At 44.2% G+C, this 243,660-nt stretch overlaps 12 protein-coding genes and 2 long non-coding RNA genes across 20 annotated transcripts; 6 read left to right on the top strand and 8 right to left on the bottom strand.

Moving 5' to 3' along the window:
* Positions 1 to 2,197: 2,197 nt before the first annotated feature.
* DGCR2 (DiGeorge syndrome critical region gene 2) lies at positions 2,198 to 51,513 on the bottom strand. Of its 2 annotated transcripts, none has more exons than XM_083803587.1 (10): positions 51,117 to 51,513; positions 31,430 to 31,552; positions 21,592 to 21,717; positions 19,150 to 19,360; positions 18,085 to 18,161; positions 15,295 to 15,471; positions 13,156 to 13,359; positions 9,032 to 9,184; positions 8,128 to 8,364; positions 2,198 to 7,357 (listed from the first exon to the last, which is right to left on the bottom strand). In XM_083803587.1, the coding sequence occupies exons 1-10, from the start codon at positions 51,193 to 51,195 to the stop codon at positions 7,116 to 7,118; spliced, it is 1,629 nt and encodes a 542-aa protein (XP_083659713.1). In that variant the 5' UTR covers positions 51,196 to 51,513; the 3' UTR covers positions 2,198 to 7,115. The 2 variants fall into 2 exon arrangements, with proteins under 2 accessions (XP_083659713.1, XP_083659714.1); XM_083803588.1 differs by lacking the exon at positions 51,117 to 51,513 and adding an exon at positions 49,341 to 51,052.
* Positions 51,514 to 51,752: 239 nt separating this feature from the next.
* On the top strand, positions 51,753 to 56,842 carry TSSK2 (testis specific serine kinase 2). Its single transcript, XM_083803572.1, has one exon. It carries the CDS (start codon positions 55,780 to 55,782, stop codon positions 56,746 to 56,748), a length of 969 nt encoding a protein of 322 aa, XP_083659698.1. The 5' UTR covers positions 51,753 to 55,779; the 3' UTR covers positions 56,749 to 56,842.
* A 432-nt stretch (positions 56,843 to 57,274) lies between these two features.
* Positions 57,275 to 66,502, bottom strand: ESS2 (ess-2 splicing factor homolog). Of its 2 annotated transcripts, none has more exons than XM_083803569.1 (10): positions 66,328 to 66,502; positions 66,008 to 66,176; positions 64,787 to 64,882; positions 64,026 to 64,192; positions 62,029 to 62,146; positions 61,268 to 61,401; positions 61,015 to 61,117; positions 59,558 to 59,667; positions 58,486 to 58,601; positions 57,275 to 57,989 (listed from the first exon to the last, which is right to left on the bottom strand). In XM_083803569.1, the coding sequence occupies exons 1-10, from the start codon at positions 66,451 to 66,453 to the stop codon at positions 57,704 to 57,706; spliced, it is 1,425 nt and encodes a 474-aa protein (XP_083659695.1). In that variant the 5' UTR covers positions 66,454 to 66,502; the 3' UTR covers positions 57,275 to 57,703. The 2 variants fall into 2 exon arrangements, with proteins under 2 accessions (XP_083659695.1, XP_083659696.1); XM_083803570.1 differs by having other exon boundaries at positions 64,026 to 64,214; positions 66,328 to 66,486.
* Positions 66,503 to 66,568: 66 nt separating this feature from the next.
* On the bottom strand, positions 66,569 to 68,565 carry GSC2 (goosecoid homeobox 2; the record flags this gene model as incomplete). The annotated part of the gene is made up of 3 exons (XM_083804555.1): positions 66,569 to 66,763; positions 67,199 to 67,446; positions 68,340 to 68,565. The coding sequence occupies 3 exons, from the start codon at positions 68,563 to 68,565 to the stop codon at positions 66,569 to 66,571; spliced, it is 669 nt and encodes a 222-aa protein (XP_083660681.1).
* A 4,210-nt stretch (positions 68,566 to 72,775) lies between these two features.
* On the top strand, positions 72,776 to 84,607 carry LOC310883370 (tRNA (32-2'-O)-methyltransferase regulator THADA-like). Of its 3 annotated transcripts, none has more exons than XM_083803551.1 (31): positions 72,777 to 72,934; positions 73,294 to 73,471; positions 73,608 to 73,694; positions 74,029 to 74,056; positions 74,151 to 74,299; positions 74,417 to 74,539; positions 74,746 to 74,866; positions 75,127 to 75,278; positions 75,559 to 75,643; positions 75,849 to 75,985; positions 76,351 to 76,548; positions 76,660 to 77,341; positions 77,424 to 77,576; positions 77,669 to 77,778; positions 77,856 to 78,016; positions 78,217 to 78,383; positions 78,527 to 78,703; positions 78,895 to 79,037; positions 79,591 to 79,734; positions 79,871 to 79,975; positions 80,132 to 80,332; positions 80,609 to 80,759; positions 80,999 to 81,224; positions 81,325 to 81,561; positions 81,644 to 81,869; positions 82,017 to 82,223; positions 82,462 to 82,700; positions 82,886 to 83,068; positions 83,188 to 83,454; positions 83,594 to 83,799; positions 83,924 to 84,607. In XM_083803551.1, exons 1-31 carry the CDS (start codon positions 72,822 to 72,824, stop codon positions 84,193 to 84,195), a joined length of 5,628 nt encoding a protein of 1,875 aa, XP_083659677.1. In that variant the 5' UTR covers positions 72,777 to 72,821; the 3' UTR covers positions 84,196 to 84,607. The 3 variants fall into 3 exon arrangements, 2 of the variants coding, with proteins under 2 accessions (XP_083659677.1, XP_083659676.1); XM_083803550.1 differs by having other exon boundaries at positions 75,520 to 75,643; XR_014573496.1 differs by lacking the exons at positions 83,188 to 83,454; positions 83,594 to 83,799; positions 83,924 to 84,607 and having other exon boundaries at positions 72,776 to 72,934; positions 75,520 to 75,643; positions 82,545 to 82,700; positions 82,886 to 83,026.
* Positions 84,608 to 84,914: 307 nt separating this feature from the next.
* On the top strand, positions 84,915 to 87,061 carry LOC310883376 (uncharacterized protein). The gene is made up of 2 exons (XM_083803571.1): positions 84,915 to 85,964; positions 86,582 to 87,061. The coding sequence occupies exons 1-2, from the start codon at positions 85,145 to 85,147 to the stop codon at positions 86,788 to 86,790; spliced, it is 1,029 nt and encodes a 342-aa protein (XP_083659697.1). The 5' UTR covers positions 84,915 to 85,144; the 3' UTR covers positions 86,791 to 87,061.
* A 377-nt stretch (positions 87,062 to 87,438) lies between these two features.
* LOC310883385 (somatomedin-B and thrombospondin type-1 domain-containing protein-like) lies at positions 87,439 to 90,388 on the bottom strand. The gene is made up of 5 exons (XM_083803586.1): positions 89,552 to 90,388; positions 88,620 to 88,802; positions 88,438 to 88,528; positions 87,903 to 88,076; positions 87,439 to 87,785 (listed from the first exon to the last, which is right to left on the bottom strand). Exons 1-5 carry the CDS (start codon positions 90,138 to 90,140, stop codon positions 87,680 to 87,682), a joined length of 1,143 nt encoding a protein of 380 aa, XP_083659712.1. The 5' UTR covers positions 90,141 to 90,388; the 3' UTR covers positions 87,439 to 87,679.
* Positions 90,389 to 90,527: 139 nt separating this feature from the next.
* Positions 90,528 to 102,027, bottom strand: SLC25A1 (solute carrier family 25 member 1). The gene is made up of 9 exons (XM_083803581.1): positions 101,859 to 102,027; positions 93,530 to 93,637; positions 93,314 to 93,413; positions 93,022 to 93,160; positions 92,842 to 92,926; positions 92,534 to 92,638; positions 92,207 to 92,322; positions 91,989 to 92,062; positions 90,528 to 91,803 (listed from the first exon to the last, which is right to left on the bottom strand). Exons 1-9 carry the CDS (start codon positions 101,947 to 101,949, stop codon positions 91,689 to 91,691), a joined length of 933 nt encoding a protein of 310 aa, XP_083659707.1. The 5' UTR covers positions 101,950 to 102,027; the 3' UTR covers positions 90,528 to 91,688.
* A 7,179-nt stretch (positions 102,028 to 109,206) lies between these two features.
* CLTCL1 (clathrin heavy chain like 1) lies at positions 109,207 to 146,812 on the bottom strand. 2 transcript variants are annotated; one of them, XM_083803552.1, is made up of 33 exons: positions 146,530 to 146,812; positions 137,441 to 137,648; positions 132,928 to 133,196; positions 132,511 to 132,672; positions 131,617 to 131,730; positions 130,053 to 130,226; positions 129,532 to 129,729; positions 128,936 to 129,136; positions 128,660 to 128,812; positions 127,907 to 128,029; positions 127,010 to 127,147; positions 126,612 to 126,776; positions 126,018 to 126,198; positions 125,472 to 125,635; positions 124,602 to 124,727; positions 124,134 to 124,276; positions 123,301 to 123,535; positions 121,282 to 121,404; positions 120,710 to 120,855; positions 120,130 to 120,313; positions 119,355 to 119,547; positions 118,711 to 118,868; positions 118,454 to 118,618; positions 117,942 to 118,049; positions 117,402 to 117,569; positions 117,171 to 117,320; positions 116,214 to 116,345; positions 115,730 to 115,840; positions 114,994 to 115,164; positions 113,975 to 114,196; positions 113,241 to 113,261; positions 111,013 to 111,088; positions 109,207 to 109,989 (listed from the first exon to the last, which is right to left on the bottom strand). In XM_083803552.1, the coding sequence occupies exons 1-33, from the start codon at positions 146,569 to 146,571 to the stop codon at positions 109,874 to 109,876; spliced, it is 5,040 nt and encodes a 1,679-aa protein (XP_083659678.1). In that variant the 5' UTR covers positions 146,572 to 146,812; the 3' UTR covers positions 109,207 to 109,873. The 2 variants fall into 2 exon arrangements, with proteins under 2 accessions (XP_083659678.1, XP_083659679.1); XM_083803553.1 differs by lacking the exon at positions 113,241 to 113,261.
* A 685-nt stretch (positions 146,813 to 147,497) lies between these two features.
* On the top strand, positions 147,498 to 162,363 carry LOC310883386. Its single transcript, XR_014573498.1, has 2 exons — positions 147,498 to 155,023; positions 155,314 to 162,363. It is a non-coding gene; the product is annotated as an uncharacterized lncRNA (long non-coding RNA).
* SNAP29 (synaptosome associated protein 29) lies at positions 160,039 to 170,260 on the bottom strand. Its single transcript, XM_083803582.1, has 5 exons — positions 169,908 to 170,260; positions 168,324 to 168,520; positions 167,283 to 167,368; positions 166,091 to 166,195; positions 160,039 to 164,366 (listed from the first exon to the last, which is right to left on the bottom strand). The coding sequence occupies exons 1-5, from the start codon at positions 170,103 to 170,105 to the stop codon at positions 164,209 to 164,211; spliced, it is 744 nt and encodes a 247-aa protein (XP_083659708.1). The 5' UTR covers positions 170,106 to 170,260; the 3' UTR covers positions 160,039 to 164,208.
* LOC310883389 lies at positions 164,309 to 165,547 on the top strand. The gene is made up of 2 exons (XR_014573502.1): positions 164,309 to 164,387; positions 165,019 to 165,547. It is a non-coding gene; the product is annotated as an uncharacterized lncRNA (long non-coding RNA).
* A 178-nt stretch (positions 170,261 to 170,438) lies between the features above and the next one.
* PI4KA (phosphatidylinositol 4-kinase alpha) lies at positions 170,439 to 231,108 on the top strand. Its single transcript, XM_083803549.1, has 55 exons — positions 170,439 to 170,680; positions 172,374 to 172,490; positions 174,013 to 174,106; positions 174,759 to 174,847; positions 175,347 to 175,419; positions 175,769 to 176,028; positions 176,738 to 176,804; positions 178,640 to 178,788; positions 179,358 to 179,423; positions 180,346 to 180,442; positions 180,744 to 180,935; positions 181,716 to 181,816; positions 182,522 to 182,651; positions 184,138 to 184,270; positions 184,903 to 184,998; positions 185,472 to 185,655; positions 186,368 to 186,471; positions 187,165 to 187,333; positions 190,062 to 190,112; positions 202,999 to 203,107; positions 203,553 to 203,689; positions 204,305 to 204,438; positions 205,536 to 205,618; positions 205,886 to 205,956; positions 206,056 to 206,180; positions 206,623 to 206,704; positions 207,452 to 207,535; positions 207,946 to 208,035; positions 209,164 to 209,283; positions 210,276 to 210,368; positions 210,718 to 210,874; positions 211,119 to 211,246; positions 212,400 to 212,558; positions 212,851 to 213,002; positions 213,517 to 213,624; positions 214,369 to 214,496; positions 214,577 to 214,696; positions 215,325 to 215,404; positions 215,551 to 215,744; positions 216,484 to 216,574; positions 217,358 to 217,525; positions 218,074 to 218,127; positions 219,374 to 219,494; positions 219,795 to 219,924; positions 221,522 to 221,592; positions 222,387 to 222,459; positions 222,573 to 222,643; positions 223,233 to 223,342; positions 223,999 to 224,103; positions 224,587 to 224,712; positions 225,016 to 225,136; positions 225,783 to 225,942; positions 227,259 to 227,348; positions 228,183 to 228,266; positions 230,388 to 231,108. The coding sequence occupies exons 1-55, from the start codon at positions 170,462 to 170,464 to the stop codon at positions 230,437 to 230,439; spliced, it is 6,372 nt and encodes a 2,123-aa protein (XP_083659675.1). The 5' UTR covers positions 170,439 to 170,461; the 3' UTR covers positions 230,440 to 231,108.
* Positions 192,935 to 201,540, bottom strand: SERPIND1 (serpin family D member 1). Of its 2 annotated transcripts, none has more exons than XM_083803567.1 (5): positions 201,382 to 201,540; positions 198,530 to 199,417; positions 194,924 to 195,197; positions 193,839 to 193,983; positions 192,935 to 193,440 (listed from the first exon to the last, which is right to left on the bottom strand). In XM_083803567.1, exons 2-5 carry the CDS (start codon positions 199,383 to 199,385, stop codon positions 193,249 to 193,251), a joined length of 1,467 nt encoding a protein of 488 aa, XP_083659693.1. In that variant the 5' UTR covers positions 199,386 to 199,417; positions 201,382 to 201,540; the 3' UTR covers positions 192,935 to 193,248. The 2 variants fall into 2 exon arrangements, with proteins under 2 accessions (XP_083659693.1, XP_083659694.1); XM_083803568.1 differs by having other exon boundaries at positions 198,530 to 199,401; positions 201,382 to 201,537.
* Positions 231,109 to 243,660: the final 12,552 nt, after the last annotated feature.

The following is a 243,660-nucleotide window of genomic DNA, read 5'->3' as shown; positions in this document are numbered from 1 at the left end:
CTGTGATTCCCGGTCTGCTGCTGCTGCTGCGATGGTGGCGGGGGGCTCACAGCTGAACCCTGCAGCTCCGCGCTGTCCTCACAGAGAAACCACATCCATCTCTCTGCCGCACCGGAGCCAGCAGGAGGTGAGCTCCCACTGGCATGCGTGCGCACCAGCATGAAGGGAGAGAGCCATTATAGGGAAAAAAAAAAAGACTGAAAAATAAAAATAGTTTCTGAAGCTGCAGCCATCGATCAGACGTGGGCACGGTGCCACCCTGCTGGGAACCCCCGCCACAGGCACTGTCAGCGAGCGTTGCACCAACACACGCGGCAGTGCCAAGAGCAGCTCCCAGAGGTGAATCCTGTGCTGAGCCCGGCCCAGGGACCTGGGGTGAGCGGGACAGCAGGAAGACAAGGACTGGAGCACCCAGAGCAGTGCTGTGTGGGTCAGGCAGCCCAGGGACGGGCACACGGAGTGTTGTGGGAGAGCAGCAGGGAGATGGAGCCCGAGCAGAATGAATACCCTGGCTGCTCCTGACTTTGCTCTGCTCCTGGCAGTAAGCTGGCGTGGCCGAAGAGCCGGGGCAGGGAGCACAGCAGCGCCCGGTGCCTGCACAAAGGCAGCAGTGTGGGCAGCAGCTGCGTGCAGCCCCATCGCCCCCCTGCGCCGCCTGGCACCCCAGGGCCAAGCACTACATCTGCCTGCGGCACCGGCAGTGAATGACACCTCGCCCCCTGTCACCCCAAAACTCTGCGGGCAGGGGATAGCGAGCGGTGGAACGGTGGCGGCAGTGACACGGTGGCGGCAGTGACACGTGTGCTGGCCGGCGTTCAGCGATGAGCACATCCTGCGGCCACCGAGCCACCAGCAGAGCTCGGGCACAGCCCGGCGCATCCTGCAGACCTCTCAGCAGGCACCGAGCCCCGCAGCTCGCTGAGTAACCGAGCGGTTCCATGAGCTCAGCCCCCAGCCCGGAGCCGCATCACCATCCCCTCGGCCGGGGCTGGACCACGCGCTAAGGATCCACAGCTCCTTCCCCAGCCCCGAGAGCAGCTCTCCGGGGCCACGCTGGGAGCGTAGCTCAGTTCTCAGTTTTTTGGTTACCTCCCCCAGCTAAAGGGGGTTTGACCCCACACAGCCTTAGGAATGGAACCCAGTTTGTGCTCCCAGCCCCATCCCACCAGCCCTGAGGAGGCCAGAAGGTCGCGGAGCGCTGCCACAAGGATAAGGGCACGCAGGCACCGGGGGGGCTGCAGGGCCGGGGGGGGATCCTGGGCAGCAGCTCAGGGGATGGCAGCGGAAAACCGTGCTGCGGCTGCAGGCTCGAATCCCTAAACCCGCACAACAGCTTGAAGAGATTTATTTGTCCAGCAAGGCCTCCCGGGCACGGCCCTGCCGCCAGGCGGCCCCGTGAGGGCGGTGAGCGGCCTGCAGGGCCCGGGGACAGGGCCCAGCCCGCCCGGCGGCTCGCTCCTGCCCCCTGCTGCCCACACGAAGCCCACGCCAAAGCTCCGCCACTGCCCCAAGGCTGCTCCGGGTCCCCCAAGGCTTCCTCTGCACAGGATCAAGGCCAGAGCTTGCCCTGCAGCGGGTCCAGGCCTGGGGCACAGCCCCAACCGTCCCTCTGGAAACTTGAGGAAAAAGGGGTGCTTTGTGTTAGCTCGAGGTTGGAACAGGTGGAGCTCCTGTCAGGCTTTTCCACCAGTGACACACAACCTGTGGCGACACATCAGTGCTGATGACATGGGGCTCTGGAGGCCCTGGGCACGCAGTTGTGATCCCTGCTGGTTAAACATCAGTCCCCAGGCAGGATCAGGCACCGAGTGCTGCCCGAGAGCCCGGCTGCTCTGTGCAGGCCATGGCAAGCTGTGGGGCTCAGCTCCCTCCTCTCCCACCTACCGCCGCCTCGTGCGGCTCCTGCCCCGCTTCTGCTCCTTCCCCAGGCTCACAGGAAACTCCATCAGGGCAAGAGGAAGGGGCTGCACTTCACCTCCAGGGGTCTCAACACAAGACTTTCTTCAAGTTACATATTACAAGTAAATTCCATTGATATTTGTACACACAGGCACTTCTACAGCCATGTGTTTGAAACCAAACACATCTACTGATCTTTTGGCAAGATCATGGTCTGGAAGTGCACCTAACAAGGCTTCCTTCACAATGCTAAAGAACCACACCAGTGCGAGAAATCAGGAGACACTGAAACAGACCGTTTGTCTTACAGAACACAATTTATTTGGCATTTGGATGAAATGTTTCTCACAGCATCTTGAGAAAAAGAAAGATTAGTGCCAACCCCAAAGAAAGAAGTTAAAACAAAAAACAGTGTCACAGGGACTGAATTATTATAGTATCAAATTTAAATTCTACATGGTATTTCACAGAATATCAAAATCTTTTATACACTGCCACAGTTAAATCCAGTCACAAACCAACTACACAGGAGAAGCCTGCAAATGCAGCGTTGGCTAAAATTATTTTCCAAGAGAAGGTAAAAAGCAGTGTCTCATTCTCTCTCTCAGCCTCCCAGGCATACACAAGTCTGACATTCAGATTACAGTGCAGCATGGCCATGCACGCAGGCTGCAAGTGCAGCATCTCTGCTGGCATCAACTCCAACCCACTCAACGTTCAAGGTGCACAATACTGGAAAATTAAAGCTATGTCGTACCGTAGCAGGCAGCTAATGCAGAATATTGTTAGGGGAACCAGATCCTCACCGCTGAATGCATCTATTCCAAAGAAACTCAGATTTCATTTGGAACTGGGTAACGGTGGAAGCAGAATGTATGAACTTTGATTGATTTGCCTCCTCTACACTGATCTGTTCTAATTTTAGGGTCCAGTTCCCAACTTGCAAGGGATATTTAAAAGAAATTTCTGTATATTTCATGTTCTTTAGCTAAGTAGAGAGGAAAAAATACATTTCAGCAACTGAAAAAAAAAGAGATGTTATGGATCGTATGAGAAAACATCAAAACTTCAGAGCTTTATCACTGAAAAAAAATGACTTCTGAAAGATAAAAACAGTTTTTAAAACAGCTTCAAATTCATTTAACATTGGATGGGAAAAGAACAGTAAGTTACTGGTCACAAAAACAATTTCTTCCCAGGTGAAACTTCAGAGACGCATAAGTCGGCCAGCCCTGTGCCACCGGCTCAGGCAGAGCCCAGCGACCGCCAGGAATGCTGCCTGTGCACAGACCATAAGATTAAGCCTTCAGGAAAAAAGTTCACCTACTTCTTTTTTCTTCTCGACCAGCGCCCTGTCACAAATGGATAAAGGAATCGTATGAGACTCAGGACTAGACACAACCGAACATTACGCAGACAAGTTCTTTGTACATCTGAATGACAATTTTGATCTTCTAGTACAGAACTAAACCCACTGTCTTTCTAACATTACAATATTCTACAACTCACCTAGTAAAAAACAAGAGGCTGCTGTGAGACTGTGTACATGTATCACTGATAACATCGATACAAGTGAATATCTATGACTGCCCGTGAAGGAACAGCAGAGACCTCAATATGGCACCACAGTACATAGTAAGGAAGGGGAAACTGAGGAACGGTTTTGTTAGAGGCCACAATGGGATGCTTGAGCCCTGCACAGGACAGAGTACTGACACCTGACAAGATAGACTGTGGTCAGGAACATTCAAAGAGAAATGCCCTCTTTGCTCATTTGTGCTGCAAGGAACGATAAGGTAATGGAACCTCCCCTGCTGTATCTGCAGGAAGATTGGGGATGCACCAGTAGATAAGAAAAACACCCAGAGAACTGAATGGTGATGGGGAGAAAAAAATAAAAAATCAATGCACAAAATAACTCTAAAAGATCTCATCAATCTAATGGCAATCAAAACAGTAAGTTCTTCCTCAGGCAAGCATCAAGCTTCAACCCCTTTAATTGGTGCTCAGAACAAAGTTATGTACCAGTCACCTTGCCAAGGGCAAGGAAGTTTTGCTGAGGAGTCAACTGCTGTCAAGAAAACTAACCCTTCCCCAGTTGGTCCAGAAGTCTTAGCAGTTGTGACATTCTCTGCTCCAAGAGAGAATACTCAATGTGAAAAAGCTACATTAAAATGGGAAAGAAATGACAATTTTATTGCCAAATTAGAAGCTCACTGAGAGGTAATCAAGAGCTGTACTTAGTGAGCTGCTCCATTCAAGGCAAGATCTCCCTCGTTTACAGTTAAGATGAAGAAGGATAGGGAAAAAGAGAGAAAGTTGCAGCCTCTGTGCCAACATACAAGTGGGAAAGGCTCAGAAGCTACAGGAAAAATATTACACTGAGGCTTCTACACAGAAGCACGCATTTGGAACAACTATAGCCGGGAGCTATCATGAAGTTACGAATTGTAACAGAGCTTATTTTCAATAAATTCACCACAGAACCAAAAGTAAAATAAAAAAAATATATATTGAACAGATTCCTGCAGTGTTATGAGATGTGTGAGGTAAGGTATCTGTTCACCTCAACCACAAAACACAGCTTCAGAGACTAAACCAAGCCAAAAGGCCTTTCGTTATTGCGCTAGGATACTACAGAGAATGAATATTCCATCTGGCTTCAAAAGGAATTAGAAGTTTTCTAATTTGCACTGCTAACAAAATATTTTCAGGAACAGATTGTAGTAGCATAGACTTTGCATCCTACTTAAGTGTACACTATCACATCCTGTCCTACAACAGAGTGTAGCCAGCTTCAGAGAAGTATTAACCCTAAGAGCCTAGTTTATATCCCAGTGCTTAGCTTCACCTAGCTGGACACAGCACAAAGGGTACCGTCTACAGTATATATATATTTTTTTTATATATATCGCCACCCAGAAATACACACACGCACACACACGCATTCGTACCTATAAAACTAAAGAAAAATCAGTACATACAATGTATAAAACGTATGAATGTGCTCAAAAATGCACAAAACCCGCTTTATTTTCATACTTCAGAAATGCTCAATTTGTATGCATGGTTCTCACTACTGCTATCCATCCACTTCGTTAGACCAGGACTTGAACTCAGAGGAGGAGACGGTAACAGATCCCCCAGGGTGGAGAATTGCTCCTCTCATTTCGTGCTGCTCACGTTAGAGCCAGTCAAACCAGAGAACAGGACGCGCCGTGGTGGTACGACTCCAGGCGAAGAGGCTTCCTAACAGTGCTTCCTCCTACTCACGCAGCAGCAGCGCACACGAGAACTGTGATTCACTCTCCAGTGGATTCAAGATTGTTAGCAAGTGCCTGAATGTCAAGACTCCAGATATGATCTCAATAATGAAACTCACAGTTTTCTGTGCAAAAGGAGTTGAATTGTCAAGACCAATCCTCAAGTACAGTATAAGCCTATAGGCAAGACACAGAATAGAAAGTAGCAGCATATTCAATAGGGAAAAGTCAGCTGCACTGGGAAACCACAATAGTGGGTTAGGATTTGTCATACAAGTATGATTTCTCATCATTACTAGAAAAATAATTCACATATACACCCCCATGCAGTGTTTTCTTCCTGTCCCTCTAGGCTTGTACCCTTCATAAGGTAATAGGAGAACACTCACAAGGGGCATTCTTTACATATTCCTTATAATTTATCTCATCTGCTGACTGCTACAGTAAGTCAAGGAGAAGCAGAGGCAAGAGGAGGATGGAGGGTAGGGGCAAATTATTTGTACACTAAAATCCCACTTAAATTTAAAACCACCTGTAAAGATTGTTTTGCACTCATTATCAAAACCAACAGTGCTTGACTTTGGGATTAGTGAGGGAGTGAATTAATCTCTTTTTGCAATGTTTAAATTAGCTTAAAGAATTCAATCTGAGGGAAAAATTGAAGATCGCATATCAGAGCGAAGCAGACTGCTTTACTGATTTAAGTACGCTAACCTCATTATAACCCCTTGTGGAACCTGGATAAATGGTTTGGGGTGTGGGTGGGGAGAATTCCTAGAATAGGGTTGGCATTTATAGGATTAGGATAAGAAACAAGTGTCCAATTAAACATTATGTACAGTGTGTTGATCAGTGTTTTTAAATGTTATTTGTAGAAACTGTAAAGAAGTGAAATGGAAGAGAGGGAACATACTTACATGCTAAATATAGCATGCAATAAGAAAAGCAAGAACAATGGTCTTTTATCCAGGCCAGTTTTGTGCAACCGTTCATTGTAAAGGAGTTAAACTACAAAGAAAAACACTTCAATCTTCCTTATGGGATTATACCAAACAGGGGGCTTCGTACAGTGAAGTTAGACTGCATCAATCAAAGTTAACTGCTCCCCGTCTCTTCCCTTAAGTACTACCTGACACATACGAGGATTCTACTGAAGGGATGCCAGCACTGCGCAGACCCGATTTGCTTTACAGCACAGTTTACCTTACAACATTAATTTTTGCAGCTACCAACAACAAATAATTGTAATTGCAAATCCTAGTTTTCTTAGTACCCACTTCCATAAACAGACAAAGTTGCACATTGCGTAGATCATTTATCCTCCAGTCCCTAGGGTGTTTTGAAACAGCAAGGCAGATCAAAACACACAAACGTTTCGTACTGTGTAACTCTTACGTGGTAGCATGTTTTAGTTCCTCAGTGTTCCTGCTCTGTGTAACAGACACCTAGCCCCTTCCCCTGCAGTTCAGTCTTCTCTGTCTTTTCCAAGTGTAGCACTGAAGCAAGAGAGAAAGCAACTGATTGAACAATGACTGCCCCCACCCTCCTTTTCCATTGTCTGTTCCCTGGGTCCAGTGGTATCCAGCCAAATCCAAGCAGCTTTTTCTGATGTAGATTTTGTTTCCTCTCAGTTAAAAAACAAACAAAAAACGAAACAAAAAAACACTACCCATACTTTTCCTCTCCTTAGAAGTCAAAGGAATTCTCTGCATTCTTTTCCATAGCCAATGGAAAAAAAAAAAGAGCAGTTATACAGTCCATATTTACAGGACAAACCGATTAGTGAACAAGTAACGACAGCCAAAAACAAGAGGCACGACCCTAATCTAGAACATAAAAGCAGTGTTCAAAACAAAGTGGAGATTCCTTCTGAAGTTCAAACCATGGATTAGTGTTTGTCTGTGCAAACAGTTGCTAAAACTATTTCTGACCGGCAGTCGGCTTTTTATTCCTTTATACAATGGTATTGAGAGAACAGTGGCTGTGACGGCTGCTCGTAAGAGTTTCTGCCGGTGTGTTTTCATTTAGCGGTATGTCGGGAGGGACAAGAAAGGTGCTGCTGTCAGCAGAGTCTTCCAGCTCCACTGGAGAAGGACCAACTGAGGGAGGAAGCGATCCCTCTGTAAGCTGTGGGGATACATCACAGTTTCCTAGTGATGGAGGACTGCTCTGCACAGTCTGAGAAAGAACTCCATCTGGAAAAGAGGAAGAGAGGCAGAATCAGAAGGTGAAGTATGTCATTTCACATTCTCAAATAGATTTACTATCTGTGGTTTCTGGAAGCTCTGAGCTTTTCCCGTCTTTGTATTAATGCACATGACACAGCAAAGGAGGAAAATTATGTAGCAAAAATATAACATTGATATATATAAATAAGACTGATTAGTGCAAGCATCTTACTTATCTTGTGAGATATGCTGCTATGAAATCTGAAATTGGAATCAGTTCTACAGTATGCTAATATCGCAGCTGCAAAACTGAAGAGTGCTGGGTGAATCATTAAAAAGTGGTATTTTTGGTCAATTTTTTTGGCTGTGGGTGGGGGGAGTGGGGAGTGAAGAAGAGGCTGGTTGTGTTTTGTTTAAAATCTCTTGTACTTGGCATTTATTCTACTCTTTAATACCAGTTTCTACAGACCTAGCTCCAAAAGACCAGAAAAGGTACCAGCATGATGGTAACCCATCCAAGGTAAGATTTTAAAATCAGTAAAGACTAAGAGTTAAGCTGCTTGCAGCATGGACTCCACTTTAATCTCAGTGACTTTTTCCAGAAAACAAACAAAACCACACCACAACCCCCAAGCTGAATGATACTTTTAAGAGAAATCTTTTCCATACAGAAATAGATTTGTATTGAGAAATACATTTTCCCACCACAATCACTAAAATACACGATTATAGTTTTTTGTTTGTTTTTAAATAAAAAATAAAAACAAGAAGGAAAATAAAATTTACTGCCTGCATACCTGGAGTGGAACAAAGGATGCTGTCTGGATTGACAGAAGCCTCATAAGGAGGAGGTGGGTCATCTGGATGTTGAATGTCTGGATACTTGTAAGCAGTATAGGGTGGAGGTGGATCATGGAAATGAAATGCTCCCCCTTCCCCATCATCTGAAAGATGCAGTGGAGTAAGGCCAGTTCCAAAACCATCAGGACCATAATCAAAACCAGGCATCCTGCGGCCCAAGTTAAAGTGGTGCACTATTTCAAGATAAGAGAAAGAAAGAAAGGAGTTTATACCACTTTTTCTTTTTCAGGTTAAGGCAGATCTCAACACCTTCTTCCACTTTTCACAGCCAAGGAACTCATGTCTCCTGAACACCTAGAAAAGCCCAAACAACCTATACAGGTCAGCTCGCTGCAGTTACACAACAAAACCCAAGGCCACCTGCTTCCAGCCTGTTTGTCCTGCACCACAGCTAAATTTGTATCTAACCTCTTCAAACTAAAGACATCATTCACACACAGAAGATATTTCAGATTTGTACCACATACAAACAAACAAGTATTCTTCGATTATTGGCTAAAAAGTTTGAAGAACATTCAGGTTTGAAGAAACTACACACACGGAGGCAGAGATGAGCAAGACCATGACACTTCTCATTTCCACACATCAACAATAAGCATTAAGTGCAAGAGAAGTACGTACTTATTTTTTTTAAAATGAGTGGTTCACAGAAAAAACTTGTACAAATCATAACCCATTCAGGCAGCCAGTACATAGCTACATTTGGGTACAGTACTGACCAGACTTCCACTAATGTTCTCCACATAGATTTGTATCTCTTCTCCTCTTTTCATCCTGAAGCACATTTACACTACACACGTTTACAGACCAAGACTCACTCTACAAATACAGGCTACTTACAATTTGCTCCAATCAAAGACTCTATGCGCTCTCTCCGCCTCTGGCGTAGCCGGTGGACCATGAAGAGCAGCAAAGATAGGATGAGGAAGGATGAAATGCAGCTAACTATCAGACGCATTCCACCAGCCATTGAGTCAAACAAGCTGTTCCCATCTGTTACATAAAACATAGGAAAGAAGCCCGTTACTTATGTTCAAGACTCATTTCTCCTCGATGTTCTTTTGTCAGTAATGGAGAGAAATGCAGAGTGGAGATTCATTAGCCTGGTTTAACAGTTCTCCAGATTTCAGAAGTGTAGAAAAAATGAATCATTAGATGATTTGTCTATTTACTGCAAGGAGACCTAAATGCTTCTAAATATGTTACTCAGCAAAAGGCACAAAACGTTGAAGGCTTCAGGTCTGTGAAAAAAGGAAAAACAAAGGTTAAGAGTATTTTGCACATCAACTTGTCTCCCTGGCATGGCTGATGGTCTTGTAATAAAGCGAACAGCAAGCCTGGAAGCTATGGGAAAGGCCCAAGAACTGGCATATCTACACAGTATTTCTACATGACTTCTCAGCATCTTACCTTGCCTATTTCAAACAATAAAATCGCTAAACATTTTCATTATCACCAAGATGCAGTCATCCAAATTCCATGTGTCGTAGGTAGCGTGGTTATCAACATTAAATGATAGGAAATAAAAATACCTTAAAAAGATGAATCAACATGATAACAATCTTTCAAAAAAATTAAGAGAGATTAAGATAAGAGATTAAGATAAACAGGAATTAAGTATTTTCCTAAAATCACAGAAAGCAAGTGGCACAACACAGAACAGACCTGGGAGCTCAGGGCTTCTAGAGCTGTATACCATAACTAACCAGATCCACATTGGAAGGCTGCTGAGAGCAAATTATCACTGTTCTGTCAGTGCCAGGCACAAGAGGTATTTTTCACAATTCAACTAATCGGGCTTAAAGTAGCCTGCAAACAGACAGACACTCTACACAAAAACAGCCAGAAATGACTGTGCTGTTCTCTTTGCCCAAATTTCCTGTTAAAGAGCTCCGATCAAGAAAGGAACTGAGGTTAGATGTGGCTAAGCAGATGAAGCAGCTGCACAACCTGGTCATGATGGTTACACGATGCAAGCAGCACCAAGTACGAACCCCGTGCCCAGCCAGTACAGCACCATGCCAGCACACTTGGCAGAGCAGCCAGCCCCTGGCCCCTCTCCTTCCTTTCCTGCACCCACCACAGCTGCAAGAGCTCTCAGTACCTTCCTCTCCACCGAGCAGCAAAAGCTGCACCAAAGATTCATTCCTTACAGAACACAAGAACCCTCACAAAAACTGTAAATACCAATTTGCTACAAATGCTAGGAATAGAAAAAGGCACCTTATTTAGGCACCGTTAGAATGGCTAACACGGCTAATTTATTACCTAACCCATTCCCGAGTAATTCATTTAATAGTGCACTACACATAGAACTCCAACATAACACCCTCTCAAATCTGGCTGTGCAGTACGAAAGCCTCTGTGCTGTCAAATCTTTTAGCAGCTCTCCCTGTCAGAGCTCAAACTGATGCAGTCACACAGCAGCAGTAACCAACCAACACCCCCTCCCCAACAGCACAGACCTGCCGGCGTTCCTCCTCCGTGTTACGGCAACACTGACTTTGTGGCCACCATAAATTAGTTCTAACAGTTGCCTTAAATAAAAGGACTTCAGTAAAACACACACACACAGTGAAGTATGATGCAAACTTGTAGTCGGAATTCCTGACACCGCCTCTTCCACATATTCTCTTCAGAGCAGCTAAAAGTGCAAATCTTGGGCCTGCTGGGGAGGCTGGGCCGCTTTCTTACTGCTCCCAGCCTCTGACAGCTCCTACCACTCAACCTGTTCAGCTGGATAAACTATTGTCAAGTCCTAGATTAAAGTAAAAAAAAAAGAGACAGAGACCCAGCTTGTACAGAACAAGACAAGCCATCACAGATTTTCAATCAAAAATGGATTATTTCAGAAAGGCTGTTTTACACTCAGGGCAGTAGTAATATCCTGTAACTGTCCCAGTTTAGTCAAAAGAGAAGCTTCTCTATCACCAGCTCTTTCAAATATTTTGTTTCTCTTAACTCCATTTCACAAGTGAGAGTTCCAGATCTGTACAAACAAGAGCCCCACAAAACAACAGGAGTCCCACATCCATGAAGAGGCAATTGACAAATGACTTCAGTTTCAGCATTAGTACACAAAAGATTTTCATGTGCTATTTATCTTCAACTAAATGAGAAGCATCTTTCAAGATAGTACAGCTGGGATTGCTCAGCTTACTCCTACCACTGAAAAATTCCCCTACTACCAAGTCCTTGAGTAATATTCTTTATCCACTTGTAATCGTTGCTCACCCACTCACACAACACGAGCTGATTACCTGCCAACCCAACAGTGGGATTTATTTCCCCCCAGTCTCTCCTTGTGTGATGAATTCACTTACCCTTGATTAGTAAAACAGTTTTCTTTCCTTTGCAACAAAGCTTAGTGAAGATATATGTAAGAATTGGACAAAGATAAATGCATGCTGATTAAAGGAAGTAATTCATTAATTTTGTCAGCTGGAATAGTCATTTATCAACACCCAGAATGAAAACTAAAATGTGTCATCTCAAAATTTCAGTGTTTATCGTTAGCTGAAGTAACTTTATTAAGAAGTTAGGCAACTGCTTCATGATTCTTCTCTCAAAAACCGAGTTACTAAAAAACCAGAACACTTCAGACACGAGTGTAATGAAACAGTCTTATATAGCATCAGTACAGGAAGAAGAGCTTAGGGATCAGAAAGGATGTGATAAAATACAGTCTTCAAATCAGTATTCATGAAATAGTTAAGACCCACAGTATAAGCAAGGATTAAAGAACATTGTGTGAGGTTATCCCAGGTCGTCTTATCCTGTCTGTTGGATGATGCCTTGCTGACACTGTTCCTGAAGATTAAAAAAAAAAAAAAAAAGACAGCGAAGACAGTCTTAACTCTGCTGATAAGAGTAGGAGAAAGACTTCTGCTTTTTCACCCCCGACTCTCCCCAACCAACCTGCAACACCAGTTACGAACATCTGTTAAGCTTAGCCGTCAGAATGGATGTAAGTGACAGCAAGGAAGGATCGGGGCCTTTAATCATTAACTTGTGCAGATAAGACACGAAAAAGAATGACCACAAGTTTGGATGCGAATAAGCACCCCTTTTAAGTAATAGGCTGAAATGGAAGCCTCTGATGGGAAGACTTGACCTGTGTTTTCCATATGGGAAGGATCTGAACAATAGTTTCTTGGTGCACTCAGATAAGATCAGGTTCTTTTAAAACATCATGAAATCACAGAATGGTTGGGGTTGGAAGGGACCTCTTGAGACCATCTAGTCCAAACCTTGCTCAGGCAGCGTCAGTTTGAGCAGGTTGTTCAGGACCGTGTCCAGTCAGACTTCAAATATCCCCCCAGATGAAGACTCTACAACCTATCTGTTCCAGTATTTGACCACCCTCATGGCAAATGCTAAATAAATTTCTTTTTGCAAGTCTCTTTACACAAGAAACAACATCCCCAAAAGGCCAATGACCAAACAGTATACGGAAGAGTCCTAAGACTTCACTGATCCAAAACAAGAAGCTGCACTGAGATGCCAAATTCAATATCAAGGTTGCATGCCCTGATGATTAAAATTCCATATAATTTGAAAACAGTGCTTTCTATCTGATCCCTGCATGCAAACTTCCACACATAAATGCTCATGTCCAGAAAAAGATACTTAATTAGCGCTCAAGAGAAATGTCTTTTCCTTTTTATGACAGCTAAACATCACAAAGAAACCACGCAAGATGCTCTATTAGAAATCAATGATGCTGTCAACCTCCGTAGAGGAGACAAGCTACTGCTCTTCACTAAGTAGCACCAAGGATGACTAATTATTTCTAGCAACAGACTGAAGTTTTTCATTTCCTGTGATGTGGGATTTTTCCCCAGATGGGGTTAGTACCCAGCAGTGTCAACGCACTGAAAGGATGCACCAAACAAAGTTATACCCCAAAACAACCGAGCTCTGCAGTAATTTTGCTGCATGAAACCGCAACAGTCAAGTCTTACCTGGGTCTAAACAAGTAAATTTGCAGCACTCCTTCGGATCTTTGCGGTACTGCTGACATCCCTGTGGCCGTTCACACAGAGCAGCCACACACATCTCAGGTTCACCGTTATGACACGTGCAGCTCAGACAGGGATCATCCCCTTTTGGAGTGAAATAGTAGCCTTCATCAACAATGTTGTCTTTGATATCGACGCAAGTCTGGCCTAGAACAGAAATGCACATCAATATCCAAGTGTCTATGAGCCTACCAGACAAGCCCGGTTTGATCTATTACAAAACATGATTTGAAAACATAAGCAGATGATCAGTTAAAAGTCACGCTTCTACATGAAAATAGCTTTTAGAAGGGATCTCCAAGGAGCGGGGAAGATAAATGGACAGTCTGGAGCTGTGTGGGGATGATTTACTGCTCAAACTTGACAAAGTGAATGTTAAGTATTTATTTAATGGAATTGACGTGCTTTCAGGCGTCCTCTCCAGGACTCAGGAGAAAAACAAGCAGTCTGAGAAGGACAGCCTTCAGCATCACGCCTGCTGCACCTCCCTCCCTGTCTCCCGGTACTTAGGAAAAGCTGGGACTTCTCTGAACCAAGTTGCAGGATACTCTCAACAGGTCAGGCCCAAAAAAGAGAGCCAGGCAATAGCAATTCCACTGCCCTAGCTGTATCTTAGTCCCTGCACAGTGGATGAAGCTTAGATGTCTTCAGCTCACCATCCTTTCCTCCCACAGACCTGAAAGGAAGGTACCAAACCAGAGAGGGCGCAGACAGCTGGGGGACCTACCAGCCTGCAGCAACTGCTTAGGGAGGGTGGTGAGTCCTCTCCACCCTAAGCAGAGCTCAGCTGCGAGGGTATAGAGGAAAATTCAGACTAGAAGAGACCTTAGGAGGTCTCTAGTTCGATGCAGGATCACCTATGAGGGAGGTCCCACTTTGTTTCTCAGTATTTTATCCAGTATGGTCATTTGCCCTGACATCAGATCAAACCTTGTTTTAACTTTTGTTCCTTGTCTCCTGCCACACACCCATGCAAAGAGCCTGGCTCTATCTCCTTGATAATCTCCTTGCAGCTACTGCCTGGCTGCCATCAGGTCCCCTCGAAGCATTCCCTTCTGCAGGCTGGAGGCGCCTCATTTCCTCCACCTCTCCTCAAAGCACTGGTGCACCAGCCCTCTCAGCACCATCTTGGTGGCCCTCACTGAACTCACCTCAATTTGGCAAGGTCCTGTCAGTGCCTTTCTTGTACTGGGGGTCCCTGAAACTGTACACAGAATTCTTCTGCTCAACTTACACATCTTATCTTTTTCCCCCTTACCCTTTGGTTAACAATCTGGCAGAGCTACTGCTTTCCTTACAACATCACTCTGAAGAGATGGCCAAAAAGGTCATGTTTTGACTACATAAAATGGCCTTCAATTCACATTCCAGAAGTTTATCACATCAAAGTAGACATCACAATAGCCTGTCTTACTAATTTTCAATATTTCCAGTGAAAAAGCAGGCAGAGGAGGGCTGAATTTTCCTCCCTTAACACTCTCGTAAATCTTTATCCTGCTTTCAAGAAAAAGCAAACACAAAGCACTTCAAGAACTGCAGTAAAAGTTCAACACCACATGTATTAATTTATATATATAATTATTATTATTATTTTTTACAAGCAATTATCATTTATATCAGGCATCTTGAATGTTACCTGAAAATACTGCTAAAAAGCATTTCCCTTCTCTTAGTTTAATGCCTTTTGGCATAAGGGCATGCATGATACAGAATGGGAGCCATTTTTTCCACTTTAAGTCAGAAGCTACACTTGCTTTTTTCCCCATGCCCTACAGTTCTAAGAATTGGTTGGAAAGAATTTAATTGAAGTTGCTTTATTCAAAATAAACCAGCAATAAACATTTGCTTCATGTAAAATGAGGAGACAACATGAGTGATATTTACTAGTAAGGCTTAACTGTATCGTGGCTGACAACCACCCATCGCGATGCTCCTATTTAAACAAAGCCAAACTCTTCCTTCTTTTTCCTCCTTTTTTAATTTACTGGGAAAAAGTAGAAAGATAGCTATCAGATTTCCAATATTTGTTATAAGTTTATTTAAACTTGCAAGACAGTTAACACCAAACTAAAACCAACTTACTCCTTTTGCAGAGGAATGACGACTTCTCGTAGCAGTTTTCAGCATACCAGCTGTGTAAACCATGGTGCCGAAGGGTAGGAAAATGGAAACACTGAAGCTGGGCACAAAGAACGTTTTCATTTTCAGACATAGCCGTACCAAAGATAGGGTCAGGGGGTAAAAATACTTCTGAAGAGCCTAGAACAAGATGCATTGGTGTAAGCAGCCTGCGGGTATGCAGAGCTTTAGAAAGGCTCTGTAATGTCACTCATTGCACGCACACCAGATATCCTGCAAGGCTACTGTCCTCTAGCTTTAGCTTCCATTAGCAGCACTCCTCCGGGGGAAGGCGAGGAGTGGGGAGGGAAGGGGTGAGTCACAGAGAGAAGAGGCTGCTGTTGTCAGAGAACTGTGTAATTCTGACATTCTGCTATGGTAGGAGCGTGTTCTGCTATCTCTACAAATGCTTCTTTCCAGGGTCCCATGGGATTTGCCTGCCAATTCTTATGCACCTCTTCAAACAGTGAAGAGTTTGAACATGCTAAGGAGAAATGTAGTAGTAACCAGTACACTTGAAGGTCTGGCCAAATGCTAGTGAAGCAGGAACCTACACAAATCTCAAACCTGCTACTCCAAGCACCTACCAGTGCTTCCAGTACATCATCTATCCTGTGCAGCATGCTGCAGAGCTGCTCCCCCACAGCCCACATTGCTGGTTTGGAGTGCAGTGCAGAACAGGGCTATGCTGCAATGCCCCTCCTGCTCCTGCAGTGGGGATACATGTACTCTTTGGTCCTCCATCAAACTGTTAACAGGCTGCATGTCATGGGTTCCAAAGAGCAGGGACTTAACATCAAGTTATTTTTCCCATTGCAGGGCATGGGTAAGGTATTAAGGGTATTGTATAACTAAAAATTTTGCTTCTGACCAGCACTTTAGTGTTAAATTAGTCAGTATTCAAAATTTTAGAGATTAACAAGAAGCCAAAATACAACAATTGTGAAAATTAGATTGATACGTCTTTAGAAGCCTGCTTTCTAAATCTGTGCTTAAACATTGACTTCAACAGCTCCTGCAATTAGCATATTAAGCAGCCTAGTCACACGATGGTCCTTTCAAACACATCAGACTGAAGTCTGATAATTAACGCAATTAAGCTCTCCTATCATTTTTTTGAGGGTTTAACTTCCACATCTCCCAATGATAGATTAAAATTTTCAAGCTATAGGACCCTAAAATCACTTTTCAAGCAGATACTAGGAATTCACAGTCTACCTCACTACAAGTCAGTGGAACTTGAATAAAATCTTTCAGAAGCTACTGAACGCTAGTATGGACTTTACTTCATACAGGTATGTTTTTATTAAATAAAAGACTTGCAAGCAAAAGACTATATAGCATTGAAAAGCCTTACATTCATATAATGAATCAAGTTGAAGACAACTTATGATATAAACAGACATCACAATTCTCTGTAATTTATGCCTCCCTAGTTATAACACTTGATCAGCAGATGGCAGTGCAGTCAACTTTCTGAAGAGCAAAGAAAGGTCCTTTTAAGGATAATTGTTTTTTTTCCCCTGGAGTTCATAGGAGAAGCCTGCCCGTATAAACAGTTTTGTCCAGATGAGGAATAGCTAACCCTTACGAGGGAAAGTTGGAACTTCCTCCCTGCCCTTTTCCTGTTGTCAGAAGGCATCTTTAGGTGCCTTACTTTAAGGAACTAATGGAAATGTTCCTGCCTCCACAAGAAGGAGCAATTTCCTCTGAATACTCAGCCAAATCTGCTTACTTAAATGACAAAAGAAATCAATACTTTTGCACATGGCAGCAAGGTAAAACAAGTCCCATCTCTGGAAACCTACTCAGGTTCAATCCCTTCTCCTGCAAAAAGTAGTATTTTTTTTTTTTTAAGATCCACCTGTTTCACAAAATTCTGCTCATAATTATATATCTGTACATAATGGACAGTTACCCTTGCAAATTTCCCATTACTGAAAACTGTATATGAGAAGAAAACTACCCTGGATTTGTTTTCAAACGCTACACTGGAATTCACAGTGCCGATGTGTAAAAACCTGTTTTTTTTTCCTTGACCTATATCAGCACAGAATTTAGACATTCAATTCTACACATATGATTTCATATAATGACTGAGACAAACTAATCACTCACCTGAATCAGTTAAAAATAAAAAGAATAAAACCGTGTCTCTGCATTTGCAGCATAGGGAGCTGCTTCTTTTGCCATTGAAAAAAGTTCAGCCGGAGAGGCCTATCAGATTAATGCTTGATTCTCCATAAAAATAGTTATTAATTCTGGGCTAAGGTAAACTTTCTCTTGGTTTAAGTAAACTGCCTGCATTCTTTCAAGGTGCAAAAAACTCTGGGTAATTCTGCAAAATAAGATAACTGAAAAGCATATAAAAACCTACCAACATTAAAAACAAATCCTACACTAGTTTGCACAAATACTATAATCTGGAATCAGCTGTTAATCTAGACATTCACCAGAAGGAATGAGAAACGACAGAGTAGTTTCTTTTGCTCAGCTTAATCATGCGGAAATCCTAAACAAACTTAAAAAACACATTCCTTCCACAATACATCACTGAAAAGTCATGAAATTTCTTACACTTGAAAATTAGGCATGTGTATTAAAATACTTCTGTTTTGATACTGTAAAGCAAAGCCGTTCCCCTACAGCATTTCAACACCATCAGTGAAAGAAATGATGTTCTTGCAGATAATATCGATGTTTTAAGATAGTTAAACGGACCACGGAAACCAAGTAATAATTTCAGAGGCCTACCTTTATAAGCTACTTCCCAGTGGCCTTCTAGGGAGTGATTTCGATTTGTGATCACATATTGATATCCAACCCAGAACCTATAAAAAAAAAATCAAGTTAGATTCTAAAAATACAAGCCCAAAACATACTAAGAAATTAGAATACCTTACAAATTAAAATAAGAACCTTACAATATCTTGAAAATTAACTTTGAAAACATTCTGATGACCTTTTTAAAAAAAAATTAGCGCACATGTTGGACAAAGTAAAAAGACACTACAGTTGAGGAATAAAGGAAAATACTTGATAGTTTTCTGTTTACAAATAACTCACTATGCCTTTTATTTCCATGCATAAGCAGCACCTTATTCTGTTGTTATAACAGCACTACAGTATCTTGAACTCAAAAACCACACAAAAGCATCCAGAACTCAAATATTTCATAAACATACACAACTGATGTCAGACACTGTTCAGGATCAAAACATCTAAGTCTCCGGAGACAGAGATACATGACTACCGAACCACTGCTGGTGGGTGATCTATCAGCACGGCAGCCGATGAGACTGACGAAAAACCCACAGGCAAAAAAAACCCAAGGAATTATGTTTGCTGTGAACTCACAGAATGAAATATCTCAAGTCACCAAAACACAGTTCTTACAATTCATGTTTGTTTGCTTGTTTTTTTCACTTCGTTCTTGTCTCAAACTTACAGTCTTTGTCAAAGCTACTGGTGCTTAATGGAAACAAAAACTGTGTTGAAAATTTTAAAGAAATATTATTTCTATACAATGTAGTGCAGTGGTAAGTCACTTTAAAATTTATCTTCCCTGTTGCAGTTCAAAAGTATGTATGTTGCCGAGACAGCCTGAAAACAAAGACTACATTGTAGCCTGTTAATTTACTAATGTTAATTAAAACACAAAATATAGAGATAGCCACTCTTACATGCTTTTACAAGGTTATTAACCTATAGTAAATTTTACCACTAGATTTTGTATACAAACTGAACTACCAGCAATTATATCATGCAGAAACCATTCTCGTGTAATAGGAGATCTCTGTTCTTTTCCTTCCCACTCACCTACGTTGGTCCTTCCTTACAAATGTCTTTTCTTCCAAGTCCCACTCCTGTGCCAGGATAAATCTTAGCTCCTGGTCTGCAGTGAAGGTGGCAAGGGATCCATTCACCCGCTGACATGTCTGCACGGCGTCCCAGTAGTTCTCCCCGTTTAAATACACTCTGTAACAGCTGGCTGTGCCCTCGTAGTGGTGCCACCCTGTTGGGCACTTCCCTAGGAAACATGAAGAATAGAAGGGAAACCGTTCCCCCCAAATTAGGATCTTCCAGGTAACACATCCTAATCAGCTTATGACAACGCAATGTGTAATCACTTAGATGCATATACACAACATACCATGTATAATTTACCTCACCAATAGGAGATGCATGCATTACAGATCACAGGAGACTTCCTTTACTAATGCTTTTGACAAAGGATTTTTTTTTTAATGCCCCGAAAAACTCTTAGCGATGTTTCCCTGCACTGTGACAGCCTTTAAATTCTTTAATTAAGACTGATGATCTACAGTGGAAGGTTTTCCCTGAACAGCATTATAAATCCAATCAGTTTGATCAATCCAAGTCACAACAAGCTGTAAGAAGCAGGAATGATAAACCATAGGTGGCCAACTTAACGATCACATCTTTCTATTAGGTGGTTAGCAATATGCCCAACTTGCTGTGAGGATTTCAACCTTATTTTACAAACAAGCTCAGTAGTATTCATACTCCTGCGCACGGTCAATCACTAAAGGTGATGGGGATTTTGGGGCAATGGCTGTTTGCTCTGGAAAAATGTCATTGCACAGGACATCTTTAGAAATTAGGAAGGTGATGGTATGAACTGTAGTCTCTGCTTTCTCAATTAACTAAATTGAAGAAATATGCAAAAAAAAGCCTCGAGGCATTTCTGAATGAAACAGACCCATGGGCTTTTGATGACTGGCATTCTTGGAGGTGATAGGTAACTAACAGAATCACAGACATAGGCTGATGAAATTTAAAACAGACATGAAATATGATTTTAGCGCCTGCAATTGCAGAATTAATTTTGCATGACACTTAAGAAAGGAACTTTAAATTCACAAACTGTTTTATGTTTGTTGCACGCATTCAAAGAGATCTTGTTCTCAAGCCTAGGAACTCCCTTCAGAAAAAGTGATCTTTATCATAAAATAGTGACACACTTAAATTTGAATTCCTTTATGTATCTTCCTTAGTCTTCATTTCTATTTAAAAAGTAATGGGATCTTCTCAGGTCTACTAGTCACATCACTGGGATGGGACAGAATACAACATGAGTATTATAGATATTGCTGAATCAATTTCTAAATTGTTTTATTGTCCTCTACAAATTTGTTTAACAAGTTAGCTACTGGAATCCATACTGGAATCAAAATACCTGTTTGAATAAGGCTCCCCCCCCCCCAAAAAAAGAGCTAATTTTTCACTTGTGCTAATCACTTGACTTTTTCAGAATCCTACCGTATCTTCTCTGCATGTCCCCTTCCTAGTCTGCCCCATCCCTCCCTCCAAGCATGATCAGTGCTGTCTCATTCCCAAATCATTGGATGATCCAAGGAGCAAAGAAAAGAGAACAAGACCAGAAAGAGGAGGCAGGGGAGACTTTGATGCATTGGACCTAAAGAAATTCAAAGGCAGCAGTCACTACGAGCTACAATCAGTAAGAAGGACAGTTGTGGAACATTTATCATTTAGATAAGGCTGGTACCAGGATACAGAAAGCATCACCAGCAGTGATGCAGGTAAAAGGGCAGGGTGATATTGGAGCGGTATTTTTGAAGATTCCCAACTAACACTTGGAAGTAACAAGGAAAAAAAAAAACATTCAGGTCCTACACTCTTCCTTGATAGTTCCTTCATAGACTTTTTCCTTCAGAGAACCAAGAAGGGAAGAATTTCCCTAAGTTCCCCACTTCCTAAAGAACATTATTCCCTCTTAAAAAGGGTACAAAAGTCACAACATCAGATGTGTACCTAGTTTACTAAGGATACTGCAACTTCTTCTAAGTGACTTCAATCAGAAGCATCAATTTTGTTTTTCCCCACTTTCCAGGGGAAAACTGCAAGCTCACATCAAGAGACAGCTGACAGATTATCATGCCTGATGAAGGATGAAACCATCACTTAACTCATCACAATTACAGAAAACTAGGCCCACAGTTCATAAAAGAAAATCACAATTTCAGTTGCACAAAAGTAGTGTTACAAAGGAAGCTGGATTCTTCGTATGTATCAGCCTGCTATATAAACTGTGCAACATCACAGCACACACATAAAGGAAGTGTCCAAAAACCTGAAGGAGCACTTCACTTGAGCAAAGACTGGTCTAAAAGCCACGCAAGAGAAAAATCTATTAATTTCTCCTTAAGAGAACAATTAATCTAAATTGCTAAACTAATTAGTAGAAAGATGGGCCAGATTTCCCAGGCTGCAACTTACTGCTAAATCGGACAGGCTGTGCCACATTGACAGTGTGAAAGCGGGTCGTCTCTCCTCCCCTCCCTCGATTATGCCTGGAGTCCACATTCTCCTTCCCATGGTAAGTTCGCTGGTCCCCTGTCAAGCCTGAGGAGAAGGAGGAATAGTCAGTACCACTGAAAATGTAAGAAAAAGCAGATTTGATTTTACTAAACTTTCTATGGGCTTTAATTCAATACAAATCTATGATACATAATAGAGGCAGGTAAATTAAGATGGTAGATCCCTGCAGTAACAGCCTGGCCATTTTACATGGGTCATAACAAAAATAATTGCAGTTGAAAAGAACCAACAAGCCATTACATTAATCTTGCAAAGTAAGATAAATATTTTGGCAGATTTTCAACAACTGCAGTTGTGCACAGAACTCGACACTTGTCATTTCAGTTGCTGCAGCAAATGCATCATTCCCAGTGCATTTTGTCTGTTCTTGTTTACAGAACTACCCACTCTCCAGCTGCTCAGTTTCTCAGTTGTGTGTTCAAAGATATAAGACAACTTCTCCAATATATTTTCCAACACATTCTCTGAGATCTAGGACAAAATTAAAACCAGGAAAGAAAATCCATCCTCAGCCAGAAGAATCAGGCTTTTCATTCCTTCTCAGGCTTTCTAAAGGAAACATTTCATCATTATTTCTGAAACAAAAAACATACACACCCTAATCTGGGTGTCGGGGCTTCTCAATGGATGCATGAGACAAGTGGATTCAAGAGGTTACGAAAACACAATGCAAAATGTAATCCGCAAAAGGGGCACAGGTTAGGTGCAGACACTGCCAGCAAAACTAGCAAAGCCATAAGCAGGAAGGCTGGAAGGGTAGTGGGCAGAAACCTTTGAGAAAGGCAGATAAATACCAGAGTTCCATCTGGAAACAAGGAATTAACCTAAAAACAGAAAAAAGAAGAACCCAACAATGCAAGCATCAGAAATACCTACTTGTATGTCATCTAATACCACCAGCTGCTATTTGAGCTAATAGACTTGCACAGCACAAAGAGCTACGTAGACATGTATTTCTGTACATAAAAAAAAAAATCAGCTTATTTCCCTTTAAAGCTGATTAGCTCTATTTACACTAGCTAAACCAAATACACCAGCCATGGTCCAAAATAGAGAGCAGCTACATAGACTTCTTCAACAGCTTTAATTGCATCTGTCTGAAATATATTCAAAATAATTTCTCCACTAGCTTGAAAAAATCAAGATATCCAGAGCAATTTCATGATTATTTAAACTCCCAGCTGGTGGCTGCCTGGTGTGTCACCTGAGGGAAAGACCTCCAGAAGACCCACCATCAAACAAGGTACTCCTTGGGACCAACTGCACCAATGACCAAAACCAAAAAGTCTCAAGTAGGAGCCTAGGAACAGCAGAGCAGCTCTGCATTCATCTGGCTCTAGCATACTGAGTTTGTCCCAAGTTAATGGAGTTAGCAAGGATATTTAATTACCAGGTTACCCTAGGAATTACACGCCTATAGAGATCACCCATTAAGAAATGGCTATGTATAATACACTCACATGGCCTTGCAGGAACGAGGCAGTAATTCCAATATTCCATATTAGAATGCGCTACATATCACAGGAAAGAAGTTAGTGCCAAGAAATTCAGTGAGCATACATTTCAAAGGACACAAAATGGTAAAATAATTTGACAATGAAGATCATGGATTATTTTTATTCCTTTAAAGGCCAAACTATTTTTAGTTTTAGATTTTGCCTGCCGTTAATGTTGCATTAGCATTATTTACACTATGATCATCAGAGTGATACTAACACATCAAAAAAGCAAATCTTTAATAAGTGTTACTTTTTAAAGTCTTAATATAATTAAGGTAGAATACTTTATCCAAGATGAACTGAGTTCAGCACCGGGAAGCCCTATTTTCCCATGGCATTAAATGGTAACATCTAAAGAGAAAGAACCGGTTGGAACCAAACAGAAGAAGAATTAGTTCCCTTTGAGAAGTGAGAGCAGATGCAGCACCATATGGCTGACCCTCCATGGCTAAACAGAACGCCCACGAGTACTTAACAATTTAACTCCCCTGGGAATAAAAGAGAAGTTTGCGGGTTTTAATACACAAGGGTTAAGAACAGGTTACTCACGCTAACGTCAAATTGACAGAATTTATACCAAATGCTTTGAGAAAAAGCTACACGGATCACACAAAGGGAGCTCGGTCAATCACCACCCAGAAGAAGGACATCCCCTCCTTCCTTCCCTGGCGTCAGTGGACCTGCCACCAAAACGAGAAGGGCTCAAGAGGCAAAAAGCAGCCACCACAAGTTCTCCTTCAAGCCCAACGCTGTCAGTTGCTTAATAAATCGGAGCTCTTCAAATAGAAAATTGCTTCTATATGACCTGAATTTTCTGTCTCTGAGAAAAGCAAAGATGACAAGTTTTTCCAGGGCAATAAAGAAAGAGCATGCTAATGAGCCTGTAAATTACTTGACTGTCATGAAAAGCAGTTGCAGATTCTGGTGGCAAAGGTGTAATTGGGCTGGTTTTCTATGGTGCAGTTTCAATACTTTGCAGAAGAATTTTCTGTGTACCCTGCTGTTCTGCTTTCCTTTATTAAAAATATTTATATCTTTAAATACAAATTAATAGTGCCATGGACTTAGCTTTAAGATAACAACATGAGCCAGAAGATCAAAACCTATGTTTCAGTATCTCAAGAAGGCAAACAATGATTTTTCGTGCCTATGTGCACATTTAATATTCTGAAAGCTATCCAGTTGGGGAAGATAAGCTATTTCCCACATCCTTTATTTTCTAGATCCTACCACCACAAAAAATAACAGCAACAGCAGTATTCTTACTAGCCAAGACAAACAGCTTTAAATATTCTTTGGTTCCATACAATTATGCTAGAAATGTGATTTGCTTGTTAGTTGGTGAGGAAAGGGGAAAAACAGGTTCAAGGGAAGATTCATGGGGTGCAATTTCTCTTTTCCCCTTGTAAACTATAGCACGCCTGACAGGAACATCCTCCAAACTGTTTCCAAATGGATCAAGCCACGATTAGTATTCATGCAGCTCCTTCCAATTTACAAACAGTTGCTAATTCACTCTAGCATGTTTACAGACTGAGTAATAGCAGCACACATCAAGAAAGTCACCCAACACGTCTGATTACATGACTCTCTTCAGTTGTTTAAAACTTCAAGCTACCAATTTAGAATTAGAGTTTGCCAGGCTGAATGGCTCCTGCTGAATTTTATATGGGTAAACTTTTTCAGGTCTGAGTCAATACTGTTCAAAAATTTTTCAGAACAGAAGTGAAGAGTCTGGAAGGGGGAGATATTTTGCTTACACTTCCAACCGCCTTTTAGTTGAACAAGTTCTGATGGCAAAACACAGCCCTGACAACTCACAGAAAGTTTTCTCGTGCACACAAGTTTTGCTGTTCCTCTTGGAGAGAAGGGAAAAAAAAATGAAGGTGCCAAATGCTGTCAGGTCTAGGTCAGAAACAAATAAAACAAAATAATTTGCCCATTACTCACAGAAGCTGAAAATAATTCAGTTAAATTGCCCGCAGTCTTTACCATACATCCACAGAGACCACTCTGCAGCATTATCCACAGGGTCTCCTTTCCGTACTTTGCCCGTGGTGTCTCGTTAGCAGAAGGAAGCACACAAGCAGTACAGAAAGCTCCTTTTTGTACCCCTCGGTGCATCTATCGTTCAGACCGAGGGAAAGGAAGCAAAAAGCCGAGTGGTGCAAATGGCACATGAGCCGAGGAGCTGAGAGCACACAAAAGCGAGAGCTGGCACCAGCTGAGACAGGAGCAGGCTCGACCGTGAGCGTGCTGAGCCGCGCTGCATGGGGGAGCAAACATGACGCCGAGTGGAAAACTGCTCCGAGGAGCTCGAAGAGAAGCTGCAATCTGCCACACGGACCAGTCTGCTTTGCATCGAAGAAACGAGCAGACACAACAGACTGAGTGTCAGGGGCTTAAAGAGGCACTTGCAGGGTCAGGACTCACACAGGGGGTGAACGCTGGGATTTGGGGAGTTGAACAAGTTCCCAGAGTTACTGTGCCACAGCAAACAAGTCACTCAAGCCAAACACTTCACAGGGATGGATGCAGTGTGAAGACTGTCTGGTTTGTGGAAGTGCTAAGCTATGACACCTGCAATTAAATTCAACAGGAGCACTTGAAGCACAGGACATGCTCCCTGGCACTGAGCACTCAGGAAGTCAGACTCCTGACACATCTGGAACACTCAAAACACTTGGCCTCAAATCTTTGCATTTCCATCATAAATGGGGAATCCTACCACATTTCATTATTCAAATTATGTCAAAATGAAATTGTTTATGAGGCTACCAGGTCTTGTGATACCTTATTTGTTCTAAGATTTGAGTTACTCCTGTTTAAACACAGATTCTCAAAACGTACATATGAAAGCTGCCTCGTCCCCTAAGCCTTAAATTTTCTGTCTAGCATATTACCTACTAAACCTTCAGAAAGCTTTTAATTCAATCTGGTAATTTGAGAGGTGATAGAGTTTCTGGATTAAATCCAGTTTCATGTCTAAAGATTTGGAAATATAGTTCTGACGTCCCCAGGGAGGGGTGATTGTTGTCAGGTCTGGCAGCTCCACGCTTTGCATTGCCCACTGTGTTAGGCTAGGAAATTGATGCTAACCAAGACCAGCGTCCTGCTGTGCTGAGCACCAGTCAAACCAATAGATCGCCTGGCAGTGAAGAGCTCAGCAGGTAAACACCTCAAAGCAGGGTAAAAACAATGCATCGCCTCGGAGTTCGGTAAGGGTTCAGAAAAGGTGTGCAATTGATCGGAGGCATTTTGTCATTTAGCTTTGAAAAAGGAAAAAAAAGGAGATGTACTAAAAAGTACGCAAAGGTCAACAGTTTAAAGACTGCAAATCTCTGCATGTAGTAGTTCATAAAGTATGCACAAACAGTCAAATTAAAGGAAATGCAAGACTAATCAACGGAAATGCTTTTCCCAACGTATCATTAAGCAAGGAAGAATAGGGTTGAAACCATTTTGAAAGGAATATTTAAGCTTCCTGTCACACAAGGCAAAATGACAATTAGGTGATAGTGGAAGATGAACACATTATATCAACCACCTACGCTGGAGCTGTCTTCGCTCCTCTAAAACTTTTGGCTGCAGAGACCGCCCAGAACTGGAAGAAACTTGTCCTCATCCAGTCTGAAAGCTCTTGAGGGTAAAGCAAAAGAAAATGGTAAATAGGAAGAACAAGAGAGAGGACGAAGTAGGCATATGGCTGGGGAAGTGATACTGCAATCACTTCACATCACACACAAAATACCCTTGGCAAAATGAAACAGAAAGCTGATAATGATCACTGCAAGAGTGTGCCACAGCTGCTGCTTCATCAGTTACTGGCCATACCTTCAGCTGGCTCCACAAAGGGGACTTTCCAGATCCAAAAATGATATAGCATGCAAGTGCTAGCACAACCAACCTCCAAGTCAACACATTTCTTCCTGTGTCTGGAGAAGTCCTTCAGAACAGTATGAAAGATGACATTGATTGAGATCCATGTTTACAGTTAAATTTCCTAAAAAGATAGGTTCTGTATGAAATCAGGCTCCCGGTCTCAACCCAAAACATGTAAAATCTTACTGTTGAACATGGGACTGCAGAGCAGCAGCTCGTGCTACTTCCTCTAGAAACTACAGACCCAGCCCTGCAGCCTGTCCAGCTGGGTTTGTAGCCTCGGGCTCTGGGGAAACAAAGAATTCAGCTCACTGAAACTTTGCTGCATTTGGGCTCCTGACCAAGCAGGTCCAGAAAACAGTACTGAGAAATACCTATTAAAGGAAAAAATACAGCATGAGGCAAGGCTTTGTGCTACGGAGCTAGCGGAAAGGAAAAGCCTAAGGACAGCTGACAGCACAGTCTTATCACTTATTCCTGGGAACAATTCTATTTAAAAATACGAAGGAAATGGAACAATCACCAATATAATGACAAAATGAAAAATTGCTGTGGACGGGATTTGCGAAAAGCACAAGAATTTATGACATCAATTTTCTGTTCATACGCAACAGATACAAGCACCTAGCCTGTAGTATAAAAATAAAACAGGTGAACAGCCAGAGCTTTACTAAACCCTGCTCTACGTGGGCTGCTGACAGTGAGTTTTGTTTAACCAGAAAGCCTACAGAGAGGGCAGGATATTTAGAGAAGTTGATCTGGTATTTTGGCAGAAGCAAAGCTGGAAATCCAATGAGCAGTAAAAAGGCAAACTGCAGAGCCCTTCCTTCTTGTGGGTTCAAACATGGAACTTCTGTAAAGGTAGAAGAAGTTATGTTACTACTTCAATTTCTTGTGTAGAACAGTAAATAGAAAATTAGTAGGAATAATAAAACCCCATTTGTAAGAAATGCCTGTTTCTACCATTTCACAGAATACACCACCTTGGGATAAATTATTTTTAGGAACAATTACTGTTGATATGGAACAGTACACAGATTTCAAGAGTCTCCACTGTTCAAGTAGGATAGAGTTACAGACACATGCAGCATAAATCCTCCCAACAATTTTTAGTACACTAACAAGAGCAAGCAGGAAAAAGTTTTAGTCTACCAGATAGATGAATTGAGGGTAATCACTGATGCAGATTCCCCTAACAATTGCATGCCTCCTGGGAAGGGCAAGGGAGACAGCACTTTACACTTTGCAAGTCTGGAGCTGAAGGGAATTCCATGTTTAAAAGAAAATAGTCATTCTGAAAAGAGACCATAAGAACAGCTACGATAACAGTCTTTTGTAAATATGTATATTTTGTATACGTGTGGTCTGACAAAAATAGGCATATGACACACTTACTCAGACTGTCAATGAATGAATGCCTTACCTAATTGTATTCCGAAAAAGATGCTAGAAGAAATGATCCTAACAGGAAAGTCTTAGGTTTTGGGGGTGTTTCTTGTACTTTGGACAACACAGTCACCAAACAATTTTATTACAGAACGATCCTCCTAGTTCAATAGGAGGTTTGCTATTAACTCGAATGAAATCAGGCTGAAAAAAAGGTGAATGGTGCCAAAGAACTTACAATGGCTTTGTATTAAGTTCTTGCAAATAGCAAAATGACAAAGCAGTCATTGAAACACACCTTCATCAACACCACAAAAACCTATTTCACCACCACTGATGTTTTCTGACTTATGTTACAGGGTGCCAATAGTAGCTCAAAGGCCGAAAAGTACAGGCTGCACAACCAGACTCATAGCCCTTCCTTTGCAAGCTTTCTCTTAATGCTTCAGAGAGACTTCATCCCTTTTAATTTGAAGATACTTTAATGATCCAAGTTTCACAAGTCCAGGTGGCTTCACTAGCTAGTTCTTTTAGTGTTGTCTGCCTTTACTGAAATTAAGGACCTTAATTACAAAGTATTTAAGTTTAGCTGAATCATCTTACAATTACTCATCTAAATCTGAAGGTATTTTCTAAATTTAAAGCTGCATCATTTCTTGTTAATTCAGTGGCCAAAGAAGAAAGTTATCACTCTCGATTATGACTGTGCTACTATTATTAGTTGCTTTAGTTCCCCAGTCAATGTCTCAGCAGTCAGCCGGTCCTATGACTGCTCCCAGATTTAATACTCTTCCCAGCATAAGAAAACCATGCTCCTCCAAACTTATAGTGGCCTCAGCAGAATTACTTTTATTCATTCCATCCCTTTTCATACTCCAAGGCACCATTCATATGCACGCCAGCTGACCAACTCGCCCTTATTCCTGACAGTTCTGAATAACGCATACCCTTCAACGCCCATTTCAGGTCACAATGCTATCCCACCAAATTTTCGTTACAGGTATAATAGAGTTTTATGTCCTACACCAGTAGTTCTCGTTCCTCTGGTTTGCTGGCTACACTCCTTGCATTACTGTGCAAATATCTCAGTCCTTGCCACACCCAGCTTTCTGGCTGTTTTAGCTCCGTACAGCCTTTTCACCAATTACTTATCCGATTAATGTTCTCATCAAGTGGAGCACTTTCCTCCTCTATGCTATCCATCACTTCCCCCTCTAAGATTCTTTATGTTGCTCTGTTGTTCTCCTCTGCCCGTGTACAGACATGGGGATGAATCAAGTCTCTCCCACATGCTTTTAATTCCTTGAAGTTCTCCTCATCGTGTCAGGCCAGGCAGTCCAATGAGATCTGCACCCCAAACGCAGGTGCAGAGCCTATCTACTGAGAAATGTTAGATTTTTACAAACATTTCTCCCAGCCACATACCAAATATTCTTCAGAAATCCAGTCATTGAGTTGTCATCATCATCCTATTACATCCTTCATGCAACACCTTAAGATTGCTGACTGATATTGTAGGTTAAGAAGATAAAAACCTTGTTTTGCACTAATGGGATATTTCAATATCCCCACAAGTCAAGCCTTCAGGGCATTTTGAATAAATTCAAGTATTAACGTGACTGTTTTTACCTAGCTATTCACTTTCGTTAACCTCCTTTATTAGATCCCTCTAGTTCTTCACATTTGGTTAAAATTAGTTCGAAAGGAAGAAGAATAACAGCACAACTATAAAAGCAACTTTCTTTAAGGACATCCACATCCTTGATAACAACTTTAAACACAAGTTGCATCAATGGCTTAATTTTTGGTGTCAGAAGAAACTACAAATAGATTTTTGCCCGCCTCCCCCACTGCAAATACACAGTCACAGAAACTAGCCAAAAGCCTTCTAAAAAGAGCACCAAACATGTTCTTTCACTCGTCTGCGTGCAGCACAGTGGGGAGAGAGTTAACTAAAGCAGTTTCAAAGTTTGTTAGATTTACCGTATAATCTCCACTTAAAAATATATTTACAACAGCTTGTTCTTGTAAAATACTGATGCTACTATTTTGTAGCACCTCTAACTAAAATAGCTTAAAACTCAGAATGACGACAGACTTAACGCTGTGATGACAATGCTGCGAAGTTCGTGTGATTCTCTACCAAGCAAATTACATAGATCAATGGCAGAGCTTCTTGAAAGTTTTTGGGCACAGCTTAGTCACACTGTAGAGATAGGAGTTTTGAACTGCGCCACGCTTTCACATTCCTGCTGCATTGTTGTTAGGAAAAAAAACTACAGGTCCCTCCTCTTTTAAGGTACACAGAAAAAGAATTGCACTGGCCAGGTTGTCAAGAACACAAATGTGAATGCTCATATTTGTGATTCTGTGTTCACAAAAAAAAATATTAAAAAAAAAGACAGCTCAGTATCCAGCAGCTGTAACAGAGAACCACTGCTGGTAGGTAATAGGCCCCCGAAAACATACATGAGCTTGTGAAGAGTAAATACACCAGCTTGCTTGGCAGATCAAAGTTCTCCACATAAGCACATGCAGCATAATCAGAACAGGTAGCAATAAACCAAGCTCTCTACCTAGCCCAGCACTGTCACCCAGCACAGTTTGAGTGATACACTCATACAACCAAAACTGTAATTCAGAATTTAACCTCGGGCCTACGTGTCATTTTGACTTAATTGCAACATGATTTTTCCCTGCCATGAAAGCCTCTTAGACAACAAACTCTCCTCACCTCCAGCATACCTACTCGGGCTGTTAAATTGAAGTGCAACTCTGACAACTGAAAAAAGTGTTTGTAGCATTAGCCCCACAAACTGAAAAAGTTTATTAATAAAGGGGTGCATTTCTATGGAACAATGTCTACTTCCAAATAAGAATAAGCAAATGATCTTAGGAAAAAAAAAAAGGAGTTAAAGTACTGATGAAAAACAAGGTGATATTGGGATAAGTGGTCTTCTTAGCATTACCTGGACAGTCAACTTCATCACTCTCGTCCTCACAGGTGGGCCATCCATCACACTGCCAATTTGAAGGGATGCACTGGATGGTACCACTCCGACACGCAAACTGCCCTGGGGTGCAACGGAGCTCTAGGAAAGAAGAAAGTTTTGTTTTGTTTAAAGTGTTATTTATTCCTCTGAGTCTAAATACATATAGAGTAAGTGTAATGGACAAAAGCTCTGGCTAACTCAGCCTGCTAAAATCTGCTGAGCTCCAGATCACTTCCGTATTTCAAACTGGACGTTTACAGCTTTAATAGACAGGAGGGCCTGTGTACAGCGTTTATGAAAGAACTCTATCAGACGTCTGTAGTAAAAACTTCCTCATAAAAACACCACCCAAGATCTATCTGGCAGATTTTTGGTTCACGCAATCATACACACTTCAGTTCAGCTTTCTGCATGGGAAATAGTGTTCTGATCAGACCGCGGTAGACTCTACTCCTACATTATCGTCATCTACAAGGAATAAGGATATCATTTAGCAGTACGTTTCCCACTTACGAAATACTAACAGGAATACAAGTTGATAACATGAGAACAAAACATTTTCTCAGATTTCTAAATTGGATTTTCAAAACCAATTCCAAAAAAAGTGACAACGTAGTTTCTCTTAAGTTTGCTCCTTTCACATATCTGAAAATACGTTGGTGTCCTTAAGAGAAGAGGAGGAAGGGAAATCCACGTTTGAACAATGTTCCCAAGCCCAGTTCTAGCTGGAGAAGTTGCAAGCTTGGGGAGCCAGCAGCAGCCATCACCACAGTGCTCCCCTTTTACTTCTTCTCATGCACTTAAGACAACTTGCTCACGCGTCTCAGAAGCGAAGTTTAACAAAAACATGCTCTGGTAGCTTTTACATGCTAGATTATGCAATAAATTCAGAATGCAATTCCCACTCTAAGCAGTACGTACGCCAGGCCCCACCCAGACTTGCACAATTGTCCAGCCCAATTTCAAACTATTTCGCAGAACTATTTGTAAAACAATTTCCATACTGATGAACCTGTTTTCACTTTCCAGCTTAAACTCTTTTGTAGAATTCCTATGTATCAGCAAATCCTTTAAAAGAAACTGCCAGTATCTGCAAACTTGAAGTGCCTGCTGCTACAGCATTACTACCTACTTGCCATCATCACACTGTCAGTCCTAATTAGCATCATAAAAAGTACAATTTTTGTCAATGCTTTTTTATTTTCTTTTAAGTATCAATTCCATCCATCAAATGCCAGAACCTAATAATTCAGCTTAATTTTGTGTTCCTCACTATATTTTGCAGGGAAAATCTGTCTATACAAACGGTGAACAACTCCAAGCTTGTTTGCAGACTGCAGATCTGCGAATCACTATGAGCATCGACGCGCTCACCTTCGCACCAGACCATCACCATGCAACTGCCTTCACGATGGTGGTTCTCAATACTCCACTGCTCTTGGTAATGTCAGTTAAGCCATGACTAGAGAACTAGCACATCTTATTAAAAATAAAAATCAAACAAGGGTTTATAAAGTAATGGACACCCAGCCCTGATTTTGAACGAATGAAGTAGGTAACTGTTTTTATCGATGGGGGAAAAGGAACCTCTAAGAAATTTACAATATAGATGCACGTTCTCTCATCCACAGTTTATAGCTTAAGAGAAGAAGCTCTATTGCAATTGTTACCTTCCCAAAACACACGTCTAAACCAAATCAAGGCAGAAGTTACATTTAAGTTTCTGGACAACACGGCCATGCAAAATAAGTGATCACCCGCTGTCAACCAAAGCCATACCCACGTACCTGATAATTAGTATAGGATATTGCTAACAGGCTTATTGTTTGATAGTAGACTCAAATCCACTTCTTTTGAAGACACCCATATATTAAAACAGCATTTAACAGTACCTGTTTCTCTCCAAATCCCAGACCTGCTCTTCTAGAAGAATAGAAGCGGACACATGCTCTTAGTACACCACCTACTCAGAGCAAACACGCAGGTCACCAAAGCACAAAGAGCCCAAGCAGACCTGCCTGACTGCCCCCAGCAGCAGCACGCGACAGCAGAACGAGGAGCGCTCTGACCCAGTTAGAGTTCTATTCAATCCAAAGAGCTGACAGCAAAGAGCACAGCAGAAATATTAAAAACAAGCAAAATAAATAAAAAAATAAAACCAAGAAAACGCCAACACCCCACACACCAGCAGCTTAGGTCACACATGACGACTTTTTCCCCCCAAATAAAACCCAAAGTAATTTATTTAGCCCAAAGAAGGGAAGAAAGTTTGTGATTATGGGAATAAAAGGTTCGCTTGCCCAATGTAGCAAGAAAAAAATAAAACTAAAGCTATAAAAAAATACAACTAAAGTTGAAAATTAAACTCAAATTTCCAGTTCACAGGAAAGCATCAGCTCAATAAATCATCGCAGCTTGTTTTTTGTTTTTGTTTTTTAAACCACATTTGCAAAGCGTCAGCGTGAAGCATAAAGTTCCTTAAGAAGTTTATGCCATTCCTAGTACAGAATTTACACCAGAGCCTCTGGTAGATGTTTTCACACGAGAGGCTGCTTTCAGCCCAGCTACAGGTTTCCATTACACCTTCCTCCAACAACGGCAAAACGCAATTCAATACTTCAAATGAACCCTTTTAACTTGCTCGTCGCACGATTTCAATGGAAGTCGCACACAGCTGAGAAGAAAGCTGCTTTGCAGCCCTACCTTTTGCAGACAGCACCCAGGAAAGCATGTGGGAAAGCCTGCGAAGTGTACTTCATGTCTGTCTTCAGTTCCATATGCACTATTTTAGGTACGATTACATACAACAGGTTCAAATAAGCAAATAGCCCCATCCCCATAGTACTGTCATTAAAAACTGCCAGTTATGTGCCATAATGTGGCTGCTCCCTGCATTACAGGCACTCCTCTATGAAGATGTATACACGGGGGGACACACAACACGTTTATTAAACACTGCTCGGGTTACCCAGCTGGGCATTTGGTCCCGACGGAAACCACACCACGCCAGGTTCACATGTTATTTAGCAGTGAGGAGCAGGAGCTGCTGGGCGATTCTGCTGCAGAAAGAACAGTGACACTAAAAGGCATGGTGCAAAACCCAGTCTCCAGATGCTGAAAACACCGCCAGTAATGCTTCCTGAGCTATCCTAGCCCTGAGCCCACACCTCCCTGCATTATCGAACTGCTTTATTCATTGTGCAGTGTCTGGAAGAGTTTCAGATTAATCGTTCTGCTTCTATTTGCTGCCCATCGTGTTTTAGCACAACAGGCGAACAACACACAACCACCTGAGGAAACCTACCCACCTCTCCCACCTGAACTCCCCAGAGGGGGCTGCACTCAGCTGGGATGTCCCCGGTGACCTGCTTCTGTGCCCACATCCATATTCTTGCCCACACTGATGGTAACTTGCAGCAAGAGGATGAGGAAGAAAAGCATCTCGAACTACCAGCTCCTCTCCCCCTGCTCCAAAACAGCAACAAAGCAGCGCTGCACACACCTATTTGCTGCCAGCTGCTAAAGCAGAAAGATTTTTGGTTAGGAAATATGCAATGCAGTAAGTTTGGCTACCATCAGGCACCTGTTGCAGCACGGGTACAAACACATCACGCAGTGGTCAACAACTGGCCACAAGTGATAAACTGGGAACACAACCACCTCCCGTGCTCACATACGACATGGTGAGTTAAATCAGCAGAATTAGGATCCACACAGGAGCTTCTAGCATAAAAGGGTACTTTTTCTTGTAAGGATCAAACAGTCTTTTCTATGGTGCAGCACAAAATTTAGTATACAAGTCTCACTTTATAGCAAATGTATCTATTCATTGGGATGAAGGGAAGCAAGCAAACAATAGAAACAGGAACAGTTGTAGCTCTTTACATGGCATAAATTTACAAAACATTACAAAGTTCACGGGTGCGAGAATGCGAAAACACTTCAAGCAGCGAGGTGTTGTTACAAGTCTTCTTCACCATCTCAAAGCACTTCTAGAATGTTAACCCTCAATCTTGCCAACTACTGCATCCTTCTGTCAGTGCTTAAAAAGAAGTGCAGGAAAATGACACAGCTGGCCAAAGGCTGCCACCTAAGAGATGAGCCTGAGAGCAGGGGCCAGCTCTCCTGGATGCTGCTCCCCCTCCAGCACCCCGCACCCTGCCAGCCCACCAGCATGCTCCTACGTGAACACACATCTGCCTTTCAGAAATATCGCCCACTAACCATGTATTCTCTGGCAACAGTTTCCCTGTTCTCTCTAGCACCACCTAAGAGCTACAAATTGGCCAACGGGAGCAAGAAACAGAGAACTCCTTAGCTTTATAAAAAGAGAAAAAGAAAAATCAGTCAGACTTTGTATCAGTTCTACAAGCTTAACATATAGCACAATATTAAGCTTACTGTCGAGTAAAAGCCAAAAAAACAATATTGATTTCATGGGACGCATCATTAGATAACATAATCCACCCACAGGAGTCGCTCACCTGAAAGCAGCTTTGCCAAAGCTAGTGGCAGATCTGTAATTTGAAATTTAAAACAAAACTTACAACACAGTTGGAAACTTAATCAAACACCAGAAGTGCCAAGCAAGATTATAAATAAATTTAAACAGTGCCATATAAACAAGTCTCCATCTCCTTTAGCTGCCAAGTATTTTTTCTAAGTTAGGCACTAACAAAATCAATAAGATTTTTGACTAATATAAGAATCCAGGTTTTATAGGGGGAAAAAAAGTTTTCAAAGTGGTTGTTTACACTGCCACAGAAAGCTTTTGTTCCAGCAAAGATTTCCACAACGCCATGTCTAACGCCAGATGTTTCACTGCACCCATCATGTAGTTCAACACAGGGTTCAATGAGCTTCCTCCCCCCTGCTTTTATGGCACACTAATTTCCAGATTTTCTGCTACATACTCGAAATGGTCATTTACACATTATCTTCAACCAGGAAGACTGCATGACAGATGGATAAAACAGCCACCCGCACGTTTTAACTTCCAGCAGTTTCGCAGGTTTCATAAAACAAACACCTTGTCTCCATTATAAAACGATCCAGGAAGCCCTCCTAGGTTTAATCATCTCATTTAATCTTTCTGAATAATTGAGGATGCTTCCCTTCTGAGGCCCGTACACGTGCAAGTCACAGCACAGTGATCCTACAGCAGACGCACACGTGGAGTTGGTAAGCGTGCTGCCCTGGGTGCTACACTAAGTGCAACCTCTATTTCCTATACATTCCTATATATATTTCATTGTATTTCATTTCAAGCCTTTCAGAGGTGAGTTTGGACAAGGACACCACTTATTTTCTTTGAAACTGGAACTAATTCCTGCTTATCTTTCCCCTTTTTCATGCAAAGGGCACAGGGATAATTAGTTCCTCAAAAGAAATGTTGTAATTGAAAGCAAGGCTGAGAGAATCCATATCCAGTACCTGTGACCACTTCTCAGCACAGTAAATCTCATTTAGAGCTTCCAATATCAAATCAAGACTGTAACAGCCACAAGAAACAAAGTGTTGATTCAATACAAGTCCACCTTGCTAGGGCAGTTTTCTGAATGAATTTGATGAGCTCGCTTTGAAAGAGCAAGCTTCTGACCAAATCAGATGTCTGTCCACGTTAACGTTAAGCCAGACCAGCTACAGGTTGCTCCCTGGAACCAGAAAAAAAAAAAAACACGTACTCCAATGAATGCAGCAGAAATACAGTTGTACAGCTCTAGCATCAGTTAACGTGGGGGCGTCTGCCCACCAACCTCATACACTTCACTCACTTCGCTCCTACAGAAGACTCCTTCTGATCACACTTGGATTGCAGGTGCTTTTTCGGCAGCAGCAGAACTACTTTCAGCCCCATGCTAGCAGAGGCTGCCCTGCAAACAGGGCTGGGACCCTCACCAGACTGCTGTAAGAAAAGCCTTTGTCACTGAGATCACTGCTCTGCCCCACGACGAGCTGCGCCAGGGCATGGCACGGAGGTAGCAGAAGCAACAGAGGTGGTAGTAGGTCTTTGCAAGGGGCAAAGCCCACCAAGCTCTGAAAATTTCTGCCAAGTGACACAAGCTAGTTACCCACAGACCTTTCTGGTCTACAAGCACTATTTACCCATCAAAACACTTCTGAGAAAACAAGCTAGGGTGACAGAGCGTTCAATACTGCCTTGCAGGTTTATTTACTCTTCCTCAATTGAAGACAAAGATATAAAAGGAACTCGGCCCAATGAAATTCTACATCCAATAAAAGTGCCAGAGGCTCCATCTCTGGTGTATATATAATAAACATCTCCCATAAAGCACTATGTGAACACATCAAAGTTCTCAAACTCCACATTTCAACCTTATATTTCCAAGACCCTGATGTTTACCGTCTACAGGACCCAGTGAAAAAACAGAACACTTGAAAGCAAAATCTCCTAAGCCAGAAAAGTATCACTGACACGTCCCTTACTTTTGGACCACACATTCCTAACTCCAGGACACAAAGAAGTGGGACAACACGCTGAGTTTGCAATTTAAGAAGTCAATATATGCATGAAACTATAGAGCTGGGGAGCTACAGCTCTGAACCAAAGCCTATAAAATATAAGACCCGTTCCAGGAGAGAGCTTTGATACAGAGATTAAATTCAGTGACTGCAGTCACTGACGATGGAGGTCTGGGTTCTTCTAGTCGCAATGACTTAACTTCTCTTTAATAAAGAGATTCATCAGTCAGTAAAGTCTGATACATTAAGATACTCTTAGTAGCTAACATTACTGATGCGTGTTAGCTTTTAATGTTTACACAGCTAGCCTAGATTTGAATCTGTTTCAGTTTTTAAGACAAATAAATGGCACTTTTCATCTCCTATGTTAATTATTTGTTCTTGTCTGCTGAGCCTCATTTGTATGGAAATCGAAATTTGATTAAATGCACAAAACCAGCATTTAATGTTATTTCAATTATAAACTATTACTGTAACTGAAATGCATGAAATGGAAAAGAAACTTCCGCACAAAGCCATGTACTGCCAACTTTTAATGAACTCTGCAAGTTGTGTGCGTACCTTGTTTACTTCGCTTATTTCCTTCAGATTTCTCAAGACAGGATCTGGTAGATCCTCTGGCATAGCATTTATTTACAGACTGAAGGAAAACAAAAACAATTCCTGCTTTCGCAATGTAAGAGCTGCTCATTGTATCGAACCGGATGAATCAACCTGTAAGAGAATATTCTGTTCAGATGCGAAGAGGCAATTACTGTTATCAAAAGCTGATTAAGCGTTAACAAAAACACCAACTACAAGTGCTTAGGCCAGTAATTCTTCTTATTCAGATTGTGTTTTGCCCATCAAGTCGTGCTTATATTTTATTACAATAAACCTACACGCTTAGGTTAAGACCTGTACCTACATGTTCCACTATGGTTTCAATTCTAACACATTTAAGAATGAATGTATTGAAAGTTAAAAAGGCTTTTTTCTTAAATCACTGCTTCTATGTATCCTGACCCACAGTACACTGTATGAGCGTGATTAGATCCTAGTATCTTCAGCACGGAGCCTAACCCCCTGAGTCCTGAACCCCTGGAGATTTTACCCAACACCAGTGCTCAATAAACGCCTGCAAACAAGCATCAGAACCAAACAAAAGCACACTCCCTAAGCATCTTCATCGCAACAACACATACAGCCCCAGAGCTAATATTTATGCTCAGGAGGAAGCATAATATAACCAGTACTTCTCTAGATTGGTATTTACTGAAGCAAGAGAAACTTAAAATATTCTTGACAATTCCAGCGCAATACCAGAACGGTTCTCTTCATTTAATCCTCACTGGAGGCATGAAGCAAACAAAAAACCCTCTCCTTAAACCAGTCCGCTGCACCTGAAAAGCAGTTTTCTTGACTGGGGCTTCTCTTGGACCCACAGCTGAAGTTCACTGGAGCAGGTACCGAATCTGGTACAAAAATGCTTGCTGAAAGCATGCCAGCATGTAAAGAGCCCGACAGCAGCCTGGATGCGATGGCTTGTGGCGGTGAGAAGTCACTCGCTGAAGGAGAGCTTTTAATGACAGAAGCGAGGCAAACTGCACTTGAGGATGCTCAGACATGCAATCCCTGAACAGTTTTGCTTGTTTTTTTTAACTTGTCTTTGAGCTACTGAGCACCCACGATGCCACACAGACTGCTCTCAGAAAATGAATTTGTACCTAAATGGCATTTCCTCTCAGCTACAGATCAGAGAAATTTTCCCTACCCATTCGTCCCATGGCAGGTTTCTTAATGTCACCTGGCAAATCTTACTTCCATTACTTGTCTTTAAATTCACCCTTACACTACCCCTCAGCGTGGCAGGGTACATACAGGACTTTATAACAAAGCTGCAGTAGGAAAAAGCAAAGTATGATAACGGTACTTTATTTTCAGAGAAGAAAATTGTTTGTGAAGCTCACAAGTCACCATCAGACAATTATTCATGCCATAGATGAAACAATAGAACAAAGTTTCTCAGTAAAATTATTTCTGTTGACTGTTTTTCAGATTAAAAGCCTACAGAAGCACAGAGTGCTGCACCTCTATCAGCTCCACAGAAGATGCAACGCTCACCCATTCACCCATGCTACTGAAATTGTGCCTCAGCACGACCCTCGGGTCACACAGCTTTGGTTTGTCATGGCCTAAGTGTGTTCAGGAGTATGAACACCCAACTGGGCGCAGCACAGAGCCCAGGGAACCAACAGCGCCCTGTGCTATACATACAGAGCCAAACACAGCCAGTACCTCCTCTCAGTTCCAGCACCCCAAAATTAGAGACTATGCCCTTACTTGTCCCTACAAAATGGTATTATAAATTCAAAAGTAAGTGTATGTTATAGGCATTTGATTTTTCTGCATGACCTCAGCATGCAGTTTCATGAACTAAAACTGTGACAGCACTCCAGCTGAAAACTGTGAAACCTAATGAATAACCCTAATGACCATTCTGTACTACTCAGTGCTCTGTCATAGTAAGTTATGCTGAATGACCCTAAAGATCCATCAAAAGATTTTACATCGCGTTCAGGCACATTAGCAGGCTACTTCCCCTCGTCCCCCCCCACTCTCTTTGATAACATACCTACACCCTGCATGAGCTTGGAACTGACCCAGTTTCTTCTTGCTCACAAGTGTCATTCACTCCGATTCATTGTCTGCTCTTTGTCTGCAGGGTAGATTCAATGCCAGAAAGGATTTTAAAAAAAGAAAAAGAAAAAAGAAAACACACACACACACACCACAACCTTAGGCAGTGTGAGAGACCTGGCACTCAGCCAAAGCAAAAACATCAGAGCTTCTTGAATGGGAACCCTGGCTGTGATTTCCTAGGTCTTAGAAAATACAGACTTTGTGTTTCATCACTGTGGCCACTTACTTATTCCTAAGATTGAAAAAGAAAAAAAAAAAAATCTAGTTCCCTATTCCCCAGTACTGCTAAAACCAAACAGCAAAACCAAATTTGCTATTTGAACTGAGCTGAAAGACTGAACTATGCGATGCAGCACTATCGACTGAAAAATATTTTATTTTCCTAACAGTGAGGGTAGCAGCTAAGCAACAGGTTGGCTCGCTTTTTTTCCCTAAAAAACTGCAATATTATGATAATAAGTAGATAGGAAGAAAGGAAGAGCAAAATGCAGCACTGACACAAGAAAGCTTTCAATACAAAGCCAAAGCCACAGGTACTCAAGAAACCTTTCATATGGCCCAGAATTAAAGCCTACATTTCCACTACACTAACAACCTTGTTCAGGACTTGTGATGTGTATGTAAAACCTGAGGTGGGACTTCAGGTTTTAGTACAAAAGAGACCTAAACCCGTGCAGCCCCTAATTTTTGCCCCTTTCCACTGCGGTGGCAGGTGAGTTTCCTACAGCAGAGGAAGTTTAGGGACGTGGGAAATGAGCCTGCTGGAGTCCAGCTTTCTTGAGCCCCCATTACTTAGGAACCATGCTCACGCACATTCAGAAAACAGCGCTATGCCTCACACAAAACTTAAATACAGTCACATACGACACATTAATTTGCCTGACAAATGCAGCAACAGACAAAAAATCCATTAGAAAGATACCAGTAGTGAAATGCTCAACAATTCATCAATTCTGTTAAAGAAAAAAGCACCATAAAAAACTGACTTTGCCCCTTAGAGTCCACACCCTCAGGTCAGGACAGACAGATTATCCCACGTACACCACAAATACTCAAACCGACGTGGCTATTTGGGTGCCTCGGCTTAGCTACGTCCTGGTTCCATCCCCAGTCCTCACACCTCAAAGCCTCACCTTCTGAAAACAGATTTTATGCCAAGATCCTCATATTGCCATGCATCTAAATACTTTAAAATCTTGTATCTATGTACATAGACCCTTCTTGGACATTTTCAGGTTTTTTTCCACAAAGCTGGGGTTATTCTGAACAAGGAAAAAGCATCATGTCCTCAGCTCTGCCTTCAAAAGCTCGGCAGCCTCACCCGCACCTCTTTCCTCACAGAAGACATCCGGACTGCTCCTCCACCGGTGCGACCTCCAGCATGCCCAGAGCCACCTGGGACTGGAAAACCACACAGCAGAGCCAGCAGCCCCCGAAGGAGCAGGCTGGGGATCAGAGGTATTTGCATACAAGCACCATTTTTTGACAGTCTGTGCAGATGATGCTTGCTGGAACGCCCCTCAAAAGAGATCTAGGAAATCTCCTGATAGAAGCAATCCAGACAGCACTGCTATATCTTATAACCTGGTAGGTGCCCACCTAAAACTACACAAAAAAAGGCTAAACACGTTAGAGTAGCTCCTCTCCTCCTCCAAACAACCACATCCTCAGGGTTAGAAAAGTACACATGCTATCATGCCATTCTGGAGTAACAGCTAAGGTACAATATTTGTTCTTACGCAAAGCTTTGTTTCCACTTAAGAAGGATCACCAGAGAAAGAGTATTCCCCATGACCAAATAAACTGTAGGTGTAAAAAAAATAGCAAGAAAACAACAGTTACTCTAGAGAGACAAGTGTTTTCCACAGAGGAGAGGAAAACTTAAATCCAAAGTTTTACATGAACTACATGAGTATTTTCTTTACGTCAGGTTTCAACAAGAAGAGTACTCAGTTCTTGAGTTGCTGTTATCGTGTTTCATCTATCAGAGCAATCAAGGCTAATTTGTAGCCACCATTAAACTGAACGTAGGAATTGCCAGATTCCGGGAGTATTAGGAAGCAGCCCCATTTACTTCCAACAAGAAAACACATGTTTCTACTTTGCAGGAAAACAGAAGAGCTAATGTCACAACATCTTTTTCCAGTACAGGATTCAGAAGCTTTTAAACATATCCTTCAACTTTCAGTCCAAACAAATTCAATGAAAGTGCACAATTTAAGGTCAAGCGTGTACTTAGAATACCTTGCTGCGATAGTCTTTAATGCCAAGCAAATAGGTAACAAAATTCTACCTATGAAGTCAGGCATTTTCAATCACACTGTTCTCCAAAAACTAACCCCGTTTCTTAATTTTAAAACCAAATGATCATGGAAGAAGCCCCTTCCAGGGCCCTAAAGGTCATGGTCTTAAACAAGAATTTAAGAATTAAGGGAGACAGGAAACTGCCCAGCAGGGTAAGTGCACCACAGAAGCATTTGGACAATGCTCTCAGACACACGGTCTGATTTTTGGGTGGTCCTGTGCGCAGCCAGGAGTTGGACTCGATGATCCTCAAGGGTCCCTTCCAACATGGGATATTCTATGATCCTATGATCTATATGCACGAGCACTATTCAAATGCAGCCCACACTAAAAAAGCTTTTGCTCCTGCTTTATTTTTTCCCTTCACATCTTGCACCAGACTTGAGGATCAAGTGCCCAGAACACTTGAAAGCAAAAATTTGATACACAGAAACATTCTGACCTCAGATACTGAAAACACATTTTATCCTTTGCAAAGTAGCTGGTGCAGAAGCTGTCATGTACTGGAGCAAATGGCTCGTGCCTTGAATAGCATTCCAGCGCTCCGGCAGAGCCGAACACGACAGGAATGCAGCCAGTGTTAGCCCCTGGTGCGTGTGTCCGCGGTGTGAGAGACCGCGTGCTGCTTTACTCCGCAGTCACAGTACCTGGAGAGGAGTTTCATATATCAAAACCCTCAGCTTCCATCAGAAGTCAGCAAACAGAAGTGCAATGCGTTCACAAAGAGCCGCCCGACCCGTTCAGAGCAGCGGATCGCTCCCCACGCCTTCTGCCTGCTGTCGCACTGCCAGCGTCCTGCAGCTCCTCGACCCGCTTCCATTATGCAAACGTGTCAGGTACCGCAGCACAGAACTTCGGCTTTGCCATTTTTTAGCTGCCACATCAACAGAAAAATTACTCAAATCCCATCCTCTTATGCTTAGAAAGCCACAGATGAGCACTTACACAATGCAGCATCCTTGGGCAATTTCTCTCTGCTCTACCACCAGAACTGGGGGGTGCTTCTGAATAAGTCTTTGCACTTGGCTACCACTGCTGCAAGATTCCCAGTTCAGCCAGCTTTTCATCATTCGTTCCAAGACCTCAGTAATGCAGTACCTCTGTGTTACTGCACTTTAGTCAGTAAAGAGCAATTTAGGCGTAACAATTTTACAAATTCAGAAATAAAACAACCGCAGTTTTAACTAGTCCTAGAATAAAAAAAGTTGTAACGTGTTTTACAAGTGTGGCATACACAAGGCAAAGTGCACAAACTCAAACCAAGCAGGCATCAGAAGCTGGACGATTTGGTTTTTTTTTGTTTGCTTTTAAAATGTACAGAACAAAACACGTCGCTCTTAAGGCAGAAGAAATCCTTTCTACTCAAATCGCTAACAAAATATGAGCACAGACAAAGCAAATCCATAAATGTAAACGCTGCAGGACAACACTCACCCAGAGCTGCATAAAATCCCTCCCTGCTGCCCGTGCCAAGGCCGTGCTCAGCTCCAGCCCCCCCATGCTCGGCTCCAGCCCCCCGGCTGCCCGCTCCCACGCGCAGACCCAAGTCAAAACGCAGCCCTGGGGACACTTTGGCACTTCAATCACAGCACCCAGGCTGCCGCAGGGAAACACAGCTGCGGCCAGGACGGAGACTGCTCATCCCTCTGCAAGACATGGCACTTTGTGCCTTTTTTTCCACCAGCTTTGGTCCCCACATAGCCTCACCGTGCACCCCAAGTAATTTGGCCCAAAGAGGGAGAGGAACAAAGAAGCATAGCACAGGAGGAATATATGAAGGAGAGGATACAACACAGGAAATAGAGATAATGAATTAAAGTACAACAAGAAGAAAATTGGTAAGTTAAAGCACAAAAAAGCAGGGAAAACCTAAGTGCAGTCGAAGAGTCACATAACTCACCCAGAGCTGAACCCACCTTTCCGTGCACAGAGCTAGCTGATGGCTGTCAGGCACCAGTCAATAAACAGTGGAAACTAAATTTACAGTTAGATCAACCAAGTTTAATTTTAATTAACTAGGAAGCTGAACATTATGCTGTTTAGCTACTGTTAATGAGGCAACTATCAATTCCCATTAAGCTTAAGAAAATTTGTATTTCTCAATAACCCGATCAGTAGGCAAACGCTGACAACAACCTCCTTAGGAGCTCCGTATAACCAACATCGTTAAGATGCTGTTGTCAAACACAGCATCAGCAGGCTGACCCTCTAGCACAAAGATAACACTGAAAGTTTCATGGGAAACCACACCGTGCCAGAGGGTTTGACAGTTTGGGGAATGCGGATTAAAGGTTAATCCTAAACTCGCGTTTTCAAGCAACTCAGTCGCTGAGTTGTTTGAAAACTCACTCGCTACAGCTCATCAGTGACTTAACCAAATGATGCAGATTTCTCCTCGATTCTCGGCAGGTTGCCCACAAACCGTACCATCAGCGCAACCATGCCAGGGGTTGTGTCTGACCCGTGGTGGTACCTAAACCCTCTGCGGAGAGGCAGGCAGGCTGGAGCAAGGACAGGAAGGACCATCACTGATTAAACACCGGTGGCCCCGGCACCAGGATGGGCTTGGGAAACTGGCAAACTGTTCTTTAAAGCTGCCGCGCATCAGAGATACGTGTGCAGTACTGTATTTAGACAGGGATAATATGCTGCGACTGCAGGATGAGCAACAGATTGGCAAGTAGCTTTACCAAAGGAATCTGCTGTTCAGACTCTGTCACAGGAAATCATTAAAAATGTGCTAGACAGTTAGTTATCCTCTGGGAACTGCCTGTGCCGAGATTTTGTGTTGGGACGGTCGGGGGGACTGCCTCATCTCTCAGCACCCCTCCTGGCCACGAGGCTCTAGCAGCCCGCGCTACCACCCTCACTCACTGCGGGACACCGGGACACAAAGGAAGGCGTGCGGTTATCGCCACCCCCTCCCTTCCGTGCTCTATTGCATGACACTCGGGAGCAGAATGGGAACTCCTGCTAGTCATGGCACAAGTTATTTATGTGCACCCCACAGAGTGAAATGAAACTTCATAAAAGTTGCAAGAAATCACATTTTAAAAAAAAAAAAACCAACAGCAGAGACTTGGGCATTACCCAAAGACCAATTCTAGAGACAGCTACCACTCTTGCATTACAATTCAACATCAAAACCAGCCCTAAATTAATTCCAGGAGACGGAATAGTTCATTGAAGCCTCAGTGGGTTTTCTGACATTCACTGGGGGATTTCACATCTTTCGTTCTTAGTACCTGAAGCCCTTAACTCTTGGATCGAGCTGTGCCATTCCTCTGGCACTAGAGGAACACAGGGCACTCTGACAACCAGAGAGGCTGCAGCAGCGGTCTGTGCTCTGCCACTCCTGTGCTCTGGCCTCATCTTTGTCTATTCCTGAATCTACCACGGGGACACAGAAGCCACATCTGTCAAAGTTCCCTTTCTGCCCCTGAGAACCCAACCCACACACACAAACTGCCCTCTGTCTACAAACTCCTTTCTCCTCCTTTACTCTGCAGCCACAGCTAGCAGCAAGCCCACTTGCGCCCCAAAGTCTGCTCAACCATTAACACCAGGAATTACCAGTCCTAAAACATCAGACCTGCTAACGAGGCCTGGTACTGCCTGCCTTGTCCCCACTACACTGGTAGCAGCTGCAAGGAAGAGTTGTCAAATCCATCACCCTCGCTTCGCAGCTCGTAACAACAGCAAGCAGCAGAGCCCCGAAACACCAGGAAAAGAGAACGCTGATACGTAACAGGAGGAGGGAAAAAACAATAACTGGCAGGCTGAAAAACAGGGGGCTTGGTGAGGGGGCAGGCCTACTTCCAGCAACACCGACTGAGGAGCAATAAAAAAAAAAAATAGCTGTCTCACATCACGGAGCCCTCACCTGGGAATCCAGCTGAACACAGAGACAGGGACTACAAGAACCTGGAACAGAATAAATACCACTCACCACGGCTTTCTCTAAGGTCGAGGCAGTGAACAGAAAGCAAAATGAGGGTTTCCATTTGCTTGCTGATGAAATCTCTTCAGAGCAGAGGAAGGCTGTGCCTAGGTCATGTCTAATGACTGAGTCCTCCGCTGAATTAACTAATGCAATATAATTAGTAAAAACCAGACAAATTCCAGCAGAGCATACCAGTTTTATTGCGGGTGTGTCCGGACTTCTATCCCCAGGAGCCGCGCTGTGTTTCAGCCCCACACCTACGGGCCAAGCAGCAGCACCAGCACCGTGCCGGCGAGCCCCCGCACACTGCCAGCCCCGCACGAGCCCCATGGCACGTGAGATGTGCCAGCTTATAGCCAAGGTTTTGGGGCTGTGTAATGAGACGTCTCGCTCCGGCAAATTGTTCTGTACGTTGCCCATCAGATAAGTTGCGCCAGATTTTTTAGAAACAAAACTTAGGTCATGGAATTACTTCCTCCAGCCAGCTTTGAAGTGGAGAAAAAAAGCTGCAAGAAGGAGAACTCAATTGGCTTTTAGCTGCCTGGTAAATGCTCTAACAAGAGAGCCCAATGACCTACATTCACAAGCTTCTGTACTAAACCACTATTACAAAATCCAATATAAAGCCTGACCACGTTTAAGTGTTTTCCATTAGCAAGCAGCAGTATCTTGTTAGAAGAAACATGAAAACAAGTTATTGTCGTTAGCGATGATGATCTTAATTAATCCTCTAAACACTAAAATGTGCCGTCTGGATCATCTCAGACTGTTTAAGCTCCTAAGATTAAATAAAGACCCCCAAACCTTTGCTTTTCAGTTGTGTGATGGGATGTTGACAGGAACTTCTTACGCATCCTCAAACTGTACTACAGAACTGAATTCTTAATGATTTCAACCTCTGATGCTTTTTAGACAACTGACAGAAACGCACGAGTGTCTAAATCCAGTCTGGCACCAGTACAGTTTACTGCGATTCAGTTAAAACATCCGTGAAATACTTCTTTACCTAAAAGCAACAGCTCTCAGTTCAATAACCTGAAGCAGATGTTTTGAGGTGTCCTGGAAAAGATATTAAGCCAAACCCCACCATGGTGAAGAGCTCAAACAAGCGTCTGAACACCAGATACAGTCAATTTAGTCACTGTTTAAAAGAAACATTACGGCAGTCTTTCCCTGTACACCCGTATAGTTGCAAAGGTCTGACACATTCAACTCCACATTAGCAGCTTCCAAAGATAATGAGTAACGCCAGCTAAGGAGAAATGCTCTACTAAAAAACAAAAAAGAACTTGCAGCAACGCATTATAAAGCGGACCAGTAGCCAAAATGAACAGTTGGTGGTCAAAACAGAAAGGGAAAGAAAAGGGAAAGAGAGACTCTGGGACAAACACATCCAAGCTGAGGTTCTCAAAGGCACAGAATTACCATTAAAAGCCCATGGGCTCAGAAAAATGTAACTGCCCATGGTACCTTTAGGAATCTGCATCTCCACAGCTAGTGCTGATGTTAGTGATGGTAACCTGATGTTAGTGATGGTAACAGTGCAAAACTGACTTTTGTAACCAAGACAGAAAAATCCACAAAGAAAGGAAATGTAAATTAGTTTTTAATAAATTAGGAGATAAACTATCTCACCCTAAATGCAGAAAAAATAGGTTCCTGTAAACTCACTGCCTTTCAACTCGCCTGAAAAGATACTACAGTTGAGGAGGCTTAAAAGAAGGTTTTATTTATCTGAAGAGCACAGCAAGAACATGGATACAAAGCTAGTGTCAAATTAACATGGAAGTACAAAGAGGTGCCTGATTCGCCGGGACTGAATTGTGAAGGGACTACACATTCATCTCCGAGTACATAAAACCTCCCATCACTCTGCAGCACTCATTTGATAGCTCCAAGTACAGATTTAAGTTAAGCAAGCTGCAGGCATCCTTTGTAAACTAGTAAGACAGTTGCTACAATACACAGGTTTAAAGAAGCAGGAAGAAAAACAAACACCACTGGGAAAACTAAATTCCAAGCGCTATTCTAACTCTTTGTGAAGAAATCCATGCACTTGCCCAGAAGAGACAAGGGAGACTTCACTACCATTATCGTTGTTTAAAATCGGAAATTTGGTTCTCCGCATCCTTGCATGAACCAGATTTTCCCTATTTGCACCTTTTATCTCACGATAAACCCCAACACTATTTAATCTGCTAAACAGGTGATCTATTTGAGGTGGTAAGCAAAGCAAGTTAAAAGCAAACCTTGGCAGAGGGACACAAGGGTCACCTCGGTGAGACGACCCGAGCTCACGGCAGTCCCCAGGAGGACAGGCATCACCACGGACAGCTCAAGCAGGGCGCTCCAGTAAACAGGATGGGCGAGGGCATCCCAGAAGGAATTTGGAAATTCCTCTAACAGCACTGAGTTCCAGATGCCACGCTGCACGTGGCTGCATTACTTCACACGAAGGTGAATTGAGGTTCGTACCTGACATATGGTTCCACGCGTAACCGTGCGCGTACATATGGGACGACACATATGGCTCGAGCAAGGTTCAAGTGATGCATATGGAGCTGCCGCAGAGGAATCCTAATGCTACAGGTTTCAAAGCCAGTGTTGTACAACCTGAGAGGATGACAGTTGGGGTATGTTTACAAGCAGGATGTTTCTGCCAGTGTAGCTACAAGACCACAGATCTCCAAAGCAGATATATTAGAGCAACAGTGAAAAAAAAACATTCACCTTGAAGGAGCAAAATTCAATGAAAAACTTGTCTTCCTCCACCACGCATCACCTGCTAACTGACATTTGATACCATGCTGGAGCAATAACCGTTCTGACACAGCACGGGAAGTACCATTTTCTAGTTTCTAGGAGGCTACAATGCCCAATTCCATACCTCGGGGGTCAGGGCCAAACCTACCCACCTGTAAAAAGACACAAAACCATGAATCTCTGCTGAACGTTTCCAGCTAGAAGTTTGGCTCTCCGCAGCACTTAGTGTCAGCTATAAAGGAATTCGCCTGAAATCAGTTTCACATAGTATCTTCTCCCACATATAAGCCTCTAGCTGTAACAATACTAGCTAGGTTGGCAACTTTTTTTTTTGGCTACTTAAGCGCACATCATGAGCCCTATATATACACACTGCGCTGTCAACGGTGCCAAAAAAACAAGATAAAACAAAGCAAGTCACACACGCAGCTGTTTCAACATCGAAGTTAGTTATTTCAGCAAGGCTGCCTACACTGACCCAATTGTGTTTCAGCCGTACCGAGAACTTGCTGGAGCACACTTCACTAACACTGTTATGTTTTATTGGTTTGGGTCATAAAAGTTATTTTGAAGAGAAAGGACGAGGGAATTTCAAAGCTACCAGAGGAACGCCACCGCTCTTACTTTCCTATTTACCAAGGGTGAGGATCACCCAGGAGTAATCTCGCTTTGCAATGGGAGGACAGCTTCCAAACCTGCAAAGCTGCCCCATGCTCCGGCTATCGATTCTCTTTGGCAGGAGCAGCCGGAGACGGGCGAGAGCTATGCCAAACTTCGAGGGAGCTCAGCACCCAAGGAGAAACTTGAACCAAGCGACAGAGTTGGAAAAGTAGGAGTTCTCAGCCAACAAACACCAATCATTTCTGGAAAGTTAATAGTCTCAACGTTTCAAACCACCATGCCTGCCGCGTGAATTTCGCCATCAAATTGGAAGAAGGAAAGAAGTGAAGAAGTGAAAAGAGAAGTGGGAAGATGACACGAGAACCGAGATGCCACAAGGTTTTTCTTTTTGGCATAATCAAACGTCACTTGGAAAGCGGGGCAGTCTGGGGGTTATCGCTGGTTCCCCCTCGAAGCGTTACTCCAGGAGGTGTTAGTCACGGAGGCGAGCTGGGGTCTCAGCGTGGCACACACCCGGGGCCCGCAGCACAGCGGCGGGTAAGCAAGGAGCACCTGACAACTTAATCACGCCGCATCTCCCCTGCTAATTAACTGCAGGGCCATACAGCGCTCCACCTCAGCTTTCCAACTTCCCGACTCCTACCCAAATAAAAAGAAGCCACCTTCAGCCAGCACGGGCGCTGCCACTCCCCCAAGCATCTCACCTACACGCTTTGAGGGGCACGGAGCTCGGCAGGAGCCCAGCTCGGGGCACAACTCCCCGGCTGCGGCCAGCTCCGTGCCCGGCTCCGCCGAGCCCCCCGGAGCCGCACCGGGGGCAGCGGAGGAGGAGGAGGAGGGAGGAAGGCCCGGCCCCACCGCCCCTACCTGGCCGCAGCGGCTCGGTGATGCTCAGCACCAGCAGGAAGAGCAGGAGGAAGGTGCCGCTGTCCGCTTTGGGCACCATTTATCCTCCGTTCATCCTCCCCCGGCGCAGCGCCACAAAGCCGCGGGGCGACGAGAGGCGGGAGGAAGGGCAGGAGGAGGAGGAGGAGGAGGAGGAGGAGGAGGAGGAGCCGCCGCCGCCACCACCGTCGCCACCGCGGGCCCCCGGGCCGCACCGAGCTCTTCCCCGCCCCGTCCGCCGCCGCCCCCGGGCGGGAGCGGGCGGCCCTGGCTGCGGCGGCGGGGAGCGCGGAGGTCGGGGCGGCGCCGCGCCGCGGGCCGCTCGCCTGGCTCCGGCGACGCACAAGATGGCGGCCGCGCCTCCCCGCCGCCTTCCCCCCCCCCGCCGCCTCCCGCCCCGCTCCGCCGCCGCCACGCCCCCTCCCGGCCAATCGGCGGCGCGGAGGGGCGGGGCCTGCGCGTGGCCACGCCCACTGAGGGGTGGGAGGGGGCTCGGGGGGGGGCTGCGGGGCGCGGAACGGCCCCGGGAGGGGGCGGGGGGAGGGCGGCCGAAACCGGGGGTAGCGGGGGGGGGGGGGGGGCACCCAAAACGGGGGGTGATGGCCGGGGGGGGCACCCAAACCTGTGATGGTGCCTGGGGGGGTGCAGCCGAAAGCAGAGCTGGTGCTTTTTTTAATTATTTATTTATTTTTAATTACGATTTAATTATAAGTAGGCGCAGACGAGGGTTAAATGAAATAACACCACGCCGCCTGTGCCGGGTGAAGCCGAGGCCCCGGCCGCTTCTCACCCGGCGAGCCCCAGCCCAGGCCTGGCAGCGCTGTCCCGGGGGGGGCAGCAGCTGGAGCCCCCCCGGGCCCAATGGGGCTGGGGGCACACAGCGGGAGGCTTTAGGCCACGAGCCCTTCTGAAGCTCCGTGCGCTGCCAGGCCCTGCCGTGAGCTGAGCATCCGTGGGGAGCCGAGGCATGAGCACATCCTCCCCTTGAAGGCACACATGCCCTGTGATGCCGTGGGTAGAGGCAGTTTCAAGCCCACCAGCTTGGCAAATTCGTCCCCAAAGTCAGCTGGAGCCCCCAAGCCCACCTCACCTGGAGCCTGGGCATGGCCCTGGGGTGAGCATGGCGTGGGAGCAGTGATCCAGGAGATGCCGGGGCTGCTCTGCCCTGGCTTTGCACCCAGGGACTACAGAACAGCCCAAGGTGCCCCAGCAGAAGTGGGGCCAGGGGCTGCAGGTCAGCTGCTGGGGTCCAGGGGCAGCCAGCAGCAGAGGCTGGGGCCCAATAACCAAGGGACGAGGAATGCAAATAGGAGGAAGCAGTCATGGCATCATCTCCCCCTCCCCTGACCGACTGGATTCATTTCCCTTATTATTGCAGAGAAACAGCCCAGTCCTCCAAAATAACCAAGTATTTCCAACCGCAGCTTCCCGTCTGTGCTAAACCTCCAGGGCAGGAGGAAGCAGCGCAGAGCCCCAACCACACCATGGCAGGAGCAGAGCTGTGGGGCCAGGCTGCAGCCCCTGTCAGCCCCATGCCACCCCGTGCTGCTTTAAGGCACCGGGCCTGGCTCCTGCCTCCAGCAAGTCATCCTGATCCTTGCTGGCTGCTCAGTAATGGTTCTCTTAACTTTCTCTAACAATTACAACCTGCCCTTGCCAAAACCAACACTGCTGAAGAGCCAGAATGCCCCAGTTTTTCTTCCCACTTACGCAAACAAGAAGCCCTTGTGCAGGGATCCCTCACTGGCTCCTTCCTCGCAAGGAGCCGAGCCCCGGGCTGCCCCTTCCCACACAGACCCTGTAACGACGGCACTGATGTTACAGCCCCACCTCGGGCCACGGCCCCAGCTCCACGGGGGCCACCACGATTCCTTGCACACCAGCAGTGGCCCCTCGCAGCGTCGCTCACTGCCGACAGCCTCCGTAGCTCTGCAAGTGCTCTGCCTCTTATTTCAGCCGAGGGGGGAAGCGTGCTTGGGCCTCGCACGTAAGAAGAAAAATAACACTCAGAAAAAAAGAAGTAAGAAGTCATCAACAACAAGCTGGTTTTTTTTCCACTTTTGATTTGGCCATGTAAAGCACATTATCTGCTAGTGCTACAGTACCAAAAAAATCTGGCAACAAAGAGCCCACTGATTCCTTAATTACAGATAACGGGGTGCTTGCGACTGCAGCAGGAAGCGGAGACAAGACATCAAAGCGAGTGTTACAGGAATAGCCCATCTGAAGAGCACTCCATAGCCTTCAAGAGATCCAGTTTTATAGCCTTTCACTGAAAATAAATTATAGTTCTAGCAAATACATAAAGGCCCTTCAATCTGGCAGAATCAAGACTAGGATGTTAGTAAGGTTGTGTAGGTTAATTCACTCCAGGGACGACAGAACCAACACTGTCCCACAAGATATTTACTGCAATCTGCTTTTGAGCATGAATTGCACGATACAAAACTAACAATTCTTGGATACCCCATTTGTCTACATGTTATTCTGTGAGCCCGCCACATCCTGGTATGAGCACAACTAGTCTGAAATGCTAGGAAGCATTCAGCCAAGGCTTTTCTGAGCAAAGAAATCCTTCTGCGTGTGAGCATCACCTATTAACTAGGGACATTGATTGTCAGAACACTGAAATAAATAAAATGTTACCTAAGAACTTCATAGTTATTTATCCAGTTTGGTCTTTAAGGGTCACTGAAAACATGGACACATTAGTAAACAGATGCTCTGTACATTCATTTCTGAACATCTGAGAAGTTTTTGTTTGTTTACCTCAAGAAAAACTCAGCCCTCAGTTATTTCCAAATTAAAGAAACCAAAACCTGTTCATTTCATGCAGTCACAAACCCTAGCAAAGCCGTATTGATCAGTTCCTTTTTACAAGGTGCACTATAAAAAGTCTATTCACTTGGAAGGGTTTCCTGTTCAGGGACGTTAGTTTTGGAAGTGGCAGCGGAAACCGCGCGAGAGGAAGCTCTCCACCAGGACAAGCAAGGCAAACACCCCGCACCTTACACAGGTCTGCAGGCACTGCTCAAAGAGCTGCCTAAAAATTTCCACAGATATTCCCTGGGTAAAACGTCACCTGATTATAGCAAACGTCAAGACTGCCAAGTGTTACACAGGCTGTCCTGTACTCAGGCGTGGTGCAGGAAGGGCACACACGTGGCTACGCCTGCTTCCTGCTCAAAAGGTGCTCGGTGCTTCTCCAGCAAAAGTGCTGGTCTCACAGAGATCAGTTCTTACTGGAACACGCACGGCTCCGAATGGTTAAAACTGCTCTTCATCCTTCTGGTTAATTATAATGATTAGTCATAAGTTTCAAAGAAAGGGAGGAAAAAAGTTTTTAAAAGCCCCAGTCTGGCTGTCGGAGGTACTGCTTCAGTTCTTCAGAAGGCTGTTATCCATGCTGGGGGACTGCACGATTGTCCCTAGCCCTGTGCTGTTCCCATCGCCATCAAGTCTTTGAAGTCAGACACATGGAAGCTGAAAAATCAAGTTTGAAAAAGCTGAAATCAACACAAAGCCCCAGAGGCTGATGACAGTGAAGCAATCAACACACAAAACAACAGGAATCCTCCGATCAGCTCTGAAGAAGGTGCTGTCGTGAGCCTTTCTCGAGAATAGCAGAAGCTGGAAGTCAAACTTCCCAAAGAGTGAGGGTTTAAGAAAAAGCCAGATGCAAAGCCCACAAAAAGCAGCAAATCATGACCTACGGAATGGAGGGGCTGAATGAAAACTAAGGAAATGAAGTTAAGGGATGGCACATCCTGCCCTTCCAAGCCCCAAGCAAACAAACAAAAAACCCACCACAATTCTCAAACACAGCCATTGCAAAGACAAAAACTGGTCTGTTGCGGAATGAAAGCATTTAAGAAACTTAACAACAAATCTTTTGTAAACTCAAGATAACCAAAAGAATTGCTAAGACTAGATTTCAATCTGTTAAGTAAAAAAGGAAACCTTCAGCAGCAGAAATATTTTAAGAGTTCTACTTCACTAAATTAAGTTACTCAAGACATTTTTCCAATAGTTTTAAGCTTTCAGGAAGGAGCTTTTTTCTGAACATCATTATGAAAAATTCCTTCATATCACCCTGGGGAGGAGGGCAGGGGGGAGGAAGCTGGCAGACCAAAGACTGAAGAGGAGGATACCCCCCAAAATTTACCCTGTGTGATTACATTCATTTTCTTTTTCATATGCCACAGGTAATTCCCCACACCCAAATCAAATGTGTCTACCAAATTATTTACTGCACAGCTGAGCACCTGGTTAACACAGCATTAGATATAAAAGATGTAGGTACATTTCAGAAAAAAGAAAAACTTTTAAGCTGCTTCCACCCTATCAGCAAAACTAAACACAAAGACTGTTTTATGAAGAAGGTAGAGCACGACCACCATCTCTCAGACTTGCCACCACATTTTTACCTCGGATGAGGTCACCCGGGGCTCTGCAGGACTGGAAGCACCGTTCCAACTGCAGGAGCTGTCTGTGACATCACACAGCGCCCGGTGCCGGGCCAGCCGGCCGCTCGCCTGCGGTTTCAGCAGCTCGGGCAGCCACCATGGTGCGTGGCCACACCACCTGCCACCACGCATGATGCACACCAGCACCAGCTCACACAGCTCCCCAAAGCTCTCCCACCATGGATGATGCTGCGGTGCTTGAAAAGAAGGGTTACAGCCTGAGTGTCACGCTGGGAGAAGGCTCGTACGGCAAGGTGAAGTCAGCCTACTGCAACAAGCTGAAATGCAACGTGGCCATAAAGATAATCGACAAGAGGAAAACTCCCCGGGACTTCCTGGAGAGATTTCTTCCCAGGGAAATAGCTGCTTTGAAACGCTTGCACCACCCATCGATCATCAAAACCTATGAGATCTTTGAAACATCCAGTGGGAAAGTGTACATCATCATGGAGCTGGGGGTAAAGGGAGACCTCCTGGACTACATCAAGATCACAGGAGCCATGAAGGAGGACTTTGCTCGTTTAAAGTTCCAGCAGTTGGCTTCTGCCATCAAGCACTGCCATGACTCAGACCTTGCTCACAGGGACCTGAAATGTGAGAACATCCTTCTCGACAAAGACCTAAATGTCAAGCTGTCAGACTTCGGCTTTTCCAAATCCTTGTCTCGGGACGAAAATGGGAGAACTATTCTCAGTAAAACCTTCTGTGGGTCTGCTGCATATGCAGCCCCTGAAGTGCTGCAGGGCATTCCTTGCGACCCCAAGATTTCTGACATATGGAGCCTGGGTGTCATCCTGTATACAATGGTCTACGCATTAATGCCCTTTGATGATTCTAATGTTAGAAAAATGATCTGTATTCAGAAACAACACAGGATTCCCTTCCCCAAGTCAAAATACCTGACTACAGAGTGCAAGGACCTTATTTACCACTTGCTCCAGCCCGATGTATCTCAGAGGCTGTGTATAGATGACGTTTTGAGACACTCATGGTTGCAGACTTCAAAATCAGAAATCCCTACCTCTCCATCAGCTGCGGAAATTGGTGAGTGTTCCCAAAACCTGCATGACGAAAAGCCTGAGCACAACCAGGAAGCCAAAACCCACACTGCAGAACAGGAAGGAGAGAAGGAAAACGGATCCTCTTAAAAATCGGTCCAACTTGTGAACTGCTGGTTTTTGACTTGAGCTTCTCTGAACCCTTTAAGAAACAGTCCTCGTCTTTTGCTTTACAAAGCATAGAAACATAAAATACCGTGCATCTGCTAAGCTGAATGAACGCTGCTGTTCTAATAGACCCGTCCCTGATACGGTTTGCAGGGACCAGAAGTTACGGTCAAAAGTACATCAGAAAACTTTCAGGTCACAGTGCTGCTGACTGACACATTTCTCACACGTTTCTCAAGTTTCTGATTATACCAGCTGCAGAATTCAGTAAGTAACAGTGCAGGTTATTAGGAAGTGTGAATTGATGTCTGGAACTGCATGCATACTTTTTTCACAACATAACAATTCTCTTGACAGGTCCACTGTACACTCAGCAGCATCAGTCTGAACTCCACTTACATTAAACAGAAGCCCTCTAAAATTCTGGGTCATGTCTCAATATATACACAGTTACATCCTCTCTTCTGCAAAGCACAAGACCAAAGAAGTCTGACAAGCAGGAGGAAAGTCCAGTCCAGCCTTTTAGGAAGGCTTACCACATTTTATAAATAGATATATCTGTACAGAAATGTATTTAAACGCATGGCCATCTTAAAAAAAAGAGAAATATATCTTTAAAAAATTATCGCTGTTTTCTAAGAGTCCAGACTCTTCTCTGCCATTGCAGGAAGCATCCTTACGATACAGCAGCCCCGTGTAACACATCTGTGCAGTTCAGAGGGAAGTTATACCACAGCAGGAGATATTTTGCCTTCAAAAGCATATCACAAAGCTACTTCAGCCAAAGAGTCTAGACCTGGTCCCAGATCTAGTAACTGCTGCTTTCTGCTCTGGCAGCTGTACCTAGATACCCCTTACTACTGATGGCTCACAACGTCCAGCTTGCAGCAAGCTGAGCACAGACAGTTCACTACTGCCTTGCTGATGACTGGAAAATTTAGAAGAAATCAGATGCCTTCCTTCTTTTAGGAAGCTGCAGTAAATTGTCTGTGATCGATGTAGTGTCTTGAGATACTGGTGTCTGAGATACTGTCCTAGACTGTGGGGTGCCTGTGGGTGTCTGAGGCCCGCTTGCTGGGGTCTTGTAACCAGGTGTTCCCGTGTGGGCTGGGGAAGGAGTATAGCTGGCTCGCAGGGCTTTGTCAGTGTATTTACTTGCAGTCCTGTTTACTAGTCGCTGCAAAGCCGGTGACATTGCTGGGCTTAGTCCTTTCGGAGTGAGGCTGGAATAGAAAAGACAGTTTTAAAAGATTTTACAGTAAAAATTTGCCATTTATCAGGAGTACTATCGATGCTCCCACAGGAGAGTTTGGTGTCCACTCCCTCCACTGACCTCACCCACTGGCTGCAGAAGTCCTTCTGCCTGCAGGTAAACGCAGCCTGTCTCTAGAGAAAGAAGTAATGGAGAAACATCTAACACCCCTCCTAAACGTGAACAGCTCAGCCTGCCTTTTTCCTTTGAGCCTGTACTGTCCTTCCTTGACCCAGTCAAGCTGCCTGGGTGGTGTGGGGCAGAAGAGTAACGCTCACCAGAGGGAGTACCACAAACAACCACCACACACCTTCCCTTGGGAATTAAGTTCCTTCTTAATGCTTTTGGCTTGACTGCACCTCTGCTGCTTCCAGCACTCTTCTCATTTCTCCTTTTCTGCGTATGTTGATTTAAATCTCATAAGAAAATACCCTTTCCCAATTCCACTGTCAGAACAGAAGTCTCACCTGGCCAAGTTTTCCGTGACTTTTCGAAGAGCCTCTTGCTTCTTTGCTCGGTTTTTAGCTGCCACTTCATTGGCCATCTTGAGTCCTAACCTCTCACGACGCCCAGGCTCCAGGATCTATAAATACATCACACAGTTTATTTGCCAAGGCACTAGTATGGGTGCTGCGTAGTGAGACAAAGCACCTCCACGGTTGGATTGCAGCTGACAAGGACCAAAACCAGGGAGGAGTGGGATCAGCCCACTCTTCTCTTCTGCTATATGGAAGCCAGAGAGGACAAAGAGACCTTCAACCTGCCTTTGCAAGTAACAAAAATGGTAGAACCAGTTCAGTCAAGGAAGCAGCCATTACCTCTGGCATTTCCTCCCTCCTGCTGTCTCTGGTAGACAAACAATGTCACCTGTGTCTTGCCCAGCCTGGCCCACAGCCAGCCGGCTCTCAGGCAAACACAGCCATAGCTAAACGCAGCAGGAAAACCAGTCAAGGACTTTGACGTCTGACAAAACGGAGGCACACACAGAAAATTACACCTTTCTTAAACTAAGAATCTCAGACAACTCACATTCAATGACACCAGCAGGAGACAGGTGGCATGCAGGGTCAGGTGCCTTTAGCAAAGCCAGAGTACCTTCCCTACCCTCAAATGATACAGCTGCCTCAGTCTGTGACAGACAGAAGATCAAGACAGAATAAAATCTTATGATTTCTGCCCATTCGTACATTAAAATCAGAGAAACCAGGCACCTCTCCAGGTTCCTCCAAAAGCCCCTTCATCTGGGCCCATCACTGAACTTTGAGTTTCACTCTCTTGCCAACTGTGTGTTCCACCTCAGGTACCTTCACTAACTAGCTTTCATGTGGATCCATGTCCACCTCCACCCTCCAAGCAGAACCTAGATTATTAGTCTCAAGGACTGGAACGCAGCCCAGCGATGTGTCACACATCCCACAACAATGTTAATCTATTAGTTACTTGCTTGTCTTTCTCTTCTTAGTCCCTGTCCCCCCCCCCCCCCCCCCCCCCCCCCCCCAAAAAAAAAAGAAGGACATCTTGACTCCTGACATGAAATACCTTGAAAGCTGGTCCAGGTGTTCGGTCCACATACGGCGTTTCCGACCCATCCAGACGCAAAGGGGTGGTTTCGATTTCACCCCACGTCATGAAAGGAGACTCATTCACACCTAAAAACAAATTTGTAAAGTCATATTCACGCAGGACATCTGACTATTTGGCCAGTACACACACACACGCAAAAAAAAACAACATCCGGAGAGCCAAATTATGAAATGCAGCAAATTTATCAGGACACAAATGAGCCCTTCTACTGCAGAGGAAATCACAGCCCATTTGAACAGTGACATGTTGTTCCCATTAAAAAGGCATGACCTTAAACTTCCAGGACTGCTTGTGGCTGTGACACCCTCTAGGTTACAACACCCAAGCTGTCCTTTCCATGTGTTTATTTTTCTATTTGGTATGCTTTTGCTTAGTGAAACTTTTTTTTTTTTATGGTATGAAAGCTCCTTCAACATGGGGAACTATTTAAAAATAGGGAAATGAGTAATGTATGTAATAAGCCCCATGTACTCACAATTCACCTTGAGGTTAGCCTGTGCCAACCAGTGACAACATCTTGCCTAACAGAACCTATTCTGTAGTTGTAGCTACGAGCCCAGCTAAGTCACCGGCTAGAAAATCCGGCTGTCCAGCATTTAGGAAAGGCATTTACATGGAGGAAAGGAAGCGCGTTCCATATGCCACCTACAGGCTTCTCAGAGGAAAAGCTTCACTGTGCTCACCTTTTAGCACAGTGATAAAAGAGAGGGAAACCCACACTGGTGAAGAACAGCTCAAAATTTGGATACCATATCTGAAGTAGAAGAAAACAACCAGTATATTCTAACTAAAAGTATCCCGAAGCTAATACATCTGAACAAAATCAATCTGTTACACCCAAGTGTATTAAGATGAAAAGAAGAAATAGGAAGGAGGAAAATACTATGTTACACTGTGAAGCCAGTGAGATAAAATATATCCCTATCAGCTGGGCTGAACCATCACACAAGGAACTACAGGACACATGAACAAGAACACTCCCCACTTTGTAAAAGGAACAACTGAACTTGTTGGAAGGTTGTTTGAATTTCTGTCTTTACGCACTAGAGAAGCCTCACCCATGGATTAAAAGAAAATAATAGCAGCCACTGAATGCCAGGTGCAGGTTGCCTAGGATGGCTCACCCCTCTAGAGGATTCCTGTGCAATGGCAGAGCAGCTTGCTCAGAGCCTCTGGTACTGCGTGACTTTTAATCACCGCATCAAACTGGCACACACGGTACACAAGTCACCAGCACATGAGACACATACAGCCTTACCTCCTCATCTAAACCAAAAACAATACTCCAGTGCTGAACAAACAGTACATCAACAAGTGCAGCAGCAGTCCTCTTATATCAAGGGGAGGAAAAAAACAAACAAAAAATAAAAACCCACCACCACCAAATACCCGACAACAAAAAAAATTCTTACCAGGGGCGGGAGAGGGGGTAGCCACAAATCCGTATCCATTCACTTTTGGAGACTCCTGGGGTATCAGCTCTTTCCCATCTGGTCCCACTTTGCCCTGTTTGTACTACAATAATAAAAGACAACGTCATTCATCTGTCTTTAGAGAAAGGTGCCAGTCAGCTCTATCAAGCACACACAGAGTTCTCCTGGCTGACAAACAACATCAGAGATCAGTTTTAAAAGGCTTAGGTCAGAAGCAGTGAAATTATCCAACCTGAGCATTGAGGGCTGCAGCTTGCTGGAGCTGGGATTTGCTCACGGCTTGGCTAAAAGGGTCCTTCACAAAACGAGTGTTTCGATGGACAACTTCCCTGGGCTTCTTAAATGTGTCCTCCTCATCAGGTACACCTGGAAAAGCAGAAAGTCTTTCATGGAAGGGCTCAGGTACCATCAGGATATGATTTGTAACACAAAAAAAAGATAAATTAGGATCATTTTTTTTTTGTTTGGTTGGTTTTGGTTTTTTGTTTGTTTTGTTTTTATTAAAGGAAACAGTCAACTATACTTTCTCTCTACTTCACGTTTTTTGCAGAAATTATCAATTGTATATTTACAGCCAGAAAGGAAGCTACAAAACGATGTAGCTTTCTGCAGTAACCAAGGGACCAAGAAACAAAAGGAGCATTCTTTGAGAAGCAATGAATGAATACAGATGACAAAAAACATGCTTATAAATAAGATAAACCAAACTGGAAAGGTCTAAGGCTCCTGTAAACAAGCACTTCTGTAATATGTTCGGTGATCATGTTCAGTGACAGAACATGCTCGAGCTTTGCAATCAGAGGCAATGAAGCAAGATCCCAAGAACGGGGCGGGGCGCAGAAGACTAACAAGTGCACATCTCTGAGCTCCACAGAATAAATAGTGCAGTATCACCAGAAAGAGCTCCTCCGTCATCTACAGAAGTGCTGTAAGCACTGTTTGGAGTCAACCCACCTAGACCAATGCATCTCCTGAGAGACTTGCTTGCCTCACCTGTTGGATAATACATGAGGGTGTTTCGAGCAGTGTACTCCCAGGTCTCCAGCCCAGCTTTCACATTCTCCAGGGCTTGCTGCTCCGCTGAAGGAAGTGCCAGGTTTTCATTTCGTCGCTGAAAGGATGTAAAAAAAAAAAATTAAAAAAAAACAAAACAGGTATGAAACAGACTCCTGCTATCTTTTAATCAGGCATATACAACACTTGGAGAGCTCAATCACCAGCTCAGCTACGTGCCCTAACGCACTTCACACCTGCATAGCATGAGCTCCCTCTCTCTAGCAACTGGCACTTGAGAAAACATCCTGTCCCCCAGGTGAGCTTTGCAAACAAAAACTCCATATAAAATTCTCGTATAAAATCAAGTGAAGACTAAAGACTTCTCAGAAAGATTATGACAATTATATCTTGCAACAACACTTGTAATGGTTCAAGCTTTTCCTCTAATCTAGTAATCAAAATTAAAACGAAGCCTTCATCACTAAAAAAGGGAACAGCAAGACATGCTATGTGTCTGATATAAAGGCAGTCTACAAGGCCAAAGAGAGTAACCCTGGGAGAATCTTTGTACCACCCCAGTCTCACACAAAATGTATTAGCTGACACAAGCAGTAAGAAAAGAGCAGGAACTGCTTCAATACTCAGAAAGTTGGAAAACTTTTCCATAGGAATACAGCTATGGAAGTATTTACCATACTCACACGATTACCTGCATGCAGGTACCAGCACAGTAGCATCACTAATACTTAACAAGAAATTAGCAGAATACAATCAGCCACTAAGTTACTAAACTTTTTATTTTTTCACACTAAAATTAGACAATTACTACCAGAACAGATTAACTGATGTCATCCATAGGTATCATCCATATACATTTACAAAGCAGCATCGCTGCTGAACACGTCAAATGAGGCCAAGGCATCTGCTCCACAAGCAGGCGTGCTGTGCAAGGAAGAGCAATGTCTGAACACACAGCACTGCCTGACAGAAGACACAAAGCATCAGCACCAGGCTGGCTCTGACAACCTTGCCTTGACCCAAAACAATCCCTTTGGGGATGTTCTGCCTGCCTTTTAATTCTGCTTTAAAGCATTCTAGCCAAGAAGATGCACAAGGGTCCACAGAGGGCACTTGTACTGCAACAGGCTCTGAGGCTTCACATTAGCTGGGATTAAAAAAAAAAACCACAATGATAAACTTCACTTATGTGTTAGTGCCAAACTTCATTAAAAAGGCACTGCAGCTCACATCCACATTGACACATCTGGCAACAGTGTGAGCTGCTCACTACTGATCTAGAAAGACTGACGTGGCAGCCCCAAAACAGCTCCTGTATCTCCCATTAAGCTAGCTGAGGAAGACAGCACAGCCAGCCCCACTGCGTGCAGTATTTTACATCTGCAGTTGAGCAGATTAATACTGATAATAGACACAGAAAACTGAAATAAGAAAAACGATCTATCTGCAAATGATAAATGGCTGATGGACAAACACGAGGGACTGTACTTCAGCTGCTCTCTTTGATATTGCTGCTTCTGGAAGAGACTGCCAAGAACACTCATGCGTGTACCTAGCACTGTGCTTCACAGACTCAGAGCCCCAGGCAGAGAGAGATCTTCAGTGACTTATGTCACTTATGTCACCAAAGACTATCTTTGTATTACAGACGGGGAAAACAGGACTTCAAAACGAAGCAGTCAGCTATCACAGAAGCCAGAAAACTCAGGCTTAGCTCAGCTGTAGATGTGATCACTCCATGCACCTGCTATTCAAAATCAAGTCCTTTCTGTTCTTATTCAATAATGATTAATTCAACAGCCTAGTTCAACAGCCCTATACTCAAAACCAATGAATTCTCCTCTGGATTTACAGCAGGTTTTGAAAACAGAAGGTGAGATAATATACTATTTAATCAAACAAGAAATACAGCAAAGTGGTGTTTCTGTGTTGTGTCATTTTGGAAGAGCAGAGCTACACTTGAGCCATTTCCTTACCTGGGTGTACTCCTCTTCTGCATTGTACAGCCAAGCATGCTTGACTTTCTCCTTCTCTTTGGCCACTTCCATGATCTGCTCAAATGAAGCATTATCTTCACTCGTGTGTTTTGCTAAGAAGCTGTCCAAATTGGGAAGTGCATCTTTACCATCTTTTTCTGCTTCTCCTAACAAGAGGAGGGAAAAAGCCTGAGAAAGGTTAATACCTCCCTTTCTATAAGAGACCTACACATAACTCGTAATCCTTTCTGAGAGCTACCCTTCTACTGACCCACTAATAATTAAACCTAGTGAAAAAAGTATATAATACATGCAGAGTGGTACAATATTAATTTTTTAGAAGACATAACTAATTTTCACATAAAGGCTTTTATGGCATTTATAGCCATTTGTGTTAAAGGGAAAATGTGGACAGCTGCTAGCAGACCTCCGCAGTACACTATACAAATATCTCTACCCCTGCCATCGTTGCTTATTGACCCTAATTTCAGGTGACACAGGAAAAAATTACTGCTTTCAAAGCAATCAACTGAATTAAGAATTTGCACTGCCCTAAAGAGACCCATAACTGAGTACTCACACACCTGATATGAAACATTACATCAAGTCCAACTCCCAAGTGATCATTTTCACTTACTTAGAAGGTTAATAGAAACTGCTTAAACATCAGCTAAATACCCGAAACCTTTCCAGGAGACAGAGCTCACAAACATATTTTCCTGCTGCTGAAGAATTCAGCTACAGGAACATCATTCTCCTACCTTCCTCTGCAGCTTTGATGCCAGCTTTGGATTTATTCCCCAGTGGAAGACCACCTGGATGCACTTCTGGGGTTTCAAATGTGGCCGGAGTAACATCTGAGACAGAAACAAGAAGGTTCACATGGTTACCAGAGCACAGAACAGGACATTTGCTGTGGTATCTTGCATCACAGTACGGGTCACGTACCAAATACGAGTCACAGAAGATGTATCACAAGAAGAACAGTTTAATTAAAAACTTGTGAAAAGACTATAAAATAGTCTTTTCAATACTGTGCTAATCACTGAACAAGATTTTGCTCTAAGACATTTTTTTCCTGCTGAGAAAAATACACAGGAGAGCCAAGGCCCCGTGTATTTGCCATCCTATGTTCAGCTTTAACCAACAGAAGCAGCAGTGTGAGCTTGTTAACAATCTTAACCCAGGTGAGTGCTAGCACCTATGGTAGGGATGGAAAGGAAGCCACTTGGTGACATGTGTTCTTTTGCCATGACAAAGCTAGTTACCTAAACTGCGCAGCTAGAGCTCATCCAGGCACTGGGCTTCAGTATAAAACATAAAAAGCAAACATACAACAGGGCATCAGATGCCTGCTACGCAAACCTCTGACAGTCATGAACTTTCAACAACTTCCATCCTAAATATATGAAAGTCTTCTTTACCTACATTTGCAACAAAAACCCCCCAAAATACAATAATGACTGAGAACATAGCCTAGAGCTTCTGATACTGTAATATTGCAAGTCAGAACATGTAACTTTCCCTAGAGCACACGAGCTTGGCAAAATGTGGCTCTGAGTTATGGTTACATTGCAGCTGTTTCCGCCCCCACTCCCCCAACAGCACTCCTTCTAAAAGGCATTATTAAACACCATCAGGGAGCAATTCAGCACCAGTCACCAGATACTGGCTACTGGTGACTGTGGTATGCTAAAGAATCAAGACTGACATTACATGGGACTTAAGATAACCACCGCCAGCACAAAGTTAGGTAAAAGAGCAATAAAATTAAATATAAAACCTTTCACCTTTAATAAAACTAATAAAAAATAAATAAATAAAGTTACAAACAGTTAAGACAGACTTTTTTCTCTCTTGCATATCCCACAGCATAAAAAGACAAAGCACACTTTTTTTTGTTTGTTTGTTTGTGTTTTTTTGTGGAAACTACCTATACTCTCAGCTTAAACATTAGGGCAGCCCCGGTGAGCGGCTCTTACACGGCACAGGGGTGTCCCTCGACGATTTGCCCAGCGAGGAGCCAAACTTTATAGCGATTTGCCTCATCTTCTCCAAGTCACCGTTTTCCTCAGCCTCCAGATATTCCTTCTGCGCTCGCAGCTTCTCCACGTCGGGAAAGAAGTCCCGCTGAATGATCTTCTCTAAACTCTAAGAGCAGGGAGAAAAACACAAGAATAAATCGCTGTGACGCTGCGGGGACCCCCGGGGGCGGCCGCGCACGGGCGCTGGGGCCGGGCCCAGGCTAGGCCGCGAGCACCCGTGGAGGCACGGCGCGGGGCCGGCCGCGCCCGCCGCCCACCTCGATGTACGCCTCCTCATCCAGGATCTTCTTGGGGGCCGGCCGGGCCGCCGCCGCCTCCCTCTCGGCCGCCACGGGCACCAAGGCCCCGGCGGACGCCCCGGGAGCCGCCGCCGCCGCCATCATGGCGCCTCCTCAGCCGCCGTAGGCGCCGCGCGGTGACGTCACGGCGCCCCCTGGCGGCCCGTTGCCATGGCAACGGCGCGGCCTGATCCCAACCCGCACCCCCTCAGCCCGCGGCCTACCCGGGGCGCCCCCCGAGCGCCGTGCCCCGAGCCGGGGCCGGGAAGGGCCGTGCCGCCTCGCCGCCGTCCTCCCGGCTGCCCCGACCGCAGGGGGCTCCGGCTGGGGGCTCCTTGGCGCCCTGCAGGCCCAGCGCCGCGGCGGACGCCCTCTTCTGGTGCCGCCACTTGGCCCGGCGGTTCTTAAACCAGACCTGGAAGTGTAAAACAAGAAGTGAACACCCGCTGCGATCAATGCGATTCCCCACATAAACTTTCCCCCACAATAAATGTAATACAGAGTGTAGTCAGCCCTCCCCGAGTGATGGCATACATAAGGGACACGGGCTCAGGTGCGGGGCAGGAGCAGGACCGGGCACGTCCATGTTTGTACAGGTGGTTCAGTGACAGGGTGCGTTCATGGCACCAGAAGCCAGAATAAATAACCCAGCCGAGCAGTTTTATACTCTGCCATTACTTGCCAAACCTAAACTGTGTTTTGTCAAATACCCAAGAAAGGTTTCACACTGAAGCCCTGCACCTGCAGCTCCCAAAAAAGACAGCACAATGCCTCAGTGTTCCCCTGGGGTGACAGCAAGCAGAGAGGCACAATGCTCCTCCTGGCACCTCACGGGGCTGCAGGACCTCACCTCCACCCTCTCCTCCTTCAGGTGGATGCGGTTCGCCAGGTGCTCTCTTGTGATGACGTCCGGGTACTGGTTCTGGTGGAAAAGTGTTTCCAGGGCCTGCAGCTGGTCCTCGGTGAATATGGTGCGATGGCGGCGTGTCCGGCGCTGGATCTGCTGGAAAGCCTGCAGCTCGCTCGGGCTGCCCTGGGGACTCCTGCAGGTTCTGGCTGCCGAGTGAAGCAGCCGCATGGGCCAGGGGAACCTGGCATCTGCAAGGAGAGGGACAGTCAGCGCCATGGGGACAAGGGGATAAAACACAGCCCTGGCTCGACGCAGGTCAGGCACAGACTGCATCCACACCTGTGAGGTGGAAGGAGCACAGCCGGCCAGCTGGCATGGATGAAAAGCTGCATAATCATGATGCAAGCGTGAGAAGGGCTTAGGGCATCACTCAGGGAAAAGTGTGCAGGCAGGGAGCACTGGTGGTGCTTTCCTTGTTTACTTGCCAATTACACAGTGGCCAGATCCAGAAAATGGCCAGAAACTTATAGAGCAGATAGAAGTTGTGACTCCACCATGACATGGGGGATTTCTGAATTTTCAGGATACTTTTGAACCACATGCTTGAGGTTTTCTACTTTTTTTTTTTTTTTCCAGATGCAGCAGTTTTACTAGATGTAACCAAAAATATCTTTCCCTTAAAGGACAAGTGAGGTTTCCAAGGGTGGGTTGTGTCGTGAAGCTCAGGCACAGCTCTGTGTACTGGCAGCATGACCATGGGGCCCCACACTCCCTGAAGAACTTCCACCCCTGGAAGGATCAGCCTCTCTGTGTGTTTTACAATAAAGCAGCCATACCTGGTGATAAATAGCACCTGTTGTTTTTAAAACCCTGGCAATATTGCAGGTAAAGTGCCTGCTCTCACCAGCCACACTGAAAACGGATCCAGCAGTCTGAGGAAGCCGAGCTGGGGCTGTAGCAGGCCATGTAGTGCCACACCTTCACAAAATGCCCAGCATTTCCCCTCTACCCAGTGTCAGCACCAGCCCCTCCACAAGCCGCATGCAGCACATCAACCCCAACCACTCACCCAGCCAACTCGGAGAGTGCTGCAGGGGTCGGGCACTCGTGTGGGAGCAGCAGCAGCAGTTGCAATCTGCACCTTCCAGCTCTTCCTCCTCTTCCTCCTCTTCCTGCAGGTTGCTGGCCGTGATGGCCTCCAGCTGGCGCAGTCCCTTGGGCGTGCGGTCCAAGATGCCCCGCAGGCAGAGCGGGACCAGGACCTGGGAGCTCCTCTCTGCCGGGCTGGAGAGGATGTTCTCGATGCTGAACGAGCACTGCAGACCTCTCCTGCCCGAGCCAGTGTCTGGTGCTGGCTCTGCAGACATCCTCGGCCAGGAGCAGTGGCCGTGGGAACAGGAGCTCACGCTGAGCAGGGTCTGCTCTCTGTGCACTGACTTTGGAATGGGGTCTTGCAAGGAAAAAAGGCAGCTTACATAGCCTTCAAAGCAGACCAGTGGGGCTATCCAGAACCGCTGCTTTGTCCCGGAGTTTCAAGTGACTGTCATTCTTGCAGCAGAGTTTTTATTTTATACACACGTGCGCTTCTTCTCCCTCTAACCTAACTGCTTTATGGCTGAAGCCACCCTAAATATATATGGAGAGATATAATCCTTTCGGAAAGAAAACCGTAAACCCCCTTGTGAATAAAATAAATTCTAACTAATCTTGGTGGCTTTGTGAAGGGTTAGTGTGGATCTAAGATTTAGCTAATCCCACAAAAATGACTCCAGAAGGAAATCTGATTTCTCCATCTCGGGTGTAGATTTGAGGCGGTTATGATCTCCATTGTGCCGGAGCCTCCAATTCAGGGCAGGGGGAGGACAGCCGTTCCCAGCCCGGAAATGGACCGAAGGATTAACTCCTTAAAAGAAGCAAATTATCCCTTTCTCTGGCCAAATGAAAGCTTTCCCATCAAAAGAGAGCTGTCATATCATACAATATGAGAGAGAATAGAGTTCAGCTTAATAAAAAGTCATTTTTAATGATAGCATGGCCTTGGCTGCACCAGAACTCTCTGCAAAAGTTGATTTATTTTCTGCTGAGAGCAGAGAAATTGTATTTTCCCTCCTTCTCCTTTCCCCCACCTCCATTGCCCTAATCAGAGTAATAATACTAATGCTTTACATATATCTAACACGCTCTTTGTCAGGATTCAAATCCCTTAATAAATTAGATACGTGGCAGCTCACGGCAGCTCGGTGGCATACAGCCACCTCCATACAGCTGTCTATGAGGAGACAGGCAGGCTGTGTACCCGCTCGGCATTTGGAGGTGATGGAAGGGAAGGGCACTGTCTCTTCACGCACGTAGGTGGCCCTGACACAGCTTTTGGGGAAATGTGGCCATGATACCACAGCTGACATTGCAGAACACCAAGGGCAAGCCCAAAGCAGCCAGAGCCAGGCTGGCCAAGGTCAAGTGCTTACAGAAACAGATTGGCCAAGCAGGATGTGCGAAATGTCATCTGGGGCATCCCTCTTACTGAAAACCTTCCTGAGGGTCAGGCCAGACACAGCTAAATACATCTAAAACCTGGTGGCCTAGAATTTAACCACTGGTTTTATGACTGTAGTGGGGCAACCAGGAAAAATTTGTTGGTTCAGTTACCAACTTCTGCCAGAAACGGGACCTCTGGGGAGGCGATATCCAAGAGTGGTCTGGGACTCATCACAGATGAGGTTCTCCTGTTGGGCCTCGTAAGAAAAACCAGCCAGGGCTGGTGGGCATCAGCCTAGTCTGAGACACTTCAGCATTAGAAATGTCCTGTTTCTTACGAGGGCTCAGTCTCAGGCACAGCATTTTTGACAGAGCTGCCACAGCGTAGATCATGGGGGAAAGAAGGGGCTTTGTAACCACGAACAGCATAGGTACCTGTAATTAAACTAGTGGTGATGACAAAGTGCTTGGGCTCATGACTAAAATAAGTAGCTGGCGCTAAAACAGGGAACCTGTGGTTGAGCTCAGGTTGCTTTGGAAAGTTTAAACCTGAGTTTTCTTGCCCTCAGTGCTGCTTAAGCCAAGAGCTAGCGAGGCTTTGGGAACTCACCAGGGGAGCACTCCTGCTCGGTATTTCTTGGCAGGGGAGGTAAGGCACCAGTCACACTCGTGGTACAATGAGGAGACATAAGTGAGAGTTGTGAAACTCCTGCACATCAAATGTCCATGTGGCACCTCATGGAAATGGGAGCCTGTCCTTGGGTGGTCCCCATCTCTGGCCCCCTTCTTTTCTCTTTTTTTTTGTCTTCCACTGCCAGGAAGGGATGCCAAATTGCTTTTCTACCCTCAAATCTCTTTAAAAATCTCACTTAAAACAGTATTTTTTCTTCTATCCCCCTATTTTGCTTCTCCTTCAGCTGGCGCAGGGGATGGCATGAGGACGGGTCCTGCTCCCCACACCATGCAGCTGCAGGGCAGGCAAGCGTGGCCTGGGTGGGTGCAGGATGCGACCTGTCCTGCTCTCAGCTGTGATAATCATATGGCCGAAGCAGATTAATTCTCATTCCCCATCCTGCACAAAGGACGTCTTTCCCTGGCCTCCTCGGCCTGGCCCTGCCTTCCCACCACACATGCACTTAGCCTATTAGTATCTCCGCTGATTGCTTTCTTTCATTTCTCCCGTACCTTTCACTTCAGAAAATGGACTGGTAATACTTCTTTTATCAAAGAATTATGGGATTTAGGACCCAGATCTTACAAAGAGACTTTTGATAGCTGCTGGTAATCAAATCCCAATCGGCAGACACTTCTCTGCACCCTGTTACCGGAGAGGAATAAAGGAAAGGGATTACTGATGTTCTGTTTACTGAGCCTCTGAGAGATAGGATCGCTGGGCTATTTCATATTAGAAAAGGGAAGGAAAATAAAACAAGAAAGAAAAAAATGCAGACAAGGGAGGACAATATAGATATAGATAAAAAGAAAAGAAACAGGCTCTTATCATTTTCTTATTGGTTAAGGAGATTCCAAAGCCATTATAGAGGATTAGCAAAAAGGTTAATCTGCTTTAGCCGTTTTCTTGTCAAAAGTGAATTTACAGGGGTTGAAAATCCTTCCTATGGCGAAACCTGAAAAATCCTCCTCTTCCTCTCTGACCCCTGCCTTCTGCAGGCAGCATAAGGGGAAATGGAACCAGAGCCTCAGGGACCCTGAAACATGGGAGCCCCTTCCCTTGCCTGGGTGCAGGCATCATGGGCACGGGGGCTCTGCTTGGGCAACGCGTTCCCCACTTCTTCACTGCAGCGATGGACTGGCGAAGGAGTTGATCTGCAGGCGCAAGCATCCTCCTGTGCCGCCCTGATTGACTGGGGTGAAATCCAGGGATGTTTCGCTGGTTTGTAATAGCAGCAGTGAGGGCAAACCTGGCCCTGTGGCTGGCTTTGGACTTCCAGCTTAATGTCTAAAGCTGAGCAGAGCTGGCAAACATTGCTGAAAACTATAGTCTGTTGGTTTCCTAGAAGCCACATCTCGGCGTCCTCCAAGCCATGCTCTCCTGGGTGGCCAACACAGCCATTACTCTCCTTAGTGCCTCCGCAGAAAGCAGAGCAGGAAAAATCACTCCTGCAGGGTCAAAACCAGCAAAGAGCATCCTGGCGAAGCAAGCAGATGAGCTCACCCCATTCCTTGTGAAGGAAAGTTCCTTCGCTGGTGACAAGAGGGTGGCGTGGGGACCAGGTTAGATCTGGCATACATATCTACTGGTGATTTGGGAACCGTGGTGAGCAGGCAGGAGGCAAAATCTACAGATGATGTTAAACGACCTGCTTATACTCCGAGAACCTGCTGCCACTGACATGATATCCTCTGTCGGTCTGGTGCAGTGTGGCGCGATGGGAGAGGTGGCTGTGCCAAGCAGAGGCGTTGGGCTTGGTGTGCGGGACACCTCAGTGCCTCCTCTGGCAGCACCTCAGCCTTGCCCAGCTCCTCTCCAGTCCTTCCAGGGCTTGCTCCTCTACCGACTATGGAAACGGCTCCAGATGTTGTTGTTTTAAGGCCGAAAACTTGCAGGCAGGTGAAGTGAGATCACGCTTACCCTTCTGTCTCACCTCTATTTTTAAAGCAAACACACCACTTTTTGCATGATGAAGGCGTGGCTGTGGCTAAGGGACAGAGCAGGCGAGAAGGCGGATTTCAGCGGGAATCGCTCCGGGAAAGCCCAGGGGGTTTCAGCAGGGGTCTGGCAGCAGGGGTCTGGCAGCAGGGGTCTGGGAGCAGCCACAGCACCAGCCCCACTCAGCGCTCACCCACGGGGCAACCCCAGGGCTGGCTCCTTGCTGACCTGGGAAAAAATAACAAAATAACAAACAAAACAAAACAAAACGCAAAGGGAAAGCCAAGCCGCAAGCAACCAAAAGGTAGCAAACAAGAAGGCGACACCCAACAAAAAAACAAACCCAGCAGAGGAGAAGCACGGGACAAGCACGACACCGAAGCGCCCGACTTGTGGCACCCCAAAGCTCCCGACCCCAAAGCCCCCGACCCCAAAGCTCCCACCCCAGCCCGGGGAAGCCGCGGGCCCCCAGGCGGGCGCTAGAGGGGGCTGCGGCGCGGCCGAGCGGGGCCTGCTCGGAGCCGGGGCCGCGCCATGGGGGCCGAGCGGGAGGCGCGGGCCTGCGCCGCCTTCTACGGGGCGCTGGGGCACGGCGGGCCGGGCCGGGCCGCGCTCTGCTGCCTGCGCAGCCTCCGGCTCTTCGCCGGGTAAGGGGCTTCGGGGGGACACGGGGGGACACGGGGAACCGGGGGGCCGCGGGGCCGGCTCGGGCAGCGGGGTTGGGACGTGCAGTGCGGAGTGCGCCGCTCCAAATCGAGGCCACCCCCACCAAACCGGGGCGCCCCCACCCCACAAGGAGACAGGGTACCCCCACCCCAACCTCCCGTAGCATCAGGGCATCCCCAGCCCAACCCCCCGCCGCATCAAGGTACCCCCACCACACCCCCCATGGAGCAGCCGTAACCCCCAGCGAGCTGGGGTGCCCCCCGCGCTCCCCCCCCCGTTGCACCCCCAGCCCAAGCGGAGCCAGCCCGGGGCGCCCCAGCTTGTCCCCGTACCGTCGCAGGAGCACCGCCAAGAGATGCCGGGACAAGCACCTGGAGGAGGCCCTGCTGCTGGCGCGGGCGCTGAGCGAGGAGCTGCGGGTGCTGGGCGAGGCGGAGGCACGGCCGCTGCTGCGCTGCGTGCTGGCTTTCCAGCTGGAGGCGAGCGGCAGCTCCAGCGCCTTCCACAAACTGGAGCAGGTCTGTAATAACGCAGCGCCGGGCAGAGAAGCGCCGGGCTGCAGATCCAGAGCAGCCAAAGCTGCCCTAAAAGCACGTCAAAGCTCGGGTTCCTCGGGGGTCCGTGTGGGTGGCTGACTCAGGGGTCTCTCTGCAGATCGTGACCCAGCTGGCGGTGGGCCAGGAGGCCCTGCTGTCCCAGGAGGTGGGCGCGCTGCTGGCCGGCCTGGCGCCGCACGGAGAGGTGAGAGCACCCGGCACGTGGGGTGGCGCTGGTGCTGTGACACCCCAGACGTGGGAGCATCGCACATGGGGACCGGCTACAGGAGCTTTTGGGGTGTGAGGCAGCGGGGCAGGGAGTGTCTGCGGCCGGGGAACAGCCGTGCTCTGCAGCACATCCAGCCATGCTGCCTCGGGGTTGAGCACCAGAGCTCACCGCTGGCCGGTCTCCTGCAGGGGAGGGACTGGGAGCTGGGGGGGCTTTGCTTGGAGGCTTCTCCCCAAAACACCCACACTGCATACCATGGCTGCTGCCATTGTGCTGGGTGTGATGGGTGCCTGTCCTTCTGCCCCCGCAGGTGCTGTCTCCTGAGGAGCTCCAGGCAGGTCAGTCCCTGCTCCTTGTCCCCAGGGGCTTCTTCCAGCCCCTGCGCCATGGTGCTAGGAGGGACAGGGACTGATGCTGTCCCCTCACCTGCAGTGTGCATGTACATCGAGGAGAGCAGTCTGGGCCGGGACCACTGGCGGCAGAACCTGGCCCCACTGCTGCAGTGCCTGGCCGCCACCTTGCACAGGGTGCTGCAGAGCCAGCCGGCACCGAGCGGCACCTGGGGCTACCTGGCCGTCAAGGTAAGAGCCATGTCGGGGGGAGAAGGAGTGGTCAGGGAAGTCAGGGTTTGCGTGTTCTTCAGAGACAAGGGATGCTTGAGGCCATCCCTGCAGACCCTCTCCCTTCTGGTCCTCCAGGCCTGCCTCCAGCTTTTCCAGGCGCTGCCGAAGGACGTGGCCCCTCTGGCGTGGAATGCAGCGACAAAGAGTGAAACCCTGCAGAGCATCCTGGGGCTGCTGCTGGAGGTGGTGGCAGGGAAGGTGTGTGTGAGCCTGGTGGCACTGGGGGACAGTGCTGTACCCCTATGGTTCTTTCCCTGTACCTGTCCCTGAGGAGACACTACAGTGTCTGGGGATGCTCTGTAGTTGGCCACATGTGTTACATGGGCATGGAGGCAGGGGTTGTGCTTGTTTTTTTTTTCATGTGGTGTTTTGATCTGTGCCTTTCCCTCCCCTTGCGAGCCCAGGCCCCGAACAAGGACACGCAGCTGCTGGCGGGCACTGCGCTGAGCATGCTGGTGAACACAGCCCCACAGCCCCAGAGCGGGGCCAGCGCTGCACTGGCCCTCTTCCAGCTAACTGACCAAGGTGTGTGCTCATCCCTGAGCTGGGAACCACCTCACCAGGGGGGCAGCAGGGACAGGCGTGCTGGGCAAGAGGGGATGGAGGGGACAATGCCACTCACTGGCAGTCAAAGCCAGACTGCTGCTGTGTCCCCCTCCTGTGGTGCAGGAGCCCCATGTGCCACGGTCACTCTGGGATGAGGCAGGCCAGCCAGGGCAGTTTAGTCGTGGATAAATAATTGGGTTTGGGTCTTTCTCTCAGTTAACGCAGCCATTTCCAAGCAGGTGCGGGGGAGCTGAGGTTTGGGGAGCTGGTGGTAGAAAACCCCAGCGTCTTGGATCCAGCCAGGCTGGAGAGGCTGGTACTGAGCAGAGGCCTGCTGACGTGCTGCAAGGGGGACATCCTCAGCTGCCAGCTGGACAGCCTCACACAACAGGTAGGAGAGCTCGCACCCAGCACCCCGGGGTTCAGAGCCCCTCGCCCGGCTCTGCTTTGGCAGCCACCAGTGGGTGTTTGGGGTAAACCCCCTCCCGATGTAGCCAGCCCACACCACCTCACACAGCCTGAACTTGGGGCTGATCTCCCAAACCAGCACAGAAAGCTCACACTGAGCTGCTGGAACAGCAGAGCAGTGCCGCAGTCTTCTGTCCTGTGACGGGGTTTTCTTACCCCAAAAGCCTGCACCTACCCACTCGCTGATGGGCTGTGTTCTGCAGGCATGCCTGCTGGTGGACGTGCTCTTCCCCGCTGTGCATGCCCTGAACAAGGAGCAGAAGGACTGCCACTACTACTGCTTCCAAGGTAAGGGACCGTGACCCTGCCATGGCAGAAGACTGCTGCTAAGGCTGTTTACACCTGCTCCAGCCTACCAAATACGAACCTCGCTGGCTGCTGTACATCTGCGTGGGCTGGTGGGGAAGTGCTTCCCTTGTGCCTGGCTCCCCAGCCTGGGTGGGCTCTGGCACACGTGGCAGCTGCATCAGTGTGTCTGCTTTTCTGCTTTCAGTCCTGGCGCTGTGGCTGCGGCGCCTGCAGGAGAACCTGCCTGAGCTCTGGTGCCTGCGGGGGGGGCGCATCCTGGCAGAGGACACTGAGCTGCTCCAGCAGCTCACCCAGCTCCTGTGGGACAACGCCGAGACCCCGGTAAGGCTGGAGTGTGCACCCCCAGCACCACCATGACCAGAAACAGCCCTTTCCTTGACTAGCTCAGCTTGTCCTGCTGCACATACACAGCCCTGCCCTGTCCAGGCAGGGGCAGGGGTACCCCCACTGCAGCAGGGCTCTGTCCCTGGGCATCGCCCTCTTCATGCAGCAGGGCAGCCCCAGCTGACCAAAGAGCCTTGGGCCACATCTGCTGGCTCATCTCCTGCTGTCCCCACCTGGATGAAGCGATGCCCACCTCCTTAGTACTGAAAGTGTGGCCACAGGAAAGCAAAGTGTCTTCTAAAGCAGAAAGACAGAAGGTGGGAACCACACTGACTTCTCTTGGTTGCCATCCTTCCCTGCAGGTGGAAGGGGTGTCTGAGTTCATCCAGAGCTCCTTTCGACTGCTCCTGGAGATCTATGACCTCGAGTGCCAACACTTCAAGGACCAGGAGAGACCCCTCTATCAAGGGATGCTGCAGAGGGCAGTCTCAATGCCGTGGCAGATCAAGGCCAGATACGTGCCCCTGTGTGCCGTCGTCCCCTATATGGGCAGCCAGCAGGTAGGGAAGGTGGAGGCCCCTGCTGTACGGAGCCTTTAAGCTGGCAGGGCAGGGTGTGGAGGTGGCAGATGGGACATCCCTCAGCACAGCCATCACTGGCCTTTCCCTCAGGTGCTGGACACATACCCGGACCTACCACAGCACCTCCTGAGCTGCTTGGCCACCAACCACCTGTGCCCCGTGGCCACCGAGCTCTACAGGGCGCTGGTGCGGCAGCAGCGCTCCGAGGGACCAGGGGGCACAGAGGAGGCCCTGGCTGAGAGGTGGGCACGGCGCTGGCTGCCCCTGCTGTGCCAGGCACTGCGCTCGCCCCTGCCCATCCTGCAGAGCAACGCTGCCAACCACCTCCTTGTCTGGACGCTGCGGCAGCTCCCAGCCACCCATGCACTGCTGGCTGCCCAATTTGATGGCCAGGATGCGGCCGCGCTCCGGGCCTGGGTGTCGCTGCTGCGGGCGCAGAAAAGCATCGCGGGGACCCTGCCCCTGCAGGGCGAGGCGCTGGCACGGCTCCGCACCTGCCTGCGGGCCCGCGAGGAGGGCGTGCGGCTGGCGGCGCTGGGCCTCCTGTGCTGCAGCCCCAGCAGTGGGCAGGCCCTGTCGGGCACCGAGGAGCAGCTGCTGCGGGAGTTCCTGCCCCTCAACCTCACCGGGGACACCTCCGCCTTCCGGCAGCTGCTGCAGGCGGCCGTGAGGAAGGCGCTGGTGCGGCTGCGGGACAGCGCGCTGGCCCGGCTGCGAGGGAAGGCGCCTGTGGAGTGGGGCGAGGAAGCGGGGCAGCCGGACCAGGCTGTAGGTGAGGAGGCTGCTGCAGCACCTCTAAGTGGCCCCCAGGGCTTTGCAGGCAGCTGCCACAGCGCTGCATGCTCTCCCCGCAGGCTTTGTGGAGTGGCTGCTGCAGCTCAGCATCTCCTCACTGACCCCCGGGGCCAACTACCAGAGGAAGAAGACGGCTCTGCTCCTCCTGGCTGCCATTCTGGAGACCTGCACAGACACCTGGAGCCCCGAGAGGAAGAAGGGCCAGCCCCCGCGTGAGTAGGGGCAGCCTGTTCAGAGCATCCCTGCAGATATCGGGGCGCTCCAAGCCATCCCCATCCCATCCCACCACCCGCTGTCCCCGCAGGGACCATGGCTGCGCTGCTGAGCCACGCCAGGCAGAGCGGCTGCTGGGACTTCTTCTCTCGGCCCAACTTGCTGGCGCTGCTGAGCTGTTTGCAGGACAGCACCAACGAGGTGGGTGTCAGCAGCCCCCTCTCCTGCCCTGCTCCTGCCACCCCTGTCCCCACTCCCTGCCTCTTCTGCCTCGGCAGATCAGAGACCTGGCCTCGGAGCTGCTCGTCCGCTACTTCCCTGCGGCGTTCCCCTCCTCTCTCGCCCCGGCACTGCTCCAGCTGGCCCAGGACGCCCTCAGCAGCCCCCGTGTGCAGGAGGCTGAGGCCGGAGCCGTGCTGATGAAGACGATCCTACAGAAGTATGAGCTTGGGGTGGGCAATGGCATGGCAGCCCCCTGGCAGTGCCAGGGTCTCCTCTGGGCTGACCACAGCCAGCGATGGCTTGGGTTTGAGATAGCCTTGCAGTGGTGGAGCTGGGGAGGGTTGGGGTCTGCACAGCACAAGTTGGGCAGAAAACTCTTGTACTCACAGCACCATCAGCATCTGCCTCTTCCTGCAGGTCAGACGGCAGCACCGTGAAGATCCTGGCCCTGGAGACTGAAGCAGCCCAGACACCACCAAACCACGGCCTGTGCTTTGCCCAGCACCTCCTGCGGATGCTGCAGGCCCAGCACGCCGCGGCTCGGCAGGACCTGCTGCGGGCAGCAGCCGTGGCACCAATGCACGGTGCGTGCCCGGGCTGCTGGAGGAGAGAGGCCGCGGCTCGGTGTGTGCCCTCCATCCACGCATCCCATTTTGGGGAGATATTTCAGCAGGGGGGCTGGGATGGTGCTGAGCGGTGCTGTAACATGGGTTGGGCATTTGTGCAGGTGTGATCGCAGCCCTGCGGAGGTGCCTGCTGCAGGTGCCGGAGGTGGCTGCCTCCATGCGGGCAGCAGAGTCGGTGCAGAGCTGGCAGGAGTTCCTCACCAGCCTCGTGACCGCTGTGAGGGACATCACCTCCCTCCTGCTGGGTGCTCTGCAGAGCCCTGGTGCTGACGAGCAAGGTAAGCAGGTCCCAGGGGAAGCAGCCCTGGGAGCCACCCACTCCTTCGTCACAGCAGCCTTGGTCCAGCCGTGAGCTCCAGAAACTCCCACAAAAGCTCTGGCCCCAGCAGCCCTCCACACTGCAGGGGACACCCTTGCTTTGGGCTCGCTGCCCCTTCCTCACCCTGCTCGCTGCTTCTCCTCTTCGCAGCAGCCGCCCCATCGTTTGCGGACATGGGGAATGCGATCGGCTCCCTCATCACGCTGGGGAAGGGGCAGCAGGAGGAGGAGGACTCAGTCCTGCTGTCAGAGGAGCACAGCCTGATCCTGACCTGCTGCTGGGTGTCGGTGAAGGTAGGAGCAGGTGTGGCAGCACCCACTGCACAGCCCGACCCAGCAGCTGGGTTTGTCCCCTCCCTGGGGGCAGGCAGGGCAAGCACTGCCCTTACCTGGGGGCTGTTGCAGCCCCCCCTGCTCCAAAAGGACCCTCCTGCCCTTTTGTAACCCAGCTGCTTTCCTAGCGCTGATGGACCCCAGCTGTGCGGGAGCCGGGCTGCCCCTGCTCGCAGCCGGGCTGCTCTGACAGCTGCCCATCACAGCTCCTTTCCGACAGCTGCCCATCACAGCTCCTTTCCGACAGCCGCCCATCACAGCCTCTCCCCCAGAGCCTGCCTGGTGGCTGGCTGCAAAAACGACATCTCTGCCACGCAGGGCTTGCAGCAGGCTGAGGAAACGCCGTGCTGCAGATGCTGTGTGCTCAAAGCAGTTGTGGGCTGAGCTGACAGCACCGTGAGCCCTGGGGTGACAGCAGTGCTTGCCAGGCACCCCTGCCACAGCGAATGTGGGGCAGGACAGCCGTGCTGGGCAGCACCACTGCCTTTCCTCTAACCTCTCGCCTCTTCCCCAGGAAATTGGGCTGCTGCTGGGAGGCCTGGCTGAGCTGCTGCTGTTGCCGGTGCTGCCCGCAGGAGCGGGGCCCCTCCTAACACTTGCCAACTTACAGACGGCCGCGAGGGTCTTCCAGGAGGTCCTGCTGAGGTGCCGGCACTGGGTAAGAGCGTGTCTCGCCTGGGGGGGCTCGGCCCCTCTCCTGCCCCTCCAGACCCATCCATCAGCCCCGAGCAGAGGTTTCAGTGGGGCTGTGGGAGGGTGGGAGCACGGGGAGCCCTGACGCTGCTCTGCCCTAGGGAGCAGTGGAGGGCTGCAGCATGGGCTTCACCAAGTTTTGTGCTGCTCTGCTGAACCACCCCGACACGGAGCTGCAGGCGATCCCACGGACCATGCTGGACCAGGTGCTGTGCTTGTTCTTCCCCATGTTCCCTCGTCCCCAGGGCTGTGTCTGTGTCCCTGCAGTCCTGGTGTTGGCTGCTGGTCCTCTCCCCTGCAGGGCAACTGCAGGCTCCGGCTTGCAGGTTTCCAGCGGGGTCTGGATGCGTTTTGTTTCTCAGGGGTTAGAAGCACTGAGCGGACCCCGGAGCAGCTCGATAACGCGCCGTGCTGCCGGCTTCCCCATGCTCTTCCTGTGCATCGTCAGTGGGGAAAACCCAGCCCAGGCCCGGCCGCTCCTGACCCGCTGCATCCAGACCCTGCTGGCCTTGGCCTCCACGGCCCTGCCACAGGACTGGGACCAGACCCTCGACCTCCCTCAGGTAAGGGCAGCAGGCACCAAACCTCACTGTTACAGCTGGCTTGGGGACAGGGTGATCTGCAGGAGGCTCCCCAAAAGGATCTGTGCTGGGTACCCCACACGAGGCTGCATTAGCACAGAGACCTCAGGGTGAGCCAAAGCCGCAGCCTTGGCTGTGCTGCTCATCCCGGGAGCCCAGGAGCTGATGGCCCCTTGGCTCCCTGCTCTCTTCTGAGCATCTTTGGTTTGCATCCTGGTGCTTGGCACAGCACAGCTGAGCTCTGCGTGCTCTCCACAGGTGTGTGCCCTGCACGTGCTGCAGACGCTGGTCCGTGGAGCAGGGCTGGGCAGCGCGCTGCTGCGGCACGCCACGCCAATGGTGGCCCTGGCACTGCAGGGCCTGGGTTCGCCTTGCTGGGCCATGAGGAACGCGGCCATCCAGCTCTTCAGTGAGTACCTGAGCCTGTGCTGTGTGCCCTCTGTCCCTGCTAGCTAAAAGGGCAGTGCTGGGGGAACAGGGGCCAGATCTGCACCCCACAGCACAGTGGGGACATGCTGGTGTCCAGCAAGTCCCAGTGCTGCATCTTGGCACAGCCCTTGAGGGATGTTTAATCAGCCCCCAGGGGTCCAGTGCCGAGGGCAGGCAGGGGGATGGGGCCTGACTCTGCTTTCTGCCCCGTCCCCGCAGGCGCTCTCACCAGCCGGCTGCTGGGCCAGAAGCGGAGCCGCGCCGAGGGCTGCCCCGCGGAGGGGCTGAGCCTGCCCGCCTTCCTCGGGCAGCACCCGCAGCTGGGCGCCGTGCTGCTGGCCGAGCTGGGGGTGGCCACAACGGGGGGGGCCCGCCTGCGCCCCGCACTCCACGCCGTCCTCACGCTCCTGGCCCAGCTGCAGCCTGGCCCCGATGGCCCCGACAGGTAGGACGGAGCGGACGGGGTGGCGGTGGGGATGCTCTGCCCCAGAGCGAGGGCTCGCCGTGAGGGTGCATCACCATGCTGTGCCCTTTTTGCTTCACAGCCCCTCTGCTCGCTTCCTGGAGCCGCTGCTGGGGCTGGCGGCGAGCCCCATCTACGCCGTGCGAGCCATGGCTGCCAAGGCACTGGTGCCCGTCGTCCCACCGCCCCGGCGCCCGGCGCTCCTCCTGCGGCTGGCCCGGCAGCTCCCCGCGCCCGGAGGGGTCCGCTCGCACAACGCCCTGCACGGGCACCTGCTGCAGATGCAGGCGCTGCTGGCCCCCGCCCCAGGATCTGATGGGTGAGTGGCTCTGCACCATCCCTACAGCTCCAGCACCTTTTTGGCTGGACGCCGCGTTGAGGCATGCTTGTCCCCCCCGCAGGCTGCCGGCTGAGGCGCTGCGCCCTGTGGCTCTGCAGCTGGAGGCCCGGGGCTGGCTGCTCACCCCCGCCCAGCGCTGCCCGCTCGTCCGCGCTGCCTTCCTGCAGGTCCTCGCCCTCCTGCCCGCCTCCCTCAGCCCTGGCTTCGCACAGAGCATCCGAGAAGCCATCAGCACTGAGCTGGGAGGCCTCACGCTGGGGAAGGAGCCGCAGTGTGCTGAGCTGCAGGTACTGCTCCCTACTGGGGACGTCACAGCTGCGCCCTTCTGTGAAGCTCAGGCATGGGAGTGGGGACCCATCCTGCTCTCTCCATGCCCACAAACACGCACCCAACTCGAGGCTGAGCGCTGGAAGTGGATCCTGGTTTCCCTGCAGGTGGGCTCAGCTGTCCTCCACCAAACCATGGCCCGCTTCGCATGCAGCGAGGCCGCCCGGCTGGCCGACAGCGAGAGGATCGGCGCTGTTTGCTCACTTCTCCGGCAGCCAAATCCCGACGTCCAGCTTGCCATCTTCAGCTGGGTGATCGAAGGGGAGGGAGAAGAGTGCAAGGAGTTGGAGAAGGCTCTCCAGCTGACGCTGCTGGTAAGATGAGGCTCAAAAGTCGCAAAGTGGAGCACTGATGCACAGCACCACACAGATGGGTGCTCACTGAGTGGTCCCCGGTGCTCCTGTCCCCCAGTGCCATCTCTGGGAGGAGGCACAGGTCCAGAGCATGTTGCTCAGGCTGACGTGCAGCCTTTCTGATGGATTTGCAGATGGCTGCATGGTCCCGTGCTCTCAGGGGCATTAACCATGTACCTTCTTTCCCGTTGTTGACTAGGAGAACTTACAGTCTGTGCTGCGAGACAGGAGGAACAAAGAGTTCCTGAAATTGTACCTTGAGGCTTTGATGCATCTTTGCAGAAACCTCTCGTCTTGGTCCCCGGAAGCTTCCCCTAAGCTCCAGGGCTCCTCCTCAGCATGCGTGGAAATGCTGCTCCTCATGATGGAGACGGAGCATCCTGGACCAGACCTCCTCTTCCAGGCTCTGTGTGCCGCCAGCCTGCTGCTCACCCTCGGGTAGGTCTGTGCCGCATCCAGGGCTGAATCTTCAAGGACATTTTTCTTAGCCCTTGGTGGAAACAGAGCCATGGCTCACGACTGCTTTGTGCCTGGATCTTGCAATCTCGAGGCAGTCGGCAGCCTTTGGTGCCCCCGATGGAGCTGGGAGGTGTGCTTGACCTCACTCCCCTGCCCTCTGACAGGTTTGGGGACGAGGACAGCCCTCTGGTGTGGCGGTGGTGCGCGGCGCTGGAGGCGTGTAGCCGGTCGGTGTCAGCTGAGGTGCTGCGGCTGGCAGCTGCGCGCTCCCTGCAGACAGCGGGCATGGAAGTGCTGCGGCGGTCCCTGGGGGCTACCCACCCCTGGCTTGTCCCCGTGGCGCTGCGGTAGGTCCTGAGCTGTGCTGGGGGGCCAGGCTCACGGCAATGCCACTGCCTGCAGGCGCTGTGCCTTCCCCGCAGCGTGGGCTGGTTGTGCAGGGACATTTATTTCCCTCCCTCCCCAGGGTGATAAACGTGGGCATTCACCTCCTGCAAGATGAGGAGCAAGAAGTCCGTCATGAGGCCTCAGCTTTTGCCAGCCTCGTGCAGCACGGCGCAGGGGAGCCGGGTGGAGACGGCTGCGTCTTCATGCAGGGCAACGTGGGGCTGCTGGGCCTCCTGCAGCTCCTCCCGCGGGAGTTCGGGCATCACCCAGAGACCTTCAGCTCTCTGCTGCAGCACCTGCCCGTCCTCGACCTCAGGGGCATCGTGGAGGAGCTGGAGGCCAACAAGTGAGTGCACAGATGAGAGGCCAAAAGGGTGGTGGGCAGAGCCACCCCGAGGGTCAGGGAGAGGCAGCACGGGTGCCTGAGCATTGGGGAGCATTAGGCAGCCCCCAAGGCTTCCCTTGTGTCTCGGCTTCCCTCCCAGAGCCCCCAGCCTGTACAAGGAGGATGAACCCAATGTTTTTGCGGAGCCGGCCGTCCTGGCACAGCAGCTGCTCCCCTTCCTGCTGCAGCTCCTGGAGAAGGTGCCTGATGCCAGTCTGCTCCGCGCCTCCACACTGCGCTGGCTGGAGGCCGCAGGCCCTGGAGTCCTGCAGGACCTGCAGTACTGCAAGCACCTCTGGAGCCAAGGTACAGCGGGGCTGGGGAGTGTTGGGATGTCCTCGGGGTAGGAAACCCGGTGTCCTCACCCCCAGTGCCACCCTGCCTGGTGGAGCCTGGATGCTCACCATGCCTTTACCTGTTCCCTCCGCAGAGGCCGTCGCACGCTGGTGGATGAAGGCTCTGGGCTGTGCCAAGCTGCGGGCGGCCCTGGTCACGCTGCTGGTGAGGGCCAGGCTGGTGGCCCACGCGCTGCGAGTGCTGGGCGAGAGCCATGGGGCCGTGCTGGGGCTGGGCTGCGGCGCCCAGGAGCTGGAGCAGGAGCTGGCGCTGGTGCAGGAGCTGCTGGCACAGCACGGGCTGGCCCCCGCGCCCAGCCAGGGCGACGTACCGAGGGAGCTGGGATCGCCGCCCGGGAACGACTGATGGCTCCAGACACGGAGTGGTGTCACACTGAGCTTCTGGCTCTCACTGCTGCGTCCCTGCGTTTTTTGGGTGCTCGCTGCAGCCAGGCAGCAGGTTCGGTGGTGGAACTCGGGGAACCCCACTCGCCACGCGGGATGTGCTCACTTTGGATGCAGCAGCACGTGCCCGTGGTGGGAGCGAGCAGGTCTTTGCTCTTTGGTTCACACGGGATGGTGGTAGCTCTGCATCCCGGTGGCACCAGCACAGCATCACCTCGCCGTGCCTGCTCCCTGCAGCATTCCCTGCCCCCGGGTCCGGCAGGGAGGACAGGACACACACCCCGGTCCCCTGCCGGGACATCCACCGCCTTTTAGCTCTTTTTTTAGCTCTTTTTTTGGGTGCCTTTTATCCCAAATAAAGAAGCCCGAAACCACCCCGGTGTCAAAGCCTTTCCGTGGCCCTCTTCGGGGGAGACCAAGGGGGGATCCGGGATGGGGCTGGGGACCACCGGAGGGCGGCAGCCACCGGGGGAAGAGCGGCGGGGAGCCGCGGGTGCGGCCCGAGGACGGAGCGGAGGGGCCGGGGCCGGTGCCGGGGCCCAGCCCCGCGCCCCCCGGGGGCAGCGCGCAGCGGGGGCGGCCCCGGGCGCTGCGGGGCTCTGCGGGGCTCCCGCTGCCGCCGCTCCGCCCCGGTACCGGCCCCGCCCCGGCGCGGAACAGGATGCGGCCACATCCGCTTCCCGCGGCGCTCGGCGCGGCCCCGGAGGAAGGTGAGCGGCGGGGGCGGCCGGGGGCGGCCCCGGGCACGGCCGCGGCCACGGGCACGGCTCCGGCCGGGTGACCGGGCGGCCCCGCTGGGTGCCCCCCGGCGGCTGCCGGCAGCGGGGGGGCCGGGGTCGGGGTCAGCGCGGCCCCCCCGAGCCCCCCGGAGCCCCCCGAGCCGCCCCCTTACCGTCCGCCGCGGGGGCAGCATGAGCGCGGCCAAGCCCAAGCGCATCAAGTTCTCCGAGGAGGAGAAATTCCTCATCCTGGAGGAGTTCAGCCTGCGCAAGGACATCCTGATCCCCAAGAGCGGCCGCTACAAGAACACGCTGGACCGGCAGCGGGCCTGGGAGGAGATCGCGGCCGCCGTCAACTCGCTGAGCCCCCTGGTGCAGCGCACGCCCGACGAGATCCGCAAGAAGTGGCACAACATGGTCATCGACGCCCGCAAGGACCTGGCCATGGAGAAGCACCCGCTGCTCCGCCAGCGGCCCCAGGAGAAGCTCTTCCACAACATCTTCGCCCTCTTCAACAAGCCCAGCCCGCAGCTGCCGGACCCGCTGCTCTCGGGGTCGTCCTTCAGGGTGACGGCGGCCGGGGTCCCGCCGGGGCCGCCCGCGCCCCTCTGCGTGGCCGGGGGGATGCTGGAGGTCGCCCCGGACTTGCTGCTGCACGGCCAGAGCGGTGCCGCTGCCCCAGCCCGCAGGATGCTCGGCGCCGTGGGCACCCCCGGCCCCGCTCCCGATGGCTTCCTCGGCGCCCCCGGCGCAGAGCCCGACTCCAAGGAGAGCTTGCTGCCGGCGGGCCCTCAGCCCGGCGTGGAGAAGAGACTGCTGCCCCCCGGCATGGCAGCCCCCGGTCCTGCCTCGCCGCAGGGCACGGCCCCGGTGCTGCCGTCCAGCCCCCCCGACCCCCCCCGGATCAAGTGCCCACTGAGCCCGGCGCTGGCGTGGCCGTGCCTCGGCGTGACGGCGAGCCCAGCAGCGCAGAGCAGGGACAGCCCCGGCCCCCCGCCCTCCCAGGAGAACGGTGAGGTGCCCATCTTTCTGCCTAACCTTCTGCCTCTTCCCCCGTGCCCACCCGATCCCACACAGGGTCAGCCAGCCCCATGCTGAGGCTCCCGGCCCCGTTTCTGAAGCCGCTGCGATGCTCGGCCCCAGCCCCATCAGGGTGAGCTCCCCAAACCCACCTGAACTGCAGGGCTGTTCTGCAGCCGGGCTGGCTGCCAGCTCAGGTGGCTGTGCTGGTGAGTGATGCTGCAGCTGTTTGTTGGGGTCTCCTCCTCTGCCATGGCCAATCTGTCCAAAATCTGCCTTTTCCCAAGAGATGGGCCCAGTCTCTCCCCCGCCAGTGCCACGTCTGTGCAGACACAGGGGTCACATCCTGCCCTGCTCCCCCCCGGACCCGTCACTGCAGCATGCAGAGGTACCCTGGGACAGGCTGAATCCTGCAGGTTTGAGCTTTTGGAGGCCCACGGGGGCTGCACACAGCACCCCTAACCTGTCCCCAGCCCACGGCTGTGTCTCCATCCCCACTGCAGACAGCCCAGCTCACCTCAGCGATGGAAAGGGCACTGCACAGGAGGCAGCGACTGCCCTGGCTCTGCATCCCTCTCCTGCTCTAACTCCTTCCTTTGCTCTGTGCAGGCAGCTCGACGGCACCGGCCGAGCCCCTGCTGGGGCCGCAGGGCTGCAGCCACACAGCCCGGGAGGTGTCGGAGAAGCAGAGCCGGCTGCACACGGAGATCCTGGAGCTGCAGAAGGAGACCCTGCAGCTGCAGAAGGAGAAGATCCTGCTGGAGAAGGAGAAGCTCCTCCTGGAAATCATCAAACTCCGCAGGGAGCTGGGCACGTGAGGGTGCTGTGGGCACTGGGGCGGTGCGGGGCAGCTGCCCCCACGGTGGGGACGGGGACAAGCTGCTCGTCTGGCAATGGGCACTGTGATACCTTTAGCCCCTGCCTGCTACGGGGTGGGGATGGTTCCTCTGGGAGCCCTGTCCCACAGCCACGATCCACCAGCCCGTTCTCCCGGGGGATACGGGACATTTCGGCGCACCCTGGGCGTTGGCACGGGGCCCACCGGTCCCTGCAGGCACATGTGGCTGAATAAAGGCGAGCTCTGCGGGATGAGCACCCGGTGCCGCGTGTAGGGCAGGGATGTGGTGGGGGTCCTGCAGGTAGGGGGACGGGAAGGGGAGCGGCTGCGGGCCGGCACGTGGCGGGCGGTGAGCGTGGGCAGCCCCGCGGGGACAGCGTCCTGTGCAAACAGCATCGCCAGAGCCTCGCCTTGCTTTCCACGCCTAGCTTTAATTTCGCTCCACAAACCACACTCAGCAGCCGAGATGCCCTTGACGTTTTGCTGCAGTCACGTTAACGATGCCCCAAAACCGCGGTGGTCCAGGTGGAAGCACGCTGCCTTCCTCCCTGCGTGCCACCAAACGCCTGCTCGGGGGCTTGTTTCTGCTGCTGGTGTCACAGCGGAGCAGGACAGCGCTGCCTTGTCCTCCCACCTCCTGCTGGATTCAGCCTCCGTTCTTCCAGTGTTAGTCACTCGGCTGAGGACTGAGCAGTTCCCTCGTTTTTTAGTAGTGGAAATCGCAAAGGAGCTGCCTCCCGTCACCGCAGGCAGGCAGCAAGCTTGCGGAGGGCTGAAATTAAATCAGGACGGGGACGTTTCTATTTCATTTCCCCGCTTTTTCAAATCAGAAGGGAGGGGAATTTCAGCTCACCTTCCCGGGGGATGGGCTACACAAAGACGAGTGCTGGCGAGGGGCAGGTGCAGCCGTCCTGCAGCGCCTCCCGCACCCAGGAGCCCTGACACCCCGCCACGGAGGCGGCCACCCAGAACGTCCTGGAAGGCAAATCGGGCACGCGTTGCCGTGCTGTGAAAACCAAAGCGAGGTGCTGTGGGAGCTGCTCTCAGGTTTTTAGGGGGGGCTGCCCCTCGGGGAGGCATAGTGCCACCTACCTGGCTCCTTGCAGCCCGTGCCCATCGCAGCGGGGGTGCCCGTGGAGCGCGTCCCCCCAGCACTGGACGCACACCCGCCTGTCCCGCTGCAGCCGGCGGCTCCAGGGCTGCCCCCGGCAGGCGGCCGCCACCTGCGTCAGGCGGAAAAAGCCGCAGGAGCTGGGGAGGGGGGAGCTGGCAGGGAGGGGGGAGATGGGAGAAATAACGTTGGTTGGAGGGCGGGGGGGATGCTGCAGGGTTTTCTCGGTGGGGAGGTGGGGGGTGTATAGGTGTCGTGGTTGTGCAGGGGGTGGGAAGGGCAGTGGGGTTTTGGGAGGGCTTTTTGCAAAGGGACTATAGGTTTTGGGGGCTGTAAAGGGGCCGTGGGGTTTTGGATGCTGCAAAGGGGCCAGGTTTTGGGTGCAGGGAGCGTGCACAGAGGTCACAGCTCCAAGCAGGATGCACAGGGTCCGTAGGTTTGGAGGGGTTGTGGAAAGGGGCCATGGTTTGGGGAGGGGGGTGCTGAGGGGCCACCAGGACACTGCTCCGCACCTACCTGGGTGGCTCCTCCGGCCTCTGCAGCCCAGCTCTTCTCCAGGGATCCCTGAAGTCCAGGCCGAAGGAGTCAGGGAGCACCTTGGCCACCCCTGGCACAGAAGCAGCAGTGGGGTCACAGCCACTTCACGGGCAGTGGGGACAAGCAAAATGGCACGTGGGTCTGGGGGGGGGACACGTTACCTCTGGCGGCCCCACAGGCCGGGTCATCCCCCAGGCACCCGCGGCGCTGCTTGAGGTCGGGACAGGGCTCCCCGCCGTGCCGGGGCGGGACGGTGACCTGGCGGCTGCGGTCCTTGCTGCCGACCCCGCACGGGGAGCTGCAGCTGCTCCAGGGCCCCCAGGGTCCCACCACGCAGCCCACCGCTGCAGGGCATGGCGGAGGAGCAGAGGGGAGGGAAAAGAGGGGAAAAAGAGCTTAAATAGTATAAAGGACAAAGGGGAGAAGCTGTGCAGAGGGGGAGAGCCGGGACCCCCCCCCGAGGCTCATCCCCCAGCCCAGCAGCATTGTGCGCCGCTTCCGGAGGCTTTTATTCTCATGCCGCTGCATCGAGCTGAGCTGGGACCCTGCTAATCTCCGCGGAGATTAGGGAGGGCTGACGGGTGCGATTGTTCCGGGGCTGCGTCCCTCAGCTCTGCGCATCCCCAACATGGCCCCAGCCCCGGGTCCTGTGTCCCCGTGCAGCGGCGGCAGGCATGCTGCTCCCACCGGTGCTGCTGTCCCAAAGGGTCGCCGTGAGCGTTGCGAGGGCAACGCTGCCATCGTCCTGTTATTTTCGGCTGCAGACTGCAGGCTCTGTCACTGCACGGGGAGCGGCCAGAACGCCACAGTGGGGAAAAAGCGCAAAACAGGATGCTGCTCCAATAGCAAAAACCTGCCAGCACGCACAGCTGCCGGGGCTGGGGGCTCCTTGCCGCTGTCCCCACCAAGGGCTACCTGCTGGCAGCTGCTCTGCTGGCAGCCATCGTTACCAGCTGTGCTAACGAGAGGCATCACCCATCCCCTGCCAGCCTGGGGCCAGCCCGAGCTGCACCTGAGAATCCCGAAGGACCAGCCCCACGAGCCTGCTGCCAAGGGGCCGATCCTGACCCGCTCTCCCCATCCCGACACTCACCGGCGCGGCGGCACGAGGCCTGGTAGTCCTGGCAGCAGTCGCCCGTCCTCTCGCAGTAGGAGTCGCAGTAGCAGCGAGCCCGGTGGGCACCTGGAGCCCAGCAGGCGTTGTTCCTGCCTGGGCAGCAGCGGTGCCAGCAGCCGCCCAGCACGTAGCTGGCGGCCAGCAGCCACCCCCCGCACAGCAGCAGCCCTCGCATGCCGCCCCGCAGTGTCCCTGTCCCCAGCGTGGGGCTGTCTGTCCCCCCCGGGGCGGGGGGGAGCTGGGCTGCGCCGCCCCTCGGCTGGACGCAGGGATCAAACACGTTTCGTTCTGCTCCAGCGCCCCGGCTCCGAACGGTACGGGCGGGTGCGAGGATGCCACGGCACAAGCCCCAGCCCCAACAGGGGTAATGCAAAGCAAAGGGAAGGAAGGGCTTGCTACAGCTCCGCTCCCCTCCCGCAGCCCCCAGCCCAGCACCGATGAAGCCCCCAGCCACGCTGAGGTGCTGGCACAGCCCCGTGACCATCACGCTGCCACCCTGCTGGGCTCCCTGCCACCCCTGGGATCTCGGGTACCTGCACACCCTGGGCAAAAGCAGCGCCAACATCCCCAGGCATCGCCCCCTCGCTTGCAGAAAGCTCCCGGCAGGGTTCGGGGCTTTCCTTGGCTGGGGGAGGCAGAGCAGCGATGCCCTGGGGATTTATCTCACAGCCCAGCACAAGACCCAGGAGATCTGGGGTGCAGCACGGCACCCACTCCACCCAGTGCCCTGGGTACCCCCAGTGTGGCTAGGACCCGACCAATGCCGCCGACAAGCCCCATCCGTGCGGTGAGGGGCAGCCGGGCTCCGCAGGAAGCAGCCCAGAAGGGTTGGCAGCAGCCCCCACGTACCGCAGCACCGCGGGGACAGCACGGCACGCATCCTGCATGCACCCACGGACCCGCAGCGCCAGGGCTGCCCCGCGCAGCGCCGCCTGCACACCACCGCAGCCACTAAAGCCAGACTGATTTTATTCAAATTGCGAATGTAAAACAGAATAATAATAATAATAATAAAAAAAACAAAACTCACTGGCTTCAAAGCAGAAAGCCCCGGGGGAATCGCTCCCAGGCTTTCCTCTTTCCTCCTTGGCCCTCCCGCGCTAGTTTTAAGGCTGTGCTCGGTGCTGACAACACAACGAGGGGAGAGGAGCTCGAGCCCCACGCCCGCTCCCCCAGGGAAAAGTTTTGGCACGAACGCGGAGGGGCCGAGCCCCAGCGCGGGGCAGGGCAAGGCTGCGGCGCGGGTGTTAGTAACGGGTTGGGGTGAAGCTCCGAAAGCTACGGGGTCACCTACGGGGCCGCCTCGGGGAGCGGAACGGGAGGCGGCAGGAGGGCAGGGGGGGAATGTGGAAGAAGGGTTTTGCATCGGAGGTCGCCCCCGGCCGAGGGGATGTGCCAAGGGGCCAAGTCTGAGACGGGGGCTGCGCCTCCTCGCCCCGTCTCTCGCACGCGTCTCAACTGTAAACCGCAAGTGGAGGGGGCACCCGGCTCACCCCGATCCTGTCCCCTGGGTAAGGGAAATTAAGGGCCTGGGCGACTTTGGGTGTTGCCTGCTCAGCACCCCGGGATGAGGGGTACCTGGGGTGGGATGCTGCACCCCGAGCCGCCTGGGAGCCTGGCGCATCCCAAGGGCAGCGCTGGGGCATTGCACCGGCACGGCTCTCAGCAGCCCCAAAAAGAGCTGGTCCCAAGCAGCCAGCAGCTTGAGGGGCTGCAGCTGCTGGCTGCTGTGAGGTGCAGAACCAGGGGCCAGGAGGAAGAGGCACCAGGCTCATCCCAACCGGGGAATGGGGCTGGCACATCCCACTGGGACACAAAGCCACCGTGCTCCGGGTGAGCACAGCCTGGGGTGCGGGAGGACAGCTTCCCCCGCCTCCACGGCCATGTTCACGCACAACTAATAATTTAAACTGCTCCACAGCTTGTTCCTATAAATAAAGGCTGCCAGGTTGGCGGAGGAGGGGGGACAGGAGGGCCAGGTGGTGATCCCGGCCTGCAGACACGTGCGGGAGACTTGGGCCCTTGGCAGCAGCAGCTCCGGCCTTGGTCATTGCTCTCCAGCTGCAGCCTCGTGGTGGCGGCGGAGGCGCACGGCCACCCCGGCCCGCGCTGCTCAGTCTGTTTTCCACACCTTGTTGAGGAACTTCACCACCTCGTCGTAGATGACAAAGACGATGGCCACGTCGAGGCAGACGCGGCCCAGGCGAGGCACCGTGCCCTTGTAGAACCTGCCGGGGACAGAGAGGGTGGTGGGTGCGGGTGGGAGCCAAGGGGATGCTCCACAAGTGCCCCCATCGCCCTTCTCCTTCCTCCTGCAGCTGGGTTCTGCCTCACCCAGGCCTGTCCCCCAGCTCGGGCTGACCCCGCTCCCACCCATCTCCAGCCCCAATCCCACACCCGCAGGAGGGCTTACGCTAGGGGTCCCTCATATTTCATGATCTGGTAGGCACAGTCCCAGGTGCTCTTGTACTTGTGCGCTTCCAGCCCCTGCGGGGAGGAAAAAGAAGGGTCAGATGCTGGAGTCAGGGCATCCAGGAGGGATTTAGGGGCGATGCAGAGCTGGAGTGAGTCAGGAGGAACTGACTGGTGGGAACAGTGAGCGCGGGGCATCTTTGTGCCGTGGTGCCGTACCTGCATCCTGGTCTTCACCACGTCTAAGGGTGTGTTGCCGAAGACGCTCGCAGCTCCTGCGAGGGCTCCGAACACCCCTGTGACGAAGGGGTTGATGACTTTGTTGGGATCATCCCCTGGAGAGGAAGAGAGGTTGAGAGGTGGTGACAAAGCCCAGCTCAGGGAGAAGGCCGCCAGGTTTGGCTGCCAGCAGGCAGGTGAGGTGGTGCTTCAGCACCAGGACCCTTCGGCCCCTGACAGCCAGGACGCCCTTCCCCTGTTTTTTATCGTGCCCCATCATGAAAGGCTGAGCCGGGGTGGCACTGCGTGGGTACGGGGACGCATTACCTTTGTACCAGTTCTTGAGGGATGTCATGACGAAGAAGCGGATGGCCTGGTTGGATCCTTGCTTGAGGACGGTCGCGGTTAAGCCCTGGTAGGTCCCCTTCAGCCCTGTGGTGAGGGAAGGTGTTAGTGGGGAGTCCCAGCCTCGTCCCAAACCCATCCACCCCGAGGGGGTCCCATGCAGCTCCGCAGCCTCGGGTAGAGACCAGACCTTCCCGCTGACCTCCTCCAAGCCACGGCTCCCAGCCTCTGCCCGTTCCCACAGCACGGGGGTGACCAGGCCCCCCTGTGACTGCTTCCCCGTGACTCACCCTGTTCCCGAACGATCTCCCTGACGCCGTGGAAGAAGCCGCGGTATTTCGGCTTGGGGGAGCACTGGTCGTGGATAAACTTCACCTGCGGGGAGACGGCGCGTTGGTGTCAGCCGAGGCGAGGAGGACAGGGGCTCCTCTGGGGAGGAGACAGAAGCCAGGGCCCCTGTCTGTCCCCACCTTGATGGTCTCCATGGGGCACACCACCACCACCGCCTCGGCCACGCCGGCGCCCAGCCCGCAGACAAGGCCCCGCGTGCTGTCCAGCCGGCCCTTCTCGTCTCTCATCTGGTTGCTGAGGAACTCGAACATGCCGAACCTGCGGAGAGGCCGCAGTGACAACCCCGGGGGTGCCCACACACCCTGCCAAGGGATGGGGGGATGCTGAGCCCAAAGCCACCCCTGCTTTGCTGCTGTGAAAATGCCAATGAGCACAGCCCTGGGACCCCCCCGTGGCGCAGGGGACACCTACCTCACGGCGGCCTTGGGGATGGAGCCGTACACCAGCGAGCTGAGGCCCCGGTACAGCCCCCGGATGCCATGGTCACGGACGGTCTGCTTCACGCAGTCCCCTGGGGCAGAGCACAGCGGTGTCACCGTCACCCAACGCACCAAGGGCCACCATGCTCACCCCCCCCAAGACCTGCTCGCTGTCCCCCCAGGAAGCCTCCAGGCCCGCCAGCCTCACCGATGCCCTTGTAGCGGGGCGGGTTGGCCTTCTCGTCCAGCTGCAGCTGCGTCTTCACATACTCGGTGGGGAATGTAATGCAGATCTCGATCCCTCCGGCGAGGCCACCTGGAAGACAGGAGGGGAAATTTGGGCTGCAGCAGTGCCCTGCCGGCCCCGTACCTCATGGACATGGTGACTGTCTGTCCAGGAAGGGCCAGGTTATCAAAAGCACACAGCGAGCGAGCATTTTCCTTTGGAAACCACCATTTTGGTGCTCTGTGAAACTACTGCTCCCTCAACAACTGGCTGCAGCCCGGAGGCGAGGAGGGGCCATTTATAAACCCAACACAGACAAATGGCATCATGCATACTCCATCCAAACCCCTGCTCCTATCGCGAGGCACGGAGCTCGCCCAGGACCTGCTCACGTCCCTCTCCAGCAGCTCAGCACCAGCAGGAGCCCACTTGCAGACGGCGCGGTGCCGGCACAGAGGCACAATTATAATCAACCCCCTCCGGCTGCCCTGCCAGGACCCATGCGGAGGAGGCTGCCACGTGCTGATTACAGGGGCTGAGGATGTCCCTGCTGCACAGCGCTGCCCAAGGCCACGCCAGCACCACAGGCATCGTCACCATCCTGTGTACTCTGAGCTTTGGGAGCAGCAGCACCGACCCCGGGTGTTTGCACAGGCTGAGGGGGTTCAACCCCAGTTTTGCTGCATGCTGGTGCCTGCTCCTGGCAAAACGCTCTTGCATCTTGGCTCCTCCAGCAGCACTTTGGCTCCCCAGCATGCAGCCCCGCTGGCATGGCCCTGATTAATGCCACAGGGTGTCCCCAGTAGGGACTGTCCCCTGGGACAGGAGCAGGGTGAGGCATGCAGTGGGTTATTCTGGTCTGCAGCAAAACACGCAGCCCCCACGCTGCACAGCAGAGCACGGCTCAACTTATCAGCACTCCAACGTGCCCAGCAAGGCGATGCTGATAGAGGACAGCGGCTGCTCCTTGGCTGCAGCTGTGCCCGGGGATGCTGGGAAGCCCAAGCTGGCAGGATGGGAGCTCGGCACCAGCACCAGGAGGGTGCCAAAGTGCAGAGCACATGCTGGTCATGCTGTGCCAGCTCCCAGCGTGGGAGCCAAAGCAGAGCACATTTCCAAAAGCACGGCCCCGCGGTGTCTCAGGCACTGAAGCCAGCAGCTGCCACCTCTGCAGGGCGAAACCTGCGGGGCCAGGGCACCCACAGCCCCCTCTCATCCAGCACAAACACCTCTTATCAGCCCCTGGCATCCCAGCAGGCAACACCCGCAGAGGCACTGAGGGAAACGGCCCCGCTGGGGGCCATCCAAAAGGACTTTCTGAGTGACGCAGGGGGCCAGGAGCATCGTCCCTCACAGGGGACGCGGGGCCAGCCCCAGTACACACAGGGGCCTCTTGTTCTCCTCCTGAGCTCCAGCTCTGTGCGAGCAGCGATACGAGAGCAGCAGCCCCCGGCACACTAAGCACCGCACCGCTCCCCACCGCTGCCACGCCGCGGCTGCGGACGCTTCACGAGCTGTCAATATTTGCTCCCACTCGTTCCCCTGGCGCCAGCTGCTGCCCTGGCAGCTCCCGGAGCAGGGAAGCGCCTGAAACAAACCACAGCCCAGCGAACAGCAGTGCCCACGGGCAGGGCAGACGAAGCAACTAGAGGCAGGGGAGGGATGCTGCTGGGAGGCCCTGGCACCGCAGAGCCTCTGCAGCACCCCGGCTGTTTTGGGACAGGACACACAGCTCTGGCAGGCCAGGACAGCGTGGGAACTCTAGGGTTTGGGCAGCCTTTTCCGCCTTTCCTCTGCCTGCAGAGTGGCAGAGCAACACGAGCCTGGCAGGCAGGCAAGCCAAGCAGAGGTCCTGCCCTGCTGTCTCAGCTTCGTCTCCCCACACTCTTTTATTCCAGCAGAAACCTTATTCTATGCAAATAAATCACCCCATCCCCTGCAAGCCAGCCCAGCACCGGGTCCTTCCAACACGCCCTCCCTCGCCGGGGGTGCAGAGGGCCCTGCAACCTGTTTACCCGGACTTTAACCAGCCGCTTCAGCTCTTGCAACACTGCGGAGTCAGCACCAACAGCAGCGACCGCTCAGGGGGTGAAAGAGCAAGCAGGCCAGCGAGAGCCAAGGCTCTCAGCCATTAGCAAGATGAGAGATGGAGAGAGGACAAGGATGTCCTTCAGGGATGCATCGGGGGGGTTCTGCTGGCGCCGGGGCTTGCTCCCCGCCTGCACTGAGCCTGCAGTCGCTGCCAGCATACCCAGACCCGGTGGAAAGGCAAAGGGGGGCACCCACTGTCAAAATCACGCTTGGCATTACTTCCCTGGAATAAATGTAATTCACTTTTTGGATGGGCCAGGACAGTGTTGGGCCACAGCTCCTGGACACTGCCACGGGGACTTGGCAGGAAGGAAAAAAAGGGCTTTTGGGGACAGCAGGAGGGCGCTGCCCTGCGGCTCGGGCACGAGCATGCACAGCTCATGACGACGCCGGGGCCCCTGTGCACCATTAGCAAGCAGCTCCTCGGGGGCTCTGGGGACACCAGCAGCACTGTCACCAGCCTGTTCCACAGGATGGGTGCTGGGGGCAGGAGGACACAGCTAGCTGTGTCCTGGGGCCTTGGGAGAAGACCCCCAGCACTGTCAGACCCCGCAAAGCCCCAGCTGGCATCCACTGCCCTTTCTGGGAGCGAGGCAGGCACCGGGGGCTGTGGTGACGTGCTTTGCTCCTCGGTGCCTGCACGGCTCTGATGAGAAGTAGGCACCTGGAGAGCAATCCCAGCCTCTCCGTTTTAAGGGCAGTTTCCCACGAAAACACACAAGCACCTGATTTCCATACAAAAAGCTCCTCCTGACTTCAGCTTTCACAAGATCCTTTCAGGATGTTACTTCTGAGGCCCTGGCAGCACAGGGCTGACCCACGCCTGGTGCAGGCGGTGCAGCATGTGGGGAACGGCCAGATTTCAGCCCTGCACAGGCCCTGGTACATCGGGGAAGCCGAGTCCCATGCTCCCCCCACGGGAGGCACAGGTCTACGCCACGAGCTGAGGGTCACGGCCCAGGCCACACACCTGGTGCATGCTGTGCCCACGGCTCCTTCCCTCATGAGGGGACTTTGTGCCCTTCCCCGTGAGCCTGGTTAGACTTCAGAACTGGGATAAAAGAACAACACAAAAAAAAAATCAAAGTCCAGCAGGGCGCTATAGATCAGGAATCATGACCACAGCCTGGCAGCTCGTTGTGGCTCCCCGCAGCCCTGGCAGCAGCGAAGCCCCCTGCAACGGCCCCGCTGTGCCAGCCCCTCTGCGCCGTCCGATTTACACAACCAGGCTAAACTGGGTGGTGGAGAAACCCTCCGATGTGTGCAGCAGGGAAACTGGTTCAACGGGCTCCACCCTCCGCTGCTGTGAGCCACGTTGTGCAACGGGCTTGGGAAAGCTGGGCCCCGAGAGCCAGGCCCCGAGAGCCAGGCCCCAAAATCTGGGCCCCAAAAACAAGGCCTGGGCCAGCTCCCCCCGAGGCAATGGCTTTGGCTGGGGCACCCAGCACCTTGCAGACCTCACAGTCCACGTTGGGCCACCTCCTCCTGCAGCACACCCCATAAAGCAGCACCTCCACATCCTCCCCTTCAGAGCCCCGTCCTCGGGGAAGGCCGAGGCTGGGCTGCTCCGCGGGTCTCAGCAGCGGTGAGAAGAGGCAGGACTGTGCTCACAGCATGGCCGCTTCCTCGAAACCAGGTTACCTGAGGACTACCCATGGTGTTGTTTGAATGGGGAAAGTGTCCTGCAACAGGTCAGCGCTTCTCAGAAAACATCCGTCCGCTGCCCCAGGGGCCAGGGCCCTGGAAGGTCTCCCATCTGATATGGGCAAGGCCAGTGGGGCGCGCTGGGTTTCATCATCTGCATTGGTAAATACACACGTGGGCACTTTCGTCACCGTGACAGGCTATGGACAGGCTGGAGAAAGCCTTATAGCCCTGGGGGCACGCACAGCAGCACAAACACGAAGTGCCTCTGTACCCCGTGTCAGCAAACATCCCCACGCCAACAGTGCTGCGGGCAGTCCTGGGGACTGGGATGGGGGAACCTGTCCCCAGTCTTACTGGAGCTGTCTTGTTTCAACAGGCCGGCCTTTCACAACTTGCTCATTCAGCTCAGTTGCTTCTGAATGGGCCAATATTGTAATAAAACATTTTATAGCGCATCTTAAACTCCTCGGCTGTGAGTATAATGACAAAAGCTGTTTCCCCCTGCTGACAGTCACAGCATTATCTGACTTGGCCCCTGGCTCAACCAGCCCTCGCACCATCCCCCTGTACAGCCCGAGGTCCCAGCTCCATGCTGGTGTCACCAATGCTGTGAGTAGAGGGGTGACAGCAGCACAGGGTAAACGCTGGCTCCCTGCTCCACCACCCCTCTCCAGATGCTACCTTTAAGCGTCCAAAATCTTTCTGAAGACAGGCAGCAGGGAGCTGACATCAGAGCTGGGGGCTGCTGGATGATTCCCCCCACAAGCTCCAGCTGGGCACGGATGATGGAGCACTGCTGGGACCTGGGGACAGTCCCTGCTCCCCAGCTGCCAGCACAGGGGAGCTGTGCTGCACCAGGCACTGGAGCATGGCGAGACAACAGAGACAGCAAAATATCAACTCCTGCTGACAGGGGAGCGACCCAGAGACCCCAGAGGCCAAGCACGGGGTCACCGCTCCCTGCCTGGACAGGAGTGGGGCCTCACATTGGCATGCACCGCACAAGGCCGCCAGCGACGGGAGACACTGCAACATCCCCGAGCTGTCAGCTCGCGCTGCTGAGTGCCGCTGTGAAGACGGACGGCTCTTTCCCTCCATTTACGTCAGCCCACAGAAAATGGTGCCCTGCAGAACGGCAAGCAGAGCATCGGGCAGGCGGATAGCTCGGCGATGCACGCTCCAAAGGCCTGGGCTGAGCCCCAGCTCACACGGAGCTCACTCAGACCACAGCCGCTGAGCACCTCGGGGTGGTTTCGCAGCCCGGGGGCTGGCGGCCTCCTCCCCACCATGGCCTTGGGGCTGCTTGCAGCTCCCGCAGCAGCTGCACGAGCAGAGGAACTGGGAGCGAGCAGGACCTGGGCAGGATGACTGCTGCCCTCCAGGAGCGCCCTGGTGGACTGAAGACACTTGGGAAGGAGCCTCCTGTAAGGAGCAGCTTTCACACCCAGACCTGGACTCCTCTTTGGCAGGTATAGCACTTCCTAAGAAAGATTGTATCAAGAGATAAACAAAGAAGAGGAAACTAAAGCTCTAGTTGCTACCTTGCTCTTTACCTGTACCCGGACTCCCTGCTGAAGGTGCAGCTTTGTGCCCTTCCCTTCCTGCCCGCAGGATCCCCTCTCCCTCCTGCCCCACTCCAAGGACATGTCGCTGCCATTCCCAGCGGCACTCGACGTTTGCAGCAAACAACAGAGCAGCAGCCGCGACCACTGCCAGCTCCTTCCAAATCAAGCGCCGCGTAGGACAGCATCCAGCAGCGCTGCCTCCCCGGCGAGGCAGGATTACACAGAGGCAGGGACGGCGAGCAGAGGCACCGTGCAGGCAGCGGGCGGCTTCTCCGGGGGAGGGAACAGACCCCAGGCTTCAAAGCCAGCTAAAAACGGAGTCAGTCTGTACTTAACTCTGGGCAGGGCAGGCAAAGCCTTTCATCAGGCAGCCACTGCTAACCAGGAGCAAAGTTCTCACGAGCAGCGCAGGGGTGCGGGGCTTTGCCTGCTACCTGGGGGCTCTGACAAACCTCCTGCAGGCTGGCCTCAAGCCCTGCGGTGCCCAAAAAATGAGCTTGGAGAGCTCTGGGTCTGGGTCCTGCCGGCCCTGCAGCCAGCTCTCAGTGAGGGGAACGGCAGCGCCTGGCGCCGCGGGAGGAGCTAGCAGCCCCATGGGCTAAGGCTTTGCTTGGAAGATGGCAGTGAGGAAAACAAAAGCTTGCTGTGAGGAGGGAGACCTGGCTGGATTCCCTGCTAGCAGCTCACCCAGCAGTGCAGTACAAGCTGGCCATCTGATCAGCCACAGCCCATGAGAAAGCCATGCCAGCTTCACACCAGATAACAGCCAGCATGTGAGTTAGAAAGAAACACATCATGCCCACTCAGCACAAAGCCTGCACAGTTACCCATCTTTTAACCAAGTTTCAGCATGACAAAGTCACACCAAAGCTGTATGTCACACTTCTGATCCGGTTCCAGGACCCCAGCACAGCTCTGCAATATGGGTTCAGGGCCAGGGGGCGAGGCAGCGGCAGGGATCCGCACCCCTCTCTGACTGCATGTGCTGATGCCTGCAGCACCTCTAAAGCCAAATCCAAGCTGCACCATGCAGGACGGCCAGGCTGCCTTCGTGTGTCCCGGCCACGCGGCGCCAGCAGCGCTCTCAGCAGAGGCGCAGGCGCTGTGGCCGCAGCGAGGTGAACGGCTGCCCTGGCACACAGCAACTGCTTGGACACAGGAGGGCCCATTTGCAAATTAATTTTTAACTTTTTGTTTGTCTGTGGTGACAATGAAGAAGAAGAACTGGCAGCGAGAGCTTCGCTGGCATCCTTTTAGAAGTGCCAGACCCACACTGCTCGGGTCCGGGTGGCACAAGGGAGCAGAAGGACCCATGGCAGAGGGTCTGGGCTGCGCAGGGTGCAGTAGCAGATGTGCACTCAGAGCAGGATACTTAACACAGCCAGTGCAAGGCAGATGAAGCACAGCACAGTTGGAATGGTCTTGCCTGAGCACCTCCAGCTCTCCAAAAAGCAGAGCTCTGGAGGTCACAGGCACGCATCGTGCTGGCAGGGGTTTGGGAATGCCCTCGGGTCAGCGCGGGCACCCCCTGACTGCACCGCACCCCCGAGCAGCCCGGGGCGCAGCGAGTTAACAGCGGCGCTCCAGCACTGCTGTGGTTCTGTAACACAATTAGATGCCACAGAGGCAAGGCTGGACTTCTGCCCATTAACCAATTACTCTGATTTGCTGCCTGCAAGGAGAGGACTAGCATCTCAATAGGGCCCTTCTTCCACCTCCGCAGCCTCACGTGGACCCATGAGGGCTCCTCCGAGTGCAGGCATGTGCAGCGTTGTGCTGGGCTGCACAGCCCAGCGCCTGGCCGAGCCCCTGGGCCCCTTGGTTCAGAGCAGAACAGCTTCCAGGCGTCCTGGCCAGGAAGGGAAGGGCAGGCCCGCTGCAGCCTCCTCCAGCGCACACCACTAAGCCACCTACAGCTGATGATCCCCGATTAGGGACCCACACAGGAGCTGTGGAAGCCTCCTGACGCATGGGTCCAGGCAGCAGTAACCCGACACACTGTGCGTGGGCAGCAAGCTGGGAAAGACTGGGGTTTTTGGGTGGGAGCAAGCAGCCTGTCCTTCCCCATCCTAAACTTGGGTTAAACCCTATTTTAAAGGCCTCTAAATAAAAGGTGTAAGAGCAAGGCTGAGCTAACTCTCCAAGGGGGGTGGTAGTACAGATCCGGAGCCCAAGCAGGCAGCTTGTACCCTCACCGGGATTTTTGCTGGATGAGGCTCCCTTGGCCACGGTTGCACCCCAGTCCTCCAGCCGGGCAGGATGTGACCCGGGGAGGCTCCGGCACCCTTTGCACGCATCCACTTGGGGCAGGGGGCAGCAGGAGGGGAGCGGCCAGGGCTGGGCTCCCGGCACCCAGCCGTGAGGGCAGCCACAGCCTCCCCGGCCAAGCCTCTGCTGGGGGAGGCCAGGGCTCGGCCTCGGCGGGGAGCTGACAGTTGGGCAGAGGAACAAAGGCACGATCGCAGGAGGGGGGGACTCGGCTGGAAAACACAAAAGCGTTACGCCTGCGGATCGGGCGAAGGCTGCGATGGCTCGTTTCAGAGAGAAGGCGCTCGCCTGCGCTCTGGGCACCGTCCCGCAAGAAGACGCCCGGCAGGGGAAGGAGGGAGCCGCGGAGCAGCCCGCAGGCAGCGCACCCAGCCTGCCGCCGCCTCGGGCTCCGTCCAGCGCCGGGCTGGGACCGGCCCCAGCGGGAGGCAGCGCCTTGGCTCCCGCCGCGCACCGAGCCCGCCCGGACCCCCGGGGAAGGGCAGGAGAACGGGGATCAGCGCCGGGGGCACCCAGACACCGGGAGGGCGGCTCCGGCGGCGTGCGAGCCCCCGGGGAAGGCGCGGGGGGAGGCTCCCGGGGGCTGCCCCCGGCCCCGCACCTCCGGGCGCTGCCCCGGCCCCGCGGCGGGGCGCGGATGCCCACGCTGGCACCGGCGGCGGCGGGCACGCCCCCGGCCTCTTCCCACCGCCCTTTTTCTTCCACCTGCGGCCACCGGGGACCCCCCCTCGCCCCCTTACCCGCCAGGATGGCCTTGCCGGGGTGCGTGAGCTTGGCCTTGCCGGCGGGGGCGGCGGCGGCCAGGCTGCGGGGCGCGGCGGGGGCGGGCATGGCCGCGCTGCTCCGCGGCTCCTGCGCTGCCCGGCGGCGGCCGGGGCCGGGTTTTAGGGCCTCGCCCGCCGAGGGGCGGCCCCGGCGGCGTCACATCCTCACGGGGCGGGCCGAGCCGAGCCGAGCCGAGCCAGGGCCGGCCCCGCAGCCCGCGGGTGAGTCACTGGGGTGCAGCCTGGGTCCCCCGCCCGCCGGTGGCGCAGACACCTCCCCCGGGGGAGCGTAGGACGGGGCTGGATGTGAAAAGCACCCCGAGCTGTAATTTCTGGGCGTTCGCAGCGGTACAAGGTGAACGTGGCCCCTGCTGGCCCCGGGGGTGCTGCTCTACACCCCGCTTTGCCCCCCCGGCGGGGAGCAGAAGGCCGGGCAGTGACCGCAGGGAACGCCCAGCGCTCGGAGTCGGAAGAGAAACCCAACAGGCTGCTCGTCGGGGTGCTCCAGATAAATCCCCAAAGTGAAAAGCTAAGCCACTCCTAAACAAGCAGCTTGCACGAGTTTGGTTCGGCTGTAGGCCCGGGCAGACAGCCTTCCCCGCTCCGTAGCTGAAAGTTGGGTGTACAGAAGCACCAGGGAGAGGAGCCAGGGCGCTTTCCTTCCCGCCTTGGATTTTACAGAAGGGTGGGCTGTTGCAGGGAGGCTCCGGAGGCAGGGAAAGTGCACTGTGCTGCTCCACCGAGGGAACATTTTGTGTAAGAAACCTCCCCCGGCCATGCAAAGTGTGAGCTCCTGTCGAGACTTGCTGCCTGTGTGTTTTGTGAAATGAGTTTTGCCTCAGCAAGGCTCCGCAATCAGGTGGCAGGACCCTGGCTGGGCCTCGGGCGAAGGCTAAGGCCACATCTCCCGAGCACTGCGGCCGTGGCCTTGTGGGCAAACCGCCTGCAGAAGGGCCATTTGGGAAACTGAAGCACCTTTATTCTGCTAGGATTCAGGCATGCACATGAATGCATGCTGGCGCTGCAGAACTCATTCCCAGACGTGGCCAGAGGTGTGTGTGGCCTCAGAACAGCTCCGGCAGTCAGAGGCAAGTCCAGCGGGGCGGCCTTGTGGCGATGGCCGTGATGCAGCCTCTGCCTGGCTGGTTTGTGGGACAGCAGCAGGCAGGCCACTCTCCCATACGCACCTGCAATAGAGGCCACTATGACAGGGGACAGAGGCTGCTCCCTGGGGTACAAACCCCATCCCAGGACACCACTCAGTTCTCCTAGAGAAAGTCACCAGTGGGATACAGCTTTGCTTCCAATTATAACACCTGGTAGCTAGAGATCCCTTTCAGTATGAAGAATTATCAAGGCTCCTTTGCTTTACAGGAAGGCCCTTAGCTCCAAACTCTAATGTACTTGACTGTTTCCACTGCCACGTGTGCTACTACATTTCAAAACCCCTGTCAGAAAGACCTTTGCACTCTTTCATCAGTACAACCCCTGCGCCTGCCCCACAGCCTCGCCCTCTACGTGAGTACTGACCACCGGCCACCTATGCAGGCACAGAGCTAGGGGAACTTAACACCATGAGGCTTCACCACATGCTTAATAGTAAGCAGCCTCAATGGGATTCACAGAGGTGCTTACTTTGCTGAACAGAGAAAGGATTATTCATATTTAATCACACAGGTTGCAAGCCATCTCAACTTGACCTCCAAGAAGCTGCTAACAACGCTCGTCAGCAGAAAGCCTGAAGGAAAAGAGCATCTGATGAAGATAAGCAACCTCTAAAATACTAGAGGCTGCAAAAAGCATGTTTTAAATCCTGTGACTTACATGAAAGTAAAGATTTGACCAGACTCATATGGTCAAGAACATCTCCTAGGAACTGGGTGATCAAAGCATGAAAGAGCAGCTACTATTACAGACAGGGTATTGAGTCCTTTGTTTTACTGCTCTCAATCCAGGAATTTTCACGGAAACAACCACCTGGCAATCTGAACCCATTTCTACTGCTGGTGTCTGGCACTTGTTTCTGCTGCCATAGAAACAGATATGAGAACTGTTAAATACATAGATGGGTGCTATCGTAGTTCATACACCTCACAGCCGTCCTTTCAGGACCCAACAATCAGAATTGAAAATAACTGCTGAAGATGAAAGCAACATTCATAATTTTTTTGAACACACAAACACTGATTGCAGACAGAGCATCCTGGATTCTAAAAAGCACGTAAACAATGACCACACTTGATCAGCTCCAACTTATTCCTCCCTTGCCCTCACTCACCCTCTCCCAAATTATTTATTTATCACTGGCATAACTTGCATGCACACCATGGTTTTAGAGACCATAAGTGACCAATAACTTTATATTAAATGTCCTTGAATCAGAAAATCTATTCACCTCACTGAATAAACAGCTCTATCATCAGAATTATTACAACTCAAACTACTACAAGTTTTTCCACACATTATTAATTAATTATTATCCACATCGCTTGGGGTCTTACAGTACACTAAGAAACCTTAGCTCCTCTCAGGTTTCCTGACAGAGCAAACAATTCTTTCAGGCGGAACAGATCTTACACATAACAGATTTCAAGGAGAAGCGATCGTGTCAGACATTTCTGAGTCAGTGTTTCACCAGCTTTTAGGTATATGCAGAGGGAACCTATGACTGTAAGATAATGCTCTTCCAAAACAACTTGCATGATTCCCACTTGAGTACACATCCAAAAAGAGCTCCTGTTGATACTCAAGAGTATTTACTGAGATCAACAGGACTGATTATCCAGAGAGCCCAACAGAAATCCCTGTGACATTAACATTTCGAGTGGCCCTGACTCAGCTCAGATGATGAGTGAAACCCATGTAGTGCACAAAGCATTTACAGGTTCTCATTCTGCTACCAGACTATGGTCACACTTCCCTCTCAGCATGATATATTACTGAAAAACTACTTTAGTTGACAAACACTGTTTGCTGTTTACTGTAGATGAGACCATTTTCCCTTCCCACCCAAACATCTCCTAACTTCCTGGCAGGAGAACCAGCACTTTGGGAACTTGTGCTCTGCATAATATTGTAGACCTCACTACTGCGGAAAAGAACGTACCAGATGACTTGGCAATTCTTTCCTTTTATAACCATTAGGGGGGAGGAAAAGGAGAAATACATTTTTTTAGACAAAGTTTTTTTTTTTTTTTAAGTCTTAATTATAACCACAGCAGACAGAGAGAAGAAAAAAGATATTTTTCCTTGACTCACTGAACCATGCAGAATGCATGACTGAATAAACTCAAATTTTGACTCAGAATTTTTAAATTCTGACACATAAGAGGAAGACAAGACTTACCCTTCACTGACTGTATTTCAAATTCATATGAACTTAATACTTAAAAGCTAGTGACATTATAGTATCTATTTTAGTTCAGAAGAAAAGTTATGTTTTTTGCTACCTTCCTGAAAGACCTAAAAGTCTCCACACTGAAAGACCTAGACTGAAATATATGCATGCTAACAATTTTGCAGTATTTTATTAGTAAAATGTGAGTCAGGACCTATCATTACCTTTGGAAATATGCCCACAGAAAATACATAGTAATGAAAAACAAGAAAACTATACTAGCAACAAACTCTTTGAAAGCTGAATGCTTGTTGAAGATGTAACAGAATAAAAAGACCCCAAGACCATTAAGCTAGACTGGTACACCTGCAGGTTGCTATAGCAAGTACTAATTCACTCTGCAAACCACAACGTAATTACACACCAGTGTTACAAAGCACTCTTGTGTCGTTAAGCATTTTTCAGCTTTGGGTTCCATTATATTTTATCACAGATTCAAGACGTCCCAGTTTGACCTGGTGGAAACAAATGAGATCAAAGCACTCTTGGTGTATGCTGTAAAACAACAACAAAAAAATATACTCAGGTTGGAAACAGTGACAAGCCAAACCACTTACAACAGAACGCGAAGGACCAAGAAATATGGGAATAAGTTCTACAGTTAATTAATATGCCCTATCACAAAGTTTTATGCATGCTTTCCAAACTGCTTATTATGGAAACCCGGTATATATATTGCTACTTGTTCTGAGATTTGCAAGTTATATAGCCTCAATTTTTTTCAGTGCAAATTTGATCCACTGGCATGCTGTTTTAATCACACTAAAAGTTTCTCAGTGGCCAGGCAGGTTCTAGCCTGCCAATTAAAATGTCACACACACAAGCATTATCTAACTATGCAACAGTTTAAGAATCAGCTTTGCCTGAATATATCTACCATATGTGCCCAAGTACAAAAGATACCCACACATCTAACCCAGTGGACATCAGACAACAAAAAATTTACTTGCCAGTTTTATAGTTGAAGAAACAGAAGCTTTTTATGCTTCTGAATAACAGTTGCTGGTTTTGCTAGGGAAAAAAAATAGTTTTCTCATTTTATGCAACCTTACTAATGGATCCATGTCATGCTAAGTGCCAGTTTTCAGCATTGCAGTTGCTTAAAAAAGGAGCTATTAAATCAGAATTAAGTTTTGGACCTTACAGTCACTATTTCTTCTATCACCCCCCAAACTGGTACCTACTTGAACAGGCTTTATCCACTCATAATTTTTATTTTTCAAGCAACAAAGCCACTTAGGAGCTTTTTCTTCTGCTATGCTACCATTTAATTGCATATCCCTTAAAAGAGGGGTGAGGAATAGAAGCCTGGTAAAACACCAGAACTTAATGTAGGCAAGAAGCAGCACTTACCCCAGCAACACATTCCTCCTGAGCTTACAGGGTCGGCTCATCTGGCTCAACAGAGCAGACAGCAGCAGCTACACGAGAATTCTGCTTCCAACAGCAGCTTAGACGTTCTTCCTTCCCTCCCCATTCACTTGGTGTTTATACCAAAAGAAACCAATAACATTTGAAGATGTGAGGGAGCAAACAATAGTGGTAAGGAGCTCAAGTACTAGCTCAGAATGAGCAGCTGAACACAGGCCAGAATTTTATGCCAAGATCAGCACATGTCCCTGCAAACATTTTTTGAGAGGTTCATTTCCACCTAGCTCACAAGACATTCAAGTGGCTGCACAGCAGTGCTTGTCAAATCTGATGCCAGACCTGTAGTTGCCCAGAGTTTGACAGATGGGGCAAAATCCCCCTAAAGTCTGACAAATAGCAAGAACTATTACAAAAGGAAATCCATACTTGGTTTCTTACAGGAAAATCACAAGTATGTAAGACATGCTATGTAGGTTCTTAAGCAAGTTACTGTTTGACAGTATCACAGCCCAGAAGTTAGTCTCCAGATACTGCTCTCTGCGGTGAGTTCTGCATGAACAGTCCATTTTGCATGACAGCACTAGCCTAGTCTCACTGAAGCAGTGGGAATTAGTGAGAAGCTTAGTTTTCAAAGGAGGTTTTGTGCAAACAATTTTATCCAAGTTTTTCAAAAACTTGGATTAACACTACAACTTCATAAACTGTATTAAGTCTTCCACATAACCCACTAAAAGAGGGGTTATTTCCTGCTGAGAAAAACTTAACCATTAAAGAAACAGTTAAATAATCCGGTGTGCAAGCATTTGTTCCACAGTTTAGGTACAGTCACACAGTAACAGCAGGGACTATGCTTCTGGATGCATTTTAGAGTGTAAGAAGATCACAGAATTTATAAAAGCCGTTATACTTAGCAGGAGCTTAAGATTCCAGGAGACCAACTAAAGCAGAACTATTTATCAGAGCTGACAGCCTTGCCTTCCTTGAGAACTCAGTCATTCCTGTAATTAGATTTCTCGACTGAAGCAAATTAAGATCCCCAGGCTAGCTCAATTCTCTACAGGTCATGAGCTGTTCTACTATTTAACCCAGCAGTTTACTGTATTTCACCATCAGCTTGTAATTGTTGCTATCAAGTCACAGTAAATTCTCAATTTGAGGGGAAGGAAACTCCCAGTCATATTAATTGTCGAGCTTGTCTTCAGTTCTAGCTGCCTCACCCAAGTTCCTGTTGACCCACAAAAAACTGCTTACAAAATGGAAGTATTATTTGCCTGGAAAATAGCATGCTACCTGGCTAATTCCTGCTAGGAATAAGTCTAGACAGAGTGCAGATTTGCTTGAACTCGTTAGCTGCTCAGTATTTCAAGCTGAGCCATTGAGTGCTGATCAGTACAAAACCAAGGTTAGTGTGTTACATCAGCACTCGGAGCGCTCTGGGCTTTATTAGAAAAGTAGATAGCACATCTCTTTGCCACTTCTATCACACAGTACAGCAAGCAAGGGAGACAACGTACTAGTTAGAATCATGCTAAAACAGTCTACTGTTACTGATTTCACAGCAGTGTTAAATCTCTACTGGTTGACACATAAAGATGTTTTGCCCCATTCAAGCAGAATTCGTTATGAAAGGTGTAGCTTACCAATACTGTTGCTGTATTAATATATTTCAGTGGAGCAGACTTAGAAGACTATCTGCAGCATCTCCCCCAGCACAGGACTGAGCTTACACTTTTCCAGTCCTGTGAATGAAGTCACGTAAGCATGTGACCACCTGCTGCAGCATGACCCCTGCACATGACAACGTGTGCTGTGTTCATTGAAGAGACTGCAACTCCCTTTTACGTTACTTGCTAAGCCCTCTACGGTATGTGCTTTGGCACAATTTTCCCATTTCCTGTCTGGCATCCTTAGCTGTCACAAATTAAGAAAGCTGATGCTTTAAGTGGTAGTGCATTACTACTAACCAGTCCCCACCCCCAAGACAGGAAGACTAGAACCACACAGTGGATACTGCAGTTTTACATTTATAGTTGGACTTTTATAATATTCAAGATTAGCACAAGATTCATAACCATAAATTATACATTGTTATCTAAGTACATAAAACGTTAATGATACATGTATTTGAAGAGTGGCACAAAGTAATAATACATCCCTGTTGGCATTCTCAAAGAAAGAGGTGGGTGGTAGACACACCATTGATACTACTGCAGCATAGCAGAACTGAGTCACTGCATCTTGTTAATTCAGATGGTGTTGACTCTGCCCACCAGACAGGGTCAGAACATGGTGTGGCAAGAAGCCAATGCCAGAATCAATTAAAGGTGCAAATAAAAAAGTCAGGATTATGGCCCTCCCTACCGCCTCATTGTTTTAGCAGTATGCCCCCCTCCCCAGCCCTGACGCTGTGCTCTTGCATCTTTAGTACTTTGGCAGGCCATGCACACTCCCATGTTCACTTGCCACACATAGCTGAGGTTTCCTTTAGTACCATTTAACGTCAACAAGTAACATGCTCTCCTCTTGATAAACAAAAAGGATCTGGGAAATGTTTGCTCTCTGGCATGAGAAGATTTATTTTCTTTAAGTCTCAGATCTACTCCAGAAAATATAGAACAGACTCCAACAGCATTGAACCCCAACAGCATTATTGTCCAGAAAAGGAAGCTTTCCCAATATTCCTCTAAACATTCAGAGCACAAATATCAGAAAGCCCAAATTCTTTTGCATGTAAGACTGCAAACAAAATGGGGTAGTCAGATGTACATAAGCTTTCAACAATTCATTATTACGGAGATGCTTCACTGAATTGTTAAGAACCCTGCTACTTCAGTAGCTTCAGCTAAAGCTTTAACAACTTGGTGCCAGGCAATTTCCCAGCTGCCTTCAATGGGCTTTGCAAAAGAAAAAAATATGCTCTTCCCCCTGGCCTCAAGCAGTTATTGCTATATGAGTTAGTGAAATAGTGCCTTAACTTCAGACAAGAGTCTCACAATGTCATTAACAAAAGCTGCCTTTCAGAGGTTGAAATGTAACCGGACAATAATCAATAAATAACAGTAACAGGCATCCCGTTGAAGTCTCCTCACTGAGCAGGGCAGCAAGTGTGTTCAGCCAACAGAAGGTCATCTGTGCCTTTAGGACCATTGTACACTTCTTGGAGAAGTTAAAAAGGGACGGGAAGGAAGAGAACAGAGACAGCAAAGGTCTGTCAGAGAGCTAGTTACATATTGAAACCATAAACAGGTGGCTGGGTGAATCCTGGTGCTGAGTATCCGTATGGAAAGTTTGCCTGGGGAGGTACTGCACTGGGGCCTGCTGTTAACATCAACTGCTGGCCTGGAAAAGCATGAGAAAAAAAAAAAGTTAGTTTAAGTACCCAAGGTTCCCTAATGCTAGCTGTACTATGGGACAGAATTATTAGGCTTTTAGCTAAAAATCAGCCACTGTGCAAGCACACACTAGCAAGTTACACTATTACTCAACATGCACCACACAGAGTGGGCACTTAGGCCATCTGCTCTCACTACCAGAAAACTAAGAAAGCAAGGCAAGACTCAGATGGGAAGAGGAGTATCAACTGTTCTTGACGGCAAGATAAACGTGGCTTGTTTTGAAAAGACCACACTGAAAGCCAAACTGATTCTATTTAAACACCATGCATGGTCAGATCTCAAAAGTAAAACAATTCAAGCAATTAGTTAGGTCTGTTAGGTCTCAGTCTGGAAAGTGCTGCAAAAGGCCTGAATGTACCTTGATAGAAGATATGTTTTCATCACTAGGAGCACACATGCCTCATGCATATATTAAATTTAAGTTAACATTTACATTAGACAGTGAACCAGTCACATCCTTCCCTTACCAGCCACTTCTAGGTGCTTGTTAGCAGAATGCCTCTTCATAGGGGCTTCTAAAATAGCAGCACGCTTGGACAGCCATGGTTTTTTGGCTGCATTTGTCTTAAAATGGATGAACTAGAAAGCCAGTCTGCCTTTCTACTTGGAAGAGCAGAAAGCAGACACATTCCTCTTAGAAAGGAACAACAGGAGGAATTAGCATGCTCTTTAAGTTATTTCTGGTGTTGTGCACACCTTGGTATCCCCTCTCCTGTTACCGTACTAAAAGGCTATTCCTAAGCTAGGGTTCTGAGCCATGTAAGAGGAGTAATACTTTAGCTGAAGAGTAGAAGTACTGTAAGAGTGAGATGTCACTTCAACAACTTGTGCAGTCCATCTAGCAGAGACGACCATTTTACTAGCTACTGGAAACCAGCTTACTTTGGAGACAGTCATTCAAGTAACCTCCATAAAGAGAGACCACAGTGGCAATAGGTAATCAATTAAAACCAAGTCTTTCACCTACCAAATACTATTGGAGTGGGTTCAGTTACTTGTTCCTCTTCTTTTCTTAGGCTTTCAGAAGCATCAAGTTTATCCACCTACATTGAAGTGAACAGGAGATGTATGAAGGCCTTGCCCAGGAATTGCACTATCACATGAGGCTTTCAATGCCTGGTACCTTAGCTATCAAGGGTTCCTTACTGTAGTCCATTTTGGAGACTATGGCTGGGAACACGCAGACAAAGTCTGTAAACCTGACTTCCCAATTGCTTTAGTTTTATTGCAATAGCTGTCAAATGTAGCTGAGAAAGACCACTATTACCTTCAAGCACAGCATTTTTGGGAGCCCTGCTCTAATTACTGTTAACTCTATGACAAAGAAAACAAGTCAGCTCACTGTAGTTCCAAGGATCATCTCAAATGAGCCTAACCTAGATGTCTACTAACCTGCAAGCCCTCTCCCCTTCATTAAGGGCACCTAGATATTTGCAAATATTCCAGACCATGAAGTTTAATCTTATCTACAACTACAGCCTAACTCTGGTTACAGAGTACTGGTTTAACTGTATTAATATCCACATAGACTCCTTTTAGAGGTAATTCTAGAACCATCATAGGAAGTGGTCTAGTTGTATCAGCTTTATATAGAACCCAGTGTTGTGTGAAATAAAGCTCTGTTCATGCTAAACTCACTTGTCAGAGTGCTATAGTAGTGCAGAAGCTCTGAACACAGCTTTAAATTGGGGGTGGGAGGGTGAGAGAGGAGGGCAGAGAAGGCAACAGTACCTTCCTTCTTTCAGGTTTTAAGTTACATCTTCCATAAGCGAACCATTGAGACTGAAGGCTGCAAAGGCATAAAATCACACAGCTTCATATCCAGATACAGATAGTACTAACATCCCGGGAAAACCTTCTTTTAGCCCAATGCTGTATTTCAGCTGCTCCTCAGCCTCCTTTCCCACTAAAACGATCATATCCAATTTGATGAGTGCTGCAAAAGGGGTCTCTATTATACTTTAGAAAGGTTATCTGGATCTATTGCTTAACAGTTTCCTGATGTTTATTTTTAAGTTTGATGCTCAAATTAATAACTTGAGTGTCAGTATGTCTTAACTCATTCCCTCAGAGCTGTCAACCTAACAGCTTTTCAGGATAACACTGAATATTGATGTTACAAATATTGTCCCTATTACTGTGGGTCAAAGCAATTGAAAGCTACTGCTTTCAAACTAGTTGCATTGCTGTACTTATGGCCTGGGATTCCCACTCTCTCCTGGATTAGACTTTACTCTTTACTGCCCCTAAAGCACTAAGGAATTGGGAACAGAAGTGCAGTTACTCCCTCTGTTGGAGAAATAGCAAGCATGCTGAGAGCAGATACCCTGAAGAAGGGACAAAACCAGCAACTCCAGCAAAGGCTAAACTTCTTTCCAATTTGATGCCTAGAAGTGAAGTTGTTCAAAAGGTTTCCAAATGAATGTTACCATACTTTTTGTACCCAGCCCCTTCTGGGACATAGGCTATTCTATGCTTTCACACCTTTGGTTTAATGCATAAGAGAAAGATAAGTTCTGGAAGACTTACACACTCTGGTAATAAACCAGTCTATTCTTTTGTATCTCTGAAGTTAGTTACGTGACAGGATTTTAGACATACTACAACATTTATAAAACCCATTCTCTAATTTCATGTTTGTAGTTAATTCAGACTAAATTAGTTCCACTGTAAACCATTTTTATCATGCAGATTTTCCTTCTGGCAAGTTATCTGGTATTTAGTAAGAGTAAAGTACTTGTAAATCCAATCAGCAATTTAAAAACCATGATCTTGAAGGTACATTTCGCATGGAAGAGGACAAGTGAACTTGTGTGGCAAGTTTCACCTCAGTAGAATTTGAGGAGGAAGAGTTTAAGATCAGTGCAAGTACTTTCATTATACTAACGGTCAAGACTTACAGGTATTTGTAAAAGATACCTGCCACAAGTTTTCTGTAATATAGTAATTAGGAGCCCAAACAGTCAAGTCCTCAATTACTTGCTTCCATTTCTCATGAAAAAGAGCAGAGTCTGGTTGGATTTTCAAGTTGCTTGTGAATAGTTATCCTTTTAGCATTAGAAAGTGAACAGAAAATGAGTTAGAGCTAAATTACACTGCTTTTCTGGCAGAAGCTACAGCTAGATTCCTGTAAAAGAATCCTAGGGTATTGAGGGACACAAATGAACACAAAAAAGTTTGAAATCAGAGTGTCACCTTATAGAACAGCCCATCAACCTGCAAGAAAATTCAGAGGGGAATACTTAACATGACTGATTAGAGACAACCTGAAGCAGTCATTTCTAGATTACTGATTTCAACAGAATTCTCCACTGTGATGTCCTACACAACACTAGAGTCTTTTAAGGAAGAATCTTAGTTTAATATCCTGGGGCTGTTTGAGACAAGCATTTCAGGACCACACATGATCAGAATCTCTCCCTTCTCAGTTCAAGACTAGCTACTGGTATCAGTATTTTACAGCCAGACTATGCATCTGAAGTTCTGTCTTCCATAAACACCTTATTTTCAGCAATCTACTCATAAGGTTGATGTAGGAACAGTGTGTACTGTTACAGAGAGTACAGCTTTTGAATAACTAACAAGAAAACATACAGAGTACTTTCACAGTTATACCAAGTAAAAAATGATGCAGGTTCTCTTCAGCAAGTCCTCAACTTCATGAACTATGCAGCTGATCTAAAAAGCATACAGTTCCTCACACCCATTGTTAAAAACAAAAGTTAACTACACCTCTTTCAAGTCCTATGCTTTCTATTTAGAAATTTAGCTATCTAGCGTGAAGTGACTAAACCCAGAGAAATTCCCAGAGGACTTAGTGTGAGGAATAATAATACTCTAAATACATGCAAAGAGCTTTACCTGGTTTGCATAACACTAATTGCCCAGCAGACTAAAAGACTCAACTTCTTAGCCTATGCAATACTCACTTTGGTAAGGTACTCTCTCATCACTTGGATGAAATAAGGCATTGCAAAGTCCATGATGTTATGCCTCCATGCCAACTCAAGGACTACATCTGGGTGCAACAAGTCATAACACGTGAAAAGGCAGGCTGCAAAACACTCCTGCTTGCCTTCTTCCAGGAACCATTGAAGCAGCTTCTCAGCTAGTTCTGCATCTTTGGACTCTGCAGCATACTGCATAGCATCCTACAGAAAAGGACAACAGTTAAGCTTGATCCTTGTCTGTCAGTTTGTTGTTTTACACCTTATGTATACGAAACTGCTAGCTAGACGGGCCATGTATTTTGCATACCAAGAAGTTAGTCTTTCACATCACCACACATGTTGTACAGGATCTAAGTTACAGTATATACACTCATTTAAGTCCTCTTATTCCCAGGCAGCCCAGGTGCTCATTTTAAGGAAAGCCTGTTGCACATTCAGTTAAGTACTTGAAGTGGCCCAATGAGATTTTGCTTAGTTTTGTAGCAGCAAAGATAAAATTTCTGGTATCCCACCTATCTCACAATTAGACAATAAGGATTATCTACAGCAGAAGAAACTACTGCATCAACTGCTTGGTATCTGGCAAGACTGAAGACTATTTGTCAGCTTTGCTACAGAGCACTCAAGAACTGGCTCATGTGAAATCACTACAGTGCTATACCACTCTACTCATGTTTCATCTCTACCCTATATGGACAAAGTCTTTAGGTCTACATAGAATGTTCTGCACTGACAGAGAAAACTGTCCAGATGCCTTTGATGGGCATAGAGAGATCTCTGAGTACAGGACAGCATTATCAAATTAGACTTAAGGTCTACATTTGAAATTGCAAGCTATTCTGCTCTAATATTCTTTCCTTAAACTTCAAGGGAAGGGTTAAGATTCATTGGAACCCCAGATTTGAAGCTAAAAGAATGCATTCAGTTTCCAGGAGCCTATGCTTCAGATATCAGACTCTTCTTTTTGACAGTCAGGGAGAAAAGCTGTGTTAACTCACCTTATACAGACGGTCTTTCTTGCATAGCTCCACGCTCTGTTTCCAGCGGTTGTTGCCCTTATACAAGTATGCTGCAATACGCCTAAATTCAATTAGTTCATGCTTTTCCAGACGCTGAGCCAATGTTATGTTATCAAAGTTGTCATAGGCATCAATGGAAGCTCTCAAACCCTGTTTGAGAGAGAATTGTTACCCATGCTTCCAGATGATGGTAGGTGAGAGATACAGGAGAGAAGCATCCAAGGATGCCTCACAAGTGCTTAGGTTACTCCAGACAGATGTTAATGCTATGGCTGGCTACAGCTTCTTTGCCCTGCATATTTCAGGCCTTTCTTTCAAGGACTGTTTTTAATATAGCAAGATTTTAACTTGGTTGTATGAACTTCACTTTGCAGACTAAATAGAATAGAAAAGCTTGTCCTACGAATATCAGTCAACAGGGCCAGAAGAAAATTTGTTTACAGAAGTTTTGCCTACTAAAGTACATACCCAATGCTGACCTTTATGAAGTCTTGTTCTGAGAGAAGTAACTGCGGTATCTGCTTTGTTTGCAGGTTATCAGATTGTGACCAAAGCACCCCATGGCCCAAAGGGTCTGATTCTATCCCCACTACTGTTACACTGCAGAAGTTCCCCTTTGCTCAAGGGAATTACACCTTGTCAGCTGGGAAACAACTAAACCATGACTATTTTACTTTTTTTGATCAGGCCTACTGGTCTCTTTTGTGGGGCTCACCTGATAGTCTTCCTCCTCTGTTAAAAGGTTGTTTAGAGCTTCATTAACTCCTTTGTTGTTGTGGTTCTGGACTGAACGCAGGTAAGGCTTTACTAGAAGTAGCTGATTAACCTGGAATTAAGATATTTTCAATACAAGATTAACTATACTAGTTCTGACACTTGATACTCCTGAAATAAGTTCCCATTTGTTATAGCAAGAGTTTATGCTTACTGTCAGGACTGTGTATGCTTGCTATCAGAACTACAGACAAGTCATATTGTGTTGTTGCTGGAAGTAAAATGAAACAGCCTACTAGGACAGTTATGCTAACTCTTCTAGTGCTTCCCATATTAATACAGGACTGGACTGCTCCTCAGTCCCTCATACTTGAGGGAAAGCCACCTGACAGACACCAGCCCTTTTTTTCCCCTTCTCAGACAGAGACTAGAATGTCTTTACTTGCATGGGGGTTTTCTGTTCATCCACTATCTCCCAAACTCACCTTTGAGAAAAAATTGACTGTCCTCGTATGATCCAGTCGTGGAGATAATACAAGCAGAAGATCATTGATCAGCAGAGGTTTGTAGTCCAAGTAGAATTGCAAGGCTTTGTAATACAGCTCCACGTTGGCCACCTGCATGGTTACACACTAGTAAGTACTTCACATGCAAGTAAATCTAAGGTGCTTAATTTGGATCATTTAACTCAGCAGAAAGTTTATCTGACTCTTATATAAAAGCTTAAATTTTCTTCTACCGGACAGTAGCATTACACTTGCATGCATAATTCTTGTTGAATCTCATGACTGCTTCTAGTGTCATCTGCTTCCAGATGGTGAAGTTACAACCTAGCAGGAACAGTCCAAACCAATTCTAACCCATCCACGGTTAAGAGATCCCAGCACTGGCAGCCCACTAGACTTAATGTGATCACGTGTTTAACTCCTAAAGGCTGTAAACTTAACCACTCTTAAGCTGTTGCCTTGAAACCCGTAAGACCAGTAAGAATGGGTTCACAGCCTGAAATCTTATCTAAACTATTCATTAATCCCCTATTCTCCACTGCATTCATAGGACTGCCCAGCCCATTTCTCTCACTGAAATAGCTGGAAACTGCAAGGATCTTTCAAGAAATGTTACAACCTCAGACTGAGGCAACAGTCAGGTCAAAGATATTGAGGAGGTTGTGCCCTTGCTTGTGACCTACAATCCTGAGCAGTCCCTGAAAACATTCTGTGCTATAGGCTGCCACTCATCAGAACATGCTGCACAACAGCAAACAAAGGGTACAAGCTTAGATTAATTCTTGTGCTAAACTATTTGGATGATTTGTTTTAAATACAGCATGAAAACTGGGTAATAGTAGCTTAAGCAAACTTAAGTGGGGATTTTGTTCTGCATTTTTGCCTTAGTTCTGAAAGAATCTTTCAGCACTCTGATTCAGTTAACTATCAACTTGCCTTGGCAATTATGTCTTTAAACTGCCCTTCTTTCCAGGCATCGGTGGGATGATTCATCATGGTAATTATTGCATTGTCATACTCCTCGTATTTGTCATAAAGGAATACAAGTTCTGCCCAGAGATGAGCCTGTTCTGCAGCTCTGAGCACCTGATAAAATAAGACGACAGTCAGTTTGATTCATTAACAGCTTCCCTACTTCACTTGCAGTGTAGTTACTTTACTGCATACCTTTGGAATATTAACTCGAGACCAAAAGAGCTCCAAATGTTCCCTCATTTTCTGAGGCTTGAATTTAGAGTATAAGATGGCAAGTTCAGTAAACATCCCCATGTGAGCACGCTCTAGACCCAAAGCAGCTTCCAAAAGAGCAATCAGTTCTTCAAAGTAGCCACGATCCTGGATATTAGGAAAATAAGGATTAATTGCAAATTCATAACCAACTAGCACTTAAAACTTGCTAAAAATAAAAAGCTTATTTACTTAAATTCAACAAACTTTTCTCTCCAAATTAGAGTGCTTAGTTTTATAAGACTCTATTTGAATAAGGCAACAGAATTGTAAAAGAAGGGACAGTGAAAGCTATCACCCTTCCATTTACTATAAAAGGTTTGCATGAAACTATTAGGAAATAGAGGAAGAATAAATTCAATTTACTTCTGCAGTCATTAAACATTAGTCCCACAGGGTGTCAGGTTTTAGCTGGGACCACTTTATTAGCAGATACAAGTACTCTGTATAGATTTTCTAGGACATTAACAGTGATCTAACCTGATAGTAACTAATCAGCTCTTCAAGTTCATCAGCATGAATGACTATGTGTAAGCCACATATCTGTGCCAAGCGGAATTCTTTTCCATCCACACAGGCAAAACATACCTGTAACGAGAGATAGCAGAGTCAGTTCACAGGAGAATACTGCAATGCTTATTTAGACTCTTTATATTAAAGGACAAAGTTGATTAGCAAAGCTTTAACAAATTCAGGGCTTACTACAGTTCCTAATAGGTATTACTGTAATACTGCCATTCATTTTACACTGTTCTGAAACTAACCTTTATTATCTCAGGCAAGATGACAGCTTATGAAGATACAGATGTGCTCTGTAGCCAGAAACAGCAAGTCACTATCAAATATCATCACAGATGGTTATGCATCAACTATTCTTTAATTCCCACATTACTGACAGAGCAAAGGAGTCCAATTATGCTCAAAAGCAACATGCTCAGAAGCAACAACAGTGTGTGTTCTGCAGATTATTAAAAAATGCAAGTTTTGGTTACCTCCTTCCAAGTCCTTGTGCTGTTGGCTTTGCGGCCACTGTCCACTGCTGCCTGATACTCTCCAAGGTGTACCAAGGTAGATGCCAGGCGAGCAAAATTAGACACGTTGTTATAGAGTAGTTTTGCTGCTTCATACATCCCTTCTTCGTAACAGCGATCACCAACCTGGATTAGGAGTCCAAGGTAAACAAGGGTAACAGCAAGAATCAAGTCAGCTAAGCGGCAAGTCAGACATAGGAACTGTGATCAAGACATACCTGCTGTATATGGGCATTATTAGGGCCACTAATAAACTCCTCCAGTTCTGAGAGACGATTAGTTTTTGCCAAGGCAAAAATAAGTTCCGTCTCCACATAAGACTCTCTAGCCTTCTTCCTGGCCATCTGTAAGAACTTGACTAGGTCCTCCCAGTTATCTTGAAGAGAGAAAAGATATTTCAGATCCTCTATTTAGTTATTCTGTCTTGCTCTCCTTGCTCACATCAGGAACACAGTTTTCACCAGTATGCTCAATGATACTAAGCCATCTGCATCTGAGTTAAGGTATTCTCTGCTAAACATTGAGTCACCTTCATATAACGTTGAACTTCTTGCAACTATCCTAGAATTCAATTGGCAAGCAATTCTGCCACGTACAGCTAAAATCAATACACTATACTCAGTTGTATTTAGACCATAACGGTCCAAATTATCTTCACAGGGAGGTCTATCATTGTTGTAGCAAAACAGACAAATTTGTTGACAGGAATCTCACTAAAGTGACTCATCCACTCCATAGACTAGCTAGTCCAATTTACTCTGAAACAGAATTTGCACATCTCAAGAATCCTTGCTGCTCAAGGTAAATGAAATAACCCAACTCTTACCCAAGCAATCTTAAGTTTGAAGATAATTTGGCTTACCATTTCTATTAGCTGCTTGAACAACTTCCATGTAGGCAGACGGATCATCTGCCTTTATGTAGGAGTCAATGGCTTCTTTCACCAAGTCCTTCTGCAGCTGTGCTCTGGCTAGTTGGCTCCATACTGCTGGTTCATTACATCTCTCTGCAAATTCATAAGCACGGTCTAAATTGCCAATGTGTTCAATCAGCACCTGTTTGAAATTGAAATTGCAAGATGAAAAAATAAAATAAAAATCAAAGCCTTGTAACATCTTCCTTTCCACAAAAAACTCTTCCTTCAAGCCCATAGGTTGTTCTAAGTAAGCGATACAAAGCTAACTGCTTTTAGAAAAGCCCTTTCTGTCCAGTGAAGTAGAGCAGCAAGAATAGATAAATGATAGCAACAGGAGTTCTTCTACCCTGAAGAAGTCAGTATTCTGGCCTGAAGACAACGCCTAGTAGCATTTGATTCTCCTGCCCCTTTCAGATGTAAGTCTCCAAGGCAGTCATTCACAGTGAAACGCAGCATGCACACAAGCGTGTAGCACAACACTCTAAAATCTTTTTATTACTTTGAACAGATCTGCATCTGAACTCATCACTTTGAATCTGTTTTGTTATTCTTTGCACGTATTCCCACTTTTTGCTACAAACTGATATAATTTAGGAACCATACTGTTAAGTCTCAATGATTTAAGTTACAATCATTCCAGGAGAATCAATTTAACATTATACTTTTTTCCATTCTCTCTATTACTAGCATTCTATATGTTCATGTAGGAACCACACCTCACCTGGATTGCTGAAGTATTAACATCAAATTTTCTGAATATAGCAAAGGCTTCTTCATATAGTTCATTACTGATGGCAATGTTTGCAATATCTGGGGCATCATAGTTATCCAGTCGATTAATATACTCCATCACACGAGTGCGGTCAGCCTTGATGGCAGTCAGGATCAGCAGATTCTGGAGGTTCCTTTGGTTAACAAAAGGCACAGGTTATAAGCAGGTGTTGTGCACTTTTTAAGTGACACATATTGTACATGCAACAACAGCTGCATACACCTGCTTGCTGTTGATAGCAACAACCTTTCATTCCCAGACTGAGGAATATTGATATCTGCCTTCCAAATGAAATTGCTTACCAGTGTCGGTGTTGTTTTCTTTCAACGCATCACTGCAAATTGAATAGCATGAACTAGCTCTGTATTTAAATCACAAAGAACCTTAAGTTCTCCTTTTTGGCCTGCCTATTCACATTTAGAAGCGCTTAGGTCTTGGAACCAAGAAGCCCACAAATAATTTGGGTCACTTCACAACCTAAAGAGATGCACTGAATAGGCTAAATTTGTGAACAAAGCTCTCTCCTTACCTGTGTTCACTGAATACAGAATTATCCAAGACAATTTTTTCCAATAACTCAATTAATTCATTAGGCAGGTCTGCAGTCATGAAAGCTTTCACAGTGACAGAAACCTCCTCTGGATCCTGCGTCTCTGATAAAGCTGTTTGGACAACCTGGATTTGAACGTAGGAGAATATTAAGCATTTTTCCCAAATAAGATATTTACCAACCCATTACAGTGAGCTACAAATTAAGGCTTCAGAACTTTGAAAGTATTGTCATACCCAGCAAGAAAGAACTACTTCTGTACTAGACATACATATTAAAAGTCACACCTTGGGACTGCACAGGGAGCAAATTCACTAGAGACCCGTTCTGTCCTGTGGGTCACTCCATAGGACAGAACAATATCATCTTACTGATAATTAAGTTTTCCGACCGTGAAGCTCTGAGCTAATACTTGCCACTCAAACTCTTACAAACTTTTGTACAACTGAGATGAGGCCTCAGAGAACCTTGTGGGGAAGACAGCTACTTCAGTGTACCACAAAGGTTCTGAGTTCTCCTTATAGTGACGAAGTTTAGCCTTTGTGCTGTACCTGGTCAATAAGCTGCCGCCTGAATGGGTTGTTTTCTTCTAAAACATTTGCCCAGAGTTCAGGGTCCTTCCTGCGAACTAGATAGCGAGCCTCACTCTTAAACAGTGAGTTCTCATTGCAGACCTGAAGGAGAAGTTGCAAAAATTGGAATTAACATCAAGAGTTAGTACCACAAGACAGGTTTAACTAGCTATGAGTCAGACAGTCTAAAAAACTGACTAGAACTAATTGCTGACCAATGCTAATGCCACAGACAAAGTTCTTACCCAACCTCTGATCTGGAAGGCTCATGGAGAAGGTCTCCAGCAGAATTCCTATAGCTTCTCTTGGTTTTGCCCGACACACAAATACTGTGACAGTGGCTTCACAGTAACTATTTGCTTCTGTTTGAAGTGAAGACCTGCAGAAGCCTGAAGAACTTAAATTTTAAACCTAAGAAAGGGAGCCACTTGCTTGGGCGGTGTTAAGTAGTGAATTGAGGAATGGTGTTGGTGTTCAAAGCCAGAAATAGGTTACCTATTTGGTGTCATTAACTTTACACTAGAAATGTTCAGAGAAGCAGGTGGCTTGGTTTCCCGTTAAAATGTTAAGGGTACAGAATAAATATGGGATTTCCTATAGAAGTGCAACAAGTTGTTATGAGTTATGACCCTATTAGTGCCACTAATTTAAATGTCCAACTGCAAAAGTAGAAACCTAAAGGCCTATTTGGTCTTCTACCAACATGTCATGTTCTGTTAGTATCCGAATTAGCTCTTGAAATCTCAAGTACTTCACTGTAAGCAAATTAGTAGTTGCACAATTTTCCTTTACATTATACATCTATTAGTTGCCTGGTTTCAGGAGTTGAGCCCTTTCCCAGGAAGGAGCAATGCCTCAAGAATAGTTCTCACAGGAGGAAGAGCTTTCATTCATGACCTGAAGCACCCATTCAGAATATCAGCTCAAGGAAGAAACTGGTACTGACAGGTTTTTATGATTAACTAGAAAGTTAAAGTCTATCCTAACAAAGTCTCCTATGGAAACAATTCAGAGCCACTTTCATATTCTGAAGCAAGAAACAAGCTGAATACAGCCAGCTACTTGTTTTATCTTTACAGCTACAAAGGAGGTATTGCTTCAAAAATAGTTGCTTCAGGCTGAAAAGTCATCCACTTTTAGTGGCAAGTCTAGATTATACCTTCCTTCTAACAACTACAGTGGGGGTCTTGTCAGGAAACGGCATTTACTTCTTTTTACACAGCGCAAAACAAGCTAGTTCTTACCCCTACACAGCTGACATTCTTTGCATATACTATATAAGGCAGAAGTGCAAGTAGGAGAATGTTTTCTTTAACAGCAGTCACAAGAACTGCAATCTGACATTAAGCTCTGGTGTTCAGTATGAGACATTAGGACATATTTGAAAAACACTGTGAACTTCACTTGCCCTTGAACTTCTAAGGGAGGTTCAAGGAATCAACAAGTTTAAGATAGGAAAGGAATGCTATCTGAACAAGTCCTTGCAGTCTGACTGTCAACATTTATTTTCCTCATTTCTAGTTGTGCATCGGAACAGCTCTTCAAGGGTCAACCACAGCAAGGGAAAATCACATCCCCCTTTCTAGTTTCAACCCGAAGTTTCAGGGAGGATTTTCTTCCTCCCACCGAGTTAAATTAGGTGACAACCTCTCCCTTCTGTTGATCAAGTGCTCAATGCTCAAAGAAACCCAAGTTAACCAAGGTTTAGCATTGGTATATTTGTCAGCTGGGCCAGGTAAACTTGATCAACTTTTGAGCAGTCTGTGGATGAAAGATATGAATGGTAGCTTAAATCTGCAGAGCTGCATTATTTTAGTTTTGACATAAAGCATGAGAGCTCCTTGTTATCATAAAAATTACTGTCTCCATGTAGAAGAATCCTGTCTACCTCAACTCCTGAGTGAGACTGCAAGACAGGATTCTGCAAATGTTAGTCAAATAGCAAGCTAAGTTTCTGCTTCAGGCAGCAAGTATGTTTATAAATGTAGTTTTGCCAACCTTTATGAGTTCCAGATCACATTGCCCCCTCTCATATGCAACGCAGGCCAGATGAGGATCCCTCTTTTCACAATATTTGCCAACTACACGGCTGTCATAGTAAGGATTCTCACGAAGGAACCGCTCTGGATTATTATTACTATCAATGTAGATTTTGGCCAAGGCATTATGAGTTGCAGGTTCTTCACAGCCTTCGTGAATCCTTGATTCGAGCCATGGCAACAGCAACTTAAGCCTTTGAAGAAAAAAACATTTTAGGTTTATAAGTTAGACCAAGGTATGCATGACGGATACTAATTAATATCTGGCCTTCCCTTCAAGCAAGTTCTTCTGGTCAAACTCAAAAGCAGATGGAAAACAGCCACCTATTTTTAAATGTCTTAAACGAATGGAGGCCAGGTCTGCAGTTTAACATCAGGGAAGCTGGCAGGTGGCATTAGCTTTGTCAGTTTTCTTTATAACTTCTGTTTTAAGTGGCTCTTCACACTTAAATGCATTTGTACATTTTACAGGTGGCTACAAACTAATTACACAAGCTGCCATGTGCCTATAATGAGACTGTTAAGACAATTTACTCCAAAGGCACATCCCATGGGAAGATGTTCAGGAACGAGAGTTCAAATGCCATATTATCCATCATGTAGTGCTGTCAGGCATCTTATATTGCCCATATAATTCAGAGACTTGCTAGCAAATCTAAACTGCTTTTCTATAAAGAAACATAAAACAATATTAATATTGTGTCCTTCAGTAGAACTGCATCCAATTCAATTTGGGCATATACCAGGGTCAGGAAAGCCTGACACTGGTGTTTACAGATCAATTTTCATTACCGATTTCTTTTTTCCACTTCAGCCACCAACTCATCTGTTGAGAACTGGCCTCTAACCACCATGATCAAGTTCTTAATTACATCTTCAGAACAATCCACATCAAGAAGCCCTCCAACCACTGCTGGTATACGGCTGGGATTCACCTAGAATAAGCCACAATCATTAAAATCAGTTATTAGCATTATTAATAACCCATCCCCAGTCTTCCACATAAAGAAAGTTCTAGTTAACAGTTTAAACTATGTTTTAAGAGCAGTGATTTTTAAGTTACTAACACATCTGTATATGAATTCCAGGAAAAACTACACTTGTAGGTTTGTGATAGAGGAGGGCTCAGTGAAGAGCCTCTGCATGAGAAGTGTGAGCATAAAAGATGTAGCCAAATCTGCTTTAGTCAACTGAAAGTAGTTCAGTTTCCTTCCTTAGAAGGAAGGAAAAAGCAAGAGTTTAAAAGTGCATTCTTCTTACCTTCTGTACGTATATCTCTATATACTTCTGCAGGTTATTGCGATATAAGTAGAGCACCAGGTCATGAACAAAGTCGAATCGATCACAGACAATGATCAGAGGAAGTTGGTCTGTCAGCTTTGCCTCCTGTATTTTGTGCAAAAAAAATGTAAGAAAGCAACCATCCTTTGTCAAAGCATTTTCAAAGCAGTAAAGTCTGACCAAGTTGTCCCAGCACTAGAAATCACAACACATTCAAAAATTTAAGGCTGTCTGCAGACAACTGACTTCAAAAGCAAGTTAGCCACTATGAGTGCCACATGGCCAGTCAGGCAATTGAGTTTTAAGTTTAGGCTCTTCAACAAGTGCTGTATTAGGCCCACATTCCTAGCTTCAACATGACTATCAATTCACATATCAATTCAGAAGACCATTGCTGGGCCAAGAACTTACTGCAAAATTAAATGGCATTAAAATGCCATTTTACCAGTTACAAAGCATGCAAAGTGTTGTGCATGGTAAGTCCTGTTTTAATAAGCTTCGTCTAGCCAATATCCTTGATAAAGCTTTGGCTGATACTTCAGCACAGTATTTCCTTCTGCCAACCTGGATTCACCTACCATTAGGTGAAAACACAACTTGTACCAAATTCATGAATATCATACTGGCTAGTTTTATAGGAATGGTGAATTTGTTTTTCCAGACACAGCACAGAAGGACCTATTATATTCCTGCAAAAGAACTAGATTCCTATTCTGGTTACATAGTAAACTATTCATGGCCATGCCAGCTAAAACTTGAGTTGCTATTTCCCTCCATTCAGAAGGCTGTAGTTCTGCTGCTAAGCAAAACATACAGAGGATTGCTTGATTTGTTAGACAGAATATTTACCTTCAGAAAGTTCTTCACCCGTTCTGGGTTATAGCAGTTACTTTCACGGCAGATTCTTTCTACTTCCTTTATCTGACCTGTCTTGCAAGCTGCCTGGATGTACTTGAAGTGAACATCTGGATCCTGGCTGAAGTTTACAATGGAACCCAAGAAATAGAACAGTCCTAGAAAGAGTCACATGTTTTTAATAGTTAAAAGGTGAGTGAAGCAAGTGTGCTTATGGGCTTCATCTTTTAACTTTGTTCAACACTGCTGAGAGTAGTTTCCCTTCAACTGCAGGAAAAGCAGAAGGTTTTTTTTGTTTTGTTTTGTTCCCCTCCCCCCGCCTTTCAGGTTTTGTCTCTCTGAGACTTACTCAAGAGGGTTAAGAAAGTTTCTAGACAAAGTTACCCCCAAAGCTATTCACTGTGATGAACTCAGCACTTTGATCAATGCATTCCAAGATTCAGCCATGTGAAGGTGCCTTTCCCATAAAAGCTACAATCCTTACTAGAAGCTTCAGTTGAGTAGTGCTTCCAAGGAAGCTGCTTCCTTTTAATACTGTACCTTCATAGCTTTTGAAAGATTCAAAAAGCTCCACAAGAGACTGGGTGCCAAGCTGTTCATGGTACTTAGAAGCAACCTGCACACAAAGCTGTAGATTTTGCCGAATGTTGGCTGACAGCATAGCACGCAGGCACTCCACCGAGTCTTCAACAGAGAGAGAGCCAAAGAAGTTCACAAGCCACTGCAAAGAAAAACTTTACTGAGTAACTTACACAGGATTCATCTGACTTCTCACAACAGAACAACTAGCCAAAGCTTCTACCCCAGGCAAGCCTTTCATGTGTTAAGACCAAAGACTTGAAAAGAAACATATTCATCATCTTTACAACTGCAACAAAAATGCAGTTTGGAAATAAGATCGGAAATGCCCACCCAAGAAACTGAAGGCAGACAAGCTATCAGAAGTATAGATTAAGGTTTAATCATTAACTGGATAAATGTTCTTGAATCACAGTTACATGTGCTGCTTAGGTAGTTGTAAAACATCTTATAGCTGCTGCAGGGATTTTAACAGCTACAGAAATGCTAAGGAGAGGTCACTTCACCCACCGAAGCTCAGGCTTTCATTTTTTTTCCTGTGCTCAATAAACTTACCTCGGGATTCAAGAGATGAGTGTGAACAACAGCACGTTTAATATCATAGAGATCGGTGTAGTGTTCCAAAGCTCGCTGGAGCAAGCCTGCCTTTTCACACAGCTGGGCAATATGAGCACGATCATAGTGTGTAAACATTTGGTTTCCAAGGATGGCATCTGCAACCTGGGAGATTACATTTCATTTCATACTCAGACTGTTAGAGAATCACAGCAGCTCAAGCTGAAGTTTGTTGAAAAGACATAGCAGTGACTCGTTAGTAGTCTTTGATGTTAGTAAACTGTATATAGATATCAGTACCCTACATTAGACTGTTGTAAGAACTTTAGATGTAGAAAATCAGTACAAGCCTACTGTCTCTCCTTCACTTTCTGGAGGAACTAGGTTAAGAGTCTTACCTGTGGGGCATGAATTAAATTCATTTCCAGCAGCCGAGTCTGAAGGTGGCCTTCTGCAGGGCGGTTATTTTTCAAAGCATCCAACAGAAAGGACGTGCATTGCTGAATGAGACTGTTCTCCATGAACACATCCACAATCTGTTGAGATTGTTAGAAAAGAGGGGTCTGTATATACATGTGCATGTTTATTTGTGTATACTAATGGCCTGGCTAGAAAGGCAGCTCATCACAGCACTTAACATGCTACATTTCCTTTGTTTTCATAGTATTACTACCATGGTAATAGAGACACAAGTTTCACGCTTTGTTTTTTTCTCCAGAATGCAAGGAGTGCATTACTTTAATCTGTTATGCTAGATTTTGCCACCCACTATTCAGTTTTCACACGGTAAGCAAATTCCATCCCTTGTCCTTTTTTGGGACAGTTTCAGAAAGAAAAGCTAATCCTTTTTCTAAACAGGTTCAGTTATTTAATAATGCAAGTTGTTGCTTTAGTTCTTTGCCAATTTAACCAGAAGCAGCCTCTGTAAGACAGCACTCATTTGAGGTTTGTTTGTTCACTTTTCTGTAACTTCTCTGCTATGGGAAGAGTTCACGTCTGCTCCATTAGAGCCAACAGTAGGAGCTTTCTAAATTGACAGTAACACTCATTGTTTTGACTAAGACTGTGACAGATTCATTATCAAGTTTCCTGTAAGAATCCAGAGAGCTTCCACAAGTACTTGAGAACACACCTGCCTCTTAAGACTTTAAGGTAATCAAACTTGACTAGAATAGTTTAGTCACTTTTCTAACCAAGCCAACTAGAGACCTGAACTGGCCTTACCAGGCCCCAGAATGGTACTATGCTATTACCTCTGTCTAGAAAGAGACCAGTACTCTTGTTGTAGGCATCACCTGGTTAATGTTAGCCAGTGGCTCCTCATCCTGTACCAGCATCTGAGAGAACTGCAGGCCTTGATCAGGGCTGACTCTCATCACACTTCTCAGCAAGAAGATCCAGTCTGGGGTATAGCCAACCTAGAGATTTCAGAAACAGTCATGCGTGTCTGGGAAGCTTTAAATCTCTTTTAAGCCTTCAGAATCTTTAGCATAAACACTGTGAACTGTTCTGAGGCTTGCCATGCGCATCTCCCATGTTCCAGGAATTCACTGACAAAAGTATTATCCGTATGTTGACACAAAAATTCAGTATTCACCTACTTAGTAAGTAGCTGAACTTACACTAGGGTACATTTTTTATTGGTTAAGAAAACTTCTAGAAACAAATTTTTACAAGCGTCATAACGCATTATCAAGCAAGGTTCTAAACTTGCAAGTGGACATCAGGTAAATTGTTTTTTAATTCTATACAAAAAAAAACCAACAACCCGCCTTATAGATTTACAAAGAATCTTATCTTTATTTTCTAGAATAAACTTGAACAAATTCACGATTTGATAGTTCATATAATTGAGGAGGTTCTGATTTCAACTTTTGTGGATTGCTTTGTTGAACCTTAGACATACACCATGAATTCCAGTATTTCTCAATCTTTGCTACTTATCAGTTTTGAGTGAGAGAAATCAAACTTATCTCATGGAAGATAATTTGAGAATGTACACGTTAAACATAAAATAGAGTCTAACAGTTTGTGACAAACAAATTTACCTTTTTAGCATACAGCACTATTTTCTGGAATTGACCAGTTTCAGCGAAGCACTGTATCACTTTGTTTGGCACATTGGCACGAAGATAGACACTGAGTGCAAGGGTAGGGTCAGCTGTCTTCACCAAGTCTCCCAACTCCTCTGAGCACTCCAGCTGAATACAGAAGTGGTATTTTGTCAAGCACAAGAATTCAGAGATGTAGTACCAACAAAAGAATTGTTCACACTCAACTGCTACAAGGCAACAGAATTAAGCTAGTGTAATGATCAAGCCTACCTTGTCTTCCTTCAGCCACTTCTCCAGAAGCTGCTTGCGGCCTTGCTGTAGAACAGGGCGACAGAGCTCTAGAGACTCAAACTTGTTCAGCTGTCCCTGGTCAAGCAATATCCCAAAGTACTGGAGCAGGGGAGAGGCCTGCCCAGGCTGAGCTGGTACACTCTGGAACTTCCTGATTGTATCACTGGTACGTAGAATTCCCTGTAGAGGCACAATATACAGAAGAGAAACGTTTAATTTTTGAAGGCTGAATAGTGGTAGACAAAAACCAGGTGTTAAGTTCAGCTATGTACTGAGGCATCTATTCTTAACCCTTCAGGGTAGGGATCTTCAAACCCAAGCCAATGATGTTCTAGCTAGAAGTCAGTGCCCACAGCAAGTCAAGCCCATGGTTGGAAAAGTATGGCAGATGCTCCTTGATAGGATACAGGAGAATGTATTACACAGAACAAGCAAGTGAACTGCAGACAACTAAGGCTAGTAGTGCAGCACTTTAGCTCTTGAATGTCAAGTGCTGAAATGCAAGTGACCTAAGCAAGTCAACTAAGCTAAGGCAATCCTGATGGCTTCTAACCTTTGCCCTTGGAGTTACTTACCTTTGGTGCAGATGCAGCTACTTTAGCAGCATCTGCATAGCTTCCTTGAGCAAACAATGTGTTGAACTTTCTGGCAAATAATTCCTCTGCGCCAGCTAGATTACTACGTATAGCCATTCGCAGACCCAGATCAGGATTCTGGAGAACATTTGTAGCGTAGTTCACTATGTTGTCTTCCTCAACACATACAGAAAGCACCTAGAAAGGACAAAAGACATAACTGAGAACTACTGTCCCTTCCACAACTACCACAAAATACAGCAACCAAATGGCTATGCAGACTATCAGTGAAGTGGTATGTTATTAAAAAATAATTATATATATATATATAAATAATAATAAAAACCCACAAACAAGTTCCTCCCTCTCAAGCAGTCTGTGCTAGGAGAGGTTAAGAAATGATTGAAATCTAGTAGTAACTTGATCCCTTCCATGATGTTTGTTGCATCAAGTCACTCATTAGGTTTGTTACACTCATCTGAGCTTTAGAAGACTTAAAAACAGATTGATGGATTTGTTACCTGTCCTTTTTTGTTGACACCAATAATGCCTGAGGTAGGTTCATGAGAAGCTGTGACAAAAATAGTGTCAGCACTAATACGGTTCATGTAGATGCAAACTCCAGACTCCAAGTCATACATGTGAATATAACCATACTTCGTGATCAGGTAGATAACACCATGCTTAATTCCAATCTGCGAAAAGATGAGTTTTCATTAGTCAAGACTAAGATTACAACAGTTAAGACAGCTGCCTTTAGCCTAGTTACAAGACAGTATTGCAGTGACATGCCTTTGCACTGATGCTAGGAACAAATATAGCTTCAGGCTTCTTCATTACAGACTCAAAGCAATGAATAGCTTTGCTTGCCATTTGGAGCCAGAGCTCCACTGAACACTGAGGCTGAAGGGAAATTAATATTCATCTGCAGCAAAGGACTTACTACTCCTCATCCTAATGAGCCAGGATAAGGAATAAAGTTTGGACATAACTAGCATTCTAGTCAGATATGTCAGTACAAGTTTCTGTTCAAAAATATTAGCAAGATAATCCCACTCCTTTCCATCAAGGCCTACCCAAAGCACCAGCAGAACCTAAACCAAGCTCAGCTGCTGAGAACTCCACTTTAGCTGTTAAGTCACAAGAACAAGGAGGCTTTTAAACCAAGATGGTATTTACAAGTATTTTCACTTTGGATCAAGTCTTCAACAGTTTTGTTAATGAGATCCATGAGTCCTGCCATGAAGACAGCTTGCTTTGTTTTCTTTAGTTTATTATGGCTTCTCTTGGTTTATTTATGAAGCTGGTCTATTAGACTGGTCAGCAGTTGCACGCTCCGAGAGTTTGTTTTTCAAGTACAATGTGTAGTCCTCTAGACACCCTAAGTGAAGTTTTGTCTTTCAAAGCAACTAGTCATATTATTTCCCTGAAAAAAACTCCCAGTAATGTCCTAAGGTACCTTTTGTGTGCTGCTACTGCAGGAGGTAGGCTAATATAGGAAACTCCACCCGATTTGTCGTATGACATCTACTGTAGATGAAATGCCACTTTTATGCCCAGTTACATCAGGGGCTGTACCATTCATATCTAGAACTCTAATCATTAGTAGACAGTTCAATAGCCTGAAAATGCAGAATTATCTGCTATTAACAAGAATGATCAGTATAGACAAGAACCCATGAGTTACAGTACTACTTATTTGACTAACTGTGTCCAATACTTGGTGTCTTGTTACTTTTGGACTGCTGTCAGTAAGACAGAAGCTAGTCAAACTTGTTAGCTGTTCAACAAGAAGGTTGACCGGTATTAGAGACATTCTACCAGAAGACACTATTGATTTTGTGTGTGTGTATTTTGTTTTTAACACAACCTTAAGTTGACATGTCCAGACAAATACTGGAACAGCCTATATATTTGTGGGTGAGTTTCTGTTTTAATGTGCAGTCTGCTCCCCATAAGTCAATTAACAGTCCTTCCAGAGTTAGGAGGAATAACAGTGAAGCCACAGTAGAAAACATTCTTTATCACAGACACCAGCTACATGCCAGGCTATAAAGTTGGGGTTTTTTTTGGTCAAACATTTACCTGCATTGCCACAGGAAAGTCTGTCTGCGCCTCAGGTGGGAAAAACACATCAACAGCTTTCTTAACAAATGGCTGATTCCCAGTAGCTGGCTGACCCACTTCAATTATGTGAAGCTAGGAAGTAAAAGAGTATGTCACAAGACTGCCTGCAAGACCAACCACATTAAAGAAATTCCTCTATTCAGATAAGCTACTGAAGTCATCTGCCACAGTTGGCTGCTAAGTATCTGCCCAATCCTGCAGCAATACAGTCTGGGCAGCTGTGTTCCAGATATTTATCCGAAGGATAAGTTCCCCAGAACTTGATAATACAAAAAAAAACCAGAAAAAGCTAAAGGACATGTTTTCTATGAAAGCAGACTGTATATTTCTATTTCAAGAAGTTTTGAGTGAGACTTCTTGTCAATTTATCAACAATTTGTGCAGTAAAAGACTAGAAAGCATAAGAATTTGTAATGTTCTTTACAGACCACTCAGAAATTGTAATATATTCAGCTGCTGCTCAGACCCACTACCAGCTAGATTCAAACAACCTACCTACAGTACTAAGGCTTATCAAATCTCTTCTGTACTGGATTCTAGACATAAGTGGCTGCTTGATGACTTACCTTCATACACAAAGCATAACTTGGGCATAAATTGATGCTCTAATACCTTGGGCTCAGTTCTTATCGCATCTATGCTTGTTCTTATGCTTAAGTTTCATGAAAGCAACTCAGACTTTCAGCAGTTTCTATCCCATTAAAATAAAACATTTTCATACTGACCAAATATGTTGTATACAAGGTCCACAAGCTGTTCTTCAGACAGCATACAGTGAACTGTAAGCTCACTTAAGTTCTGCTAGTACTGAGTTCTGCTATACCAAAACAAGAAAATTGTTGCAAACTTTACCTTGCCCCCTGCAGGACTCCTCACAGCAAAACAAAAGAGAGTGGAAGGTTTGGCATTTCCCTCTATTTTGAATTCTGCGAAAGCTGCTGCATGGCCCTCTATAGGTTGGGAGACTTTTCTATCAACTGAGTACAGCTGCATTGCACCAACCACACGATTTTGCTGGGGGAGAAAAAAAGTCAGCATTTAGGGGTAAGATTTCAAATGTTTATAGCAAGACCACAGGGACAGTTAACTAAAAAGAGACAAGTGCCTCTCTCATCCCCTCTTCCAATGCTTTAATCACATTAAAGGTCAGGTTATTCCTCCACAAAAGGCATTTCTGAAGAAACCAAACTTAAGAAACCACAGCAGCTATTAAGTAAGGCCAAGGCTCTCCTGATCATTTTCATAGCATGATATTTACAGGTAACTTACCTGTGCTGAAATTCCTATGAGCAACAGCCATTTTTGGTGTTCATCAGTTCTGTAATTGATGATTTGGCAGCCCGCAAGACTAGCATGCCTGTCAAACATCTTTTGGGGTTGAGATTCTCCCTCCATGCTCCAGTGGTAGACTGCTGTCTCTGTTACCAAGGCAACTGTATTCACAGATATCCATTTCCAGAAGATCACCTCCTCCGCCATGGTGTGGGCTTTCATTTTACTTTTCATCTCAATGTTAAAGATCTGTAGTGTTTTCCCAGCTAGTACGACAAAACCCAAGAAACATCATAGATCAATTACTACGACAGCCATCCTGTAGTCTGCCTACCTACAAACATCCTGTTCAGCCCACTATTCCAGTGATGTTACAGACAGGGTCAGTGTCCTGTCACACCAGAGTGTCCTTTGATACTTGGCTCGTACCAAACAAAATCTCCTCCCAACCCACAACTTCCTCCAGCCCTGATGCAAAAAAACTTTTTATGGACACTTACACGGCATTCCAACCAACGACTGACAAGCATAGATATTTTGACTAACTATAAAGTGTAGCTAAAAAAAACAACAACAAAACAATATAAGACAGACCTTGAGTAAACTAGTTTATGTAGCAGCACTAGTGTATCAACTTATAGCTGTCTAGTTGATGTCATTCAGTGTAATTAATAGAAAGAGTGGCTCCAGTTTGTGTCAATCTAGTAGCTGCTGTAGATCACCTGAACTGAATCCAACAGCAAGAGACTTGCAACAGCTCTTGAAATAGCTAGCCAAGGACCATAGCTTCCATTCTGTCCTTCTGTTGGAGCAGAACAGGCTCTGCACTTAACTGGGAAATGGATGGGCTATGTAAAACAGTAGTACAATAACTGCCTATTGAAGAGGACAGTAAAAATGTCGGAAAGTTTACAGAAAGGCTTGGAGCTTTAGTTCCAGTTAAGAGTGCTGCTTCATGACTTGGGTAACTATATTGCAGATTTAAGCTTGACTTTAGCATCTGTTTGAACCACCAGAAGCACGTAGGAGTAGACTATTAAAATTAATGTAATTGAGCCAACCCAATGAGCTGACTAGTCAAAGAATAAGGGATTCCATCCCCTTCAGGAAGTCGGTAATATTTTACTTGACTGCAACTAAGACTATTCAGCTCTAGGAATATTGTTTTCTGTTCACAAGACACCCACTCAGACTGCTAGAGTATTGGCTTGTAATGCCTTTATTTCTATCCACATTTCTGAAGTGTTTTCCCTGCTAGTAACACTTTTGATTATCAAACTGGTAGATGTTGCTTCTACTGGGAAGTCTTGATAGATGAAGGCTGCTGGCCACTGTGGAATCATTTCCAAGAGACAATAAACCCAAGTTAATATGCAACTCAGGCTGCTCTGTAAGGCTTTAGTATAACAAACTAATACGATCAATTTACTGTATAACAGTGCCAAGAGACAAAGCAAGACACTTCAGAATTCCCACATGCAGCATTTATGTTCCCTGTATTAACAGCGTAAAGATCTGTTATCATGATCATCTAGTTCCTTCGACAGCTTGCTAGTTTTCCTGAGACCAAATGCAGCCTGTTTCTGATCACCTTGCCACCTCTGCACACGCAGTTACTGTGTTATACAAATGCAACAAACCCAGGCCTAACAAGGGCTGTAAACTGATAGTTGGAAATAACGTATTTACTATGTTGGATATTTTGTCCAGCAGTAGACTGGTGTTATCAAAGGACTGATTTGGGAATAGTGCCTGGCATCCAGAAGGCAGACAAGTAGTTCTGGAAGGGCTCCAGTTCACCACCTAAACAGGAACACCAGTGCGTGCACACAGAAACTGCTCTTAATCTTCCTAAAAACAAAGCAAGATGTCCCTAGTTTTAAGAACATAGAAAGAACCGATAAGCTAACAAAATGAGCTAAAAGCTCATGCTTGTCTATTGTCTAGAATAAACTGAACTGCTGTGTTACAGTTGGAAATGGCTTAAGAAGCTTCTTCAACTAGCTAGCTCTTGATGGTGGGTGGGGACCGCAAGCTCCAAAGCCATATAATTTAAGTACGGCAACATGAGTTTAAGGTTCAGAGCTCTAAACTGCAATTAAACTACAATAATTTAGTTACCTGGATTAAGAGAGAGTGGAACATGCTAAACATGCTAACATGAAGTCACAAACAGCAAGGTCGAGTGAGTATGAGTCTTACACCTACTTGAGTGCTTTCTTAGGCCAAGATCTGAGACAAAAAGCCAAGCTCATATAGGTTTTCCTGGCCAAGATACAGACTCATCAGTATATTTAAGACTATTCTCTGCAAGTGTAGTCAGGCAAGCACCTTTTATTGTTTTTTTGGTTTGATTTGTTTTTATAAAACCGGCACAAGAGTTTACATTTCAGTTCACTGGAGCATGAAGTTTCTCCATTCCACAAGGAATGGAAGCATCCCTTGAGTGTTGCATTCTCTGCTGACACCGACTGGGGAGTATTCTCGGTACAGAGCAAAGCAAGAGAGAATCACGGACACAAGTACAATGCATAAAGCTTGGTACACCTGGAGAATGCCACATGCAATCCAGAAATGAAATTGTGCATACTCTTTCACTTTAACTCAAGAACCATTTCATTTCTTCTTTGGGAGTGGGATTGTATATTTATTGCTCAATAATCCACAGGTTATGAGCAACTCCCAATCACAGCACACTCGGTCACAATATGCAACGGTTTTAACTACTAATACCTCAGTCAATCAGCAGGGAAAGTCTGGTGTGACATACTGACTTAAAACCATATCCTCGGCACAGTTTACTGTAGTTACACTGGTTATCTTGGGTAGCAACAACGTGTGGGTTAGGTAGCTCTATTTATTCTCTTTTCCCCAAAAACCTTTGGCCATTACACTATTGATACAAGAAAAGCTCTAAGCTTGCAATACCTGACAACACAACTTTGCATGTCAATGTGAAATCACACACTTAGCTTTGTCTGTTCAGAGGACAAGCTTATTCACTCTGCATGGACAGAACAATACTCCTTTTGAGCAAGTCTAACAGTGGCAAGAATAAAAATATATTCTTAGAAACTGTTGATAATCTGTTTAGTAAGTGTTAGCGGGTAAGTTTTAAAAACAGATGCCACTGTTTCCTTTTAAGAGTTAGATGAAATTCTGCTAGTATAGAAAAGGCACTTTCCTTGCCAATAAGGTTTGTTAAAAAGGGGTCCAAGATAAAGACAGTGAATGCTAACAGATCTGAAATAGATCTTTTCATCGTTACCTTTAACCACACCCCAGGTAAGGCAGTCCTTTGCAGGATGTATTAGCACCCTAGGTGAACCACAATTACAGCTAAAGTCAAACGTTAACACATTAGTTTTCACTTCATGTCAGTGTAAGTCTGATATTGTAGACAGCAAGTTATATGCTTTGTACCAGTTCTGAGGACAGTTATTTCTTGGACCCCTAAGCAATGTCGTCACACATTTTCACACCGAATACCACACTTAGGCAGAAATGAACAGCACACAGGACATGCTAGCAGAGGTCTCTCATAAAAGTATTGCAACTTGGTTTTGTCTATCAACTGTACTTCCATCATATATACACACACACACAAACTAAGAACACACTTCTCCACTGGGTACAGTCAATAGTCAAAGCAGCCAAACGGTTAGCAACAAGCCAATGGAGAACACTTTCACTGTAATACCAGTTGAGGATTAAGATCCCCTCTACAGGGCTATGAAGTGAACTGTCAAATGGCTACCTCAAAGTTCAGTACTTTTTATGAGATTAGACCATTCTGTACTACTGAACATGAAATGTCATGACGAAGTTCACTCACCATCTGTTTAGATAAGATGCAGAAAGAAAAGTACATAGTCAGTAACAAACAATTATTGAGAGTAAACACTAGAAGTTACCCATTTAAGAAAAGAGATATACTAAATATGATTTCTTTCAGGTCAGAGTGTTGTTTAAAGCCAAGATCAATGCCACAGGTACTGATAAACAGATGTCTTCTATCTGCAGGTTTTCATTTATGAAACTTAACATGATTGTACGTTCACGCTTTTGTATGTTCAGACTCACATAGACTCACTAGCCAGCCTTATAACAATTTGTTGGCATCTAGTAAGCTCTTTAGAGCTACAAGTAAGGGTCAGCACAGAACAGAGAGTAAGAGTGGCTTTACTCTCCCCCCATTCATGTCTACAAGTGTCCATTATGCTTAGAACATCTGCCTTAAGGGAAAGTATACCATACGTTCACCTGGTCCTCAGTGAAAATAGTAGGCTGCAGTGCCAAGCCCAAGCATCTCACACCTACTTGGAGGCAAATCATCCAAAGATTACTGAAAAATCCACTACCAAAATACGGCATGCAAGTTCAGGCAAGACTTGTTATTCTAATAGACATTCTTCTTAGAAAGCTTACACAGCTCTTACGCTTAAGAGCATACATAAGCAGTAACACAGCTAAACAGTAGGTTTCATTACAAGAATAAAGGGTTACTCACCTTTTAGCGCAATTACTTTAGAGGCTGGATTCATGATGGCACTTTCAGCAGAAATCGGACGTCTGATGGGTGTTGTTGGGTCGCTCATGTCAATTATCACTACTTGCGCCTGCTCTCCCACTTTCTCCCTGATGCAGATGAATTTGTCAGATTCCATTGTTAGGGTGCTGAATCCAATGTTTGCTGGGTTAATGCCCAAATTTTGGAGCTAAAAAGAGGGAACAGAGCACTTTACTATTCTTCTCATGGAGACATGTCTAACTTAAGCCTCTACATATAAAATCTCCTTCAGAAGGAAATGCAAGACTAGCATATTTATCTGAGAACAGTGTACATTTTTGAACTATAATTTATCATCTATTTCCTTGCTTTGCTCCACACGTAAGAACTACACAAACATCGGTGTACAAGTCCCAAAGACATTCCACAGTTGTGTTATTGACGCAAACTAAGGAATTTTAACTTAAGTATTTACTGCTTAATGTGGTTCTAGTAATTTGATAGGCTATATTCAATCAGTAGCATTACTATTCCAGAGAACCTACTAACCTTACAGAAACCGTTCTGTGATGTTACAGAACGAAATCTACATAGCAGGTCTTAATTCTCTAGCCCAATTCAGCTGGTGAGAGAGAAAAGATGACAACACAGCAAGATACTTTCTCCTGGAAGTTCACCTGATCACCTATTTAAATTGCTTGCATCATATGTAGAGACATCAGACTTATCCCGTTTTCCCCTTAGATGGGAATTGATATTGCAGTATTCCCAAGGCATTTAAGGAAGCATCAGTGTTTTGACCACCATAGTCTAATGTGGACTATTGCACTGACAAGAGTAAGTTCAGGAATTGTTAAGCATCGCGTATCTTTACAGGTTTTATGCCAGCTTCTCCACTAAAACAGATATTCTAATAAGCATACCAAGGTTGCAACGTTAAGTACGAGTTCTTTTCCAAGGAAGGGCCTTAAGATGTCAGAAATATTCAACTGAAACATCTATAGTATTTCTAGTACAATTAATCAAGCAGTCTTAACTCCTTTATCTTTACCTCCTCCCAAGCTTCAACTCTGTATCATCTCATTAGGAAAAAGAAAGCTGAGGGAGCAACAGACAGATGAAGAACATACATCACCCCAGGGCCCGTCTTAATTGCAGAGACCTCACCATGTCTACCTTGGCAAAGCTGGAACACCATGTTCCAGCTTTACAGTACTGGTGGAACCAAAAAACAGGATATAAGCCAACTAAGAGATAAAACTTCATCCTATTTTCACCTGGAAACAGGCTACATGACTGGCAGGTCCAGGAGTTCTCATTTAGTTTTGGAATATCTCTGATACCTCTTTCCTCTGAGATCACTCTGGCACCAAGTACTTCCCTGGAAGCACAAATTAACCTTGAATGCACTGGATTACAGTTATAGCTCATGTTTAGACAGTATTTATGCTATCTCTGTATTTTCTAACTAGCTAATAGATATCACAGTTTGGTAAAATCTACCCTCTGCCACACCAACCAAAATACTGTACAAAAGAAAAATCTGAATTCTGCTGCCAAATAATTGGTATCATGGTGGTATTTGCTTCTTCCCCCAGAGAACCTCAGATTTGTTTCAGATAAACCTCTAGATATAGCCCCTGTGAAGCTGTCCCAAGATGAAAGGAACTCTTAAGTTACAGTGGTACCAAATTTAATCTGCTTTTTGAATTGCAGCTACTTCCTGCTGTCCAGCCTCTTACTTCTGCTGTAGTCGCAGAAGAACACTAGTGCTAAAGCTTCCAGGTTATTTCAAAGCTTTAGTAGAAATGCTGTGCAACCGCTCACACAAATAGCTCAGTGCAGTGCAGTTTTCCATGGCCTATTTTTATAAATGGACTTGTTCATCTTTCTTCTCTGAATTTAATCCTCACTAGTGCAAGCTAAGAAAAATGTGTTAAAATAATCAATTAATTATTTCACCTTCACTTGCCCAGGATGCCCCAGCATTTGGATTAACAGCAAAGACCGGGATTTCAGTGCAGACCTCGCCTCTGAGTCCAGCTCAGGCATAACTTGGGCTCAGGCATATGACCATACAAAGTAGCTATTCTTCATGCAACTTTAAATCATTCTGTGTCACTGCCCTAGAAGATGAATATTTCTTACTTTCATCAGTCTGTGTTAACTTTGTTTCCAGCCACTTCCAATTTCAGATTAACAAGATGAGGTGGCAGTGAAGGAGGATCACTGCTTCAGCTGGTCTGCAGTAAATCAGATTTACCTAGGCAGCACGCCCCAGCTGGGCGTGGATGTAAGCTGCATTTTGTGCAACAGTAAGCGTGACAAGCCCAAGCACCTGCTTCATGCCCCACAGCAATGATTTCCAAGCAAATGAACAGAGGCTTCAGCTTCACTGAAGCTTCTTAAGGGATTAACCTATACTGCTTTTCAGTGCACTGCAAGTGAAAAAGGACTGTCCTCAGGCAGAGAGGATAGAAATACCATCAGCATCACCCAGTTGTTAGGCTCCTTCCATGCACACCATCAGTACCCTCACACAACAGAGAAAACCGCTTGGGCAGCGAGGGACACACAGCTCACGAACTGTTTAGTGTGTTTTGATCTGGCTGATCATGGCTTGTTACAGCTCATGCAAAGCCACTCACCAAACCATAAACTGGGTACCTAAGTGAGATACCGAGCAGTGAGGCGGTGTCAGAGCTGTGCCCAGGATGTCTCAGGAACTGTTTTCTGTTCAGTTTTCTGATGAGGAGCTCTTCAGCTCAGCAACCGCTCATCTTGACATACTGAAGTTTCAGTAACACAATACAAGCCAGATGTATGCAGGTATAAAAAGATGTTTGCTCTTCCCCAGAAGTCTGCCAGAACAGTGCATTGGGCATGCAGCTATTACAGGGTTCCGTGTCAGGAACGAAAAACATTTACATATGAGGAATGCAGAAAGTTTTGGTACCCAGTAAACACACAAGTTGTAGCTGCATCATCTGAACTTGATCAAGAGGAATAAATGATCGTCCCTTTGCTACAGGGTTCTTGGTCACATGCCAGAGCCTGGATAATGTCCACTTACTGACAAATTACATGTTCACATAAGCAGACACTTGAACACTTTAATGTTGGGCATGATCCAAGTCCATCTACCAAAGTATAGTCCATTATAAAACACTGATAAAATGAAGTGTCATGAGAGATTCAACTGCAGCATAGGCAAGTTTCTAACTCGAATTAATTAATCCAAGCTCAGAGTATTGGAGTAGAAGTGCAGGCTGTCCGATGTCCCCTCTCGGTTACTGTGCTTTGGCTCAACATCCTCTCCAAGAAAGCTGCTTGACACTCAGTCTGTATGGTGAGAATCTGGAGGCATTAGCCTACTTCAAGTTCAGCTTTAAGCCCAAGTTTATTCACTTCAAAATCTGGTCTATGTTGGCTATGCTGGAGAATCATAATCCTTTAGGTACCTTCACTAACAGAAATAAGATTTTGCATCAAACTCTGGTATTGTAACTTGCAGATTTAACTGTCGTAACATCTAGCAAAGGTCTCAGAAGCTGACAGTACTACTGCATGACTACTGCTGGCATTATTAGGGAAGTCAGTCACAACTTTTAAAGGCAAAGTGTTAGTACTTCCTAAAGGATGGTCATGCAAATACTGCAGGCTTCAGTGCATAGCAACTTCCTACATCAGCACTGTGAAAACACTGAAGACTCCTCCTTCCATCAAGGCAGGAGTAAGTATCCTTCTCAGAGGACATGCACTCCACAGAAGCAGTGCAAGATGCATGTTCCTTATGACTACACCTAAGAGCAGATTCCTTTTATAACCAAATAAAGGAATATTAGCCAGCACTGCTTCTAGCCTGGGTGGGACTGCCTGCGGGGCCAGTCTGGACTATATTATCCTAAAACACTGTCTCCGTTCCCTCAAGTACAGAGCTAAGAAAACTTTACTACAGTAGGTAGTATGCATTTAGCTCTACATCTTAAAAACCCTCAAGTAAAGGCACTACATGTCAGTACTGAAGCTTACATACATTACAGATTTTTGCAGTTTTTGTAAAGGAGTAAGCAGGCCTCTACTTGCTACTGAATTTCCATTTTTTATTATACTGCTTATGCAAGCAGTACTCTCAGACCACTTTTGCTTTCTTCTGAAAAGTAGGACTCTATATTACAGTCATTCCAGAGGCATTTATTATGGAGAGCACCTCCTTGATGATTTTACCTCCCACTTTACTTTTTGCTAATCCAGTTGAGAACTCCACTAAGCACACTTATGTAGGTCTCGCTCTAGAGGAAAGGACATCACTGTGTTCTAAAGTAACAGCCTGATTCCTCCCCTACCCTTCTCATGCCCTAATGCATCTTACCTACGTGTACAGTGAAGAACTCTTCACTGTCAGGCTGAATGAACCAGATAAGGATTTTTGCTTTGCAGATATCTAGTATTACTGCAGGCTGGATTAGATCACTGCCTACCAAATGTATTTTTAAGCATCTTAGATACTGAGAACTTCTGACATGGTAAAAATTAACCTGAGGTGTATTATTTAAATCCTACACTTAGGATGAAATCACTGTTAATCTGAAATTTAGTAATCTTTCCTCATCCCGGTTTACTGATGCTTTTACATGAGAGTTCTACTGAACATTGGGCTTTCTAATGCAGTTCTTTCTGTAGAAGTGCAGGGATCCAGACTGAGAAAGCAGAAACCAATGCAGACACTAGTACAGAGTCTTCAAACAAAGCCAATTTCTCTAATGGGAAATACATGAGCCTAACTTACTGTCTGTTCAGTACTAACACCCAAATATTTGGGCCATATCATCAGTTAAATGCTGGAGTCTAAATGACTTGGGGAATTTAAGATCCCTCCAGTGTTCACTAAATATCCCATTTGAGCTTAATGCCACACAGCTCTAGTGGAAAAGCTTTTCAGCGTTGATCAACTGTTGTTTTAAACCCACTAGAAAAGAGTATGGCTTGGACAGAAGCTATATCTAAATATTAAACGCTGCCTACTAGAACAGCAAGAACATGCATCATTTAAAGCATTATACAAGCCAGGAACACAGTAACAGTTTCTCAGAACACTTTATTTCACTAGTATGGCTATATAAAGTTATAATCACATGCCCAGGAAGAATCACACACACAGTTGTTGGACATCCCCTCCCCGCTCCCACTCTGTCTCCTGCTATAGTCTTTCCCATTTTGACAGGCAAGGGACTTTAAGGACATGCAAGAGCTGAAATATGCAAGACCACAGGATCACAGGTTTTAGTTTTAGTTCCAATTACACTTCCATTTTAAATGTTGGTTACTCCCAACACAAAACCCTGTTCCTGTATGTCAGCAACGACTAGATCATCTGTTCAGTAAGCCTCCCCACCACATGTAGAGCACTTTTCAACCCAAATATGAACAAATATGGTCTCTTCTACACTAAACAGCCGAATCAAGTCATGATATTTAGCCCTACCTTTTGAATACAAGTCCAAAAAAGTCATTTGTAGCTTGAAAACATCCTGAGTGCTTTTACACCCGCATGCCTAGCCAAAGCAAACTTCTGAAATCCATTACAGTTCAGCTCAGTCATGCCTATTGCACAACAGATAATAATTCTTAAGATGACATCTCAGACTATTCAAAAAAGTGGTTTTGTCAAGACGACTACATCCTTTTATGTTTAAGACCAGGATACTTTTAACTTCTCAGTACTGCACCAAGATGCATAAAACTTATGCATCAAAGGTGTAAATCACGCACACTTTTTTTTTTCAGTTGTTTGTGCTTAAAAGCCTTTATTAGTTACTCAGCAGAAAGCAGAAACCTGCCTACAGATACATGTATCTGTCCATTTATGGGACAAAGCTCCCAACGTAGAAACCTGAGAGTTGTCATAACCAATGCTTTCTGCACAGGCTAGCAGAGATTTGTGCTAGTGAGAACTGAAAGAAGCTCACAAGGGGATGAAGAGAAGCTTTTAAGAACAAACCTAAGACTACGGAAAGAAAAAGTTTGATTTTAGACCAAAAACACTTTGTTCATGGAATTCGAGTAATTTTGGTTCCAGTTTATGTACCAGCATATTTAGTCTTTTCTGGCATTCCCACTGTAACTATAATCCTGCTAGAAGAGTTCAATCTGGTAAATTTATAATTCACTGCTCCAACAGAAGTTGCATCTGGTTGACTATCAGAGGTAAAAGCAAGCCCTTAGTTTATTCCCATCCATTGCTGTAGGACTTAAGTTAATTATGATAACCTCCGTGTGAAGGATGAGCAAAATGCTAGTTCTTTATGGATTTGTGAAGAGTTCAAAACTAAAAACAATAGTTTGATTGCATTAAGTGGACCTAAACAAACAGTAAAACACATGAGTTCATTCTCAGCTTCAGTATTGCCCCATCAGTACCTGGACATCTTTATTTAACTACAGCTGCTCTCCCTCTTACAGCTCATATGCTCATACCAGAGGTGAACATACAAGCTATAACAACTTGGGATTTAATGTGCACTGTGACTGACAGTCATTCTTCCTGCACAAGCTGGGAGCTACAGTCCAGTCAGAAGAATGATCAACATAAAGCAAAATGAGCTTCACAAGGAATGTAAACAGTCTACTGATTCCTAGTACTCCTCCAATTTTATGTGGACCAAGATCACTGTTTCAGTTCACATTATCGTTTATCCACTTCCAACTAGAAAGTAGGAGAGAAGAATTCCGTATATAGCACTACAACTTATGTTTAACTTCCCTGAAGAACGCTTTCTGCATCCTTCATTTCTCCATCCAGTAAAGTACAGGGGAGACTTTGAGGATAAGTGAAATAATGTTCCATCAGCAACAGGCTAAATTCAGAATTAAAAGCTACTCCACTTAAAGTCATAATTAATTAAAATAGCTACAGATATAAACAGTACACAGTTTGACATAAGGTTAGAAAGACTCAATATAGGACCACTGATACGCAGCACAGTTATAAGAAATCTTTTTATTTAACATCATAGAGCAGCGTAGTAGAATTGTCATACTACTTCTTTTAAATACAACAATTTAACTGCTTCCAAGGAAGTGGCTTGGCTACAATCTGGAAAAAAAGAAAGATTAAGCTGATAAAGGCAAACAGATTATAATGAAACATTATAGGAGTGAAGGCCTAGGCCTTTCATAAGAAAATTCCCTACCAGCCAACAATAAGCAGCAAGTCTAGATGTTTACAACATAGTAAGAAGTTAGAGCTGATAAAACCGTACTTCAGATATCTAGCCAGAGCAAACACTACCAGTTCCCACATTCCTTCTGATCTCCCTCCCCATTTCTCCTGCCATGTAGAGACAAATGCAGAAGCAACACCAAGGAGGCTGACTGCATTCCTGTTCCCAGCTACTAATCTCAGTTCCCCATCCGCAGGGCACTGGAGCACTGCTTTGGAGCTACTGCAGCAGGGGGGCAGCAGGGGGAAAGGGGGAACAGGGAAGAGTGAATCCTGAAGAACAATTTGGTCCCAAATGCTGGTGGCAGGGGTCCTCTATGCAGCTTCCACGCTGGGGGAAAGTCCCTTAAGCGCAGGTTTAGTCAGTCCAGTACGATCAAATTCTTTAGGAGCAAAAGCAGGTGGTAGCAAAAAATAGAATATGACTTCAGTACAGCTCCCTTGAGATGTTGCTAGCCCCCCACCCAAAACAGAAGTATTACAATGCTAATATTGGCAGTGTTGCAAGACACAGAACTAGCCCTCACAGAAACAGTCATTTAATATGCAAAGCAGCACACTTATTAGGTATGATGCTCTCTCATCATTACTGTACAGACCAAACACAACCAGCAGGACTGGTTACATTTGCTAGCTTTAAGTTGTGAGAACTACATTCTTCTTCCCTAAGGAGCGCCTGACATCAAAAATGCTTTGATCCTAACTTTCTTACTCAGACTGCTGCACAGTTGCTCTTATAAATTAATTTTATGTTACTACAATCGTTGCTATTCCATGGACGTTGGCAGGGAGAAGGGGAAGATACAGTCTAGTTCTCCCCTGTATGAAACTCTCTTGACTTGTGAGAGGTCTGAGGAGACAGGTGTGTGCACTCCCTCTGGTGCGGATTAGATATTTCTGGAACTCGCTTGCCCTATCATTGTTTTCCCAGGCTTGGTCTCCTTCCAGAAAGGCCAAGACAGTTCTCGTATTCAACCAAAAATCCCTTCCCAAGCGGAGCTGGACCTGGCCGTAACCATTCCCCCAGCTGCAATGCCTGAGGTGGTACCAAGCCCCCCGACGGAGGGATGCCCGGTGCATATTTTGAAATGGATGCCTGATTTGACAGAACGGGGCGGTGTGGAGACAGAAGGATGACTTGCCAAGTCCACTTCCTGTTCTCTCATTCATTTAGCGAATTCCTTTAATTCCTGACTCAAACTGCACGTTCAGAGGCTGCTGTTCCCTCGCTCCATTTACAACCCTCCCTCACCGCCGCTTTACACGGGAACAGATAAACCGGTTTGTCTGCGCCGCATCCATTAGGCATGGACCTTTTCCAGTGCTGGCATTACGCTTTTCACAGGCTATTAAGAACAGAACCGTGTCGTTTTTCGTCAGTTTCTTTTTCCATTTAACGTCGTTACGTTCGGAAGGCGGGACAGAGGCCGTGCAGCCGGTAACCCCGGGCGGTTTCTCGCAGCCCACCTCACCGCCCTCCTCCTCCCAGTCAGCAGCTGCGCGGTGAGGGGGTCCCCGGCACCCCCGCGACCCGGCGGCCGCTCGGGAGCACAGCGAAGCCCCCCTCCATGGCAGCCCGAGCTGGATGCGCCCCCCCGGGGCTGAGGAGCCCCCGCGGCCCTGCGCTCCCCCACCTCCGTCCCCCAGTGACTCTGCACAAATCGCGGCCGCCCCGCACGCCGCAGCCGGGCGATGAGGGGAGGCGGCAGAGCCCGGCAGCCCGCCCCGGGGCTCCCCTCACCACAGCGGCCCCGGCACCCCCCACCCAGCCCCTCACAGCGCCACCCCCCCTCCTCCTCCTCACTCCTGAGGGGGCAAGGGCGGGACCGAGCGGGGGGGAGCCCCCTCGGCCGCCCCCCGCGCTCACCTGGAAATGCTCCTGGAAGCGAATGGGCAGGATCTGGGCCATGGCTGGGGGCGAGCTCCCCGCCGGGGCGGGGGGTGAGGGGCGCGGGGCAGGGGCCGGTGGCGGCGGCAGGGCGGGCGGGCGGGCGCCGCGGCACCCCTCACAGGGCGGCGGGGAGGGGAGAAGGGGAGGGGGAGGCGGCGCAGGCGCAGTGCCCTGGCGGGGCCGGCGGCCCGGCGGGCTCGCCTCCCTTTTCTGCCTCAGCTCGGGGCCGCTCACTCCGGCCCGGGATCACTCCGCCCCTCACCCGCCTGCCAGGGGCTCCTCGAATAAATAGTCCCTTCTCCCAGCGCCGCCTCCTCTCTCTCTCCCCCTCGACCTACTCGCCCGCCCAGCCCTCAGCCCACCCCCGCGTGCTCGACGCCTCTCCGCTGCCACCGGGCTCCCGCTGGGTGGCGGAGCCGCTGAGGCAGCTCCTAGGGGAGGGGGCTTCCCCCTCTACCCCCCCCGTTCGGCTCGCCGCGGCCAGGTATCCTTCCGCAGCTGCCACACGGTGCCACGTGACGCGCCCCCCCCTCCGCTCCCCACAGCGGGTGGGCGCTGCGGACACCTCAAGCTCCCCTCACGGCTCCCTCACGGCCCCCCCGGGGATCCCCGGCCCTTTTTTTCCACTCCCTTGGTGGCACGGAGCCCCTCCGAGCTCGTCCCCAGCCCGGCGGGTGTCCCCCCGGAGCAGGGCCGGGGGCGATGCTCAGCCCTCCGCGCCCCGAGGCTCCCGCCGCTCGCTGAGGAGAAGGGCGGGGGGCTCCCAGGCTGCGGCCCCCAAAACTCCCCCGCGGCCTCTGGGGATGCCGGCCGTGGGTCCCCAGGGGTGAGGATGCTCGCAGGTAGGTTGGCAAAGCCCCCCCCGGCTCCTGTGGGGTTTCCGAAGGGCGATGCAGAGCCTTCCCCGGGGGAGTCGGCATCGCAGATTGGAAAGGTATCGAGTTACGAAGTGAAGGGTCCAACACAGGTGTTTCAGCACCTTCTCGCTTTTTTTTTTTTTTAAAAGCCTCGCTCCCAGTTAGCCCATTGGCATCAGGTCTGGGAGATGTAGGTAATGTTACTGGTGTTATGTTCCTCTGAAATTACAGTAACTGGTTTTTATCCTTCGAGATGAAAACTGATTGCTACTGTGTTGCTAGCTCCAGCAGTTTTATCTTGAGCATCGTGTTATTTACATTTTCCCAGAGAGCCCAGCTCTGGGAAACATGAAATTATGGGACAATCTCTGGTTTATTTTTTAAAAAATGAGTTTCTCATGCTGTGGGTTGCAAAGAAAAACTGAACAAGGGACCCCTGAAGACTCAAAACCAGAAGGCAGATTAAAACAATTCCAAATACATTGCAATTTAAAACCTCATTCATTTTATTTTGACCGAATTCATTTCAGTGCATGGAGCTGGGAATTACCAAAATTGGGTTAGGTTTCCAAAGGAATCATAGGCATGACAATGCTGAGACACATTGGTTTCTCCTGGAGCACATGATTACTGGCTGCAGTCGTGGGGACCCTCTTGCCATGTGTGGGAGACCTGAAGGTCTCCAAATGGACCAAGGAAGTCCCTTAGACGGTGGCAAAAAGTGCTGAGACTGAGGTGCTGCTACTGCTACATCCCTAAGGAAATCTGGGGTCTGTATCCCCTTAGGCACCAAGGGCTGTGCTTTCAAAAGCAAGGAAAAATGGAGCCAAGGTAGAGACAGCGTTTTTTCTTTACATGGTCTCAGGAGAGGTTTGAGTCGCATCTACCCCACTGGTTTGTTGATAGCAGTTTATTTACAGTGCATTAGCTCTATCAGTTTCTAAACAAAGGCAAGTCAAAAGTGGTGTAGAGACAAGACCATCTGCACGACATGATCTGTCACTGGTCCATTTTGGTACAATAAACGTGTTCTGTGTTTGCCTCCGTCCAACTGCACTCCCTCACAATCACTTTATGGACGCTAATTATTTTTATCTAGAGCTCCAGTCATTAGCTTTTGCTCTCAAATTTTGTAGCTAACTAGCTCCGTTTAAAAAAACAAACAAACAAACAAACAAACAAAAAATGAGCCACAGGCTTTCATCATCTATTTCATAAATGAAGCAGGACCTCTTAAGTAATGTGCATAGTCAGGATGTATATTTTTATGTTACATTTATATTTTAAAGAAGACCGTGACAAAGGATGGCAACAACAGGTTTGTCTCTGAGATATTGTTATTAGCAAGGATTACAAAATCACTGTTTACTGTCTGCAGTCGTTCTTAATAGTTTGGCGCTGAACTGCTGACACGTACCACAGGAATCACTGGCTAAGGGAATCAAGGCTCTCTCAAAGTATAGTTAGAATGAAGGGTCTGCTCTATTTCTTCAATCCGGTTCTAATAAAACAACGCTTCCTGCCCACACCTAGCTCACCAAAGCGTGCTGATTACAACATGCCCTCCTTTCTGTAGTAGTATAGGCATCTTACTTTGTATACACGTTTTTGGCACGTTTTTGCCTGCTGATGTCTTCCTCTTCATTTGTACTTTCTTTATAGTGTTGTGTTTAGATATCTATTCTTTATAACACCTTGCTTTACTGTTCACAGGGGTTAGATTGTTTGCAGCCTGATCAGCTCCGAAGAATTAGTTGATACAGTTTGAAATTTAGACACAAATCAAAAAATAGGGAAAGTATTTTGCCTTTTTTTCTCCACTTTGCAACTAGCTGAGCTTCCATAGTTAAGTATCTTGACTTTTGTACAGCCGGTTGTGTGTGTGGATGTTTTAGCTGAGTATTCTAACCTTGTTTTCTGTATTTAGTTTGGGATCTCTCAAATGAAAGGCACTACTGGCCTTATTTAGGCATTTCTTCTACAATTTATAGTCTATAAAAAGGAAATATAAAGGGTCTCAAGTCTCTACATGTTTGCTCTGGTAGTACCCCTTAGACTAAGTAACTCCTTACTTGCTCCTTCATAACGGCAGAGCCACAGCACTTAAGAGCTGATGAGGGTGTAATCCCTAGCAATCCTTTAACAGCACAAATGGAAAAGCTTCTAGTAAATGTTTCTGGTTTTTTTCAGAGGTTGCTCTCCTCCAGAGGTTTGGTTTTCTGGCTCCTCCTATGGATGGCAGCCTGACGCTCTTTTTCAGTCTTTGGGAACAGCCCTGAGAAGAGCTACATTTTTGACTTGGAAGGGCTGTTATTTAAATGGAAAAATGTTACACGTACAGTGCATGTTCCTAGTTGTCTTCCCACAGAATCAGCCAAGGAAGTGTCACTGGAAAAGCAATATGCATTTCTCTTAAGTGTTTGTCTCAGAGTCTTGCTCCACAACATCAGTTCAAATCACAGTTTAATTACAGAAGTGCTCAATTTACAAATGCTTGGCCACTCTACTGTTTTGAGTAAAGAAATAAAGTGGCACTTGCACATATTCTGGCCTAGATGAGAGAGTGCCCGCTCGTCGACAGCAGAGCCTATGAGCTGTGAACAAATAAAGGCTCAAGTAACAGGGAGTCTGCAGGTTGGACCTGAGCATCCTTTTTGCTGACCAGCTATGAACTGCTGGAGAACCGATGCGCATGGCACAGCAATGAATGTAGAAGGTTTGATCCACATCTGTTTCCAGCCGCATGCTGGCTGGAGCAGCCTGAGCATCAATGCTTGCCCTATCAGGTAAATGCTGATCTTAGGAACACTGTACCGGCAGTCACAGCACAAAGGTGTGGTGGTGCGGCAAAGGCAGAGCATCACAGCAGCTCCAAAAGTTCTGACTTGGTTTCTCACAAAGAAAATTTACATTTCATGCATCTCAATGTCCTTATTGACTGCCCTATTTGCTTCAGGATCCAGTTTGAAATTGTATTCCTTGTTTTTCAAACCACACCCTCACTCCTTGAATTTTTTTCCAGTTTGTCTCCTGGAGACCGTGGAGCCCTCCCCTTTCCTTCCGTCTGTCTCTTCTCTCCTTCCAACAGGCTCCTTGCTGCTGAGTTCAGAGCTGTCTCCTCTCGTCTTCTCCTGTCCAGAACTGACTCCCTGTGTGTGTCCTGGAGTCATTCTCCATTTTAGTACAAAATTCCATTCCAGTAATGTCCTTTTCCCTTGGAATTCAATTCTCCTTGCCCCATCTGTTGTTCTTATTGAATGCATCGAACTTTGGATCATATCAAGCACTTTGTGGCTCTGGATGGGGTTCTTCTGTGGTTTTTGTAAGACATTGTGCAAATTCCTGACAGCAGGCTGGTAAAAATTGTACATGGAATGTTTTGGAAAAAGCAACTTGAAATGTGAAGGTTCTGCTGCAGCATTGTTCAGTAGGTGAGTGTTTAATGTTTAAATTCCCTCTGGTTCATTCTCTGGTGGGGAAATGTCGCTGTACACACTTAGCATTTAAAGGAAATCCCCTTTTATGGTGGATTTAACCCCTGACATGTTCTCGATAAAGGTCACTTCATGAATTTATAGCTTGGTATGTGAAGCCCCATCCTGTGTTCCCTGCGCATGGAAAGCTCAGCTGGAGATGATAAATTCTGACGGTATTTAATGTCAAAATGAACAGAAGTGTCTAGAGGCAGTAGCAGTGCAGGCTGGAGGTCTCCAGATTCCCCACAGAGCTGCTGCTGTGATGATGCATAATTTACTTGTAACTTGTAAGCAATACACCCATCTTTCCCCCCAGAAGCTCTTCCATTTAAAGAAGCCATGTCTGTCTTTGTGTAGCGTGCTGACATTCATGCTCTCTCTGCATTCATACAGGTGTTTGGTTCTTCTTTGGACACCTGCATTCTCCAGAGTGTGCAGCACAGATGCCGAATTACTTGCACGGCAATGTATAAGGCAGCTGAAATTGCAACTCCTTCAGCCTAACCTTGTAAAAACAGAGTTCTACTGGTCAGTGACGCAAAGCTGAATAAAGAGCATGGGAGTCAACGTCTGTCTTCAAAATCGTGACAGTAGGGTCAGGGCTGCTTGCTACGTTGACATTTTTAGAAGCTGAATTCCTCCAGAGTGTTTTCTCTGGCAATATATCCATTAAATGGATAGCGGGTGAGCACGTTCTTTGAAAATATAACTAATGAAAAGAAATGAGGTAGCTAATATAAATCAAGTTTGCATCCATTGCTAATTGCACTAGTTCTGGAATGACAGAAACGTAGCTCTAATTATAAACAGACAAAATCTTAGCCTAAATTGGCTGAGTGGTTAAATACCATTCAGGAGAATAACTAGTAAGTGAGCGTAAATAGGATATGAACATACGAGGCTGGAAACAATCTGAAAGGGTCTTCTGGTTATTACCTCTGCCCTACAGCAAGACTGAGTAAGCCAATATTTTCTAATCACAGATTAATAAGGTGATTTGGGAAATACTGAATATATTGGCTGTTAGGGCCTTTTAGCTATTTCCTTTGAAACAGACCCTTGACAAGGAAACCTCAGTATTCATTTTCTTAACATTCTATTTTCCAGGAAACAGAATAAAGCCAAAAAAAGCAGAAACCCCATTACATTTTAGAGGACAGTATTAAAACATGCAGATGGTAAACAGACTTTTAATTTTCTGTAGGGCCTTTACAATGTATTTTCCCTTCTATTAATCCTGGAAAGAAACACTTGCTAAATTCATCAGCTGCAAATTCCCCCCATCCCCAGAAGGAAACGAGACTTTTACGACCATGCTTTCATTATGTTTTCCTGTTTCTTTTTCCCCACCATTGTAAATTTTAAGACCACTGGCCAAATTCAGCCACGTGGTAGAGAGGAATAGGCTCACAGACATTGTATTTCTGTGAGTTTTGTGAAAATAGGCAGCGAGAATGTGGATAGAGACATTTATTTAGACAGAATGGCTGAAAAGAGAGTTCAGTCCTACTGGAAAATCTGTGAAACAATGAACCCAAACCATGGAAAAATAAAATCTTTGACCGAAGTTTGCATCTTCTTGCATTAGATTAGTTATTCATGAAATACTTCTGTTCACTTTATGCCCAAATTCCTGTTTTCATAGGAATCTGTACTTTTGTCTGCATTAACCTTAAGGATGGATAAGTTCAGAAATCTTCTCCTGAAAAGACCATTCTGAACTTTCTTCTACCCTTCAGAAATGGGTTCTCATTGTACTACGTAGTGCTAATTTACGTAACACAGGTGTGGGGCTTTTTTTGTTCATTTGTTGTTTTTTTTTTTCTTCTATTATCTTGTAGGATTTCAGGAAGCTCAAGACAGAAGTCATCCTAATTTTCTTACTCCCAGTTTTCTCAGTCTTGTATTGTTTGTGGAACAGGTTTTAATGGAAGTTCTTTGCATTTCATAGTTCCTAGTGACGTATATAGCCTGAGTAAAATAGACTGGCTTTTCCGGAACTTCAGTATTAGCTAAAATTTTTGAGACACAAACACAACACAAAGGCGTTTCCCAGGGAAGTTCAACAGCTGTACATTTGCTGCCTTTTAGATTTTTTCAGAAAATAACACGACTGCTAAGCTAGAATAAAATGTAGGTAAGTACAGATTTATGTGGTCGAAGTCCTCATAATGAAATGTCTAAACAAAAAATTTGCCTTTAAAAGTATTCCTACCAGTGCTACCAGAAGCACTATAATAGCAGTTTTGCTACCTGTCAGTAGAATAAATTTAGATGAGGCAATGATTAAAACAGCTGTGCCCCTTTATGCCAGTGCTTTCAGCGTAACTGATACTGCTTGTTTCGGGGATGTTAAACAAAGAGAAAAAACTGGTGCAGAGGCAGCCTTTACAAACACAAGAGGGAACTTGCAATCCAATCTTTTTAGAAACGTGTATCTTTTAGAAAGATCTTCCTGAATTTAAAAAGTATTCAGTACTTCCTGCTTTTCTAAAGGCCTAAAAGGTGCCTGCAACATAAAAAAGCAGTATCATTTTTTGGCAAACCACGCTGTTCCAAATATGTAAAGTGTTTTTAGCAAATGCAAAAATAAAAGGGAGAAGCATACAAAGTGCTAGTTAAAACATTTACTTAGCATATTGTGGTAATACATTGAAGATATTTGGTCTTCATCATGGAATATTGTGATCTAATACAGTATTGATTTCAAAAAGAATGTGTAGAGGTCCAGTTATGCAGTGGCTTTTTGTTGCCTCCCTCTTTCTGCATCATGTAATACTGCATCCAGGAAGCAAAGAGATGATTTCTAGTCCCAGTGTCAGAGTTCTGTCTTCCTTCCTGGCTATCCATAAATCATTTGCTCAAACTCAACTAGAGCCTGGTGTAGGCGTATTTATTATACTGGATCAAGTAAGGCTGTGCTGCCAGGACACATCAGAAGTTGTCTTTGTGTGTTTCTATCCATTTACACTTTATGAGGACTGAAACATAACTGTTAAGAATAATAAGCAGCTCTTCTTTTGTTTCTTTGGATAGGCTGGAAGAGGAGAGCTAAATAATTGAAAGAACCACATTTAGCATTAAGAAACACCGCTTTTGTGAGTCCTCCCAGAGATCCTTAAATATCTGCATGTTTCTCTTCCAGCTGAGAATGTGACTGAGGCAGCACATGATGTGTTGCCTGATGCAAGAACTATGCTCAGTTAGTGCATATTGCCAAGTTTGTGTCTGCAGACAGGAGCTTGGTTTGCTATGTCTGGGCTGCAACTGATCGTACTCATTCACGGAGCAGGAGAACAAATGGATGTATAGACCTCTGCTAGAATACAGGAAACTCAATGTTGAGCTGTTTGATCAATGATACCAAAACAGAGATGGTCAAGAATAGGCCATGGGATTAAAATACAGTGTGAATCCATCCTCATTTGTAATACAAAGTTAAACACTTTTGAATGGTCCGTCCCCTCTCAGTCTAACCACTCTTGTCAAAAATGATGCAGTTGTGTTGGCTGGTGATACCAAGATTCTGGTGAGCTATTGGCATGGTCCTGCTGTGGTTAGTCAGGGCTTTCTGATTCTGTTTGATCAGTATGTCACCTCCTCAGCTGTTGGGTTACGAAGCAACGAGCTAGCATTTTTTATACTGCTTATCTCAGATATCACTTCCTCTCTATTCATTTCCATTCATAGTTACATATGACATGTAGTATTATTTTCAGCTATATTTGGCTTGCACTTAATCCAACCTTCCAGCTCCTTTCTCTATTATGTAAATACAACAGCAGGGAAAAGAAGCCTTTTGTCCCCTTGTGCCAGGAGGATATGCTGAACATCAACATGGACATGTTCCTGAAGACCAAGCTGTTTTCTGGAAGTCTGCTCACAGATTTCATAATCCATCTGTTTTCTGTAGAATGCAGTTATTTAAAGCCACAAAGTTCACTTCAGAGACTTTGTACAGTAGCTGTTTATGTTGGTATTTCTGATGAGGCTCAATATTGTCTATTTTCCATTATATCTCAACACTGCCTTTAATTGCCTTTTTCCACCAGATTTACATATTATCCCTCCCGGCTGTTTACACACAGACTTTCCTTTTACTTGGCAACCTTCCAGTCACTCCATACTACAACAGAGGTACTAAAATGGCAGAGCAGTTGAGAGTCAAAATGAAATTATATATTTATACTACATGGCCTATGAATAATTGAACAATTAAATAACAGAACATCTGAGACTGTCATCAGAAGTTCTTTTCTTTTTCCTGAAAGACAGTTCAAGTAGTTTTGGGCAGGTATATAACAAGGTGGTAGAGGCTTAAGAAATCTCTCCAAATGTTATCAATTCCATTATTTATCACTATTCTGAGGAAGGACAAACTGGAATTAATGGTTCTCTCAAATACCAAATTAAAATTGTTCTTATAGGACTTGGCTTCAAAACCCTGATGCTTGAGAGACCTGAGGAAGCAAAGACACTCCCTGCAGATTCGCGCAGATCATGAACACCATCAGACTGACTCAGCAAGTATTTCTACATATGCCTAACCACAGAGGTGTAAGGAAGTTTAATGGTTTTAATGTGACTCTCAACACGACTAAGGAATATGCACAAATTTAAGCACGCGTTTTTCAATTAAGGACATAGCTTCTTGCCTTCTAACGCACCCAGGCCCCACTGCTCTGTTATTGCCACTGGCTGCTGCTGTCTAACGATACAAGGAAAACAGTAATGTCCTGCTTTACCCCATAGCGAAGAGCTGCTTTGGTTGTGCTGTTCAGCTTACCTCTCTTGGGCGCTGGTGAAGTCCTCAGGCTTCTGGCAGGTTGTTGCTGTAAACCCAGCATAGCACGTTATCTTGAAAGGGGAATAAGGTCTCAGTGCTGTGTTTCAAACACCCGTTAGTAAAGCAAGCAATTAAAAAAAGTCTTTAGCTTATGGAGATTGCAGGAAGGAAAACAACTCCAGAAATTTGAAGCTGGAAATGTTAGAGCAGTCAGGTGCATCACATTCCTAAGAACAAGCTTCTTTTCCACCACTTGCAGCTGCAAGGATGACAATCTGACCATCCACTTTCACGCACTGAGCTGGACAAGGAGTGGAAACAGCTCAACAAAGAGCTATTCAAAAGGGTCAAGAGCAGGGATTTAGTCCATAACAAATAAACACCTGAAGATGGAAAAAAAATCAGGCTCTATTTTCCCTCCCACATGTTTTGGGATCATCGTGCCAGGAAATTATTAAATCATACAAATTTCAGTAATGAATGCACTGCTTGGATGGCACATGAAACTGCTGAGCGTTATGGCTAAGGAAAAATAACACACTTTTCAGGGTCAGTAGTGATGTAAAATCAGAGGAGTTGGACTACAGCTTAAACGGATTTCTGAAAATAGTGCTGATACGGGAGGAGACTTCCCTACGTGATACAAGTAAGCATTAAGAGGAAGTACATACATAAAAAGCAGAGTTGCATCCATGTGCAGCGATTCAGCACAACTGTTCCCCTTGATGTTTTTGTTTGATTGGGAAGACACTGCCACCTAATTAAGAGACGGAGGAAGCACCACCACTAAAGCACTTTATGTATCTAGAAAATCATGTTTAAATATCGAGAACAAGGCTACTTTGGCTGTGCCATAAATGCCAGTTTGTAGCACATTTGATTTGTTCTGTGGTTATTAAAGGTTGATGCACTGTTAACAGGACTCTGACACTTTTCCCACCTGCACTTTGCTTATTGTTGCAGTTCAGTTTTGGTGCATTAGTTCTTGCTAAATGTGTACCAACAAAAATTAACACATCACTGAATTATTGCAATAATCTGTGTCCTTTAGGAAACAATATCCTTCTCTCCATCTTGTGCTACAGTATTTTCCAATTAATATTTTTTCTGTATTTCTGTGAGTCACAACTGAACGTGGAGCCTGTGGACTGGAGGTGGGAGGCCACAGCTGGCAGCCTGGCCAGAGCAAAGCAGGCTGTGGCATTGTTACTGACTCTGCCTCTGCTGCCATTTTGAGCACATTGGGTGAGGTGGGGATAATGCCGAAGGCAAGGATTGAGGATCAGCACCCACAAATACTGCTAGCTCCTATCTATACTGTATTACTTCATGCCACTTTAGGAATAAAAATAAAAGCCAGAAATGTCAACAGCCTGTAACACAGCAAATGTACAATGAAGCAGATGAAATGACTCACAGGTCTCCTCTGCAGTGTTGTTAGCAGCTCAAGTATTTTCAGGGCAGAAGGCTGCAGAACTTTGAATCTGGAATTGTCTCAGAGTCTCCATCAAATTCCCACCTTTAAGAATTCTTGGCTTTCCACAAGAGTCAAATTACAATTGACAGGTCCTTGGACATTCAGTCCAGGTCATCCTGCATGCATTGTTCCAGGGTGATGCTGTCCCTCCCTCCCAAAGCTCTTTCCATGGGCAGGTGGATGCAATCAGGTTTTAACCTTTGCTTTCTTACATGACTGTTTTCTAGCCTTAGCATTCATGTGTGTCTGCTGGATTTCCTGGCTGCCTTTCTGCCTAGTCATCACTTGAAAAGGGAAGGAACATCCTGTCATCATCATCCGAGTGGACCAGTAGGCAGAGACATAAATAGATTGGCCAATCCAGACACAAGGCAACAGTGAAAATAAGTCACTTAAGATCGACTTCATGAGAGTTAGTATGCAGTAACTTTGTACTGTCATTACTGTGGATCCTACTGGAAGCTAAGAACAGACTGACTGCATTACCACCCTTCTCAGTTACCACTCACAAGGGAATTCCTGCAGGAATTTTTCTTCAAAGGCACTCAAACATACTAGCCAGTAAACCCCACAGAGCAGATGAATATTGGATGCAAACAAACATTGGTATTACACAGAAATTCTAAGAGAAATCTCAAGCTCAAATCCTAGGGCAAGAAGGTCAAATTTTAGTACCCTCATAATTGAGCTCAACGCAGCATTAGACTGGCAGAATTAGTACACCGATGAGACTGTATTGAATAAAAGTACCTTCAGTTAGCTCTTTCATTCCTGTAAGATGGACAGTGGATGAATGTAAAGGATAAAAGAACAAGTAAGAAGTTGGAAAAGACATAGGAAAAAAATCAGCTAGAAGCAGCAAAATGTTACATTAATAACTTGATTGAATGTAGGGAGAGGTTAAAAAATGGAGTAAATAGCTTACATTTTTATCTATTTTACAAAAACTTTTAATGTCAGTAAGAAATTTTGTTGAATAAAGCCAGAGGAAGACAATTAAATTCTAATTTTTCCTCACAAGTCATAACATACCTTTTCTTAGATTATAAACTTAGGAGCAGGGTTTCCCACTTCCTAGGGCGGATGTGCACCTGGCTAATTGACAAACACATTCCAAACTGTATCGTTATCTTTCTATGCTGAAGGGTTAATGAATGCAGCATGGCCTCAGTGGCACTCCTCATACTCTTGCTGCCCTAGCTGGCCTTGGAAGGTTGTGAGACACACTGAAGCCAGACAAAGGTTTCTTCTAAGCAATAGAAAGTCTAGCAGGTTTTCAGAGTACTGATCTACAGGCAGAGCTTATCTTTGGCAAATGACTATCTCTTAACAGAAAGAACAGATTTACAATTAATATAGAGGAAAATGAAAGATCAACTAGAATCCAGATGCCAAGGAAGACAGTTATTTTCCAAAAAAAATATTCACAGAGAGCGCTGGAATGCCATTTTCTAGAAGGTTCTGCCTCGCTAACAGCAAAGTCACAATCCATCTAGACTTTTTATAGCTGAGGCAGGGCTCCAGAGTCACTGTATTTAGAAAACCCTGCCTGGCCCCCCTCCAGGGGTCTTCCCAATTTGGCAGACTGTTTATCATGGGGGTACCTCCCTGCTTTCTTTCAAGTAACCCTTATCAGCCCATCAGTTCTGGATCCACAGATCCCTGGATCTCAGAGATATGTATTTATTTGGAAGCAATGTACAACATACGATGTACAAAACCAAAATGCAAATTGTAGGACTCCCTCCTTTAAAACCAAACCAAGCCAAGCTGCTTTTCAGACGCAGGGGAAAAAGACAGACAGGCAGAAGCACGGCACCTGCTCTTCCCACTTTTTCATACTTGGCACGCGCATCTTTTTTACCACCCCCTTCCTCTCATTTCCCAGAAAGGCAGAGACTGCATTGTAAGAAAGGAAGTCCTTGAGAAAGCACAAAAGGGTTGAAATGCCGAACCAGCCATAAACTAATTTGTGTGAAATACTCTATCTTCTGACTGTCCAATTCTCTGTGCAAGTAGAGCAAGCTAAGAATATTTCTAGCAGAGACTCAGAATTCACTGCACCACTCCATTGTCTACCATCTTCCTCTGTACTCTTGGCATTGTTTTGATTTTTCTATATGCAACAATAAGGTGCAGAGATGGAAGAGCTCTCAGTTCCTATCTGTTGGAGAACTCTCAGCACGAGGGCAGGAAAACAGTTATTTGAATCTTAAAAACCTGTCAATCATCTCTCTAGCATTATGACTTTCCCTTTTCAGAGCTTCTGTAGTAGCACTTCTGTGGCTTCATGGTATCAAAAAAAATTAAATCTCTATTATGAAGAAGGAAAAAAGAATTTCAGAAGCCAAGTTCCTCTTCTCACATACAGATAAGAACCTAGCTAAAGGTCAAGACATTCTGAGGACTTAATCAGCAAATTTGGGACCACGCAGGAATATTACATACCTGTTGCGTTTAAGTTTCCAAGATTGTACAATTGTTTTTGCCTTATGTACAATTGTTTCTGCCTTATTCCTATCTTGTCTGCCTTCTTCACGTATATATATCCAGTTGACGATATTCCAGATGATAACAAGCATTATGGCAAGATTACTTTTCAAGCAACATCTCCGATTATTTTGTCTGCACAAGTTAAGGTTTTGCATAAATGAATGCTTGTCTGCATTCCTCTTTCAGGATCTAGGAGAACCTACTCAAGAGCCACCTAATAAGGTAATACCTTTCATTTATTTCAAGAAAACAAAACCTACCAGCTGCAAACTAATTTCCATTTTGACACAAAATTAACAGAATATGCCCAGCATTTTAACAGATCTTATTATGGGACAGAAGTATCAATGAAGTTGTAATGAAAGAATTATGGGAAATAAATGCAAAAACTCTCCATTAACAATAAGCACCTTTATTGACCATCTTACCATTCAACACTTATTTAATTCAATTTCCTAAATTGATGAAGTACAGTCCAGTTGAGCATTTAAATAAAAGAAAAAGCAAGTGTTATAGCTGGGTGGTATAGAACTAAAGTACTGTTAAAAAAAAAGCTGTAGACAACTAATGCTACCTGTGATTCTAAAAATTAAGCTCCACATATTTCAGAGTCAAACTTAATACATCTCCACATGACATTATGCCTCAAAAAATGCCTGTGAAAGTCTGTCTGTTTAGAAGGCAGAGTGGTTAGTAGGTATTTTCTATTTCACCATTTAACAAGTCTCATCACAAAAAATACTAGGCAGCCAAATATTACAGATAAGTTTTAAAAATTAAAAAAGGAAACAGAACAACAACTGTAAAACCTTCTTCAGGGAAAGGCCAGCTGATTACAGACAGCATTTGTATATAAACCAAATAAAGGCAGTAGTTTTTATTAGACATTTTGGATGGCAGCCTTGCTACGTCCTCATAGGACACAATATAGCATCCCAATGATTTCAGTAAGAAAAAAGAGTTCAGCACAGCAACAAATCTTTGCAGTACAGACAAAAATTCAGCTACGTATCATTTGTTACAGTATTTAATTCAACACTCAAGCAATTTAAAATCATATACACTGAGGAAACTAGTAACCAGGTATCTGGTTATTCCCACCTTTTTTTTCCTTTCTGTTTTTAGAACATATCTTACTGCATTTCCAGTACTTAACACTTCTTCAAAATTTATTAGCAAATTTTGAGAAGCAAGAAAATATCCTTTTAAAAAGAAGATTGAAAAGAATTTTTTGATCTCTTATGCTGACTTTAGTATTAAACTTCTACTCAAGCCAGTAAGAATAAAATTAATCAGAGCTATGTGGCTGCAAGGACACCCATTTCTATGCCAACATGAATATTTAGGCAAAACAATTTATTTAGCTTATCAAGTTAGCACTGCTGTCTTCTGAAAGTCCTAAACCCTACACAAGGTAAGTATCCAAGAAGAAATAAAACCCTGTCATATCAGGAAATAGTAAGAAAAGTTGCAGAAAGTCCTTCATAACGTATATAAAGTGACATTTCCTGGAAAGGCAAAACTCATGTTTTTTTTTTTTCCTTTAAATTTCCCTTTCCTGCAGGATAGAAAGTTACTCTAACGAGAAAAAAAAATCACTATTACAAGACAGAGTTTTCTCTTCACATCAATTAAACTTCTTTATCAGCAGAAAGTATAAAGCATCTTTATGAAAGTTGTGAAAGAAAATTCATTTTGTAGCAGATACTCATTCATACCCTTGCACAATCTTTTTTTCCCCCCACACTGAAAGCTCAACATGGGAAACAGTCCTTTAAAACAAGGCTATTAAGCAAAACAAAAATAATACCTAGAGCAGGAAAGCTTAACTAGCAAGAAAACAAATATGTTTTCTCAAAAAACAAATAAATAGCACAGGAAAGCCTACACAGCAAGAAAACAAAGAAATATGTTACTGAGACTGTGAATGGAATTGTTAGAAGAGATGAAATGTTAGGCCTCTAACTTCCACATGGCTGAGATCTTGGTTTTCTAGTCTGCTTTCATCATGAGGTTCTCAAAGCAGAAATAGGATTTATTTTTTTATTCCTCTTTTTTGCATTTGTTTTCAAAGGCATCAAGAGAAATCCAGAATGCAGGCTGATAAAAATAAGAATAAGGCTGATACAAATAAACTGTTGACCAAAAAAATTGAGTCCATTTCATGAAACAATTCAGAATGAAAAAAGGAAGAGCTTACATCAGAAAGACAACATACTTTTAAATCAATCAAAATTTTTGCTCGGATTCAAGCTCCACATTTCTTATTACACATAACATAACTAGATCTTCCAGATACATTTTTCCTTCATTAACCATGACTTAGTGGAGAAAACCCTCAGCCTACAACCTAGTTACCAAAGTCTAACTTTGGAAAAAGTGTAATTGTGAAATAGTTGCATACAGATAAAGGCAGATTTCAAATTAAAATGAATGTTTTTAATTACTGTGCTTTTTTTTTTTTTAAATATCCTCTATTCTCAACAGACTTGATATATCATTTTTAAGATGCAAGTGTTACTATTAATTACTTTTATTAAAAAGGGGAGAGTCAAATACAAAATTAAAACAGGTACACTCAATTTCAATATTCCTTCTCTGAGGTACTTAGAGATTTTGAGAACTAATGATTGGTATCATTTCCTAAATAAATCTATTGACCTTCTTGAGACATTAAATCATATAATTCATGAATATTCTAACAGAGTAAAAGAGAATTAATTATGATATACACTCAGAAAAGTAGATAAGTTGTCATTAATAAGGTTTTCCAAGCTTCCACATGAGTGTAAGTGACATGTAAAGTGAAAGTTGAAAAGCAAATAGAGATGCTAATAGCTCAAAGTTTAAGTCTCCACGATGCATATCTTTTTTAGGGACCCAAACCAGTGACAGCAGTAAGGTAAGGAGAAACCGAGGCTCACTTTCAATCTAATTCACAATTGTACTTTGCTAGAAAGCCCAAGAATATATGCCTGTTTTTTCATAATACTATGCTCAAGAAGTGTAGCTTTTTTTTTTTAAGTGATTTATTTTTCTACAAGTGAACTCGCAGGAGACACTGTAAAACAAGAAAGGCTTCAGTTTTCCTATGCTTCCTTAACAAACTAGGTACACTTTACAGCAAGTCGGCTCAAGGTAACAATTCCTTTTACAAAAGAAAGGAGAAACTGTGAATGTGATATTCATGAAGGATGCACGCTTGACAGTCCTGAACATCAAGGTTTTAATTTAATTCATAACATAATGTGGTACCAGCTCAAAGAAATGACGTCGTCTTAGTCACTCATTGCCATTTGTGATATTTAAGTGTTGCAATGCTGACAGGGGCCTTCTCCAAACTGAAATAGCTTATTTGTTTTCAAGACAGACATCTAGTTCTCCCTGTCATGTCTTCAGGTTGGAGTAGAGCTGTAATTATTTTATTCTACAGTGATACTTACTGTGATAAAGAATAAAACAAACTGGAAGGCTCAACATTTATCTGGAAGACTCAAACTTTTTAAACCTTTCTTAATCTGCAGAAGCTTTTTATACCTGCTAAGCCAATGTAGAAGTATGCGAATCATAGTTGTGTGTCTTAAAACCAGTCACATTATCAAGGAAGACACAGCACCTACTCGCTCCCTAATCACCTTTATTTGAACTAAATGTTAAGTTAAGGAATGATCTATGATCTGTTCACACAGTATTAGACCAATTCTTCATTTCTAAAATGGAAACTACTTTCAAATAACCACCTACCTGAATAAGCTGAGAAAGGGCAGAAAGAAGAAAAATAAAAATCAGATGATGACCATATATTACCCAAACCTTTTGGGTTTCTGTCAGTCAATCAAGATTTTGTGTAAACCATAGTATACCCCTGTAGATCTTTACTGATAATAGCATAAAGGTGATGGCATTCACTGACTCAGTCATAACCACCACTGTTCATCCACCTCTTGGGAAAAGTTGTCTTTGGAAAGGGAAAAAGCAGAGGATTTTATCATTCCTGCATGACACCCTTGATAGTTAACAATTTACAACTTCCATAGAACAGTTTGTTCCTTAAGCCCCAGAAATGCCAGAGGACGGTCACAATTATTTTTACAGCTGGAAATCGGCATTTTTTCAGAATTTTAAATAGCTGTAGGTAAACAGAATTAGCAACATTTGCTCTGAACAAAGAAGTACATTCTGTTCCCCCTGACCCCTCCCCAAAACAGAGGCAAAATGTAGTTACTTTTCTCATCACAGCTTTCAGGCCAAGGACACTGAAGCTTTGTAGACTCCGAATTCCTTCACGCACACAACACACAGTAATGCAATTGAGAAAGGTATCCAGCACAAAAGAATTAACAGAGTGCTGAGAGATTTTACTCAGTGTGCACTTTTCCTATGTACATTATAAAGAAACTTAGGTATTATGCTGCACTTAAGGTTATGCAATTTTAATGGCAACAAAATAACATACCAGAAAAAAATTAATAGATATTGTCCAAGATTTTTTTTTTTTTTTAAGAGATCTGTTGAGATACGACATCCAAGAAGAACTAATGCTGGACAAAAATTTCTATAAGCTCTTTAAAGTTGTCGGATTTTTTTATCAGTGCTTTTAATATTGACATCCAGTGTCTCTACTTTTTTGGTTAGCCGATCCAGCATATCATCTTGCTCCTCTATTTCTGTCTGCAGACCAAGAGCTAGGTTTTTCAGACGACTCAACCCAGAAGACATCTCATCTGTCAACAGAGAGATTGACCGTAAGGATTCAAGGCAGTATAAAGCACACTGTTTAAACGGATGCTATCAGGACTCCCTCTTCTCCAAAACCTGGAGTTAGGAAACATTAGTTAAGACTGCTCAAGTCCAAGTATTATCTAATAATGATGGCAGCAAAATTTTGACATGGCTACTGAATTACTATCAGAAAGTAATCACTTCCTTTTTCTTCCCATTAAAAGTTAAACACTTAAAACCAAATTGTATCTTTATAACATGAGGTATCCTGCAATATAGTTTTCACTTCTAAAAACATTTTATAGAAGGCTGGGATACATCTTTTCTCAGGTTGATATACACAATATGCTCACTAACTTTTTTTTTCCCCTTTAAAATGATCTTCATGCAGAGATATCATCAATACACTGAACATTTAAAATTTAAGCAGTTAATTATTTAACAGATGTAAAAAAAAAAATCAATTTCCAGATTTTCTAATTTGGCTACAAGGAAACTCTTTTATTGTGTGATTGATTGGTACAAATGCTTCTGAGGCTAGTAAGTTTTTGCATGGCTTGGGAGTACAACAAATGTGCTTCCACTAACTCTTATACTTGATTATTTCTCTTTGATCTATTCCTTTCTGATTTCCTTCTAATCTCTTCTTTCTAGGTCAGCTAAACAGTGACACATGTAAGCAAAGAGGCACTTTGTATATATACCACAAAACAAGAGAACATCAGCTGAATATTTTTGGAAGTAATAAAAAGAAATGCAACAAATTCACATGTGAAATATTTAGTGCCTTTTGATTGTTCTGTTTTCTGCATTTTTTTTTTTCAAAGTTGCACACAGTTGTAAATTCTTTGGGTTCAAACTGATGTACAATTTAATCTCTCAGTTTTAACTGTCAGTGAGATAAGTTGAATGCATCTTTCAAAACAGGTGGTAAGCTTTATATAATAAGTATCCATACTGGTCTAATCTGGCTGTCAATATGGGGCATTATTTCCTTCTTAATATTATTAGTATCTGTTTAATAATTTATTTTTTCAGAATGGAAGAATTAGCCTGCCTGTCCCAGGGACATTCCAGTCACTTACAGGATGATTCAAAAAAATATTTTCATATCCTGAGTACAAGTGTTATGGGGTACATCAGCACCATTTTCTCATTCAAATAAAAGAAACTTGCTAGCATATTCACATTTAGTAAGACTATTTTTTTTTTATGGTCAACCTGTGATCCAAGAGGACTCATGCTTTGGGTGTAGTTTTTTTTCCTCCCAGTTTCTTTGTTCAGGGGCAGTTTAAAAATCTAATAGTTTTAAAGCACAAGCATGTAGAAGAGTTAAAATAATGATGCCAATAGTGTATTGGTTTCCATAAGAGATTTATACTATTCCAGGCATCCTACCCAGTTTGTTTCTAGCTGGTTTCATTTGAAAGGTATTTCTAACTCAGATTTGTTATTAATGTGTGCAGGTAGATGACCCACAGACATCCCACAGCATAGAAATATTCAAATAATGCATGCCTCAAAAGAAATGTTGGATTCTGTCATGGTTATAGTTCTGAAAGAGTCTACAAATAAATGTTGTTGCTATTCTCAAAGCTCATAGGTGAGCTATACCAAAAAAAAAAAATGCTTCTTGGGAACATATTGCTTAGAAATTCTCTCTCTGGCTTGAGAACCAAAAATTAAAAATTGTATTATGTCAAACAGCTTCAATTTTCTCACTTACCTAAGTTGTTATCAATTTTCTGGTGGTAAGCTCGCAGATGTTGATTCTTTGGATAGGCATCCCGTTGCACTGAAGTAACTAAATCTATGTTGCTGAAATCACTGTCTGCCAAGAATATAAAATACATAATATTACACAATAAAAAAGATAGAAAGAAAAATTCAAGTTTTAGAAGGGCTGTTAAAAATCAGTCTGACTACAGATGCCATGTAACCATATCACCTGTTAGCCAGAGTATCAAAAGCAGTCCAACTTCTTTATCTATAGAACATGCTCAAGATTAACAGTTATTAAGCTATAATTATTCTCTTCTGAATTGCCTTTTGTAGTTCTGCTGGGTAGCTGAGGGAGAAAAAAAAAAAACCACAACCAACAACATAGGCTTACCTGCTTTCTATCTGCATTTAGCCTTCCCTCAGGTAAACCCACCAGAGAGTTAGTTCTGCCCTCTGTTGGTCAGACTTTTAATATTATACGGAGTGGAATGGAGATTGATGTTACTAAAAAGCATTTCTTGCCTTACAGAGCTACAACTATAAAGATAACCTGAAGCTTTCTCACTCTCACTAAACTAAATAATTAAACTTCACTTTAAGAAGTAACAGTTACTCTGTACATAAAAGTAATCCAAAGTTAACTCCTAAGAATGGGGAACAAGACCAAACCCTGTATGCTTCATTGTGCAAATGAAGTAAGGACTTCATTGTGAAGGGTTATAGTTCACATTTCAAATAACAAGGAAAACATATACAAAAACTATGGCGAACCATGGTTAAAAAGAAGAACCTCTGAAAATACAAGTCAACATTTTGGCAAATGTAGGACAAGGCTGGCTGTACATTATATGGATTATTGGCCAAAGTCGCCTCTGTGCAAATATAAGCACTAGATGTCTTTACATCTGTGGATGCACTACAGTCTTTAATGCATATGGCATAAATCCCCTGCAGGAAGGGCTAGATACAATCCACGTGCAAGTAAAAATTTTCACATCTTCAGAATGGGTATAAAGAGATTTAGGGACAGACAGTTCCCTAGAGTTGAAAGTCACAAACACTGGGATACAATCTGCAGAAGTTGCGTAGCAATGCAAGTCAGCAGTTGGGCAGGGTAAAGGGTCTCTGCCTTCACCACTGTGCAAGTTCCCTCCACTTTGATGACAGACATCCAGTATAAAATAAAGTTAACAAACCTGAATTATCTAGCCGCCTTAAATTCGGATGACTTTCCTGGTATTTTGACTCTTGTTCTTTACTAGACATCATTGCTTCTTTTAATCTGGTAATAAAGAGAGTAAAATTAAAACATTCTTATGGACCACAGGCTTCATTCTAAATCCATTAAACAAGAACGGGCATCAAAATTATCCAAGAAAATATTTTTTTTAGACTTAATCCAACAAATCCCTTTACAATAAATTATTGTCATGTATTCAGTGAAAGGAGAATTGGTTGCTTTAGTGCTGAAAATAGGGTAAGCTTTGATATCAAGAACAAAACCATATCTTCAGTCTTGGAGGCAAACTATTCATTCTCTCTAATGGAAGATGGGGCAAGGAAAGAAAAAAAAATAACAATCAAAAAATAATAAAAAAAAAAAATCAATCCATGCAGCATTACCAGGCTTTACACAAATTTCTCAGTTGAAGAGAGACAAGTACTGTAAGACATGGTACTTTCACAGTGATTCATTTTTGCTTACAGCTTTTAATAAAAACTAGTGAAACATACATAATATTTAACTAGAAGCACTACAAATATAAAGGGATGCAAAACTATTTTTCTCAGAGTTAAAGAAAAAGGGAACCAGACACCATCTCGGGAGTTCACAGAATCAACAAATCTGTAATTGATTTTCTGGTGACATTTCAGAGATGCTGTGAGAAATGTCTCAAAAAAAGAGTTAAAAATGTAAATTGACTAGGTGAGGAGTTTAGGGGAAAGATACACGAATAAAACTGGCGACACTGTGAGGAAACCCTCTCCCCAGGAGTCTGGTACTTAGAAGGACCAAGTAACATAAGTGTGCATGCACACAGGAGACAGCCAGGACTCTGATAACAGAATAATCTAATTACAGATTACAGGGGAGAAAAAGATTCCACTTTAAGAATTACTTCAGAAAAACCGTTCTAGATCCAGAATCTCTCAGATCATTTCTGATGACAGACAGGTCTCCTGTTTGAACCCAAGAAAATACTGTCATTCCCAAGTGAAATGTTTATTTTCCTTACCTACTGTTAGCATAATATTCTGGAGTGCCATTCTGCTCTGGCTTGCTCTCTGGAGGTTTGGGTTTGAAGTAGTTAACCAGGCCCCCAAAAACGCTCTTAATGCTATTTATGTGTCTTTGACTGGTCTTCAAGTCCTGGTCCATTTTATCTACCATCTGTTCTGTGCGCTTCAGTGACTCTCCTTGACGTACAAGCTCCTAATAGATATTGACAGATAAAAGGAAGCTAGTGAAGCCAAGATAAACTGAAACATCAGATATTTTTAACAGATATTCTGAAGAAAAATAAGAGCATTCCTTCAATCTATGTAGATGAGTTATAAGGGAGTGCAGCCTTTTCACTGACTCCTGTTTCTCCAGGGCATTTCAATCAAGAGCTGCTAGTCAGCTGTAGCATTAACCAGCTATAAAATCCTCATCAGTGCGATGCCAGTTTCCTGACAGGTACTACAAAGGGGAGCCAGGAATTTTCTGTATTGGCCACTTGTCAGGTTGATGTTTTTATCTGCTCTCTGTGGGCAAAGTAGTGAAAATTCAAAGGTTTATGGCAGGGAAACTAGAACTATTCCTAGTTGTGAATGACACCTTCGTTAACAAGGGATGCTATTTTCATGTTACTGGGGTGTTCCAGATAACTTATAAACAGAATAACTGAAGAAAATAAACACAACTAGAATTTTTCATACTGCAAGAATAATTTTTTGGCTAACAGTGCAAGATTTAGAAATTCTGATATACACAGCTGTGTTACTTCCTATTTCCGTGGCACAAATACTATTCCAAAGCAATCCAAAGATTAATTTTGAGATTAATTTTGGCCGCAGAGTTGCCCACAGCCAACACTGGTGCAAAACTTGTGCTCATACTCTGTCCAAAGCCTGGGGAATTATTGTTAAACGTGCTTGTTTTCTCACTCAAGCAGCAAGCCCACACAATTTCTGTTCTACCATTACCCCTGCGTTAAGGCTAAGTTCTTAATTCCTCATTTCGGCTGTTTTTAACAAACAAGTCACGAGGCAGGAAGCTCCCCGAAGCGCTGAGCGCAGCCCTGACAGCTCCCAGCCGCGCTGGGCTCGCCCAGGCCAACCCCCGGGCAGGTGACTCCAGGGGCAGGACCTCTCTCTATTAGAGGGCCTGGACACAAACAGTCCTCCGGAACGAGCCCGTAAGCACGAAGGAAGTGATTAATCGGGATGAAATTGAGCGCCTGGTAAACAACGAAGCCAGCACACGCTTCAATTAATTAGAGAACAGCTAAAAACTTTCTAGTCAGATGGGCATAAATATCATTAATAAGGCTTAGTAAGGAGTTTAGCACAGCTAAGCTCTGCTCTCGGCGCTGCAGGGATAAGGAGGGACCCGAGGGAGGTTTTTGATGTAAAACCCAAGCCTCCTTCACCCACAAAGCCGCTCCTCGCTGACACACCGCCCTGAAACGCCGCCCAGCTGCCAGCCGGTGACAGCGCCGGGCCCGCGGGGCAGAACAGCGGGGGCTTCCCCGCCCTCCCTAACAGCCAACACCAAAAAAAAAAAAAAAGTGAAGGAAAATTGCCCCGCCGGACACCCCCCGGTGCCTCGGGCCCACCTCGGAGGCGGCCACGCCGATCCGCTCCGACTCGTAGAGGAGCGACAGGGAGCGGGCGGTGCTGTCGGCGGTGGCGGCGGAGCGCCGCAGGACCTCCCGCTGCAGGTAGCGCTGCCGCTCGGCGCCGCCCGCCTCCTCCTCCGCAACCTCCTCATCCTCCTCGGCGAAGGGGTTGTAGCTCCTCGGGGGGGCCGACATGGCGCCGCCGGGCGGCCTCAGGCACCGCCGCCGCTGCTGCCGCCGCCGCTCCCCCGGCCCAGGCCCAGGCCCCGGCCGCTCAGCTCCTTCCCCACACAGGCACCGGCCGGCCCCGCCCACCCCGCCCCTCCCCTCCCCGTCCCGCACCGGGCGCCGCTCTGAGGCGGGCAGCGGCTGGGACCGCCCACCGCCGGGGATGGGGGGAGCCGGGCGAGCCCATTGCTGAGGGGTCGGAGGTGCGGGGGGGTGACTGGCAGTGAAGCCGCAGCGGGCGCCGCCATTTTGTTGACGCGCGGGGCGGTCCGAGGGAACGCCGTCCCGCGATAGGGGCCCCGCCCGCGGGGCTCCCTCCCAACATGGCGGCCGCGGCGGTGGCGGCGGCGGCGGCGGCCGCAGCAACAGCGGCGACGGCGGCCGCGGCGGGGACCTCCGCCACAACGCCGGCGGCCGCCGCGGCTCCCTCGGCGGGCACGGGGCGGGGGAGCAGCGCGGGCACGGCGCGCGGCTTCTACTTCAACACGGTGCTGTCGCTGGCGCGCTCGTTGGCGGTGCAGAACCCGGCGCCGCTGGAGAAAGTGAGTGAGGGGCTCTCCCTGAGGGGCTCTCCCTGAGGGGAGGCTCCTCCCCGGGCGCCGTGAGGGGCTCTCTCTGAGGGAAGGCTCCTCCCCGGGGTGCCGGCAGCTCTGAGGGGCCCCGTGGGGTGGTCCTGAGGGGGTGTCCGGGTGCCCCGTGGGGCCCTGTCACGCGTGGCGGGCGGCGGGGCTCGGCCGTGTCCCCTCCGGGGGGTGCTGAGGGGAGCAGAAGGCTGAGGTCCGGCCGTGAAGCTTGTGAGGTGTAATTAGTCTCAGCCTAATGAAGGCTGGTTGATTTACCCTGTGTATCTGGTGAAATCGAAGTGATGGAATCAGGTCAAGGTTAAAAAAAAGCAAAACGAAAAAAATAGAAATTTTGGTTAAGATAAGCATCTAGTGACTGCGTAATTAAATAAGAGAATTTTAGCCTTGCGAGGGTTCTCTCTGTGGGTCCCGCTGCTGGCGTGGGCCGGCTGACTGTGCAAGTTCCCATGACAGCGAAGAGACAACCTCGTGTGTCAGTATCTGTGTTGGAAGGGGCTGAGCTTTTAAATTGTTTCGTGCCTTAATGAGAAGTGACTAAATTGGTGAAAAGCACAGCTCTGCGTTGGCGAAAATCATAGTGTGTGACTTATTCTTGGCCAGCTGTTGCAGGTGTCTTTGCTTAGTTCTTGTTCTGGAAATCTGTCATTGCTCTGACAGCCACCTGCAAATGTTTTCTTTAACGTCTTGCTGTTGGTTCACGCTTATCCAGTGTTTATTTTTTTTTATTTGAGAGAGTACACGTAGGAGTTAAATGATATCAACAGGTCATATCTAGCTACAATTACTCATGTTATTCCACAAAGTAACCTGACGTGGAACACATGTACTAAAAGTTATTTCAAAGTTCATATTTTCTCTGCTGGATTTTACGCTAATCAAGAGGATTACTTGTGTTGTATTACAGGTCTTGTAGTTATACTGGGCATCCACTAAGTTGTTTTAATCCTATAGGAAAACAGTTTCTCAGTTTATAAATTTCAAGGTGAAATGTTTAAAGTTTACTATGTAAATGGGAAGTAGCTTGACATTCAAACATAGGTTTTGTCCCATTTTGCTACTACTTACTAGCATCAAGAAGATTTATAGAAAGTCCATCTGCTTGTTGCATTCCCCCTCCCCCTTTTTTTTATATAACAGTTCCATAAGCAAACTAAGCATTTCAGAGATTTGAAGTATTCTTTAGTTGTGCGTTTGCTGTGTATGCAGTGAACTGATAGGTAAGTTGTGGGGAAAATAAGTTCTGGAAACTTAACATGTTAAAAGAATCTGAGCAAAAGTCAAACTCAGTTATGCAGCAGCATTTATTCAGGGCTGTTTATGAGGAAAGCACTGGTGCAGTTGTAACACCACTTCAAACGCTGGATGTCTGAATGAATCTTGAAAACCACAGCCTGTCAGCTTGTTTCTCTGCTATGAAAATATTTGCAACTGCCTTAGTACTACCCAGGTCTATTGCTTGGCATGCTCTAGGGCATGGACATGATGGCTAAATCTATTCCTTTAACAAAAAGCTGGGAGCTATTTGCATTGCTTTCCTTACCAAACATCTACTGGTAGATTTTTGAAAGACAATTTTAACACTGTTGTTCCTTTGGATTGTTTTGACGCTTTTGGTCTTGTTCTCCCGTCCTTTCCCATCACTGTTTTTCAGGTACAAAAGCTGCTCTGTATGTGTCCAGTGGATTTCCATGGGATTTTCCAGTTAGATGAACGTCGAAGAGATGCTGTAATTGCTTTGGGAATCTTTCTAATTGAATCTGACCTTCAGGTATTTTTCCTCCCTTGGGCTATTTAACTTGAAAGATGTTGGATTAGTTGTTCAATGAATGAAAAATTGGTATTTAATGTTAATTTGAATTACTGTAATGTGGGGAAAATGAAATTTGTGAATGCCTTACACATGTGGTACGATATTCATGTCCTTGCTCTAAAGAGCTGACTAGATAAAAGATCAGACATAACAGATGGATGCAGGCAGGGAAGCACAAGGAAACAAGGACGGTACTGATGACAGAAATCGTGGTACTGCCACGGCCAAACTGCTGTCATGTTTGTTGGTCATCACAGCTTAAGGAGGGACAGGAAAGCTTAAGTTGTTTTACAGAGGTTTTTTGGGGGTGGTAACCAACATAAAGGCACTTGTTTGTAGATTTTTGAAAGGTAGCTGATGAATTGGCCCTGTGGCATTGAATTTGAGGTAGTAAAGGAGGGAAGTGGTTTTTAAGAGGAAGCATGAAGCGTAGAAGTTTCATTGTTAGAGTATATGTTGGCTGAATATGGGAGTGCAAGAAGTTTTTATAGGTGTGGGCAAACTGTTTGGTGCAATTTGCTTAATGTGTCATTGCTTGTCCTGCCCTCACCAGCTTCTAAACAACAGGTATGTTTCAGGAGCAAACATGCTCCTGAATGTCAGGTTTGTAACAGCCTTTTTATGCCTGGGCATTAGCTAGGGTAAAAAGACAAACAGTGAGGATAGGTTGCGTTGTATACAAATGTCCCTTTTGTATCTGTCAGCTTGTTTCTGACAAACTGGTTCTCTTCTCTTCAAACTCCGGGGATGGTATTGTTTCTTGCAGAAGAAAGGAAGGATGTATGGAGTCCTGGTTTCAAAGACATTCACCTCACTTCAAGTCTTTTAGTGTTGCTGGGGTTTGGATTGAGCCTGAATTTCCTTCTCTTTGGTGCCTGTTTACTATGATACAGCTTGCATACATAGTATTAACAACTTTGTCCTATTTGCATTTTGTTAGTATGAAGTTTAAGGCAATTGTATTCATTTTTCTTAGCATTTTTGTGATGTTTTCAAAACCATCAGTTTTAATTAATCCAGCTCTGTGAGGAAGGAAATTATTATCCTTGGATTTGCAGATTTAACTGAGGTGTTAAACGGGTGTGCTAAGTGATTTGCTTAAGGCCATGGGATGGATCTCCAATGTGGGACTGGCATTTCTAGATATCTAGCTGCCTTAAAATTATTTTGTGACGTTGGTGCAAATTGATAAATGAGTTGGAGAAAAAAGATACAGAACTTTAATTAATCCCAAGTTTTATGGAGAATGAACAGTTGCCCAGAATGAAATGCTTGGGTTTATAGAACTGAGTTAATTTGTTTACTTTCCTTTGCCTGTGTTGAAATAAATTTTGCAATATTCAAGAAGCCTGTGGAGTAATCATTAGAAAAAGCGTGTTCTGTGTTTGTTTAATGTAGCATTTCCACGCCTCTAAAATACCATGAGCAGATATTTTTCAGCTTGTTGCTTCCATTTTAAATAGAGTATTTTCCTTTTTAGCACAAAGATAATGTGGTTCCTTACCTCCTCCGACTTCTGAAGGGACTTCCCAAAGTCCAGTGGATAGAAGAAAGCAATGCACGGAAAGGCAGAGGTGATGTTTGTTGTTGTGCGCATCCTTATCATTCTCATAGAATGGCAGACAAGAAATAGAAAGAACAAAGCCTATTCAGGACGTGGTATAAAGAGAGGTGGGAGAGGGTCTGGTAGGTCCTCAGCTCTTGACTTGAGAGTGTTTAATACTGGTTGTTCTTTAGAAGCAAAGAGGAAGCTGAATACCTCCCAGCTTTCCTGCTTGACTGCTTTATGATAAATTGTACTTCCAAATAAATCTGTGCTCAATATATTTCAGGACTAAATTGGAGAAGTTTGCATGGCAGTTAGGTCAGGAGAGCAGAACCTGAGATTTTTGTGATCTGCTTTTAGTTAGATACTTAGTTGCTATGAAACCACTTAATTTTTTGCTCCCTTAGTACCACTTAAAATGAATATAAAAATACTTCTGTTTCACAAAGTGTATTATATTATATTATTTATTTGAAAACCTGGAAAGGTTTTACAAATTTAAAAATAGGCTTTTAACCCTTCACACTGAAATTATGATGGTTAGAAAGTACTTCTACATTATGTATGTAGGACTCCACAGTCCGTCTCAGAACTGTACGGCATGCGAATCAGTTGTGTTGTCTTTATTATTATTTTCTCTGATATGCCATCTCTAACAGTACTTCTCTCTTACTTTGCAGGGTTGCTTCCAGTAGCAGAAAACTTCAGCTTCTGCTTGGTAACGTTGTTATCAGACGTTGCTTACAGGGATGCCTCCCTCAGAGAGCAGGTAGAGTTTAATTTTGTGCTTACCTCGTACCCGATTCTCCAGTGGTGTAAATGACAAATGTCTAGGCAAGACATCACAGCTGCCTTCCTTCTTCCTTGCCAAGGGATTGGTTGCTTGACATGTATACTGACGCGTTACTTTGCTTCAATTAATGAAGTCAGGTACACAGAAGAAATTCTTAAATCTGTTTTTGCTTCTGGATGTCAAAGCATGACAATCACTGAGTCCAGAGTTCTAGAATTCAAGCTTGGTACTAAGATCAGGGCTGCTGCAATTTTATTCCGTTGTACACACCAGTTAGCTGAAGGCTTTACAAAGGAAGCTCTGTAAGCTGAATGAGACCAATATACTTTTGTAGTCACATAGCATTAAAAACATCTTGTTTACAGAGATGCTTACATTGGTAAGTAAGTGTCATATGTGTTGTAGTGATCTCATATATCATGATAAAACCTCTTTACCAACATCTGTTTTTCTATGTCTGTCATGATTGCTTTAGATTTTGGACGCAATTCTACAAGTTATGCAGTTTCTGTTGGGAATGTGCCAGACCCCACAAATGCATGATAAAGGTACTTTTAAAATAACTCTTTATATTTTTACTATATCTGAACTCGTCCTCTGAAATTCTTGTATTTTCAAACTATCAGGATCGCTCCTGAGAAATGAGAAGCTTTCCTCTGTTGACTTCTCTTAGCACGTGTTTACTCTGTTGCTGTAAATGAAATACAGAAGCTAGAGATGTGTATTAATTTAAGATAACTTTGTGATTTTTCGTCTGCTTTTGAACAAATCTTTGTAAAGCACTTTAGGCTGAAGCAGTTTTGTGAACTGGTAGAACTACCTCTCTTCAGTTTTGCTAAGTTACTGTTAATATATTCTTATATCTTTTTTGTTTGTTTGTTTCCCCTCCCTCCCCAGAATATTTATGCAAGTATGCAGTGCCCTGCCTGATAGGAATTTCTCGAGCCTTTGGTCGCTACAGCAATTCAGAGGAGGCTCTCCTTTCAAAGCTTTTTCCAAAAATTCCCCCACATTCCCTGAGAGTTCCAGAAGAGCTTGAAGGAATTCGCCGACGGTCCTTTAATGATTTCAGATCCATTCTTCCCAGTTCTCTGCTCACTGTTTGCCAAGAAGGAACACTAAAGAGAAAGGCTAGCAGTGTATCTAGCATCTCACAGGTCTGTATGACTTGCCATGTGTTGGAATTGGTGCTACAATGACGTTGTGGTCTTGATGTGATTAAGGCAGCCGTAAGCCTGGATACGTAGAATGTCTCTTAACAAGTTATTTGACCACATTCAGAAATCTTTATTTTGGTTCTATGGCTGACCTTCAAAATGATTTTGTAGCTTCTGAGCTACAAAATAATTAGTGACAGTTAAACTAATTACTGTACCAATAAATCCTGATAATAAATTGCTGCCCAATTCTATTCCTAATTTTATATTATGTTTCATGTTATCCTCATTTAAAAAAAAATACATATAATGTTTATTGGAAAATTTGGGAAACTGTCAGTTTATGACTAGAGTTTTCGGAAGTGCTGAGCCTATAGGAGCTCTTGCTGGCTTTACTGGCAGCTGTGCATATTCATTGTCATAGGGGAAAAATGGGTTCAGGTGCCTGTTTGGAAACCATGGATTGTTATTAGCATAGTTATGTGCAGTACCGGAGTTGTCATTCTGATCTGTTTCCTCTAATCAAAACTGCTGAACTAGCCTTTTTTAACTTCCCATTTTTTGGTTGTAATTGAGCTGTTGGGCCTGTCAATACATCGTTCTGGTAGTTTCACCTGAAGCTGTGTTTCACTATAAGGTGTGAACACACTGATGAGTAGTTCTCAATAGTTTTTAAAAGTATGGTTTTAAAAAGCGTGTGATGTTTCAGGTTAGTCCTGAACGTGGAATTCCCCCACCCAGCTCTCCTGGAGGATCTGCAATTCATTACTTTGAAGGTAAATTATTTTGCAAATGAATAATGTGTGATTCTTTTATTTTTATTTTTATTTCTCTTTACAGAAAATTGAGAACCAAAATCCTTTTGACCTCTTTCTCTACATTCTGGGATTCTTACAGTAATTCTCAGGCACATGCTTGCTAGGTTTCTGAAAAACTGTGGAGTGTGAAGACAGCAGGAAGTAGTCATTATTAATACTACTGATCTCCAGGGTCAGTTGTTTCTGGCAGGCTTCTGAGAGACATGATTTCCCGATGCTAGGCAGTGCCTAGTACTGAAGAGCTTAATTCAACTAAGCCAAAAATATTTGGGAAGATTAGGCTAAGTAACTTTCAGAAACAAGCATTAATACCGTACTTCACTAAAGAAGTAAATTGGTGGACTAGTGTCTAGAATGTACCACAAAGGTCTCAAAATTCTAGGATTCTAAAACAACAGCTCCATTTGAAGTAAATTTGGTACGAGTCACTGTTTAAGGACCTAGTAATTTGCTGAAGTGAAAAATAATAAAGGAGACACTGGAGTTGTCTCTTAACCACTGGGTTTTGGTACAGCTCTAGCTTTTAGTTTTTGTGCTGTGACATGTAGAAGCAGTGCTTGAAAATAAACTGTATTTCCACAAGTTCAGTGGCAAACTAATTCCACATGTGAGAAACAAAGTTGAGGTGTTTTGGTGTCTTTGGTTTTGTCTGGACCTTTGAAGTCTTTATTGGTTTGGACATTCTCGGTTTCTCTGTTCTTTCTGTCTCTGAAACCCTGGTTTAAAATGATTTCTCCCACACTACATTTTCTGTTTTCTTCATTTAATGTTTGAAAAGGCATCTGTCTTCCTTCCTTGTATCACTGGGATGCAGGGTAATTCATCATAAGTGGCCAAGTAAGAAAAATAAGCTATCCTCTGTCTACTCTGTTGAACCAACCTATACACTTCTTCAGCTTTAGGTTCTCAAAGTTTTGAGTGTTAAAAAACAAACAAACAAAAAAACAAACAAAAAAACCCCATCAGGTTAAAGAGACAATAGCAAAATGCAAAGCATAATTAAAGCCTGGAGGCAAGCCTTATATTTTTTTCTCGTAGTATAGTTTGTGATAATCATCATATTTAGAAAATAAGACTAATGGTCTTGGTTTTTTTCTGGCTAAGGGGTTAGGGAAAAAAAAAGACTGAATTTTTTTATTGTTGTTAGGAAACAGTGCTACTTGAAAGTCTATTAACTGCAAGAACATTACTTTAGCACAGCAGCTAAGTAGTTTAAAAAGGCAAAGATGTAACTTCTAAACTGCAAGCAGTACCCAAAGCAGTATGATTTGTAAGCTATTTGCTTAATAGAATATTTGAATCTGAAAAAATAATTTTGTATTTATCTTCGAATTGCAGTAATGAATTGGCTCTTCTTCTAAAATTAAAGCTATGCCCCATGCTCATTTGCTCTAATATAAGGAAAAATCTCACAAGATAGTTTTGACTCAGCCTGTTTTTTGTATCTCTATGCTCAATTCTAAAATGGCATTACAGAAATAATTTCAGGTAAAGGGACATCAGTAGTGTGGTAAGAGTTGTTGTCAGCAGTGTCTGTGATGTGAACACAAGCTAAAATCAATTCCTCGCAAAGGATTGTTGCTTTTTGATGAACAAATGTGTTTTTCATTGTAGTTTTGTCTTGATTTACCAATAGATTAGCTGAATTGAGCCTCTTGATAACTTGTCAGTTAAAGACTGCACCCATGTTGGAAATAACTCTTCAGTGGTGATTAAACACTACCATTAAACAAAATCTATGTATCCTTTCTCTCCCCAAAATTTTTTCTCATACTTCTTTATTTTTTGATCAGGTTCATATCTTCCTGATGGGAGTGCACTGGATCCTGATTATTACTTCACTACGATCAGCTCCAGCTTTTCAGTTTCTCCTCTCTTTAATGGCATTAACAATAAAGAGTTTAACATCCCACTGGAAATGCTTCGCCAGCTTTTGAACATGGTATGTGATAGATTGCTATGAAGGTTGCAGCAATTTCCGTACTAGAGGAAGATGCAGTTTATTTAAGCTTTTAGAAGTGCAAATAAAAAGATTGTGTTTATCTTTCAAGCTTTGTGTAATGTTATTTTTATGGCATTTAACATCATGTTTCAATAGTATTCCTGAAATGCAAAGTTGAAATGTGAAGTTGGAATATCAAATAAGTTTGTCAGATTCTTTCTTTTGGTGTGTCTCAGACCATGTGGTACTTGCGTACTGATAGTTGCTGAAGTAGATTGTTTTTTGCTGTGAGAATAAGACCCTCTTCCAGAAGAGTGTTGTTGCTGTGAATTCATGCTGAGTGGTAGAGGCCACTGGCCCTGGCTGCTTCATGCACCAGCTATTTTGGAATATTGCACAGAGGCTGAAATATATTAAATCTTGTTGCAACTAAAAATGCTTGTAGCATTAATTTCATCTTACGCTTTGCAGTAGTGATGGGTGTTGTCTTTACATGTGCAAAATTGTATTATCTTCCTATCTAGAGTCATGAACATAAACCAAACCTTTTTTTCTTTTTTCCTCTGTAGGTAAAACAGATTGTTGGGGATTCTCTGCTGAAGACTTTAGATGCAGTTGTAGCTGAAGTTGCAGAGGTACATTCTTAAATAGCTTTCTCTTGACTTGAATGCTTTGTCTTAATACTTTTAAATTAGTTGTTTTGTTTTTTTTTTTAACTATCTAAGGTATGCCTTGTCTTTGTAAAAGGATATTTGTTTTCTGTTTGATCTGCTCTTTCAGTTTTTTTAATCTAGCCCTGGGCTGTGTTAAAATAAGGGGAGAGAATATTTTTCACTAACAAAAAAGGAAATAATTATTTTCTTTAATTATTCAGCTACCTGAGCTCTGTTACCCTACTAAATTACAGCAGTGGTTGCCCAAACTGGTTTACTGTAGGCTCAGACTGTAGAATTGTTGCTTATTTCAGTAACACTATTGTCTTTTTTCATGTAGTTAAAATGTGGTGTGTGTTTTTTGTTTTTTCTCTTTTCTTCTGGCTTGGAAATCACTGCTGCTCTTGTAGGTATCATTTCAAGAAATGTCATAGCGTTACAATTCTTGGACCTTCAGTTTTAGAGGTGGCATACGTGTTCCTGTACCACATATTATGGAGTTAGCCCCATTTCATTGGAGGTGTAAAGCTGTCATAAAAGGAGTATGTTCAACTGTGTGGGAATGCAGGTGCTGTTCTCTCCAGCCATCTTTCAAGTTCTGCCATATTTGAAATGCAGGCCGAAGTGGAGACAGCTTCAGTTACTCCTTTGCTGTCTCAGTAAAATGATCAATTTGATTTTTATTTATTATTATTAGAATACTGAGAACACGTATGAGCTTTTCAAATCAAAAGACTGACTGAATCTTATTTAATGGTGGTTGTAGAGTTGTTAAAGTGCTTGTACTTGTCTTTCTGTTTACATTGTGGGGTAAAAATTGTGACTTGAATGAGAAGATTTGTTTATTCATGTTATGGAAAATATTGCCTTTTTAATCTGGATGGTTGTTTCTTTTCTTTTGCAGACAGGTGCTAACACTGATCTCTATTATAAAACATTCAGTGATCCTCTTTATCTTGCGCAGTTTAAAATGCTGAGAGACACATTATACTATATGAAAGGTATAGTATTTATTTATTTATTTTTTGCCATGTAATTTCTGATGTATTTTGAAATGTTTCCATGTAAAGGTGCTAGGGAAATAGAGAAAAAAATTCTTATGACACCACTGAAATGATTAACAGATGGCGTTTTAATTGTCTGATTACTGGTGGACTTTGCTACAAATTTTATCTTTTTAGGTACGGGCATAAACTTCATGAAATCATTCATGACATTGGCAATTAATTTCACACATGCTTTCATTCTGATATACTGTCTCCCTTTCTTCTACTATAATGCTATTTCCTTTTATTTCTTTAGATCTTCCCACTTCATTTGTGAAGGAAATCCATGATTTTGTGCTTGAACAATTCAACACCAGTCAATCAGAACTTCAGAAAATCCTTCATGATGTTGACCGACTGCACAATGAGCTGAGTCCTCTAAAACTGCGTTGTCAGGCTAATGCTGCCTGTGTGGATCTCATGGTGTGGGCTGTGAAAGATGAGCAAGGTGAAAAATGCTTTTCTGTCTCTGGAATGTCTGGTTAATATTTTATTTTTAACTTGTAGGAATACTTATAAGCTCTTTGAAAGCTCAGAGAAATATAAATAAACTTCAGTTGAATACTTTTAGTTATTAGAATGTACACCTTAAACTTCCATCAAGAAGTTAATGAATTAGTTGGCCAAGTAGTTAGACATCTCTTTACAGAAACAAAATCAGAAACTTCCTATTGGCTCATTTAGAAGGGACAGTACAATTGCTGCGTTTTGCTTTTTATTTTCTAGTTTGTTTTGTGTTTTCAATTATTGCTTTTTGTGTCTTAAAAGTTTCTTAGTGATTCATTAAAGGGAACGTTTTTTCTTCATTGCTATCAGTATTGGTAAACTCTTTCTCACTTTTTCTCAAATTTCTTTCTTTCTTGTGTTATTCTTACACATCCTCTGAGTACACATAGCATTTTTTTCCTTTGACCCTTGCAAAAATCCATTTCTGTCAGATGTGAAGTACCCTCAAAATCAACTTTAAATACTGTCATTCTTTCCATCATAGTGTTTGACAGGGCTGGTTAGTGCAGATGCTGATTTTGTGTTAACTCCAACACAACTTTTTTTTTTTTTTTTTTTTCCAGAAAAAGTACTAAATCTCTTTGAGGAGTTGTAGTACAAAGGGAGTGAAGATGATAAATTTTCTTCATGTTTTAGGCATTCCAATAACATTGAGCTGTGTGTGGCCTAATAACAAATCTGACAAACTTATTTTTTTTTCTGTTGGGTTTTTGGTATTAAGGTGCAGAAAACCTGTGCATCAAGTTATCAGAGAAGCTGCAGTCAAAAACTTCCAGCAAAGTCATCATTGCTCATTTGCCGCTGCTAATTTGCTGTTTGCAGGTCTGTTTTTACTGTATTTGGCATGACTATATTGGGGAGGGAGTTGCAGGTTGCTAGAAGAGCATTTTATGTCTCCTGTTTGCATTACTTTCCATCAATGTGTTCTTCATTTGGATTTTAGGGATTTGGTCTTGAAAGTAGATCTGCATAAGAGTAATGCTTTCAAAATTTACTTAGCTCAGCTTGTTCTTGAAGAATAATATTGATGAGTGTTTTTAACCCATATTTCACTTCTGAAATATTTAGTGTTATAGCCTATTACATAAACAGCTGAACTGGGCCTGGCAGATCACTGACATTGAAGACTAAAACTTGGTTATTCTAATTTCTGTCTTCTTGTTGGACACAGTCTTATGGATGTGGTACTTTGCGAAATTAGGATACTAAATTATCAGGATTCTGTATGCATTGGAACTTGTCCAGTAACTTTATTTTTAGACTGTGCAGTTCATTTCATATACCTCATGTGAAATTAATTGTGAAGAAAACAGCAAGGCTTGAGTGGCATGTCAAATTCTAGGATAACCTAAAAGAATTAGAGGCTTTAAATGTCTTCAGTCGTACACTAAATATTGAATCCCTCAGAACTATCTTTGTTTTTGGTGTTCAGATGAAGTTGCAAGCTTACAGTTGAATATAGCAGCACAGTTTTTATTTCAAATGATATATGTTACCTAAATGATTTTTTTCCTGTTTTGCTTTTAGGGTCTAGGTCGTTTATGTGAGAGGTTCCCTGTTGTGGTTCATTCTGTCAATCCATCTTTGAGAGACTTCCTTGTGATACCTTCCCCAGTGCTTGTGAAGCTTTACAAGTATCATAGCCAGTATCACACAGGTAACTGGGGGGTGGTGTCGTGTTCCAAAGGATATGTTAGCGGTCATTTTGCAACTGTTGGGGCTTTTTGATGCTTTTAGATGTTCTGTGATGATGGATCAGTAGGGGGAAAATAGAGATGAATTTGATTTTTAGAGTGGAGAGGAGGAATGCAAATCAAGGTAGAAGTATATCTGTGTGCTAGCAGTGTATGTAGAACTACGTTTTATTCTAGGAGCAATATTGCTGTGCTTGTATGCTGAAACTGAGATAGTCTTATCTCAAGCACTTTTCTCCTGAGTGAGATCACCAGCAATTGCAGTGTGATGCTGTTTTATTGAAGGTTGTATTGTGTGTGTCTTATGACAAATTTACTGGCAATGTCAGCTTATTTAGCTTTAAGGAGAACTAACCTATGTTTTTCTAGTTCCAGAAAAGCAGGTGCTTTTTCCAGCAGGGAGTTGAAATAATGTCCCATTGTGTAGACTGTGTAGCATGTGTTGATAAGCAGAGAATGGTTACTTTCAGTTTGCAGGTTGAATATTAGATTTGTATTAGCATGTTACCAGGATAGGGTGGATGAAAAAGTGTGCTATTTTTTGTTTGCTTTATAAGGCAAATCCTAAGTGGGTGGACAAATGTGTGGCTGCACTTTGGTACCTTTTGGCCACTCTTAGTGGGTCAGCATCTGTGTGCAGAAGGGTGTGCTTACATGCACAATGGGGTGAGCAAGTGTTGTGAATCAACTTCCTAATCTTTAAAAATGCAAGCCTTTAAGGCTTGTTTTCTGTCCAAAGTTAATCTTGGAAAAAGTGGCTATCAGTATACTGTTCCATTTTTATTTTGTGACTGCAGTTTGCCATGGAAAATGTTGGTTTTCCTGACTTGACAGCTTTGTAGAATCTTCTTGCTCAGGACAGCAAAGACAGAAGGGTGGCATTAAAATTCTGCAATAAAATTTTGTTAATAATGACCAACATAGAGTAGAATTTTCTATGCAGTATGAATGAAAGAAAATGAGTAGATAGGATTTGCAGATTCAATGTGTTTAGGAGGCTTCATAATTTTAAACTATTCAATCTCTATTACATTATAGCTCAAATTTTAAAACAGAGTTCTTCAGCCCTCTGACTGTTTTGGTGGCACCCAGTGATTCTTTTGTTATTGTTTTTGAATTGTATTAGTGAGTTATGATTTCCCAAAAGAAAATGTTCCACCTAAATTACTTGCTAATGCAAAAGCAGTATCGTAATGCTAAGGCAGAATAGATAAAAATGGAAACTGGAGGTGACTAAATTTAGGAATGATTGTAATGATTGTATTTAATTATTATTAATTTATATTGTATTAAGTGATATCTCACAAAAGTACTGACAATATAAGCAATTTCAAAGTTCAATTCTCTGACCTGTAAAGTATCCTCTTTTGCATTTGCCAGATATAGCTCCGCCTGTGTACTCTCAACTTGGGGGGGAAAGGTGCTGATTTCTGTACTCTGTATTCTTAGTAGGTGGTAATGACATCAAGATTAGTGTAACCAATGAGCATTCAGAGTCTACTCTAAATGTAATGCCTGGCAAGAAAAGTCAACCATCCATGTATGAACAGCTCCGTGACATTGCCATAGACAATATCTGCAGGTAAGAGGTGTGTGGTAACAGAGGAGGCTTGCACCATTTTGGAATACGTGTTCTATTTCCCTAGTAGAAGAGTATTGTGACCATTTAGAAAGTGCTGCTCTGTGTTATAAAGGCTTTGTGCTCTTTTCATTTTGTGATCTCATTTTCCTTCAGACAATCCCTTGGTTTTATGTCCTAGTCTTAAAATACTCATTTAGTTTAATTGTTTTGCTTCCCACGTGGGTAATTCATGCTAGTCATGTTTTGGTACCCACCAGGGCTTTTTTTTTTTTTTTATTTTGTAATGATTCTTCTTCCCTTTTAGACAGCTGCACAGAGCTTTAGGGAAGACAAATAGTTGGTGACTAGAGGCAAGGAGTTAAGGCTTCTAAAGGAATGGATTCTGAACTTGACTTACTGCATATTCCGATCTTTACTATTGCTGGAAGAAGCAGGAGTATAAACTTCAGGGTTTTTTTAATACATCTGTGGTGTTCTAGGCAATTGGTTCTTAGACTTCAGTGTAAATTCTTTTTTCTTTATACTTGGTGTGCGTTTACAGTTGTACAATGTGAAATGTTTAATTCCTGTGACTCTGTGTTGTATTTTTCCTTTGGCTGTTCTAGCATGTTTTCTGTTCATTGTTATTCCAGGTGCTTGAAAGCTGGCTTGACGATAGATTCAGTGATTGTTGAGGCCTTTCTTGCCAGTTTGTCTAACCGTCTGTACATCTCACAGGAGAGTGATAAGTAAGTTGTTAATTGCGAAAACTCATTTTCCTTTACTCAGTGAACATGAAGCTTATTCTAAAACTTAATGACTGACAGCATTATTTCAGAATTAAATATCACTGAGATTAGTGAGGGGAAGTCCTACAGTAGCTGGCCAGACTGTTGTCTTAATATTTTGCAGATCACATTTACTTCTTTCCACTGTTGTTTACAGAGTAGTTTGCACACAGATTAGTGTGAGTTTCTTGGGCAGTGCACTTGTGGGTTCTGGTTTCTATTTTGTTTTGCTTTTTTCTTTTTACCTATGCATGTACATCTTTAACGCTAATGTTCGGAGTAGATATGTGTGTATAGGGGCAATAGTAAAGTTTAGTGATGCTTAAATTTAGTTCATGAATTGTTTCGTATGTGAAATGTACCATACTTTGAGGTCTTGTTAACTGCTGAACAGTTAAATGTATCACTTTGGTTTTTTTGTTTGGTTTTAACAGGGAAGCTCATCTGATTCCTGACCACACAATTCGTGCTTTAGGGCACATTGCAGTGGCACTGAGGGACACCCCTAAAATGATGGAACCCATCCTACAGATCTTACAGCAGAAGTTCTGCCAGCCACCTTCTAATCTTGATGTGCTCATCATTGACCAGCTGGGCTGCTTGGTCATCACTGGGAATGTAAGGAAAGAACTATCCAAGAGATTTTCAGTTCATGACTTTTTTTTCCCTTTAGTTAAAAGGAAAGCCTGTATTTTAAAAACTGCATTTGCAGTCGTTTTTGAAGTATTTACATATCTTACTTGTTCACACTCATACAATCCTTGTCTCAGTGACATCAGAAAATAAAAGCTAATTAATAATGTGTAAAATGCTGTCCCCGTAAAGATTAGTCCCCACAGAAAATAATAAAAGTTTAGAAAACCAACCCCATGTTTTCAAAAGTTAAATAATTCCTAAACCTGGCCTGTATGCCCAAAAGATGCGCATGATCCTTTTTTTGTATCAGTAATCAGCTTAGAAGTCTTGTAGGTCCATATATTTAAAACTAGAAGTTGCCTTGAATGATGCGAACACTGACTCTGCCTTTTCCAAATGTAACTTGTTTTTCTGAGACAAGCAATTAAGAATTGCCAGAACTCAGAAACCTGGAGAAAAAAATTGATGAAAAAAAAGGATGGGAGTTAAAGAAATGAATAAACTTTGTGAAATCCAAGCAGCTAAAAGCACTGATGAAAGCACTTCCACAGTGTGGTTTTTGGAAGCTGAAACTATAGCTCAGGGTACCAGTAGATAGCTAAAGAACTTTGTAACAATTTATTTTACAGGGTCATTTTTCAGTGAAATAGTATTCAATAAACTCTACTTAGTGCGTGTTTGTTTTTTTTCACAGCAATATATTTACCAGGAGGTGTGGAATCTATTTCAGCAAATCAGTGTTAAAGCAAGTTCAGTTGTTTACTCTGCCACAAAGGATTATAAGGATCATGGATACAGGTAAGGTTTATCCATACACTTAAGGGACACAGCTATTATACTGAATATTCTTTGTTCTACATCGTGGATTTTTCGGTCTTTTCCAGTGCAGGTTTTCAAATGATGTTGTAAATAATGCTGTTCTTTTCTTAGTAAGTGAACTATAATTGTAACAGGGACTGAAGCGTAAAGATAATCACTGACTTCATTGGTAGTTGGGCTGAGCTGGATATATTTTAAAGTAGTAGTTGAGTAACTATTAGGACTATTCCTGTCACTGTTTTTGCATACTCTGACCCAGTGTGATCCCAGCTTTAATAACAACTGATACTAATTCTGATTCTTCTGCTCTAAGACGTTTCCCGTTCCAGAAACACAGCCATTTGCTGTTCTTTTGTCTGTAGCCATATCTGATAAAGGAAAGTAATTTCCTCTTGGCAATGATAACATCATAAATAAAAACATCATTCACAGGCAAAGTTGACAAATAATTTTTTACTTAAATACTGATTGAAATAAAAATTCAATTATCAGTAAAAATGATTTACCGGTATTCACAGAAACAAAAAATCTCTGAGCGCAAAATACCCCCACAAAAACTGATGTCAGCAGCCCTGCTAAAAGCATTGCTGTTCAGCATTACTGAGAAAGGACTGAAGGTAGAAAAGCTTGTGTTGAGGAATTGCTTGTTCATCATTTTTTTTTCGTTTTCAGGCACTGTTCCTTAGCTGTCATTAACGCCCTAGCTAACATTGCTGCTAACATTCAAGGAGAACACCTTGTGGATGAACTGCTGATGAACTTGCTGGAACTGTTTGTTCAGCTTGGGCTAGAAGGAAAGAGAGCTAGTGAGAGAGCAAGTGAAAAAGGACCAGCTCTGAAAGTAAGATATTAACTGTTTTTTGGTTTTAATTGCATGCGGCTTTATGTTTATATACATGGTATTACTAAGCATAGTCTGTATCCTTTTTTTGAATCAAAACCAAATGTTTGCACGCATTTCAAAAAAAAACATATACTTAATAGAAATCTCCCCTGACTTGTAAGGGTGCTTTATTTAGGGAGCAAGTTTATTCAAAAAGCTTGCCTAAGAAAGGCAAGACTCGTCTCTTTGATGAATTTGTATGATAGGAATACTTTGCAGAAGCGTAGATTCAAGTAGCTTTGCTTTAAGATACAGAGTTCTTTCTGAATGTGTTTTTTTTAATTGTCATTTGTAAAATTTAACATATACTAGCCTGTAAAAGTCAATGAGAAGGTCTGGAAGACACATATATTTAAATGCTAGTTGAATTTTTACAAGAGCAGTTTTTATGCAGTTACTTTATTCATTTAGAGTTCTGCTTTTTTGTTATTGAAGCCTTTCACCTCACTTCATACTAGTTTTTATTCCTATTTCAGTACTGTATCTGGAATTCTTGATATGCTTCTTCTATTTAAGAAGCATATAACAATCTCAGCCTTTCCCACAGTACCTTCCTCTCTTCTTTGCTCTAAAATATGCTCATAAACATGCTGCTAACCTTGACTTCTGCAGTTGAGTTCTACCTTATCATTTGAAAAGCAAAATGTGGTTGCTTCCTACTCATCGAAAACGAGATCTTTCCTCCCTTGCATTCAAATACAGTAACTTCTTGGCATTCTACGCTATTCCTTATGGTAACTTTAAAAATCTCATGGTGTTTGATAGTGCTTTTTTCCTCTTTTTTTCTTTTTTTTGAGATGTGCTTTGAGAGCAGTTCTCTGCTACAACATTTTCTTTTGGTTAAAGCAGACAGGTAACATTTCCTTTTGAAATAGACACATTGTCCTAGCAGTAAAAGGAATCTAAGATCTGTGTGTTTGCTTCTTGTTTTTTCCTCCTACCTGTTGTTTGTATCAGCACTCTCATCTGTAGCTCTTTGCAAGATGGGGAATGGGCTGTCTATACATCTAGAACTCTAGTGATTCATGGGTTTGCAGGGAAGGGAAAAACATGCATCATCATGTGGAATCAACGCTTTAGAAAGCTATGCAGGTCTTGATTGCCTTTCTTCTTTTGACTGTTATCTAGCAAGACAGTATTTGAGCTTTGTGATTAGTTTCTAAGACCTTAAATGGAGTTTTTTCAATAAAACACTTGAAAGTAAATGCCTGTATTTATTTGCATTCGCTGCTGTTATTTTTGCGAATATCCCACAGACAAAGTGCAAATTAATTGGTTTACTTGAGACCTGCTCCTGACTTATGCCACTAAATGTGCATTCTCTTCGTTTTAATGGAACTTACTTACGGTCATTCACATCTGTGGGAATTCAAAATACACACTTCTCACCTGTGAGTTGCGTTGACCTGTATTGTAATTCCCCTTTTTTCCCTTTGAAGGTCAGGGAGGATATGAATTCCACTTGAGTTTATTGATGCTTTTACTTGAGCCTCAAAAACAAGCACAGTGGGCCAAATGTTTTTCTGTTCAAATAATTCTTCCTTACATTTATATGGCTATTTATGGACTCAATATATTTCAAGTGTTAAAAGCTAGTACTGACTTAAGTTGGAAATTATTAATTAATGTGGCATTAATATTATATACATACTCCACTTAAGTATAATATTTGCTAATAAAATTTCACCAATAACAAATTTGAAACTTTTTTTTGCTTTTTGACCTCTTCCACCCTCCCTTCTGTGCATGCTACACTGTAATAGTATTAAGTTCTTTCTTTATCCCTTTATGGAATGGGTGAACTCTTGGTGAATCCCTCAGAAATGAATGTTTGCTTTAAAGGTAGACTGCATTTAATCAGGGATGCCAACTCTGCTTTTACAAAGGAACTAAGATATGTACAGAATTTGCTTTCCATGAAGTTTATATTGGAAAACATCTCTGCACAGCTCTCATAGATTCTTTTACCACAGATAAGCGAGCTGAAATGGTGAAACGGATTGTAAATATTGCACTAAAATGATACTTTTAAATTAGGTTCCACCCTCCCCCTTTACAGGGATGTTGTCGTACTGTTATCGTTTTAAATTGCTATGGGAGACAAACTGCTGTTCTGACTTAAGGCTGTCTGTAAATGGAAAAATGTGACAGATTTAGCCTGAATTTTGAGCTAGGAGGCAGTGTTTCTTTATTTTGAAGATACTGACAGCAGTTTTTACTAGAACACTCTTTGTTCGATGTAGAGTAAAAAGTTATGAAAGAAATTCTGAAGATTAGGTTACTTCATTTTCAAGAAGAACTGAAGTTGGTAAGACATTGTACATGCTGTGCTCCAAAACAAAAGCATTTTTTTCTTTGTTGGTTGTCAGTTTGCCCGTGTCCTCTGCCACTTTGATATGGAATTAAGTTGGCTTGCCAGCAATTAAAATGCTTCAGTGGCATTCCAGATAGTTGTTTTAAACCAGATCTTTCAGCCATGTGGAAGTGGCTTTTGTGAGGGAAAGGATTTTTTTTTTTTCTATTGCTAGCAGTTAACATAACTGTCTATTAAGTAGCCCAGGGATGGAAGTAATGGCATCCATTTGCAGAGACAGTAGGAATTTTTGATGCTTGAAATGTTACCTACCAAGTATTTTAGAAATGCTTTTGTAGACGTATTGATGATAACTTCCCTTTTCTTTTCCAGGCCTCCAGTAGTGCAGGGAATCTTGGTGTGCTTATTCCTGTCATTGCTGTGGTGAGTATCCAATGGTTGGTAGTTACAAACAGAATAATTTTTCTCACGTGTATCAAATACGAGTGCTATTGCAGAGTCAAATGGTTTGTTTAACAACTCGTGTAGAAGTAAGCGTCCAAGATATAGTAGTATAGTAGTACTGTTAATCTTTCATGATTCACAGTTAAATTGTTGCTTGTCGTGAATTCAGGAGATTAATGAACTAAATAATACCACAAGGCATATTTCTTTGAATAATCTTTGGTGTGCAGTGCTTAATAAATGGCACATACCTGAAGAAAAAGCGGCCTAAGAACAATGAAAAACAAAAGTTAATAGAAAAAGAGTTAAAAATAAAACTTAGTTTGGCAGCACAGAGAATTCTGCTTCTTAAAAAATGATTGAGAAAAGAAGAAAAAGAAGAGGGAAAAGTATTGTGTATCTCCTGAAACTTGAACTGGCTGTCATCCTAATGGCTTTTAAGGAAATGTGCAAGGACACTGGTCATTCCATGGTCATTTGTTCTGATGTTTATCTGCTTTTGGTCTTGGATGATGACTTCTGGGGTCTAAACATTTTTTATTTTTTTAATAAAATGTAACTACTAATCCAGGCAAAAATGATGTGTGACCTTTATAGATTCCCCTGCTGAAAACTTGATTATGTCCAAGCTTGGGTTCCCAAGTCAGTAGGACTAGTCATCTAACTCAGTCATCTAACAGTTTCTACAGAACAATCATGTCTAGAAGATCCATAGGCAAACTTACTGGAGGACAAAAAACATCAGATCACTTTGTCCCCTTCTGAAGCTATATTCTTCTGTGGCTTTTTTTTCTGCACAGCTAGTGGGACAGAAGGGGACAATGTATTACAAACTTGCAGTAAGCATGCCTATTTGTAACTTGCTCGTATTGCACATCCATTAACAAGAATAAAAAAGTCATTAATTTCATACTCTGCCCTCACAAACCTCTTTACTAAAGCTTTTCAAAGAGAAGGGCCTTAAATTAGCACCGAAGACTGCAGAACTGTTCCTTTCCTTTCCACATCTCTTCCATCTGTTTCCAACATAAGCTCTTCATGAATTCACCAACAATCATAAGGATCCAGGAATGTATTTATAAGTGTCTCATACTACTATTATTCAGTAGCTGCCCAATTTTTGAATAAACTAGCCGGTCCTGTGTAGAGAGATATTCTAGTGGGCAGTATTTTTGAGGTGCAGTGAAGCTAGTGGTAATATCACTGATTAGAGTGCAAGATCATTCCTTGTGTATTTAAAAAAAAAATTAAAAAATGTTAGAGACATTAACGTAAAAGTTATGGAAATACTTTTCTGTTTCAAATTTTTATTGATGATGCATCTGTTCTGAATATCTGGTGATAACTATTTTTCTTAACCGATGTGACCTTTAAATAGTCAGATAGTGCCAGAATCTGAAGCAAGAGTTAATGGTTACATTATGGTTGTTGAAGCAAATATTTGACTTTCTTGCACAATATATGAAGATCATGAGTTTCGAGCAGTAGCTGATTTGCTTTTCTGCTTGACCTCTTTACCTTGAATAATTCTGGTTACTTGGGTCTCAAAAAAAAAAATCCATCTCATTTAATCTTTGATATACTAATTAAATTTGCAACATGAAAATTTCATCTTTTGAATACCCTGTTCTTTTTTAATTTAGATAAAACAAAATGTGTACGTGAATGATAATGATTTCTATTGTGAAACTTCAATACTGAAAATTATGTCTGCCATATGGAGTTATGAGTAAGAACAGTATCAGCTAGGAATAGAGAAACATTTGAACTTTTTATTTGATGTCAACTCTTCATCATTGTGTCATTTAATACCAATCTTTCTTTGGCTGTCATGTTAAAATGGCTTTGTGTATGGGACAAATAATTGTAGTACATGCAAAATTACAAGTAGAAGTAAAATCAGTAAGTTGAATTTAATATTGAAAAATACCTTTTTAAGAGAATTCTTACTCCTTAAACTGTTGGTTGATAGCTTTTCGTATTTTTGCTAACACGAGACATTTATAATACAAATGTATTTAGAGTGATGCAGTATTTGACACTGCAAATAAAAAAAAATCACTGGTTTGTGAGGCGCATCTTTTATAAGTTATGATGTAATGGAAGATATAAGAGGTGAGTATATTCATGGACTTTAATAACTCACATGTCAAGTCTAACTCTGTTCCTTGCACCACATTGGTAATAATACACTACAGAATGCAGATAATTTTTTGCCTTTTCAGACGTGAAACAAGCTTGTATACAGCATGCATATTGCTACCAGAATGAGTCAGAAAGTTTACAGTCTTAGCGCAGGCCTTGCAAGGATTTGTCCATTGGATGGTGTGTGGAGAGTGCATTTGAATTCTTAACAAACATTGAAATTGCTGTAATCACTTTTTGTAGAGAGGGTTAGGTTTCCCTGGCTGCTTTCAATATACAAGGTGTTCTAAGGTATTACCTGGTTGGCCTAAGCCTGAAATTGCTTCTACTGATGAATGTTGGAGAACTGTATCAAAATCATTGAAGTTAGGCTGGGGAAAAGTAGAGGATCCATTATTATTTCATTCTTCCAATACATTTTTATCTCCTTTTATTTGGTACATTGGTCCATAAAATTTATGTTCTGTGGCAGTCTGCTGAATGTTAAATGACGCAAGCAAAAGCAAGGATGCAGGCACCTACTCTAAATAGTGTTAGATTATATAAAATACCCAGAAGAGACAGGTTTCTAATGTCAGTTGGGTATTTAGGATTTATCTATTCCTATTTATTATAAATAGGTGCCCTAGCACAAATTTAGAGGTGAACTTCAAAAATCCAGTTAGTCTAAATATTTTATTGATTACATTTTATACAGTGAAGTAGAACACAAAGTATAAGTTACTTTGTGGTAATTTTTTAACACACTTGCATTTATAAATGGCACTAACCACTGCAGACAAATCATCTACTATTATGAGTCCATTCATGTGAAACTACTTCTAGGCACTTATATATATATATTTTTTTGTATACCAATGGCTTTTGTATTAACTAATATGACAAAGAAAATTGCCTTTTATGATACTGCTATATTAATGCATAATTATACAGCCTGTGTATGAAAGCATGTTGGAGGTCTTCTCTGCTTTTAAGACTTGGCAGGGTTGACAACTCTACCCATGAACAGGAGACAACTGGTACGATGTTCGTAGATGAGAAACAAAAAGGGACGGTCAACGATAAAGCGAATCTGAGTAGAAAGAGGCATGAAACCGACGTTGGTTATTGCTCCAGCCTCTGTGCCTTCCTCATTCACAGTTATTGTGCCTTGGTGATTGAACTGCGAAAAATAAAATAAAGCAAGATCTATTCAGTATTATCAAACGATGTCCTCACAGCCTTCCCCCTGCCCGCCAACGCATGTCCAGCGTGTGCCTCCCTTGTGACACCCCTGCTGGCAGCCCAGAGTGGCAGTAATCCTTTGCTTTTAGGTTCTAGGTAGACTGACTGACCAACCACACCGTTTCTAGTAATTTGACATCTAATCAAACATATTCCTCTTTTTATAAACAGACAATAAAGACATGCAGAGAAACCCACATCCATCCACTATCCTTCAGGAAAGATTATAAAATAGTATGTTAGCTTATTAAACTGAATTACTTTTACTGCATTGCTTTGTTTTCAGGTGATAAAGCTTAATCGGAAAGGAAATTAAAACAGAAAAGGAATAAATACCCTGTCAATGGTGACTTTCTCATCTGATATACCAGAGTAGTCGCCTTTTTCATTGAACAGTTCTTCTATTCCCATGGATCTCAGAAAACCAATCAAGTTGTAGCTCTTCTCCAGCTTAAATTTAGGCAGAACCACTTCTCTTGTTCTAATAAAAACAAAAATGAAAAAAATCATTAAGGAGATGCGTATTTGCATAACTCCTTTGCTTTACTTTTTTAAAAATTTTCAGCAAGCAGGGCATAAATATACAGGAAATTGTACTGTACTTTTACTTTCAAAACTTGGGAATAGCTAATTTTAAGCTGTGTTCTTTAAGATTAATTCCGGTCCCCAAACTGTTTATTTGTCAATGTAGCATTTAATTTATGATGCTTTACTTTGGTTGTGTGCATAGTATATAGGGCTCTAAGCATTTCAGTACATGATTGGGTATGTTTCTAATAAATATTGAACTAACAAATTTTCTGGAGTACTCAGGTGGGGATTTGTCACTTCTGTGCAACAGAAATATGCTGACCAATTGCATAACACATCAGAACAGCTCTTACCTTTTTCTCAAGACAGAGGAGAAACTACCATCTAGTCTGTCATATAGCCTGCCTTGGGCAAGATAATTTTTCACAGGAGAGAAAATTGTAGTCTGCATAGTTGACTACTGAATGTGTGATTTAACGTGACTTGTTGAAATGGATACTGCTGAAGTGAATGTAGGCTGCTTTCCATATCATCCAGATTATCCTCCATGAATAATCTGTTATTATTAAGCTCTATTTTTTTTATTTTCTTTGTAAACTTTAAAGAAAATAAAGTTCTTACTGATAAATCTATGAGATTAAATAGTTAGCAGCAAGAATGTTGGAGCTCTGTTAGAGTTTTTTACTACCACTGCCCTTGATTTCTCAACAGCCTTTTTTGAGGCTTGATTTTTTTTTTTTTGTAAATTCAGTAAGTCCATCTTTTTTTCTAGAAGGTCAGTGTTTTTAATCAAAATATCGTGTTATCTTATATGCTGTCTATTTGCCATTGCCAATATGATCAAGAAAGTATATTAAGACTTTAAACAAGGTGTAATTTTCAGCAAATACCTGTTTGTCATGCTTTTCTGCCATTTTTCCACCACTTGAGGGGTTATCTGCTTTTCTAGGGTTTTCATGCCAGACAGCTTGTGTGGAAGTACAATCAGCATACTGATATTACCCACAAACGGGAGCTGGATCACACCACAATCTAGGTCAGGGTCTGCAGCAGCCAGGAAGTTCCCTTTAGTCTGCATCATAGGAACCTTTATTGTTTGCTTATCATTCAGTCGGAAACTTCTTTTGGTTGTCATTTCCACTGGAAACTTATTCTCCCATGTTCCTGTTAATACAGTGCAGAAGACAGATAAACAAAAAGCCCCAGGACCTTATTTAGAAAAATATTCACAGAATAACAACATATATTAAACTTCCTTTCATGTGAATTTGGATTTGCTGAAGGAGATTAATTTTAATTAAGCCTGAATAAGAAGACAATTTTAAAGCAGCTTTAAATTTTTTTTTTTTTTTTAACTTATTTGTCTTATTTGAATGTTCTGAATTACAAAAGGAGGTAAACACAGACTGGAGATCCTAAACGGCTTCATGCATGCTTCTTTTCCCTACAAGAAATCTAGTAATTACAAAATATAAACATGCAAAATAGTTCACAGGGCTCGCACCTAGCAGAGCAACAGACGCAGCTCTATGTTCTGAGAGATCTGATACTTGAAACCAGTACTGCAGTGGACTGCTTCAAGCATGGTGTTGGTACATCAGAGCTAGGTAATAGCCAATTTCAGCATTACGTTGAAGGCATTACTTTGACTTAACTTCATCTATGCTAATCAATGTACCATGTTAAGACCTCCTGAAGAGTTTAGGTGTTGACTGCCTAGTTCTGTACTGGAATTTGATTTAATTTTAGCACATTTGTATGTCATCTGGCAGGTTTATTCTCAAAGAATGCGATTCACCATGTTTTGCAGCTGAGAAAGCATGATTCAAACCCTGATAGTAAAGATACGTGGAGATTCTTTGGGCATCCCCAAATATTTATTGACTGAAAATTGAATGGGAGAAAACACAACACTTTTTCAAAGCGAATTGCTATTGATCTTTTCAGAACAGTACCTCTGGAACAACATCCCTCTTTCTTAATAGGCAAAGCTAGAATTTCATAGTGGAAATAAGGCAACTGGTATTTCCTATTTAAACTCTAGACCATAGGTCACCATTGGCAAGCAAATGCATGAGGAGTGTGGCTGCTACTATGTGGAGAGACTACAAATTTAACTTTAATCTAACCTTCTAAAAAGTTGCAAATGATTCTGAGGCCTTCAATCTGACTTTTCTAAACTGACTGTGAAGTAACAAAATTAAAAACAACAAAAAATCCACATAAATCCAACTTTCATTCTAATATTTTCTTAATGTGTCTAGTCTATGAGAAGCAATAGAAGAAAATGCAGAGAAGCAAAAGAAGCAAATGCTTCTTTCTCAGAGAAGCAGTTTAGAACCTGTTAAAATTTTTCAGTTATCAAAAGCTGCCATGGTCTATCGTGGCTAAAATAACCAGCTTCTACTGAATAGGAAGCTCATTCAAACCCTCTCAAACTGGAGAATAGATCTCAGGTAGATGTGGAATGGATATCTATGCAGGCTAAAACTTACTTCTAACCAAGACTAAATACCTTCCAACGAATTCTTGATTGTATTTAGCGTAAAAGGAGCCTAAGACTTAATGATGTCTGCCAACTATACTGTTACTCAATATTTCTTGCGTTGAGCATCTCTCTGTACCTGAGAATACTCACAGGTTTCTTAGCTCTGAGGGCGAAACACAGGTTCTCTGTAGTGACACAAACAGCGTAAATGTCATAAATGGAAAGATGTGGACAAAAATTAGTATGTCTTAAAGGAGTGGTAGGGACACTAAGAACACCAGGAGCAGAACCTGCTTTTGAAAAGTTGTTTGAATTGAAGTGGAATTACCAGGAGATGTAAGAATGGGAGATACTGATATAGAATACGTATTTTTTGGTTTTAAGGGTTAGAAATGATAGCCTTCAGCAGCAGACACTGAGGTAATTTGGAGTAACAGGACTTCATAAAGGAAAAAAAAAAGCCAAAAGTCTTTTTGGTCTTGATGACTTGAAAGTTTCAATTCTAAAGCTGTTTAACTTTTGGTGGTGTTTTTTGTTTTTTTTTTTTTTGAGATGGTGCAAGCATTCAATGATTTCAAAGTATGTATTTTAAAATACAGAGTATTTTAAATATGATCAAATCAGGAAAAATAATTCATCTGTTGCACATTGTGTAATGGTCTAATTGACAGTAAAGACATGCCTTTATTATGACAAGGTATTATCATTGGAGATGTACTTAAGGATACAAATAAGTTGATTTTGGATGGCACTTCAAAATAGGGTATCATTGGATCTTGAGCTAAGGAGAGCTCCAGAACTTTTAATGAGAGAAGTAGCATTGCTCAAGGAAGTAAGGCCTTGCAAGTGAGTGAAAAAGGTAACATTGTAAACTTGGCGGAACACTGTTGCAAAATCAAATGCTGACAATGCAGATTGCAAGAATGACCTTAAGCATCTGTTTCCTGGAAGCAGGGACATAAATAGGAAAAGGAACCTCCCTTTATAAGTTATGGAAAGCAGTATGTTGTACTTCCAAACGTTGCTATCCGATTATGGTAATCTCTCTTTTCTTAGTGATGTTTTACTTTATCTGATTTTATTTTATACAGGCAGTAACAGATTTTAGTTTTGTCCTCAGTCCTTTCACTTGCACTTCCCACCTTGTGCTCAATTAATACTGTTTAAAAAATTGTTTAAAAAAAAAAACAAACTTTCAACCTGAGGGAGATAACCGATGTTAAAAACCTCACTCCAGACTACAAAATAAAATGTAAAGAGATTGAAAGTAAGAATTTTTAGTAACGGTATATATTTAGAATAAAAGTATTTCAAGCCTTTTTAACTGTTCAGCCTATAGTGGAACATGTAGGAGCCTATAGCTGCAAGCTGTAGGCAGTCCATGCGGAATTACTGAAGTACTCCAAGTAGTGAATGTGGTTTTAGTTTTAGAAGAATAATGTTTTGATTATTGTCTTCCGTCCCCTTGATTGACTTGTTGACAAGGATCACACCTTTTCATATAAAAATACATACTTTAAACTGAAATTCTATAGTCATTGCTGTGAATCCTGAATACTTCAGAAACGTTGTGTATTGTAACTAAAATCAACCTTTACAATTTCAGTGAAGCCACTAACCTGAAGCAGGACTGAATCTGACCATTAGCTTGCACATAAAGTACTGCTTCACCGTCTGAGACTCCTATGAAGTCCATGCTTTCTGAGGCCGTTACGCATTCATACGTTATTTTTTAGTCTCAGTTTTAGACTATAAGCTTTTAGGTGTAATAAGTGTTTGTTGTCCCTGTACAATACCCGCGAACTTCAGGGCATGACTAGAACATCAGTGTGCTACTGAAACATGCAAATTTGGGGTTAATAATAGAGATTCTTCTTAATGAGGGAATCAATAGGCTATTTTGAACTGTAGAGTAGATTGAAGTTTAGTCTGGAGTTTCTATTAAAGTATACAGTGAAGTGCAAAGTAAGAAAATCTACAGCTAAAAACTGAAATATCAGATACTTACCTTTAAAGTAAAGACAGTTAAGAATCATCATCAGTGTTGTAGGGTTTACATTCACAAGAGCTTCCTTTATTAATCCTTTGGTCAGCTTCAGGATGCGTTCGTTGGTTTTAGTTATGAAGTTAGGATCTGAAAAATCAGCTGGTTGGGCATCAGCAAAGTAGTATGTTTTCATATTGTTTCTGAAATCATTCAGAATAGAAAAGTCCTTCTGAATATAAAGATCATTGACAGACCTCAGAGTATAACCAAAATTGCGCCTGAAGAGCCGATGAGTGAGTTTGCGGAAGAGATTATGAACAGTCATGAGCTCGTATTTGGTGCTTGCATTAATGAAGTCTTCAAAGCCAAGAACCGATAATACTTCCTGCTGAGTTTGACCCTTCAGACCCAGGGAAATCATAGCCATTGCAGTGGAAATACCAACAGGAGCCATGAGAATATTATCTGAAGAGTTGGCTTTGTCTGCCATACTCCGATAAAGGTTGAAGCCAAAGTTTGCATTAAGGATATTAAGGCGCTGGATTCTGGTTTTGCCTTGGAAAAGTTCAAGAATATTTCCTTGCTGAATTTCAGAAACAATGTACGGAGCAGCGTCAATAATGTCACTGTAGTCATCTTCACCCAGTATTTTGTCAAGATCTAGATAGTCCTCTTCCTCCTCCTCTTCAGGAATCAAGTCATTAGTGATGGTGTTTTCTCTGTGGAACTCCAGTGGTAAGTTTGGCATATCATAGCTCACGTTTTCATTTGGATGTGCATCACTGAGGCTTTCAAAATGCTCACTGAAGTCCTTGATTCCACAAAATGTGGAGGTTATGATGACAGCAAAGGCAAGCAAATGAAACAGGAACTTCATTCTGGCAGGTCACAACCTGAAAGACAACAGAGCTGAGATAGCATAGGGTAATTGAATTTTCGTTCTCTTCACTAATTTTAGGTCTACAATGAATTCTGTTAGAGCAGAAAGTCTGTAGTTACTTTATTCAGCAGCAGTTTTTTTAGTGGGACAGAGTGTAATTAGATGGATAAATCGGTTTTACTGGTAATCATTTTTGCTTACATAATGCCTCCAGCCTGCCAAATGAATGGTTGAACTTCTCCTACAAAAGTAGTTGCTACTGACATATTTCAGTGGTAACAAACTCATTGCCTAAAATACATTGGACTCTTTATATATAAACCACTAACACTTAAAATGTTTACTAACTGTGTTACTAACGTGTGCTAAAAATACAAGGTGAAGATAAGCTGAAAGATTTGAGCTTGGCAGGAGGAGGGACTAGGCATCCACTGAAGGAGCATACCAGAAGGCTGAGATGTGTTGAAGAATTTGCAAAACAGATGTTGCATAGCTACAGCAAAAAATGAGTTTTATGGGAGTATTTTTGGATGAGTGAAGCTGAAATTTGATGGAATAAAGGAGATCTGGGGATGTAGCAACAAATCTGGGAAAAGGCATTTATCTGTACTAAATATTGTTAGTGGGGCTGTGCTGTGTGAAGTGTTAGGCATAAATGTACATACAAATGCTCATCATCTTACTCAGGTGTTACTCCATGGTCACATACACTTTCTGCAGCTGTGATACATAAATCTGTCTCTTTTGTTTGGATTATCTTGATTCTGCTTTTTGTTTAGGTTCAGTTTACTTTTTGTGTAGCACTGCAAAATATGCAGTGCTGTTTTCTTTATGAAGTCTCTTAAGTTCCTATTTATAACTGTTTCTCTAATCTTACTATTTTTCTGATCCTAGATTTCTAACTTCATTTATTTTATTTGAGAATATGTTCAAGCAGAACCTGCTTCTTCCAAAGGGAAACTTGATCTCTTCTTCATCTGTTATCGGACTGCTTTTTTTCGTTGTGATTTTAAGATCAAAATCTAGTCTTAGATACATAAAATTTGAAGAGAATTCATAAGCCTTACTCATCTGCCAAACGCTAAAAAGAGGTGGGTCTGAGAGACTTTTCACCATAATACTGGCTTGCAATAACTATAGTGATCTCAGATATGAAAAAGTGCAATTTCTTTCTGTGCCAGTCAAAAGACTAAAATAAAAATAATAGTTTAATAACTATGTCAACTGAGACTGTAAAATGGGTGCGTGAATACTAGGATCTTGATTTTTGATCGCACTTTAGAAAGTTGGTGACTGTATAAAGTCTATCTCTTTTGATAGTACTTGTTCTGAGGGTTTGTTTTTTTAAGTATTATAATCTAGGAAAAAAACCACTCAATATGATAAAAACAAAAGATTACTCATATGTCAATTAAAATGTTTTGTGAATTAGCAAATAGTCCAAAGAGCTATTCTGTGGAAGTAAAATACATAGATACACATCTGTAAATCACTGCTTGTGTCAAATATTTTCAAACATGTTGTAGGAGGACTGAAGTAACTGAGCTAAAACTTTGATTTTCTAAACTCTCCCCTCAAGCCAATAAGTCTAAAATCTTAAAACAATTCAAGATGATTATCCCATATCAAAAATGAATTTTTTTACAATGATGAAGAATCACTGGAAGGTATGTTTGAAAAGATTTTACGTTGTGACTGAAGGTCTCGAGTCAGTAGCGCTTGTTTCTTCATAAATTCATTAATTTTTTTCCCCGCCCCCAGAAGTCAGGCCCTTTGGGCTGAGATTCTCTGTCCAGTAACCACTGGTAAATGTTTTCTGCTTTTGTCAAGTAAGTTTGCTGTCTGTAGTTCCCAACATTATATTCTAGTCTTCACCAAAATTTAATTATCCTTCAGCTCCACAACGCAGGCAAAGCATTCCCTCACTCTGCAATATATATATATATTTGTGTCAGATCTACCAAAAATAACAGAAGATGTAAATGAAGCTTACCTTTAAGCCACTGTACGGAAAGGATGAGTTGAATAGCTCAAGTGAGGGGAATAGCAGGGTTTAAATCTGAACTTTGACGCTAGTTTTTTTGTCTATCTCCCAAAGTAAACATTCTCTAAACCAAACACTGCTAAACTTACTTCGTCAGCCAAAATCCCTCCCTTGCCTAGTGATCTCTGCTGGATCGTTTGGTCTGTTGTTTGTTAAACTACTTTTATGGCTTTGCAGGTACTTGTTCACTTTTGAGGAAAATCTTTGAGCAAAAATTGGTGTGTATGTAAAATTTCAAAGTCAAGCACGCGCATAAACTTGGCTGTTTATGACTAGTAGGAACCATATTGCTGCTGTTTTGTGCTGAGTTGGGGATATATTGCTATTTGTCACTTCAAATGTATTTGAGGCTGCTGGGGTTGTGATGGTCAGGCTACTTTAGTCAGTGTGGATATGTGCAGACATTTGCTGACAGCTCCACAGGGCTTATTCTCAAGTTAATTTTACTATTGTAAAGGATTTTTTAATAAACAAATTGCTTCATGATTTACAAATACGTCCCAAATTGGCTTTATATAACATTTTATTAAGTACTGTTGGTTTTCATACCACAAGAGAATTATTGTGCAATTAGAGAAAATATCTTCAAGCTATATTAGAATCTAACTTTTTTTTTTTTTTTAAATAAAGTTTGCCGTAATAGTATCTGGTCATACTAGATAAAGCTGACAGTTTAATGAACCTTTAAGTTTTTAAACACAGTCTGTGCTTGTAACAATTTCAGGGTAGCAGACTCTTAGATTTGTTTTTAAAAATTTATCTAAAATTATGTATCATGTAGTCTGAGGGTATAAGCTGTGCTTCAGCAGTAGCAGCTGTTTGTGAAAAAAGTATCAGAGAACTTTAATAGATGTGTTGAAAATAATGCTCTTTTACTTGCTTGTTTAGATAGTAAATTCCCCAGGACTGATGTCATTATGTGCGTGGGTGCAAACAATGAAAGATCCCCAACTGGAGCCTCAATGTATTTCCACAAAGCCAATAAACAATAGCAACCAGAAGTATGTTTGACTAATACTTGTTTGGTTTTGAGTTCCTTTGTACTGAAGCAAAGCTGCATGGCACTTCAAACACACAGTTTAAAGGACCATGTGATCTCTTCGCTGCAATTGATGTATAATAATATTACTTATTTTCTTCAGAAATTACTGTATCAGTATGGTGCTATGTGTGTGAAACCAAGGAAATTTACTTCAAGCATCTTGAATGTTAATATTTAAGCTATTCTAAAAAAATCTATTTTTCTCCAGTATAACAATAGCAATGTAGTATTAGTTTCCAGAGGTGACAAAATACTATGTTTCTAAATCAGAGTAGATGAAGGTACATGAATTGATTCCTGTGCTGCCCGGGGAAGTTGTGGAGTCGCCATCCCTGGAGGGGTGTGAATGTGGCACTTAAAGATGTAGTTTACTGGTGGGCTTGGTAGTGTTACATGGTGGTTGGGCTTGATGATCTTAGGAGTCTTTTCCAACCTAAACGATTCTGTGAGTCTATGATTCTACGTGGAATTGGGTTATTGTAACTGCCACTGATTCCTGATTTTAATATTTATTTCTTTGTTAGCTCACTAGACGCTTACCACCCATCAAGGAGGCCAAGCCAAGGTTGCAAAAGCTGTTCCGTGACTTCTGGTTGTATTCAGTTCTCATGGGTTTTGCTGTGGAAGGATCAGGTAGTGTAAATTTTAAGAGTATAACATTGCTGCTTGCATTTAAACTCACGATGAACAGGAGTATAACCAATCTGTTTTGCTATGAGATTCAGCACAATACAACTTATCCTTGGACTCTTTTTTCTTTTTCTTAAGAAAAGATGGAACTTAGCCATGACTTAAGTATGAATTTTGATAGGCAAGTTCCTGAAATGGAAGATCAGACTAGTGGTACAATGGAAAAAAAAATAGAAACTTTTTATCCATTGAGAAGCTTCACTTAGAATTACCTGAAAATGTGTATTATTTTTGGAACATGAACTACTTGTGCTGAGTGTTTGTGCTTAAGTGTGTGAAAAACTGGGTCTAGGAAGCGGTACAAAGCTTGATGATGCTGATTAACTTTGTGAATCTTAACATTGTTTTTCTACTCTGCCCCACTGTCCTCTTTATACTCGTGCTTCAGGTCTCTGGCCAGAGGAATGGTATGAAGGTGTATGTGAAATTGCCACCAAGTCTCCATTACTCACATTTCCAAGCAAAGAACCACTTCGATCTGTTCTTCAGTATAATTCTGCCATGAAGAATGATACCGTGACTTCTGTAAGAATTAATTTCTTCTATTACCTCTTCCATAATGTCTGTCAGGTGTTACATGATGTACCAACAAAGATATATTGTATATTTCATAGCACAATACTCTTTCAACCTTCCTCCTATTAGTGAAAAACAGCTCTTTTACACTACTCTTATGTTAGCAGTGTACATAAATGGCTTAGGTTTGGTTTTATTGTGTTTTAATGCAAACATTTAGGGTAACAGCTACGTGTTTTTGATTAGCTGTAGAAAAAAATCTTTCTGGAGATGGAAGCCTTTTTAATAGTCAGTTTCATCTATTTTTTTATCAGACAGACAAAACTTGAACTATGAAAAAGAGAAAGAATTTCCAAAATGTATTTCCTCATGGTATTGCATGGAAACTAGTAGTTACTTCAACAGGGAGCTTGATTCCAATGTTTAATTCTGTTTAATTCTGTATTTTAAGAATCCAGCTTGCTAAGTTAGAGCAAGTTGGTCTTAGTCTGCATTCAGAGGGGGTCTAGCACATTGTTTGTGAACATTAAAAAGTAAAAAGACTAGTATCTGAAGGCAAATGTTTTCAGAACACAAACTAACATAGTCCTCCCACTTCAGATAACTGCATGTATTCATCTCTAGGCTGAATTAAATGAACTGCGGAGTACCATAATAAATCTCTTGGATCCTCCTCCAGAGGTGTCAGCGTTGATCAATAAGTTGGACTTTGCCATGTCTACTTACCTCCTTTCTGTTTACCGCCTAGAGTATATGAGGTACACATGCACACACACACACCTTTTTCCCTGTTTGTTTTTGTTGTTGTTGTTGTTTTAAGTTGTATGTGTTAAAGACAGAATTTCCAGGCGCTATGATAAACGAGGATCAGTATTTTGAGTCAAAATACTCCATGGAAGATTCCGAGACTGAATATTCAACTGTACAGAAATGAGGATGGGTAAAAGGATGGAGTAATATAGCAGGGCCCAAAAAATGGGAGCTCCTCTCTGTAGGGTCTAATAAAAGATGGGCAAAAGGGTTCTTCAGAGAATTATCTTGCAAGTGTAATATATCTTCTGCGCAGAATTGAAGTCTTGTGCTTGCTCTTCAGAAGGATAAAATATCTGAAAGATAATCTCTTCTGTGAGATTAGTGTAATGTAGGAGCTGTGAAAACATTTTTTATGGTGTTTTTCCCTCTCAGTACTGTGTGTTAGGTTGTACTGTTCTAATTTACTGAATTCACATATTTTTTTTCTTTAGAAGTGTATTCATTACTGCTATGCAAAGAAGTGTGTAGCTGAAAGCTGAGGTGAAAGTCTAGCAGTAAGGAAAGTAGGTAGAAACTTCCCCCATCACATTTTTACTTTGTCAATAGCTAACTTGTACAACAGTTTCCAGAAACATACTGGCTGTATTTTAGGAACAATTTTTTAATAAGTGATACTTGCATTGTGCAAATTCAATAGAAGCAAAGCCTACAGAAATGCCAAAGATTGTATGTTTGTGATTTTTATGCATTTGTGGTGATTGATCCAAAGCTTTTAGAAATGCCGAAGATAGTACTGTATTTATATGTTTGTGGTGATTGTATAAGTGCATCATCGTCAGATTTCCTGCTCCTGGGGTGTGAAAGTTACTCTCTCAGTGACAAACTGGTGTTTTATCATCTAAGCCCAGTTAGCTGAATGTAGAAACATAGCGATATCACACTTAGTAGAACTTAAAATTACCATGAGGTGAATCACTACTGTAAGTGTGGCGTTTGCAATGTGGGGTTAAAATACATAGATTTGTGTTGAAGGTGTTTAAATAAAAGGGAAAAAAAACACACCACCAACAAAAAAACAACAGCAGAACTCTTCCTCTTCTAGGGTATTGCGTTCAACTGACCAAGATCGCTTCCAAGTCATGTTTTGCTATTTTGAAGATAAAGCAATTCAGAAAGACAAATCTGGTAAGTTTACTTATTTAGGTTATCTTGCAACTTGAAATACTATGAAGTTGTCTCCAGTCATGCAAGACTAGAACAAATCAGGCAACTAAATAATACAATGAGTCTCATTCATTAGATTGCTGTTGTCTTATTCTTGCCAAGAATGCTGTTTTCATTTTGAAACTGGTTGTTTCAATGCTGGCTTGGTAAACATAAAGAATTTGTAACTGTTAAGCATAAAGAAAGCACAGTTCTTATGAAAACCTTTGACTTCTCTCAATTCTTCAGGAATGATGCAGTGTGTGATAGCTGTTGCTGATAAGGTGTTTGAAGCTTTCCTGACAATGATGGCTGATAAAGTAGGTTACATGACAACTAAAATTTAAAATTAATATACAAGTTCTCATTCAGTTTATGAAAGCGTGCTTGGATTTATACTACTATAATATGTTTTTTAGCCTAAAACAAAGGAGAATGAAGAAGAGCTGGAGAGACATGCTCAGTTCTTACTGGTGAATTTTAACCACATTCACAAGAGGATCAGGAGGGTTGCAGACAAGTACTTATCTGGTCTGGTCGACAAGTAAGTATAGATTTCACTTTTCTTTTTTTCACATTGACTGCTTAGTGAATATTCATGCAATTAAGGAAAACAGTCATGTGGATTTGGTGGCTGGTACTTCTGAAACATGGTCTTGTAAAATGACATCCAACAGTATTTTTAATGCAGGCTCTGAAATCACTGCTTAAAATGTCTGTGTCCACTTAGCATTTCTGTGGATTGAGCAAAGGAAAGCACCCACTGGAGCTGACATTGCCTTTATTTAATGAAATAGCTCTACTTAGCTTGCTTTTTAGAGAGCTTTCAAATGTTTATTGAACCAGTCTGTTATGAGCCAAGGCAAGCTTTGTGATTTCTGTGCAGTATGAGATAGTTTTCTTTGAGCAGCTCCATTTCTTGATAAAATAATTTCCTTCCTCAGTTCTCCATGGTTACTGTGTTTCTGAATCCTGTCTTGCTGTAGATTTCCTCACTTGCTCTGGAGTGGAACGGTGCTGAAGACTATGCTAGATATTCTGCAGACACTCTCACTGTCACTTAGTGCAGTAAGTGTCTTTTTTAGTGATGCTATTAAGAATATAAGGGGCATATTTCCTTTTTTTTTTTTCCCCTTTCATAGAACTGATTTTTTTGTGTTTTTTTTTTTCTACATTTGATATTTCCTTTTTTGGAGTTCTTCGTCTGCTTTTGCTTTCATCATTAAGATAGTATCAATTTTAAACAGTAGACTTCTGTGACATAAGGAGTAAATTTGCACTTCTGTTTCATAGACAGTAAAATAGTGCTTGATAGTTGTCGGATGTTCAGAAAATCAAATTTAGCTTTAAGAAAACATAGGATTACCCATTCTGGATTGTAACTAATGAATTCTTTTATTTTAAATAGAAAATTGATGATGGTTGGTTTGTTTTTGGTTTTTGAATGATAATGGTTGTGAGATTATATTCTTTCCAGTCTGTGTATGTGCATCCATATCTCTTGGATTTAGCCTATATTATTAATCTGTATTACTAGAAATATTACATATTAGTATTTTTGAAGGTGGAAATGCTTTATCAAGATTTATTTTCTTACTAAACGTAGAGGAGAAGTCTTTGGATTTTTAGAATTACACAGAAAATCAAACTGGAATAAACCCCATCTCTTAGAGTTATTCAGACTGACTTTGAAAGCAAATATGAACAAAATGTTGTGTTAAATCATACATTTTAATCGGGGAGTGTGCTATCTATATTGTTCAAGTTAAGTGCTGATGAATTTTATTTTGAGAATTGATCATTGTTTTTGTGTAGGACATTCACAAGGACCAACCATACTATGACATTCCTGATGCTCCATATAGAATAACTGTCCCTGACACACATGAAGCCAGAGAGGTAGGCAGTCCTTCTTAATATATCATATAGCAAATTAATGCCTGAATTTTATTCCTTTTTTTTTTTTTGTCTCGGTAAGTAACTCTGAGCTACTCTAAATGGTCGTTTTTTAAAAAAACAGCCAAACAAAAAACCCAACTTTAAAAAAAAAAAATGCTTACTTGTAGGTAAGGATTTTTTAATACAATCTGACACTTGGCATCTATATTTTTGAGTCTTATTATTTCACTTGACTTGAAGTATGACAGTTCTTTGCTTACCCAAGTGAACTGTTCATTATAGAAAATATTAACTGTATCATGTTGCTACAACCTGTCTTAATCCCTGTGCTGCTTATTACACCATTAAAACCCATGCCTTCTGTTAAATATTCTGTATTTTACTGATGTATTGGTGCTTTGTTGTTTTAGAGTATAGTCAAGGATTTTGCTGCACGCTGTGGGATGATTCTGCAAGAAGCAATGAAGTGGGCTCCCTCTGTTACAAAATCTCATCTACAGGTGATGAGCCTGTTTCTGTGAAAGAATTTAATCCTTGTACATCTTCAAAATCAGAATTAAATTGTGTTGCTTTTTATTTTTTTAACTGTCCAAGCTTCATTTTTACTTTTTTTTTTGTCACTCTAAGATTCCCTTTATATCATTGCCAGAGAATAAAATTGTTGCTTTGATGTAGTCTAAATCTGAATATCTTTAATATGACTAGTTTGTAAACAGCTGATCAGCCTGAACTTAATTCAGAAATCAGAATTCGGTATAATAGAAAGCTCTGCCTAGAAAAGTTTAATTATAGCTAGCTTAAAATGCCAGGTGGACTGAAAAATGTAATTGGGTTGTAAAACTTGTTTCCCTCTTGGGAGGATGTTTTTTTCCATCTATGCAGTTCATTTTTCAAATACAAAGAAATACTGTGAGACCACTGTAAACTACGGACTTTAATTAGAGCGTGAACGTAGAAAATGCTCACATGTGGCAGAGTTCAGCAGAAAGTGGTAAAAGGACTTAGCAAAGACTACAGAAGACTCTTTATGATGTTCTAATAAAATAGTATATGTACACAAGAAGTCTCACTACAATACAATAGAGGTCTCTTTTTGTTAACCTTTCAGTAGTTGAAGAAAGAATGTAATCCTGTTTAGACCAGCATTCTGTATTCTTGAAGCTGATAACAGAATTTCTATGTAGGCTCAAGAACTATCTTGGACACTGAAAATCTACTTGGTCTTTCCTTTCCTAAAAACAAAATCCCAAGGGATTCTATCCTTATATAAAATAATAAATATATTCTCATCTTCCATGGAGCCCAAAGCACTTTGTTTTTTAAGGTTCTTTTTGTGAAAAGTCTTTCTTTTTAGAGGACTTCGGCCTTAAAGCATTACCTTATTCACTTCATCCCTTTACAAAATGGAACAAGGCTTACTCTTTATGTATTTTGGGTGGTGTTCAAAGTTTCTTACTGCTGGGGAGTAATGCCTAAAAGGGATGAATAGAGATGGTCTACTTGTTGTCAGATGCATGTGTAATTTAGTTTTCTGGTAGTTTGTAATATTGCAACACTTGCTTATGAGCTGCCTTGTTTTAAAAAACATAGTAATTTTCCAACAAATACAATTTTTTTGTGTACATCAGGAATACCTAAACAAACATCAGAACTGGGTATCAGGTTTGTCCCAGCACACAGGACTGGCTATGGCTACAGAAAGTGTTCTGCACTTTGCTGGCTACAACAGACAGAACACCACTTTGGGCGTGAGTATTTGCTTGTGTAGCTGTCATGTTAATTTTATAACAAAATTAGTTAGCCAAATAATACAGATTTTCTAAATCATCTTCGTTGTAGCACTTGAAAAGTACTCAGATACTTACTTCTTTCCATCTCAAGTCAAAGTATCTTCCAATCACATTATTGTACTGTGTATTACTGAAAAGTAGGGTAGTAACAAGCAAGAAAATAAAAACATATCTAATGTCTTTTAAGAGTTGTTTAGAGATGATTTTTAGTGGTTTGAAAGTAGTATCTTTGTATAAGGCTGAAACAAGCTGCTTTCTAGAATAGTAAGGTGAGCCACATCCATTTGCTCTAATTTTACACAGGTACACTCAAAATATACTTTTGCATTGCGCGTTTCATACAGTTGTATGCAGTTTGTTACATTTCCTCTTTTCTCATATGTGGTTGTAATTTCTGACTTCCTGAAGAAACATCCAGTAGAATATGTTGCATTGTCAGCCAGCTTGTTTTCTAAAGAGGCAAGGTGAGAAATGAGAAAAATAGAGACTGTGCTGGAAGAAACTTTAAAACTGGAAAGTAAATAAGAGAAACAACTTTCTCATTTTCCTAATGTGTTCACAGTACTTGTTTTGATTATGGCCCTCCTGCATCCTAAGAACTGTACTGAAAGAAATATGGCAGCGAAGTGACCAATCAAGTGACAAAAGCACTTTTAGAAAGCTGTCAGATTCTAGAATTTTACTACCTTTTTAATGCTTTTTTTGGTCTTTCAAAAGTGTGTGTTTGTATAAACCTTAAAAAATTTCAAACTGTGTACGTGGAATTAAGGCGCATTTTCCTTATTTCATTTTTATCAGTCCTGCAACTGTTGTTTGTAGTGGACCTGATACTATTCTGATTATAAGCACAAAGAAAACTAAGCTTAAAACATAGGTAAAGGTATAAATAGAAAAAAAGATAAGTGGTTGGATATGAACAGTATAAACAGCTATATGTTGTCTGGTCGTAGGCAACCCAGCTAACTGAAAGACCTACTTGTGTGAAGAAGGACTACTCCAACTTCATGGCTTCTCTAAATTTGCGCAACCGCTATGCAGGAGAGGTAGGTACATACTTTTCTGAGCATGTGGAGTGTTCACCAGCTCTAGCATAGCTTTTTAGGGGATGTTGTCCCTTCCAAACTAAACTGTTCCATGATTCTATGGTCTTTTAAACATGGACTCTAAATTCGTACAGGATAAAGGGTATCATTTTCCTATGTTATTAAGGAGCTCATTTTACTCTTGGTCTTGTACAGAATTCTTAGACTGCAGACAAAGCTATGTGGCGTTAGCAACGTAGAAAGAAGAGAGAGCTGTTTGTTGTGGATATCCTTACTCAGCACGTGACCAATACCAAAGTAGACTCCTAAAAATATTGTTCTGTGTTGAAAAACTCATTATATTTTACAGGTTTCTGGAATGATTCAGTTCTCAAATGCTACAGGACGAACATCTGACCTGAATAAACTGATGGTCAAGGAGCTGAATGATGCTCTTGAATTGGGTCAGACTGAATTCTACACCCAGGCGATGTTTAAGTTGACTGCACTGTTAATAAGCAGCAAAGGTAATGAAAACCAAATGGAGTTCTGCTTTCTGGATGTGAATGCCGAGATTAATGAACTACAAAAGCTACCTATATACAAACCCCATACGCATCAACTTGATGCAAAGCTGCATTTGGAGATTTTTCAGTCAGGCTTATATTAAGGAAAGGGTGCTTAAGCTAGAAGCTATTTATTACTGATTTTCTTGTTGATGATGCATTTATTTATTCTGCTGAAGAAATCTGTGTGAATGTTTGTTTTCAGATTGTGATCCCCAGCTACTTCATCATCTGTGTTGGGGTCCTCTGCGAATGTTCAATGAACATGGCATGGAAACAGCAATTGCTTGCTGGGAGTGGCTGCTTGCTGCCAAGAATGGAATAGAAGTGCCGGTAGGAAGCTTTCTAACTACTCTTTCTCTGCCACCGCAAGAGGGGGGAAGAGAGAATATAGGGAGGGATTCACAGCTGTTGTGAATCTGTGTCAAACAAGGATATTAAATGCATTGCTAATCACTTTAACCTGCCAGGAAATTTCTGCTTATGTATTGTTGGAAGTCTGAACACCCTCGCTCATTATGTGGAGTGTGGGAAATGGATCTTTCTCAGCAGCAGGGAAAACTGTTGGGTTCTCAGCTGTACTTTGCTGCTGAGATACCTGAGCTGCTCATGAATCGGGTCCTGAACTACCATGATTTATAGAATGCTGTTTTAAAGCAAATAATAATTAATGTCTCTACTCATCATTCAGAGCCTCTAGTATCTGGCGTTGCTCCCTTGCATAAAAAATAGGCTTGCAAAGGTACTAATCCTGTAGCAGGCTAGACCAGCTGTATTTCTGATGTAAGGATGAATCTAATAGTAATAAACCAACTCAGCATGGTCAAGTGACAGTCCACACATGGCTGAGAAAGCTGCCTGGGGTAATTGCTGCAATTAGTGAGCACTAAATATTTAATTTGCTGGATATAATCATCTATCTAAAAATTTACGTATGTCAGTTCTATGCACGGTTCAGTGTTTAGCTTTCTTAAGCAATAGTTTAATTTCTTCTCTTAGGCTTCTGGGAAATTTCTTTGTATCTTTTTGAGGAGATCAGATAACCATCAACAGTTTCTTGGCCTCCTTTCTATTAGATGGTGCCACTTCCTAGAGAAGGTTCAGCAAAAGTGAATTTGTGTCATCTTTCTGTTGCGAGTCGACCCAGTGTTAAAGGTGGTAACCTTTAGCAGAGGGAGAGAAAGGACAGCACTAGGTGATCTAACAGTTGGGCCTCTTCAACAAAATACAGCACTTGTCTGCTGTTCCCTCTAGTCCTTCTGTTACTAGCTGAACTCCCAAAGGAGTCTTTCTTCCCTTTGTGATTTAGGATGTGAAAGACATTTTACTTCAGGTGGAGTTTATACACCTGTCTTTGCCTCTCCATTAGTGCTGCAGTGAATTTTAATGGAAGTAGTAGGTCATTGTGTGCTCTGTGGAGAAATAGTATGCTCTTGAAAAGAAGATGCTCTTGAAACAGGAAACGCTGTAACCTTTGTTTTTGCAGTTCATGCGGGAAATGGCAGGAGCCTGGCAAATGACAGTGGAGCAGAAAGTTGGCCTGTTTTCTGCTGAGCAGAAAGAAGCAGATCCATTAGCAGCCTCAGAAGAGAGCCAGCCAAGGCCTTGTCCGCCAGAGGTCACCCCACATTACATCTGGATAGAGGTGTGTATTTCTTCTGGAATGTCCCACCTATGATGGTGTTGCAGTGATGCTGTGATTAAGCTACTTTGCACTTATTGTTCTTATGATTTGGAAAGGTAGTGGACTCATGATGGTAGTCCCTCTGTCACAAAGCCCCAGGGACACACTATTTTTAGAGGAGTGTAATAATTGGGAGGGAGAAAGGTGTTTGAAACAGAAGAGACCGGTTTATTCATGTGTTTTTTGTTTGTTTTTTTTTTTTTGAGTTGAAAAAACATCAAAGAAAGCATAGCATGTCTTGTCTCCTTCTCAGTTTTTGGTGCAGAGATTTGAAATAGCCAAGTACTGCAGTTCTGACCAAATAGAGATCTTCTCCAGCCTGCTCCAGCGGTCACTTTCGTTGAACATTGGAGGGGCGAAGGGCAGTTTGAATCGGCATGTGGCAGCAATCGGACCCCGTTTCAAGTGAGCAGGGTTTTCTTCCTTGTTGAAAACAATAAGATTATATGGGAGCAAAGAACTAAACACTAAATATATATCTTGTCCTTGGCTTGAAGTGGTGAAAATTCTTTTAAAAGACTGGAATTATAAAGAGTCTAAGCTCTGTTTTCAAAGTAGAAGTAGCTAACTTTAGTTTGAAAGTCATTTTGGTGCTTCAGAAAACTTCATGGGATTATTTTGTGTAGTGAATTGTCCAGATCATCGATCTAGTCAGTGCATCATTTGGGAATAATTTTGCTCCATCAATTATTTTCGCATTTGTGGCTTGAGGGCTTTAACTTTCTATGGTTTGGTCATCACAACCTTAGGAACAGACTGATGACAAAATAGTTGCCAAGAGCTCAGAAACAGACACTTTCCAGTGAGCTAAATGGGATTATAGCTGTAGTATAGCTGTAACTGTGGTTTGTATGGTGTTGCGTTGGTCACCATTTCGAGAATGCCAAAATTTTCATTCTGTAAATACTTTGTATATTAGGTTGCTGACTCTGGGGTTGTCTTTGCTGCATGCTGATGTGGTTCCAAATGCAACTATTCGAAATGTTTTGAGGGAGAAGATTTATTCCACTGCCTTTGATTATTTCAGGTACTTTTTTTTTACTTGCAACTACTCACTAAAAGTGTGTGTGTGTGTATCTGATTTCCTAAACCTTCCATGATAGTTCAAAGCACCAACTGTCTTTCTGTTCTAGTGATTTCACTTCCTTTCGTGTTTTTGCCCATTTTAACAAAGGCTTTTATTTTCCTTGTGCTTCGATGTAGTTCTTGAACCATCTTGATGAGGCTTAGGTGTAAGTTCCATTTTTTTTATGTGTGGTTTATAAGGTAGTATCTTCAGGGATGTTTGTTCTTTTCTTCCTTACCTTATTTTGGTAACTTAATGCTCAAAACTGTACCTAGATTTATAAGATGTAAAAGGCTGCTATTACAGAATGTATGGCTGAAATGCAGTTTTATCATTTTAAAATACACCCACATTGAATTTGATTTCATGATTTGATGTGGACACAGCAGAAAATAATGTAGTTAACAGGAATGTCTGACAGTGTAAGGAGGTTAGTCAGTCATAACATTAAATGTCGAATCCAAGATGCTGACAGGCTGCCATGTTAATTTGCAGTTACAATAGGAAACTTCTGTTATACTAGGAAACTTAGTTATAATAGGAAGCTTCAGTCAGACAGAATGAAGCAATGAGGATAAAATATAGTGATGTGTAGTCTCATCCTTGAAGACTCTGGTCAGAAGGAAAAAAAGTTGTGATTAATTTGTGGCCCTCCTTTTTAATATAATATATTTGACTTCATATTATTTGTATGATTTCTTTAAGTTGTCCTTCAAAGTTTCCTACGCAAGGGGAAAAGAGGCTTCGTGAGGATATCAGCATATTGATCAAGTTTTGGACAGCAATGTTCTCAGACAAAAAGTATCTGACAGCGAGCCAACTTGTGCCACCTGGTAAGTTCTTTTATTTGCAGTTTCAAAAGCCTGTTGTTTCTTTGGTTAAATTCTACATCAGATCTATGTTCTGTTATTAGATAATCAAGACACCAGGAGCAACCTCGATATCAATGTTGGGTCTCGGCAGCAGGCTACACAAGGATGGATAAATACCTACCCTTTGTCCAGTGGCATGTCGACCATATCTAAAAAATCAGGTATCTTTTCAATTCTAACCAGCCAACTTTACAGCATATTTTGTATGCAGATGTTGCTTAAGGTCAGTATTTAACATTGGGCTCATGTTCTCCTCCTGGAGGGAGGAGAACATACCAATGCCAACTCTGGAGAGGAGAAAAAAAATAGTCTCACTGACAGCAAGCAGCAAAGTTTTGAAATTACCTGTTTTATTTGATAGAATGTTAAATTCTGTAGTACAGAAGATATAAGAATGGAGGTCAAGACGTATTGAAATCCGTAAAGAAATTGCTTTCCACAGGCATGCCCCTAGTGCTTTTTTTGGGGTCATCAGAGTGGCATTAAACTGTGAAGTGTGTTTTGTACCATTATAAACTGTACTCTATAATAGGCTGTTGTGTTTCTAAAGTGAATGCAACATTGGCTAAACTAGTATCCCTGTAGCCTGTTGTACTCCATATATTCAGAGAACAACTGCACAATGAGTAGCTGCAGTGCTGACTTTGAGGTCACTCCAGTGTAAATTTACAGGTGTCCTACGGTGATTCAGTTCTTATGTGTTGACGTTGCCAGGTGTAGGCAGATCGAAAGCAGCATTTAACATACAGAACGAAAGCCACTGAAGACTTTTTTTATCCTTTTCTCAAGGGATGTCTAAGAAGACTAACAGAGGTACACAGCTACACAAGTACTACATGAAGCGAAGGACGTTATTGCTCTCATTGCTGGTGAGTGTTTAGAAGAACAGGGAAACAGTATGAATTTATAAGTGTGTTGTCTTTGCAGGATGCATAAACTAAAGTATCTTGTGAGGGTGAAATGGGAGTATTTTATCTTCTTCCAGAAGATATGTATTTTGTTCTGTTTCCCTCAGGCTACTGAGATTGAACGCTTAATCACATGGTACAATCCACTCTCCTCCCCTGAACTAGAGTTGGATCAAACTGGAGAGAGCAGTGTTGCAAACTGGAGGTCTAAGTATATCAGTCTTAGCGAGAAGCAATGGAAGGATAATGTGAATCTGGCTTGGAGCATTTCTCCTCATCTTGCTGTACAGCTCCCTACCAGGTGAGAAATTTCAAAAGAAAAATCTGATGTAATTCCTGCTGCCTTTCTTAGAGGTTGAGTGAATACTGATACTGTAAGTATTGATGCTGCTTGCTCCCATTTACAGCTTCCTTACATGCTTTCACAGCTGGTTGAGACCTTTCAAATATAAAGAAGTGGATTGCTTTAAAAGATAGTGATTTGGCTTAAGCTCTAGCGGCATCTGGTTTCCATTCTTTCCATCCATTCTATGCTAACACTTAGTGTTTTGTTCAGCAAGAATTATGCTTGTTTTTTAATAGTGTTTAACCCATTAGCAGGCGTAGCATTTAAACAGTTCTAAAGTATCTTTGAATGAAATGCTCTAGCTATATATTGGCTTGCACTTTAATAAGTATTCTAGGAGAATTAGCATAGTTGGCTTTGGAAGGGAAAGGAAATTCTTTCCCCATTACAACAGTGATACTTTTTGCCAAATAGAATTCTGTGTGCAGGTTTCTGTAGAATCCCAGACATTATATTTCAGTCAAGAATTCAATAATGGGCTAAAACGCTAGTGGTTTGTACAAAGCACTGGATGAGGACCAGTTGTTCCAGAATCCCTTTTTGACAGCATATTGTTCCCTCAGTGTGCATTATTTCATAGTTGGACTATTTGTTTATTAAGCATATACATTTATGCCTTTTGTAGTTCACAGCATAATTAGAAGAGGTTTTCACAATTTTCTGATAAGAGTATTATATTCCTGGTTATACGTAGATTTAAGAACACTGAAGCTATTGGAACAGAAGTGACTCGTCTGGTTCGGTTGGACCCAGGAGCTGTTAGTGATGTTCCTGAAGCAATAAAGGTAATTGTGAATATTTATACTGTCACAGAGCCCCAGAAATCATTCAGTTACATTGGAGAATACAGTCTTTACTTAGCACAGTGTATGTTCTAGTGCTAAGCATATTTCCGTAGGAGAAAATGACAGAACAGCTTTGGAAATAAGATGCTGAGGCAAGAATCACAGGAATAAGAATAGGTGGCTAGTTAGCTCTTGCTATCGGGCTTATTGTCACCATATACAGAATGTCTGAAAACTAATCACTTGCAGTACAGCCACCATTTCTGTTCATTTTGCATAATGTGTAAAAAGACCCGAGGACCAAGTCACGGTGAGCACTGCTGCTGAAGCTATTTCAAGCTTAACCCATTCTCTGTGTCAAGAGGCCAAGCCTCTTAAAATGGAGAAGACTCATCATGTTGATCTGCAGTAAAGCATTCTAGTCATGTGAGGGACAGTCTTGTCACTTGCAAAATAAACAAGAACAAAACTGCACCTTCTTTGACTGTTGCAAAAGGGCTCATTTTTTCTTCTTTCTCCCCATGCTAGAACTCCTCTGTTGTGCTTTTAGTAATTTGATTCACTAATTTCATCTGGTGATCTGTGAGGTGAGATGATTCCAATAGTTAGATTTCCATGGGAAAAATGCTTTAGATAAAATAGCTGTGATTTTGTAAAATAAAATGTATATTTCATTTGGCTTGCTATAGTAAACTAGATAATAGCATCACTGTCTGCTCTGCTGTGTATTACCGAGATTACTGGATGCTGTAAACTCCTAATGTGTTTGACCTGCTTTTCCAGTACCTGGTTACCTGGCATACAATTGATGCTGATGCACCTGAGCTCAGCCACGTTCTGTGCTGGGCACCAACAGATCCACCAACTGGCCTTTCCTATTTTTCAAGCATGTACCCACCTCATCCTCTAACAGCTCAGTATGGGGTTAAAGTCCTGCGATCTTTTCCTCCGGTAAGATGAGTTCCAAGACAGCCTTAATGCTTCAAGTGTGGTTATGATCTTAGCCATTGTGACAGTTGGTTCTCAGTTTTTAATACAGTGGAGAGACGTGTATGGAATGGGCACACCACATTGAGGAGAGTGAATAGATTGGGATGAAAATTTAAAGTTGATCGTCCCAAATAGTACTGGCTTGTGTACTTCCAACTTTTTTGTCATAAATCACACCATGTTGAATTCTTCAGAGTGTTCCTCTCAGATAGTTCCTTTCAGATCTTTTCCTTTCTCTGGATAATTTTTAATCCTTGTTAAACTTGTATTAGGACTATAAAATATGTGATTGTTAATGATATTTTTGAAGTCAGAAAGGGCAGAAAAAATCCTTTGATTTGAGAAGATGATGTGTGTGTGTGTATAGAGTTTAAAATGAAGAGGCAGTGGTATTTGAAATTTTGTTCCATCATGTAACTGAAGGAAGCTTTTCTGTGCATGTGACCTGTCTTCCATTCTTGAGTGCTAAAACAATAACAATAAAAACCCTGATGACTTTTCTTTTCCAGGATGCCATTTTATTCTACATTCCACAGATTGTTCAGGCACTACGGTATGATAAGGTGAGGATCTGAAACAGATGTATATGAACCAAGCAAACTTCTAAAACAGCTTTCAGACTTAAAACTGCAAATTAGTCAAACTCTAAGGTTAAACTACTGCTGGTTATTACTATGTTATATCTAATATATAAAATACAAATGTCTGTAGAGGCTAACTTGCTTTGGGTACACCTCTTTTATGAACAAGTAAACCTGAGAGACCAGAGGCTATGAAGCTCATCTGGTCAGGAGCAAAATTTTGGTATGGGAACCCTCAGCTGAGGACTCTGAATATGGCTTCTGAAGGTCTGCATGAGACAAGCAGTAAAGAAATGAAATTAAAATCACTCTCCTTAAGCATTTTGCTGTGGAGTTATCCAGAAAAAACATTTAGGGGTGTCTCACTCTTCCATCACCTACGTGAAATCAGACCTTAGCTTTATCTTGCAGAAGTAAGGAGCAAAGTTTGAGGACCAAGTTCACAGTTCATTAATATGAGGTCATTGTTGTATGCCAGTAAGGTGTGTGAACTTTGGCTGGTGCATTATTTTCAGATGAAGACGTCCACAGACAGTAAAGTAGGTGACACTATATAGTTAGTTATTTTTTTTAAGAACTTTTTATAAATAACCTCTGCAGTGCAGATCATGAACATCAGATGTCTTGTTAGTCAAACAGAGAAACCTTCACAGACTAAAGTGGCAGCTGCAAGTAGAGGAAAGGGAATGCCGTCCCTGGAATGAGTAGAATTCCCTTATACATTTCAAATTCTTTTGTAAGTTTGTTCTTATTACCTAGAATTTCTGTGGAACTGTGCCAAGATGTGTTGTTCTTGACACCAAAATGTTCAGTCTGTGTAATTGTATACATTTCTGATATTACAGGAACATTTAGTGATGCCAAGCAAGACCAATGCCTCTGTTGCATTTCCTGTGCATTGTACACATACTAGGAGATGCCCAGATCTCAAGGAGATTTGAAATCCAAATAGAATGTATAGTAAATGGCACAGAGGTGGGAAGTTAGAGTAGTGGAATAGGTCAGTAATAAAGCTGAAAACAGTTCAATTCCAAAACAGGTCAATTCCCTACCTGTTAAAATACACTGTCATTCTTAAATGGGTTTTTAACAATGTGAATTTGATTGCAGTGGTCTTCCTTTCATCTTTTAAATATTTTTGAGTTTGAAGAATTGCTGATAGAAACAGTAAAATTTAATCTGCTTGAGTTGTAATGATCTTTGCTTACTGAACTGGATATGATTGCAGATGGGTTACGTTAGAGAATACATCCTGTGGGCAGCTGCCAAATCCCAGCTCTTGGCTCACCAATTCATCTGGAACATGAAAACTAATATCTACCTGGATGAAGAAGGACACCAAAAAGATCGTGAGTGCTGTAAAATATAATCTAGTTTAACTCCTTGCCTTAGTTCAGAATAATTCTTGCTTTTGCTTTTGGCAGGAGGAATCCTTTTAACTGGGAATTTCTTCCATTTTTAGAGATAGGGTCCATGCCCGTTCTATGAAAGTGTTCTGCCTGACAGAATGTATCAAAAGAGATGCAGCAATGTTTGCGTCAATACTTTTTTCTTTTGAATACTACCCATAGGTGGCTATTCCCGTCACCCATAATATTTAGCTTTTAAAAATAAGCTTCTTATGCAGATGCTTCCTTTTTCACATGCAGCTGACATTGGGGAACTCCTGGAGCAGCTAGTAGAGGAGATAACTGGCTCATTATCTGGCCCAGCCAAGGAGTTCTATCAGCGGGAATTTGATTTCTTTAATAAAATCACCAATGTTTCAGCCATTATCAAGTAAGTGTTATACTGCAGAGATTGTGCTCTTCTGGGACTCATAGTTCTGGAAATTCCCAGTGTCATGGTTAAAAGGCTAAGGTGCTTTCAGTGGTTTTGAAGATAGTGTTTTCAGGAAAAAAAAAAAAAAGAATTAAAATTAATTACTCATATGGTAAGAAATTGATTTTGTTTTTAATGTAACTTAAGAGTCATAATAGGATGCAAAGGCTCATTTTACATTGATATTTTATACTTGGTCTGATCTGTGTGCTTTGGACCAGCAGTTCTTCTGTCTGAAACCTCTATAACATTTTTGTAAGTATTTTTCCTTCCTTCCTAAATGGAAGGAAAAGAATTCCCATGGTTATGGAGAAAGATGTGGTTTCACAAGCACTGGATTGTGTGTCTTTAAAACTGAAAGTCTTATTCACAGTTTCTCACTGCTGACTGCAGCAAGATATTTAATTTAACTTTATAAAGCTCGCCAGTGGATGGCAGCAGCTCAGCACAAAAGTTGTAAGTCTGTAAGTGTGGTTTTATTGCATATTTTAAAATTATTCTCTGGTGTGTTCAAGTATTTGAAAGGCATTTAAAATGTATATCCTGGAACGTACCTCTTTTAAAATGAAGCTTTGCAAACCACCAGTATAAGGGCATTGGGCTAAAGAACACTTGTTTCGCAAAAACTGTCAAATATTAAGTGTCTTTCATGTGTGTGTCAAAATGTTTTCATCCAGTAGGATGAGTTAAAATGGGGCCTTAGGGTCTGAATATCTTGATATTTAGGATGAATTTGTTAGTCGTAATTAAGCGACTGTTTATAATTGTGCATTGCAAGCATTTTTTGGCAGCCCAGACTTAAAACACATCTGTTTTTTATGCATCTCCCATGTAAAGACAACACAAAGGAGATACTATTTGCTTTGTAGATGGCATAAATGAACAAATGTATCATCTGTGATGATTTCATTATCTTAAGTGTTATGTTACTGCCTCAGTAATCTGCTGTACCTCTTAAACCAGAGCATAAGGAATACCTTTCAGTTACATGCTGCTACTCCAGGTAAGCGTGCAATTTGCAATTACATGACTAATTTCAATAGATGGTTAACACAAGTGCCTGTGCAAATTGGGTAATTGCACATGCTAATCGTTAACCATGTTACCAATTATCCAGTTGACACCTGCAGTCATGCTAAGTATGTGAGCAAATTAGGCGTGTAATTGCATAGGCATTTTACTGGCTTGTCCTTTTCCAGTTAGCTTGTACCACTTCCAAAGCAATGTTCTTACTCTGGAGTAAGGTCCACAAAGGAAAATTATATCAATATAACTATAGCACTGCTTGCAAAAGCATAATTATGCTTGAATTTCTCTATGAGGAAGAGTCTTCATATTTCATTTACTGTTTGAGTTTGTCAGCAACCTGTATATCAAGTCAGCATTAGATCTGCAAAGCGAAGACTAAGTCTACAAAGTGAAGACTCATTAAGAAGAGGTGCAGTAAGAGATCTTTGTCATTACAGAAGGAAATGTATTTTGTGAAGTTTTGTATAAATCTGAAACAAACTTAAGGGTAGTATGTAGGCAGATAAAATATCGTTTATCTTTCTAGGCCATTTCCTAAAGGAGATGAAAGAAAAAAAGCTTGTTTGAGTGCCCTGTCTGAGGTGAAAGTGCAACCTGGTAAGAAATAATTTAATAATGTAGTGGACTGTTTGCATTCAGTATGAGTACTATATTTTCTGCAAACAAACGTTGAAATGTCTGGCAAGTGGATGCTCACAGTTTTGATGCTTGTGACTAGGTGACTGCTCTTCTGTTACAGTTGGATTGCTTATCTCTTGAAACAACTCAAATATTTTTACGCCGCCAATAATTTCTACATGGTGCATCAAAACTTGCCCAAAAGTGCTTGCAGTCAAATTAGGTAACACAGAGATAAATATAGTGATGTATATCTGAAAAGGGACAATAAATAAGCCTTCATTCTCCTTTTTCTCCCATCAGACGCCCTTGTAACATCATTGTCTCAAGGTCCTTATATTTTTTAACATATTTTCCCTATCTGAATCTTCCCTTTAAAATGGACTTTGATGAAAGCTTGTCTTGACCTCTGTCTAACGAGTCTCAATTCTTGTACCATGTTTTTGTTGCTAAAGGTCCTCCCTAGTACACTGGGACATGCTGCCACATCTTACTAAAGGCTGTTGTAAGAGAAGCCCTATCTTTACGTTTCTGTGATAAAGATTCTACAGTATTAGTTTAAAACTGTATTCTTGTAGTTTTGCAGTTGCTGACTAATGGAAAAGGTACTGCACCCTTCTTGGCTCACAGACTGTACTCTCTAGTTTATCTTTAACATTTATTTAATTCAGAAGCATGTACTGAAGCTAGAGATGCTAACAGCAGTTATTCTCTGACTGTCACTGTCACACTGGCCCATGAGTTTGTTCTCAGCTGTCTGGTCCATTTTGCAGGCTGCTACTTGCCCAGCAATCCTGAAGCTATCGTTCTGGACATCGATTACAAATCAGGAACTCCTATGCAGAGGTAACATGCTCTTGTTGTATTCTTCCTTCAAGTTAATTCATTATATTTTTTTCTATAAATTCTTGTTTGGCTAACTTGTGCTCATCTTCATCTTTGTGTTTATCACAATTTAGTGCAGCAAAAGCACCCTACTTGGCCAAATTTAAAGTGAAGCGATGTGGAGTTAGTGAGCTTGAAAAAGAAGGTTAGTAAATGGGTCTTAATCATTGATGCTATTAATGAAGAGTCAGCAATTCCTCTAAAACTGTCTGCTTTTAGTGACCTGTGCTGCTGCAGTAAAAATATTTCCATATTGAACTTTATCTGCAGTGGTTCAGCTCAGAAACGAAACTGCATAAAATGGCAGATGGCAGATAAAATGGCTTTTTTTTTAAAAGTCTCTGGAAGGAAGCCACTATACATGTCCTGAAGAAATGTGAACAGTTACTTTAGACTAACATATAAATTAATTGCCTTTCTCTGGTCTTTAGAGTGTAACAAACTCCATGTTTTGGCACCTTTTTCTTGTAATAAATTTTGTGGGATACTCTAGCTGACTAGCTTAATGTAATTCAGGCATTTATCAAGTAAATCACGAAGATTATTTTAATGTATATGTTCCAATTCCAATATAGAATGGGAACTGCCTTGCAGAATTCACCTTGCAAAGCAGAAAATTCTGTAGTGGAACTTGCAGTGTGAAATGTTATGGTTTTGAGTGCTAAGGTTTTGTCATGATAGAAAGTTACTAATCAAAGTCTACATCTGGGTTTTGCTTTGTACTCTTCTTGCAGGTCTGCGATGTCGTTCTGATTCCATAGATGAAAGTGCAGAAGAAGGGGTAGACAGTAAGAAAATCTGTTGGCAGGCAGCTATCTTTAAAGTGGGCGATGACTGCAGACAGGTACAAAGCTAACTAGACTTTGCAGTTGTAGAAGACAGATTTTTAAGTGACAGTATGTAAGAAGGAAATAATCTTAGTGTGGAAATGTTTTTTTCTTTGGAATTTTGAGAATCCCCACTAGCTGTGGACTGAGGGAGAAAACTGATTTGTGCTTGAGGGAAGAGAACTGTGTTGTACCACTGTAGAAAAATCTGGTTTGGAAACAAAGGTCATTCTTTCAAAATAGTTCATCTAATGCAGTGACTTACATTTTATTCTTTTTTAGAATTTACTTTTTCAGTTTGAACTATTGATAACATAAAGTACTTTCCAAGACGATACCTTGTATGTTGAAGCTTGATTGGTTTTGGTTAAAGGGGAATGCTTGCCATTATTTCTGGAGTTATTAGTCCTCTTAATCAAAGAATGATGGAAAAGTTTGTTCTTCATAGTTTGTCAGCAGTTAAATCTTCTGTGTTGCTTGTTACCCATTTAAACAACATTTATCTTTTCCTTTTTTGATTTCCCCCAGAGTCTCCGTGTATGCACAAGCACACATCTGCAGACCTTCTGGGGGAACTTAATGTTCACTTCAGAGTTCTTCAGAGCTTTTTTGTAATCTGACTTATGATCCGTAACCCCTGTAATGTTCATGCAATTTTTTTCTTGTATAACAGGACATGTTAGCTTTACAAATCATTGATCTCTTCAAGAACATATTTCAGCTGGTAGGCCTGGATCTTTTTGTGTTTCCATACAGAGTAGTCGCCACAGCTCCTGGGGTAAGTGGGCCTTTAACCGTACTACTGTAGAAAATAGATCCTAATTAAAAAAAAAAAAAAAAAACCACAAAAAACTTCTCTTCTAGCACACAGAAATTTCCATACTGCAAGGAAATAATGACAACATTGCTTATGCCAAATGTTTGGATTACCATTGACATGGAGAGTCTTTCCTCTCCCGCTTCCTGTGTTTCTAAAGTTTTTGGCTCTGAAATTTTGCTGTTTGCGGTTATTCATGTTTGTTGTTTGATTTTGGGGACTACATTGTGCAAGTCTATGGAAAATAGCAGATCTTGTCTTATGTTGAATGGAAATTCTTGAAGTTTGGATATACTTTCTTTATGAATTAACTAGAAATTCTGTATTCGGTGATCTGTAGGCTTCCCCGCATTTCCTGGGGGACCTGTGTGACTGCCAAGAGCCATGAACAAAATATATGTTGGGAGTGTGCTTTACAGACCTGTTTCTCTTTTTCCCCTTCAGTGCGGTGTTATTGAATGCATTCCTGACTGTACATCCCGTGACCAGCTGGGCAGACAGACAGACTTTGGGATGTATGATTACTTTACAAGGCAATATGGAGATGAGTCTACCCTTGCATTCCAAAAGGTAAAATATCAGTTGGCAGGCACAGCAAAATCTCAACTGAGAAACATTCTAGCTATAAGAAATAATGACAAATATTAGATAATGACTACCATAATGCTGTATCTGGCTTCTGATGCAGATAATCCATTTTAGCTATGAGTAAGTTAGAAGTTATTGCAGCTGTAGATATATGGAGAATATCATTGAAGACTGCTTCAAACTAATCATGAAAAAGAATAAAATGTTCAGCTGTATCTGCTTCTGGTATGGAGAGTTATTAAATTCTGTGTTCTTATGATTTGTTTCAACTTCTTATTTGTACAGGCTCGCTATAATTTTATCCGCAGTATGGCTGCATATAGCCTTCTCCTGTTTCTGCTCCAGATTAAAGACAGGCATAATGGCAACATCATGTTGGACAAAAAGGGACACATCATTCACATTGGTCAGTTGTAGTCATCTTTCCTTCTGCTGTAAAGTATTGCTCACAAAAGTTAATAAGCCGTTTCCATTTGAGATTAATTTGGTTTCATGGTTTGTAAATATACATAGGGCATTTTTCATTCCTGTTTAGTAGTATTTTGTGTATATTTGTGTTGGCTGCTTCTGTGTAAATTTGGCTTTACAAGGTTTAACCAGCTTCAGGAAAGTATAAACACACATGTATGGATTATGTGTGTATACGTAAATATGCATATATTCATATATATACAACTATATATATTTATAGATATATAAATGTATGTTTGGATTTCTTTCATCAGTGTATGGGTCTGAACTAAATTTGACAAGTAAATTTATGTAATTATATAAGGCTGTAACTTCTGCTTTAGCTTTGCTTTTCTGGAACTGCACAGATGTTTCAGCACAAAGTTTATTTGATGTCATCATCCTTGAGTATAGTCTAGTGTTACAGTGATGATTCTTTCATTGGTGTTTTTACACTTCATCAAAGCTTTTTTCCATTTGGATTTGAAATGCTGGTAGGAAAATAGATATTATGCAAAATCCACCTCTCCTTTCTTCTGTCAGCTTTGACAGTGCACAACTAACCAACGAAGTTTCTGAAGCAACTTATCTTTTGTGCACAGATTTTGGATTCATGTTTGAAAGCTCACCTGGTGGAAATCTGGGATGGGAGCCTGACATTAAGCTGACTGATGAGATGGTGATGATAATGGGAGGAAAAATGGAGGCAACTCCTTTCAAATGGTTTATGGAGATGTGTGTCAGAGGCTATCTGGCAGTCAGGTAATGCAGTCTTAACTGCTCAAAGGTGGATGCTCTTGCACGCCTAAAACCAGATAGGAAGATAAATAATAAACACTAGTCTGTAGGGGGTCTGAATTTGTCAGACTTTTTTGTTATATCTTGCAATCTTTGAAACAACTTAAGAATCCTGGAATTTTACAGCCTAACTTCATGGTTTTGTTTTTGTTTTTCTGGTTTTGTATGACGTATTTGAGAAGTTTATGTATTATATTCAATTTATAAATGTGACGGTCTCTTTTCCTCACTCAATTTAGTATGCTGATAAAACTTTGCATTAAGAAGCTCCAGGAAAATCGTTATCTTTCTTGTTTTCCCAAATAGGACAGTCATATTAATCGTTATTTCAGCTAGAGATAATTATGTAGGAAAAAGTGCTACGATTTCTGTTGTAAAATATGCAGGGGTTTTTGTTAGCTCTGCTTTTCAGCTATGATTGCCAGCCAGTCACAGTAGAGACTTGCAACTTTACCAAGCTTCATACCAAGCATACAAGGTTTGCTTTAACATGCATGAGCACTACTAAATTTATATGGAGCAGATGTTGGATGTGGTTAGGAGGAAGACAGTATGACAGAGTCCAGATAAGGGATTGCTCTATCGTAAGTGTGAAGTATTATTGATGTTACCTTACAGAATTTCTTCAGCTAATAGCCCCAGAAGGAGCTGTCTTGAAGTCATGCAAAATTTGCTTCCTTGAAGGGGAACAATCTGGAGAAAGTTCTGTCAAGCCAGAAATGGTAGCAGAATAATACTACAGTAACATTGTAAAATACTACTAGAGTAATGCTAGAGTAATATACCACTATAGTAATATTGCTCTGCACCCAAGTAGTGGAGTAATAGTAGGTAATGTTCTGAGTGGGAGCAGAGGAGGGAGAAGGGAAGCCTGGCTTTTGTAGCAAAGAATTACGTAATTAGGAAGTAGCAGATAATCTGTTACTGTGGTATTGCTGGTTTCAGCCCTCTGTACTGTTTTGATGCACTGATTTACTTTTCTGTTGCCAAAGAAGTGTTATTTCCAAAAGTATTGCTTTGTATAATTTCCCTTGAGGCTGTTCATCTTGCAGCATTCTGAGTATCTGGTAGTCCAACATAAAGGAGTGAGATTTAATTGAAGTGAGAGATTGCAAGCAATGGTGTAGCTCTACCAGCAAATGTAGAGAGGTTTACATGTGTTGATTTAATTACAGAAAAAGGTGTGATTCAGCTCATTGAACTCCTCAACTTGTCTGCTTTGCCTGCTAAGGCTGCAGAAGTTTGAGTGCTGTAACCTTTTTGTCCTCTTTTTCCTCTAGGCCTTATATGGATGCTGTAGTCTCACTGGTTACATTAATGTTGGATACAGGGCTGCCCTGTTTCCGAGGGCAGACAATCAAGCTGCTAAAGTAAGTCAGCATTTATGTGAACTGGAAAACGTTCATATGTTCTTTGTAGCATGTGCACTGTCACAGCTTGTGCAGTGAGTATTGTTGTCATGCTAATCAAATATCTTAAATTTCTTACTGTTGTAAAAATAGTAACGTTTTGTTTATAGAATATCTCAAAGTAGGAATTTCAAAGGCCTTTTCATATAATTAAGTTCAAGCTGTGCAGTGACTGTGTGAGTGCATGACTTCAATTCTTAGCCCTACTTAAAGGAAAGGTCTGCTTTAATGAGAGGTAACAGATTGCAGAGTTTATTGTCCTCTGAAATGGTGTTGCGATCCAAGGAATAGCAACTTGAATTTGTTCTGTGGATAATGCAGTAATGAATGGGACTATGTTGTAACATTGTTTATGCAAACACAATTATGATGTGATTTTTTTAAACAGCCCTTTGGGCTTATGACTCCGGAGTTAACTCAGTATTTCCTGCACGTAACTTCCTACAATTTCCTAAACGTAAGCACAGTTTCATGAAGTATGATGGGCTGGAGCTCCAGGTCATTGCTAGGCACAAAGATATTTTAAAAGCATCAGCTGTCTAGAAGGAGGGATCTGCTGTTCCTATAGTTACCACTAAACTGATTAAAAGTTCGTAGCCTCTGTCTCCACTGTAAAAATAGAGGCAAGTGCTTTTAAAATATTACCTAGTTTGTACAAAGTAGTCTCACAGGAAGTAGGTAAGTGAAACCAACAGCAGGCTGAGCTTTTACAAAGACACATTTGTGTCATGCTCAAAAGAAAGTACACTAATTTGTACTCTCACTTTTTGTGATTTTTTTTTTTTTTGCATATAGACACAGGTTCAGCCCCAACATGACAGAACGGGAGGCTGCAACTTTCATCATCAAGATCATCCAGAATTGTTTCCTCAGCAACAGGTTTGCCATCTATGTATGTCTTGTCTCTACAACCAAAGGAAAGGTGAACCCATAAGCTGGTGAATCTGAGCAGAGCTAAAAACTACAGTTTTTATCACTCAGACACCAAACGTTTAGTTGATCTTGCGATAATAATAGATACGAGCTTTGCTTCTGAACGCATTGTGTCTCCTCCGTTTTGTTGGAAAGGAAGGCTGTTGGAAAGTCCAGGCTGGTCAAACAGCAAGACTGGCTAGTCTAAAGAATAGATTTTTTGTTAGAGTGAATCTCTGGTCTAAAAGTAAAGCATTTTGTCTTCTGTGTTGGGGTATGTCCAACTGTACTATTGAGGTGATACATCTACTTGTGTATCCCTGTTTGTGTAGGGTAGGTTCACCTATGAAGGGATAAATTGTAAAGAACAGTACTGGATGGCAACAGGAATAGCATGCTTTCTGGTCAGAGTAAAGAGGGATTATCTTGAAGTTTGTTGTCCTTTATTTGTAAGGAGAAGGTTTCTTAAAAAGAAATGTGCATGGCCCATTTGTCTGAGTATGAATGAATCTGCAACACGACTGCAGTGTCTTTTCAGAGTCTTTTCTATAGTAGCTTGCAGGTATTAAGTTGCTTGAATATCCTTCTGAAATTCAAAGCTAGTATTCTTCACAAAAATGTATTTGACTCTTCTTTATGAATGAGTTCCAATCTTCCCACTAACTTTCTTGTGATTTGATATTAACATTAATCTGCTAATGATTTTGCTAGACTATATGTTACTTACTGTATAATGTTGGGTAGGGAAAAAATTCTCAAGTAGAGAGCACTGGCAATGCAGTGTTTTAATATCTGTGTAGCTGGGCCACGTTCATTTGTGATCTGCTATTCAGTATGCTGAATGGAATAATCAATTCTGTCAAGATAATTAGCAATTTAAAAAATAATCATAATGACAAGCTAGTCAATCAACTGTAGCTTTTTTCCCTTCAAGTATCTTACAGTTTAGTATAATATCTACATAAGTAGTTTAGTATCTTGTACAAAAAACATGAAAGGAAGTTATGCATAAACTGTAATTTTAATGTGGTTAATATGTACAATAAATTTAATATTCAAATATCTTAAGTACATGTTTTATCACCTTTGATAAGGGTTGCTATTGACATTTCTCCATCTGTAGCTTTTGCTTCTACTCCATCAGTGATATGAACCATATCTAACTGTTCATTATCATAAAATACATCGGTTTTGTCACCTGACCTGTATATATATATATGTATGTATGTATGTATGTGTCCAAGTTAATGCAAATTTTGTGGGATATGCTGGGGAATCTAATACAAACTCTTGCGTAGCTGTGCACGTGTTCATCTTCGGAACAGTAAGGCTCATTGGCTCAGATACAGCCCTGTTAGAGCTTAATTGGATCAAGTGCCTGCTGGTGCATCTGCTATAAAACTCTAATATTGGGACTTGTGAACTCAGTCACACTGCTGTGTTCATCAGAGACAACTTAGTTGTGGCAAGTTTGCGCTTCTCTGCTTGTGGCATGGTCAGTCTGCGACCTGAGTAAGCTCTGTCCGTGGATTGAGTTGTCTGTAACAAGGCTTAGATATGTTTGTTCGGTCACTGATCAGAGATGATGCTATTAATGTGGCTATTTCCCCTGCACTTTTTTTCATTATTAGCATTCTCCTTCCCTGAGGTTACTTTGATATCCACATGATCCTGGATCTGTACAGACCTGCGTTGTTCATTATGCATTTCTTTCTCCTAAAACAAATGGCCAATGCAACATGAGGTGCTTCTGGTTTATCCAAACAGGTTCCAAGCTGCAATTGCAGCACGAATGTGTTGTGTTCAGAACTGCACCATCTTATGTCTTACTGTTCTTACCACAGTGAGAAGCAGAGAAGAAATTTTTTAGCTAATTTAAACAAGAACAGGACATTTTGTGCTGTCCATAACAATAAATGGGCCTTCACAATGCCTTCAAAGTGTGTAAGACTGGTTTTGATTATAAGTTAATTTGCTTCACCTATGTTTTATTTCTGTAGGATCTTGATGTTTGTTTTCGTGACAATGGATACCGTGTTCTGTTTTTTTCTAACTTTCATTTACCCTGGCTTTGCTTTTCTCCTCTAGGAGTAGAACATACGACATGATCCAGTACTACCAGAATGACATCCCATACTGAAAGAGTCTGAAGATTCACTGCTGAAGTGAAACACGTGGCCCAGTGCCCTCGCTCCAGACTTGTAATAAATAGGAGATACTCAGTCGCACCTTGCTATCTTCCACCTTTTGTGTATGTGTGTGTACATGTGGGTACATGTTTCCTAGACATTGCAACAATCAGTCTGGTTCATTCCTTTTTCTTTATCAGGTTATATATATTTATTTTTGTCCCTGGATTTTTGGAGTTGGGCTGCAATCACAATAAAAATTGTACTACGATTATGAATGTGTGAAAGAGGTAAAGCTTGGGGAGTTTGATAATTTTTCATGCAATGCAAGGATTTTATAATACCTTTAAAAAGTAAAACAAACAAAAAAAAAACACTTTCCTGCATGATTCTACAAAATGCTATGGAAGTGATGTGTATGGATTTCTCTTTGGAAGCAGAAATGTTGCATTGTTCAATTTTTACTTAAAAAAAACAAAACCCTGATAATCGTCCAAGGTGGTGATATCTTGTGTAGCTATGTTCATACTTTGCACTGTACATGGTCCCTGCTACATGGTCAGTATTTCATATGTACATGAAGAATGTATTTTTTCCTTCTGTGTGTTTTAAAAAAAGAGACTCTACTGAAGATATATTTAATCTATATAATAAAAGACCTTAGACTTTGTGTCTGTTGCAAATCTTTTGATGTGTACTGAGTTTTAGTTTATACACTACATCATTCACATCGTTCTGCAGATTTGTGTACTGGCCACTGTTCATTATATTGTGACCTTTCTCCTGGAGAAATGTGGTATTTTTTTTCTTCAGCTTCTCATTCATCTTTAATGACAGTTTTTATTCATGAAATAAATATTTTGTCCAAGACGCGCAGGTGAAGGAGCTGAAATGTAGGAACAAATGCTTTCTAAGTGCTTCTTGCTGGGTTGGGCCACAAGGTAAAATCTGCTTTTTAGCTGTTCTTTTTTTCATGTTTTCTTGTGCAGTTTAGATGACAGTTGTGGCTTTCTGGTGTCAGTGGCCCCGGAGGGGTGACAGTGCTGTGCGTGTTTTGTGGGGATGCCCCCCTCAGAACACTTTTACTTGGGAGCCTCCTCAGCAATCACCTCACGGCACCGCCGAGCCGGGGAAGGCCTCGTGCCGCGAAGGCGGGAAACGGCGGGGTCGGGCTGGCCGCGCGCGCCGCGCCTGTGGTAAACTGAGGGCGAGCGGCCGTGAGGGGGCCGGGCGGGGCCGCGCCTTCCCTCAGCCCTGAGAAGACTCCGCCCTGGGTGTGAGGGGGCTTAACCGGGCAGCGGGGCCGTGAGGCCAGGAGCGGCGGGGCCGTGAGGGGAACTCCGGGCCTGAGGCGCGTGGGGGGGCTTCGTGAGGTGGGTCTGGCCATGAGGCGGGCCTGGCCGCCGTGTGCCGCACGACGAGGAGGTTGCAGCCGTTCATGCCGGGGCCCTCGTCTCCGTTGGAAGCTTCCCCCCCCCCAGGAAAATGGCCCTGGGGCGTCGTCGCCCAGCCCAGGGCCCCGGAGCTCCCCCCGAGGGCCGGGGGAGGCGCCGTGTGTGGGGGGCAGCCGGGCCCTTGTCAGGGTCCCCTTTGGAGCACCTTCGAGTGTCCCCCCCGAATCTCCTGCTCACTGGGAAAAGTAGTGTGTAAGTCTGTGATATGTGTTTATTCAGCTCAGTTTTAATAAGGAGCAAGTGGGACGTGGAGTAGTTCTTGTGCTTTAAGCTTGAAGCTAGTCATACCTACTCAGGCTTCGTGGGAAAAGGAGCCGGACAACATTACAAATGCAATGTGCTTACTCAGGCTTTTCCTGAAACGGGGAGTGGGTGGGGATGTGAAGGCCTCTTCTCATTTAAGGGAAGGAGGTGAGGAGTTCTATTATTTAGCTAACTAAAGCTAATGCATATATTTTCCTCTCTTGCACCTAAAGATAAGTGTGCCGTGTAAGCTGAAAACCCAGATGAATGTCTTAAGCAGCCTTATGATGAGGAGGTCAGTTAGTAGCTAGCAGTAAATGGAGAAGGCATGAGAAGTTGCCATCTTGAATGAGTCCAGGATAAATGAGGACTAACAGTAGTAAACATCCTCACTAAAGCTGTAGCAAAAACTTGTAGTAGTATTGTTAGGAAGATCTGGTTCTAGAAGCATCAGCTAGTGATTAATAACATTAGATATAATAATATTAATATTATGTGGAGCTATGCTCATGCTGGGATTGGGCTACAGAAGTCACTCCCAGTTGCAGATCTCAGCTCATGTATGCTAGAACGCAATTAAAGCCATCCAGGGGTTTGTATCAGAAAGTGAAGGAGTTTGAGAGCTCTTCACAGTATTTGCTTATTTTATATACTTCAGTCAGGCTGCTTAGGGATCTGATGTGATCTTAGTTTCTTCCATCAAGTTTGTGCAAAAAAAAATGAAAGTTACTGGAGCCAAATGAATGTAGAGGTCAACTGGAATGATCACAAGAACAAGTTAGTTCAGTTATATTTGCAGTGCACTCTTAAAAAATTAAAAGATGACTGCATTTGAGATCTCTTGGTTGTGTTGCTTCTTCTGGTACGCAGCCAGCAGAAATGTAAATGTGTTAAAAAAAAACCCTTGTTAGTAGGAAAGATGAGCTCTTGCGACTTTGTTTCTCTCCATGGTTTCTAGTGATGGCATGCACCAAAGCTCACCTGCTGACACGTGCAGTTTTCATTTTCACAAGTTGACTGTACCTCCTTTCCTGCCCCTCAGGGTTCCTGCACACGGCACAGGGACCACTTAAACCTCCCTTATAATTGAGCATCTGCTGGGATACAGAGAGGATTAGCTAGTGTACATTTAATCATGCAAAGCAGTATCCTAAAGCTGATTCTTCCTAAATGGATGTGTTCTGAAACTTCCTCTAGGGAGACTGAGGAGGGGAGGTGAGAAGAAATGGCTAAGGTGCTCCAATATATTGCATGCACTTCAAAGATACTGAATCAAGGCAGTTGGAGATGACGGACTTATTTCACCTTCATCCTCCCACCCAGGAAGGATGCAAGTCCTCTGTGCAAGAAGTCCGGCAGGCTTTCAGAAGTCACTCAGGTAATCAGGATCAGATAAAATAAAGACCTACACAAAGGTGTTCTGAATGTTTTTGTCCCTAAATGTTATATGAGCATATGTTGTAATGCCTCCACAGCCCTGGCAGAAAAGAAGTATCAAAAAGAGGGAGGGAAAAATGCTCGCACTCTCTCAAAAAATCTCTCTCAGCAAAGATGCTCCCGTCATTTCTCCACTGTCAGAAATCCAGGTCACAGTGAGAGACAGATTTCCGTGTCCATACCTACTGCAGTTCTTTCTGCGCTGGCTGTGAATATAAAGAGCCCTTAAGAAAGGAGCAAAATTTATAGTGGCTCATTTGCATCTGATGGACCCAGGGTTCAATGCTACTGGTAACTTGATCAGCACTATTCAAATGCTAATCTCATTATGTGCGTTAGAGACTGAAGCACAGCAATCCAGCTCCATTAGTGCGATGTGTCTGTGATGTTCTGGCTGGTGTGCAGGGTCGTGGGACCCCCTGCGGACATCTAGCACATTCTGCATTACACTGGGGCTGATGTGGGCAGAGAACAGGAACAACTCAGTGGAGGAGCCAATGAAATGTTCAAACATGGGAAGAGGAGCTAGATTCCTCTTTGGGATGTACTAAGAGAATGGAGGGTGGGGAGGGAGTAAAGGTTTGTTGCTGACAAAGTAATTTAGTTAAAACTTTTTTTCCTTTTCACCATATTTCACCTCGCTCTCTATAGGTACATTAAAGGAGGCTGTAGCAAGGTGGGGATTGGTCTATTCTCCCACGTGCCTGGTGACAGGACGAGGGGGAATGGGCTAAAGTTGCGCCAGGGGAGGTTTAGGTTGGATGTGAGGAAGAACTTCTTTACTGAAAGGGTTGTTAGGCATTGGAATGGGCTGCCCAGGGAAGTGGTTGAGTCACCATCCCTGGAGGTCTTTAAAAGACGTTTAGATGCTGAGCTTAGTGATATGGTTTAGTGAAGGACTTGTTAGTGTTAGGTCAGAGGTTGGATTAGGTGATCTTGGAGGTCTCTTCCAACCTAAATGATTCAGTGATAAACATGCCCATTGGTACCCCTTGGTTCTAAATGAACACTGTGGAAAAAAAAGAACAGTAAGTAAAATGATTTGTCTTGGATGCAGATACGGCTTAAAGGCATGATAAATAACTGTTTGACCTTATGAAAAAGATCACCCTGTGCTGCACAGTGTTACAACATGGCATTTCTACTTGTCATGTACCAGGTCTAAAATTGGTTGGGCAGCATGTGGCATGCTCAAGGGAAGCATGTGTGGGATAGTTTCTAGATAAAGGCTCTCTGCCAACCTTGTTAGTGAAAGCAGATTGAAATCAAGTTTGGAGGTGCTGTGTCAGTTTCCAAGCCTGGTGGAAAGGAGACCTACCCCAAGCTGTTACCTACCCTATGTCAGTGGTGGGCTTGTTGTGTTTGTGGTTTTCTTTTGTGTGTGCCTCATCTGCTTTAGTCATAATTCTGCATTTGGGAGGTCATGGGGTTTGTAATAGTAAAGAAGCAAAATTTGTAACGTGACAAAGTATATTTATTAGATAAGCTACTTAGCTGGCAAAAGCAGATGAGCTGTGATATATGCAGTACTGGCATCAACTGGTTTATTAAATAACACGACCTCCCCAAAGGGACTGTTTCTGATGGGCTATTGCAACTGCAGCAGCCTTATTGCTAGAGCTTTGTAGTTCTAGGTGATGCTTTTGTGTTTTTTTTTTCATACAGTATCAATGGTAGTGTTTCTGTTAGTCTTGTTATTCTAACACATCAACTCAAGGTCAACACTGCTGTGGTTATCCTTGGTACTTGTTACAGAAGCAGCAAAGTGAGAACACGCTTGTGTTAAGGTTTATGAACACTGTGTGGCTCTGTTTGCTTGTTGCCTTCCTGGCTGTACGTCCCTGGCAGGGGAGAGCAGAACAGGGCTGTTGCAGAGCACAACAAGGAGGATGACACTGTGACACAGAGAAGCGATCTCAGTAGTCATGCATGCTGGCAATGTGCATGGCAATGATGGCTGGCAGCTCTCTGAAGGAGAGTTACCTACCTGACTGCATTCAGGTATCTTTTCCCAAGGGAAGCCAGGGAACCAAAAGGGAAAGGGAACTGGGGAATCTGGGTGTAAATGCCCGTACCTTCTGTTACACACCGTGACAGCCCTTCACACCCCTTTGTGAATGAAAAATCCCTCACTGGTGACAGATAAACATTTAGGGATGCGTCCTCTTCTGTTCTTAAGCAAGTTGTCTCATCATTGCTATGGCAAGCCTGGCCAAATTGTGCTTTTGCTGTGGGGAAAAAATATCTAAATTTAGCAAATCTAGGAGACAGTCCCAGTTGCATGTACTGGTTAGGAGTGGATGTGTGGGTTGGTAACCATGATCCTGACATGAGAAGGGGTGAGTCTGTAGCTCTGAGGAATTTCATCCTTGTAGTGGTATCAGAGTGATGCCTCAGAAACATGTCTCTGGATGACAGAAAAGAGAAAATTCTATATGGGTATCGTGAAGTTCCCTTTCCCTCTGTGAGACTTGGTTTCAATTATTACACCTAAGCTTTCTAAGATGCTTGTTGAAAACTGTGTGTGCATTTTTGCGTGCACACATGCGAACTCCTTCCTTTACAGAGAGCATTTCATTACTCTTTGGCACACAGATCTAGCAGCTTCACAACACCCGACTTTCTCGCACAGCAAATCCTGTACGTATTGCAAGGCTGTTCCTTGCACGGGGCAGTGCGGTGCATGTGTGGTAGCCAAGTCTACATGAGTGAGCGATCTAACAGAGTGACCTATGGGTGTTGGGCTTGAAAGAACTTTATTAACTTAGGTAAGTAACAGATTTGCAGGAACATCTTTATTCTGAACACTTTATATTCTGGCACTGAGGGTCAGAAACTAATCTTAGAGTCAGGCCTGGCAGCCTGTACCAGCTTGAACATGTTGCTCCCCTTACACGAGGCAGAAAGATTATTGGTAAGGGTGGGGTGAGGGTTCTTGGAGCTGTCAGGATACCTGACTGACTAACAGCTTTGCCAAGTAGTAGAGGTGGTAAGTCAGTAGAAACCTGGAATATCTGATCTCTTACCACCTAGACAGAAAATTCCTGTGCAATTTTCAGAGGACCCCCGCTACCAAAAGGAATCCTGGTTCCAGGTCTTGTGCCAGGACAGGATGAAAGACTGTTTTCCTGTTTTCCCTGGGAGATGGGAGTTACTCTTTACTCAGATGACGTGGGCTGAGTAGCAGTGAAGAGTAAAGCTGCCAGCTGTGGCTGCAAAGGAGGAATCCCAGCAGTGCTACTACAAGGGGCGTCTGCTGTCTTTTCTATCCCAGATAGGAGTGATCAGAATGGGGCAAGAGCTTTGGGAGGTGTGAGTTGTGAGCTGAGGTACAATTCCCCCACAAACTGAACACAGACCTGAAAATCAGTCGTCTGTGCACCCCTGCCATGTGGCAGTGCTTTCTGAACCCGCTGCATTTAGAGCTCTGGCAGGGACCAGATGCTGAGCTCGGATCTCAGCACTAGCATGGGGCCTCTGACATGACACGAAGCTGTGTGGTGCTGAGTGCTGTCTGTCCTCGTGAAGATCCTGCTCATTTTTCAGGCCACATTACCTATAGCCTCACAGCTGTGTGGGCTGGGCGGTAGAGGGCACTGTGAAACAAGCGATAGTACCTGGGACACACGGACCAAACAATTGAAGAGAGAAACAAATCTTCTGCCTTTCCTGTAAGGCGAGGAAGTCTGGCAGGGAAAACCTTGCTGTGACCTTTAGTGGTGACATATCTGTCACAGCAGGCACTGAGTGGTAGAGCTAGTGAGGTACCTGAATATCAGATACGAAATCGCTCAAGAGCCTGGCAGTTTGTATTCTGGCATATTCAGCTGTGGACGTTTTTGACCTTCCAAGGGACATAAAGGAAATGCATTCTGCTGACTCTGCGTTGTTGTCGCAGGTGAAGTCTTTAAATATATGAGTCTCCTTCTGTATAGCAAGCATGCAGAAACCCATAGTGCATTTACCAAAAAACAGAGGTTTGCTGTGGATAATGCCATAGTTCTTGTTATTATCACACTGTTGGATAAGCAGCAGCTGTATTCAGCTCCAGACGTGGCTGCGTTTCTGTGGTTCTGTGCGTGTACATTTTTGGAAAGCTGCTTTTTTTCCATTTTTTAAAAGATACTCTGTATGCAGGCCCAGATGTAAGATGTCCCATATTTCGGTTAAGATTCATGAGTACATATAAAAAAAATAAAACCCTCCTTAGATAACACTAGTTTACCTTCATCTCTTACCTTCAAGTAATTCACCTTGTGCTTCACCTTCACAGTAGACATAGATGTAGGCTAAACACTTCACAGTGGCAAGTCTCAGAGTAAACAACACGAGTGGTAGGATGGGGAAATAAACCAGGTCTAAGAGAAGAAAACACAGAAACAGTTCAGCTATAAAGAACTCAGTGAGTATGAATAATTCCTGTGGTCGTTTGGAATCCAGGCAAGTACTAGCTAATAGTCTTCCCCTCGCTGTTTGTGCCAAAGGTGGAATCCTGTGCCATGAAGATAGCCCTGGCCTGTGCTGTTAAAAGGCTTTAAAAAAAATTGTTGCCTAGGTATGGATCCCAACTGAAACCTGGGCTCTAAAAAGTTCTTTCTCCCTTTTACCCCACATGGGAACTGAGATTTGAATTTCAGTGCTTTCAGCATCAAGCCTCGCCTTTAGGCTGCAACCCATCAGTGAAGAGAGAAGTAACTCCAGCTACAGCTGTGGTTGTGTCACAGATCAGAGCTCAGAGAGGGGCAAACAAGTATGTAGTAATTTCAAGCTCATTAGCTTGCAGACAGGCTGACTAGATCAGAGGAAGGGATTAACTCCAGGTAAGAAGACAAACCTGCTAAGGAAACACCTGAGCTTGATCTATGGTGAAGCTTTGCAAAGACCTCAAACCTGAAAACCCAGTTGGTTTCTAGGACAATGCTGAAATTATTTTTCCCCCCACTTTGCTGATACTGTGATCCTTCTTGCAATTTGAAGAGTTGTCTTTCCTTTGAGATGTAGCTGTTATTGTGTTGTGGGAAAAGTGACTCAGTGCAGTGCCCGAGGCTATGGGAACAGGTCTGATGGTGACTGAGTTCCTACACATCAGCTGAGCCTGGATAACCTATTGTGTTTGTGTTCCTGTTTTGTCTCAGGTGACAGGTAAAACTCTTGAACTTAAATCTCACTGAAAGTTCCTTAAAACCAGAGCAGCCTTTAGAGCAGATACATCAATTCACAACTTCACCGAGGAGCAGGAATTTCTGTTGCGGTAGCCCCATCACATGGGATGTATGATGAGCTAAATCCCTTTAGAAATGCTTGAAGTGAGACATAAGGAGCTCAATTTTTCACAAACTCTGTGCTTTAAATTTGGGAGCTCCTTTGGCTGCTCAGTACTTAGGAAAATTGAAGTCAGTGGGATATCCATTGGGGATCCAAAAATCAGCAACTCCTTGAAAACTGAGTGCATTTGTATGGCTGTGTAAGGGGGCTCAAAGTATGAAGTGAAATGTGAGTCCTTTTTCCTCTAGTGTATATCACTGGGATGTTTTGGCATTAGTGGTAACAGTAGAGTAAAAGTGAAATTTCAGCTGATGCAGGTTTTATGCTGAGAATGACTTGAGTTTAAAACTGGTTCGTGACTGAGCCTGCGGATTGCTGTCCCTCAAAGTTACTGGGGTTTGCCCTTTTCCCAGGAGCTCGTTTGCTCGTTGTGTAGAAGTGACAGGATAAGCAGAGCTTGCTTTTCACTTTATTTGGGACCTTTTGCAAAAAATTCTCTTCGTATTGTGAATGGCTTTTGCTGAAATAGCGTGGCTGGTTTGCCTCTCAAAAAATCGATGCAAAGCAAGTTATTCACTGGACTTGGAATTACACTACGCTGCTCAGAGGACGTTTGAAAAGTAGAGGTGGGTACTGTGTGCGCGCTCATACAAGCTGCCACCACTAGGTGACACCATGACTCTGGCAACAAGGTCCAGATCAACCTTAAAACCAAGGGCATTTGGTCTGCTGTGGAGGTTTTGCTACAAACCCAGAACATGGGCTGGATTTGCAAACCTTTTTGTGAACCAGGTTCAGGTTTCCCCCCAAATGCAGATTGGAGCAGAACGGGCTCGGCTCCAGGTGACAGGGTGGGATTTATGGCTTGGGGTGGAAACCATGTGAATGTTTGACTTGCAACCAGGCTGATCTTGGCTGTTGGTTATGCGTGGAGGGCCTCTATGTATTTGAAACAAAATCTCAGACCCAGGTTCAGGAAATGTGAGCCTGCCTGAGCCAAAGCCAGAAGGGGTTTGCACGACCCTGCCGTGAACCGCTGTAAGAAGGTTTCACATGCCTTCATTGTTCACCTGAGGTGGGCCCAGGCGTGAACCCAAAAGCAGTACCCAGACACGGTCAGCTGTAGCCCCACTTCCCTTTTAACCTGCTGTCACTGTGAGCGGTGGGTAACTGGATGCTAGCAGGTAGCACCTTGCCATGCCGCAGCTGGTCACCATAGCATCGTGGTGGCTCAACGAGCGGTAGGGAGGCAGCCTTGTCTCCAGGAGCACTTTGCTTTCTGATGGACTGACTGGCTCCTTGCGTACCAGCAGAAGGTATCTATTTCTCCTGGGGTGTCTTTCTGGGCACTCATTCTTTAAATTGCAAAGAGTGTAGCAGTTACAACTATGTAACTGTTCCCTGAGCAGTGCCTATTGTGTGGTATTTATTTATTTATTTATTTATTTATTTATTTTGGTAGAGGAAATGCTTAGCTATGGCCTAGCCTGAAAAAGCTTCTTTCTTCTATAGTTACTGTATATGCACACCTACTAAAGCCACTCTTCCATTGCTTTTTTTTTTTTCCTACTGCTTTTTTTTCCATCCCTTTCAATGAGACTTAGAGGATGTTCACATGAAACATGTTCCTAAACCAACCTGTGTGTCTTTGACTCTTGCAAAGGGTATTTCTGTTTAGCAGAGTGTGGCAACTATCATGTAATTACGTGGCTCCAAGGATAGATTCAGGGAACTGATAATCTAAGAGATGTTTATACAGTGCTCTGTCATCTTTGAAATTCATGTCTTTCCACTACCACCTCAGCAACAATCCTCACATGCAAACTGGTTAAATGCCTTTTAGCAAGGAGTCAGCAGGGAGTGAGGTAGGCATTCCCCTAATGAGCACATTGTGTGTGAGCAACCCCAAACGCCTGATGCCCTAGTGTCTGCCACACTAGTCATGGCCTAGAGGGATCCTGGCAATTCGAGAGACAGGTCTTTTCAGAAATATTGTGGCTCTCAAAAGTGCATGGATATTTGTTTTTTATTTTGGAAACCTTGTAGTGCATGGGAGTTTCCTGAGTTATTGACTTCACAAATTTATATTTTCATATGATGCTCAGATGACCAGCAAAACCAAACTAGCCATATTAATACAGTTTTGTTATTCTTTGTGTAGAAGTCATTTTCAAAATAGCATACATAAAAGCTTCATTACTATTGTAAATTTAAGCATCACAAAAATTCCAACTACAAATATTTTGGTTTATTGTTTGTTTCTGTAGACAAAACAGCACAGTGTTTACCTTGGATCATCACAAAAGTGTTGTTCTGGTTGGAATGTTTTTATGGAAGTCGGCTTTTAATGTAAGGCTGGTGCTTCGTGATACTGTCTTTTGTTTGCTATATTCACTGAAGCAGTCAGAGAACTCTAACAGATGAGTAAAATGGGATTTTCCTTTACAGAAACTCTGTTCATGCCCATCATCAAAAAGCAGTATCATTATTCCTATTTTTAATTAACAACTAAATGAATTTACCAGCATACAGCCTTTGAGTCTGCAGCTCTCCAGAGAACCCTAAGGGCCTTTTTGAAATACAGGTACCACACTTGTTACTGTGCGGGGCTGCAACACAGGAGCTGGTTTTAATGAGATTGCATATTTTCATTCCCAGTTTAAACACTTCGTTCTTATGACCCTTTATGTCATTAGACGTTGGGAGAGTCAGGACTACAGGAAGGAAAAATAAGAGGCAAACTCTTTCCTTTCTACACTGGTAACTAAGCCCAATGTACTCTACTATGGGTTTTGCATAAAACTGACACCATGACAGATCAGAGGAGGCAACAGATAGGGGTAAGTAGTAGATGTAACACAAATGGGTACTGATGGCCTAGAACGCCAAGCGTAGTATGGACGTATTGGGCTGCATCAGGTTGTTCCAGTCCCAGTCTGGATCAGGGGCATGGTATTCAGCTGCTTTGGCCAGATCATCAAATGGGAAAGCAAATAGGAGCCCGGTCAATTAGTCTCACTCCTGGCAGTGTCAGGTAACTTTCATCCCTGATAAGCCTTCCAAAATCTGTTGCAATTTTTTTCCTCCCCCACTCCCCACAGCCTTTATTGCTTAAAGAAAATTACTGCTTTCTGGGCAGTGTGTCATCTTGCAGAGATTTCTGGCCGTGTTGGAAGACAAAAGATACAGCTACATCTAGCAACCAGCGCTGTGTAGTCTACACTTTATGCTACTGTTAGTGTTCTCCTCAAGTCCTGTGTGAACTTTTGTTCCAGAGGGCCAATATACTACAGGCACAACTTCTTTCCTTCTCCTGTGAAGCACCTCTGGATCAGATGCCTGACGGAGCTGAGTGGAGCTGTCAGGCACCCTCTAGGACTCTGTGCAGCTCTGACTACTCCAGAATTAATGGGCCGAGGTCTCTGAATGTTAAGACCATTCTTAGCGGCTGTTCAGTCTCACCTTTAACCCTTCTCTACTGCAATATACAGAGCAGGCATAGGGAAAAGAATAATGCCTGTATCTTTTTCCCTCCTTGCCACCCACTCTGCCAGGCTTACAGTATTCAAGGTAGCTTCCTCCAGTGGTAGAGGATTGATGGCCTCTGGCACAGAAACTGGAGTGAGGAAACTCCAAACCTCTGTGCTGGGAGCACCATACTCCTTGAGCTATGAAAGACCTTATGCCTTGCAGGAAAGAGCAACATTACTGAAACATCAGTGCTTGTAAGTGTGGATTTCTAATTTATTCTGTGACTGACTTCTGCTTAAGGGGCTGGACTCCTGAAAGGCTGACTGTCATGCAGAATGTCTGTGAGGCTGAGTGGAACTCTTTAACAGGATGAAATGTCACTGCAGCAAGCCTCTTTGGTGCGGATTCCTATAATGCTTGTAGCTTTCTGCTTGGCTGGGGGTGGGGAATCTCTTGCCTGAGAACTGACACTCTGCAAGTTAGTGCTTGCTGCCTGCTCACTTTCTGCATGCTGATGTGAAAGAGAAGCAACCCAGCAAGCTGATGCAAAGTCAGAGAAATGTAGTTTGGAGAAGAGGGCAGGTGCTTGGGAGAATCAGCGCAGTCTTCCCTCTGTTCTGCTACTTGTCCTGGTCACTTGTTGCCACATTTACACACAGGATATCAAAGTGGGTAACAGCTTGGCCTAGTGCTGGGTCCTTCAGGTAAAATCTGAAGTTAGAAGCGTTGTCTTTGCTAGCCAAATTTCACTACTTCTGTTTAACGCTGTGCTGCATCCACTCTCCAACAAGCTTCTGCAAAGTTACCTTCTTGTATGGATGCAAGAGTTCCGCAAAGTTGTTTATGCAGGTAACTGAAATGATGTGAGTGCACAGAGCTGACAAAATGAGAAGCCCCACTTGATGAGCTGCACTATTCTGGGAAGGTCAGCTAAATGGCCTGCGTCTGTTTGCCTGTCTGTAACACTGGATAATGTGAAGAACCTGCTATTGAAAGTGCTCTGTGATCCCTGGACTGCAAGTGCCGAGCCTTGGTGCTTCATCAGAAGAACTGTCAGGCTCCTAGAATTGCTCCTGTTTGTAAGGTCTGCTGAGACCCTGGTGGGGAAGGATTTAATCTTCTCCATTACAGCTGGGAAAACAGAGGAAAACAGGTTTGAGTCAGTGATAGACTCCCAAGTACCCAGCTTTAGCCCAAGAGCTGCTGTTGCCCACCATGGAGAGATCTCAAAAGTGAAGAGCTGAAGCAGTACACTGACGCCCTCTCTACAAGCTAAGCAAAAGGCTGAGGGCTCCATTCAGTGGGGCCCCAACCAGTGAGCTGTCAGCAGGTCATGGCAGTAGACTCCCTGCTTCTGTAGGG

The sequence above is a fragment of the Anser anser genome (genome assembly GCF_964211835.1).
Source record: "Anser anser genome assembly, chromosome: 18".
Classification (NCBI taxonomy): Eukaryota; Metazoa; Chordata; class Aves; order Anseriformes; family Anatidae; genus Anser; species Anser anser.
The sequence above is the reverse complement of the archived record's forward strand: the minus strand, read 5'-3'. Positions and strand labels throughout refer to the sequence as shown.

Excerpts from the sequence above, each read along its gene's own strand:
- LOC310883376 (XM_083803571.1), top strand. The coding sequence starts at position 85,145 with ATGAGCGCGGCCAAGCCCAAGCGCATCAAGTTCTCCGAGGAGGAGAAA. Across the intron at positions 85,965-86,581 it reads CCCGCCCTCCCAGGAGAACG|GCAGCTCGACGGCACCGGCC; the intron begins GTGAGGTGCCCA and ends TGCTCTGTGCAG.
- SLC25A1 (XM_083803581.1), bottom strand. The coding sequence starts at position 101,949 with ATGCCCGCCCCCGCCGCGCCCCGCAGCCTGGCCGCCGCCGCCCCCGCC. Across the intron at positions 93,414-93,529 it reads GCCCCGCTACAAGGGCATCG|GGGACTGCGTGAAGCAGACC; the intron begins GTGAGGCTGGCG and ends GCTCTGCCCCAG. Across the intron at positions 91,804-91,988 it reads AAATATGAGGGACCCCTAGC|GTTCTACAAGGGCACGGTGC; the intron begins GTAAGCCCTCCT and ends TGTCCCCGGCAG.
- LOC310883385 (XM_083803586.1), bottom strand. The coding sequence starts at position 90,140 with ATGTTGGCGCTGCTTTTGCCCAGGGTGTGCAGGTACCCGAGATCCCAG. Across the intron at positions 88,529-88,619 it reads GGCCTGTGGGGCCGCCAGAG|GGGTGGCCAAGGTGCTCCCT; the intron begins GTAACGTGTCCC and ends CTTCTGTGCCAG. Across the intron at positions 88,077-88,437 it reads AGGCCGGAGGAGCCACCCAG|CTCCCCCCTCCCCAGCTCCT; the intron begins GTAGGTGCGGAG and ends CCTCCCTGCCAG.
- CLTCL1 (XM_083803552.1), bottom strand. The coding sequence starts at position 146,571 with ATGGCCCAGATCCTGCCCATTCGCTTCCAGGAGCATTTCCAG. Across the intron at positions 116,346-117,170 it reads TTAAAGACATAATTGCCAAG|GTGGCCAACGTGGAGCTGTA; the intron begins GCAAGTTGATAG and ends GTAACCATGCAG. Across the intron at positions 115,841-116,213 it reads CAGTCAATTTTTTCTCAAAG|GTTAATCAGCTACTTCTAGT; the intron begins GTGAGTTTGGGA and ends TCTTAATTCCAG.
- PI4KA (XM_083803549.1), top strand. The coding sequence starts at position 170,462 with ATGGCGGCCGCGGCGGTGGCGGCGGCGGCGGCGGCCGCAGCAACAGCG. Across the intron at positions 186,472-187,164 it reads TATAAGGATCATGGATACAG|GCACTGTTCCTTAGCTGTCA; the intron begins GTAAGGTTTATC and ends TTTCGTTTTCAG. Across the intron at positions 223,343-223,998 it reads TGGGCGATGACTGCAGACAG|GACATGTTAGCTTTACAAAT; the intron begins GTACAAAGCTAA and ends CTTGTATAACAG.
- SERPIND1 (XM_083803567.1), bottom strand. The coding sequence starts at position 199,385 with ATGAAGTTCCTGTTTCATTTGCTTGCCTTTGCTGTCATCATAACCTCC. Across the intron at positions 195,198-198,529 it reads TAACTGTCTTTACTTTAAAG|GAACATGGGAGAATAAGTTT; the intron begins GTAAGTATCTGA and ends CTGTATTAACAG. Across the intron at positions 193,441-193,838 it reads AGAAAGTCACCATTGACAGG|TTCAATCACCAAGGCACAAT; the intron begins GTATTTATTCCT and ends TATTTTTCGCAG.
- LOC310883370 (XM_083803550.1), top strand. The coding sequence starts at position 72,822 with ATGGGGGCCGAGCGGGAGGCGCGGGCCTGCGCCGCCTTCTACGGGGCG. Across the intron at positions 78,384-78,526 it reads AGCCGTGGCACCAATGCACG|GTGTGATCGCAGCCCTGCGG; the intron begins GTGCGTGCCCGG and ends GCATTTGTGCAG. Across the intron at positions 80,333-80,608 it reads AGACCCTCGACCTCCCTCAG|GTGTGTGCCCTGCACGTGCT; the intron begins GTAAGGGCAGCA and ends TGCTCTCCACAG.
- ESS2 (XM_083803569.1), bottom strand. The coding sequence starts at position 66,453 with ATGATGGCGGCGGCGGCGGCTCCCGGGGCGTCCGCCGGGGCCTTGGTG. Across the intron at positions 64,193-64,786 it reads CATCAAAGCTGCAGAGGAAG|GAGAAGCAGAAAAAGATGGT; the intron begins GTAGGAGAATGA and ends TCCTCTTGTTAG. Across the intron at positions 59,668-61,014 it reads TACCCCCTCTCCCGCCCCTG|GTGTGAATGAGTCTCCTTTC; the intron begins GTAAGAATTTTT and ends ATTTGTTTTTAG.
- DGCR2 (XM_083803587.1), bottom strand. The coding sequence starts at position 51,195 with ATGGTGCCCAAAGCGGACAGCGGCACCTTCCTCCTGCTCTTCCTGCTG. Across the intron at positions 18,162-19,149 it reads GTAAGGAAGGACCAACGTAG|GTTCTGGGTTGGATATCAAT; the intron begins GTGAGTGGGAAG and ends TTTTTTTTATAG. Across the intron at positions 7,358-8,127 it reads CATCCTTTGTTCCACTCCAG|ATGGAGTTCTTTCTCAGACT; the intron begins GTATGCAGGCAG and ends CCTCTTTTCCAG.
- SNAP29 (XM_083803582.1), bottom strand. The coding sequence starts at position 170,105 with ATGTCGGCCCCCCCGAGGAGCTACAACCCCTTCGCCGAGGAGGATGAG. Across the intron at positions 168,521-169,907 it reads TCGGCGTGGCCGCCTCCGAG|GAGCTTGTACGTCAAGGAGA; the intron begins GTGGGCCCGAGG and ends AATATCTATTAG. Across the intron at positions 164,367-166,090 it reads GAAAATTGATAACAACTTAG|ATGAGATGTCTTCTGGGTTG; the intron begins GTAAGTGAGAAA and ends CTCTGTTGACAG.
- TSSK2 (XM_083803572.1), top strand. The coding sequence starts at position 55,780 with ATGGATGATGCTGCGGTGCTTGAAAAGAAGGGTTACAGCCTGAGTGTC.